Source organism: Lutjanus erythropterus, chromosome 7, assembly GCF_056507025.1.
Source record: "Lutjanus erythropterus isolate fLutEry1 chromosome 7, fLutEry1.hap2, whole genome shotgun sequence".
Lineage (NCBI taxonomy): Eukaryota > Metazoa > Chordata > Actinopteri > Lutjaniformes > Lutjanidae > Lutjanus > Lutjanus erythropterus.
Window position 1 is genome coordinate 37,174,425 of NC_139323.1, and position 207,291 is coordinate 37,381,715.

At 40.0% G+C, this 207,291-nt stretch overlaps 1 protein-coding gene and 1 long non-coding RNA gene across 2 annotated transcripts; both read right to left on the minus strand.

Moving 5' to 3' along the window:
• Positions 1-70,395: 70,395 nt before the first annotated feature.
• Positions 70,396-181,035, minus strand: cachd1 (cache domain containing 1). Its single transcript, XM_084723667.1, has 27 exons — positions 180,378-181,035; positions 141,771-141,833; positions 132,071-132,219; positions 121,088-121,194; positions 112,736-112,862; positions 111,640-111,784; positions 111,262-111,478; positions 110,977-111,126; positions 105,513-105,797; positions 104,302-104,451; positions 99,654-99,777; positions 99,451-99,568; positions 94,365-94,533; positions 94,066-94,208; positions 93,031-93,212; positions 91,648-91,758; positions 88,680-88,802; positions 87,902-88,001; positions 87,003-87,119; positions 86,323-86,483; positions 86,050-86,136; positions 84,065-84,181; positions 82,527-82,678; positions 81,760-81,921; positions 80,659-80,736; positions 80,365-80,466; positions 70,396-72,532 (listed from the first exon to the last, which is right to left on the minus strand). The coding sequence occupies exons 1-27, from the start codon at positions 180,624-180,626 to the stop codon at positions 72,282-72,284; spliced, it is 3,939 nt and encodes a 1,312-aa protein (XP_084579793.1). The 5' UTR covers positions 180,627-181,035; the 3' UTR covers positions 70,396-72,281.
• Positions 181,036-181,962: 927 nt separating this feature from the next.
• LOC146324359 (uncharacterized) lies at positions 181,963-207,055 on the minus strand. The gene is made up of 3 exons (XR_014771193.1): positions 206,960-207,055; positions 191,265-191,492; positions 181,963-182,483 (listed from the first exon to the last, which is right to left on the minus strand). It is a non-coding gene; the product is annotated as an uncharacterized LOC146324359 (long non-coding RNA).
• Positions 207,056-207,291: the final 236 nt, after the last annotated feature.

Here is a 207,291-nt window from a genome sequence, read left to right on the forward strand (position 1 = left end):
TCTATCTCCACCTCTCTGAATCTCTGTCTCTTCAGCCTGCCTGTATTTGTTTTCCTGCCCCTGCTGCATCTATATCTTTATTGATCTCTCTGTATTGTCTTTTGGTGCCTTTTCTTCCCACCATACTCCTCTCTGACTGCTGTATTTCTTCATATCTACTGGCTTTATGCCTGTCTGTCCTTTTGGTCTATTTCTCTCCCAGCTTTTCTATCTCCATTTCCATGTGCCACTGCCTGTCTTCAGATACCGCCTCCACCCAAATCAATTACCTCAAAGCCCATCTAATACTCGTACACATACACACACTCTCACACACGCACTCGCACACTCTGTAATGGATCTCTTACACTAAGCTGAGAGCCTAATCTGGTTTTAACCCGCTAAGTATGCTACCTAACATTAGGCATTACGAGGAGATGGAGAGAATATGGTTTGGGTTTTATGCTAAAGCTCCCTCTCTTGCTATTGCCTCTAATGACACAGTGCAGCCCAACAGGCAGGGCTGACATCAAATCCTGCTCAATACTTTCTCCAGCAATGAAAAGGAAAACTCTGAGACTCTTAAATAGCTCACAAAATAATCTTAGACTTCACAGCCTGGCAATCATTGAGTGGGCTAACAAGTGAACTTTGTCAAAAAAAAAAGAAGAGAAAACATGGAAGAAAAAAAAAAAACACACAAAAGCGCCAACGTCTTAATTATGGGTCTCCGCTTCTGAACGTGTCGATTATTCCCCATGTTCCTATGAGGACTGTGTAGGGGCACAGGGAAAGAAAAGAAATCTTCCGTTGAAATCACCTCCAAGGCTGCAATTCTGCTGCCACATTCCCCGTTGAAGGAGCTAATTAAAAACAGGGGAGTTAGGAACGGCACGGCGGACCCATGAAACTCGGGGGGCTGGTCCTCATGCTGTGTGGAAGGTGGTCCTGCTGTTTCATCTCTGCCCCGAGGCCTAGATGAAAGTCTCAGGTGGAGAGACGAGTCTCACGGAAATAAACAACTCAGCGGGCTGACGGGGGGGGAAAATGCTCCAGAATCCCAGTTGTTGTCATCTTATGATCAGTCTCGATTACAATAAATATGTTTGGTAACCCTTAAAGTGCAACACAACTGAACAGCTATCAGATGCTCAACAAACCATCCTTTTTTTTTTAATATGTAAAGATGGAAGCACTTAGACCAGAACGAAGGAAAGTAGGTGTAGGAATATTTTCTTTCTTGACACATACAGAGTTTATTTTGTTTATTTATTGGGCGTAGCAAACTCAACGCTCGCACACATCTCCCTTAGGATTTGTCAATCCTAAGTATTTTAAACCCTTAAACAACCTTACAGTTATCATACAACCATCTTGAGCTGTCAGTTAACACACAAATCCTTTTGTCAGCATCCATCCAATGGGACATGAACATGCCATATGCTATGCTTGTATGGACATTACAGCTCTTAAATATCATTCTGCATTGCCATTTTGCTAATGTCAGCATGTTAGCATGCTGACATTAGCATTTTTCTCAAAGCATTGCTAAGTGCAACCTTGCAGAGCCACTATGGCTGTGGTCTCAACAGTGATTTAATAATATCTTCAATTTGTTGCCCATCTCTTCTGATATTTAGTAAAATGGCTAGAGCCTGGTTCTTGATTTTGCAGGCCAAGGTTAAATGAATTAGACGTTGTGCCCCTGGTCTCTTAAAAACCCTTCACAGTGTGTGAGTCTATTTGACAATAAAAATATTAAATAAGTGATACCTTGAACTAAATAAAAACCTTGACCTACAGCCAATTTCAAATTTCATTTTTTTCTGCTTTCACCTTGACAAAATAGGTACTTTTAATCAGAAAAATTCCAAATTATGATCCAAGGGCAACAGTACGGAACAATTTAAATGAGCAATTTCACCAACCACCAGCCCGGAAGTCTTTTATTATCTTTGTGCGATACTTTCCTCCCTTACAGGCCATCATGTGATAAATTATAATTTTATCCGTTTCACAGATCCTTCCTCTCTGCTACAGGTGAAGAAGTTGCTCGAGTAGGGATGTCAAAGATTTCATTTTGCTTCACAGATGAAAGGAAGATAAGAGGAAAGCAGAGAGCAGAGGGTGGTGTTTAGAAATTACATCATCATTGCAATTTCCACCTGAACTAAGGATATTTTATTATCTGTGTGTGAGCCAAGGCTGACGGGCCAGGAAGGACGAGATCTTATTGATCATTTTTCATCAATCTTTCGCTCACACACACACACACACACACACACACACACACACACACACACACGCACGCACGCACGCACGCTGTCTCCTTCTGAATCATCCTAACAGTGAAGCCCCCAAGGATGTTCTTGACTGCAAACTGCAAAGTGTATAAATCCTCAGATCACAGCAAACATCATCTTTGAAAGGATCACAGCTTTGATCTGAAAGGCTATCTAAACATTTGCATTGTCTGAAATGCTTGTATTATAAAAGATTTCATGAAGAGAAGAGGCAGAAACAGAATGAGAATGGAAGAATGATATGTGGATCCTTTGGTAAAACACAATCAGCAAGTATGTCTACAAATACTGTGGGGTACGACGCACACAAAGGCCTATAACATACAACCAAGCAGCTATGACAGAGTCATAGATTGAGCCTCTTGGTTCTGTATAAACCCTCATTCTCCTTTGCATCTCTGTGGCTTTACATTTCTCTGTGCTACAGGATCTACATGAGTAAACACTTCAGATGAGCTGCATCCTCCACTCTCATCCTCTCCTCTTTCTCTCCCCCAGCGGTCCTCTCATCCTCACAGCCCTTTGTCTTCTAACACGTCGGCCCTCCCACACTCTCCTCTTCATCATCACCACCTCCCTGTCGATTCTGTACGCTCTCTCTCTCTCTCGTCTAACACAGATCCCATCCATCAGTCCCCCCAAAGTCCTCAAGCCTGCAGCCATTTCCATGGAGGTGGCATCAGGGCTTAAATATTTGTTGGTTCAGTACATTTTAATAATTATGAAGTGTGTATGGATAAAAAATGTGGATAATTGTGCCACCATGTTTCAAAAGCAATGCATATCAGTAAATCATTGCCACATTTATTTTGACAAGCAGTCCAGTCTTCGCCTAAATCCCAGTGTCCACCCTCATGGACTTACAGACTTTGAGGCATGTTCCCAGTAAGTCTGCAAGGGTTGAGGCTGTCCCCCAGGTAAATCCCTCAGTCCATGAGGGCTCTCTTCTGAGCCCTTTATGCACACTTTCCACAAGTCCACACTTCTGCAGACTCATCCTGGGGGAATTACCCACACTTCATAGCACTGTAACATTAAACAAAGGAGAAGCCCTGAAGCAAATCCTCAAGAACTATAGAAAAAAAAAAACAAGTAAAATGCTGTTTTCAGCCTCTGAGACTTCTGGTGATTTCTTTGTTTGTTATATTAAACTGGACATCTCTGGGTTTTGGACTGGAAAATGAGACATTTAAAGTCATCACCTTGGACTTGGATGGATACAGGGTAAGTCCTGAAGCATTCAAAAAGAAAAAAAAATGGAAAAAAAACCTAAGAGGAGCAACTACAACAAGTCTACATGTTAGTGCATGATGGTGTTTGGATTTAAAACAGAATCAAAACATTTCAGGATTAAAACGGATAATGCAAATATGAAGATGAAGTAAACAAACAATAAAGATAAATACTAATAATAGAACAAATGATGACAATAAAATGCATGCTGGAATTAATAAAAGGCTTTTTTGAGATCTGTCATCAGAAGAACAAAGTGCTGTTCCATTCTTACACCTCTTGGAGCCTTTACAGCCTCTTGCACTCAAATACTACTGAGTGACATCAGCTAAAGTCTGTGAGGGTTCGGGGTTTAAGTCTTTTACAGGGGAAACTGGGATCAGGACTCAGTTTCCCTTTATCTATGACATTAAGACTAGTATCTAGGTGTTTTGAGTTGGACTTGTCTTAGATACTCTCCCCTCTGAAAGTCTTTGGTGTTAATCAAGTCCAGTTTGCTTTTTGGCTTTCCTTCACAGCACTGGTGCACACAGCACACTCCTGCAACAGACTGAGAAGCTGCTTTGCAGACAGTCAGCTGTCATTCTCCAGGAAAAATGGCATTTTTTTTAATAACAATTTCACTGTTCTGCAATGTCATATAGAACAGCAGCCAATTTTCCATAGTGTACACAAATACACAGAAAGATTCTCCTTATTTCACTGTGTAAGAGCATTTGATTCCTAATATAATCCTAATATATTATTTTTTGTAATGATCTGCAATCATGGTTTTAGACACTTACACAACATTTAAGCAAATTCTGTTCCTGTTTTAATCACATTTCAAACTTTTTCAAATCAAAAGGACTTCACATAAAGTCAAAAAATAGCAATTGCGCACTATTTTGTTCGTTTTCTGTCCTGACAAGGTCTCAAATCCCGTTTAAACTTGAGCCATGTTCAGTCAGGGCGAAGTTTTCATAACTGACTCACCAAATATGTTCTCAAGGTTCTCACCAGTTGATTAATTCTCAAAGAACAGAAACTCTTGAATCTGACAACTGCCCAAAATTCCTCTTCAAGTGTTTGACTCCCTATTTTCTGTGTAAAAAAAAGAAAAAAAAAACTAACTCAGAGCATTAGTTTATAACAGTGTTATTTATATTTTAGGCATTAACCCAACTAAAAGCTGTAGTGTGCTTGAGGCCTGGCCAGAATTTTCTTCTAAAGGAATTTGCAAGTCTCATATATCCACACCATAAGCCAGCATGTCAGAATCTGATTTTATACAGGGAGTTCTTGTCTCATTCAATTCTGAAATAGCAAAAACACCAGCGCATACCAGTGGAACTTGAGCAAGATGCAGCAAAGCAGGGGACCAAAAACTACCCTGAAATTTGAATGCAACATGAATAAGACCATACAGTAGTTTCCATACAGTAGAGAGATAAATATGTAGAAGTAGTGGCTTCACGATCAAACATGGACAACACAAATGGTTTTTGCAAGATCTGTTCGTGCTATCCGTTGCAGTTGTACTATTTTAACGCAGTAGTATATAGGAGGTTTGTGGGTGGTGTGTTTGGTGTATAGATGGACAGAGGGATGGAGAAATGAAGGGATGGAGGGATGAGATGCATAAGAGGCAGTGCTGAGTGGATCTAACACTCGGCATCTCTTCAACCAGCCGCCCACTCTACCGCCCACAGCTACATTGTTCGCTCAGCCGCTCTGTCCCTCTTTGAAACATTTCACTCTAAATATGGATGATCTGCAAGCGTAATTTTGTACAGTTTGTAGTATACAAATAAAAATTTGCATCTCTAGTGAAAACACAATGAACAGCGATGAAAATGGTAAACAATGGTGCCAAGTGAATCTGATTTATATATGAGTTTAAACAAATTATTAAAATCAAGTGCAGTTAATTCAGCAGCCTGAAGAAAAAGTTTCAAAAGTTTGTCACCAGTTGCAGATACTTTTAGTCAGTAAATAACAGTGATAATGTGTTGCATGTTATCCCCACTCCTGCTTGCCATTATATCCTCAATCCATCATTTATTGATCCCTCAGAAGATCACTCCATCTCTCTCATTTTTCTCTCTGTCACGGCCTTCCCTGTGTCTCTCTCCTGTTTTACCATTTGTCATACAATCTGTCATTTTAAGTCAAGCCGAACCTTCATCCTCCATCCATCAATCCAGTTCCTTATCATCCCACCGCCACCCATTCTGCAGATGGCGTTCACTCCTTTCTGCTCTGTCCTTTCTGCCCTCCTAGACCGAGACAGAAAGGCAAGGACGATCGGGCGCTCGCTGCAGCCGCCCCAAAAAGCTCTGGAACAGCCTCTTTTCAATAAAGTTTTTCCCCTCTGTTGATATTTTAAGGCAAAACTTAAGATTCACGTTTTCTCAGGCTTTTGAGAGTACTTCAGGTCGTACTCTCCCTTTTATTTTTAATATTTTAATCCTTTACACATTTACTTATTATTGGTCAACTTTAGCTGTTTTTTAAATGTGCTTTATAAGTGAACTTGACTAAAAAAAAAGTAGTATTATTCCTATTACTATGCAGCAATAAAAGTTTTCAAACTTCCTCCCACAGTCCGAGCACACGCAGGTTAACTGGTCACTCTAAATTACCAGTAAGCGTGACTGTGAACAGTTGTTTGTCTATGTGTGTCAGCCCTGTGATGAACTGCCTTTCTTACCTAATGTCAGCCAGTATCTGCTTCAGCCTCCGCCATGACCCTCCAAAGGATAAGCGGTTATACATAACGGATGGATGGGTAAGTGGCAGATTAATCAATAATGAAAATCATCATTAGTTGCAGCTGTACTGTCCTTCATTGTAATCTGCAACTCTCTTACACAGAAGTGAAACTATGCTTCATGCACCTGTGAAAATGTCTGACTCTCGACCGAACAAACATTCACATTCAACAAGTGAAACCAGAAAGTTCTGTCTCTTCATGCACTACAGCAGAAATCAAGATGAACGAGATTCGTTAATGAAAAATTGAAGCTTTCATCCTTGAATTAATACACTTGAAGTAGATAAACAAATGCAATAGAACTACAGTTTCAGTTCTTAGTTATTATTACAGCTTATTACAACAGTTTGTCACTCTCACTTTTTTTTCTTTCTTTCTCACTCTCACATACGCAGAAAAAAAACAAGGACCCTGAAGATGGGCATATTCAAAACCATATCCTGACAAAACCTCAGGGAGGCACACAAAGTATAGTTCCTCTTTTGGTGTGTGTGTGTGTGTGTGTGTGTGTGTGTGTGTGTGTGTGTGTGTGTGTGTGTGTGTGTGTGTGTGTGTGTGTACATGCATCGTACGGTGTGCTCGTGTCTAACTTGGCGTGCAGTCTCGCCTTGTTCAGAAATGTTCACACAAAAGAGTGAGACCATGTGTGTCCGTGTGTGATTGTGTTTGAGTTGTGTGCGTTTAGTGTGCATCGGTGTGAACCGCAGATAAGACAAACGCCTCTGACACAAACTCTGGTTACTGAAGACAGAAACCTGAGGGTTACTACACACAACGTGATTATGTTAATGAGACATCTGCAATTTTTCCCCATATTTCAGAGATGCCTGCATTGTTTAAAAAAAACAAAAACTTCATTTCTGATTGTCACAGGGAGTTAAACCGTTTATCTGCCACAGCTGGTTTGAAGTTATTTACATGATTTCTACAGCAGTAACTTCAGTTTTTGATAACATTTCCCAAAGGGTTCACACACTATAACTGTACGTTTCTAGCCTCGGTCAGCACTGCTGTTCACTGTTAAGATAAAAAAAAAGGAACAATTATTCTTGAAATTATTCTGTGACTCTGCCAACCTGCCAAACTGTACTCTACATCCACGTCTTTCCAGACACATAATGCATGTACTGAAGGAATTTAAGAAATTATTATTATTATTAAACATACTTAGGATACCATTTTTAAAAGCAAAGTAAAGTAAGGAGAGTAAAAGGAGAGCTTAACATTATGTCACTGTGAAGTTGACCTTTGGTCTTTTAGATATAAAATGTCATCACTTTCACATTTGTGCCAAATTTGAAGAAGTTCCCTCAAGGCATTCTTGAGATATCACGTTCATGAGAGTCGGATGAACAGACACCATGAAAACATAATGGCAGAATAACATAATAAAACTGTATTTGACTCCCTGCCATTGACACAAATATAGTGTAGTCAGTGAAGCTGTGCTAGGGCGTGTGCACGGGCCGACACAGCACATCAGGTCAAAGTTTTTTTTTATGTTGGTCCAGGTACTATGAGTTAAAGGTCCTTGTTAAGGAAAGGATTTTTCAGTTGGATGCCATTTAAATTCATTAGCCAGGTGTGCTATAAGACTATAAGACTGACTATAAGATTGTTTTAGTACGGTGTGTATTCTCATAATATTTGTTTTTATATTAGCAATCTATTTGTTGTGTCTACAGTACTATGCAAGAAGCTGAATGATGCAGTTGCAAAATTGCAGATAACAGAATACTAATATTGACTTCTCATGTATGTTAGCTACACTAGCCTCTTCTCGCTTGAGAGTAGAGGTCTCCGCAAGTCAAAAACAATCTCCCTTACCTCAAACTACCTAATCTCTACCTGACTCTCAGTATTTTAGTATTCTTTCACTCATATTAACTAGCTGGGTTGCCACAGTTATACAAACAGAGCATGCAGATTAAATAGCGAAGTGACGAACTAATCACCTCTAGTACAGATGACCTACTTTAGTTCAAAATCACTGTTCTGTTGCTGGGGGCAGGGAGTCACAGACGTACCATGCCAACTACAAGTCATTACTGCTAAAATAACCTATAAAACTATAGTCCAGTCTGTGCCCATCAGTCTGTGGCCCAGAGGTTGGGAACCAGTGCTCTATACGACCATCTAACAGGAAATGCTTCAAAAAGAATATTAAGCCTGTGGTGGAATCAATAGATCATAAAAATGTCCCCTGCTACTAATTAGGCCGAGTGCACTGCAGGTTCATTGAGATGAAGTGAGTCTTTGTGCATGAGCTGTTGCTCATTTTCATTCAACTGCTAAACCAATACAACAATGACTCTCTTCTCTGTATGTCTGCACTTGTCATTCTATGATGACAGGACAGTTTAATATTATAATTTAGAATATATATAAAAGTATGGTCATGCATGTAGCGTTGGGCAGTACAGCTTAAAAAAAAAAAAAAATTGTAATTTCAAATAATATCAATAATTATTGATAATTTTCATGATCTGTTTTTAATAAAGACCAGGCTGAATCACCATTTTATTTTGAATTTGACTGCCTCACGTTTTTGACCATGGAAGACATGTAATGGATTTGCTAGCAGACAATTTCCTCATCATCTGCACTCACTCCAAACGCTTTCTGTCGTCGTGTCGATGATGCGTCTGAACAAAACAGGTGTTAAATGATCGGCTGTTTGCGAGTCACTCATAACACACTCCATTATCAGGGAATATGATGGACCATTTATGAGCCAGGGCGTATTTGTTATGTGCTACGTGCTCATGGTTTGCATTCAGTGCACTTTATAGTGAAACTACTGAACATTTTATTGAACAGTATTTTTTTAATCTCTATTCATGGAGCGTATATTGCTGATATATTTCACTACTGTTTTACTGCCAAGGCCAACATGCATGGACTTTGAGGCAATGAGGCAGCCTGTAGCTCTACTGTTCCATTCCACACTTGTCCCAGGAACAAATGTGATTGGCCCCATTATTGACAGCCGCCTCGTAATGAGCAAATGCAAGAAACAATAATGTAGGTGAGAACCGGCAAAGCAAAGAGAACCATCACAGTCATCATCATCATCGTCGTCATTATCATCATCTTCTGCTTCTTCTGTTCTGTTGGTGTCAAACATGAGGTTTATTAACAAGCTGAGGCGTGTGCGTGGGGGTACTTACCGCTTCATTAGCTACCCACAGTGTGCTTGGTCTAATGAAAGTCTTAAGAATTAAAATAATGAACACACTCACACAAAGACAGAGAGAGAGAGAGAGCGCACCCACAAACATGAAACATGACACATTCACATACTCAGTCAGTCTGACAGCCAGTCAGTGAATGCAGGAAAATGAATGCATGGAAAATATGTACTCATGCATAAGTACAGTTACATATTACTCAATAACAAGAAAAACTACTGGTGTTAAAAAAACACACTGAAGTAAAAGTATTCTTCTCAAAAACTTCTCAGAGTATTACTAACTTTTTAACTCTCAATGTTTAAAGCTTTATCACAATAAGGCATGCAATCAGAAGTACGACTGCACAATACGTGGTGGAAAAAAGTAATATTGTCATTATTATCGACTGAAATGGTGATCACGATTTATGAAACGATTAGCGAGAATGATCATTTGTACTGAAAATAAAATAAAATCATGACTGTTTTCTTTTATCTGAAGAACAGGGCATCTCGGCAGCACTACAGTACTTCATTATAATGCTGTTTTCTTACACATTCTTCCTTTTTTTAAAGAAGAATTGGTCCATTTCGGATCGGATACCCTCATGTAAAGTAGATGAGTAGATGTTTATAACTATTAAATTGAGCAATTTGTTAATGGATCCTGGCAGGCATTAAGACAGACGGCCGCTGAACTCCAGAGTGTGTATGTTCAGAACAGTGGGCCTTTGTTGTCAGGATAAGTGGCTTAGCTTTACATCGACAGACAATTGACAGTCATAAACAAGTGATCAAGTTGCAGTGTAGGACTCGTCGCTTGTTTTTGTCAATTTACGATGTTGCGCTCATCTTGCACTCTTGCAGTCTTCCTACAGAAGACTAAAAAAGGATTTCAACCTATTCTATATACAGTCTAAAGCTCAAACTCGCATTTTGGGCTGCAAGACTCATATTTGGACACTCGTATTGCTCCTTTAATAACAGTAAATTGAGTCGTTGTAATTAGTTAGTTTAGGCTCTGGTGAGGATACAGTAACAGGTAAGGTGTGTGTGTGTGTGTGTGTGTGTGTGTGTGTGTGTGTGTGTGTGTGTGTGTGTGTGTGTGTGTGTGTGTGTGTGTGTGTGTGTGTGTAGGTTGTGATCAAAGATAACAGCTCCGTCACATTTGCGTTTTCTGCGTTGATTTGCATTTACTGATTTACAAGTAGACAGATGGATAGATGACAGAGAAGAAGAAACAGAAAAGAGAAAGAGGGTGCAGAGAGAGAGAGAGAGAGAGAGAGAGAGAGAGAGCAGTGACAGGCTGTTGTCCAGGGAAGCCATTAGATGGACTCGGCTGCTGTCACTTAAGACAGGAGGATGGCGAACGAAAAGTGGAAAACAGAAGAAAAAGAGCAGTGTTGAGTCTCATAATGGCTTTGTTAGCTGGTGTTGTGCATTTCAGTGGGAACAACCCCAAACACACCAACACACAAGTCTTACTCCACTTACTTGAGAGCCAAATCATCAACTTCAATTACTGATGTCCTCATTTAAATAATTGCTCTTAATGTGCGGCAAAAGCAGAGTCACACGAATCCTTACAACTCTCCAGAATACTGTTAACATCAAATGTATTATTACCCTTTAACTCTAAATTATGAATGTCAACAAAAGACTTTTTATCTATTCTATAGACTTAGTGTTTCTGAATGTCGTCCTAATGCCTTTCTTTGCCAGTGTACAGCCCTTTGAATGCCTCTGTGTTTGAAATGTGCTGTTACCATTTTTTTCATGTTTTAAATCCTAAAAGTAATAAAATGTCTTATGTAGGACAATTAAAGCAGGACTGGGCATCTTTTTGATTCTGCTTCTTCCAGACATCACAAACAACTAACAGCCAAGCTAATCAACTCTCCATTCAGCAGCATCATTACCAGAGAAAAACACAAACCAGAGGCAACACAAAGACAAAGACATTTGTGTTTGTGAGGAACGAAGAGGAGAGCTTACTGATGTAAACACCGACAGAAAAAAAAGAAGAGCGGGGCAGCGAAGAGAACAAGGAGCTAAATGAGTGTTTTAATGGCACAATGAGAAGAGCACAAGTGACGGACGGTGTTACTTCCATCACTGAACCCATGCTCGGCCTTCAGCTCGTCTAGTTTTGCATTTCATCCCCACCGTCACAGATGCACACAAAGCGGCAGACCAATGAGCTTTGTGCCAGCATGTGTTGTCTTCACTACTGGACAGGGCAGCGACAAACACAAAGGCCCCCATTGACAGGCTGGGATTCCCTGGATAAACCCCGCCATTGTATTCCCAGATCCCTGGTTCCGCAGCGCTGCCGATTTAGTACACATACCTCTGGACTTGTGGTGCGCTTGGGACCGGTGGCGTCATGTGGAAGTGGCTGGCTCGCCGTGGCTGGTTGGACGGTTGGTTGGCTGACTGGATGGATGGATGGTTGGACGGACTGATGCCTGCTGATTCCTAACAGGCTGGCAGATAGTTTCATCTGCCTGTGTGCATCTGTGTGCCTGTCGAGCTGCCTGTCTGCCATTCTGACTGTCTGGCTGAGGTTTCAATTTAGAGCTGAATTAAGTATTAGCACCGGACAGCAGCAACCAAACCAAGACAAGCCTCAAACTTCATCCACCATTCAACAATGATAGCAAGCCGGGATCAGATCGGTAATCTGTACCGTCCAAAACACAAAGTTCAGGTATTGAAATCGTGAAGAAAAAAATAGTATCAGAAGGCCTCTAGTCCACAACTCCACAACTTTGCTTACACGGCCAGAAGAAATAACAAGCCAGCTAATATTACTTAGTAGTCCCACAGCAAGAAGAGCAGCTCTGCATCTGTCTTGCAGCCTTTTGTTTCACAAAGCTCTCACCAACGACTAAAAGCCAATCAGATATTTACTCTTGTCTGACTCCCTGTCCAGCGGTGTTTCTGCCAGGACACGGGGCCTAATGTTGGTTTAAGTCCACTGCTCTTCTGACCAGGATTTTAAATTGTTTTCAACATTTTCTCTTGAGAGAAGAATTATTGTGAGGCTAAACTTTTTTTCTGCTAGTCTGGGATCTGAAATGAGTTGTGGATATAAATAATAATTAGTTGATTAAAACTGATGACACTGATCACTGCCTAAGGCCGTTGAAAGGATAGGCAGTGGAAATGGATCAAGATAGAAACTGATAATTAGAAATAAATAATTAAAACTCATTAGGCTATGAATTTGCATATGAATTTTGTTTGGCCTGTTCTGATAAAACCAAGAGAGATATCTAGTGTGTTAAAATTAAACTCAGGCGGTGGACAGGCCAGTTTAATGACCAGCGTGCACCATCATTCTTCAAAGGCCTCTGGCAACAGGTGTGTTCAAACATTTAGGATGTGAAGCCCAAAATTTAAATCAAACATCAACAGAGCAGGAATCTGAGGGGGTGGGGTTTGCAGCCAACTCATAATCTGCTCTGATAATGAGATTTTATCAAGCTGGCGGATAGTAATGTGAGCATGGAGACTGATAATGATGGATGCTTAACTTTTTGAACTTGGGCCACGGGCTGGCTAACAAGCTGCCGGTAGAGTGCCTCCTATTTTCTAATGGTGAAGGAAGGATGTGAAGGAAGGGAAGGAGCAAAGGAAGGAGGGATTGAGAGGCTGTAGGTAATCAGATGTGGGCAGGAGGCACAGATCAAAGGATGGAGAAAGGATTAGACACTTTTTGAGGGGATATCTTGACTGGAAAAAGTGTTCTGGTGAAAAAGAACAGCACATCAGGAGCACGCAGGGAGGACAGAGGGAAAGAGGGACAGACAGAAAGCTACAGAAGTGCTCTGCTGGTGTGTGTAATGTGTGTGTGTGTTCGGAAAAGGGGGGGTTAAAGAAAAAAATCATCATTAGCCAAAGAGCTGAAGCAACAGCCCGAAGCAAAGCCGCAAATGGAGACACGGAGGTATGTACACACACAGCGGGACACGCTTAAACTCACATTAACACAGATATGTGCACTACGGGACAGACACCGACAGACACATAAACACTCCCATCAGTATGACCTAATAAGTCCAACAGCGAGGGCAGGCTCAGTGAACTGATATGGTCATGAGGTGCAGATGCATGCCAAAGCTGTTCCGAGCAGTACGTTTCAATTAGAGCGGAGGTCGGAGACGAGCCAGGAGAGGTTCCGTTAACTAGATACCGCACAAACAGTGAGAAAAACACCCCCAGAGAATTATAAGACAGGCGGAGGACAACAGCTTATTGTGGCACATCTCTTTTGTTACGCCCAAGAAATTCAATTAGAGCAGAGGCAGGGAAAATTGTGTAGCATGAGTAAATTAACAGTGGGGGTCAATTACTAATGCATCCACAGAAAGACTTATCTTTGGTGTAATTAACACCTATATCCCAGAAGAAGTCGGTTACACACACCTCAAGAAAAAAGGACTCGCACTGAAGTAACTTAATCACATTTACAAACACCAACACCAAGGTGAGTGTTAATAAGATGACTGTTAATTAGCAGAAAGCCTCTTTCACAAACAAGGGGTGAGATGTTTGTGGCAGGCAGGGTGGATCAATTGAACTATTAGATGCATCATCTTTTGTGAATCCCAAAAGATCTGAATCGCATCAACAAGCAGCACCTTAACTGCAGTTATGGTGCATGACTCAATAAAACCACAAGGCTGATATACTGGCTGCTATTATCCTAAAGCAGACGTATCTTTAATGGAGTTGATGTTGGCCATTAACAAGAAACCGCAGTACAGGAATTACACACGTACGTTTGAGGTTTAGAAACAGTGGCTGTATAACACAGTTTGCCCATCAGGTCACAATTCCTCCAAAAACAAATATAAGAGAATCTGGGGTTTCCCCAAGCAAAGCAAGTATCTTTACTTCTTTTTTTTGACAGAGATCGGTTGTTGGTAGAACATCTGCAGCTGCTGCTGGCTCGACTCCCACCTCCAGCCCATTTGCTGCATGTCATCCTTTCTCTCCACCCCCCTTTTCTGTCACATCTCTACCTGTAATCTATCAAATAAAGGCAAAAGCCCAAAAAATATTCTTAAAAAAAAAAATAAAAAAAAAAAAATGCATCCCCGAGAAGAAAATTCCAAATCGGCATCCAGGCTTGCAAATGTTTATTTATGTAATTTGTTTGTGTAAAAATAGCATGCCAGCTTGAAATGTGTGCTAAATATAATATGACCTGGATGTCTTGAGAATCTTCACCAGTAATACTGTTAGCACATGTTTTAATCTCTCAAATGACAGCAGGTGATTTGAGTGGGATCAGGGAGATGCCATTCCCCTCGTTAGCAAAATAACCAAACCAGCCGCCCCTCTCTCCATCCCCTTGTAGCAAGGGTAAAGAGGTTGTTTAGTTGAAAGAGTCTGTCTCGTCTGGCTGACTCACTGATCCTTTAACTGACTGAAGTTTGTGCAGATTTGAATCTATAGCCATGACCATGGCTCTGAAACACTTCGCTGGGCTGTGTTTTGATAAATTCATGGTGCTGAAGCAGCAGATTTTTAATTATGCCTTTTTTTTTTCCTCAGTCCAGCCTAAATTTTCTTAAGTTTATACTATAAACACTCAGTTCTGTACTATATTACAGTCTGTACTGTGTACTCCACAGAAAAGTGTCACCTTCATGATAAAAGTGACAAGTAGCAACATGTAGTCACAGAATAGCGAGCAGATCACAGAGACACGCGGGTGGCTGCGCAACTTATAATATTTCTATGATCATCAGTAGCAGCTCGTACGGCTTATAAATAATATCTCAATATTTTTAGGCAATGTACCAATATATGATACATATCTTGACATGCACATACAGTAATTACTCAAATAATGATCTCATAGAATATGATGCTTTAGATTACAATAAATCTAAATTATAGTATTGCATAGGGCTGGGCAATATGGTCAAATTCAAATATCACAGTATTTAACAAATACCTCGACCTCTCAAAAAATATTAAAACAATGAGATTTTTGATGATGAAAGAATCATCAGTACTGTAGATATAATGATTAAGTGGGTAAAGAACAACTAGAACAGTCTGGAAAGTTCATAAAATTGCATCATCTTCTGATCTTACTGTAATCTAGACTTTAAACCCAGTAAAAGACAACATTTATTCCACATCATGATATAACATATCCAAACTCGGAGATGATATCTAGTCCCATGTCACGATATTTTTATATATTGCCCAGGCCAGCAGGGGGGGATGGCACGCTTGGTCATGATGGTATTGGCTTGAACACCCAGTACTGGTTGCCCCATGTATTTGTCAACAAGGGTAAAATGATTTCATGCTCAGAGGAATTAATGAAAAACAACAGACTGCATCAATAAAGAGGAATAGCCGTCAAACTAACCAACAAGGATGTGATGGATCATATCTCTGGAATTACTATCAGTCGGTAAGTATAATGTTTTCATAACTGAAAGGAATGACAGCCAAAACTATGAAAGTTAAGAAGGGTTTTTTTTTTCCATTAGCTAGTGTCTGTTGAACTTTGGTTTATGTGGAGTCATTCCTGTATCTGATACGTCCAATGATCATAAACACTGCAGACAGATCACTGGCACACATAAAGTGAAAATGAAACAGGTGTAAAAACAGGAGTCCGATCCTCTATATCTTATAACGGACCCGTCTCTAAAAAGACACACACGCAAACAATCTCACACTCCCAAGTGACAATCTTAGTATTCAGAAAATGTTCTAGCTGTGTGCTTGTTCGACTGTGTTTCTGTGTCTGCATGTGTGATACACTCAGCTCAGGGAATTCTGAGTGCATTTCACACCAATTATATAAATCTCTCTGCACACAATAAACCATGTATCTGTTTTCTGTTCCCCGAGGGAATTATGCCATTTTTGATCCATACCTTCTCAACAGCAGAGTCTGACCCATATGGGATTCTTAAATACAAGCTATATTGCTTTAGCTTATTGATTTAGCTTTTTTTGCAGAAGAGCTGTGATCAAAATGAGTTAGTTGATGAATAATATTAAATATTTCAGTGAACCATCTACAAAAAACAAACAATATTTCCATGTTGGGCTACATATTTTCTAATAAAGCATTAATCTCATAAATTGTAAGACATTATGAAGATAAATTTATCTTATGACACAAAACCTGTGTGTGAAAATGCTTAAAACAAAGTTCACAGAGGGAACTTTTATTCCTTTTGTATGATTAATATTTCATTATGCATTATTACAGAGCCCAGGGGCTGATAACAACAGCAGAAAGATATATAAAACCAATTTTATATTTTAAGCTAATTTGACTGATAACAGCTGTGTTCTGCCGTAGTTGTGCCTCACAATGACAAAACATGGCTTCTTTTGAGTGTTGTGATATGAAATGTTCAATATTTTCTCTATTAACAGAAGAATCTGCTAAACAAATTTTGCAGGGGGTGTTAATTCTTCAAGTGTGCCCAGTTTGAATTTAATGAAAGATTATTAACCATGCAGCCTGATTTGCAGGCAAATAATTCGACATCATAAAAAATTAAACACTTTTATGATTCAACCTTGCGGGGATACGCAAGCGAACCCGCTGACCTGTTGATCCCCTCCCTCCTTTGAGCTGAACAAATGACATCAAAGCCAGAGACGTATTATAAGGATGGATGAATAGATTACCTAGCCGGGCTAAATCTAATTCCTGACTAATTCTCAGCTGAAAGCTCAGCAAGAATATGAGCCGAGATTGATGAGCCTCCCTCTGTTCACCCAGGTCTCTGACTCTCACCACCTGCTGACACAGTGAGCCGAAGTATCACTATTTTGGTCTATTCTGCAATAATATATATCTTGATATACACATTCTCTGTAAAATAATTTTTTCTGGACAAAAATCAAAGAACACAATTTTTTTGACCAAATGCTTCAATACTGATATTTATCGATTGATGACTATTGGTGCTCTCACAAAGTATTAACACAATGAGATATTTGATAATCATTAGTAATCCTCCAGTCTGGTCAGTTTGGAAAATTACATCACTTTACTGTAAGGCAGCCTTAACAATCAGGAAAAGACAACACTTATGTCTTACCACAATACAACAACATTCAAAATCTATGACAATATTTAGTCTCAAATATCACTCAGCCCTCCTCATCTATAATATACAACACATAAACCTCAATCCCACCTACAGCCTGTAGGTAGTTCCCAAAGATTTTCCAAGTATGACAAGAAAGTTTCCCATTTCAAGTAGAACTTCTTCACAGACCCCCTTAATGTAAATTTAATCTTTTCTACTGTTAAAAAAAAAACATCATGTCCTCTAGCCAAGCAGCAGCAGCAGCAGATGGAGGAGTTGCAGATTTCCAGACCAGCAAAATTCTCCTACGGGCCAAAACCAATGCGAGTTCTGTAATGTCAGACTGGCTTGCATTTAAAAGTTTCATCTGCTGTACCAAACGCAGCTATAAGTAGGCAAGGTTTTAATCTTACTCCAAGCATGTCACTGACAGTTTTAAAAACCACTGTACAGTAGTTGGGAAGCCAGGGGCATGACAAGAATGCCAGTATTTGATTGGCGGGAAAGAGGGAGCAACTACCACATCTGCACACCTGGCTTTGCTTAAATGAGCTCTGTGCATAAGTCTTTTTTTATCTCCTTCTTTTATGAAACATGATGCTTCAGGGTTTTTTTTTTTTTTCTTTTTCTCGCGGCTGCAACTAGGCTAATGATCATTTTTGCGATTAATTAATTACTTGTTTGGTCTATAAAATGTCAGAATATGGTGAAAAATGATTATCACTGCTTCCCAAAGCCTGAGATGATGTAGGGAACTTAAGAAACCAGTCAACAGTCAAACTTAAGAAGATGTAATCTGAGAACTTTGACTTTTTTCCTTAAAATATTACCCAAATTGATCAACTGATTATCAAAATAGTTGGTGATTAATTTAATAATTGATTTATAATTAATTAATTGTTGCAGCTCTAATATGTAAGTAGTAAATATGTGTTTCTTCGTATCTGTTGAGGAAAATAGAATAGCAAACACCAGGCTAGCTTGAATAAGGGGCAGGACTTCGGCTCTCTTTACGAGCGATTCATTCCCATAATGGCTCAGTGGTGGATGTGAGTGTGAATCTGTGTGCAAGGGGTAAAAATGCAATGCTTAACATTGTCAAGTGTTGTTTAGCTTCTCTTTATCGACAACCAATGCTACACAAAACCAGTTCAGACACTAGAGGCTTAGAAATGTGTTTCCCAGGAGACATTTCCTGCTTTAACAGTCGCAGCAGCAACAACAGTTGAAATAAGCAGAGAAAAAGCTCTGTGGTTGGCATTTACTGCAACGGCATCAGTCAGAAAAGATGTGCCACCATCAAAATCTAAATACTCCATTGTAAAGGATGCCACACACACACACACTGATACAGAAGTCATATCTGTCAAGTGCAACTCACAGACACCTCAGCAGCGAGCACCTTGACAAAAAAAAAAAAAAAAAAATTGCTCAAATAAACATCAGTGATCTCAAGGATGTAGCGCAGAGGGAGAGATACAAGAAGACCTTGGAGACACGCAAGCAACAAAAATAATGAAGTGAAGGAATGTGCTTGTATTCACGCTTTTGGAAATTAATGCAACATGACAAAGAACATTTTCAACAACATGATCTTAAAACTTTCCCCTTTTTTTCTGCTTCACAAGATTTAAATTCCCTTCCACACTCAAGCAGAGAGTGACTAAAAATTCTCAGACACACATGCACACAAACACACACTGTGATTCTCCAAAGCACAATGTTGGTGATTTTTTCCTTTGGTAAACAATGTGTTCCCAGGAGTACTGAGGATCTGGTCTAGGGATGGAAACTGTAAATCAATTCTAGTTGAGAACCAGTTCCAAACAGTCCGGCCTAGGGATGTACGTTGATTAGTCGACTATACACACAAACACAGAGGTCACCACCTTCGTTAGTCAGCACCAGAAATACTACTTGGTTAAAATATTTATTGGTATTTTTAGGTACAACATCAGTTAAGCGCTGCCTCCAACATGTTATGCAGCCCTGGCAGAACGCAACCACCTCTCCCCTTGTTAACGCCAAGATGTGGGACGGACGACAGCTTGTCAAACCAGCACAGATTGGCAGTATTTTGATCTAGAAAATGAAAATAAGGTTGTATGCAGGCAGTCAGAATAAACCAGTCAAATGGAACAATGTGTAACTCATCAGCAGCAGCAGACACATTAACCTGCAAGTAGAGCAGGTTACTGGTGCTGCACCGCTAACGTTAACCACACTCTGTGGCAGCTGGGTAAACAATGTTTTGTTTGTTTTTTTCACCCCAGACACTGCAATCTCGTTGCAGTGTCTGGGGTGAGATTTAGTGAGTTGTTGTCAGGTTTTATTGGATAATTTGCGATGTTCATAACGCACAGCATAAAGTGCCACGCATTTCAGCTGCATTTATAATACGATTCTGTTATTGATGAATGTGATTAATGGCTTCAAGTCACTCTTAATACACACAATACTTTTCTGGCCAATATTTAACATCATTATTTAATAAACTGTGCTGAATTTTAACTTTTTTGTTACTTTTAGACTAGTTGACTGGTCTAAATTTAGATTTATATTCAATCAACGGGGAAACTTGCCAACATCCCCCATCCAACCCGTATACCTCTAAGCTCATTAATTCATTTATCGATGTTGGCATGTTTTTCTTACAGTCGCATCTTGCAAAACAACGTCAAACTCAAGCATCTATGCTGCTAGAAACCTGCACCAATGAGGAGTCGTTGAGAAGACGAACAGAGAGTTCAGTTCTGTGGCGTCATTTCACAAAGAAATTTCACATCGGTGCAATGTCTGTAAAATGATCACTCCAAGTAAGGATGTAAACAACATCAATATGCTGAAGCATGTTTCTATGCAACATGTGCGTAAATTCCGGGAATGCCATGCATTTGACACTGAGTGATATCGGTTGCAGCACTTCTGTTACCAAGGGCAAATATCCTATGTTATACTAATATTTGTGCCACGTACACAGGCTTAGCAGATTTTTTTCTTTGACTAAGAAAAACCAAATGAAAAGGAACGCTGTGATACAAAAGCACTGTTGGCCTACTTTTTTTTTTCCCCACGCACAGAAAAATGATCAGGAATCAATAAGGGAATCAAAACATTTGATCACAGAATCAACGATGGCATTAGTATGAATAAAATCTTATCAGTTCTGATTCTAAGAGCTTTAAAGTCTGAACTTTAACTTACTGAAGCTCATTCACCCTTAAAACCATTTCACAGAATGCTTCGCTTCAAATGTTCCACCTGTTGCACGATGACAGACACAAAAAGAGACATGTAATCTTGTTATTTCTTAAGCTGCGAGACTTGAGAGGCCGGAAAAGGTGAAAGAGACAAAGACAGATGGGGGAGAGAGGAAAGAGAGGGTGAGTCAGGCTGTAAACACTTGGTTGGGGTGATGTTATCCAGCTGTCATGAAAACTGATCCAATGGCTGGCAAGTTCAAGCTGACCGCAGTGTCACACAAACACACACAAACACACACCCAACGACCTACTCGCACACAGAAACACAGCTGTACATTTGTTATGACACACTTTAAATACACACACTTACAGAGGCATGTATACATCAGCACAAACACACATATGTACACAAAAGAGGTTGAGGTCGGATAGAGGTCTGTGTCTGGGGAAAGTGAAGAGGCGAAGAGCCGGGGGGGTTACCGGATCAAGGCAAAATATTCAATCCTTCAGCATGCTCACACACACACAGAAACACACACACACACAAAGTGAGAAGCTACAGAAGCTTGAAATCAAATATTCCACACCTCTAACTGAAGCACTCGGAGATCTCCCACGACACACACACACGCTCCAGCTCAGGGACCAGAGTCCACTTATTTCAATTGAGTGGAAGTGTCAAAGATAGGAGCGGTAGGATTTGTTAGTTTTTGTTCGTAAAGGCACCAGAGAGATAGTTGATGGCTTAGCATCATACTCAGGATCAGTCAATGCAGCAGTTTTGGGTCGGTAAAGCGTCCCGAGCAGCAAAATAATGAAATACAGGCACAGGGGCACGGCCTCTGCAGATACAGACACCGCCACACACTTTTAGTAGGTTCTAAGTGATGATTGAAAAGGTTTACGTTTATATGAGTCTATACATCTTTTAAGGAAAATGTTGCATAGCATGGCTTTAATTAGCAGTATCACTGGTCCACACTGACTAAACAACAAATGCTGATTGACAGACAGAAGCTCAGCTCCAGCACATCATATGGATTGTAAAGTAAACAAATCCCAAAAAAGATTTGTGTGCATAAAATGGTTTCTGCAAGTAGTTACAAAAAGTTTTAATATATACTGTTAATATATACTGTTGCTTTTATTTGCCCTTTCTGTTTGAAAATCCTCTCCAAAGCAGATAAATGTGATAAAGCATTGATAAAAATCCTCTTAAAAATGAAAATGCACAGACAGGGTGTCCAAAAATGCATCATGCAGAGTTAAAAGTGTGCAGGTTTTCATCCTGAACGATTACATCAGCAGGTGATTTCATTGATTGTGAGTTCTTCCCTTTAAAGGAAAGCGTTTTTTTCAGTTTTTTTTTTTTATTTATTTAGGTGAGTTTCACAGGAAGCAGTTCACTCTCTCTTAATCAGACCTCTTGCAGTGGATGGCAGCTCACTGCAGAGTCTGAATCTGCTGAAGTTTTTCCTCACCACTGTTGCCTTAGGGCTTGCTCATGGTGGGAACTACTGGGCATCTATAAATAATATTATAAAGAGTACAGTCTAAACCTGCACTAGAGTCAAAGTTCCCTGAGATAACTTATGATTTAGTGCTATAAAAATATATAAATTGACTCTTTTAGTTAAGGGCCTTGGCTCAAAGGCACATCAGTGGCAGTAATGATGGAAGAGCAAGCGCTGTATTTCACCTTCTACACTCACATTTATCCCGTGGATCTGGAGAACTGAACCAAAATATTTGTGGTTACAAACTCACTACTGCCCCGTGCTAAATAGAGGGTGGAGTCTTTGGTTGTGCACGCTGCACACTGTCGGCTCTCCATGGCACATAGTCGGTCACCACTGATGTACAGGATCATGGTGCTGTTTCCATTCAAAAATGAGCCCTAGTGCCCAAGTGTCTATTGTCTGCAACTATTCTAAGCTCTTCTTACCAGAGGCTGGTGGTAATACACAATATTTAAAGAGGAGAAAGAAGAGATTTCACGGAATTTAAAATGTTCTGGCACTTTACCTTGAACAGCAAGCTTTTGAAATAAGATCTAAAAACTCTGAACACTGGGAGAAGCAGCAACACAGTCTTTCCCCTTCTGTAGAATTAAACAAACTATCAGCACATTCCTTAACACTGATCAGCTTCGAGCTCAAATGTGAAGCTAAAAAGCTGCGAAAGCCTCCACTCTCGCCTTGAAGTAGACAAAGCCTCCCACAGACACGCCTCTACTGGAATGTTCTATCTTAACAGGGTCCTTAACAAAATTCATGACGACATTACCTGGAAAAATAACTTAAAAAGAAAAACCTCCCCTTCCGTCTATCTTTGACCCGAGGCCCCCGACAAAACTCTTTGAAGACGCATATAAATTCCACTTTAAACATCCTCCATCTTAATTTAAAGATCTAATTTTGAGACTCCCAGACGTTAGCACATCATGTTGTCAAACTGCTGAAATAAGTCCTTGAAATGAAATGAGAGGTACTTCACTAAAGAGGAAAGAGAAGAACGGAGGGTAAAAAGTGTTTAAGGAAAGGGAGAGACCGACATGACGGGTGGTGGTGTTAGAGAAGGGAAGACAGCGACTTAGAGAAAGATAAACGCCGTATAAAAATAAACAGAAGAGAATGCGGTGCCGCTGCTTGCGTCACTTTACATTTGTTAGGAAAATTTAAACTTTTCTTAAACAACAGGATTCTCATCCCACTCCACCCACCACGCTACATCAGAGCCCCGACGCCACCACAGCGGCCTAATTAGTACAGCGCCGTGGCTGCCGGTCCGACGAGGGCCTGTGTTTCATCAGGCTCTGAAACCCCATTAACCTTTTGGACAGGCTGCTGCTTTGATATCTCAGCTGTTTACAGCTCCCTTCTGCTTTCTAAAAGCGTTATGTTTCAGGTGCTTGGCTGACTGCACGGGCTAAATATAGACACTATGTAAGATTTCCCTGGACGGGGACACACTCTAGGGGCAGGGGGTCTGCTCTGTGTGTACATGTGTGTCTTCTTGTATTTCCAGTCTTATGAGGACCAAATTTACTCAGAAGGTGCGGAGGAGGATGTGGAAAAACCTTTAAAACGAGACACTGACTTTTATATTCAGCTAATTTACAGACAGCATTTTGGTTAAGGAGTATGGTGCAGAGTTAATTTAGGTGTGTAGTGGTTAATACTACATTTACTCTGTGCAAGTCTGTGATTGAGTGCGTGCAAAAGTGTACTTGTGTATGCTGCTGACTAACTTCTTTAAAAATCTCGCTTTATTTTACAGCCACTAGAACTGAACCCATCACCGTCTCCTCATGATGATCCTCTGACGCTCAAATCAGCCATCAGTTCTGCAATCACTTCTACCAGCAAGCTAGCCTGTTTTAAGTATACTTCACTGCAGAATCCATCCGGTCTGACAAAGATATTAATTCTATAAACTTCAACTTCAACAGTGCAGTTTGATTCCATTCAGTGAAAGGCAAGATATGGCACAAAATAACTAAAATCCTTAACTAAAAAGTAGAAAAACCCTGAAGTTTGTATAGAAGTCAAGTCAGCTAAGTAAAAACAGTTTATTTACATGTACAGCCAAATATCAGCAGCAGTCTGCTTCCTTGTATAGAGATTTTTTATTATTAATTGGGTACTAGCTCAGCTTAAAGCAGTCTAATACAACAGCCTTTAGTTCAGGTGTTACACTGACAGATGCTTCTATTATTTTGTAGTTTACATCTACCACCAAAAATGAGAAACTGGAAAAAGAAAGTTTTATAAATCTAAAGATTCAGATTCTGTTTGGAATTGGAAAAAGAAATTCTACAGAAAAGACAAACAAGTATATGAAACATCCATCGGCTGAATGGACTCAAGCTGGTGCAGTAAGTTTACATTTTCCAAATAATAATGAGCAACTTAAAAAAAGAGGAACTATCCGTTTCCATCACATTATTTGCGTTTTCCTAAATTATGTATCTGGATTCAGGTGCAACTGAATGTGTTTCACAAGTTAATTTGAGTTAATTCAGAGTCAGACTGGCTTTTTCATGTCACTGACAGTGTAAAGGTCAGAGTCCAAGTCACTGCGCTAAAAACAGCAAGTACAAAAATAAATTTAGCAGAAAAAATTAAAAAGACTGAACTGAATCAGACCTCGGTCGTCAGAGACACAGACAAAACTATTTGCTCATCCACCAACCGGACCCCAACATTACTTCTACAATATGTCAAACTATTACAGTGTTTAAAGGTAGAATATGCAGGATTTGTCGGCTGCAGTTTGTAAGCACCGTTCAAATCTGGCCTCTCCTCCCCAGCTCAACTATCAAGACAGGGAGAGAGACAGCAGCAATGGTCAAGCAACGTTGACAGTGAATAAAAGGAGGGAGCGGTGTCAGCTCAAACAAAACGGTGAATCAGAAATAAAACATTATTTTTGCACAGCCCTGCAAAGGCTTTGGTTGCTGCATTTTGTGTAAATGCAGCCAAAGTGAACGCTCCTCAGTCCGCTCTACTTGTGTTTCAAAAAGACACACATACAGAGACAGAGATGTAACTATTTGTCACTACGTTTTTATAGAACTGCCCTCACATGCTATACTGCCCGAAAGCTGATACCCAGAAACGTCCTGACCACAGCAAAATAATTAGAAATTAAGAAAATGGAGGCAGAGGGCAGGTTCTCTGCAGATGCACCACCATACACTTGAGATTATTATTATTATACAGTATTTATGAGTCCACACTCCGTTTTCAGGAAAATCCTGCACTGTATGCCTGGAGTTATGACACCTGTTTCACTCCTTCCGCAGTGTAGATATCACTGCTGCACAGCTTTCCATATAACTATAAATACGAATTTGTGATGACAGATATGACATGGCTGTATGTTTAGGGTTTGGTTTACATGTTCATTTGAGCAGAGCTGCATATGTGTACAGTATGTACTCTTGTACGTCTATCTTTGTGAGGATGACTTGGAGTTATGACTTGAGGACATTTTGGGTGGTCCTTTATTCTTCAAAAGGCTGTTAAAGGGTTCAGACTTGGTTTTGGGGTTCAGCATTTAGTTGTAAGGATTAAGGTTAGGGTTGGGGGAATGCATTACGTCTGTTAGGATCCTCACAACCGTATGTGCATGTGTGTGTGTGTCAGGATGTCTGATTCGGTGGGAGTCTTACCTGTGCCTTTGTTGCGATCCACAAAGCAGTACTTCAGTTCATATTCTTTCAGAATTTCATGGACTTCCTGCAAAGACAAAAAGAGAGAGAAACAAAAAAGTGTTGAGCAAAGACATCATCTGAAATCCAAATGTTAAGAAGCATGTTTGATCAATTACTTAGCCTCAAATTTGCAAGGAACAGGGACAAATGCCTATCACAAAATGTCTTCAAATTAATGATTTAGTTCAACCTAGAGTGAAATAGATAATAAATGGTATTGTATGCTTTATGGTGTGGCTACCACTGCAACCTCCCCAGCTCTGTCCTCTCCTCTGAATAAGTCCTGCATTCCAAATCACATATTTTCTCTTTTTGCTTTAGCATGTACTGCAGCTGCCCTTGCAAAGTACATATTCTTGCATGCAGTATGCATACCACTGGGACATACTTCTTCATAATGTTGCGCCTTGAAGTTTGACCCTCTTGCCCATACAAATATCACAAAGGATTGTGGGTCAGAATAGTCAGTAAAGCATGCTTGCTTGCATACTGCAAAGCTAGAAAAATAATAACTGTTCATTCTAACTCGAGTCCACGCCACAGCTATAGAGCAGCAGTTCAGACTCTCCTATCCATGACTTTTAAACAATATTTTTAGAGTTTTAATCATAGTTCTCGGTGTCTATGATCTTATGTATTGATTGGGAAATACTAAAACTTTTCTGACAAAATAAAGTGTGTGATAATATGGGTACTGGAACACAGAGCTGGTCGACTCTGGCTCCAAAAAAGAACAAAAATGGTGATGTAGTGGTGGCTACATCCACTTCTCTTATACAGTCTATGACTCTAAAAGACAATTTTTCACATGGAGCCATCTCAGTACTATTCAGACAGTTATTCCTAACAGACTAACTAACTGCTTTCAATAATCTGAATTTAGATCAATCTTATAAAATGGATTTTTGTCCATTACACTTGTGAAACCTTATTTTTCAACCCTTGAGAAAACTTTTCCTTCATAATAAACTCTGTGAGGGCGGCAGACTTCCCCAATAGCAGTAATTTGTCTCTAACGGGTAATTATGTTTTTTAAAAAAAGGATATTTTTAAGATGAAAAGCTTTCAGTGTCCTGTCAGGTTTATAATCACAGCAGCCCACCACACGGTACTGAAATCCCCATGAGGGACACACACACAGACGTGCACACACAAAAACGGACACACACACACACCTACTGCAGCATATCAAAGTAATAAATCGAGAATTTATCTATTAAAGTAGCAGAAATGTGTTATAATGTCTCTAGTGACAGTATATGATAGAGCGAGACAGGAAAAGGAGCAAAGAGAGATGCAGCAGCACAGCAGGAGATCTTCACATGCTGTCTGAGTGGATCATGAACTTCGCTGCACACTGCTAACTCTGTTAGCCTTGGTACCTTCCTGATGGCTTTCACTGTTACGTAGCCACACAGACTCTCTGCCGCACACAAAGTAAGTGACAGCACAAACAGTTCGAAGCTTGGAAACAAGTGTTTTTTTTTTTTTTAGATATGCACCTGTGATGTGAGCAACCTTGTGGATCCAGTCACAGTTAAACCTGTCCAAGAGAACAACAGCTCCAGATCGAACAGGAACACGGCGTAGGCGGAACAACTGAACAGTGAGCAACAAAATAATAACAATAAAACAACAAGAAGACAAATCAGCCACCACAGCGCTAAAACACCCAACGAGCCACATAAACTCTGTGGCCATGGAAAGGTCACTTCAACATAAAGCAATTATTGTTAAGTGCCACCACAGACGAGATGTGATGGAAAGTCTGCAGTCTGATACAAATCAGGCAGGACTTTAACTGTTTTATCCTCAGGAGCAGATATACTGAATTCACCATGTTCATGTATATGTGAACTTTTTTTTTCACTTCTTCCAACCACTTCTCTCATAATGTTGTCGTCCATCTTTATTAAAACCTCTGAGATACAGTAAATAATTGTCAATTTGTATTTTCAAGAGCTGCTTTAAAGGACCAGTGTGTAGGATTCAGTGGTGAGTAGGGCTGAGCAATAGGGCTTATAACTGTCTATATTTTTATGCTACTCTGTGCCTCGGCATTTCCCAGAAGCGGCTCTCCGCTCCTAATACGCAAATACGTGTATTTTTGACAGATACTATGTCAATTAGCACATAGCAGATCAAACGGGCAGGAAGTCAGACAGAGAGAAGGCAAGGAGAATCCGGTTAACTGTCAAAATAAAAGACCCAGTGCAGACTCACAATCATAGAGACAGAGAAGAAACCATTTAACCCCGTACACTGCTTCTCCATGGTAGAAGCACAAAGAGCAAGGAAAGGAGGACCTGATCAAAAAAATCTGAACAAGTAAACATAATCAGGCAGCCATGTGGCAGACAGATCAGAACCGTGGCGCAGTGTTTGGTGGAATCAGCCGGTAAGGCCCTGTTCAGACCTGGCATTAACATGCGTCCTGAGTCATGCCATGACAAGTGGACAGGTGTCAATGCACTCAGGACACATTTGAGATCCGATTGCTCAGACCACATTCAGAGGAGGTCCGAACCACATGTGAACACGTTCTTTCAGCACAAATATGTCCTGGGCTACATTCAAAGACGGTCCACTCAACTGACGTCCTCCAAGTTCATCAGTTGTTTCACTGGAATAAAAATTACACATGGGCTCTCTTGCCTCTAGTGGGTGTTTGTGAACAGACAAGGAATCCCAGAATCCTCTGAAAAATCATGCTTTGTGAGTTACTGAGTGAAGAGAAACTGTCTCTGACAAATTCAATTAGGCCTTATCGTACTGCAAATGTTATACAATATTCTTTCTTTGTAGAAGAAAAAACTTTGTGTCTATTTGTCTGAGTGGACTGCTGGTTAAAAACAACAATGCATTTTGCAAATCTGTTTATTCACCTACAGAGCAACAAAGTGAAAAGGATATGACAAATTCTTAAGCAGGTGTGCTTACACTTGTAAATTAGGAATTTACACACATTAAATTACTTCTTTCCTTGTAAAAATCACTGTATTGCTGCAAAGAGTAAACCCATGTCCCCTCACTCATCCCTTCCAAGCATGTAGGAGAACCTTCAGTGGCTGTGAAGTGCCCTGTTTAAAGCCAGTGTTTGGTTTGTCTGTTCTGGGCTACTGTAGAAACACGGTGATGCAACATGGCAGCCCCTATGAAAAAGAACCAGCTTCCTCTGTGGATATAAATGACTCATTCAAAGGCATCAAAAACACAATGATTCTTATTTTCAAGTGATTACTGAACTAATTGATTATTACACACATTAATGAAAACATACACAAATCCCCATTATAAATGGGCCTGAATGTGAACAAAAGGAAAACTGTACTGGTATTGTTCTGCTTTGTCAGCTAATGTTGCTGAAATCCTGAGCTTTTATCCACTGTCAGCTAATGCTGGACATGTTTTATGCTTCCATTCAAAGGTGAAAACAAAGAAATGCACTTTGCATTATGGTAACGCACAAACTCTTGGTGATACAATGATGACCTTTTACATGAGAGTGAAAACAGGTTTGACATTTTCAGCAGGACTAGTGGACTGAAAACATTTCCAAGCCCATTTTCCACACCATCTTTATAAAGACAAAACTGAAAAAAAAAAAAAAAAAAAAAAAATCTAGCACAAGTGGTCATACAGCGACTGAAGTGATGAGATTTTTTAATACGCACATTTTTTTTCCTATCTCTATAACCACCATCAAACCCACTCGTGTACACCATGTGCAGGCATGTTCCTTATCAGTGAAGGCCATGCAAGGCAGCCCACACAGAGGGTCAGCTCGCTCGCCCTTAAAATCAGAGCAGAGCGAGCTGCAATCACTGAGGGGGGGGGGAGAGATAGAGAGAGAGGGAAGGGAGCTGTTTTGGATTTTTGTTCCGTATCTATCCTGCTGCAAGAGAGGAAACAGCTTAAATCTGATGGGAAAAAGAAAAAAAAAAACTAAAATTGCAAAAAATCATTTTATAACTTAATTTGTCTGTAACAGTCTTTATGTCCCGTTTAATGCTAACATATTTCTTTAAGAACAACATTTTGGTCTATCCGACCTTTATCACATCTGTCAGGAGTATTAAAGCATTTTCATGCATGCAAACATAGAAGCTGCCTCCATTTTCCAATCACCCAATCAGAGGACGGCTGAGATTGATCGCCTGAAACTGATCAATGCATCATCAGCCAGACAGCAGCATTCAAAAGTCAAACAATCACACAATAAATCTTAAATATCAATGAAACCTCAAATCTCCAAAAGGTCAAAAAATAGGTAAAAAGCAAGTATTATCACAGGTCATCATCAATATCATCTGACAGAATAAAATAAAGAATAAAAGTGCATATCGTATATATAGAACAAAAGTGAATACATCAGTGTCCATATAGTTTTGTATTGTAAAAAGGTATTCTAGAGGCCATAAAAATGAAATACAAAAATAAAAATACAATGACTTGCTCAATCATTACATATTCTTCAAAAAGCAACTTCTAAGATGAAACAGTTTCTTTGACGAAACAAGGTGAGTTGGTGCGCTATAATCACAACAATCCAAACTGGAATTTTCAAACTGTAAAATACTTTAAACACTTTTATTTACTTTGAAAATAGACTGAAATACTGGCACACTGGCAGATTTCATCACCTGGTGAAGAAAATCAGGTTTGAAGAATTCAGTTACAGTCAAAAATGACTTAAAAGATTGTTTTCCCCCCCGAGTAAACAAAGCTTTAAGGGTTTTTCCAGATATAATGCCAACACACACTCGTGCCTTTATAATACAGGGCTGTAGGCAATTTAACGACAAGGCAAATACAATAATAAAATAGCACTAAACAATTTAGATCAAAGCATGCCCGTCTCAAAGTGTGAGGATTTCAGCAGAGTGATTTAAACGGTTGTTGCTAACCAAAGCTCCTCTTCTTCTTTTATATTTACTTATCCTGCTGTTACCGTTTCATGTGTCTATTCTCTTAAGGCTCTGTGTTTCTACTGTGTTAAAGTTCTTTCATTTTTTTTTTTGAGCTCTTGTTTGGACATAATGCATGTTTCTGGGGGTGAAAGCTGAGCTCTTGTGTTAACATACGGTAGCAGACAAAGGGAAAAGCTCTTTTGTTAAATGTAAGACATGATGAGGGGAAAAAGATAAACAACAACACCGGCATTTCTTTTAAGAAAAAAAAATCAAAGAAATTTCAGAGAAAAGAGGCTGTACAAATAGTCCCTGCTTCTAGTTTTTTAATGATATCTACTGCTGTGCTGGACAGGATACAGAGACTGACACTGCAGACTACTTGGTGACATTCAGACAAGGTTGACTCATGCCACACTCTCTCTGGTGGTGTTTTATCACTCGTCCCCGTGCTATTCTGGACCTAAATCGAGCTGAAAGTTTGTTTCTCGCAGCACTGGCACATTACAAGACATTTTAAGACTATTTTTAGGAGTCCAAATAGCCCTGCCTCTTTTTCTCAGCCATACAATTTACCAGTTGAGCACACCATGCTGTGCTTTGTTATGATATTCCGGTTTGTTTCACCCTATTTCCTTTTACATTCCATGTTTTAATGATCTTTTGCTTTCACTACATCCTATCACGCTGTTCTACGATGTTCCACTTTGTTTCATTGAGATTCCCACCATGCTATTTCAACAGCTTTCTAATTAACACTGCCATAAAGCTGAGAGTCGCTCACAATCGTTTCAAAACAGCTACTGGGCTCAGGAAAAATACAGTGTGACAAACCTTCCTACAGCTTTAAATTAAACGATAGAGCAAACACTATATTCTAAAGCTAAAGTCATAAACTGATGGCTGGATACACAACCTACATAAACCTAAACCTAAATATACACTCATTCTGAATTTGATGTCAGCAACAAGTTCCAAAAAAGTTGGAACAGATACGTTGCTCGAAACCTGCTTGTAGCTTTCAGTACAAGTCTATAGATATTTGCAAATCATTGCATTCTGTTTTCATTAATGTTTATTTCCAAGTTTTATAGTTCAACAAACTTTGCCTTTCAACATCATTACACATTTAAAAAGACACCTGTTGTAAGTCTTCACGCCCAACAGTGATTAGACAAAGAACCTCGACGCTGTGTGGGCTGGAGCTGCAGGAAAAGCTGCTATTGTGTTTCCCACTCGAGAGCGTTCTACAGCATGTTCTTTATTGTAAAGCTGTTCATAAACTTAACAAAGCATGTCATTTTGTCCCATGCTGTGCTGTACGGTTCCCTCTGCGTGTTGGAACACTTTAAGAATCTGACATTTCCAGCAAGTCCAGTCAGTTCTCCAGCACCAGCCTTTAAAGCCCAGGGCTGATTTCTGTGTGTGCGTGTGTGTGGATGTAACATTAAAGCAAATCGCCCTGAGAGGATGGACTTGATAAGGAATGTGATAGGAGCCTGGTCTCACACCTGATGAAGGTGAAATGGAGTTCAGAGGCATAGTGTATGTTCATGAAGGAACATGAAATCACTAACTCCACCCAACCATCAGCTGATTATCAGCTTCACACATGTCCACGTGACAAAGAACTCCGCTTCGTACTCAATGAAACTTTTATTCACTGACCAGTGGCTGCAATGTAAACCGAAACACACCACCGACCACACCGCAGCCTTCACACATCTTTTACTGTTTACTAAACTACTTTTATCTTAATGTAGGGCTGGGCGGTATGACAAAATTTTCATATCATGGTTTTTTTTTTTTTTAAATCATATCGGTTTCACGGTATTTGACGTTTTTTTTTTTTTTTCATGCACAGACAGGTAAAAGCATGACCCCTTCAAAGTATGGTTACCATCACATGGACGACTATACAATTAAACGTCCCCACCCACGCTAGTCGGCACCAGAAATACTAGTCGTTTAAAATATTTAAAAATGAAATATTTGTCAATATTTCATTCATGCATGATGCCACTTATCTGTTGCCGCACGCCACTAGTCGGGGCTGCGTCCCTGTCAGACAGCAGCCCCTCTCACCCTGCTTGTATGACCCGATCGCCGTGGCAACACCGGATGTTTACATCAGCGAGGTCGGACAGATGATTGTTGACTGTGACAGAATAAGCTGATATATATTCACTCGACTGGAGAAATGTGACCGCATTAAGCACAGACACAGACATAAATCTGCAGGCGGAGCTCCTGCTGCTGCTGCTACTACTAGCTGCTAATGTTAGCCACACTGTGTGTCAAGCTAGAAGCTAACGTTAGCCACACTGTGTGTCAGGCTGGAAGCTAACGTTAGCCACACTGAGTGTCAGGCTGGAAGCTAACGTTAGCCACACTGTGTGTCAAGCTGGAAGCTAACATTAGCCACACTGTGTGTCAGGCTGGAAGCTAACGTTAGCCACACTGTGTGTCAAGCTAGAAGCTAACGTTAGCCACAATGTGTCAGGCTGGCAGCTAACGTTAGCCACACTGTGTCAGGCTGGCAGCTAACGTTAGCTCTGGGTCCTTTACCTGCAGACACTGTGACCCTCTTCGGTCTAAAAAGGTAAAGCATAAGCATGTAAGGTTTGTCTTGCACAGCGCGAAGTAGCGCGCATTTCAGCGGCATTTAAAATACGATTTGGCGATTGTAGAGTGTGATTAACGTCTTCAAATGGCTCTTAATACACACAGTATTTTTTCGGATAGTGTTTAACATTATAAATTAATAAATTTTGCCTTGTGTTTTCTTAGTGACTATTCTAAATTAAATTTGGCATCTAATCAACAGAGAAATTAGTTGTCAGGAACATCCCTGGTACACACGCTCAAGCAAGCATACCTGTGGTGTTGGTGTGCAGCAGTGAAATGGGTCCCCGCTGAAACACTTTGCCGCCGCGCCCGTTCCGGACGTTGTTTGGGCTATTCACCGGTATGGCGGTATATGAAAAATTCATATCATAACGAAAATGAAGGTTTTCGGTACGAACCGGTATACCGCCCAGCCTTAACGTATTTAAGCTACAGTCAGATTTTAGTTTACAGTTTAGATTTTACTTGTAGTTCAGTAAAGATTTGCATAAATATTTTTGTGGTTCTATGCAAAGCAGGGTGTTACAGGTAGGGCTGCAACTGGGATGTTAATGATTAATAATCAACATAATTTTAAAATTTAGTTTACCAGTCTAGAAATGGCAGTAATTGCACCTCATTTGATGTCGTTTTCTCTGGTGGAGCCTTTTGTTTAATAAAGAATTTAAAAATTAAAATGAAAGAGAATCAGGAAAAAAAAACAAGAAGAAAGGAAAATGTTTTGTTTCCTATTAATTATTAATGATTAAACAATTGTTTTTGTTTTAAAATATCAGTTAAGAAAATGCATAAAATTTGCAACCTTAGCTGCAACTTACAAATAATCTGTCCATTATATTCATGATATATTGTTTAGTCTATAAACTGTACAAAAAAAATTGTGCAAAATGTTCATCAAAATTTCCCAGAGCGACTTCAAATTGTGTCTTTTGTCAAACCAACAGTCGAAAATAAAAAGACTTATCATTTAATATCATTAACGAAAAAGGGATCCTTATCTTTTAAAATGTAAACCTGCAAATGTTGCACATTTTTTTGCTTGAAAAATTACTGAAATGATCAATATGCTTTACTTATAGGTATGATGCAGTACACTGTGGAGGCCTGCGGAGTCAGCAACGCACAACTCACAAATCTCAACAACATGTTGTGTGGTCTGGTGCATCAAAAAAAAAAAAAAAAAGACTTGATCCAACCAGCCAAACAGCTGTCGTCTCTCCGCTCCACCTATCCAGACTTACTCATTAGGGTTGATAAGCCTTCTCATGCACTACGGTCTGCAAATGCATGATGGTATGACGAGATACTGTCACTGTGAGCCAGAAAATCTCAGTCTAAACTCTCTGCAAACTTCTCCTGCACCAAACAAAACTCAAATCTATTGGAAGAATCACTCCGTTCTCAAAAACTGCTTAGACCTTCTTAGTCACCTGTTTTGCTTTACCTTGATCCTTCTCTCTCTTTTGCTATGCATTTCAAATCACCTGAAAGTCTTGTGGCACTTTTGAATGCTGTGAAATATTGATATGTTAATAATGTGCATATAATAATATTGTGTAAATAATCCAGCATCTCTTAAACATAATGTATGCTCTTAAAACACTTCAGTTTCTTTCCATTCTCACTTTGTCTCCCTCAGCCAACACCCCACTCCAACTTTCTCCTGGGGAAAAGAGTTTAAACTGAAGAGAAAAGATGTTCATTCATTTGTAGAAGTATAAAAGAAATCTGTGCAGTTCAAGGACAAACACTACACAACTGTGTTACTGTGGAATCCATCTTTTTGGCTTGTCTAATGTAAATTGGGCAAGAAAGGTGCCTTCAGCAGAGCCACTTGATTAAACCAAATTGCATTTGCCATAGTTTTCAACTATGACAACATTGTTTTAGATTAAAGAGTTGTTGTGTTCAATAGCTGTTCTTCATCTTGAACAAACAAGCAGAATCATTGCAAGGAATATGGACGTTGTTGAGTCAAAGATACATCGCTGTTCTTTTTTAGAGCATTAGCACAAGTCAGTGCTCCTGAAAAGCAGCAATTATATCACTTTTCCATCTGCTATTAGCATCAAATGACAATTTTGGGACCTTCATTTAAGCAGAAAACATCCATTTAGCACTGCACAGCATAGTGAAGTGATGTGGATACTGAATCCTTAACAGCACTTTTGTATCTAACTATTTCAAACGTTCCAGGATGTGACAATAACAGAATTTATCAGTGCAGATAAGTTAAGTGTCACAAGTATTATTACACAAGTGTATCACTGTAATTTCGCTGCAACTGACCTTTCATTCACAGCTCCTAGTGTCAGTCTCCTGCAAATAAAGAGCAAATGGACTGCAAATTGCCTTTAAGATCGATCGTCTGTGTGGTTTCAACCTTTCTATCCCATCATCTCTGTTTAACACCTGTTGCACTATGCTCAGTCACTCTGGAGTCATATGTGAAGAGCAAAAACTGTACATAATGTAAATGTAAGGTGAGAAACACAAACTAGAATGTTTTTTTTCCTCAACAGGCAAAGAAGAAAAGGAGTGGAAAAAATGTGTTTACTCTGACACCTGTTCATTCATTACACAAACACACACACACTCATGTTCTTCTTTTGTCCTGCAGTCATAAATGAGATGGCTTACAAACACAAACAGAGCCACTGGGGGAAAGTGAAACACTGGGCTGTCGTTTCCATTCACTGTGAAAGTGTGTGTGTGAGAGAGAGAGCGAGAGAGAGAGAGGGATGAGGGGAGAGGAGGATTAGGGGACAGACACACTCGGCATGGCCTCCTTACTGGCTGGAAACTGTGTCCTTGACCTACTGATGGAGTGATATGTGCTACAGAGAGAGAGAACAGAGGATGAAGCCGAGGTCTGCCAACAAGCTGAACACTACTCCCACACTAGACATGCCTGTATGCTTTAAAATGATTAGCATTACAATACCTCCATCATCATTTTTCATTTAACACTGTGTTCATATGGGTGATTTTAGTTGTCCTCTACTTTTATGAGCAGTGTAACCTGTTGTGATGTTACCACGATACCAGAACTTCGATATTTTACTTTGAAAAATATCGATAGTCGAATTTCGACACCACAAGGCTCAACACTGACATTTATTATAACACATTTTAGATTTTTTCATAAGAGATCACTATAACAAGATTATGGGTATAGAAAATGAGACAAGTGACAAGAAGAAGACAGCACTGTGAGTAGGCGAGAGGAGGCGGGACTATGTGGGCGCAGCAGCTGTGTGTGTGTGTGTGTCAACTTGCTGTAGACATAGTGAGAAAGTGCAGCTGATACCATATAAAAGTCAAAGTTCTCTGGTTTCACTTTCTCAAATGTTAATATTTGTTTCTTTGCTCCTCTGTGACAGTCACCTGAATTCCTGTGGGTTGTGGACAAAACAAGACATTTGAGGACGTCCCCTTAAGGAAGCAGTAATCATCATTTTCCACCATCAGCATTGGCCGATCGATGATATTGGCCCGATATTGGTCTGTCACAGCTATATCAGTCTATTGTGTTTTGCTTTATAGGCATTGTTTTAGGCACATTTGATCATCTTTCTTACTTCAAGTTTGTTATAGTGTAGATAATTTGTTCTACTTGTGTTTTTTATAGTTATTTATAATTTTTTTAAATACATGGCTCAACAATAAGGATTTCCCTCTTGCCCAGGGCAATTAAAATGCCACGTCGGGCAAGTAAATCTGGTAAGTCACTTGCAAACTATTGAACTATTTTGATTATCAATTAATTGTTAAAGTACTTTTTCACACAAAATAGCAGGAAATACTGTTTTCAAATTCTCAGATATCAAGATCTCCAACTTTTCTGTAATTTTTTTAAATATTTGACGGAATATTTTTGAGTTTTAGACTGACAAAATTATATTTAAAGGCATCAACCTGGACTTAAAAAAACAGATGGACACTTTTCACTATATTCTGACATGTTATATATTGCAGACCTAGATTAAATATGACAGTTGACTTTAGTCTTTGTTATTTAATAACGGCTAATAAAACTATTTGGAGAGGGGCAAGTAAAAAATTTTTTTGGCCAAGTAGAATTCTGACACACTTCCCCAACCAGACAAGTAAATAAAAAAAGCGTCTGATAACCAAATTTAAGGGGCCATTGCAAAAAAAGGATGTATGTATATGTTCTTTAATATATTGATAACTATTTTTTATATCTAATTTTATTGACAAAGCAACTAAAAATGATCATATCCCGTTGCATAATCACACACACTTTGATGGAATAGAGCAAATGTTGCTGAAAACATCTACAATAACTGCATGAAACAAAATTTTACAGTTTGTTGAATATTCATTGAAAATTCTAACAGTGCATCCCTAATAGATGTGAAAGAACACTATTTTCCATATTTGGCCTGAGCCAAGGTTTGTGTGTGTGTGTGTGTGTGTGTGTGTGTGTGTGTGTGTGTGTGTGTGTGTGTGTGTGTGTGTGTGTGTGTGTGTGTGACAGGTGGCTCAAACCATGCACAGCACAGATCACTGGCCTATCAAACGCCTGCCAGGAGAGCCTCTTAGAAAACGTGCACACTTGCATATCGAGTGCAGACAAGCGTAAATACACACGAGCGCAGACGTTTCTTTGTCTCTCTCTTCTTCTTTCTGTCTCAAACTCATTCTCAGAGTTTTAACGCCATGTATGTTTCTTTAACACCTTCATTCTGCTCTGGCACCGGTGGAATTCCTCAGTTCAACAAGTTTGTTTTGATTCCTCTCCTCCTCTGTTCTCTACATCTCCTCTTCATCTCCTCTCTTTCACACTGCTCTTCATCCTCCTCCTCCTCCTCCTGTTCTTGTGCCTCCACCTAAACTCACTTGCTCGCTCTCTATGGGTGAGCAAGTACACCATTATCTGCCTGTTCAACCAAATAAATTATTTGTATCTGTACTTGGAAAAGGTGGAGCTTAAACCAGAAGTGGGTGGTACTTAAACCTAATAACTGTCTATTTACATGTCCATCCTCCAACTTGTGTCTTATTTTTGATAAAGGTTGAGATCATTAGACAACAGATTAACTGTTAGCCTAACCTATAATTTATTGTGCATGTTATAAGAGCATCACTTTACCATAATTAGCCTGACATTAATGCTGAATAAGGATTACCTAACCATAATAACCATATATCCTGAGTATACATTACTTAAACATAATTATACTTCAGGTAGTTCTGACCAAGCAATATGAACTAGATATGAACTAGACAACTAGACATGCAGAACGTGGTCAAATCAGCATGACAGCACACTGTGGTCATCACTAAAAATATTACTCCACCCTGGGGGCTGAAATATTGTTAGCCCTGAAAATAAACCACAAACCACAGTGGGCCTTTATAAGCTATGAACTCCTAGTCAGCTATTTTTGCAGCTCCTTAAGGAACATTTATAGAATAATGAAATCAACTTTCTTTAATTAATATAAGTTATGGTGCTGTTATGTAAATCTTGGAAAAAAAATTTTTTTGATTTTACAATGATCTGAACTTTGGATCACACAGAATCATCCTCCATCAGCTACAGGTGAGTCTGTGACAGGTTACTGGCTTAAAAATACATTTATAACACACAGTTTGCAGACAAAGCAGCTGAATCTGTCTGTGTAAAAAAAAAAAAAAAATTCAGCAGATATCTTAGTTACGGTAAGACTGAGCTAGCAAAGCAGTTTCATGTTTGTATGTGTGGTATTTATCCAGTTTGGGAAATCCCACAATCTCTAGGAAACATGAACATTACGTCATAAGAGAGACGGCATCCTTGCGCGAGGTGTAAACTAGGTTTCATTGCATAGGAGTTGTAATGACATTAGTTTACATGAATTGTTTTCCAGTTATTAGTCAGACCCCATGTGCTTCCAGGGAAACAGAGATAACACTAGCAAAGAGCCAATTACCCCAGAATAGGAATAAATTTTGATTACATCTTTTGTTTTGTTGGCAACCTGTTGTGTATAATTGCTATATTACCCTCGAGGGTGAGCTTTCACGTCATTATTAGCATGACAGTGATGCGGCCAGGACTGAGGCGCTTCCACCTGATGGATTAAAGCACACCCTCTGATGTAATATTGCTAATTAGAAAACTACTGAACAGACTCAATGTCTCTGATCACAAGAGTAAGATTACAGAATAATTATATTTTATAGCATTTCTTATAAACTTGATTGGATCAATTTCAGTGAATCAATGAAGATAGGATGTGCCATATTCTGCTGATGCTCATACTCGTAAAAAGTACATTATCTGCACCAAGTACTCGTTTCAGCCAAGTACTCGGTAAACCCTACATCCTGTCCCTCATCTGTATCCTCCTACTTTCTCCTCTCTTTGCTGGTATAAACAATGGCTGTCTGTTTAAATTTTCATGCTGCATTACTGTCACTGCTCTCCCCCCCGGATCTTTTTTTCTTTTTATTTCTGATTTAATGGTAAACAGTGTTATGAAGTTCCCCATCGGTGCATTTTAATTGATCTCTTTCCTTTCTTTTTTCCATCTCTTGCTTGCCTTCTTCAGATGTTTTGTTCTTTTCCAGTGGAGTAGAGTCAGATGACGCAGTTAAGCGGCGCAGCAGGAGCAGAGATTCAAACCCGTAATCAACCTCAGCAGTCACAGACACGTGGTCTGTGAGCTGCACTATGCACCGACAGCCAGACTCTTAATGTGCCAGCACACTGCAAACACAGCTAAGAACTTGTTGAAATGTTTGCACAGCATTTGCCATCCCACAGTGCACCACTGTGTGCAAATGACTAAAATGCAAATATCTGAATTTACATATGTGCCGTATGTTTCAAGTATACCTGTTGAAAATATTTCCACCCTGGTTAGATGGAACCAACACCAGCCAACCTGAATGACTTCCTCCCAATCATACAAGGATCTACATGAAGATTTTCTGCAATTTGCTTGCCACAACGCTACATAATGTTGTCCACCTTTCAGGTGCAGTTATTGGGGAAGGATACTAAGTCAGTCTTGACACAAATTCTTCCCAGTTTCCCACTTGCGTTATTGCAGCGCAAGATTCCCCAACGGCCCAAAAACCATTTTCCTCCACAGGCCACCATGATAAGAGAATGTTTTTTTGATCCACTGAGGTTTTGTGTTTATAAAACTTAACAAGAGCCGAACAAAGTAATTTAATAATCTGTGACGTCGTAGCGATGTGGGCCGAGCAGGAACTCACAGGCAGGTGCGAGCTGGGAAACAGTCCCGCACATATTCAGTGAGTGGGCCATAAAACCAGGAAGTAAACATGAAGCTGAAAAAACTTCTGCTTATGCGCCAGGCGAGCAGCTGTCATTGGACTGAATGGAAGCCATCTTTGCATACACTCTCTGGTTCAGTATAATACTATCAATGACCTAACCAGACACACAGCACATTTAAGCTCCGCCCACACTGAGAAGAAAATGATTCACATCTCTAAAAGGACTTTGTATTCAGTATGCAGGACAATATGGAGGAAAACTTCCGTTGAGGTGAGGGAGGGTGGCGGTCCGCTGGAAGATTTCTCTGTTGAGAACGGATGATGTCATCAAATTATTTTCATTATATGTTTCAAATTTATTTTCTATCTATGTACCATTGGTATGATGGCAAAATGTACTCGTTTCAATTTTAAAAAAAAAAATAAATAAGAATAAAAAAAAATCAGCTTAAAATAAAATCTTAATATTGTGGAAAAATGGGGGACATGTGGGAGGAGCTGCCAAGCCAAAAGCGAGAAGCAGTCCTCACAATGTGTGTTTGATCGACTCAATCAAAGCACGTCTCAAAATAGACTCTTTTATGCCTTAATAACACCTCAACAGAACAATATCACTCAAAATCACCACCAAGACACCCATTAGAGGAATTGAAATCACCTATTAAGACTGAATTTGTTGTTGAGAAAAGGTTCTGTCTTTATTAGTTTTTCACGTAGGAAGGTTTTCCCCGTCTCTTCCATACTGCCAGAGACGCTGACATGAAATAACTGCATTTTACACAGCAGCACCGCCTCGGCACTTAGCTGTGGCGGCCGCCGCTCGGTCAAAACCTGCCTGCTGCTCCCCCTTTTGTCCACGTCTACCTTTCACTTTCAGTCTTTCACAGATCAGCTGGTTAATCTGATCTTAGAAAGGACGGAAGCGGTGGGCTGAGGGAAGCAGGTGGCTCGCCCTGAGACAGGACCGATTCTGCTGTCAGCCAGTGTGACCCCACCTCCCTCCTCCATCCACACCCACCCGTCTCTGCTTGGCTCTGGCCCTGAAGCCACAGGGCTCAGATTGGAGGTTATTCTCCCCACTGAGCAGACAGTCACTCCTCACATATCAGCAGAGTCCTGCGGACATTGGGTCATAACTCAAGAATATTTGTTATTTTTGTTTGAGCTGGCTTGCAGAGCCCAGTGTGTGGGTTTTTGCCACATAATACAAATTAAAATGTGTGAAAGTATTTATACAGTGACAGTGAAGTATTTGAGCTTCATTTATCTACAGCTGTGTTGAAATGTGGTAAATCCTAGCCTTCAGGTAAACGAAGAAGAATATAAAACAACCTGAAATAATGATTATACATTGAGTGCTGCTGAAGTCTCTTTTCGTGATCATCTATTTTTGACATGTTACAGCACTTTGTCCACAGTGTGGCTTTATATAAATGTCAGAAAACTACACTATACAGCAACTGCGGTGATATATGGGGACTGGCAGAGAAGCTTTCAGACATAAAAGCTAAATGGCCTCTTGTAGTCATTCGTACTCTGGCGCCAGTGAGTGCATAATGCATATCAACAGGCTGGAGATGGAAAGGTTAATGTCTTCTGCACTTGCATTACACACATTTTGCTTTATTACTGATTTTAAACAATCAAAAGAAGCTTCACATTACTGTTCTAGCTTGAAAAACAGTGCTGAATTAGCACCGATTTGAAATATAATGTAAATATTTTAGTAATAGCTTCATTTAGGTCTATGAGGTGTCAGAAAAAAATGTTTATAACTAATATAAAGTATGTGCAATTTTCACCTTTAACTGAAATATATGCAACTAGATGCAACAAAAATATGTTCAAAGGATAACTGACCTCCTTGAGGTAAAATTATAACATTAGGTAACTATTGATTGGATGGGGAATGCATCAATTATGAACTTCAAGTGTCTGCTTCATGCAGCAGCTAAAGCAGAGCAACACTGAAAGTTAGGCTAATCACAGCCTGACATGAGGCTGCTTGACAACTGGATGTGGTTGTACAGACTGATGTGCACTGGAGGGGTAATTACAGTCCAAGCATCACCAAACAGTCATGGAGCGCACGCAGACGTAACAGTGAGTATACAGATATTCAATACAATACCGTGAATAAGACTGTGTCATATCATACTGTCCAATTCTTATGTGATAAAAAAGTGTTATCTTGTGATATCAGTCATACAGCGACGCGTTACTGAACAACAGCACAAGCCCAACATGTCTGTACATGTTTACTTGTGCAGTTCCTGCACTGACAATCTAACTTACCTCATTTCATGGTATATTTGTTTTGTTTACACAAGAAAGTAGAGGCAGTGCAACAGTTTCAGCACCAATATTCTACCTCATTTGATGGTAATAAAAAAAAAGATGCAAAGCAACTGTTATTTAAGTTTTGACAGCATTTTTTATTTTATTTGTATAAGTAGTGAGTGTTTTATATTTGGACTGAAGGTTTGCTTGGATTGCTGCTGTAAAATCTGAGGTCAGTATCACAATATCTTCGACCTCCATATTGCAATAATATTGTAGGGATGACTGTTGATTTTTGATAAATACTCAGTGGGTAAAGGCAAAAGCCAGAATAAAACAGTCTGGCAAGTTCAGGAAGGTGCATCAATTTACTGTAATGCAGCCTTTAAAACCAGGAAAATACTTATGTCACACCACAATATAACAATATCTAAAATCTAGAACAATGTCTTGTCTCATATCAGGATGTCAATAAAATATAGATATATCGTCCACTCCTATGTTAGCTCATGCTAACTTGTCAAAATTAAGGCTAGCTAGGCTCAACCAAGCTAGCTTTTACAAGGAGCTAATATTATAACCAGCATAATGTGGGCATTGCTTTACAACTTGTCTGTGATCAGCAGCCACACTTTTCTTGTAAAACGTCTGGTGTAATCAGTAACACCGGTGTTGTCATGAGTTTAACAACTGCTGGGATAATTTCCTCACTGTGACATCACTACTGTAAGGTAACAGAAAAATAATGTTTTAGAACTGATATTAAGTGTTATTTTAAAGCGCAATTTTAATTTTTAATTGAAATAAGTGCAGACAGATGTGACAAAAATGTTCAAAAGATAACTGACCTTCTTGGGTTACTAATAGATTAGATCATTCTGACAGTCGATGTATGTATTTATTTATCTAACAGATTTGCAAGTAAACACACAAACACACACACAGGCTGCTGCTTAGACTAAGCAGAACATCAGTTGTGGTAAACTTCTGGCAGCTATGCATAAAGTACAAAAATGTTCCTCAGTATTTCACTCAATATATGAAGCTTCCAAATCATATTAATTTCACAAACATACTGCAGATAATTACTGCTAGAAGCTGTCCTGCGAGGTAATGGAGGCATTTTGACAGGAGGACTTGATTAATAAAGGCATTCTGGGCAAGAACTTTTCTTTTCACATTCCATAAAGGCTTACAATAGTGACATTTTTGTCCTTTTATTTTTTATTCTGACAGAATGACAGATCCCATTGTTCCCCGTGGGTAGAATAAAACTCCTGGAAGGGATTTATGAAAATAAACCATTGACTCGAGGGAGGATTGATGCGTTCGTGCCGTTAACTCCGACTCTGCCATCAGCATCTTGAGAGATAAATTGAAATCCATCAAACAGAGCCATGAGCAGTCTTTACACCGGGGTCATCACTTGCTGGATTTACTGTATGCTTTTTTTTTTTTTTGGTTCTTGGGTAACAAAGTGGAACTTGGCATGACTGACCTCTGTCATTATGGAGGTGTTTGCCCCCACAGAGCTGCCACTGACTTACACTGACCGCACTTTATGTTGTTGACTCTAATGGTTGAGGTCAGGTGTTCCTGGTCAGGTGAACCTGCACTTCTGACACTACTGTCCAACTGTCCAAAGTCACTGGGCTTCGTGAACAAACCATTCGTATGAACAGAATGATTAAGCAGTTTCAACAAGTGATTTAGGAGAACTTCACACATTCACCAGTTTTCTTATCATTTTAATTCTCTCTAATTAATCGATACTCTAGAAATCGCAGTAATTGTGCCTCATGTTATTAATTTTTTTTGGCAGAATGATGCAAAAAAATGTGGCGGAGGGAAAACTTAAATAAGGAAACCTTAAATTAAACCTAAAATGAGAAAAAAGAAAACCATCAGCATAAGAAAAAAAAGCGCTTTTTGTGTTTCACAGTTATTAATGAGTAATCAATTATTAGCATTTTCACCAATCAGTTAAGGAAAATGCACAAAATTTGCATCCCCAAATAGCTTTATCAGATTAAAGCAAAAAAAATGAAAATCCTTAAGTTACACTTACACACTGCATAATTATGTTGACTGTATATTATTTGTTTGCATCTTATTATTCATATAGCCTAACAATTCCATTAATTTAAATGGGCTATTACCATTACTGGCCATAACATGACCTATGATATCACCCATTTTTTCCATTTTCATATTGAACCATTTACTCTGTAATTCTCTGACAGAATGACCATCAGCTCCCCTAACAAGGTTCCTTAATTCCTCTGCTGACACTGTTAAAATTCCAGACTTACGGATTTCCGAAAGTAGGACTTCAATCTCGCGCTCGTTTTGGACCGAGAGAGTAGGAAAGGTGAGGGGACCATGGCTCCAGCATGCCATGTTTCAGGTCTGCCCAAAAAATCCTTAACACAGAAATCATGGACAATTCAGTACTGCATAGCTCTACATCTTTTTACATGCTTTCAGCAGCTATGTTCAACATGTATAATGTGTTTAAAAGAAAAACTACCTTTTTCCTGCAGGGACTTTAAGATAATTCTAAAATGTTCTTGTATGAGGCCCAGTGTGCATATTTCTTTCCAGCAGTCACATAACAGAGTGATCTCCCCAGCTCATTATATACCTTCACTTCCAAACTCTCACTTCATTTGTGTATCAAAAGCATCAGACTCCAGTGCTCTGCTGTGCAGCTGCTGCTGTATGAACTTCAAGGATCCAGAACTCCAGCAAACAGGGACCAGCAGGATCCTGAACCCTTCCACCTGCTCTGTCTCACACTAACACACACACACAATGGCAGCAGTTGTGAACAGCAGACATGTATAATTCTGCAGAGTGCAAACACAGTTTAACCAGCACTGCAAGAGAAAGTCGAGGAATAAAAGGACAGAAATTAAAGACATTTTCTTATTGCAACTTAAAATGGCTCTTTGAATGAAGTCGTATAGCGGCGGTACAACTGAGAAGACCACCTCGCCTCAGCAACACTCATTATTTCTCCTTAGCCTTTTATCCAATTAGTCTTCACCACATTCTTCCTGTGCTGTCCAGTTGATGCATTTCACTCTTTCTAGGTTTCTCCTGAACCTTTTATCCAGTCAGTGCCATTCCAGTTTACTCTGAAACCATTTCACCAATCATAACTCTCCCATCGTTGCACTGTGCAATACGAGCCTTACACATTAAAACAAAACATCTCAACAGCTCAATAAACGCTTCACCTTTTCAGACCAAAGAGGGTCACAGTGTCTGCGGGTAAAGGACCCAGAGCTGCAGAGTTAGCCTGACACACAGTGTGGCTAACGTTAGCAGTGCTAGTAGCAGCAGCAGTTCCGCTTGCAGGTTTATGTCTGTGTCTGTGCTTAATGTGGGCACGTTTCTCCAGTCGAGTGAATATATATCAGCTTATTCTGTCACAGTCTACAATCATCCATCCGACACTCATCTATCATGTTCAAGGACGAGGAAATATTAACTTTCTATTCACATATATATATACGTTTATGGTATATCTGACACATCCCATGTTTTCCTGCAACTACCTAGCAACAGTTAGTAGGTTACAGTTACCCTGAACAAATGGACTGGTTGCACAGCCGATACTTTGGCTTGTCACAGCAGGAAAAACACAGGTGGACTTAATAACCATAATTACAGTTCAGTTCCAGCAAGCATCCAGTGAACCAGCACTCACAATAGAAGGACTTCTGGACCGCAACAATCATTAGTACACCTGTGATTTTTCTGGTATGAAATGTCAAAATGTCTGCTGTGCAACTAGTCGATTATGGAACTCACTGCGTTTGAACATTGTTGGAAACATTTAGGATAATTCAGATAAACGTCTCAACAAAATATGTAAGATTTGTCTAGAATTTTTAGAGATTTTAACATGGAAATGTTGCATGTTATAGCTTTAACGATAAATTCTACAGCTAATGATTCTGAGAAAACTAATAAACCAATAAAATTGTGATGGAAAGAATTATGTACTCTCTCAGAGTGAAAGATGTGTTAAAGAGAAAATGTGAAAATTAATTAGGTTTAGAAATAAAGGCAATAAGCAAATAAGCACACTCTCTCAGCCCCTCTTCACCATCACTGAGGATTTCAGCTGGCTGAGCACCGGAGGTCACAGTGCGTCTCAAGCCAAGTTCATCATTCCACCTAAATGTTTTAACGCCTGCCAAATTATATCACTGACAAGAAAATTTACTGACAGTATAAACTTGCTGGTTTGTACTGGTTGTACTAACAGTCAGTCAAACAGGTGCATCTTGAGTGCCTGCAGGCTAGCTGCAGCACAAACATCTGCAAAACTTCGGGGTGACTAATTCCAGAGTAAACAGCTAAATCACAACAGCGTGCGTGTGTGTGCGTGCAGGCTTGTAAGTGACGAAGGTGAGGAAGGATGCCCACTGTCAGGAGGGGCAGATTTCATGAACATCTGCTACTGACACACACACATACACACATCACAGCATGTAAGTGAGAGGAGGAGGCGGGTGGAAAGAGAACAGCTCAGACACATGCTGCTTTGTGACATTTACATGCATTTGTGTTTACCTGCACATATGCAAACACAACTGCACACACTCACATGCATTCTGCCTGGTGTTTAAAAACCCAAAACATAGACGCACGAGCACATGGATATCTTGCAAAAGTTTGTGTATTTCAGAGAAATTTTGAATAATTCAAGAACTTAGCAGAAGTCCTTGGAAGCTAACCTCCTCTCCACACACACACTTATTTTACCCTCCAGTGCATCTGCAAATATGTTTTTACACTACGTGCTTGGATTTAATTAAACATCACTTTTATTCTTCTTGAAATTTCAAGTGGAGCCTGGGCTGCACAGTGGGGGTAAGGACAAAGTTCTTACTCAATAATTGGGCGCAACGCCAACAGAGCGCCTTCCAACATGGCTGTTTGTATGTGAGAAAACTTTTAATTTACAAACAAAGTTTCCCTGACTAAAATGCCAGCTTTTGCTGATTTGACACGTCTAAGTTTGCCTGTTGGCTCCAGAGAGAACTTCAAAGTCTGATGAATTGCATCAAGTGATGTCACTTGAGGCAATGTTGGTTGTGTCTGAAAGTCACCGGTTTGAAAACGGGGAAAATCTGGAGGTTTGGAGGCAAAAAATAATGACCTTATTCACAGTAGCCATATTGATATGAGATAGTAGGGTCAACACAAGTATTACCATTGATACTAATTAAGGTCCTGTTCCATTTAGTGCAGCAGGACATAAAAGACTGAATGCAGGCGTTGTTTGACTGGAGAAGTCAACGCCAACTCATTATCTCCAGCTTTCATGCAATATTTTAAGCTTATCAACTCAAAATCTCCAAACTAGGACCAACAAAATTAGAGCAAGTGCCTCCTGAAAAACAACATGTAAATGTTTGGTATGCTACACCTGTAATTCTAATGTGTCGGATACACAGCAGCATTTCATATTTTCTGCTGCTAATCTCTTTTACAGGTAACAGCTCAAGGTTTTTAACATTAATCCGGCTGCCACACAAAACTGCAGCATTTCTGCCTTCAGAGCCAGCAAAAGCTCATTACAGATCTCAATTGAGCCTTTGAGTTTTGAGTTATTTAGTATCAATGTTTCAAAAGGATTTGGATTCAAAAAGCGGATTCAGAAGCGTCTCTATTTATCTTATTTTATTTCTTGATTGTATTTTAAAAAAACCCTATTGATTTGATAAAGGCAGATTCTATTTGCACCTGTGTTGGAATAGTCAATGTGGCTATTTGCACTCCAGTGTATATAGGCTAGCATGACAGAGGTGTATGTAGCCTAGCATAGCTATTTACACCCGCATGACAGAGACTAGTCTGACTCACCAGATGCACACTGTGGGTATAAGCCTGACATTGGTTGCTTGGTTTCAGTTGGCACCATGGGATCTGCCATGTACGTTTTCAAAGTTCCCTGGAAACAACAACAACCTCCAGGCTAACAACCTACATGCTGAAAATGACAGGTTAGCGCGTGGGACGCTAATGCTATGAACATAAACGACCTAGTAGCTGTTACCTTTTCTTTTGGGGTGATTTAGCCCTTTTAAAGATAGAACTCGCCTCCCGATGTGCAAAAATTCCACCGAAACAAGTTGCCCCTTCCACACTATTTTGCAGTAGCACCGTCGCTGCATCCTGGGCTTAGCATCGCCCAAGACGTTTGTAATTTGTTTACAGAAATGCAAACATTGCTGAATGCGGTGCAGAGGGGTCTGGCAATGCGAAACTAGGCAAACCATGATCTTTCCATAAATCTAACCTAGTAGTTTCTCTTCATGATGCAAACTAGCAGTTTTGTTGCCTAAATCTATCCAAACTGTGACTGAAAATAATAATAAAACGCTGAAACTAACAGGTACCACTGACACATCATTTCACACTGCAGCCATATTGTAGTTTTCCAGAGCTGGACTCCAGCACTGCTCTCCTGCAGGTAAACCCTGCACTTAACCCGTTCATCCAACACAACTAGTTATCAAAAGGGAATTTGTCGCTCTTGATAGCTAAAATAAAGGGGTCGGTTGTGAACAGTCAAAATGCTGCTGTGTTCTTTTTCCTACCTGGGTACAAACACACACTCCATTTGATCAAATGCTGCAGTACAGGAGTCATTAATGTCTACAGTTTGAGAAGGACAGAGTGGACATCAGAAAATAACTCCACTGTCTTTCTATTCTTTCTTCTTTCATCCCTTCATTTCCTTTTCTCATTGCACTCTTCTCTCCGTTGCTCCCATCCCCCCACTCCTCTCTGAGATGAGGACTGTCAGCAGGGCCATATATCTGACACAGTGCACCATGGACTCCACACACACACACACACACACACACACACACACACACACACACACACACACACACACACACACACACACACACACTATGGGATATAGTGTTCACTAATGGGGCAGCGGCTATGAGGGGAATGAAGATGGAGTCTGCTGGGCGTTGTTGAGTCCATCAGACAGGTTATAAAAGACACTTGACGAGGACTTTCCGCCATCATAAATCTATAACCTCATGGAGGATACTGTAACGTAAACACAGCTTAATGTATATGACTGGATTCCCGTACAGGACCAAGCAAGAGTGGCTATAGGTTTTAAGCCCTATGCACTTCCAAGAAATAACATCAGGTGGTTTGTGTACTAATTAGGGTCACAACTGATGATTAGTTTCAGTACCGATTCATCTTGATCATTCGTTGGGTTCACTATGTATTCCATTGTCAGAAAATAGTGAAAAATGTCCATCACAGCTTCCTAAGGTGCTGTTTTGAAATAGCTTTTTTTCATCCAACCGGCTGTTGAAAAACCAAGAATACTCAATTTGCATTTAAATAAAACAGGGGGGAAAGCGGCAAATCCTTACATTTGAGAAGCTAGAGCGAGAATATGTTTTGCATTTCTGTGTAATAAAAGACCAATTATTCTGAAAGTTTTCCTGTCTTCTTTTTACATCTTCCTGTCAGTCAAGTAATCGACCCATTATTTATAAGCCCTAATGCTGATATATGGGCATTAGCTCAGGATGCATGCTGTGGTTGAACATAACTCAGAAACTCTGCAGCCTTTCAAACAGAAATAAACAGCAACTGGAGCTTTTTAAGCCACAACACACCATTAGAGCTGCAACCATTTGTTAATTAATTCATTAATTGTCTTATGTTAGGAAAACTGCATAAAAAAGTATACCTTTAACTCTCTTAACTAACTTGTTTTATGCACACACTTGTCTGTTGTTTATAGTATGACCACCAAAACTACCACCATTTTTGATACAGTATCACTAGGGCTGCCCCATAATAGTCAACTAAACTGTTCAGTGCAAAGAGTCCTGGTCAACCAAGTTTTCATTTATTCGTTAGTCACTGTTCAGCTCAGGTGACTGTTGCAACACGGGCTTTTTCCCAGCGCACAGCTGCTAACCGTGTTGTAGCTGCCAATGGCAAAATAGTTTGGTTAGCGGCGCTGTGAGATACAGCCTCCAAGACCAAAGGAGGCTGGTTTGTCAGGAAACACAGCACCTGAGGGGATTTAACATTACAGCGGCTCCAAGCGGACACTGATCAAGGGACGATGAAGACACTGTGGGTTACGGCGGAGACGGGAGGAGTGAAGCGGCTGAGGAAAGAGCTTGTAACAAAGCAACACAATTTGTGCGCACACATCACCCATATTGTCGATAAGTCTGCGAGTATTTGCATTTGTGACGCTGGAAGTTATTTAATCCTGTGTTTTAAATCAGAACCGTGTGGAGTTATACTTTTGAAATAAATTAAGAAAATGTTTGTTTGTTCCAACACAATCAGAATCCCTTTTTGCGTTTAAGAGGCAGCCTGCTTTGTGGTCCAAAAACACAAATTTAAGTTATTAAATTAATATCATAAATGCATGAAGACTAGTCAACTATTGGCTTAAACTGATGACTAGTCACCTAAGAAGATCTCTAGTCGAGGGCAGCACTTGTCATCTTTTTTCAAAAAAAGTGAGAGTTTGACAGTAAACTGAATATCTTTGGGTTGTGGACAAAACAACACATTCGAGGACGTCGTCTTGGTTTTTGGGAAACTGATCAACATTTTTCACCACATTTTACACCGACATGTTGCAAACAACTCATCGATTAATCGAGGAAATGACAGACAGTTTAATAATGAAAATAACCATCACTTGCAGCCATAAGGACTAGTAAAAAAAGACAAGGCTGATCATCCACAGCAATGTTTTATTCTGTTATTTATGTTTACAATATGTTTGAGAGCTGTAATGAGGTTTAAAAGGTCCATTTCTGACGGGCTGCCGTATCACTGAGATATCTCCACACATAAGACACGTAGCCTGAGCTAATTCAATTCAACAGCATCACTGCAACAGGAACTGCTACTTTAAATGGATAAATTCATGTGGCACGTTGAGCAGGGCAGGCTTCATGCAGCTCTGCTCTCCGACTGCTCTGCTCAGGCTCACTAAACATATCACACTCATTCTGGCGCATGAATAATGTGGAAAATAGAGGGAGAGAGAAATTCCACTTCTGTTGCTTCATCTAATCCAAGTGACTTTTCCTCTCTCTTTCTCTCCACTCTCCTTCTCACACACACCATGCAGTCGCACTCTTTCACACTCATCCTTTCTTCTTCCACACACGCTCCGACACTCAAACACCACGCAGAGTGTCGGTTCTCCTTGGCAGTGTGCCTCTTTCTAAGAATGTTTGGTGCTACAACCCTGAAGGAAGACACCATCGGCGCCTTCGACACGCTGCCTCATGAAGGCTTGCATGCTGACACAAGTGATGAATGACACTTAGGAGAGACTGAAAAGGTCTTAAAATTATAAACAGTGACGTCAGTCTGGGGTCTGTGAAAAGAAACATGCATAGAAAGTTCTTGCACGTACAATAAACACAAAAGATAAACTGACTGACCTGCTTCTGCCTCCAGTAAAGGAATCTGATTAAAGCAAACTGTTTACCACGCGTAAAGTCAGAAATCATGTCTTTAAAACAATCTGCGTGTAGCTGAAACTCTTGTTAACACTGTTTGAAACTATCTGTATAAACACATATGGCATGGGTGAGGACTCTAACTGTGCAATATTGTGCTGTATGCAACACATTAAGTTCAACAAATGAGCTAATTACACTGCTAATTGCTGCTGTATATGTTGTATATTAAAATTCAAACTGCAAAAAGTTACAAGATGGATAAAAAAAAGAGAAGAATCACAACAGATGCTACCTGACAACTGCAAACAAAGTATGCATATCAATGCACTACTCCATGCAGAGAATATATCCAGTGAGTGATAGATGAAAATGTGGATAATGGCAAGCTGGTGTTCATGAGAAAACAAACACCCACGTAAAACAAAAAGTTCTGCTTTCTGACACGACCAAGCTTATATAACTTCGTTTTTTATATGTTAGCACAGGTGTATACTGTTACCTCACCCTACAATGATGGGTAAACCTGAGTGAGGAAATTAATCAGCAGTATCTCCTCCTTTTGCACAAGATATCCAGACTCTTCCTGACGACGGCAAAGATAATGTGCTGCTCCATACAGTGAAAATACGTAGTGCTGTAGTGCAGTGGCAGATCAAAATGTGGATAAACTAGAATGCAAAAACACCCACATAAATAAAAAGTTCTGCTTTCTGACACAACCAATCTTATACAACTCACAAGTTTTTGATGTTAGTATAGCTGTATACATTTACCTCACCCTATACAACTAAGGGTAAACCCAAATGAGAGGTAATTCATCAAAAATACTGCCGGTTGTAGGAGATACTTCAGACACTTCCTGCAAACCAGCTAATGCACATATTCACTGCTCCATGCAGTCCAGTGATGGAGTGCAGTGGTACATCCACTGTGGATGAATTACAATGCCAAAGTGCTGTTTGTGAGAAAACAAACACCTACATAAACAAAAAAAATCTGCTTTTCTGCTTAGTTCAGTTGTATACATTTGAATGATGGAGGTGAGCGACTTCATCTGTTGCAAGGAAAGTGACATAACTGCAAGCCCCAGACAGCTTTTGCAAAAACTCACAAACACAATCATTTATATTATTTTGAGTACACCAGGACATTATAAGTTGATTAAAATTGATCATTTTACTGGTGTGCCTGATTATAGGTTGTGTACATCACTGATTTTGCAAAACATATTTAGTGGCCAGATTTAATGTGACTTTATACAGTTTGTGTCCTGTTATTGAGCATTTAAATGTGTCAGATGAGTTGGGGATCCCTTTCTTCACATCATTCACACAGTATGCAAAGTTATACGGTGTCAAACAAATGGCATCCTGGTAGCGGTTTGAGGACTATTCAAATAAACTGCACTACCACCATTCCTTGTACAGTTGTGACTTTTATATGAGATTAGAAACTATGAGCCCGTCCTGTCATGGGGTTAATAAACCATGAGGTCACTGTGGAGCATCAGACAGCGGCTCTATTATCACCAAACAATATTGTGCATATTAAACGTGTTGAAAAGTGCTTGGATAAGTGCAAACTAAACTACGAAACACCACTGACGCGCAATAAGTCTCCATACGCGTAAAATCTACAAACTAAGTGCGCCGCGCTACTTTTGCTCCAGTTTTCTCAGTGTAAACTAGCGCGTACCTGGTTGGTGGCGTCGGGCGGCAGGTTCTTAATGAGGATTTTCCTCCTGTTGCTCAGCTCCTGGCGAGTTTTGGCCAGCCTCCTCTCGATCTCCTCCGGCTCCAGGTCCGGCAGGTCGCGGAGGCTAATCCCCGAGTCGGAGGGCTGCGCTGCCGCCGCCTCCTCATCCTCCGGCTGCCGGCTCTCGGGGCTGTCCATCTCCGGGGAAAGTGCGCTCTCCCCGGCTAGAGAAGAGTGAACGCTCGGCGGCTGGATGGATGAGGCTGCCGCCATCTTGGGTAGCTGAGTGAAAAGTGCGAGAGGAGAGAGGGAGAGAGACAGAAACGGAGAGATAGAGAGGGAGCAGGTGGGAGGTGTGTCAGTGAAAGAGAGGCAGAGAGAAAGAGAAAGGTAAAACATCCCGAATAATATGCAAATAAAAGAGTTTTAATAAACAAATTTATTCCTCTAAATATGAGGTAGATATTATTCTTGGAAACAAGTATTTATTTTTATATTTATTTGCTTATATAATGAAAAATATTATCTTCAAACGTGTGCAAAACTTATGGTTTGCTTTGTTGCTTCTTATTCTATTCTATTTATATTTTATTAAAGATGTGCAGCCGCTTCAAGGCAGCAGTAAAACTGAAACCAGCTGGATTTCATTCCACTCCAAAGGCTACGTTATTTATTTATTTGTTTGTTTGTTTGTTTGTTTGTTTATTTATCATGTATTTAAGGTAAAAGGTGTACGACGCAGTAGTGAGTAAGTGAAACTTCTTGTTTAAAAAAAGGGGACAGATTGCGGTTCACTTGGTTTCATCGCATGTTGCACCTCGGACTCCTGGCGACCCCAACTGTCTGCTGAATGTATAGAAGCCAATTAACATCAGTCAATACGACCATCAGGGTCTGATGGTCGTATTGACTGATCTTATCCATCAAATATAGTTTGTTTAGTGCGTGTGGAGGCAGCTTGCAATCAGTCACACTCTGGAGGTTGTTTGATTTTTGCATGGCATCAATTTACATAAAGGGACATTTCACCCCAGTGCTGTTTTGGTGTGAGTTGCAAAGGTTTGGAGATGTGGTACTCTGGTCGCGGTGCTTAAAGTACTAATGAGAAAAATTACATCTCAAAAACTGAACAGCAGTGTGTCTTTTCAGAAATCATGACCTGGTTACTCAAGATAATCCACAGACCCTGCTGTAAGCATTTTCATGTTAGAATTATTATTATTATTTCTTTTGTTTACTAAACTATCAGAAATGGGAAGTACAAATACTTTGCTACTGTATTTAAGTAGAGTTATTAGGTATATGTACCTGAGTATTTATTTTTCTGACAAGTTTAAACTTTTGCTTCCTACGTTTTAACAGAAATACATTCTTAAGACAGGCTTGTTGCTTTCATTTCCAAGCATTTGAGGGGAATTTTTGATTTTTTTTTCATCATTTTGCCTCACCCTCTCAATATCAATGCCGATTTTAACCTAAATGCATTTGACCATGTAGAAATGGACAACATGAGAGCGCTGTAAAAGTGAGGTCAAAGCATATTGATCTCCCCCTAGTGGTGGGCTGCAGCATAGGTCATAAATCCTGCCTCCTCAAAACATAAAAGTACACATTAATTTTTTTTTTTTTTCCAAAGATGGTTTCTGTTATCTTAGGTAGTTTTTATCATGCTGATGTTTATTCAAGTGTTGATTTATCAGATCAGTTTGGTTTCATGCCATGATGGGCAGCTGAGCTCTGCCTGAGATTGAGTCGTCTGGCTGTGTGGGCGGGAACTCAAAAGCGTGATTCCAATATGCATCACTGCTATGAAAAACTGTAGTTCCAAGTGATGTCACCAGCGCAAGATGGCAGCGCTCATATCTGGGATATTTTGGCTTCAGTTTTTTTTTTTTTTTTACATTGGGAAGGAGTGGAGACGTACCTTTCGTCTTTTATTTATGTCCATGGATGGGACAGTAACACATAGATCCATCCATCCATGTATCCATCAGCACAACAGATGGAAAAAGACAACAACAATGTAAAAGATGTAATAAGATGAAAAACAGACGAGAGGGAGACTTGACCGCAGAGAAAACAGCCAGTAGAAATGTCCTCCAGAAGACAACTTTTTACTTTTATACTCTGAGTACATTTTAGAGCCTGTACTTTTTCTCTTGATTAATTAAGTGGAATCAGTACTTATGCTTTTTTACAGACGTATCTGTGCTTTCATTTGAATACAGAATGTGTGTACTTTGGTCACCTCTGCAAACTACACCCACCAACCATATCACCACGCAGAAGGAAGCATGCATCTGATCATGTATGAGATGTTACAGCTCAAGTGAGGACAATACAGGGTGCACCTATAGCTCGGTTGGTAGAGCGAGCACCGCACGTACTGAGGCAGTCGGTTCGATTTCTGCCTGCAGCCCATTTGCTGCATGTCATCCCCCCTCTCTCTACCCTCTTTCCCGTCACATCTTCACTTGTCCCTATCCAAATAAAGGCAAAAAGGCTTCAGAAGCACATTCAGAATATACACATTTAAATGCGTCTCAAGCGGTTTTCTGCGGTTTCCATCCCACGTCCTCTTGCCTGTTTACGGCCAACTCTGTGCATTATAAATAAACCAACTAGCCAACAGTTTGTCAGGCTGAGGCAGAGGTGCATGCACAAAAGGAGAAACACACATACTCCATCCTTTTCATGAAGGTGGTTGAACAAATGAAAGAGGATGCTTTTTGATGCTTTGAGCACAAGCCAAGTGCCATCTAGTTCCATAATGTTCAAGAGAAGGACAACATCTCTGCCATATCTCAGAAAGTTTCACCGAAACTTTCACCAAAACAAACTGGATGGATGAACAGCCCTACAGGCCAGAAGAAAAATACTTATTTTGGGCTTTGAGGTGATCTGTCCCTTTAACCTATTTAAATCATGTAGGCTCCAGATTTGAGGTAAAAACAAAACTGAATGAATATATTATCAGCCACATGTTCGGTCTGGCAAGTGTGTATGCTCTGTAAATGAAGTACAGTACATTTCAGACAGCAGAGACATGGTAAATATACACACAGCCTTAAGCACAGCAGCCCAATTAACACATTTAATCTTCTGGTCAAAGAGAGAGAGAAGGATTCATTGGAGAATATCTCTAAACCACCACAGCTTTCCTGTTCCTCATGTGCATAATATGACCATGAATGGCTGTGTGCCTTCCCTCCTTTCTACCCAAGTCATCCAGTGAATGCCAAACTAGCAGCCAACCGAGCCTGCCTGCCTGCCTGCCCACCGTGGGTGGAAAGCTGCTCCTGGCAAACACAAAGGGAACAGAGCTCCCCGCCGAGTCCTCACAATGCCTGTGTAGCTTCCGCAGGCTGCATGAGTCGCTGACAGACACACACACTGTATACTCGCACTCATAAAGATGCATTCACACTCGTGTAGGCCCACAAACATGTCACCGAGAACACATCAACCCACTGAGGAAATTTTTAGAGCACGATTATGCCGAGGCCCGTAAGAGACGGTGAAATCAACCTCCATCATCCAACCTCCATGTTCTCTCTCTCGCCATCTGTGTGAAGCATTTCTTGGCAGATCGGAGTCCAGACAATCACAGTTGTCAGTGGGTGAAAATGATTTCGCATTGCCAAGTGGCTGAACCAGTGTAACTGAAACACACTGACTGTATATGGACTGTTTGGATGAATGTTTCAATCAAGCTCAAGTCCACTCCAGAGCGGAAAGGCCATAGAAAAGGACATATGTCATTTCAAACTGATAGAGTGCAGTGAACAGCATTTTTTTCATGTGAAAGGCTCAACACGTCTTCAAGTACCAGTTTGATTCTACTCAGTATTACATGTGCTAAAAATCCAAGTCACAAATGTACAGTATCTCCTCCTGCAAATCAAAAAAGCTCCAGACTGAAAACTGTATGGAGGAATTAGCCAGCTAAGTGCTCAGTGAAGACCTCAGTTCAGTTCAGTCTTTACTGACCTGCCTGAAATTTAGCTAGCAGCCAAGAAAAACCAGACAGCTTTCAGTGACTTTTTCTGTACCAGCACTGTGTGCAGGAACACTTTGTGCAGGATAGGAATCGAGAACCTGTTCCAAATTGTCCGATCCATTGCACTCAAATGCCTCTAAATGTATCAATTCCTTTTATCAAGGCCTGCATATTTTTTCTGATAGTTGCACATTGCAAACCAAGGACATCAAACTCTAGAAATTTGCAACAAGAAGGAGTCACGGCAGACAGGAAGAAACTGTCCAAAGCGTGGCTTCATTTCAAGAAAGATGACAACAACGCTGGTTGTGATGTCTGCAAAATTATGATTTTAAGAAGCACCAGAAATATCCTAAAACATTAGATTCCAAGAATGCCATATATCAAACACTCAAACATTATGGAAATCTCATTTTATTTTGACTATAGTGATCAAAATGAGCAAGATATCAGTATTACTGCAGTGTTTTACAGTGAAACCGAGTATTTCATACGGTGGCTGACAAGGGCAAATGCATTGCATATACAAGTTACATATTATCCTATATTATAATAACATTAGCTTGTGTAAGTCTGCTTTTTACAATAATCACTTTTCTCTGAAATTATTGAAAATAATATTTATTGATAAATCCAGAAAATAAATTGTCGGTTGCAGCTTTAATGGTCTGTATGGGGGTTAACATCTGAGTATATCAGGCTATACATCTCGGACTGTTAATTGGTGGCAGGTTATAATGTAATGCCTTATACGTATGTCCCTCCAGGATTTCACAGGCTTTTTTAGGATTGTTGCCATTTCATGGCTGCTTTTAAAAAATGTAGATTTTTTGCTATGAAATTGCAGGAGCAGGTGAATTCGATATGAAATATAAAACCACGCTCTGTTCCAAGTGTTCTAAGTAGCGTCACCAAAAAGGGTCAGGATTGCAAGAATAACAAAATATGCTTTCTTTGTAAATGGAAAAGTGTACTTTGCTTCCACAAAGAAGTAAAATCTTTTGAACAATGACAAATCTTGTGCTCTTTTCAGTACCCATGACAAAATAAAAAATATATATTAAAAAGTTTGCACAGTGGGCTGCTATGGCTGGTGGAACACTTGGACAAAATTGCAAGGTTGTGCAGAATTCAATGAGATTGGTTGAATTTGTGTTAACTGTTGCAACTGCAACATCACAACCTCATGGAGGAACTGATACATGGAATTACATGTGCTAAATCCAAGGCACGAACTGCCCTCCTGCAAATTAAAAGGTGAGAAATGCTCCAGCTGACCAGCATTCATTCTACATGCACGACATGTTTTACGTCCGACTGCAATCATCTGAAAAAAAGAAACAGTTTTTCACACTTGAAAAACACTCAGGAGAAGTCAGGTTTTGATCTAACTGCAGCTCACTCAATAGTCAGTGCCTGCTGACAGATTGGGGGACATGAATCATTGAGCAGTGGTCCTCTGAAAAGACAGCAAGGACTTGCCTGTCACTTGCACAGGCTGATTTTTGAGACGCATGAATCACTCCACTAAGTGCTAAACAACGTTTCCATGAGAGAACAATTAATTTGTTCTCTCAGTCCCCCTGGCACAAACGAATGCCAGCACCATAATACACTTAGAGACACACTCTAACACACAGACACACACACACGCATTAACTCATGTCAGCCTACAGTCGTCTCACAGTTACACAAACTGTGTCTTTCAAAGCATTTTACCTATGTGCAAGTCAAAGCCCATCATAATGGGCTATGCTTCACAAACCAAGGGAGAAAGAGATGTTAGTCCCTCTCTGTCTAAAACACAAGAGCCCTGCTGGTGCTTCAGTGCGTCAGCCAGTGATTCACAGCCTTTTGGAGTGGGTGGGAGTAGAGAGAGGAGAAGAAGAAAGCGGGAAAACGTTTGCCGCTGCTCGCTGGGACTGAGAGTGTGAGGGCGTGGGTGGGCAGAGTGGCTGAACGGGCAAAGCAGGCACCTGGGATGAGCTCAGTAGGCGTGAGGATGGGAGGGAGGGAAGTGGAGGGATGGGGGGGTGAACCCTAAATGGCAAAGTGGTTCATTGCGCGTGGGAGTTGACAGTGAGCACACGTGTACGTGTGTACGTGTGTGTGTGTGTGTGTGTGTGTGTGTGTGTGTGTGTGTGTGTGTGTGTGTGTGTGTGTCTGATATCCTGTATGATTAGTGCAGTATGATTATGGACATCTCACTCTGCAATCCTGTCTGGAAACCAGGAGATATAAAAATGGATTGCAGGCTCTCACTAGCAGGTGTTATGCCCTTATAAGTGATTATACAGCATATGTTAAATGATTTTTACTTTTTTTAATTGGGAAAATTTGCAGATATTTTACTTGTGTATAAAACATAGTCTGGCCTCCACCCCGCTCAAGGAATTCATTCAACAAAATCAAAACTCATCTACCAGAGCTCCTACCATGGGGACTGTAACCTTGGGCCTTAGCCCAGGGTTATGTCAGTGTTTTGCTAATTAAGCCTGGAAGCGATCATGCCATTACTTGTGTGTGTGCATGATCAACGGACCTTTAGCTTGTTGTCTTTTTGTGCACATTTAAACTGTATGCTGAAGGACCTCTGTGATTCAACACAGTATCTCATGAACTCTTTGAGGGAATTTCTTATAACTTGGCACAAATGACCACTTGGAGTCAAAGATGAAGTGATTAGATTTTGGTGGTCAAAGCTCACTGTGACCTCATGTCTATCCTGTTCTCATGAACATGATATCTCAAGAATGCTTTGCGGGAATCTTCTACAAATTTACAACACATAGTTTTTGGTGGTCAAAGGTCAGACTGACCTCACTAGATGCGACCATTGACAGCTGACTTCTCAATCCCTTTAGCTGGATACTCTGAGCCATAAGTAATCAACAGCGGCTTCAGTTTGAAACCTCATTTTAGTTCAGGACAACATATGCGATGGTCATGTTACTGGTTGGTAGAACTCTGCAAATCTCTGGCAGTTACGATGGCATTGCAGTAGGTGCTTCACCATCTGATGCAAGGCAGGGATCTGCACTCTACTGAGAGACCTCTTCTAGTTTGTTTATGTGTGTTTGTGCTTTGGTACAGTATGCTTTCCTTGATGTTTTTGTTACGTGGTTGTCATTGTGTTACTTAATGGACTTATGCAGTTTTGTTTGTGCTTTCATGTGTATTGTTCAATCTTTTTATATGCCATTATCTGCTTGGTCTGTGCTTATGTGCTTTTATGTTATCTCTCACTGTTTTATATGTCTTTAACCTGCAAGGGACTACAGATGAAAATTAATCTGTATAGCTTAATCTGGCACATTTACATGATGGATTTAAGTGCTCATATTAATTATGTGGATTCTCCCTTCTTAAATGAAATAAATATAAATAATAACAGATGCAGTCTGGTGGTGTGGCTTCTTTCTCTTGTAGCATAGAAGAGACTAAGGGACATGTAACCTACTAAAACAGCTGACCTTAACCCACGGGGACACTATGCACAAGAGTTCCCTGTCCAATTCGTGCCCTAATTACAGTAGTCATAAGCATAAAGCATACCTCTTCATCAGTGTGTCAGGGAAGCTGCTTTTATGTGGCCAGCAACTGAATCAGTAATGAGAAAGTTGGATCTATTTTAACGCGAGTGCTCACGGTTTTCAACCTGACCATAACTCAGTGTGGACTTTTTTTTTATGTCATCACCCCTCCAAAAGGCCTTTTTGTGTTTAAAAGGTAGTGAAGCTGTAAAATTTGAGCAGAACATTGGGATTAAATCCTTCCTAGGTAGATGTTATTTTAAAGTTCAAGATGTGTTGTCACATTTTCCACATGCATTTAACAGAACCCATACGACAGTATAAAAAGCGCTGTCCGTCAAAGTCATTTCAAAGTGCAGTAAATTGCTTGCATGCAAGACTTAAGATGATTACACTTCTGAGATGCATTTGGGAAACTGGGACTCAGGACTGCACAAAATATGCTGCTAGTGCATGTCTGCTGTACCAGTTGGCAGAGAGAAGACTGACTGAAATGACCCGAGGGTGCTTGGACACCGAGCTCAGTGCTCTAATTCACAGCGTTTCCCTGGCAGGGAGCAGCAGACAGCTCGACGGAAAGAGGGAGAGCAGAGGAGATAGTGACAGTGAAAAAGAGACAAAGACAGGGCCATGTAGGGAAGGTATGAATGAATGCCGACAAACTGATAAGGTTTATGGGACATGACGACAGGCAGACAGACGGAGACATGGGGAAAGAGCTCCTTCAGCTCTCAGCAGTGCTGAACTACTTCCCTGCTGATGTTCAGTAAACTGAGAGCCTAGCGTGCCCTCTCTATTTTCACTCAAGGAGAAACAATTTACTTCTCTGCACTCTATGACCTTCTCTTAAAATAGACACAGATGCACTACCTTTTCAGAAACTGCCTATGCTCACCTAGTCTATTGTTCATTTAAATAAAATGCGATATCTCAAAAGATGAGATCAAATTAAAGTATCAAAGAAGACTGACCTTGCAAATTCACAGACGCTCCGTTTGAAAATCCCCACTTAAATCATTTCTATATGCTACCAACAGTCTGGGTGTCTCTTTCAATATTAGAATAAAAACTGCACTGGTAGCTGTGCTGTATCCTGTAGACACCAGGAGATCCACTCTGAGCAACAACCGACATGTTAAAATGGGATTCATGGAACTGACACACACAAACTTTGCTTAAAATGCAGAGTACGTTGATGTGCCTCATGTTAACCCTATACCAAATCTCAGCACAAACCTGCAGCACCATTATTACTGTTTACCATTGCAGAACAGACCTTTACCACAGCAGCCATTTTGACATGAAACGGGGGTAAACACAGGTGTTACCAGTGGCACTAATTAAGGTTCAATTCCAATCAGTTCAAACAGAGTCAAGGTGCTTCTTTTGTGCATATTGGCTCACTGGAAAGTCTCTGCTATGCTAAATTTAATGGGAACTTAATTAGAATTATTAGGAACACCTGTGGTTACCGAATTATACATGGTGTAAGTTACTGTTTGGTCAGAATGTGATGAGAAAAGTTACTGAACTTTTTTCTTATTGCTGACAAATTGCCTCAAAAGACAAACAACAACAGACAACAATACATTAGTCCCTTCATTAAAACTTTTCCTTCCTCCAGAGCCAGTGCTGCTCCAACTGAGACCCAAATCTTTAAAAACGGGTCACAAATATGTATCATCAGTTTTAAACCAGACTATTCTGCCTTGACTCTGCTATGCACCGAGGTAAACACGCTTCCAAAAATGTTGATGAGGTTGATGTTTTCACTGGAACAAACTGTGAGAACTGTATTTGACAGTAAATGGGATGAAACTGATATCAAGTCAGGTAAAAAAAAAAAAAAAAAAAAAGACTTTAAGCAACTTTACTTCAGTAAGAAGATTCAAGATTCAAAGCACAGACTGTCAAAATAGTTACATACCACTGAAAACACTGTCAACAGTAAACTGATAGCGATTTAGAATTTGTATTAGTAATAATTAGTAAATTCAATATCCAAATTGCAGATTAGGGCAAAGGGGGGCATGCCAGAAAAAGTTTGGGAACCACAGACCTAGTGCAACAATGTGCCTTACTGATGTGTTTTTTAATAGTTTTTGGACACCAGTGCAGAGGAATAAGACATCTCAGGATTTGGCTGCACGGCCTAAAACTGCTTGTTGTGTCTGGACTTTGGTCTGGCGAAAGGTCCGGATCAAACTGAACCATGGTTTGGTTTGTTTCTTGTGTGAAAACGTTTTTTGGATGGTTCAGACTTTCAGATCAATTACAGGAAATTACAGCAGGATATCATCAGAGCCAGATGAAGAAAAAAGAAAAAAATGCACCGAAACAAAATGAGCCACAGGAGCAGATGGGGACAGGACGAGACCAGATGTTTAACTGACATCTGCTCTGACAACTTTGTAAAGAGTGAACTGGGAAAAACTCATAAAAATAAACACTTTTTAGTTGCGTTTTCACTTTGGTGCAGCTGATAGTAGCTGCCATAAAATAATATTATGTTGACAACCATAATATTACAGCCACTGAAGTCAAGCTACCTGCCGATCTACAAACCAATCAATGTCAAACATAGGGAGACGCAGACCATGTATGTGATGATAACAGGACGTAGGTATGACATGTAAGTATGATATATATTAGCCCACTTGGATATTTTCAATGTGAAGCTAAAACTAACCAGACCAACAGCTTTTCAAAAAAAAAAAAAAAATGAACCTAGGCTCGGACCCTAAAAGCAAAAAAGAAAACCAAAGCAGCCTCTTGTTATATTGTTGTCTCAGAGCCATGTTGTCTCTCCATCTGTGGTTGTTTCCCAGCTCTCCTGGCAGGAAACACTGTATGTACAGAAAGGCCTCATAAATAACTGATAGGCTCTTCCCAGGCAATATGTACCACTTTTCTTCCCTCACCCACAAATGGCACGACCTATTGCCAGCAGCTTGAAACACGCGGAGCTAAGTGCAGAATGACCATTTCACTCTGACATGCCCCATTTCCTGAAGAAGGAGTCAAGAGCTAAAATGAACTTTGGAGTGGAAACAAAAGAAGCTCAGATTTACAAAAAAAACCAAAACAAAATAAATGTGAATTTGGCTTTACTAAAAGAGCCATAAATCCCTGAGTATAAAACTTAAAATTTAAATGAACTGTAGACGAACTTTAATAAATAATGCATATTTCTGTGAGTGTATCGATCCCTGTAAAAAAAGAAAATCTTCCCTTCTGCAGTCATTTGCAGAACAAATGAATTCATTTTTACAAATCAAGTACACTTCCAAGTGGGTGGCTACTGGCGTAAATGGATTTTAGCATTAAAAAAAGAAAAAAAAAAAAAAAATCTCTCTCCAACTACTGGGGCAGACAAATATAAAGTTCTACATGTCATTACTTCCCTCCAAACAAGGCCAAAAAGCCTCTGAAGAGCAGCTTTTTGGAAAGTAGTAGGTGTCCTAAATGTCCCTGCGTGAACCAGAGAAAATAATACAGGCTGGAGAGGCATCAGACATTATTACTCTGCTGTCTGTCAGAGAGTGTGCGAACAGTAGAGCAGGTATTGAACGGCACACACAAAATCCCCTGCAGATAATCTCCCTGGATTACTGTGTGCGAGGCAGTTTGTGGATGACCTGTTCCACGACCTCCGACATTAAGAACAAAATGGCCTGACTGACAATAGAAACACACGACTATCAACAAAGACTATTTGATGTTTGTATGAAGTGAGATAAGTTGCCATGAGAAACAGTAACAGTCTGGTTTGTAGTTCTGCATAATTCATCATTTTCTGTCTGATATAAGCCCTAAACGAGTGTGTTTGAAATATTGTTTGCAAATACTTATCAGTTTTACTGTGTACTGAAGGCCAAATGTAAATGGATACCCCTTTTCTATTTTTGGTTATCCAATAATTAATCTAATTCTAATCTAATTAGGCTGTGTATTAAATGCAGGGGGCCAAATTTGGGTTTATGAGGTGGGGGGAGCCCCTCCAAAGAGGTTTGGTGTGGGTGGGATGGTTTTCTCAGTTAACATAGTTTTATAGACACACTGCACAGTAACTGCCACGGATAGATGAGTGAACAGGCCAACTGGACACAGGCCCCGGGGGTCCAGAGTGTCAGACGGCCACTGGGCAAGAGTATCTGTTTGAAGTGACTTAACGCGTCTTTGTGAAAGTCAGTCATACGACTGCAGAGACACAAAGTGACCATCAAGGTGTCAGACACACAGAAGCACCGCAGAGACGCAAAAGTACCATAAAGGGAAACAAATTTACCACAGAGATGACAAACTACCATAAAGGGACACGAAAATACCATAAAGAGACACAGAAGTATCAGAGATATAAAATAACTACAAAAGGGACACAAAACTATGACAAAGTGAGACCGAACGACTACAAAGAGACTCTTGAGTCACTTTTAATCTTGGTGTGCTCCTGTACAGTAGAGCTGAGGGGTCACTGACTGATCACCCATCCAGACAAACCGACCAGCACCAAACTGCAAACACGACCGATGCCAATGTCAACTGGCTGGTGAACCTATCTGAACATTTAGCCGATGCTAATTCAGAAGCTAAAGAGAAATGAAAGATATACATGGTTCTACTCATCACTTTGTTGAGACAAAGAGCTGAAAAAAAGAGTAAAAATTGGACTTACATTCATCAAATGTCCAGGAACATGACTCCAGTGGTATAATCATTCCTCTCGCTTCAAGAAGTGCAAATGGGCAACTGTTAACCATATCGACTTCATAATAGATGAAGTTAATCCTAGTTTCTTCCATGTTGCTGTGGAGTTCTTGTGCCTTGTTTGTGTGAACTTGTCAGGGAAAAGCACAGGTGTAACTTATCATGTTTGATTGCAGCAGCAGTCAGGTAGTAACATGCAAAACAGCAGAGTCATGGAACTGGACCACAAAAAGGGGAGTAATCCCTCAATATTTAACAGTTTGTTTCCTGCTATGAATGTTACAGCAAAATGTCTGCTGTAGAAAAAGGTTTATAAAGAGTGAAGCATCTTCTGTTCAAACTTGAAGGTTTCCTGCACTTTAAATCACATGCAGGAGAAGCAACACGTTGCACCACTGAGGTGAAGTGCAGTATATGTTTAAAGCATTTAGGTGTTGATTTTTTTGAGACTGTCTGTAGATTTCCTGTAGATTTTATCAAAATGTAGCATTTGATAATGTCTCTTTTGCATGTTTTTGCATAAAAGTAATTGTTTTCATGTTAAGTTGTGAACTGAGCTTGATTTGTTTCTCATTCTCTGGTCCTGTAACGTCCACTTCAGTAGGACTAACATTCACCAAAATGTCCACTTTTATTACTATGGTTTTTATAGAGGGATTTAAATATCATTCATGATCTGATTTATATGACATTCTCCTCCTCCTAAAATGTCAAAATTATTATTATTATTATTATTTTATTTATTTTTTGGCTGTTGGTACAGTTTGACAGTTTTTCCTTCCAGAAGTTTTTAACTGTCTTATTCATGTTTGTTGTTTTTTCATGTTGTTTATTGGTGTTTCTGTGTCTACAGAAGCTTCTATTTATTGTTTACTCTGCTACATTGTAAATGAGCTCGATACATCATTGTATTTCTCAATTAAAATAATGGTTGAGTGAATGAATTTTCTGATTTATGGTGATATAAAAACAGATATCGAAAGTTTCCTCTATAAAAACCTTTTACTCTAATATGTCAACAAAATGAAACAAGAACTTTGAACCTGACTTTATCCAGTGTGAAAACTTGTCATGCAAAAAACATCATTTTAATGTAAGCAGTGAACTGTGAAAGTTTCGTGGTGATATCTATTAAAGTTGAACTTTTTTAAACCCATTCACCTGTAAGTTTACACCCTCAGTGAGCTGTGCAGCAGCAGAACTACATGCTTCAGTGTAGATTTATCCTCAAAAATGACAAAAGTAATTCATACAGAAATACAAAAGCAAGACAGACTGTTTAAGTGTAAAATGGACTTTATCACATTCACATTGCAATAAATCTCAATTTGATAACTTTATATGATACATGAGGGGGGTGATGTTCCTTCAGTACATTAATTAATGTGTTTCAGAGTGTTCTGTATACACACACACACACACACACACACACACACACACACACACACACACACACACACACACACACACACATATATACTTGTTTACAACAGCTGGTAAATACTGTTTAAAAGTTCTCCAGAAAAAAAAGCTTTTAACAACAAACTCAACTTGGAGGAAAAAAGAATTTGCCCCGACACACACACACACACACACACACACACACACACACACACACACACACACACACACACACACACACACACACACACAAACACACACACATCAAAATATACTCGCTAGAACTGCATTTGATCTAAAGATTGCCCTGAATGCTACAAAACTGCTAGAGCTGAACTGAAAATACGCACCAGGTGAAGTGGGAAAAACAGACGAATGACTGCAGGTACATAAATCTTTCAATAGTAAAAGGTTTGATGGCATTATGGCGGTGATAAACCTTTATTTAGTCTAAGTCTTGAGTGGAATATTTAACCCAAAACACGCCCAATGTGTTCAAGAACAGCAGTGCTTTGAATATTTTCTAACATTAATGTGCACTAAGATATTAGCAGTCTGTTTTAATTGCTCTGCTCTATCACAGGTCTCAAATGATTTATCACATTTGCAGCTTTAAGTTTAATGAGCTGACATTGGTTGTAAATATTTTACTAAAGTGACGAAATAACTGTAAATGAATATAGCTGACAGCAACAGAACTGTAACGAGGCTCACAGACAGACTACTGTAAACCCAGTGGAGTTTTGGTCATCGTGAGAAAATGTAGTACCATTTTGTTTTTGCAAATCTAAATTAGTTCATGGAGAGATAAGCTTTCTTTAACATTTTGAAGACACATAAAAAAAAACTAGAAGTCTCTCAAACATAAAAGTGTGTATTAATTTTTCCAAGTACTGACTTCCATCCAATATGGACCTAAAGAAAAATAAATCTAAAAAAACATCCAAGGCATCAGAAATATAGCGAGACACCATGAACAGACAATTTCAAAACATCAACCCGAGTATCTGAGCATCATGTGAAGCGTACATCACGTCTTACCAACATAAAAAAATATGGAGTGTACAGGACATTAATAGCTATTTGTGATTCTGTATTTACACTTCATAATGAGATCTCTGAAAAACAATAAACATTTTTGCACCCGGAAATAACCGGATGCCACACTGACGTGACTTGACCAGCTGAACAATCAAACCCATGAAGCACAGATCAGGTCGAGTGACTCTTCATCAGAATAAAAAATAAGTGGATTTCTCGATCATAATAATTTCACCTATAATTCTCTAATACTATCTTGAAAAAAAATACAATAATGCATTCAATGAAAATGTTCTTTCCTCACTCTCTCTCTCACACACACACACACACACACACTCATACATGCGCATGACAGTTAAAGGGATAGTTTGCCTTATTTAAAGTGGGGTTGTATGAGGTATTCATAAATAGTCAAGTGTATTACCTACAGCTGATGGTGGTCAACATGCGCCCAGTCTGGAGAAGCAGCCGGAGTCCCGGCACGGAAGCTAACAATGACCTAAATGGATTTTAGTCAGTTTGAAAAGACCAATCTAAAAAAAACAAAAAACAAAAAAACAAAAAAACAATATCAGTTTAAGTTTGCAAAAATGGCAGAAAATGCTGTTTTCAGCCTATGCAGATTTCCCGCTTTTCTTCATTTATCATCATATTAAACTGATAATCTTTGGATTTTTCTGACAAAACAAGGTATTTACAGACATCACCTTGGACGATCAACTCTGGTCATTGTTGTTATTTGATAACTGCTAATAAATAAAACACTATGTACAGGGGCAAGTAAAAACTGACTTTGGGCAAGAAGATTTCTGACACACTTGCCTGGTTGGGGAAGAAAAACATTAATGTTGAGCCCAGCCTTCTCCAATAGGAAAAGCGCCGTTATGTAAGTCAATTATCGCTCTCTCTCGCTCAACAAAACTCCACTTACAAAATCTGTCGTTTTTACATCACAGAACGCAGAAGTTGCTGTTCTACTGCTGCCTCGGTTTGTTAGTCGGTTTGTGTTATTGTGTCACCAGAGTGAATCTGAGCTCATTTTGTTTTAAATACTTAAGCGCCCAATAACACAAACAAGCTAACTGATCGATGAAGCAGCAGACAAGCAACTCTTTCTTCTACAAGGTAAAACGACTCACTTCATCAGTGAAGTCCAGTTGAGTGTGAGACAGTGATATTTGGCTTGTATGACTGTTTCCTGTTAGAAACAGCTGTCTGACAGCAAGGTAAATTGGTGAAAATATTATAAACATAATGTACACTTGTGAGCCTGTTCATGGCTTGGCTTCCCTGCTTCTCTCTGCTTCTTCAAACTGGGGGGCATGTCGACTGGCATCCACTGTGGGTAACACACTGACTACTGATCAGTGCCTCGCACAACCCCTCTCCAAATAATCCAAACAATCCCTTTAAACCAGAGACATTTTGTAGAAAAGACATTTTGAGTGGTTAACCACAGAGGAGCCGACAGATGGGTGTAACCTCTGTACAACAACAGCAGCATCTCTCCCTCTTTCACTCTCTTGGATGAGAGGGAGACTCCATCTTGGGCATCACTTGAAATTCAGCTTGTTTTGCACCAAATCCAGCACACAACCTCAACATACATACAGTATCAGCTTGGCCTCAGAGGCAACAAGTTGTGGTAAAATGGGGGAGAAAGAACAGCGCTCTGTCCTGATTTTTCTGCTCAGGCAGAAAGAAGGGACAGCACTTAGTCTCTGCGAATCTCTCAGGACCTCTGTGAGGGTCCCCCAATTATCCTCACACACCAAATCCCCAGCAGCGCCTAAAGCCGGGAATGTTTTGCTGGTGTTAGTCTCTCTCTCCCCTCCTGCATCCCCAGGAGGCTGCCTCCATGTCCAGACTGAGGATGTTCTGCACGTTACAAGACTACAAAGACCTCAGAACTGTGAAAACACAAAGAAAAGTGTGCTGTATGTCAAAGACCCCTTCTCACTCTAACTGCTCTGACACGGGGTGTGATTAAGGCTCATCGTTTTCATTTTTTTAAATTACCAATGTTCACCGAAAAATACCTGGAATTGTTTTTGAAAGGAGCAGATCTGACTGTGACTCAGATATGTAGGTCCCTGCTCATCCAAAAATGACTCCTGCTTGAAGAAGACATGTTCACTGCCATATAGAGTAAAAAAAAATCTGATCGAGGATAACTCAGAATAAAATGAGGAGGAAAAAGGAAGGAAAATGAGTTGCTGATTATGCACGTCCCTCAGTGTGATGAAAAATAAAATAAATCTCTGTTGCATTACTGATATTCTTAAAATTCAAAATAAACCCAACCAGTCACAGATTTTTAGGGAAACAAAAACTGAAAATAATGAGCCCTAAATATGATACATTAGTTACAGGAAGTGGTCGGTATTTATCATTTATCCTGACTACTTTCTTGTTTGTGTTAGCGGCAGCTGCTTGCTCGAAAAATCTACCTCTTTAATAAATAGTAGAAAAATAATCTTTTTCTTCTTTAAAGTGTTTCTTCCTATATTTATGTGAATCATTGAAGATTTTTCCGTACTTTGAAGTTCACAGACACTCGTGAAAATGTCCAAATATCTTCCCACACTTTCAGAAAAAAAAAACAACTGGAGTGGAGTGTCAAACTGTGGAGAGTAAAGCTGTAATAGAATCCCACATTAGATCCCAGTCTGTGTGGAAAGACAGTACTTCTACTCTGAGGATTTTTCACAAATATAAGGAGTGCTCTGTTCCCCTGCTGCCCCTCATCACAAGTGGGCTTAGTGGAGAAACAATCTGTATGGAGGCTGGGATGGAGCCCAGGGGCAAAACGGGTCCAATCAGCATCTAGGTTTCTATGTTAATTCGATTATCCTCTGGTCCTGTTAAGTGTTTGCTCTGGCTTTCCACATGGAAGTGAAGACATTTGTCCCCCCTCAAGGTTTTTAGGTTCCAGTTGTGTCCTCTCCTCAGTAATTGGGCTCAAACAGCTCTTTTGTTCACTCCCAAAGGTTGTTGTGTTTTCTCACAGAGTCCTGACTGCCAAAAAAATTCCTTCAGAAAACAAATAAAAAATCCCATTTTGTTATTTTTGCCGGGTAAGTGTATAAAAGTGTGTACACTTGCCAGATTTTGGACTGGGTTTGAAGAGAAGGGGCTGAGATGGAGATGCTGGCACAATGAGACCGTGAGGCTAATACCCATATGAAGCTAAACATCCATTCATGGTGGAGGTCCTGCAGGTTCGAGTCCAGCTGTGGCTCCGTCCGTCCTGACAGTACCTAACGTGTGCCGTCTAATTGAGCACAAACGTCTTTTAAAAATAGTCTTTATTTTAAAAAAAAAGTTCCATCCCCGGCAGGAGGGCGACTGCCCGCGCCGAGAATCAGCACTCCGCGTCCACACTGTGCACGGTGACAGCGGCCTGCAGGTGGTGCGTGTGCGTGTGCAGCGGGTGGTGGTGCGTATGCGTGTGCCGGTAGGGGTGAAACTTGTGGCTGAGCAACGCTGCCGTCTGAGGAGGTGTGTCCAGGTCAAGGTCGTCATCGTGGTTGCCGACGTCGACGCCGGCCGAGAGCGGGTCGTTGTTTCCGGGTGGATTCTCGCTGTCCTCCTGTGGACTCATGGTGCTGTAGCCTGGAGACAACAACAAAAAAAAAAAACATGCAGAGGTTGGTGTTACTGGACTTGCTATCACTTGTACAACTCTTTTTCACCCCCTCAATAAAACCTTTAATGGAACACTATGCAACATCGTCCTAAAAACTTTTAGGCTCAGACAAAAATAACTGTGACCAGCTAGAAGTGTGTACTGGTTTCTGCACAAACCCTGCTCTCTGCCTGTTATTCTCTTATTCCTCATATTTTGCTGCGTAGCCACGAGACAAGACAGCGTGCAGGTTTCGAGGTGAGGGCTCAACCAACGGTTACACTTCATTCTGCTTGTCTTTTTCTCTGCTCTCTGTCTGTGAGAGCTGCAAAGACAGATGTACGAGGATACACACAGGCAGAACAGACAGAGGATCACTTCAGCTGTATTCACACAAAATCCCGCGTGGAGCGGCGGTGCGGCCATTCTTATTTGCACTTTAGAACAGATTTAATAGGTGCGTATCATCTTTTCTATATAAAGCATTTGGGCCACTCTGCATACCATTTAAAACACAATACAAAGGTGACTTTCATCTATGTAAATGGTTGGTTGATTTTATGGGTCAATTTTCATGAGCCAGGAATGATCGAGACACTTTCCCACAATTCCACTGTGTGAATTGTTACATTAATTTTGAGCAAACTAATTATGATTTAGAAAGTGATAATGCTGGGGGTAAAAACCCCTTGGTTAGCGAGAGATCATGGAGATCTGGGGCTGCCATCTAGGAACGACCATTTTTACCGTCCCTCCACTTCCTAATGAAACCGCAACTGAACATTATTTTCATGTTTTAATTTTTGAGCGACCTGTTGGACAGCTTACATTTTCTGCTAACCCAATCAATCTTTTAATCTTTTAAAAGATTTTTTGCATTTTTATTTGACAAATGGCTTCAAATTGTTACCTGGACGTACAAAACTGAAAGTTGGGCCTTAAGCCAAAAACGGTAAAGAAACTACGGCAGACAGACCATAAAACGTACAACAGATCGCCACGTTATAATGTGAAAAGGTTGTTATAACATGATGTTTTTCTTGTTATAACAAGATATTTTCACAATATATATAAAGCGACACCCACACAGTTTTTAATAGTTAATAAAATTTAGCACAACATAATACGCCAATATATCAGGAACTATTTTATTTCTTCGGGCACTAAGTTAGGCATTAAAGCAAATATAAAGATCTTTTGAGTACCAGTTTAGTACAGCAGCAGAACCTCTTGAAAATAAATGGAAAGACACCATCAAAGAAACCACTGAGCAAATGATGCCCTCCAGTTGTAGACATTTAACACAGAAACATTCATGTGAATACACGGTGACACACAATGTTCCTGAAAGCAGTGCAAGCGCTTTGATGGCACACTGACAACTAAATATCTCTGCTGGGCGTTTTTGCTCCTTGTTTTCAGCTTTCTCATATGATTTGGGAAAAAAAAAAGAAAAACAAGCATACATATTTATGACCACTTTCCTACACATCTTGCACATACGTTTAGCCCGAGGAGACAGAAACACGAGCCAACATGGCAGTTAGGATACTTTGGTAAATGGAGCAGTGGGAGGGCAGTACTGCTGTCACAGAGAAAAAGATTACTGGGTCAGAGAACAAGTGAACAACAGATTGAACGTATAGATATCAATATTATATGATATTCTACTGATGAAAGACCATTTAAATTTTTTACTGAGCCAAATTTACCTCCAGGTTTGTGACGATCGAGATTACAAATCATGCAAGCTTCCAGCAGCTCATTTTCATGAAAACCTTGCAGGCTCTGGGTTTTATTCAGTATGCTTAATTTTTTCACTTGAACTCAGATATAACCCTTCATCTACTGAGTGGGTTTCATCACCTTCAGGGCCATGAAATCCATCTAAAACACATGGTCTGACTATAAAAAATATTTGGGAATTGATCTGGAAATGAACTCGTTTTCCTTAATTCCTTTAGTGCTGTCTTCTTCAGATTCTGAACTGACACCAGCAACATGCTGCACGATGGGAACATCAATCTGTTACTGCAGTTGAGCAAATAACCCTGTAAAGCCTGAGTGCCTCAATGATTATATTTATAGAAAAATCTCTGCCATTTTGGATGATGAAACATTAAACCAGCACAGATACTGAACCAACTGATTTGTGAGCGTACAGTCGGAGTTCATATGTAGCATATAAGGGGAAGGCATTACTGCAGTTTGAAGTATGTGTGAATGTTTGTGAGACCTTGCGGCAAATGTATCTCCCAATGACCTTTTCTGTCCTCCAAGAAATGAAAAGCTTAACATCTAAACCACGAAGGAAACATGTCTGATCCCTTGACATTCTTCTGATGGCTTTGAGAGTCTGTATTAACATGCAGAAACCTTGTTTTTTAAACTGTTCATGAACAAGACTAAGAGTCTATAGCCATGCAGCTGTAATTCTGCAGAGCTGTGTTATGCAATAAAGGCTAATGTCAGCATACTAACATGTTAGGGTTTCCACCTTTAATGTGATGAGGGACACCTTGCCAGCCGTCGGGGGACACAAATCACACCTAGAAATTTTAAATGTCTGACTTAACTTCTGGTGAATTTAATTTGTGCTTTTTATGCACAAAAATCAACATAGAACAGCTGCAGTAATTATATTAAGGGTTAAAACATCAGATCAAAAACATCTACTTATTCATACTGCCAGGACTTACTCACTCGTGCTCCGTCTGACATTCAGATCTGTATTTGGACGGCTTTTCTTTTTGCAGGTGTACTTGAGTTGGAGGTATTTGTTGATGTATATATATATATATTAAAAAGCATGTCTGAGTCTCTGTAACCAGGGCAACTATGACAATGAGTAACAGCAATAACTCATCCTGTCATGTTTTGTGCTTAATGTCTTGCGATATGCTGTCATATAATAGAAGGTAATGTATGTCCCATAATGTGCTGTGATGTAAAGGAAGTAAATATCCTATATGGTTCATTGAGGTATCCTAAAATCCTGAGTCAAACTTGGAAGTTTGCTCAGAAATTTCCCTCTCCGATTCTCCATAGATTAGCTGGTCTTTGATACCGGTCGAAATAAAGCTGACAAAGAGAAGGAGAGAGAAAAGAATGAGCCGAGGGAGTGATGAGGAGAGGAGGAGAGAGGAAGGGAAGGCTTAAAGGAAAGGGAGGGATACAGACTTCAAAGAAGTTCCAGGCGTGGAAGGTGCCAGCTTCAGCACGGTTTATCCCTCTTCTCCCCAAAGCGGGAGTCTCAGGCAGGTCTACAGTTAACTGTGTCCTGCTGACAATCTGCCGCTGCGCCAGGTGAGCAAAGCAAATCCCTCTTAATGTCAAGAGATGTGGTTAGACGGAGTAAACTACCATGTTACTGCACCTTGGAGACACACTCCAGGTGTCTTATTATGATCAGACCTTTGAGATGTCTGAGCACTTAAGAGACTTTTCTTTTAACAACAGGAGCTGAGACAAGACTAAAGCCTGGAAAAGAATTCTCGAAAATTTACTGACAAAAGTGATGCCTAACACGCTTGTACTGTCTGACAATTTCCGTACAAATTATTTACCTTCTTGACAAAAGTTAGATGATCAGTCTCGTCATTGGTACGATGGTTCAAGTGTATCAATCAGAGTTCTGATTAAAGGTTTGGGTGGGTCACAGAAGATTTGCCTGCCCTAACATCTACAAACACAGCACCAAAATGTAAAACTGTGCTGCTGTCTTCAGACTCAGCATGCAGACATTAGAGTGATATCAGTCCTCATATCTGGTAACTAATAATTCCAAAAATGTTGAACTTTTGCTGTAACTTACAGTCTATATTCTTTAGGGTCTCTAATAATGCAAAATTCCCAATAAATATCTTCAGTATAATTTCTTCTTCCTTTTTTTATTATTTGGTGTTAAGATTAACTTTACTGAGAGGTCTATAAGTATGTGACTCCAAAATCTGAATTTCTTTGAAGGGCTTGAACTATAATTATATCTTTCTCTTTCCAGATATCAATTATACCGCACATAGCAGTTGCGAGTATAAACATAGATTGTATAATGTCAGGGTGTGCAGTGATTATATGAAGTATGCACAGTGTTCATTATTAAATGGGTACTTTTAGCAATTTCCTGTGAGCCAACATTACAACTCAAACCTGCAGAGCCAACAGCACTCAGTGTGTGTGCGTCACTCACTTAACAGATTTGATGCTCTAAACCTGCACGTAGCTTATGAGTGTGTGTGTATGTCCGTACCTAGAAAGAGTGTGTGTGTGTGTGTGTGTGTTTCATCGTGCCCTTCAGCAGTATGAGTGAGTGGATTGTGGTAGGAGGACACCTTTGACCAAGCGGAGAGGAGAAGCAACTTTGAAGCAGCAACTTAGTAATGAATTTGTTTTAATCCCTGACGTATGAACACCCCCTCCTTCCATTATTTCAGACTCGTCTTCCTCTCCGTCCCTGTCCTCTCGCCCTTGAATTTCACAATTATTTCCCCTCTTTCATCACTTTTACGTCTCTACTTCTCTCAACTTGTCCTCTATTTTCATTTTTTCTCTTTCCCATGTGTGGTTACACAACATGTGAAACTTCTTTACTGTCCATTTACAAAGAATGTGCCTTTGAATCACTTCGTTACGCTCTAGCTTATGTTAGAACACATGAAAGACGCATCCTCCGTAAATGTTAATATAAAAATATACCTCACTTCTTATATTCCTTGAAAAAATGCAGTTATAATTACTATTTTTGGTGACACATTATTTGACGGTCTGCGCATTAGACTGTTTCCACACTGTTGTAACCATGTCATAACACCTGTCATGAACATAAACGAATCTTTAAAAATGTTTACGACTGTTGTGTCATTCTGTCAATTACGTTATTTTTAACACATTGTTTGAGATGTCTGTTTTGAAAACTTGACATTAATCAAGACAAAAACGTCTTTGCTATGACAGCCCAACATGAAACAATATGACAGAACCTGTCAGTGTCTTTGTTATGACAACTTGACATTAACCAAGACAAAAATATCTGTTATGACAATGACATTAACCAAGAGGACACAAAACTGTCAATGTCTTTGCTAGGACAACTTTTCTCAAACTTAAAGAAACTGTTTAGCTTTAGGTTTTAACATGACATTAAACTGTCATAAGTGGTTGGTTTTGACACTTCGATAATGTCAAGTTGTCATGAAAAGACACTGACAGGTTATGCTGTCTTGGTTAATGCTGAGCTGTCATAATACAGACATTACTGGCTTGATTAATGTCAAGTTGTCATAACAAAGACATTAACAGGTTATGTTGTCTTGGTTAGTATCAAGTTGTGAAGCTGTGCATTTAAAAATGACAACTGACCGAACGACACCAACGATCATAAACATTCATAAAGACTCCTTAATGTTCATGACAGGTGTCATGACATGGTTATAACAGTGTAATGAGCGTGTATGTGTTTAAGTGTTACTTTTAATGAATCTGTATTGTAAGTATGTTAAACTGGAGAGACGAATTACAGAGAACTAAAGATAAACTTTAACTAATTAAAACAAATTTTCCCTACAGCTCAGTTTTCCATCTCTTTATCCTCTCTGGTTTAACAGCTTTACTGTACGAAAGCATGCAGCTGACAAGCACTCACTCACGTCTTTCTTTCACTTTAGCCCACTCTCCTTTCTTCATCCTTGTTTTCTCTGTCATCATCAGTTATGCAACAAGTACTGGAGACACTCATGGTGTTGCCAGGAAGTGGAGTGATGCCATATGTAGGAGGTAAGAGCCCGTGTGGGTGAAACTGTCCATCCACGCTCATCGAGTGTCAGACTTACAAGTTCTACAAACGAGTACAGTGAACATGAGCAGCTCTCCCGGAGCTGGAGACGAGAGAAAAAAAACAAGGTTCTGAGCTGTGATATAATGAAAAGAACAAGCCAGGAGCTGAACCTCTGCCAAAGAACCGAGTGAGATCTGAGGCGGTGCCGTAACATTCCTGCGAGAAAGATGATTCCTACGCCTTAAATATTATTTTTCAAAGTGTAGCTAAATCTTATTATCTTGACAAGACTTTATTATCTATTGCGTACGTTATTAAAAATGTTCCATCACCCCTAACCACAATTCCAAATTAACTGGGTCTCAGCACTCCGGCTAGAGGCAGTTTGGATCTGTTTCAGAGGACCGTGCAGAGGACCGTGCCATTTAGTTGCAGAAACTCCTTTTTATACATTGAAAATATCCCTAAAGGTTTCAGCAAAAGCAACATATATCTCCTGAAGAATTTTATGACCGCAAGTCAAAAATATCTCCAAAATGCTGGCTCCAGAGGAACCCGCCCACCATTGCCTTTCTCATCAACATAATCAACTCGATTCGCTCAATGGAGAAAAAGACTTTGACTCTTTGACATTAAAAAGAGACAGGTGATGAATTCTGAGAAAATGGGGGTGTTATGATCCCTGGTTGGGATGCAAAAGCTGCCTCTAGAGGGTGCACAAGAGGAAAACAGAAAAAAAATCTTATTGATCCTGCTAAGTTACTGGGCCCTGTATCTGTCTGCCTACACGTGTCACTCTCTTTCTTCTTCACATGGCAGACCTGTTTAACTTTACTGCAATTTAATTCAAATTGTTTCAGTATCTTTAAAAGCATCTGAATGCATCGCCTTCACCATGGCAACGGCTATAAATAGGCTACGTTGTTTGTGCAGGAACCTGGTTGGGATTTAGAAGGGGGTGTATGGACAAAAGAAGTTTGGGAACCACCGATCTAGACTTTTAACACCTCCAGGTCAAGCACCATGTCCCCAACTTCTTCTCACATCTTCCAGCTCTGGTCAGTGGGTCCCGTGGTGTTCCAGGGCTGTATATACGTTCTGGGTCTACACCGGGGTCTCTTCCTCAACTGGTTGTGTTCAGAAACCTTCTCGATTACCCTAAACTCCAAGATCCCCCTGAACATCTGAGCTCCTCACCCCGTCTGTAACAGTAACTGTGGTTCCGTCCAAATTTATTGCAAATTCTAACCAAATTTCAAGTACAGTTGCAATAGAAAATGCAAACAAGGCGATCATGAACGTATAACAGAACCATGGGAGTGATGAGTGGACTGGTGACTTAAATTTTGACAACATGAGAACATATTCTGAAAAAGTGTGCACTGACTCTTTTTAAAAGGCAGTCAAAAACCAACTCAAGTGAGCGTAAATCCTTTTTTGATTAACTGAATAAATTGTTTTGAATTTTGCAGTTTTCACGAACCTTTTCCAATGTGATGCTTCAAAATGAGCACAAAAATACGCCGACGGAAGCAATACTACTAAACACAGACGACCTGCAGCTCTGTCCCTTAGGACAAGACGGAGGGGTGAACCCACACGGTTGTATTTACATTATCATTTTGAATTTGCAGGGCATAATTTCATCAGAACTTGTGTGAATAAATACAGTTATTTTATGGAATGGATGATGGGCCTGTTTCGTAACCAGTGAATGACTCATTTTCCAGAAACGGAACTATCTGTTGTGTAAGAATAACATGACATGGAGGCAAATATCGGTCAATTGTTCTCAACCTACAGAGAAACATGCAATCACTATTGAGGAGTTATATAAATAGTCTTCACAACCTTCTCCATTCCTGTTTCCATCCGTGATGATGACAATACAGTAAAAACAACTAGTGATTTTGAGTGTCATCACATTTGTGCTTTTTTTCTCTCCACCTCGATCCACACACACACACACACACACATATATATATATATATATATATATATATATATGATTGTGTGAGAAAGATTATTATTATTATTATGTCTTACCATGGTCACTTTCTGTCCCAGATCGTCCCCAGTACCTCCGTCTCCGCTCAGGAGTGTGAGTGTGCCGCTCAATCACAGCAGCAATGAATCGAGTGTTACTGACTGAAAGTTGAGACAACGCACAGGTCAACACAAAGGTTTATGATTCAAATACCTGCACTGTCACATAGTAAACACCTGGTAAATTTCAAACAGTAATTATCTCAAGTATTTCCTACATTCAGATGCTCTGCAGCCATGAGTTAAAGGTAATGTTGTTTACAGATCAATGAGATAAAGTTTAACAATACTTACTGATTCCTCTGTCCTCGTGACTGTCTTCATCCCTCTCGTCTCTTTCGTTGTCCAGGTTGGACATTCTCACCGACATCTCTGGAGCCACACGGAGGTAAAGAAAATAGGAAAAATTCCAAGATGAGACAGATGCTACTATTCGATTATGTCACGTATTACAACCATGAATGACGTGTGAACAGGGTTTCTTTATCTAAAGCCACAGAGTTTCAGATGGAGTTGAGATCTGAAGGAGGATGACAGCTGATATTCCTTAAAGCCCGGATAATAACGTGAAGATCGGGTTTGGGATGGTAACAGTCAACTGTGCAATATTGTCAGAGAATATGCAACATGTTGCTGTGGAAATTAAGCTTTGGTTGAGGGGAAAGATACATTTGTTTTTGTTTATTATCAGGAAAAATTATATTTATGTGTATATACAATAAAGGCTAAGTTTGCAGAAAAGATGGGGTATGCTGCTTCAAATTACTTTTATCCTGTGTGTGTTTTTAGTACATGCTACAGAAGAAACTGAACATGCTCTACACACACACACACACACACACACACACACACACACACACACACACACACACACACACAAAAAGCAGAGTGCAGCCACTTTATGAGCCCATTCCTCAGCCTAATGTCTTCAGATAACGTAGCCACTCTCTCCACCATCTATTCTAGTTGTTTACCAAACTATAAGACCGAAAGTGACTTGGACTCAAGAGTTTTAATGAGGTTGTAATCTTGTTTGATGTTTTTGTCAATAACACTGAGTAATTACACAAATCATGCCGCAGCAGCAGCTGCTGCCGCGTGATGCTAATGTCAGCTGTTTAGCTCCAGGAACACTTGACACGCTGCTTTTTAATCACGCTGCTTTAAAACTTTGTTTCTTCCTTTGATATTTAAAGAAATGCCAGAATGTGAAAATGTGAAGGTTAACACAAGCAGCTGTTCCAGACTTGTTTTTATTGTTACCTTGCGGTTTTTCGGGCACTTCATACCAACTAGTGAGCATGTGAGATACAGACAAATCCCCTACAGATGCAGAAAATGACTGTTGTCAAAAATGTTTAAATTTAACTTTATTTCACTGACTGTGAGTCTTACCCTGTGCTGCCAGTGGTGACATGTGCTGGTGTGAACGCCTGTGGATCTGGTGTCTGTATGCATACACAGCCAGCACCAACACCATGATGCATCCCATAATGCCCCCGGCGACCGGACCTACAGGAGCACTCTTGATCATGTTCAGAGACGCCACCTCCTCGTCTGCGGAGGGAAGAGAGAGGAAGAAAAGCAGAGGAAATGATGGGCAGACGGTTGTTTGAAGTACGCAGGATTTCAGACGGCTCAAGAAGTGACAGCAAGCCAACATGAAACAGCTCGGGCTCAGATCCTAACTCATGCTGCGACGCTGGGGCTTCTTATACTCCGCTTCTACTCTCTCATCAGTGTGAAACGCCAAAGAAAAATTATTCAACTGCAGGCAGACGGCCGATTCTCCTTTTCAAAACTGATAACAGGACCAAATAAAAATAACCAAACAACAGAGTAGTTTTAATACATCTGAAATCTTTTTTTGAGCTTCAAAAGTTTCTGCTGCCCCACAGACCCTGGAAATAATTACACTTTTATATTGTCTTGCTTGTTTGTTTCTTTACTGTACTGGCTGATAAGTTGCATTAGCGTATGTTTAGAGAAAATGTGTAATAACCGTGCAACCAAACTCTGAAGTACTCATCTATGTTGTACCTTAGCTGAAAATATATACATATATCAACATATTTACCAAAGAAAGTATCTAGTTTATGTACTTTTTGGAGCGAGCCACTATAGAGCACCTGTAGAGTCTGATTTATCCACATTTCACTCACCTAAGAGCCCCAGGCCGTCTGCATAGGGGCTCTTTGCGCCAACAATGCCACCGAAACACTCCTTCTGCAGGGCACAGTATGGCTTGTCCAGATGAGTCTTACCATCACTGTCCACCATGCACCACTCACAGTCCAACACGCCGAAACAGTCACTGAAACAGGACATTGAATATAAAGATCAAAATCAGAGTGCTAAAGAGCAAACAGAGTTTAGATTTTTATTTATAGTTTTTATTCTTTTTTTATTTTAGTAGAAAGTGAACCGGTACAAAGCATCTTATATTATCAACTTTTGTTTCTGAAACCAAGGGGCGTTTCGATTAAGGTTGTGACGATGCAGTAACATCAGAAAAATCCTTGGCACACAAAGTTGGGGCTGCAATAAACAATTATTTTCATTGTCAATTGATCTGTCTGTCTGTTTCTCAGAAAATGCTAAAAAAAAAAAAGTCAATGAGTCACTCCTGCAGCCCAAGACGACATTTTCAAATGTCTTGTTTTGTTCACAAAGAAATTCTATTTACTGTCAAAAAGGTATAAAGAAACAAAAAAATATTCACATTTAAGAAGCTGGAATCAGAATTTTTCTTTCTTAAAAAACTACTCAAACCAATTCTAAAAAATAGTACAAGTTATTTAATATTTCTTATATTATTTCTATTATTATATATTTCTTTTTAAAATAAACATTATACATACAGTGCCAAGTTAGTGACCACTGAACTGTCTGGTTTTGAAACACTGCAAGCCAAATTCTAGGAGGGACAACATCTCAAATGAGCACTCAGAATAATATTTTAATAGATTTGGTAGTTTTGATACCATAATTATTGGCGCTTGTCATCATTCTTTCATCAAAAAATGATCAAACATGTCTGTCTGAGTCTCCAAGTAAATGCTAATTTTTCCCATTAGGAAAATGCCATGCATCACATTAAACCAGTACGCTGACGTGGGTGGTCCTTGACATAACAATTTTCTGTAATGACCTTCTTACTGGCGACTTGCGGTGCGGTAAACACGTATGCTTTAGAGAAGACCTGAAGGAGTTTTTTTTTTATTAGACATGAGCCAGAATTTTCTGTGAAATTTCTAAACGCGACTCATGAAAGTAAGTAAATCTAACTAAATCTGGTGCATTCGTTTCAGTGAAGTCTGTCAAGAATTCAGCAGTGTGTTATGGACAAAAGCCTGTGACTTTAAAGGTTTGTGATTTCTTTAACAGAGAATTGCAGCAGATTCTCTGTTAGTCATTTCTCTGGGATAAATATGCACTGACAATATATAGATGATAACACGTTTTGGAAGCTGATTCTACAGTGGAAGATCTGACATTCTTCACACTCCCCCTCTGTTGCCACTGGGTGGCACTGTGCCCATGGTTTGCCATGTAACTTTATTATAAATACACCCTAAATCTCATGATAGATATGTGTGTGTTGTATGTGTCTGGTGGTCTTTTGCTCTGTAAGAGTATGCTGGTCATTTATTATACCTGTTAATGTGCAGTGTACATGCATGTAGTTCATTGTGTTTACCTGCTGGTGTATCTCTGACTGCAGCGAGTGTTGATACACTGAGGCAGTGTGTCGTGCAGAGTGGGATCGATCACATTCAGACTGACCGGCTCCTGATGCACCTCACAGCTGGGATTCCTGTACAACACACACACACAGTCATAACACACACAAGGTACAAAAAAAAGGTGCAGTTACAAATACAATAACTTTGACATAAAAAGAAATCAAAGCATGAGCCCTTGAAGGAACGTCTTCAGCATGTCAGTTTATGCAAAGCAGCTGCAAAAGGACAAACATCAATGCTGCTTGACACAAAACACAAGAGAAAAAAAAATCTGACAGAAGAAGAATGGTAATTGCATGTCTTCCCGAAATAAAGAAGGAATTGGCATTTGAGACACTGACGTGCTGTCAAAGGCTGCTGATGGTTGATGAAAGGAGATGGATGAAACAAGAGGGAGAGATGTGAGAAACACCAGGATTAGGAGGAGGCAACACAAAAGAGAAAAGAGAACTGAGGAAACACCCACAGACATTTACACAGCTCCAAGAATATTTGCAGGAGCATCTTCACGGTTCAAATGATAATCACAGGAATATGAAAAGGACTTCAAAATAAGCACAGAGGGGTGAGTGGGTCTGGTAATCAATTTTCTCTCACGTGTTTATGACTTAAGAACAGGTGCAAAAATGGTTTTCTTTCTTTGTTCCTTATTTTGAAAGACATTTGCAGACAAAAGAAAAACATGACAGTGATGTTACACATATAATATTATGTATGTTGTGTTGTTTTGTGCATGGAGAAGTTAAATATCAGCTGGAGGAAAACATGGATGCTTTTAGTTCTATATAGAACATCATGTAGTGGTGTGCTTCAGCCTCTTGTGGCTAAAATGTGTATTACAACAACAAACACTTAAAAAGATAATCCTGACCAAAAAAAAGCACCTTGCAAAACATTTTTCCCACCTGTTTTCACAGATGACAAAAAAATTAACTAGAAAAATAATCCTGGCCTTTTTTGTTAGATATTGCTGTTATGATTGATATTCTGTAGTCCTGGTAAGAACTACATTAATTAAATTGACAAATGTTTCATCAGACTCTGAATGATAAGTGGGAAATACTAGTGGGAGTAAGTAAAACACACTTATTTCATTTATTTAATCTGAGATATATCACAGGGCTCAACAACAAAGGGCAAATAAGATGCCACGTCAGGCAAGTTAATATGGCAGCTCATTGACTGCCTGTTCAAATGGTAATAAATATTTAAACTATTTTAATAACTGATTAATTGTTAAAGTATTGTTTCTCATGCAAAAGCAGCAGAAAATGCCATTTTGAGCCTTTTAAGCATGGAGATTTGCTGCTTTTCTCTGTTATTGTATTAAACTGAACATTCTGGGGTTTGGGGCTGACAAAACAAGACATTTAAAGACTGGCACTAGTGTCTCTATCTCTCTATTGTATCTCTTGTCCGTACATTTGACTTCAATATATTTATTACACTGTAAAGCACTTTGACTTGCAGCTGTGTATTAACTGTGCTATATAAATAAAGCTGCCTTGCTCAGCTTCTTTCCTTGTAGTTTTTACAGGTCAGCCCGTGGAGACTTCAGCTCTATCACTGCAACATGACGTGACTTAAACACCAGAAGTGTTTGGTTATGGCGTTGTTGTTATTATTTAGACAACATGCTCATTTTCCATTTCGTCAAGAGTTTGAGATGCGTTAACCAAATGAAAAATGCTGGCATTGGGAACCATGGTTTTCCTCTGGCCTCTGTTATAACATGTACTAGTTATACATGATATGACAACACTGCACACATTCTTATATTGTTGTGTTCATCGTCCACTCCTCTTCAGGAAAGAGATCATCTGAGAAGTAGCTTCTTATACTATTCCTTTTTACTCTTATAATATATCCTAAAGTACAATCAGGACCTGTAAATATAAATATAATGCATTACTGAGGCTCAGACATGTTTTGCACTGACCTGTTTTCAGCATTGGTGAGGTTGCCAGTACACTCGTTGACCTCCAGGGGGCACTCACACGGACACTCACACTCATTCTGTTCCATTCTGAAAGACACACACAAGTTACATGAGAGTGAGAAACATTCTCGTCATAGTTTACTGTAATTATATATCATGAGCTCCATTTCATTTGTTTTTGAATGAAGTAGCAGTTAGTTTTACACTTCCACATACGTACTGAATATGTTGTAATGTGTCAATAGCTGATGAGTGTGAGGGTGAAGGACAGACCTGTGGCAGTTGAGACAGAGCCGGTCCACAGTGCTGCAGGCGCAGAACGCCAGAGAGTCGCATGTCTCGTTGACGATGCCAGCAAAGGCGTTGGTGCCGGGGATTCTGGTCAGGCGGTACTTAGAACAATGGCTACCATGGACCAGGTTGGTTAGGTCCCCCTGAGAGAGAGAGAGAGAGAGAGAGACATATCATCAACACATCATCCACAGTGGGTTTCTGGACGTTTGAAAAACATTTCTGTGCGCTTTTCACACCTGAAAGTCTGAACCAAGGTTTTTGTTACATCATATAAATTTAATCCTGTAAGTTTTAGTTTCTTATAGAAATTACTGGAGTGCGCCAAATTACTATGTATGACAAAGAGACGTCCTGTCATCATCACCTGCATGAGCTGTGTTTCCCTATACTTGCAGTTGATTGGTTTGTAGACAGATGTGCACTCTCAGACTCTCCAACTACACAAAACTACACTGCAGTTTTAATAGGATTCTAGCACATAGGAATAGTAAAAGTTGCAACACCAACAAACACCACAAGGTGGCAGTGTTATACCATCACATGTTCACATATTACTTGAAGGGGCCTTCAGGAATGTGTCTGTGTGTGTGTGTGTGTGTGATTCTGTGTCCCTGTGCACTCATCCATACATCCAGTCATCTCATGTTTATCTGACTCACCATGATGCTGGTGTTGAACTTGTAGAAGCGCTGCACGGTGCGATCGCTGAAGCTGTTGCACAGGTTCTTCTTGACAAAGTTTGGATGGTTCAGGATGTCATTGGCCACCAGCGGCTCCTGTAATCACACAGACAGGGCGACAAAATGAGAAATGAAGGTAATACAAACATGAAAAGGAGGAGGACCTTCATACATAGTAAATTAAAATGATATCTGCACTAGATCAAAAATTGCTGACAAACAAGCATTCAACTAAATATATAAAAGAAAAATGGGAATCAGAGTTCAATTCAATTCAAGGACATGGAGGGAATTCTCTTGGAAAAATTGGATTCTTCTATTTTAAAATCACACCGAAGGTCAAGAGTAAACATTTAAACACTACAATGCTGGTAAGGGTTTGGAGTAATAGATGCAGACTACTCTCATATATTTTGGAAATGCCACAAAATCTCAAGGTTTAAGAAACAAGGACACAAAACTCAGCGAAAGATACTGGTGTATGATATTCCTGTAAGTTAGATAGTATTTTTTCTGTGCAATATTAATGTTATTAAAGAGAATCTGCAAGTAAAGGTTAGGTATCTTGTTAGAATATAGTTAATAGATAACATTAAAAGAGATTACTAAGAATGATCCTTCTTTCCAGGAACAAAGGCTGGAAATAGAAGAGAAAAGTCAATCCAAATAATGAAAAACACTGACACATTGTTTGAGAGAAAGAAACTAAGGGAGAAATGGGAGTGATTCAGAAATATTTTTGTTTTTCACATTTTATGAATTATTTTGTTTTTGTTTGGTTGTTTTCAAGTCCAGCTGTTGGTTTTCTGTTTCTAATGTTGAATCGCGAATAAAAAGTTGTAATTTTCACATTCGTATATCAGTTCCTGGTACTTTACCTTGTGTGTAATGTGCTGTTGCTCTGCAGGGGCATGGCCTTTGGGGTCAATGAGAGTGGGGTGAGCGACGAGGTACCCTCTGTCCTCCATAATGAAGCACCTACGATGCACAAACAAACATGTTTACTGCAAAGACTGCAGACACAGAGACACAATCTTTGAGGATTGGTGACAGAATATATATAAACCTACATCAGTCATAACAGTTCTCTCATTGCCCTCTTTTTCCCCCATGCTTAATTCAACTTCACCCTGCACAATATGGCTCCATTCTACTTCCCTTCATTCCTTAAACATTCTGGCAGAAACTGCTCTTCTCTGCCCCACATCCCCCTTTGGGCTAATCCTGTTTTATATGGCTCCTGAGCATCGACAGAGAGAGAATGAAGAAGTGGAGAGAGAGAGAGGAGAAGGGAAGAAGAGGGGACTAGGAGAGGAGGGGGTGGAAGAAAAAGGATGAGGAAAGAAAAAAACAAAAAAACAAAAAGGGGGAGACACAGAAGCTGGAGAAAGTATGTAGGACTGAGACAGCAGCAACGTCACATCTCCAGCAGGAATGCCGTGATAATCAGCTTATCTCTTCTTCCCTCTTTCTTTTTTTTCTTCTCCATTTCTCTGCAAATTTAATTCTTGCTCAGTAGAACAGAAGCTTAGCCTCCAAATAAATTCAGGGGGAAAGGCAAGAAAATATAGAAAGAACAAGAAAGAAGAAATGATTTGCATGAGGAAGTGAGAAGAGCAGAAGATTTTAAAAAAAGGCGATCCATCCTCTTCCTACCTGATCTTGTTGCCTTTGTCCTGGTTGCAGATGGGCAGCAGGTCCAGCAGGACCTTGTAGAAGTAGCGTAAGGTGAAGTCTATGCCCATCACTGCAATGGCATAACCAGGGGCCATCTGAGAGCTGAAGAGAGACAGAACAGAAGAAGACGGAGAGAGAGTCAGGAAAACATCATGAAGTACAACCTCAATTCCAAAAAAGTTGGGACGGGGCATTTTTACCACTGTGATACATCACCTTTTCTTTTAACAGCACTCAGTAAGTGTTTGGGAACTGAAGACACTACTGTTCAAGTTCTGAAAGTGAAATCCTGCCTCGTTCTATCCTGATATACCACTTCAAGTTCGGAGTTTCTGTTGTCGTATTTTGCACTTCATAATGCAACACACATTTCCAACTGGACTGCATGAAGGTCAGTCTAGTACCCGAACTCTTTTGCTACTAAGTGACGCTGTTGTGATACGTGCAGAATGAGCCTCTGCATTGTTTTTCTGAAATAAGCAGGGACGTCTCCAAAAAAGAGAAAAACCTGTCTGTTCCTTTCAGAGTTACTGGGGCCTTCACAGATGAGCAAGTTACCCATGATCCCATGGGCACTAACAAACCCCCATAACACCACAGATGCTGGCTTTTGAAGTTAGAGCTGGCAACAATCTGGTTTCCTCTTTCAGCAGGAGGACACAGCGTCAGTCCATCTCAGATGAGCTCAGAGAAGTCTGCAGGATGTTACTGATATTTGTCTTTCTCTTTGCATAGTAGAGTCTTAACTTGCATCTGTAGATGCAGCAACAAACCGACAGTGATTTTCTGGAGCGTTGCTGAAACCATGTGGCATTCTTTATACAATTATGTGGGTTTTTAATGCAGTTTTTAATGCAGTACTGCCTGCAGGTCTCCAGATTCTCTTAAACTGCTGGACTATTTGACCACAGTTTTTGTCAAAGAGGTGAACCTCACCCCATCCATGCTTGTGAATGACTGAGGATGCCCTTTAATACCTAAACATGATACGAGCACCAGCTACCAACTTTTTTGGAACGTGCTGCAGGCATCAAATGCAGAATGAGTGTATGTCTGCAAAAAGTTAATCAGTTTGAACATTAAATATCTTGTCTTAGTACTGTATTCAACTGAATGCAAGTCGAAAATTATCTGAAAATCATTGCATTCTGCTTTTATTTACCTTTTACACAAGGTCCCAACTTTTTGTAATTGGGGCGGAATCGTTTTAATGCAGAAAAAGTTAAACTCCTCTGTTGAATTGTGTGCTGTGACTGTGTGTTAAGCTGTAAGCTGACAGACAGAGGTAATTGTCTTTAAAGTAACATAAATATTTAGCAAAACCAGCCTGAAAAATCCACATTAAACATAAACACAAAAGACACCACATACACACACACACTTGAAATTTGTGTTTACGCAGGACACAGACTGTGCGATGTTATGCTCACTGAGTCAGTCATCAACACAGTAATCCCTTTTCATCAAACACACTGATAGTGAATGTTTATACTGTATGTTTGCACAAACCACGGTAAACAGTGCCTATTGTACTCCGGCAAGCACTGATGTGGTGCTAAGTTGCATTTTAAGCTCACAGAAGTAGAAACATAAACACTTTAATCTCGGCCGCGGTTGCAGGCTTCTTAAAGCCTCCGACTCAAAGACGCTGTGTCCAAAACATTGTGCTCCAACTTCTACAAAGCACAAGGCGCAACACTCAAGCTCAAGGATGTGGTTTGAATACGACGGCTTGCTCAAGGGCTCTTTGGAAGAGCAGATGCTTGAAGATAACTGTGACTAAACCCTGACCATTTGGTGGAGGGAAATTCTGTCACTCCGTAAGCAACCCCCGAAGCAAAAAAAAATGGTCCTTTAGCCTCCTTGAAATTATCTCCTGTCCTCAGAGACAATGTGCTCTGCTGAAATGACTTCTGGGCTGAGAGCCTAACAGCCCACAATGATGTCTTGGCTCATAACAACAGTGAATCTGTTGATGAGGAGCAATATCAACAGAGAGCTGATCATTTTATTGCCAAGGTAGAAAAATTCAGCAAAAATTGTCAATCATGAAATGCCCAAACCTGCAATAACTGATTTTTTTGGCCACTCGGGAAACAACACCGTCATCGTCATAGTCGGTAGAGCAACTTAGCAAACAGTTGCTTATATTCACTTTTAGCAGACACGGATCAACATTAGCATTCATTTAGAGTTATGTGTCTGGCCTTCCTTTGGCAAGTCCAATTTTCACTCTCTTTTAGCTGTGTGTTTGGTCTCTACCAACTCCTGCGGGAAATATCCGACTCTTAATTAGCTAAATGCTTCACTGTGTTCTTCAGCATGGTCTCTGACTGTGTCTGTCTGCTCTTTGGTGCTGAGAAGGTAGTAAGCAGTGGGTTTTGAGAGTCTTTTGGCTGAAAACAGCAGGCTGTTGCAGCCAAAAACACCCCAAAGAGAGAAGTGAGACTGAATCAAAACAGTAAGGTAGAGCGAAACAATGAACTGAAACTTTAATAAATTGTTCTTTTAATTAACCTGCATTTAAGACATCTTCAGATTCATAACTGCATCCAAGTCCACCACATTTAAGAAGCGTGTCTCCTGGTAGTTTTGGTGTGTTTACATTTCTGATAAGACCACTGAAATGTAAATATGTGACTTGTGACAGCAGTAGCACAAATTACGCAGCAATGTCTGCCTAAAGCTCGCTAGCATTGGCTAAAATTAGCCAAAATATGCTACAGGTTATACCAGACCAAGTCTGTATCAGCAAAACCCCTGAGACTATTGAACTAAACAAGGGTGAATTTTATTCCTGATGACTTCAACCTTTGATTCGTAAGAGGAAGATTATGTTACTTTTATTAAACAAGCATTTATTCAGGGGATCACTCGACTTGATTTCCTCTGGTGAAGTAAATATGAGATGATAGAGAAGTTTGTGGTTAAAAATACACCTTCTTACCTGGAGGCGTGGATGGTATGGCTGATCGTGACAACGTAGCCCGCCCCGCCCACGTCCAGGTACGGTCCAGTGAAGGTGATGAGGCCTGGGTTAGCCACCGCGTGCTGGTACCTGCACAACACAACACAACACACAGGCAGAGGGGTACTTCATACAGTTGACCTTTTCCATTTTTATTAGATACTTTAAAGACGCTTTTATATGTTTTATCCAACCAGCACTTCTGGAAAATTAGGTTTTTTGTGGAGAACGCAGAGAACTGCTGGTGTATTTGTTCTGGTCTTCATTGTGGATTACTTAGATTAAAACGGTATTACTTTACTCTGGAAAACTGTATTGCTTGGATTAACAGCATTTGAATAAATCAAAATATAAAAGCAAGAAGTCAAATTTCTTTTAGATCTGATATATTTCATACCAACAATGAGCTGTTAGAGCACCTGTTTACATTTGAATTTAATTACTGTGATTATTATTTCTTTTCTTTTCTAGTTGAACTCCACCCGACATGTTTGTATACAAGTTGTGCACACGTAGGGTTTATTACTTTCTGACTAAATTTGTTAGTATGAAAGAAAGTGTTGTCTGATCCAAAACCAACACTCATGTTGTCCACAAGAAGCAGTGAGCTTCACCCCAAAACAAACATGTCTCCTAAGTAAAATTTAACTGAAGTGAAAGTAACAGTAAAAAAACACATATTTATGGGTAAAAACCATTGCCATTGTGTAGACATCTGTTTTTTCTTCACTAATTATGTTATTCATACCTCTACAGAAGCAACAAATGTGCAACTCCTTAATATTACTGATTAATCTTATTAACAAACAAAAATGTAAACTAAATATACCAAATAAGGTTTTTAGATTTTTCAGTAAATATATAATTTCAGGTTTCTTCAGATGTGGCTTTTATGAGGATGAACTCTGTAATTAAAGCAGGTTGACATTTGTGAAGCTTGACACAAGCTAAAATGTAAAAGTGAGACTAATTTTTTAAATCCTTGTGCACACACTGATATATTTCTATACAGTGCGCTGATCATAACTTAAAACTATCCTTTATTATATGACTAAAAATGTTTGGAAAATGTGTTACATTAAAAAATTACTTATCCGTACATTCTGTAGGCTATTTGACAACTCATTACAATTCAACAGTTTGATGAGAAAATCAAACTTTATTTAATTCAGTAATGGCTGGTGACCACTTTAAGAACAAACATGCACCTGCAGCTCTGCACACACGCTCATTCTCATTAACTCCTACCTACCCAACACTGTCTCACACCTCCTTTCGCTCCCCTAAAACACACACACACTCACACACGTCTTCCCTCTCGTCTCCCCCCCTCCTCTTCACACCCTCCAAAGTAAGCCTCACCATTGTCTGCGGGTCGGGTCGAAGGCTTTGTCCATCAGTGATCCTGGATAAATCCGGAGCACCCCACTGGGCGTTGCTATGTAACGGCGCACAATGTAGCAGTTGAGGCTACTCATTTCCATTAGTGTCATCCACTCATCCGTGACGTGACTGGTCGCCATAACCTCGTTCCTGACAGAGGACTGCGGAGGGGAGAGGATGACAGGAGACAGAGAGGGAAGAGAGACAGCGAGAGTGGACAGAAACGTGAGAGGATATAGAGAAGGAAGGAGGAGAAAAACTTGAGGAAGGAGTAGAAAAGTAAGAGGTTGGACTGAAATGCAAGTTGGCTAAAACTTTTGGCAGGTTTGCCTCCAGCCTACCCTCAAACAAAACACTCCTGCCAATTCAAACACACATAAACATGAAATTACTCAACTGAATTGCTGCAAAAGACGCTGAAACATATTCTTTTAAAGACCAATTGTGAAAAGATAATCATGAAATCCCTAATAGCAAGGCTCAGTAAACCAGCATTCAGTGATAAATGGGACTCGATTAGCCCTAAAGCCCTGAAAAACCACATCCCAGTACGATTTTCAGAGAAGCTTCAAAGTTTCAAAGGGGTGATGAGGTCACTGGAGGGGGCCTTTAAGACTAGCCTGGGAATCAGAGCTGGGACTGGGGCTTAGAGTTCAAACTCTAACCCCCTACTCCCCCCAGGACAGGAATGCACATGGACTGCCAAAACCACGTGGGGGTTTGTCCCCTTCTTAAAGATGCAGGGCTTCGTTTAAAATCTGTGAATTTTAGCTGTAATGGACGTTGTTTGCCATATGTTGTAAGAAATAGACTTAAAAGTTGCATTTAAAGTGCTTCTAAACATGTTAAATATCTTGGGACCCATTAAAATATGAATATTTGTGAACGTGTCTGTGCGCTGACCGCAGGGCTGGCTACGTGCCATGTGTTTGTCAGGTAAACAACATTAACCCCGTGTGTGTCTACAGGCAGGTCGCAGCCATGAGTTTCATCCGTGTTCCCGTGCTTGTGTACCTTGAGGCCTGGGTTGGCGATGAGCCTGGTGTTATCACTCAGGTAGGCGGTGTAGTGCTCCACCATGCGCTTTGTTTCTGGCTGACTGAGGTGCTCGTAGGGAGAGGAGAAACTACCAGCTGCCAACATCACTGTGGGGGACTCTGGGAAAGAGACAGAAAGGGGAAAAAAGGGACAGTCAGAGATGCTAATCAAAGCTTTAGAGCTGACTATGGTTAAAAAAGAAAGTTTGTAGACTCATTTATTATTCAAAGTTATGATATATTAGTCCAGTGCTGTGGATTTCCTGCTCGTCTTACCGACTGTTGCGAGCTGTTTGAAGTGCAGGCAGGAGCTGGGCTGACCCAGCAGGTCTAAACGATGGTACAGCAGCTTGGAGCTGGGAGCCGTGTTCAGGTTTTTCAGCTGCTTTACGGGGATCTCCGGCTGCACGTACACGATACACAGGATGAACGACGTGTCCTGAACCTAGAAGACAAGACGGGAGTAGAGAATAAGGGACCGAAAACACCAAAGCCGACAAATGTGAGAGTAGGAGGCTGTTTACAGCAGGTCTACCATGCATCCTGGGTAATCCAATCACAAGTGGGCAGCTCTGAATACAGGTGTGAAATCAATGCACCCAAGATGCACTGAGGACGCATTTAACATCCACAGACCGCATTCTGACGAGGTGTGGGCCGCACACTCTTTTAGCAGAGTGTTTTCAATGTGTCCTGGTCCAAATTAAAGAACTGCCTACTCAGCTGATGTCCTCTAAGTTCATTATTTGTTTCACTGTAATGCAAATTACGTGTTGGGCTCTAGGGCTCTGAACAATAAAGCACAAATCCCCAGACAACCTTTGAAAATTGATAGTTTTGAGAGATGTTAACTGAGGAGAAACTCAATACATTTAGCAAAACTGTTACATGAAATTCTTAATCATTTGTGCCTTCTTGTAAATGCAACTCATAAATGCACACTAAATTTATGAAAGAAGATGATATTTATTGACAGAAACATGTCAAATTTTTTACAACGGTAAACCGAAACCCATATAGGCTTTGTTGTTGTTGAATATCCTCAGGCTTCCTGAACAAAACTGCCCAATTTAAAGAGTTGCTGAGTGAGGAGAAATTCCATAAACCTTGTGAAACGCTGTCCATTGCAAATTCATAGCAGTAGGTAGCAACTGGGCGTCCAAAATTGACTACTGAGTACTGCTGACGTCATAGACAGTGTAATAAAAAAGCTGAATCTCTATTTAATATACAATCCCAGGTTGAAACAAGTTGTTTCTGCACACCCCGTCTTCTTCAGACTCAGCTGCAGGACACACACAACATCATAAAATGACAATAACATGCGACAGCGAGTCCTACACTGTAAGCTGATCAGCTGTTTATAACTGTCAGTTGTCTGTTGAAGTAAAGTTGAGCTCATTATCCTGAAAACAAAAAACTCATAACACTGAAAATACACGCTCTGGACTTTTGTGGTGCCTATTGCTCAATTTAACAGTTATAAACATTTACTCCTTCTAAAAGATAAGCAGTGATTTCCTACAACTAATAAAATGTTTGGTGAACATTCAGTGTTTATTTTAAATCTAATAACAGGCAAACAAAAAAGTCATTCCAGCCTGAAATGCAAAGTTGTTGTCAGAGTAGCAAATATTTCAACTTAACATGTTTCCTTAGCCTCTGATGACATATCATGGTCATCTTGTGATAAATTACAGTGAATATATTACAGATTTATCGTTTAATTGTTTGGGCCTTCTTATAAATTTTGTTCGTCCAAGCGCATTGTCTACTACTGTTGAGCTTATAAATGAAATACTGGCAGTTGATGTAATTTATAAACTCCACTCCTACATACTTGTACAAACTAGAACCCAGAATCTCCGTGACATTACACACACTCCTCGACCCTATCAGCTCTGCTTTCCAGTGTTTACTGTCAGCCATCACAGCCGGTGTTTCTTGGGCCACAGGCGTCTTCTAGACAAGATAAATGTGACTCGACAGCTGCTTTCACACCGCTTATTCTAAATAAACCATGTAGGCTGGTCTGGATCCAAATTCTGAGATTTCGTTGTTAAATCTTCTAAAGTGTCAAACAGTTTTCAGAAAGACCCAGGAGATTCTGATGACGCCCTTTTGGCGTCAGAAACACAAGAATGAACAATGATATACTTTTTGGATCTACAGACAAACAGAATGGTGTGGGAAACAACAGACTCTTCTTGGTTTTTCTTTCTAGGTCAATCTAACATTTTTCTGGCTCTGGAGAGTTCATTTGAAAAAAAAAACAAAAAAACAGCCAGCTGCCAAACTCACGGCAAAGGTGACGTGTTTGAACTCTAGAGTCTGTGTGAAAAAAAAAGAAGAAAAAACCCAAAATGTCAAAAGCTTTTAAAACAGGCAAAAGTGAAATGCCTAAATTAAGTGTGATATTTTTGCTCCTGCCAAGAACCTAAATGTCAGAAAGCAAAAAGACTCAGTATGGTGTGATGTTATTGCCGTTCTGTTGCCATTTGCTCCTAAAACATGACACTTGTGGGCCTGAGAGGAAAAGCAGATTTGAGGGGACAGACAGTTTCTGGGTGTGGGAGCACTTGGTTTTTATTACACCGACTAATTTAAGGTGGCGGAGGTTTGGTGGAGACATAAAGGCTGGGAGCATAAATCTCCACATTGCTGTTAGACAGCGGTGCAGTAATGATGAAGAGCTAAAGACAGAAATGGAAGAGATCGAGAGAAAAAAGTATACGAGATAGTTATTCTCCCACCGTGACAAAGGCTCGCTGGCCCGCGGCCAAAGATCATCATTTGTTTCTGGTGTGACTGTGCAAGTGCTTGTTCGGCTTTAAATATATGATCCTTTTGCTCATATTTACTGAGGAAAACTGGCATTAAAATGAGGAAAAAATAAGCAATTGCCAGTTTATAATTTCCACCTTCACATGTGTTAATTTACAATTATCCTCTGGCAGCAAAATATTTCATCCTAGTGCATCATTTATTTGACTCCTCTTTGTAGTCCTATATTATTTTTTCTCTGGGAAACTTAAAAATGACCATAAATTGTCAGAAAAACACAATGTACTATATATATGTACTATATAAAATCTTCAAAGGGACATTTCATATCATCTAAAGTGAGGCTGTACGAGGTACTCATCAATCATCAGCATAAAACCTGCAGCAAATGCCTGTCAACTGCTGTGGACGGGGTCAGTTTAACCATATTTTAGGCACCCCTACAACCTGCCCAGACATGCCTGATCGGGCAAGCACCGACTCAGATCTTTTTTTTAATTATCATTATGGTTTTCCTCTCTCGTTTCTGTTACGACAGAGCCTCAGAGTGGTCAGTTACAGCGGGCCGCTGCCTCCACTGGCTGAGCGTCTCTGCTGACGTGCAGACGTTCATTCAAACATCATGGCGGAAGACTCGCAGCCAAAGTTAGCTAAATTAGCTTAAGATACACAGAACGTTTCTCCCTTCTTGGAAAGAAATTTATCCCACGATGCCACAATACCGGCCATGTACTGCACTGTCTGCAGGGAGTTCTCAGGTAAAGCAAAGAAAAATGGATCATTTTTCTGTGTCAACGACAGCTACAGAAAGCAGAACTTGGAGCTTTCAACAGTGATCCGGTGTTAAACAGGTGGCTGACCTGTTCTGAGAGGGCACGGAGGGTGTAACCGGTACTGTTTAATTACAAATAAGTTGTGAGCAAAAGTACGTACCACACTGCCAGAAAAAGAAACCCCTAGGCCCCTAACCCCTAACCCCTTTCCTACTAGGAAAGTAGGAATTTAGATGGGGCAAGCAGATTTGAGAAGTAGTTGCCTTGTAGGGCAAGTAGGAAAAAACCTTAACGTCGGACCCTGAGAGTAAACTATATTTAGAAGATCTTTCCATCAGACAGTCTTCTTACCTTGCAGGAGTTGCTGGTCTACCACTATCTCAATCTCTTAGTTCCAATTTGCCAAAGTCACTCAATAACATAAGCAAACTAACTTTTTCAAACACCAAAGTCACACAAGTACACAAACAAACTAACCGGTTGACGCAGTAGTGTGCCACCAATTCACCTGTGGAGTTCGGTTTGGTTGAATAGAGCGATATTTGGCTTTTATAACAACAGTTTCCTGTCAGAAGAGGCTGTCTGACGTCAGGGAGAAAATACTGTAAATATAGTGTACACTTAAATTGATATTAGGCCATTTTTAGGCGGCTGACACATGTCTTGCTGTTGACCCTGTCCACAGCAGTACACTGCAGAGCCTTCTACACCAGTACTGCTGCTGCCTGTGTAAACTGGGGATGTGTCGACCAGGTCGGGTGACCAGATGAAAATGGATGAAGCTTTGGAGAGGGAGCTGTGGGTCACCATCTCATGTCAGAAAGATTAAAATAGAATAATTTAGAACGACTTCATTTACAACTAAAATGATATGAAGCACAAGGTGACAGGTATGTTACAGTCATTTTAAATGTCTTTTCAGCAGCTTAGACTTTCATCCAGCTGTAGGAGCTTGCAAATATATTTCTTTAGATATTTTTTTTTTAATCACAAATTCCTCCTGCAGTTGCAGCTGCACTCTCCATCATCTGGTTTAAAACAGGTCAGATGACATGAACAAACAGGTATTTAAGATAACTTTATAAGTGCAATAGACAAATGAAAGTGCATTAATAATACTTCTACATATTTTGAAAGAAAATACCTGTCTGTATGTGTATATTTACGAATGTGTGGATAGAGATGTGTATATTTAAATGCATGGCCACATGTGCATGTAGTCGCTGTCCAGTGACAGGGACTGCTCTCCAAATGTCAACTTTCCAGGGGCTGGGAGAGGCAGCAACGTTTTCGGCTTTGTGGCGGTGCAATTTTTCAGATGATGCAGTGCTAGTGGATAGTTTGTTTGGCTCGAGAAACAGGAGACGTGTCTGGACTCACAGAGGTGCATTCCTTCTCTCGGTTTTGGCAAAAAATTCAAAACGACTAAATCTGGAGATAAACTTTGTTTTAAAATGCTTTCTGCATTCATGTCTTTTTTCTCTTCCTTGTCTCGATGTTTTCTTTTGATATTCCATGTCAGTGTATGTGTGTACCCCCAGTGTAAGTGTAATAAAAAATGAACAGGATATCTTTCAATAACTCCAAAGAGAAATTATAGCCTACATAAGTGATTTGATCAGAATATTTCACAAATTTGTATGTTGTTCATTATCTGTTAATATAATGGTTAAGATAATACAAATTATTCCTTTTAGTCTTGATTAGACTGACTTATTGGATGTGGATGGAGTGTGAAGGTAAATGTCACCAGTGAACACATGTCAGATGTTTAAGGTTTCTACACAGTGTATAAAAACACCCACCAGTTTCCAGGCGTAGCTGACGTTGTATGCATCTTTGCTGTTGTCTCTCAGTCGGTTGGTGTGCCAGGACAGAGAGGAGTTGACCGGCACGGCAATGACCTGACTGCCCAGAGGGAGGCTGCAAGAAATACACAGCATTAAACACCAAAAACTGGCTGGAGGAACTGAATCTTGAATCTTGAGTGTTCCTCGTCCTTTCTTACCTGAGGATGTTCTGTCGGACAGCAGGGAATCCTGGGATATTCTCATAGTGGATGATGTCAGTGTGCAGCGGAGGCTCTGTCATCAGGTACGGCCGCGTCAGTGACGGATGCATCAGGGTGTAACCTGGGAAATCAAACAACAAGCGGACAACAGCACCATCATTAATTGGTGCTTATACATACTAGAACAACAACAAACACGCCGATAAAGGAAAACTGGATCTGCCTGCAACATTAAAATAACTATTACAGACAAACAGGGAAAGAAGCGCAGTCATACTACACACACAGGATTTACTGCTTTTCTTCTCATTTTGGCCCTGAGAATGTGTAAAGACCATTTTTTCAATATTTTGGCATTTTTATTAGACTTAACAATTAATCAGCAGAGCACTTGACAACTAAAATAATTGTTTGCAGCCCAACTGCCATTGCTGATATATGCCACCAATGATATCATGATATAATGATGTGCTGCCATCAATAACTAGTGACTGTTTTTGAATATGGCTGAAGTTTAAAAGCCACTTTATGCCCCACTGACCTACAAACCCTGACTCCAAAAAAGTTGGGACAGTGTATAAAACATAAATGAAAACAGAACGCAATGACTTTACAAATCCTATTTAACTTCTCTGTAGATGAAAACACTGCTGACTTCTCTCAGGCTGAACTCATCTGAGATGGACTGATGCAAAGTGGAAAAGTGTGCTTCACATTTCAGATTGTTTTCTTTGAAATCACGGACGTCTTGTCCTCTGGGCTAAAGAGTAGATGGACCATCCAGATTATTACCAGCACTAACTTCAAAAGCCAGCATCTGTGACGGTATGGGGACGTGTTAGTGTCCAGGACAGTCACAGTGAAAGAGTTCAAGTACTAAACTGGCCTGCCTGCAGTCAAGACCCGTCTCCCATTGAAAATATGTAGTGCATGACGAAGTGCAAAATACGACAATGGAGACCTCCGACTGCTGAGCACCTGAAGCTGTATATCAAGCAACTTTTGCTTTCAAAACTATTCCCAAGTTCCCAAAAGCTTAGGTGATGCATTACAATGGTTCAGAATACAGTGTATATTCACAAAAAACAATAAGGTTTATCAGTTTGAATATTAAATGTCTAGTATTTGTACTGTAATCAGCTTAATGTAGGTCTTTGCATTCTGTTTTTATTTACATTTTACATAAAATCCCTACTGTTTTTGGAAACAGGGTTGTACAACATTAAAAGCAACAAGGGAGGAAGTGAGGATTGAGTCCTTGGACATCAGAGATCATCATATAAAAGATGCTGCTCAACAAAATTTAAGTCATTTTGAGATCTTGACCATTTCTGAGGCCCCAATAAAAGCGAATAATAATTTGGGTATCTACCCTGTGATCCCGTCCACCAAGTTTCATAAAAATCAGATTTTCTGTAATCCTGACAAACATAACCTCTATGGTGAAGGTAATGATGTATTGCTACCAATAAGATTAGTCTGAGCATGGATCAGTCTAAATGACACTTCGAGCCCGACTGACTTGTTTCCATAAATTAACTGAATGTGCAGTAACTGCTCCAAAATTAGTCAAACAGTCTAGCCAAGGTACAGCTGTCACTTTATCAAACCATTTAAGCAAAAGCCTTAGAATGAAGGAAAGAAAATACATTTCAAAGTTAGGAAAACACCAACCTCCCGCCTGTTTGCTATTTTGCAGTGTAGAATTACTGACTTTTGGTTGTTTGTCGAACTACACAGATTTAGAAGTTCATGTTTGTAGCCTCTCCGAAAACAGCTGAGGGAGGTAGGTGGATCATAATCATTTTAACGCTGCTCTCTATCGAAAAACTTAAATCCCACTGAGGAAGACAACAGCATCTGAAGAAGCTCAGTATCAAGCAGTACTCTGGCAGTGCGAAGGAGTGCAGTGTTGAGATAAACACAGCCCTTATCTGTAGCAGTAATCATTGCGGGAGAGACAAAAAGCTCTCAGGATACGGGATTGAAGAGCCCATCTGTTTTGACAGAAGTAAACAAACAAAATCATGTGTTTTTCTTTGTGCAGTTCTGGTACACTGAGTGTATTTGAAAAAGAGAGTGTGTCGGTTTGTCAGAGAAGCAGCAGGTGTGGAGTCTCACACTTTTTACAGGGAATCCATCTGCTGTATTAGACAAGGCATCTCTGTCCTCATACAACGAACTACGGCGCACATAGAGACGACCGGGACATTTATATAAATCATGCATAAATCTATACATAATCCACTTCAGGTGCAGGTTTGCTTGAATCTGATAAACATACAGATTCAAAAAGTCACTAGATAAATGCCTCAATACCTCCCATGCACAAACATTTCTAATTTATTTTTAGTTCCAGGTCCGGAAGCCTCTTGTCAGCGGTGTATTTACCTAATCATATTTACCTACACTCTAATTGGCAGCAGACCATTTAAATGCAAGCTAATAACTTTAATGGGACTCATTTGTCAATGTTTACAGAGCCGGCGCTCTAATAAGCACAGTCCAGTAATAAGCTATAATTTGATGGCATATTTATTACAATAACAAACATTTTAGGGGGGAAATAAAAGAGACTCATTGAATAGAGCAAACCTCACACAGCTGCAAGAATGCACTTGAAATAAATTAGATTTAATGGTGAAAAAAAAATCTGATGCTGAATACTTATTTAAACCATGCAGGTGAGAAAATGTCAGTTAGGCTGTCCATGATTTTTGTTTTGTTCTGCTATACTCCTCATCTCCTCTACAAATCACGCAATCTTTCATCTCCCATTTGTCTTGTTGCAGCTTGTTTTAATCGCCTCTTCTTCTAGCCTCATATTAGCATAGCGCTGCCTCCCGGCTTCAAAACCCAGACAGAAGTCATGTCTGGTTATTGTGTGGTTTGTTGTCAGTCAGGTTTGATGTAACTGCCCTCCCCGCTGTCTACTTGTAAGCTTTTAGGTCTAATTTAATTTCCTTTTAGGCTTGGCAAGTATCCAGTTTTAGTTATGGTTATTTGTGGTGTTTTCACTGTTCTTTTTTGTGCCAAGATTTGGATGATGAACAGTTCTGAGCTGGGACACATATGAGTCGACTTCCTGCAAATGTAAATGTGACTGTGTGCTACCTGTAAATGCAATAAAAGCGTCTGTTTACATTTTTAATACCAAGGCTGGGCTGCACCAACAAGGATTCATTTTTAAAACCCAATTAAATAATAGTTTAACTGAAAAATATGTTGCACCAAACTTTAAAATCAGCATAAACCTTTCTTTAATTCTCAATTTAGTTTTTACTCTAAACCTAGATTGATTTTGAATGCAACTTTTAAACCCACACTTTTATTATGGCTCTTTTTAAGATGGATTGAACAAAATAATTAAAGTCCTCAAAGAGAGCTCAGGGGCAGACTCCATTAATTCAACCAACAAACTTTTCCTTAAAGGAGGAGAAATCAGAGCTTCTCGCTGAGTCATCATTAGTAGGCTAACAAACAATATAGCATTTTTAAGTAAGTACTTTTTAACTGACTAGTAAACAAAATAAGGGTTTGTTAACTTTATAGCAAGCTGTACAATGTAATGTTTTGCTAGCTTTGTTGCTAGCAAAAATATGTTTTGTTAACCTTTTAGCTAGCTAGTGTGGTAACAAATGTAGCTAGCAAAAAATGTAAAGTTTTATTAAACTTTTAGCTAGCTAACAAACAACGTAACATTTTGTTTAGTTTTTGACTAGCTAGCAAACACTGTAAGTAGAAGAAGAAAAGGCCCCCCCCCCCCCCCCCCCCCCCCCAGAGATTTGTGATTTAAGAGACCTGTTCGTACCTTTTTTCCCTGTTCATTAGCTGCAGTGCCATCTAGCAAAACCCTGTCCATTAATGTCTCTGCTGTCTGGGCCTGCAGAGCACAACCTACCTGCTGTACAGCACCAGTGGTTTTAAGTCAAGACCCCCTCAGCTGAGGCCAAAACAAACCAGGGCCGGACATGAGCACTACCGCCCTGTGCTGTGGCAACGCACTGAGGCATGGCTCCACAGAGGGTGAAATGCCAAAGAAGTGCCAGCGCTACCAAGAAGATGTCAATTAAGTCTAATAAGGCATAATGGCTATGGAGGAAGTTGAGACAGACAAAATAAAGTGTAATTCCACTTGTATGTGAAACAAGAACACCAAAATACACTTTCTTCCAACCATTTGGAGTGTTTCTCTAAGACCATGACTAATAAAGATTGATACCCTAAATACACACAGGAATGTTTTGTAGACCACTGGAGTCTGTCGGACCGGTAGGTCATAGCAGGATTTTTCCTGATTGTTGTTTGTTTTGTTTTAGGCTTAGAAATCTACGAGCGACTGATTTGTTCTGCTGTGTTTGTTGTCTTACCCAGGAGACCTGTTATTACTGCACATGGAGAAAACTTTACTTGGGAAAACAGGCTGCCATGACTTAAAGCCCTATTTGGTTGTACACCTGCAAATACTGTTCATGTGGCTGACCACAAGCTGGAAAAGGCACCATTTCCTGCACTGCGGTAGATTATCCCGCTAATTCTTACGTGATGAACATGGTGTGTGGGCAAGTGTGGGAAAGTCGGGTCCCAGTGAAAATGTTTGCACTGAGACGATCGCCTCCACCTCGTCCGTCTCTGTGTGACTGACCTTTGTTGTCAATGAGGAATGTGTATGAAGCCAGGGAGTCTTGGTAGTAGGTGACATCCTCCAAGATGTAGGCTAGGTTCACATCGACGCCGACCACGCCCAGGAGCAGGTTACCGAAGTAACACGGCCGGCTCACGGTCATAATAAACCCTGGAGAAACAAGAACGAGAACATAAGAAAAGTTAATGCAACATCTCAGGTTAGTTTAACTATCTTATCTTTTTGAGCTCATTATACTGTATGTTTGCAATTTATTCCTGTTGACGGACACATTATGACTGGCTGTATGTCAGAAAGAAGCTATGGTGCTATAAAATTTCAGTTATTTTCTTCTTTTTGCTTTTTTTTCTTTAACATAATTAAAGATTAAAAGTGACTGCACATTGTTAGGTTCTATCAGCATCATATTTCCCTCAGAGTTCTCTGTGGCCTCAGTTTGTTAGCTGAGCTGATCACATTTAGACCAAGGGTTCACAAAGTGCAGCCTCCTGGGAATTATGTAGCGTTAGCAATGCTAGTTCTGTCAGCTAAAGGTGGTGATTTCGATGGATAGCTCAGCAGTTTATTGTGAAAGTGAGATGGAAAAGCGACCATGGAAAAATGCAAAATCATTGTAGAGAAAAGGTTTAGGGAATTTTTTTCCCCTCATACTTGGGGATAGATTAAGTGATGCAAACAGGTGAATTCGGTGCTCAATGAACTTTATCTTGAACGCCAATCACACGTCTTACAACAAGTTCAAAGATTTCTCTCTGCTGGCACGTTGCAGTGTGACTCAAAACATCAGTTTTGTCGCTTCAGTCCGTGCACATGCTCCAGCACTTTTGGATCAATCTTCCAATCTTTTCCTGTCCCTAAAAAGGCACTCAGTCAAAACCTCGAGAACCCCCAGTTTAGACAAGAGCCAGACCAGCTGCGCCCCATTGCCGGTCTTTATGCTAAGCTGAGCTAACTGTCTGCTGGCTCTAGCTTTATATTAAGCTCTCATCTACCTCTTGCCAAGAAAGTAAATAAGTATTTAAGTATATCCTAAAACTTGAAACTATTCCTTCATATTTTGATTTTTGATTTATGAATCTATGACGATTCAGTTCAATATTCAACTGATCTAAGCTTGTGTTCTTGAATGAGAGTCTTTGTTGCTCAAACATTTTAACGTCATTCAATATTTTTGTCTGCACGCTCTGCCCAGTTAATACCAAACCACTCACCATCTCCCATGGGGTCAGCGTAGGGCAGGCTGAAGCGTGCCAGGTCGATCATGCGGTTGGGCAGATTAATGTAGAAGCGGCCCACTGTTGTCTCCAGGTTGCTCAACTGGTTCAGCACCATCATGCTTCCTTTTACCACGGGCATCATGGAGGCTCCGGCCGACCCAGACGAGGACGCCGCGGAGGAGCGGTCTCGGTCAGACAGTCGGTCGACGCCGTACTTCACGGAGTTCTGCTCTGCAAGATCCCTCAGGAAGGCGAGCTCCTTCAGGCCTGTGACTCCCTCTGAAGGGGGGGGATGGGATAAAGAGTGAGAGTCGATGACGGAATATGTTTGATTTAATCATGCAGGGATATTAAGAACAAATCCGTAACTGACGGCATGGCTAAAGGCCTATTGAGGAGAGTAATTGTGCAAATGAAAGAGGAGGGAGTGGTTGACAGGAGGTAAAAAGAGTAAACAGCTCTTTGCTAAAGAGCGCATGACTCAAATTCCTATTATAAAAGGCAACCCACTGTTTTCCCCTCTAGCTGTAAAAAACAATTCCTTCAAGGAGCTGGAAGAAAGAAGTCTGCCACCAAACAGGGGCGGAATAGATCAACAATCTCTGAAATGAGAGATCCTTTTAACATCACGCAGTTCATGAAGTTAAGCAGCAAGAGATTTGCATTAAATTGGATCATTAATCGGGGTACATACTATACATTACCACAGGGATTTCCAAACTCTTTGGCAGCAGCAGCAGAGATATTTCATACATGCAGGCCCTGACTTGTTGATCCTGCATCATGATCTCTATAAGCTTTATTCGTACAGTCCCATGCAACTGCCAAACACAAATGTCATCTGTAAGGCTCAGAGATCATAACATGTATAAATCCTTCATCACTTTAAAGAAAATATGCAGCTCAGACATTAATGCACAGTTCAGACCATCTTTCCGAGCCTGGTAAGGTCACTTAGAGGAGGATGGATAACCGTGGCTGTGCAGCTGTCACCTGGAACATTTGGCATCCCCACAACCTATTGGGAGGGATAGAGTGCAGAATGTCTGCCAGTATCCAATCATTGAGTGGATTACAGCAGAATCCCTTTTTAATGCCAAGGCTCCGCTCTGCTGATCATCATGCTGGGCGCCTGACTGACGGGGGGCACCGTCGTCACGGATGGCAATGTCAAGCCAACACAAAGGAGAAATTTTGCTGACAGCACAAGTTTCTGTTCACTTTAATTTAAAAGGGAGTATCCATTCCCACTCTTTTTTCTAGGACAGATATGATGATCCTGAAAAATCTACCTCTTAATGTTAAGTTTCCTCGCCTGTAACTTTTACTTTCCTGTTTTAGCTTATTCTTGTTTTCTATTTAACTCTTATTTGTGTTGCTTTTATGTTCCTTTTACATTTCCTGTTTTGATGCTTTTTATGTTTTATGTAAAGCGCTTTGAATTGCCTTATTGTTGAAATGTGCCAAACAAATAAACTTGCCTTGTTTTGTAGGCAAACATGTTTAGTGCTTCTCACTAAAATGCAGTGTGTGCTTCTTTGAAGCCTAGCAAACATAAACCAACCCATGCAAAGGCAATTTTTAGAATAATTTGAAATCTGCATTGTGTAGGCCGCCAGCAGGTCACAAGGAACCAATATAATTCACAAAAAAATCTGACTAACAATTATAGAACTATGCACAATTTTACTGGAGGCTATTTTTGTGTTACCCACTTACTCAATCTGCATGTGCTGTGCAACTACAGAACCTCGCTGAGATGAATAAAACAATAACAGGGTTTGAGTTACTCCAGAAAAAGTATGGGAGACTAAAGCTTAACGTGTGGAATAACATCTTTAAGGCCTTAGCATCATTTCAGTCATGAGACACGCTGCTATCTCTCATCAGCAGTCCTCCAAAGTGTTGTCAATATAAAAATGGTCTTCATGTTTACACTGTCTATTCTTCTTTTCCTCCTCCAGACTTTGCAGCAGCCTGTATAACACTGCTTAAAAGTAAGTAAGAGTAAACAACAGATTGTTTTCGGGTTTTTTTCCCCAATCAAGTTGTCCTAACCTGCTCCGTGCGTCAGCTAACAAACCAAGCAATGTGTTGTTTGAAAAAAATGCTCATCCTGGTTCTATTTCTGTGAAGTTCCACGTGCTTTTCTCTCCTCCAACCCATTTTCTTTGATCAAAATCGACGCAGACACCCTTGACGTTTCTGTTTGCCCTCCAGTCAACACGGACAAAGAGAGACTAATTTACAAGGTTTAGAAGCATCACATCTTATATGATTCACAGTACCTGCTTTATTGGGATATGTCCTCAAAAAGGAAGGAAGGAAAATGATGGGAGTTACAACGGGGCTAAACAAGGAGGATTGCCCGCTTGCCCAGGGGAAGTAAAATGCAATGTTGGGCAAGTAAATCTAGCAACTCACTTGTTTTGAGGGTTGAGTATCAGTACTTGATACCATCAAGGCACTGACTGAAATAACCCAGTACCAAGTGGTAACGAAACTTCTCCAGTAAAACAATACTTGCATTCAATCCCTTTTGTACCAGATCCAGAAAAAAGTTCATGGTTTTGCTTGCAGAGAATCACCGCAAGTGTTTTTTTTTCATTTACTAATGTACAACTGGTCCACTACTGCAGCAAGAACATCTAGTAGCTACATACAGTGTGTGGTGGTGAGGTAAAGAAGCACAGTGTATCTGATGGAGTTGGCAGTTCAGATGCCACCAAAACCAAAGAAAAAGTATCGAATGAAGTACTCTGGTATCGCCATCAGTACTGGTATTGGTACTTTTATTTTTTTGACCAATACACATCCCCATTCCCCTGACTGTCCAAGTGGTGACAAATGCTTATACTGTTTCATAATCGATTAATGGTTGAAGTATTTTTTCAAGTAAAAATGGCATAAGATACTCTTTCCTGCTTATCTTTATTTATTATCATATTACGTAATTATGATGTGATTGTCATTGGCTTGTAGACCCAGTGTTGGACTTTGAGAAACTTAGATTGCCGTTTTTCATTATTTTCTGACATTTTATAGGTGTTGCAGCCCAAGATTAAACATGACAATTAACTTAAGCCTTGGTTGTTATTTGATAAGTGCTAACAAATAAAACAATTCGTACAGGGGCGAGTTAAGTAGATTTCTGACCAAAACATTAACATTGAACCCTGCTACAAGTAAGTCAACAGTCCCCTAATGATATTGACACAAAGTTGACTTAAAAGAAAATACATTTGTTATGAATAGACGAATTGTGATGGGGACTTTAAGTAGATAAAATCAGTTTTCAAGACTACATGTCTTTGATAAATTCAAAATAAAACAATTATATTCAGGTAATGACCAACATGAAGGGTAGAAATCATACACTATCCGGCAGAAGGGGAGTTTATTCAGACGACCGAATGCAGTTTTGTTGTGGGAGATGGGCGTCTCATCAGCACACACACACACAAACAACTGTGCATTATACTGCAGAGGGACTGCTGATCTCCTTGAACAATCAGCACTTCACATTTGGCAGGGGATGCAGGGAATAAGACACACACACGCAGCGGGCCTTTCAGCTGCGTGCACCAGCATCAGCAACAAAACAAATGTTTTTTTGGATATGCAATGCTAATAAACTCAGAGAGGACGATAGATTTCTGCATCCTTTTCATCATGGAGCTCTTTAAACAGCCAAGGTCCTCTGTCAGTCACACACAGAGTGAGCAGTGCAGCCTTTGAAGTCTCACTCTCTCCTCTCTTAGATGTACCTCATTTCCATTCTCAGATGCAAAAACAATTTGTATTAATGGTGGACTAATGCATGCACAGCAGAGGTGAGTGTATGTGTGTGTGTGTGTGTGTGTGTTGCAGAGGGAGGTGGGAATTAGAGGAGGCAGATGGATGGACAAGGACAATAAAAGACGAAAAGGAAGCACACACGCCACAACAACGTACACACAGACAAAAAAGGCTTTGAGGTTTCTGAGCACCTCTCTAACCTCCAGTCTACTCCTGAGCAGTGTACTAAAGGACATAGACAAAATATATTGAACGCACAAAAACAGCTCCCACAGAGCCAAAAGGGAATGAAGCTCTAGATGTGTGCAAAACAAACAAACAAAAGATTAATATGGTGAAGATGTGACTAATTCAGGGCCAGATATGGTCCGAAATACCCAAGTCAAGTAAAACAATCCATACAACAAAGCGTTAATAAGATGTGAGATAACCTAGAAAGCTACAGCTCTAAATTCAGTTTATTTTAGATGAGATTAGATAGTTCTTTATGTATCATGAGGATAATTGGTGTAGCTGTTGCAGTAAAAAGTATGAAAGAGTGTAAAATTATAAAACATCAATCAACAGGAGCCCGAAATCCACAAAGGTTAAGTTTTGCACTGGAGATACTTAAAAACACTCTTAAAATGTAATAAAAGACCAAACAGTCAGTAAAAGGGTGGTCTCACCTTTCCTAGAGACATGTCAAACACTTGCAAATGTGAGTACTGCAGTCCAAATAGCAAGGCAGACCATAGACTGCATGCTAAATAGGTTGAAATCCTATTTAATATAAGATCTGCGATTGAATGGAGTTGTTTCCCCTAACCTCCTCCTCCTTCTCCTACCCAGACTAAGGGAAGCTGAGGCAGGCTGCAGGAACACTGCAGGAGTGCAAGACAGGTGCAACATCGTAAACTGGCAAAAACAAGCAACGACAAGTTCTCCATTTAAGTTGATCAGCTGTTTATAACTGTCACTTGTCTGTCAATGTAAAACTAAGCCTGTTATTCTGAAAACAAAAGCACACTGCTCTGAAAAGACTCTGCCTGTCTCACTGCCTGCCAGACTTCATTAATGTACAGTATTGCTCAGTTTAACTGGAGCAACATCTTAGACATCTATTCCTACTACGAGATTATTAATTACTTCTTATGACTCATAAACAGACAGTAACTCATTAGGCAAACACTCAGCATTAATATGAAGTTTAATTAACATCAAATGAGCAAACTAGAGTTATTCTGACCCTGTACAGAAATTTCAAAGGGCTGTAGTGTTGTTGTTAGAGAAGCAAGTATTTCAGCTTAACATTTCACTTTCCTTAATTTCTGATGATAAATGTTTCTATGATTTATTACAGTAAATATATTACAGATTTCTCCTTTATTTCTCCTTGGTGAAAACTGGGCAAAAAAAAAAATCAACAAAATCTAGGTGATAATGGCATATTTATAATTTTTCATTTGCAACATAATATTCGTTTTACCAATTATCACTGATTACTGAGTAAAATCAGCAAATAATTTCTATTTTATCTTCATGCATACTTTTAAATTCTGATCAATTCCTGCAACAATATCTTGCAGCAGAAAAAAACGTTTTATTTTGTGGACAGGTGAAAAATCCAGGTGAAAATCAAATCAATAATTCAATCAATCAATTAATACGAGTGACCTACCATTCATGAGAGCGTAGGTGAGGATCATGACTGAGTTGTTAAGGTGTCGGTTCTCCTCTCTGACCACGCTCAGCGTCGCTCTCTTCTCCTGCTCGGACGACTCTCGAGACGTGATACCAGACGACAAATAGATGATCACCATGTCCGTGGCTGAACGAAAACAGACAAAACACACATCAGTTAATATTATATATGATGACAAGAGAGTTGATCATGTTATAAAGGTAAAACTGCTCATTCCTAAACATGCAGCGCCACCACAGTTTTATCATATTGTGTTCTTACTTGTGCTCTGTTTGCAGAGACTGCTGGTGTTTCGGAGCAGCTGGAAGGCCTTCTGGAAGCCAGCTGCGTGCTGCGTGGCCCCATCAGAGGCCTTGATGTTGGAGATGAAGGTGCTCATCTTCCTCTTGGTCTCGCTGGTGGCTGGAGAGAGCAGACTCTTGTAGCACTGGTCCAGGGAGCAGGAGCGAACCATCTCCGCCACTGACAGGATGGAGATCTGGAGGCGTGTGATAATGACATTGGAGTGAAACAATTACAATAATGGTATTTGTGGCTTTCAGAACCATTTAATCTTATTTTGCACTCTGTAGACCTCTAAATATATGTCTTCTAAGCAAATCAAGCTAAGAGAGATGAGGTTTATTGCCTGTCACTAACCTTGTCATGTTCATCAATGGCATTGAGAATGACCAGTGCAGAGTCCCTGGCGATTTGAAGCTGGGTGTCGGTTACAGACGCTCCATGGTCCACCATCACCACGATGTGTTTAGACTGGGGACGCACCGCAGACACATACACAGGCCTGCAGGAAGACACAGAAACTCCAATATACAGCAATATACCTACATACAACGCTAAAACTAATATTAATACGCACCGTAACAGCATCTACACAGTGATAATAAATGCTATGTCTTTGTCTTTCACCCTTTCCTCATCCATAAAAAACATAAAAAACTAAAGTAACATACTTAAGTTCCTACTTAAGTATAAAAATCCCTGCAAAAATCCCACATTATCATGGTGTTAAAAGGATAAATGATTGACTTGCAAAAAGCAGACCATGTGCTTATTCTATCCCTGTTGTTGGCATATTATCAGGTCTAAAATATTTGGTGCACGTGTTAATGTATGTATATTATAGGCTTGGTTGGGTATGGAGGGGCACAGATGTTAGAGGGGGTCAGCGCCTGCATGTGTGTGGTCTGCTGGACAACGAGACACTAACACAGGGTGGACAAGGGCAGTGATGTACTCACAAAGCCTCATTCACACTTGAAAGCGAGCCAAGAAATGTCATTTCTGTCATGGCTGTATGCCAGCTCACTGACTTGAACAGCAAGGGGAAAAAAAATCTAGAGTTGTTCTATTTTTTTCTTTTCTAAAAGGGAGAGAAAAACGCAAAAAAGCAGCAGGAAGACAAAAGAATATAGAAAGAAAAGACAAGAATGAAAGAGAATTCTTTCAGCCGTGGCCACAAAAAAACCCAAAACACTGGAGGTGTGAAATTCCAACAGGCTTTGGTGGTACAGAACCACATTCCTGCCAAGGGCATGTGTGGCCAGGGTGTGTGAGGGCGGCATGCCACCAGCGTGCCCTCTGGGCCACCCCACAGCAACTGACAGAGGGGACAGTGAGGACGAGGAGGAGGAGGACACTTGGCAAAGTGAGTCTGTTAAATTGTGTGTGTCTGGCAGCAACTTGGAGCTCGATAATAAAGAAACGTCAGACAAAAAGAGAAGCTGGACTCTACCTGCTGCGGTGCTCATAACTTCCTTTGCACTGGAACTTGTGGGCAGGGAAGACTGTGAAGATGCCCTCCTCTGAGCTGAAGTACTGCCACTTTATCCCCGGGTTGGACTTCAGGTTGTCTGCCAACACTGTGGATGTAAGAGACAGAGGGAATGGCACACATTTTAAAAAAAAGAGGGAAGGATGACGGGGAAAAGTGAGAGGAAGGACAAATGAAGAGGGAAAGGCAGGGGGGAAAAAGATTCAACCTTTAAAGTTAAGCTGCATTTCCAACAAGTAGTTCACTTCAGTTAAATAAATAAAACTGATGAAAACGTAAAGGGAGTTAGCGCTGAAGCTCCGGTAACAACACACCTGCAGTTAAAGGTACTGTCTGCAGCAGAAATGCAAAACAGATCTAGGGTTTTAGTAAATACAGGTACTGGTTTCAAGGGTACTACACTAGAAGTGTTTGGTATCGAGAACCAGAATCTCTTTGAGGACGGAGACCTTTAAAGTTCAGTTATTCGTTATTCGTCCGTCCACCTCAGTAAGAAAATGCAGTTATATGATGCTGTTTCAGATCAACACGATCAGCTGGGGCATCCAAGCATTAACATATTTCCAGTTAAGGTGTGTGTCGGTCCAGTAAAACACCTCTGTGAAGGTCTTGTATATCCTCAATCCTCAATATTTGCTCCTCAAAGCAAAAAATAAGAGCACTGGAAGGTCCCTCATCATGGCAGACCAGAACATTTTCCAGGTCAAATGAATGATCAGATAAGGAAATTGGGAGGTTCCCCTTGTATGCAATCACACTGTGCTGAAAATTCACTTTCTGTTTGTGAGCTGCCGCACACCAACTTGTCCACTTTCCCTCCAATAAACATTAGTGCACTGCTTTCTGTTACTGGCCTTTTAACACCAAATTCAGATCTAAATGCAAACTGCATTCCCCCATTCACACGTCTCATAGAATAAATTAAGTCCATGAAGAAAAAAAAGTTTGAACTGTTCGACTACTGTGAAGTCTACAGTACACTTCTTTCATGTGGATACCGGATGGCGATCTGTGTCGTAACTGACTGCAGGGGAAAGCTGAAATAACAGCCTTAACTACAACCTCTGCAGAGACACTGAGCCTAAGTATTTGCTCAACACTAACAGACAGTTTTTTTTTCTTTTACTAGGTCACAGAGTCAACAGTATCTTCACAGAGATCCCATCACAAAGCCGGCAACTTCCTTTCCGCTCGCTGCAACACAAAACGGCCTTTCACAAAGAGATTGGGGGGGGGGGGGGAGGATGGAGTTAGAGAGACACAAATAGAAACTTTGGGCTCTTTACCAGGAGAAAATAGAGACAGAGAAGGAAGAAACAGAGCGTAGCCTTCAAAAGTAGGCTTCATTAAAACGCCATGAAACAATACCGCAACTGTTAAATTGATTTCTGTCGTAGATATGCAGACAAACCGCAGCAAATCTGATCACTTTAAATCCTCTATCCTGCAAAGAGGCTTACTTTTACACTGGATTCAGATAAAATTACTAACTTAAAAAATGTACTCGGTAACCTAATCCAAGCACCACAATATTTAAGAAAAGTAACTTGATTACTTTCTGTTACTTCTGGAGTACCTCAGTACATAATTTGGTGAAACTGTCTTGCCCAACATAATTAATGTTTGTCCAGATATATAAACAGTATAACGTGCTTTACACACTTTATACTCAAATTTCCAGTAAACTGACCTAAACCATACACCTGCACGCACGCATGCACGCACACACGCACACGCACACACACACACACACACACACACACACACACACACACACACACACACACACACCCTTTCCTGGTCACCAGCATCACAACCTATGGCTCCAAAATATTTTTCAGTAGTAGAAGTACACTGGTTAGCAAGGTAACTCAATTTCTGTCTATCTAACATGAGTGTTTGGTCCATGTAGCTGACATTAATGGTTGGTTTATGTAGCTCATGTTAGCAGCTGAATGCAGAATTTGCACTGCGCTGTGATGTTGTTCCTTGTCTGATTTAAAGACAAAATACTGGTGAAATTTCCTCCTGATGAAAGCATTAGGTGATAAAGAATGGGCAACTATCAGATTAGCTGGTTTCTCTGAGATCGAATGGTGTTGTGAGACTCCTGCCTACAAATATAGATTGAAATTATTGCACAAATGTTGTCAGTATGCACATCAGATATCAGGCTGAAACAGTCCAGAAGCTTTAACTTAAGGGCATTTCTTCCTCACAAGACTACTACTTGGCTGGAAAAGAATTTATAATATTCAGTCTGTTTTCTCCGTGGAAGTTTGGTTTGATTCAGCCAGATATTACAATGTTTAATATCTTACTGCTAATAAATATTCATTGTGGTTTCTGCAGGTCATTAGCAGCTGTATGTATTCACCGAGGATTTAGCCGTTAAGCTGACTATTTGTTATTCTTCAAACGGAGGTTTTCATAGACAGGGTTAGGATTTCAAATCCTGTTAATCAAGTCTATCGTCTTTGCCAGACATGCTAACTGCCATTCTTGCATGGCAGCTGGGTCTAAATAGTCCTAAAATGTGGTTCTTGGCTGTGTTCACGCTGAATTAATCACCTGCTAAAGAGAACCTGCTTGACCTTTTCCAACCCTCCAGCAATCCAGCAACATTACAAGCCAAAGACAATTTGTTTTCTATGGGAGGGGCGGAGAGCCATGTGAGAGCCATTCAACTAACACGAAAAACCAAAACAAATTAAATTCATGCACAAATAGTTTAGTTAAACGTGAAATCATCTAACTGCCAAACATCATAAACAACATCAAAATCCACCTCCGGCTACATGTGCTTGGCAGACAACTTTTTACAGACACAGCAAGTTCTTGCACACCACCGTCACCCATCATACATCATCCCTGCCCCGTCACTCCATCCGTCTCTGAGCCTCATATAAACAGGAAACACTCAGTTGTGTTGACAGTGGAAGAAGGGCTCTATATACATGTCAGGCTACAGTGCTCCACTCTGCCACCGATGTTTAGATCTCCCCAGAAACAGACGGACAAGTCGAGAAACAGGACCCGAACCACACCCGTTTCCTACAACCATAATGCCGCTATTTGTAATGACCTGCTTTGATACAGCTGCATCTACAGCCACACATAAACACCCCATATGTACAACGTTAAGTATCACACGCAAGGAGAGAATGTTCCAGATATTGCAAAGAAATCTGAGGTAGCTCTCTTTCACTGTATAAAAGACAGTATTTACACAGACAGACTTATTTAAATCTAGACATTAAGTTGGGTGAGGTTATACTCTGGTATACAATGGCTGGCACACATCAACAACTGCGCCCTCTATCATTGTAACATCGTGATTTAAAAGGTTTCTGAATTTGAGGCAGTATGTCCCTTCAGAGTTAGGGTTAGGGTTGATGCCTTAGTTGAGATTTTGAGAAAAAAATCAAGAGGCTGCAGCTGCTGTTCATTGCACTACATCGTCCATTGCGATGTTTCACTGTGGACACCATCTTATGCCAATTCAGGAGACGTTGCCAAACCCTGCAAACCATCCAATAGCTGTCCAGACATTTCACTCAAAACAACAAGCATGAACCAAAGACACCGCCAAAGTCATTAGGATGTAGTCTCACGATACCAGACAACCATCATCTTTGTAATCGTTTCCAACCAGTTTTAGCAACAAAGGCTGTTGAGCTCTATTGAGCAACTCGAGGACTGAAGGTTTGACAGTTTATTAGAATGTATTGCCTGAGAACATCAGATGTCTGCAACAAATTTTGTTCTTCTAGATGCGGAGATGCCTTACTTCACAGGATAAGAAAAAAATCTGACCTGCTGGTGGCACGAAATGGAAAGTCGGGATCATAAACATCATTAAGATATGGCCTTAAGGACCATTTAATTTTCTGTACAAAATTGTACAGCATATATACAGCATGTATATGATTATGGGTACAAAAAGTTTTGGAATCGGTCCAGTAGTTTACTTCAGTCAGCAGCTGCAAAACAGGATGTGGCATAAAATGATACTTTGGATTCGCACTGACCCTTTAAAACACGAATGTCACACAATAACACAAACTAACAAACCAGTCGAGGTAGTGATAGACCAACAACTCCTGTGTTCTCGAGTTAAAATGACTGTTTTTGTCAATGCAGTCTGGTGGTTTCGAACAAATCGATGTAGAGGCTGTTTCTGGTTCTGTTCCTTTCCATAATGTTGTCAGACATTTATGCAGTTTACACTTACCTAAAGGATTATGTTGCAGCCATTTTGCAGCCTGTTTTGCAGCTTGCACCTGAGGCGATCTACTGGGCAAATTCCTAAATGTTTGGAGGTATTTGTTAGTATTTGTCTTTAGATCCCAAATGATATAAAAATAGGTCTCAGGTTTTATGAACGTACAGTTTTGTTCCTGATGCAGTGAACTGAGAATTGATTAATCGCCAACTATTTTAATAATCAACTATTGAATCCGTTTGTATTATTCTCTTAAGAAAAAAATTTTAAATACTCTGATTACAGCTTCTTAAATCTGAATATTTTCTGGTTTTCTTTAGTCTTCTATGACATTAAAGTGTGCATCTTTGGGTTGTGGACAAAACAAGATATTTGAGGATGTTACCTTGGACACTGAGTGACGCTGTTCACCATTCTCTGACATTTTATCAACCAAACAAACCAATCAAAAATAATTATTAGTTCCAGCACCAGTGAGGACTGACGATGAAATGGATGAAGAAAATATTGGAGGAATAAGAGCAAATTGGAGGTGACATCTCTAATCCAGAGAAATGGATGAAATTGCACAGAAGGCAGGCTGCAAACAGCAAAGTGTCCTCTAATCACAGCACTCCACCTCTCCACCCATCTCTCATCTACCTGTCTTTTCACCCCCACCTGCTGGTACCACTACTGATGCCTCCCACATCCAGTATCTCTCTCTCATCTTCCCCTAACCACCCCCCCCCCCCCCCCAAAAAAAAAAAGTAAAATGGAAGATGAGAGGGGTGATGATGGAAGGAATACAATACAGTCTTGATACAATTACTACATTTCAATCAGCTCTCACCCCTCCTTTCTTCCTCTTCATTCATCATTCTCTCCCTCTCAATTATCTCTCACCTGCTACCCCCCCCCCCCCCCCCCCCCCGTAGCTGCTTGTTTAGACTGGGCTGAGACAAATGGGAGAGAATGAATACGCTGGGAACGTGGGGGTCAAGGAGGGCTGAGTGTGAGGGACAGGGAGAGGAGAGGGGAGGCGGAGGGGTAACTTGAACTCGCCGTGACTGGCTTGTAAGGAAAATAAAACCCAGCCGATGGTGACGTGTTGTGAATGGCAGTCATTATGAATGGTTTGCAGAGAGAGGAGCAGGCTGGGATGTCTGGAAGAAAAAAATAGATGGAGGAGAGCAGCAATGGGATGGCAGGAGAAGAGCAAATGATGTTGGAGGTTTCCTGTAAAATGGGAAGGAAGTAAACTGAGTGTTCATTGGAAATAAAGATCTTTTGCTTTTAGACGTGTTCAAACCGTACAAATCAGGATAAAGGCACATGCTTTCAGTTAGAAACGGCAATGATGAGTTTTAGAGAGAAGTTCATATCCTCCTTGGTTTTCACCTCCGAACACACGGCCAGTTTGATAATCGACTATACAATCAAACATCACCAGTTTGGTTTGAAAACTATTCAGTCATATCAATATTTTATCCCTGTACAACAACAGTTAACTCCTGCCTCTGTAAATTAAAATTTGCGCTTAACTGACAGGGAAATTACTCAACAGGAACATCCCTAACACCTTCGGCCTCACAGATCTTGTGGAGTTCTATTGAGATTATTGCACCCAAAATGATTCAATCTGAGGGAATTTTTTACAACCCTGAGCTAAAATTTGCAAGAATTTTGTGTTTTATTGTGTAAAATATACTGTAAGATAGTCAGATGCTTGTGTGAAATCAGTCTGTAAGGTGACCTCGGTGCTTCTGATTAGAAATATATAGGTTTTAGTCACATAAACTGGGGAAGTTTGGTTTAAAGATGCACAATATGGAATTTGTATGTAGTAATTTTTGTATTAAACAGCTGCATGCCACAACAGGAGTTGTGTACTTGCTCAGATTTTGTTGATTTGGTCCTCTTTTCTTCATTTTTGTGGTTCTACTACGGATAACTAGGCAATGTACTTTAATGTTTTCTTTTTCTCTTTGGTTTTATGATCAGAAGTCTCTACAGGGCGCTTTATTTTGAAAAATGAACAGATTCTCTATGCCATCTCTGTGTCTGACTTCCTGCCTGCTCCATCTGCTCTGTGCAGCTTGACGCGACATCCATAAAAAAATAGACTAGGCTCAAATTTGAAGTGGAACAGAGCGGAGAGATGCTTCTGAGATGTGTTGAGGGCCCTGCCATTGGAATCACAAGCACTGTGCAGAAAAAGGCCACGATCAGCTCCAGTGGCCACGACATAGCGGTGCGATCAAGCTGTAAGATGCAGTGAGCCAAAATGGATCAATTAATATTCCACAGCTCTGACCAAACCAAATTTAACATCCTTATTAAAACAAAAACAAATATTTTTTTCTGACTAGGGCTGCGCAATTAATTAAAATATTATTGAAAGTGTAATATGGCCAATATCCGAATTGCAAAAGCTGAAATAAACGTGTGACAAAACAGCATTATTGTTGCACTGTAGTGCTGTAGAGATACCCTGGTCTACAAATCTTTTTTCTCCAGATGTAAGAAGTTTGCTTGTTACAGACCCCAACAAATGTCACATCATCATGACTCTTGTTTTAAGTGTAAATCAAAATTGTGATGCAAAAATGTTATTCATATTTGTCAAAATAGTCACAATATGATATTTTACTATATTGTGCAGCCCAAGTTCTGACTCTTAAAATCTGACAAATCAAATATTATTATGCTTGATGTTTATAATACTTTTTTGTTATAATTTCATTATTGGAATGATAAATAATAATATAAATGTCTCATATTTACTGTGCATCCCTAATTTGGTGAGAGAACTGATAAACAACGGGCAAACACTGCCTGACACGATATGTTACGGGGAAATGAAGTCTCTACCTATGTAGGTGGAGTCTGAAGCTGGATTTTAACTTGATTTTGGCTGGTGAAAGTGGTTATTAAATGGAATTTTTGGGAAGAAAACTGCAGTGCTTGAAAAAAAGCAAAATGTTTCCAATATTATTATTTTGTAGAAAATGTGCATGAGCTTACTTGTAAATATTAGAGGGATTGGTACAATTTTCTTTATTTCTTGAGATCAACATCCACAAATTCCTGTAGGTGCCTGGAAGTGATTTTATAACGTGTGACTGGAAACAGAGGGCTACGAAACACAGGGAAAGTGGCACAATATTCCAGGAAACACAACCCGTATGTGTCACAAATGCAAACGGAACACGCTGCTAAGAAAGCGATGGCAGCAGATCACAAAAACCAGCAGGGGAAAGTTGGCCTTTGCTCGGTTTTTAGTCAGTTTGGTCCATTTTCTTCCTAATCAAGAGCAGACCGACATATGTGGTGCCGACACATGTGGGTTTTACATGGTAATATTCAGCAATGTGCTCATGCAATCTGGAGCCTCAATAAATGTATTGTGGGGGCAGAGAGAACGCCATCAAACTGTTTTCCATTGCTCTCACTCGTTCGACTCGTGAGGATGACGATGAGGTTAAATGTATGTACCATAACAACAGGAACGTGTCTGGCTTTTGTGACAACTGATGCAATTTCCATTTGAGGTAAAGTAAGGACAGAACTGACAGAGCCCTTTTACAACACGATGATAAAAACATACACCGGAATATAACTGCAGAGTTCAAAGTCAAACAGAATGCATTTGATCTCAAGCTATAAAAATGATTATAAAATCAAAGGGAGGAAAAAAACAGAGGAGACCGAAAGAGAAAAGGAGGAAAGTGTGAGTAAAGAAGCGCAGGAAAGACTGCGAAAACATCTCTGTACACATTGGCAGCTAATTATTTCCACCTCAGATCAATGTCCTCTCATTTTAATAATTCAGAGGATAAGAAGAATAGAAAAGATAATACAACTTCCTAATTAAAAACCGGTTGCCATGGCGATTGCCGTTTTCAGCATTTGGCAAGTATTCCACAATAAAAAATGGATTCCAAAGTTTAAATGGTGTGAGCTTTGTGTGGACATGTTTGTTTAAACCAGGTCAGTTTGTGTACTAGCAGATTCTTGCAGCTTCATCTGGTGTGTTGTATGTTTTGTGTGTGTGTGTGTGTGTGTGTGTGTGTGTGTGTGTGTGTGTGTGTGTGTGTCCAACAGACCTGAGTTGAGGTCCCGTCCAGGGTTGAAAGCTCGGCTGTTGACGGTGGGGGAAAGTCTGTCACAGCAGATGGTCTTGGAGACGTTGGTATTGAAGTTTCCATCAAACCTAAACGCACACAAACAGGCAACATTTGAGAACTTTATGGAGCGTATCGGGCTCATTTGTTGGTGGAGCAGCTCTGACTTTTTCTCTCAGCACTAACAGATTTACTACTCCACAGCTTTATTTCCAATAAAACCAAACCTGCAGGTCTGCAAATACCTGCGACGTCATGTTTTAATAACTAAAAAAGCTTGACTGAGAACTACACGATTTACACAAACGGTGAAGAAATCAGTGTGAAACCATGAAGTTAATCCAATTATGCGAAACATCTGTTGAAGCTAATAGACCCCGCTTGTTTCATTTGAGCTGAATTGTATCGGTGGCTGTATCATCTGTTGCCCAGGCCTCATATTAAAGTGGGAGTTATGGCAAGTGAATAATATTTTCCACGGAAAACTGCTTGAATTCCACTTTTCTCCCGACAAAGCTAATACCCAGTTCCCTGAATACATGTGAATGTGATTGTAGGAGGGTCTGCCTGCTCAATCTGATGATTCAGCCACAACCTGCTGTATAAGACGCTTTGTCTTGTTTTTTAATTTTGTCTCCTCATTCCCTTGCCCTTACTTGCAAACCAAACAAAATCACTGTTTGCCTTTGAGCTATTGTTTTTCAGCAGTTATGGTAGATAGTAGCACTTCTTGATGTGAAATCTAGGTGTACTTTGATTACAATATTTACAACATTCTCCATGGTTTTTCTCTAGCTAAATACAGACATAAATAATATAGAGGTAAAAGACAATGCTAGGGTAGGATGTAGAAATAGAGCTTCAACGATTAGTTGATTATTTGATCAAAAGAAAATTAGTTGTCAGCTATTCTGATTTCAAGAATAAGGGTCGGGTAAACATTTGCTGCTTCATTTTGTCATTTATGATTAAAAATAAATGAAGGGTCTTTACGCTTTGGACTGGGATTGGACAAAAGAAGCAACATTAAGACGTTGCTTTGGGCTCCAACTCTATTAAAAGATTAATATAACCCGGGGAAAGTTCTTGCTGCGAATTCTCTATTAAAATATAGTTAGAAAACACTCCCAGTCTGAACAGATGTATTTGTCTTCCATGCTCCGGCGTCATTCATAAGCAAGAAACCGCTTCGCTGGACACAAATTCAGTGTATGTGCCTGGGAGGATGACTTATGAAACAGTTTTTAATCGCTTTCCAGGAAAAGACAGACTCTTAAATGCGAGAAAGAGAAAGAGAAAGAGAAAGAGAAAGAGAAAGAGAAAGAGAAAGAGAAAGAACTCCTTTAAAACAACTTTTTTGTCATTGTTGGACCAAATACTGGCATACAGGTGTCATTTGGCGCAACACATACATGTAAACATTTATTTTATTTATTATATTTTATTTTGTAGACTGCTACAATCTAATATATGTAAAAAAAAAAATATACTGTAAAGGGCTGACAGAGTCACTCCCACAGTCCTATTCAGGATTATAGCATGAAAGTGGGAACTATGATCAGAGAAAATGATAAAATAATTGCTTTAAATATCTGCATCAGCCTCAACATGAATACAGTATACGGCTGATGCACAGTCAGATTGTTTGTTTGCGCTTTTCTACTCAAGCTTGTGTGGCGCTGAGATTTATTATAAATTTTAATGAGCCTCAGAAATTCAGTCATTCACCAAACCTGCTAATCAACCAGGCTGAAAACAGCTGATTAACTCAAATCTGTCTCCTCGGTGTGATTGTTAATTTAATTTGGCCGTAAACATAAATATTATCTAACATTCTCTTTCTCTCGCTAAATAAATTAATAATGAGCACTGAGGATACGTCTCTAATGGCATTTATACGCTCGCAAAACTTTGACAAAAATGGGATCAGCAATATTTTCTTCATCTGCAAACCAAATGAGCTCATAATGAACAAATGTGTTTAAAAATGTTGTGTTGGTCATAATTCCCAGTTGCTTTCTTGTTCTGCTGTAGTGTAAAAGTAGGGCTGGGCAATATACTGATTGTATATCGATACTGTGGTGAGATGTAACAGAAATGTTGGTTTAAATGTAACGTGTATGTTGCATTTTACCACTGTATATGTTCGAAGTCATGCTAATTTAAACTACTCTATGCTGTTGGATAGTTTCATGAAAAGATTTCAAACTAATTAATTAAATTTTTTTTTGATATTTAAAGTAATTCATTTTACAAAGGACCCTTTTCTACCCTGCAGTGACTTTATAATTAGAGCTTTAGCAATCATTCCTTATTCACACTATTTCCTTTTCACAAACAATTTGCGGCCGCTCTATATTCAAATCCCTAGAAATAGCATTTCAGTTTATGCATGCAATATGAATCAAATACTCTCTTGATGTGTGTCTTGGTATTCTGTGCTGAAATGGTGCAAATATTTTTTTAATACTTGCTTAATATCTTTGTATTTGACTACATCTCACATGTGTTGTTCTTCCATATAACTGAATAGATCCAAGGGACATATGTGAGGGGGGTCCCTGGTATATTTTCTGTTTAGTAAGGGCTCCTTGGCTGAGAAAAAAATGCAAAAACTCTGGTTTAATCTACAGCAAGGCATCGTAATCTATAAGATTATCCCATGTTTGCATGATCTGAGAATTTACGGTATGATCTTTTAGAGAAAAAATGTGTGTTGAGGTATATAGTTTACATTGCAGCATAGCCTAAAAATATTGACATATTATTTCTAACTCATATCGCCCAGCCCAGTGTAAAAGATGCAGCCTTGTAATGCAGTGTTGTCCTCCAGCATACACACACCCAAGTGTGTTAAAGAGGTGTCAAAAGAATGAGACACGTGTTGCAATCAGCACATCTTAAACACATGGTTTTTCTACAAACATCTTCAGACATATCACTTTTCAATAATTTGTTTTAGTGTTAAGCAACAGTATAAGTTATTTTAAAGTGTCTCACGTGTGTGTGTGTGTGTGTGTGTGTGTGTGTGTGTGTGTGTGTGTGTGTGTGTGTGTGTGTGTGTGTTGATGGTAAGGCCTGGTTTCCAGAGCCTGTATCTCTGGTTTTAAGAGCTGACAAAAGGGGAGGTATGCAGAGGAGCAGCCCGCTCTGCACTGCACCAAGCCTGGGTGCTTTGATCCTTCCATCCCTCCAACTCGACCCACTCCCCCTCCTCTTCCTCCTGGCTTAGCAACATACAGACACACATGTGCACACGTAAACACACACACACACACACACACACACACACACACACACACACACACACACACACTCTCTCTCTCTCTCTCTTTGGCTCCCTCTGCTTGCAGACCTGGCACTGGCCCGGTTTGATTGACAGGTGCTGTGATGTACAGGCTGCGTTTGAACTTCACTCATTTAGAGTCCCATAAGGCCAAAGTCATTACCATTCTCCTTCAACCCACTTTGCATAGAAGGGGTGGGCAGTGCGCTCAGCAAAAAGCGTGCCAGATAAAAAATACATTTGCAGCCGCTTTGAATTCCACATCAAAAAAACATATGAGAACGAGAGCGAGGCAGAGAGGGAGCAGGGAGGAGGCTGAGGCTGATCAGACATCTTAATGAGGGCAAAAAAAAATCTGCTTTTCAAAAAGGCTGGACTCGCCAGACACAAGCAAAAAACAACAACAACACAAGCCTGATTTGATTTACAGAATATAAAGAATAAATGTCTAAATCCAAACTCTTATCCCTGAATGTTCCAAACTGAATGTGCACTGCTTTAAATAATTCTTCCACTGAATATGCATATTAATAATGTATTGTAGGAATGCTTGCTTGATTACCATACCTCCCAAAGGGGATTATTCTCTATGCAGTAATTAGAAATGATCCCGAAGACAATTCAACAGCACCAGTAACGGGCCTGTGAGTGTCCTTGAGAAAGATTTCAACAACAATTTATTGATGTGTCTTTGAATTTTCACTGAAATCTGGCATTTTTTCTTTACAGAAACATATACATTGCATCAGTTTTGACGAGGCAAATGGGGCCTTGCAAGAGAAAAACACAGTTTTTACAATTCTGGAAATACAAATCTTCAGTAAGACAGCGGAGAAAAGACATGACGCCCTGTGTCTTATAGCACAGAGTGAAGCAGACACCTCTAAATAAGGCAGCACCTGCCGTGTAGCCGTCCGACTGTTTATAAAATCCATTTTATTAAGCTGTATCCTGCAGCAGGAACCATGTATATCCACAGAGGAGGCAATCACACACCATTCAAACAGCCCAGTGAGTACAATTACCTTGAAGAGGCTTGCCGTTGTGCGAGCTCCAACGTCAAGAGTAATACCCTTTCTAATGCGTTTGCAATCCCTCAGTGAATAGCAGCGGTACAGCAGGCAACATGCTAGCTGGAGAATGAAGAGTGCTTAAAGAAAGCTTGATCCAAGCAGATCTGATAGCGATATCAATACATGGAGTGGATTTTGGTCTTGTTTGGTGTCCAGTGGCTCTTAAGAAGGGAGACACGGGAGAAAAAGGCCTGGTTAATTTTGATCCTGACTGACTGAATTAAACTCAGAGGCATTTCTAATATTCTGGCCTCCCCCGTGTGTAAATGTGGGTGGTGAAAATATTAGCAACACTTTTCAAAATCCTGCAATCTGAGTGCAACAATGCCACTAAAATAGGTTTTATTGCAAGGCTACTGCATTGAATTGACCCTTCTTAAGCTCCAATAACAGTTAAGCGAGTTTGGTACCCAGTGGAACCTCAGCTTTCTCATTTCCTGTTTTCTGCAGATACGCTACATGCTAGGCTATTAAGCAAGCTAATGTTACCAAAATGCTAGCTAATTAGATAGCTGATCTACATCAATTGTTAGGCCCTAACTAGCTAGTTAACTACCATTTTGCGCTGTAGCAAAATGCTAGCCAACTAGTCTACATCAGTTGTTAGCTAGCTAGTTACATCTGATAGATAATGGTAGCAAAATGCAAGATAACTAGCAAACTAATCTACATCATTAGCTATCAGCTCTAACTAGCTAGCTAATGTTAGCAAAACACTAGCTGACAAGATAGCTACCATGAGCTAACTTTTTAAACAAATTCAAAATTTCACACATAGCATATTTAAATACTACAAAAAGGAGAAAGCTGACAGAAGTTCTGAAAGTGATAAAATACTGCTTATCACAAATGTAGCTGAAATAATGTCACTGATTGCCAGAAACTGTTAATGACTGGCTAATCTTGTTGCCATTGGCACTATGTTATATTTGCCATCCTTTCTATTCCCTGTTGCATTTAGACCCTCACACTGCTGTGCTGTCCATTAACCAGGGTAATGGAGGATCAACTGGGATCGGACTGGGGGTATCATCAAGGATTGATTACAGACCAGGCAAATGGGGCCAGAGCCCAGGGGGCCTCTGAGAGTGGGCCCCCTCAGCCCTGGCTGACCTGAGGGGGATCCTTATAGTCAGAGGTCTTTAGGCACCACAAATGTTAAATCCATGTTACCACTTGAATCTGATATGATGTCATTACACCACAATGTTAAATAAATACAGTACTTAATGAGGGCTTCAGGCTGCAGGATGGTCTTTTGTTTTTTCTCCAAAATCACCCAGGTTATTCTGCCACCAGCAGCTGGTACATCAAATTTTATTACAGCTGTTTTGTGCTTGTTGATTTAGTTTCTCTGCAATCAGTTTACTGATAACCAAGGTAAGAGTCTGAATGGGTTTAAAGGACGTAGTAAAGAAGAAGACTGAAGGAGGGAAGAGGAAGAGTTTGACATTAACAGCGACATGTGGAGGGAGACTGGAAAGTTTTGATAGTGGCCCAACATTCACACCTGTTAAGGTCACTTAAACAAACCCCCTCTTAGCCTGCCTGGTATTTTTCTTGCCATCTTCATCTCTAATGTGCAAAGAGGAGTATCACCATCGTGCTGAATGAGCAGCCAGAACATCAGCTTGATCTGAAGGTCTTAACTCTGAGTAACCGCTCACTGCTGCCACGTATACTCTTGATGTGGACTGTAAATCTGCCAATAGGTCGGATAGTGTGAATTCCTCTCAGGAAACAGGAGCTCTGTATTAGCACTATGGTGTCTTTAATCTTTAAGTGTAATTTATGAGCAAAGGTACTGGAAATTCTGCAATATCATCCCTCATATGATATTACTTATTATTGCATACCAAGCACCATTAGGTATCTGTTCACCAAGCTAGATGCATGAAAAAAAACACTTGTGACTTTGTCATGTTGGGACGCAGCGAAGGTAGGTGTGCAACCAACATGTGTATAACACTTTTAACCTGCAGTTAATACAATTAATGATTTGTCTGTTTTGTGATATAAGTTGGAGTCCTTTTAACATATTGCAGAAAAAAAAAAAATGATTCCAGCTACTTATTCCTTGCCCAAACACGGAGGTTGCATATCTTATGCGTATGGTTTTAGAAAGTCAAATCCTGGTGCATGAAGCTGGAACAAGGTTACAAAATGTTTTTCCTTAAAATCCTTCTAGACACAGTAACCAAGGTAGTAAGTTTTGGATAGCTGGTGGGATTAATCGGCCATGAATTCTCAAACAACAGAATACCTTTGGTGCCCTCAATTTTCATCTAGCACCATCATCATCACCTCTGTTTCCCCCTCAATACGTTTTTTATGACCAAATAGCAGCAAATTCTTCTTTGAGCATACAGGTGTTATTGAAGCTCCTATTTACATGGAACTAGCATAACCAGGGGACCTCATGGGATTTAGAAATTACTCTCCTTCTTGGTGTTTCATGTGGTGCATTCACACTGGATAAGTGAAGCTGAATTTTATTTTATTTAGTAATCGCTTCCTGCACGGCAAGCGCAATGAGCCTTGTCATTGCACTGCAACTGCCAACGAAGTCTCCCTAATTCCTGACTTGGAAAAGAGGCAGAAAAAGGTGTGGAAAAAAACAAAAAACCTTATGACTCCAAATCACAGAGATGCTGATTTGCATATGACTAATATCATCACAGGACCTCTGCATTTGGTGAAACGTGGTAGATAATCTGCAGTGGAATTTTTACGTTACAAATTATGGACATGGCAGATTTGCATGAGATTAAGATCGCATACTAATCCTATCTGCAATTATTACACATTACTAGAGGTCACCAGGTAAAACTAATCCTACATGAATAGAGCTTATGGGAAAAAAAACCCCAAACTCTGCACTGATGTTTAAGATGCTGCTGGTCAAGGACTGTGATTTGGACATGACTGCAGGCAGCCAGAACGGCCCGGTCATCTTTAGGGACACATTGCCATGTTTTGTGTCCCTCTACCTTTCCTCTACCTTTCTCTTCTTCTATTTTGGTGAAGCAGCTGTTAGTTTTCCTCTTAAAAGAACTCTTCAGGATCATATGAACAGCATTTTCCTGGCACAGTCCGTTTACAGCTTATCTCCTCTTGAACTACTGGTGAAATGAGACTGTTACATGCCATCTGGGCTGCTCCCAAGCACACTTCTCACTTTTACAACTACATCGCAGTGGAACTGTTGAAATGAGGACCTGGAGATTACATGTTAAAAATATAAACATACAAACACCCGTGCACAGACGTCAACCCCGTGAGTTGCACAAATTTGCTATTTTCAGGTACAGGCTGTCGTTGAGGGCGAGCGATGATTAAAGCATACCACGGGGCACTAAGCACTGCCCTCGGTGGCCTCCCTGTGAAATGATAGCCTACTAGCTTGACTGCTAACAGACATAGACACCCTGTGAACCACCTGATCCCCCTCTAAACTGGCTGACCTGACTGAGACCCCTAAAAGCAGCTGATGCCTGAGACTAATGAAGGACACTCTGAAGTGGACTACAGGGAGCTGAAGTCCCGTCCCAGTTCTGGCATGGATCCTGTTCAACCACAAACATGATATTAGGGTTTTTCTGTCTATTTTCTTTTCTTCTTTCTTTTTAAATTTTTTTCCCACTGCATTTTTTACTTTTAATTTAATATGCTTCATTGTCAACATTGGGAATGGCATTCAACAAAATTCCTAGGCTGGACGCAAACCAGGAACATTGTGGCTGTGACATGGTTGGCAACTTCTAGGCTCCCAGGGCGCCACTTTTGTCCAATCTTTTCGAAATAAATGGGTTGACCACAGCTGTATTGTACTTGAACTTGACCATATATCGACCCGCCCATCTGTCTGTGCCTGTTTGTGAGTTAAGCACATACATGTCTTCCCGTCTCCTAATGCATTTCTCTTAAATTTTGAGTCTGCCATTATTTCCACGTGGCCAAATTACATCACAAGCAGGTGAATGGCACAGATTTTGTCTTGTAACAATCACCTGAACTCAGCAAAAGCGATGCTCATGCTTTATAAGGACGGGTTACTCTCTATCACAACTGTAAAGTAGCCTCAGTAAACCCCAAAATATTCAAGAAATCAGAACAAAGACCATCACGGTAACAGTTACCTAGTTTAGCTCAGAGTTATCAGTGTTAACACTCATCTGTGCTGCTCAAAGAATCGGAATCGGGAATAGTTAGGAACCGGACAAAATAAAAGTCCAAACAATACACAGCCATACATTTATCACGTGAATGATAAACCTGTCAGATCCCCAGGGGACAAACTAAATACCTGCAGCACTGTTTCTAAATTATTTCGAGCATATCTGTACGTACACATACATGTAAGTTCTTGTTACGCATCAGCCAGCATCACAGTTGGCGATAGATCTGCAATAAGCTGATATCAGCTGATATACCAGCCTACTGAAAACAAGAATGGTTCTGTTGGTATTAAAAGACTACAGTTCCTATCAGTTTTAGACAGTAGGAATATATCAAACCCTAACCTAACCTAAGAGACGCCTGGTTCCACAGCTAGTTTCCCTGATGCAGTGTGCTCAGGAAGAGGGAGCTAAATTATTCTACAGACTGCTCCTTAAAGTATCTCACGATCCTGCATAAACCCCCAAAAAATGAAAGTGAGAGAGATCTGTGCCTTTTCCTTCCCTGAGGAAGATCCTTTGAAGTTCAGGGATCTGTCAGACTCAGCTTCAGTTTGGTATGTCCACCTCCCCACCACCACCACCACCACCACCCCCCATGCGACTCCCCCTGCATCGTTCCATCCTTCCTACCCACGTCTTATATAATCTTTTCTGCAGCAATTTCTGCCTTGAACTGTCTCTCGTGGCTGTAAATCCATCGTTTTAGACCTGTGCTCCGAGTGCACATGTCGGGACATAAATACAACATGTTTGCATGAGAACAACTGTTGAATGCATGTACAGCATGTCATGTCTGCTACAGGTGGCCGGTGGCCCTGAGCCAGGCAGCCTCCTCTCTGCACGGCTGAAGAAAAGATAGGTGACCTTGCAGCCTGTGAAGTCTGCAGTGCGAAAACTTCAGAGAGCAATAACTGGTTACATCGGCTGATAAAGGGGAGGGAGATAGACAGAAATGGAGAGGGAGGGTGGGAGTGAGGGGTAGAGACAGCTGCTGCTCTGTAGATTAGAACTGAAAGCAGCTCTGACTCTCTGAGCTCAGCTTTGAACTGTGTTTTTGCCTGCTGGAGTTGGTGATTGGCTGAAAATCTGGGTCTATAGGAGGGGGCAATTTTAAAACTCCTAAAGAGTGTTGTCATAAAGACTTGCGTAGCTTTTTTTAGTCCCCAGACTGCATTTATAAAGAAACACGATGAAGATAATACACTGAAATTGTATTCTGTGTCATATTATCAAAGTAATATTGGAATTTGTGTTGCAGAAGGTTTAGAAGATTTTTCAAAATCAAAACACAAATCTAGCAAATATTTGGGCTGGTCGATATGGCTTATAAATAGTATCTTGATATTTTTAGGCTATGGCTGTAGCAAAATATCGACACACTTTAATATAATGATATTGTGTTTGCAATACCGTATATTCAATGCTGATATGTTTTGCAATACTGTATCAATTCTCAGAAACACTCTATCATGATATTTTGATACATGCAAAGATTCGTAGCAGTATTTCCTTTTATGTTTTTGTATTTAAATCCTCAACTGAGATATAGCAGTGTTGTTATCTATACTTTTAACTCAGATTTTATGCATATGGTAGTAGTAAGGGGTTGGGGAAAAAAAATCTGCAGGGCATTGTGATTATTTTTTTACAACTCCTGAATCAATTTTTTTTAATACAACTATCTCATGCTTAGTCTATTAGCTCAATGCTAACACATAAAGAGAATTCCCATTAACATGCTAATGGAAATTAGCAGATTAGAACAGTCTGATGAGTTCAGAAAAGTACATCACTTTACTGTAATGACGCCCTTAAAACAAGGAAAAGACAACATGATGCAATATAACAATATCCAATATGTAGTCTTACGTCACAATACCAATATAATAGTGATATATTTTCCATCCCTAGTGATTATAAGTTGATGCAGATACCGCCATCAAATCTCCAGGGTTCAAAAACACTTAATTATACATGAAAACGCTGACATCTTCCAGCCTCCCTGGGCTCCAAGCACCATAAAACTTTTTAATGTCAACGCACACTGCAGCAAAGCAACAACTGGCACAACTACTGACTGCTTGAATAGGTTCTGGAATAAGGGTAGAGTTTTAAAAACGCTGCCAAAAATCAGAGCTTGCCAGTACTGCTCAAGGCTGTAAATTATGTGATGTAATCCAATGGTGATCAAAACAAGTTTAAACAAAGGAGAGATGGGGATTTGGTGTGTGTGTGTGTGTGTGTAGTTGAAGCATAAAGCAATGTATAGAAAGCTGAGTGCAGGTGCAAACAGTGGGAGGTGGGTTTACAGACAGAGACCGAACCTCCTGCAGAGATTTGTGTGCGAGCGTTATGAGAGAGACCAGGAAAGAAAGAGTGTGTGTGTGTGTGTGTGTTTGTGTGTGTTACAGAGAAAGTTACTCACTCCATCATCGACGCAGGTATGGAGCAGCAGTCTTGTATTGCAGTGAGCGGGGAGGTGAGGTGAGCGGTGTACGAGGCCTCCACCACCTGTTTGTTCCTGTTCACCACATCCAAGTAGCGGTTGAACTTTTCCCGAATCTTTTTGGCGAGCTGTACAAAACAAACACAAAAGGCAGACAACAATTAGTGGTGATGCCTAAATTTAATCGCTCATTTCCTGTTTTACAAGACTGATCAAGAAACCTCTCACTTTCCAGGCTAAATGGGGATGTTATCTAGCTCCCAGTCTGCCTGAAACCTGCCAAGCTAAAGCTTTAAGGAGCCAAAAGATAACAAGTATCGCATCAAGGATCAGCAAAAGTATGCACACACACACACACACACACACAGACACACACACAGGCAGCTCAATATTAGTGATACTTAAAAATGCCTGTTCATGCACTACTCATCTGACAGTGGGACCTGGTAAAAGTAGCGATTACAGCTTGGGTTTTGTTAACCATTGTTGTGAGGTGTTGCACATAAATAGCACATGTTTGTGGGAATGGCGTGACCTCGGTGACACCAGAATACCAGCAGCCTGCTGCACCAGCTGTGCATCAGTTCAAACTTAGTCTAGTTATAACATAAATTACTGCAAAGCTGACAACAATAAAACCACAGAGATAAGTCACAACAAAACTCTGAGCAAAACTAAAATAGTCGACACATGCCCCATGAGTAGGTATAAATCAGAAAATGTTACAGAATTACACTCACTGATGGTAAAACAGCAGTTGTTCTGCTACAAAGCACCTTTTTTTTAATTAACTGCAGCCATAGGGATTCTCAATGAATATCACGGGAAATGCATATTATTATTTTGTTCACTACATCTGAGCCTCTGTACATTAAGATTAAGAGCTGTTTAAAACACAAAAATGTGATATTATTGGTCATTTAGTTGGTTTGTGCCATGAGAAATGGATCATTTTTGGTTACTGTATCAGCTGAAAAAAAAATCCATAATGCACACCTTTAAATTTATGTAATTTATTTATGAAATTTCACTTTCAATCTGGCCTGCCACACTGTGTTTCAATGCCAAGCGGCTCATGCCAGTCAGAAGGCTGAAGTACGTGATATCCATGACAATGCCTGAAGCATTCGTGGTGCAACCAGTTTTAGTCACTGATTTAGTTACTTCTGTCAATTTAATACTCTTTAGAGAACTTACACATATCCAATGCAGCCAAGTGTAGAAACACCAATGTGGTGTCAAATGATTTATGTTATAACACAACCATGCATTATTTTAAAAAGGCCAAAACTTATTACCAACACTATATTGTTAAATAGCTTACATCAAAGTGAAAACTGTAGTAGCACAGATACGTGCTTCATAAATTTATCATAATGTTATAATATTTTAACGCTGCATTTAACTGTGTTTCTGTGAATTACTTCTACTCATTTCCATTTATTTGTTCTTTCTTCCTCCTTTCCTCTGTTTACTCATTATAATTGGCTATATGCATACAAAGTGAATAAAGAAACTGAACCAGAACTGCACTTTATGATATAAAAGTCTTTTCTGTCTTTCATCTTGTATCTTATTTGCTGCTTATTTATTATGTTTCTGTTTTTCTCACACATTACTTTTCTTTTTTTTTTGACAAACCTCAATTCATTTTCTTTGCTGCTGAGCTTATCTCCCTCCTTCTATCTTTTTGCTGCTTTGTTCTCAAACAAGCTTCCTTTCATTGTGACCTCTGCTGCCTCCTCTGTCTTTTTGTTTGAATGTACTGTAAATAACTGACTTCTAAATTTAGCCCTCTTTCAACAGCAATGACACAGCTGATCTCGGGGTAACACAAGAATTGTGTATTGCTGCACACACTGCTGCCTCAACCCACAGCACTTTAATTTTATCCTTAGTTATATTTTCTCATAACCCCAAAGTTGGCAACTCTGGTTTGAAGTGTGATTACAGACTTTTGCATATATATTTATAGACAACGTTCAGGTAAACTGTGAGACTGACATTTTGGAGCAGATGTTTCCACACACACTCAGTTGGTTCTCAACGCGTACATTAACACACACACACACACACACACACACACACACACACACACACACACACACACACACACACACACACACACACACAATTCAATAACCCCGAATGAAGCTGAGCAATATCAAAGACAGCCAGAACTCCGACAGCACAAAGTGTGAAATCCATCACTGTTAGCTGCAGAGCAGAGTGATGGAAGTCTGAGAGAAGGAGGCTGGAAAACAACATACGCTCTCCTTACCAATTTGATGAGAAAATCCACCCTAAAATACAACACAGGACTAACACAAAGTGCACGTTAGGAGTGGAGGCTTTGTAAATATTCATGGGAACGAACAAGTGCATCAAATTGTATTTAAGACAGAAGATTATATGTTATTATTTTAATGCAGCTGGTTCTACCACTTGCTATCTTGTGTAATGAGGTTTTGTATATTTCTTTTTTGGGAGTGCCTTGCATGATCCACATTTTAAAACACACTATGAACTGTTTGTCTAGTTCCTAAAAACATTTTCTCTGTGTCACTTTCATTTAAAAAGAGACAAATCAGACACAAGGACCCGACGAGCGTCTAGTAAGTTTGTGTTTTATGGTGTAATTTAAGCATAAAAAACTGAAAGCAGGAAGGAGCAAAGGAGTGTTTCTAAACAAAAGCAAAACAGCCAATTCAATCAGTTTTTACTGGGGCCCTTAATATAGGCCCCTAGACATGCATACATTATACTTTGTCTTTCTTCCTCTGGTTCTGGTTGAGCACACATCTCACTCCGCTCTTTCAAAATGGGCTTCCAGCTCCTTTGGGGAAACTAATAAGCAGCTCTGCAGCAGCCTCCTGGGGGACATTAATAACCAGCGCACCACCAGCTCTTCACAACAGGTTCCTGTTCTTGCTTTCTTTTGCCAAAATGCCTTGAAAAGATGTTGAGAGGAATTTTGAGTACCTTGTATCCACCGACGCTAAAACATAACACGCATGTAATCTGTTACTGATTATCCTCTTAACATGAACGCCGTCGCACGATCCACTGCTTTACTCACGGTCTGTTAAAAAAAAACTAATCACACATCTAAAATCCATGTGAACTGTGAACGAGTAGATGTGCCTGACGATATAGGACACATCCAACTAGTATATAGTATTTTTGTTGTTACATCCAACCACCACTTTAACTGATGTAAGAGAATTTACCTGTTTGGCCAGAGACTAAAGAAAATGACAGCTTAAGTTTAACTAAAACTAGCAGTTTGAGTACTTGAGATGTTGCAAGTAGCTTTAGTATATCAAGGATGTTAGCAAAGCAACATAGTACATAAAAGAGGCACAGCAGGACCACTGTATTCAGCTGCAAAATTTAAAATTACGGCTGAAAAGGACAACAGAAATTTTTAAAAAGTCTGCCAATATTATATTTCTCCGCAATTAAAATAACGCGCCAGTCGTCTACCTGGAAGATGTTTTAGTCCATACCTTCGAATTAACTCTTGTTTAAAGGTATCTCATCGTTTATAGCTTAATGTATCATAAAGGGTTCAGTATGCTTTAAGCAGAAATGGGGGGCTTGTGTCCGACAACCTTCTGAAATGAAAGTCCATGCCATCCAAAGATTGGGAGAGGGCGTAGGTGAGGAGGTCGGCACGGTTTGAACTTCTCTCTCAAGCTCTTTTTTTCTGCCATGCGAGCATGGTAGCTCCAGGAATAGTAAGATTTATTATCCAGTTGGTCCACAACTACAATATGCCTGGCGCATTATGTAAATTAAACAAAAGGTTTTTTACTCACACAAAATTTAGTATGTTGTTATCTCTTTGTGTGCTGACAAGTTATACTTTAATTTTCATTACGTTATTTTATTTGTTTGGGCCAGAGTGGCCTTCTGTTCAGCAAAAGTTAACAGTTTTCTGGGTACAAATGAACATGTATTGTTTGACCTTTTCTATACCCAGCTTGTGAGCAAATCAAAGGGGCAAATATACTGTTTGATGATTTGACACAAGCAGAGTCCAATCTACTTCCACTTCTTTTTGGTTTAAAAAAAAAAAAAGACATAAATTGCGAGGTATTACGTGAGCATACTCACACAGAAAATGTCTATAAATGGCAGTGGTCTGAATACCTTCTGAAGCCATTGTAAGTTACCTACTCAGCCTTGCTGAATACAGAAAAGGGCTTATTTCCACAGTAACTGGACTCCCTTTGTTCACATCCCATAATTACCGGTGCCTGCAAAAAGGGCTGTGATTCAAGCCAGAAACAGGGAAATGTAGCACGACCCACTGACCGCTGGTACACCTAATCAGCCGGCCACTATTCATATTAGGGGTTTAACAGGGGCCTGAGGCACAGCCCACAATTACTCCTACTCCACCGCACGGAACACACACACACACACACACACACACAAAAACGCACAAAGACACTAACATGTGCGCTGTCACACACAGACATAAAGTTAAACACACAAACGTGGCACTCCCCCCACACACAGCACAGTCCATGCATGGCAGCATGGCAATTAGCTGCAGTGGACTTTGTATTAAAAAAGAGGAAAATGGGCCAGTGTTCAGCTGAGGAGTGTTTCCATAGCTGCGGGGGGAGAGAGACAGAAGTAAGACTTTTTAACGGAGTGACTTAAGAGAAACCAGAAACTTCGAGCTATGCAAGTTAAAGCTTCGGTTACAGCCTGCCACAGCGCGGCCAAAGCAAACCTGCGCTCTGCAGATTAACCACGCTCTCTCCAAAACACAGGGCTCCTCTCTCCACTCCCTGACCCATCCAACCAGCCTCTGGGGTTTGCAGCACCCGGTGGGGTTGGTTCAGCCGCAGAGCTGGAGTGAGTGGAACGGGTGCACCCTGAAATCTTGTGTTGGGAGTTTTGAGGTTTGCCAGCCAGCTTCCAACCACCATCACTGGCAGTAGTGATTATGGGAACAGCAAGACTTACTTTAGAGTGCAGAGCTGAGGTCTGAATAACAGGGACAATAGTCAAGTTCTGCAGAACTAAGAAAGTCTTGCTTCTCCTTGGATTATCTGATTTTGTTATTGAATTAGTGCATTTTCACCGGTGTGAGAAGTGGACATGTTGCTTCCAATGACTGTCGAAAAGGTTAAACTTGCTCACTGCTGACTTTGTTTGCTCTGCCGGTGGTGATGTAACTATTCAGTATAATTTGATAAAGCGAGGAAATGTCTTTTAATAGAAGGTATGAACTGACGTCACTTTCCCACTAGAACTGAGTGGCAAAAAATCCTGTAACATGGCTGCTTTTGGTAGGAAAACTGTGAAACTGAGAGCATAACAATCCATTATCTGCTTAATTTAAAAGCAGTTGGGCTCGACAGTGATCCTTACAACTTACCAAAGATACAGTGGTTCATGGATTTTTTGTTTTAGGATATCACTGAAGAAACATATCTGAATGCAGCAGTGATGAGGATGCGTGATACGATGTGCAACTGTTGCAAGGAATACAAGTGAAAGATGCTAAATATTTAATTCATAAGTATCTTTAGTCAATACAGTATATAAGGCATGATTTTACCTAAAAATCCAACATACCTGACACAAAATGGCAACCACAAATCCACGTTTCAGTGCCTGGATTCCAGCTGTTTCACTGAACTACAGCATTTTTTTTTTCTTTGCTTTTCGCAGTTTGTAAGAAAGATCACTCTGACTTCCTGTTGAATCTATTTGTACATCAGTTGCACAACAGCTCTTTCTCATGTCAGGTGTGTTTTTGTGTTTTCGTGGCATTCAAGCTGAAAGCTAACGCTATTACAGCGAAATACCATAATCTGTTTATTTGATGTCAAAGCTGATTGTGTGGGTTGTTAAAATTCAACATGTATTCAGATTTATATGTCAAGACCAGAAACTGCAAAGATAACTGCACTGGCATCATGTGAGCATTAGTGGTCTTACACCTACAAGCTGATATCATCAATGAAGGAGTAAATGCAGTAAACCAACAAAATGATGAACACAACAAATCAGCAGTCTGGACCTGAAATAGCGGCGAAATAATATAAATCAAAATCTCATTTTTCACTTGAATGGAACCATTTCTGCTTGTCCTTTTCCTTCCATTTCTTAAATGTCACTGTGTGAAGGCTGCATCCACCTGAGCTGTGACTGACAGCTGAAACACTCCCAACACACAAAGCTAGAGTGGGAGACTGAATACTGATACGATATACCACACAATTTTCAGTAACCATCGTTGAATTTAATGTGTTTTTAGTATTAAAGCTATAATATGTAACATTCCCCATTGTTTAGTTGTGTATTTGCATTATGCAACATGTTTCCAATAATGAGTAATTCCAACCCAGAGAAATACATAATTTATTAAAGGTAACTGTGCATTTCTGGGCGGTACGGTGGTGTGGTGGTTAGCACTGTCGCCTCACAGCAAGACGGTTCTCAGCCAGCTAGGCGGGGTTTGTGGCTCGGGCAGGACCTTTCTGTGCAGAGTCTGCATGTTCTCCGCGTGTCAGCGTGGGTTCTCTCCGGGTACTCCGGCTTCCTCCCACAGTCCGAAGACATGCAGCATAACGGGTCAATTGTTAACTCTACATTGCCCATAGGCGTGAATGCGAGCAGTGAGTGGTTGTTTGTCTTTATGTGTCAGCCCTGAGATGAAGCGGCGACTTGCCCAGGATGTACCCCGCCTATCGCCCAGTGTCAGTTGGGATAGGCTCCATTACAACCAACTGTTGGAGACCTTTCAGTCTGAACCAAGTGAAAATTCTGAAGATCACCACGTTTATTAGAACTCATCCAAAAAACAGGTTTTCCTTGAGGATCAAAGTGGGCGTGTTCTATTCTACAGGTCACTGTGCAGCACCCTCTGTTGATGACATCATTGATTACAATGGTTCCTCCCGTAACTGGTGGAACCCTGGGCTAGTTGCGCCGAAGTTCCAAGAATCTTGAACAGAACCAGGTCATCAACCGGAGCTAATTTAGTGGAAATGGGGCTTGACATACCTGCATTACTGTTAAAGCCAGCAAACCTTATATGACTATGCAAATTCATACTGACTTTAAGAGTTTATATGCTTTACTTTTAAAAATCAAAATATATTGCTTTATTTAACTGGGGAAAGGCATCACTGACATTAAAATTCTCATTGTCCTGGCCACAACAGATGTCTAGTTTTACATAATTAATACAAATAATTACTATTTGTAAGTAATTATCCGTCTTGGGATCCAATCAAGGATTTATTTTAATGAACTGTATATGCTGTATAAAGCCAGGCTGATTTTCAACTCTTTATTGTAAGTCACAGTAGCTCAAGAAGGACAACTGTCAAATGTCCATACTACTTTGTTAAAAACAACCCATCGTGAGCACACTTCATTGCATGCGTGTGAATGGTGGACCAGCATGAAAACATTGGCAGCCGGCAGCATCACTCTGACAGCACATGTCAACGAGTAAAACAAGCAGAATAAATCAATAGAGTCGACTGAAAGAAAAGACAGGAACAGACTCGACGACACAGACAGACAGAGAGAGGGAGGGCTCCTGTCATTTCAGAGAGACAGATGTCTGCATGCCTCTCTGAATAATGAATTTCCAGAGGAGAAACTCGTCTGAGAGGTCGGTGGCTCCTCTCTGCAGCCCCGTGCCCTCTCCCCCCAGCTCTCTACCAGCCCCTCTCTTCCTCTGCAGATCCGCTCCTAATTGAGCTTCAACATTGGCTCATGGACACAGCGACGCTGCCAACTATGCCAGAGCTGTCATCCGAATTAGTTGGCGTCTGCTTCAGAAGGGTTGCAGCTATGGGCACTCAGGAGCTAACCATGGATATAAAAAGTTGAACTATTCCAACGAGGACCCAAAATGAGTCAAAGTCAGTGCTGCTCTGTGGACAGGTGCTTATTAACATCCACCAAATCCATGTGATGACAATCCAAAACTTAAGACTGAGTATTGCAGCTGAGTGTTTCTGTGAAAGGAAATGCTTTAAGACTGAGCCTAATTCATACACTGAGACCTGCACAACAGGTTGTGATTATCCAACCCGCTGTCTTTAATCTGTGAACAAAGAACACAACATTACACTTTCAAATTGCGTGCAGTGCGTGTGCCAAAGTCCAACAGAGAGCAGATTGAGTTGGGTATCATTTGGATTTCAACCATTCTGATTCTGAGTCTGCTAACTGATTTTGGATCCTAATGTTTATCATATCCAATTTTTCCAATTTTTTGAGGGGCCAGGTCATAAGGGATCACATGCTTATGTCACTATAATTGGAAACTGTTTTGATTATTGTCATTTCATGTGAAGATTGGCTGCTTTTCCTTTGAAAAAATAGAAACTAGCACGAGTAAAATTTGTGTTGGAATTAATAAACAGAGTCAACATTAAAATTTCTGCAGGATTGGTTCAGAATCATCGTTCTCGACCCTCATCGTCACTATGACAAAAATATATACGTTTACAGCTGTGAAATTGTCACAGTTGGTTAGGTTTAGTAAAAGGATCATAGTTTGGGTTAAATAAGTATATTATGTTATGCACGTCATACATGATTATGTTACTTAAAAACTTAAAAATAATGTTATCTTGTTTCACACTTGACACAAACCCCACCCTCCCAGGTGAAGGTCCTGTGTTTTTTTTTTTTAACTACCTCCTCCAAATGCAGACTTGCTCACTCTTTATATTATGTAACCTGCCAATGGAAAGGATGGGTGCATAACCTGCATGCAAAATTGGACTCTGGTGTCTGAACTGCAAGCAATTTCAAAGTCAAAAGATTGAAGAGAAAATGCTGGATTACCACAACTACATATAGCCTGAAAATACTAGGACAACCATGCAAATAATTTGAGAAAATCAGCAAGGAAAAGGCAACTTTTCCATTGAGAGAAAGAAACAGCAACGCTTCAAGGCCAATTTAAGCTGCCTCTGGAATAGTAAATACCTGCAAGGTGAGACATACTATGTATTTCACACACATGCAATGACACAGACGGAGACACTTGTGCACACACATAAACACAGTCACCGGAGAAATGCAAACAAACATCAGCCTGTCTGTTCTTGCTGGTGGCTGTTTACCAGTCTAGTGTTTATTGTCATTCTTCCAAAATCTCTGATGCACAATTGCAAACGCACATACAAATACACACACTATGCCTGCACATGATCATGTTTGACTTGACGCTGGACGCCAGAGGTTCTGTGCACAGTTTTCCTAGCCAGGACCAAAATGGCATGGAAATTTCGACTCGTGGTTTTAAGGTCATAAGAAACAAAAACTCCCAATTTCTAAAAGATGGCACTCGCTCCTTTAAGCCTTCTCACTCTGCCTGCCTGCAGCTCTGTGCTCACATTGTGAGCCGAGGCAGAGAGACAAGTGGAAAAACAGACAGAGAACTTCAAAGCCAATGAGACAGCAGCCGTAGAATTTTAATAAACCCTTTTTTTCCTCTGATGGCGAGTGTACGTGTGAGTGTGTCTGTGGTCTTGTGTTGTGTTCAATTCAGTAGCAACCAATACACACCATCCATGGCACATGCATGCACAAACAGGCACACACACACACACACACACACACACACACACACACACACACACACACACACACACAGAGGAAAGAAGAAGCCTTTGTTACTCACCTGCTGCACTTCTGTCTCGCCGTTTGATGTCTTCTCGGTGTACACAAACGAGTTGAAAATCCTCTGTGGGGAGACAGAGAGAGGAGAGGAAGCAGAGACAGTGAGGTTAGATCAGGAGGAATGCTGAAGATTCAGATCCCATAACTGAAAACCATCACCTGAAGAACAGTACTGGCAGAGTCCCTTTACACAGGAAAAAAAAAAAAGTCAAAAATCTTTGATTTCAGCTTCTTAAATGTGAATATTTTCTGGTTTCTTTACTCATATCTTTTGGCTGAGTACAAAACAAGACATTTGGGGGCATCATCTTGGACATCATGATACACTAATCGACATTTTTCACTGTTTTCCTGACCAAACGACTAACTGATTAATCAACAGCCTAATCACAAATGAAAATTACCTTTAGTTGTAGACCAAATGTACTTTATATTATTCCTAGTATTTGTTTAGAAAGCATGTTTTTATATAATGTGTATTATTCTCTTTTCCCCTTGATTCTATAATTGACAGGGTGTAATTTTTATTTTTGTTTCATACCAAGTTTGTACTACAGGTGTGTGTATGTAGCATGTATTTTTTTGCTGCTTTTATGACTGTTTCTATCTTTTCCCTTCCTCAAAGCTGATTCAGAGATGTGCAGAAGACATTCTAACGTACCTGTATTGTCGTGTACCTGTGTAAATGCTAATAAATCTCTTGAATCTATTGAGCAGAGACATTTGTTATCAACACTCTGGGACTACGTCTACAAAAACGGTAAGAATTGTGGATTGGCGAAAAGACGGCAACTGCAAAAGTACTTTTCCTGTGGGAACATGCAGTTTACTGCATTATTATCACAAACATTCACTTTAAGCATTCACACATTTTTATGTGTGGTGCTATGACCACACTTCCACACATTTATAAAGAATACAGTCAGGACCTTTCATGCTAATTAAGTATACCAGCTATAATGAGGCTGCCACCGGAGCTGGGTGATAAATGTGTCAGTCTTCTTTACTTTTTCTGATCATTTTATTCTGTATCGAGGCTTTTATTCTGAGTTCTTGTATGTCCAACAACATTACATACACTGATGTATCTGAGAGGCAACTTAAGCAATGCTAATGGGATTTAGCAAAGACACAGACTATTCAAGGAGTTCAGTAAGCAACAGTGTCACCCTCGTTTGAACAATCTGCATTATTGTTTGTCCTTTTTGGTCAACAGTTTGGAGTTATGCATAGAAATGTGACAGTAAGATGGTATCACTACTCCGTTAAACGTGCAAATGAAGGACATCTCATGTTTAAAATGAAAATAGCAGTGAAGAGAAATTCAATAAAACGTCACTTCATCACATGGCCTTTTGTCAGTGAATAGTTTTTTTGCAGTAACTACTTTAATAAAAGGCTACAGAAGAGTCATATGAAGTACTGGTAATGGGACAATATAAGATTTATTGCAGATTGCAATAAAAAAAAAACTTGATCACAGTGAATATCCATTATCAGTAGAACCATGAAAAGTAAGTTGAAAAAGCTCTCACTAAAATCCAATCTAAATCCCAAAATATTTGTTTCTCATCAAAAAGTAGGGTAATGTAATTCCTCATTTACTGCAATTTCAATAGTTTTAAGTATATCCTGATGATTATTAGTATAATGTTGTTAACTGCGATTATTTTGGCCAGGATAATTGTGACATCCCATGCATAAACTTAACTGGAGCAGTTGCCTTTTTGATAAAGATGTTTGAGCACATTCTCAGTCAACCAGGGAACAGAAGCGCTACAGGAAAAGGCTGCAGCCCAAAATAAATATCTCCAAGAAATCTGCACAAAGTCCAGTTAATTTTTATTAAACTAGCACCATTATTCTAGGGAGAAAATCCAGCCGTATATAATTAAATAATATATCTTAAATAATTAATCTAATCTTACCACTGTACAAACTGTGCCAGTGTAACTAAATATGCAAAAAAAAAAACTAACACTAACACATTTTATCCAGATTGATGTACAGACTGCATTTACACCTATACAAGATCCAAACAGAATGCAATCCAGACTAGCTCCAGATGTGGTCTGGCAGATCACGTAGTGTTTACACCTTGTATTTACATTTGATTTTCCTATCCTATATTTATCTTGATACACACTGCATTATAATACCAGTTGTTTCTATTTCTAATGGCAATGACAGAGCCTTGATATTCTACATTTTGGCTCGCTGGCACATTTAAATGTGATGAAAGCATCATTAATGTTATAAATCACACCTGCGCTTCTCCTGCTAAGACAAGTTGAAAAGCAGTGAGGTAGTTTTTAAAAGAAACCAATCATATAATTCACAACTTAATGGCATGACGCACAAGACATGACTTTTATGACTGCTGATTGCTTGGTGATGTATTTACAGGTTCCCGCTGTTGTGGGTGGCGCTGCATAATGATAGTGCCTTACAAAATATTGTGTTACTACAGCTAACAACAACCTGAACTTCACCGATGGAAAAAGCTCCAAGTTACCGTCATGATTTTGGATCCAGAGTGAGGCAGAAATTACTGGTGGATTTCTCTGCGCAGACAGGTGCATCTGGAGCCATTTTATTACCAGTCCAGAGAGAATGATAAACCTGGTTATCTGCCAAAACAACCAGCCCATAGACCCAGACAGCATGGTCCTGTCATTTACATCAGCTCCGAGGTCGGGGAGGAAAATGAGTCACCTGTCTGAACCCGGAGGTCAGCCACGATACAAAATGAAGGTTTTCATGAGGCCGAATCACAAGCTGATGTTAAGTTTCCCCCTTCACCTTCCAGACTCAAACATTTTAATAGTCCCTGATTTATATTGTTAAGTGAAGAGGAAGCGGAGCGGTGCATTAAGGCATGGAGAAAATGAGTCCTGGTCTGACCTCAGCCTGAACACATGCTAACAAGAGTGCCAGAAAAACATTTTAAGAGCTGCCTGAAAACACACACACACACACACACACACACACACCTTTATTCACATGGTCTCCTGAGTCCCATCAGCTAAACATTCTCTCTCTCTCTTTCTTTTACCTCTTGACACACACACACATGCACTTTCCAAACACACGCTTTCCAAACACAGGCAGCAGTAGTATGTGGCACCTACAAACAGAGTAAAACTAATGTTTGTGTTGAAGCAGCAGGTAGGCAGGTGTTTCACCCTAAGCTGCTCCACCGCACACAAAGCCTTAAATTACCTGCTTCCAAACTGCAACCATTTCCTGTCGCCTGTCCACACCTTTTGTTAGACACATTCCAGAAGACACCAATTACCCAGAATGCACCACATCACAACACTAACCTGGAGCTGACTCTTGTCACTGTAGACAGTTGTTGCCTAACCATGGCTACACCTTTATTCCTTTCAACAGAACTCTACAAAGCAAAACAAAACAAAGGTCGGTGGTTTCTCACAGTTAAAGGGAACGGTGAGCAATCGCCTCCTCTGCATTCCCTTTGAATCCACCGGTGTTTAGCCTCCTAAACATCAGCAGAAACTTATTTACACCGGGATGCATAAGAAATTTCTTGTTTTTTCCACCAATTCTTGCAAAGAAATATAACCTAAACGTCATTCATCACGTCATAAGGTGTCAGTGTTGACCTGGACTGTTCCTGAAATTTAGCACTATAGCTCACAAAAATGGACACGTTTGAAAAGGAAAAGACCTGATGAGCAGCTGACAAAAGCTTAGTTGCGAAATATCTGAAGAGCTCCTGGCGAAGGAAAACTAACAAATATGAAACAGTGTAGGATTTACCGCTGCATGTAAAAATGCGTTCTCTGCTTTGAGACCCTCTGAGACGAGTGTTTAAAACTGTTCAAACACCAGTTTCACTTAAAACAAAAGCACCCTACACACACTTTAAGTGACTTTTGTTTTTTAAAGACATCTTGCAAAAGGGGAGGGTCCTGGCCATAAGCTGATGTCATTTGCAGGGACTCTGCATGGAAAGTTAGATGGGAACCTATAGTTTATGATTTGAGATACAGCTGTGTGTCAGGTTTTTCTAGTCATAATTCTGTAATAAACACCGTTTTGGTTAGACATGTATTACCATTTTGAAAGTTCAGAACGCATAAGGCCTTAGAACATTATTAAGTAAGAATATGATGGCATTTTTGGGGTTGAAACGATTGATTACAGATTTTGCTCAATAAAAATCCCCTCAAACTACGATACATATAAAGACGCTGAGACCTGACATTTGAGAAATTTGTGTTTGAAATAAATTATCTAAAAAGTCACAAAATTTAAGGAAACAAACACACAGAGGCACAAAGTCAGGCAGCGATGGGTGCAAATAAACAGGCGTAGCTATATGCCAAAATCTACTTACAATGTCCTCTTGTGGGCCATAACTAGGCCATTCAGCTGACGCTCTAGATTAAGAATCCAATGTAAGTTCTAAAAATTCAATTATGTCTAATGTGGACTGTAAACGCACACTGTGCATTAACACAAACACTTGTAATTGTCAATCTGTCTTTAACAGAACTTTAACAAAGCACTCAGTTTTATTCCCGATTGTCTAAATGAACTCTGCAGTCCTTGTTATGACTGTTTTCAGCATATTCCTTTCATTTTACGGTGGCATGAGACCAGAACACAAGTGCAACACAAACAGTGTCATTATGTTATTATTGCACACACACACACAGCTGCATATTTCACTACTGAGTTATTTACAAAGTGTAAAACCAAGCCCAGACAGTCTACTGTTCCACACCCTTCTAGTGGGGAAAAAAAGAGAAAGTCCAAGATGTAGAACTGTCAAATAAACACGAACAAGCACACACAAACAGAGCCACCACTACTGAGCAGGAAGCATGTGCTCTCAAAACACTACACCAACAACAGACGAGGGAAATGGGGGAAGAAACGGGCACTGGAATGGAGAAATACTCGTTTCCATTAAGACAGCAACTCTGAAAAATTGGGAACAAATCCTGTGGAGAGAAAAACTGCTGTTGTTGATTAGCCACAGGTTAGCTGTCTTTCCACCAGTGCCTCGAGTGTTTGTTGTTGGAGCTGCTTTGCGGTTTTCACAGCTATGTAGCAGCCAGCGAGGAATGCTCAGCTCTGAAACCTGAGAGGCCTGAGGCTGCCTAGGCCACCGTGGGCCTGTGGCCTCCCCTGACCCATAATCAAACACTGAAAAGCGCACAGGCGCGTACACACCAGTGCAGAGCCTCACACAGAAAACTGCACAGTGTCGGGGGTGTACTCGCACCTTACTGGGCAGGGCAGCGAGGAAAAAATAAACACGAGAGATACCAGAAGGTGAGAAAAATCAACGATGAACTTATCCAGTAGATGTCCTTCGTACTGACGAGAAGACTTTGTGTTTCAGTGTTAACTCCTTCAAAAAGTGTGACGTACAACTATAAAACAAATCGTACAATAGCATTAACAATGTGCACACGTACGTTTGTATATTCTCAATCCTTCTAACACGTAAGAGCAGCCAGGAAAGGTTTTCATGAAGACATTCCATCTTTAACAGCAAGATTATGAACCCTTTGTCTCATTTATCAAGCTGTGGAATGATGGCATTTTGCAAAAATAGCGTGCCAAGTTCACATGCAGTAGCAATCAATTTGGATGACTAATGAACCAAAGTTCCAAACTAGTCAGTATTTTTGTCCCGATTACCATTTTTGGAGCTTTTGAAGCTGCAGTGAGAATTACCTGCAAATATTCTAATGTGGACAACAAAAACTTTTTCATATATATTATATATATTGCTATTATTGTCATTATGAATTTTAATTGAAGTTGCTTTTCTGTTAGTGGGATCTTGTTTTGTTTATCCCATGTACATGCAGAGCGACACACACATGCACCACAGGTGGCAGCAACGTGCCAACATACGCTGCAAAGCTCCAACAAAGGCAGGGAGGACTGTACCATAGTGGACAAGGGTCTAAGCAATGCTGGATTTAAAATATTTGTACAATATCAGCTTTGCAAATGTTTTACAAGGAGTGCAATGCAAAAATGTTTGTTAGACCTCAAGTACACACACAGCGTTGCGGTGATTAACTGACTGTAAACTGAACTTTTGTTTGTTTATGAGAAATCTGTACAGAAATATTTAACAAACCCTGGAATCAGCCACTTTCCCAACACTAAGCCCCTCAGAAATGCATTCAAACTTCTGTCAATTGATCGCAGAGTGCCAAGCTTTGTCTCATTAGGCCAGTTTTTAAATCCACCCACCTTAGGGTTAATCCTAACCACAGATGACTGGTTCTCATGAATGTCTAAACCTCAGTGGAAGAGGCTCAAACTGTGAGTTTACAGAGATAAATACCAGAACCTGTGTGGTTTCAATACTCTACTTTATTTGTTAGGATGAAACAGGGTTTGCTGGTGTTGCAGTGGACTTCTGTTGCATATATTAAAGACGCGATAAATGATTTAAACTCTTTCCCAGCTTTTTCCAGACTTCTGACTTAACCTGCTCCCCTCTCAATTATAGAAGACGAGGAGGATTAAGATTGTGCAGATTTACACAACAAGAAAACAATCCTGTCGGTTTTAGGATCCACCGTGGGCTTTAGTGCACGCTTTTGATGTGTCAGGATGCAGGCAAAACCCGCTCACCCTTTCTCATTTAACCCGCGATCCTCCCCTGTTATAGCTGCTTATTTAAATGGTTAAACCACGGGAACCCTCCATGTATATGGCATCCATTTAATTGGCCTCCCTCTTCAGCTCCTCTGTCAGGCTCTCTCGGGGATGCCATAAACTACCCCAAGAGGCTCTTCTCCACTAGAGAGACTCTTTTGTTGTTAGCGGGACTGAGAATAAAATCTAGACAGACAAATGACGATACCAGCCCCAAAGACAGAGACTGACAGACAACTTTGTATGTTTTAAAATGAACAAAATAAAACAAAAACTGAGGTACAGAGTAAAACAGAAGAAGTGAAGGAATAGATCAGACTTGGGTGATTCAACAAATATATCAGCTATAAGGGAGTCCATTAACCTTTTAGGGGGATGATTTTGATTGATGATTTTTTTACTTTACTAATTTAATGGTCTACCTCCTCCTTCTGTAGAGACAGAATATTTTCACAACTAACTCAGTGAATTAAGGATTTATTGCAACCAAACCAGGGTTGGTGGTTGTTGAAAGAGGGGAAAGACTAACCATGATTGTTCTGGTGAGTTTATTTGTTTTATGGATGAGACTGAATTAAATGAGTTAAGAAGACAAGGCTCATTTATGCCCCCTTGATGACAATGAAACCACCAATAGTTAGATAGGTTTGTAATTGTGGTTTTAAATTGTCCATAGGTTATTAGAGTACAGATCTTTAGCGTGTGTTGGAGGTCATTCCAAGAATGTGGAGCACTAAAAAGAAAGGCTGAATGAATTCACACCATGTTTAGGGAACCTTAAGTATAAGTCAGTCTTCTGAGCGAGTTTTTTCAGTTCAGTAAAGGAGAGAACCTTGAATTCAGAAGGTGTGTGGCTGCATTTTTCTGTTTAATAAGGAAAAAAGGGTTTTTAGAACGTTTCCCTGCTGAAACACTGCTGGTTGCTCGATTGACGACGGCCAATTGGAAAATTTTATCATATCGCTCGACCCTACAGCAGATTGTGGAATGGTGAAGGTAAGGGTGAGGAAGGAAAGGAAAAAGGAAGGAAGGCAGGAAAGAGTAAGAGGGGAAAGTGGAGTCCAACTGCAGTGGTAGGGTTGATTAGGGAATATACCTATTAGCAATTCCCCCATCTTCAAAGGCCAGAGTGCAGCCGTAAGCCACACTAATTTGGAGTTGTACTGGAGAGCATGCACACAGAAATGTACACACACACACACACACTCATCCACACACACCCATTAATCCTGTCTTTAGGGCTCGTTGATCAGTGGTCCAAGGTTTATCTGTGAACACACTGGAGGGCAAAGCAGGAGCATCACTTGGGTGGGGCACAGCTCGAATGTGTGTGTGTGTGTGTGTGTGTGTGTGTGTGTGTGTGTGCGCAAGTCAAAGTGATTATGTGCCCATGTGAATGTGGGCTAACACGCACAGGCCGAGCACACCTATGTGAATCTCATCGATCGCTGTCACTACAGGCTTCTCATTGTGGGAAATGTCCGTGAATGTGAGCGTCTCTCACACACACACACACACACACACACACACAAACACACATCAGATCCACACATTAGGCTGCAGTGTGGATGTTTTCGAGCTGTAGGGCCTGAGAGATTGGTTTCCATACAACTGACAGATAAAAGCCCGAAGCCCAAGGGAGAGTAACTGCTGCTTCCTCCATGCTGCTGGTATACAGCTCAGCCTCCCTTCTTCCTTCACTGCTTTATCCCCCCCTTGGCTTTTCCTCCATCCCTCCCCCCCGCTGCCCTCAGCCAACTCTCCGCTCATTGCACTACAAAGGGCTGGAGCTGGGGATGCAGCATCACTGCTTCGCCTCTGATGTGCGTGTGTTTTGTTTTGGGTTTTTTTTTTCCACTTTTTTCCTAGACTCTTTGCCATGTCTCCATCCCCAACCTCGCCCTCCCATCTCGATTTTTTTTTTCGGAGCACTACAAAGCAGAGTCAGGAAACAGGCACCCGGGAGGAAGAGAGAGCGTCGATTTCTGTATTTTCACAGTTCAACCCGAAAACTCTGAAATAATTGCACCTGCAGTTTACAGTTCCATAACACACAGACCAGAACAACAGAAGAAGAAAAGCATTTGTATTCGTTCGTCTATGGGGATAAACCTGGTGAACTCACCTACAGTAGAAAACCTCAGAAATGCTTTAAAAGGCGTCATTGTGTTTCCTATCAATTATAGCAACACAAAAACACAACATCGGCTTAGTTGAAAACCAGATAACAGATGCATTTCTGGCTCTGGCAAATCTTTTCATCGGGCTCAAATACAACAGTTCTACTGACTTGATTTCTCTCAACAGTCACAGCACGAGGAACGAGGAACGATGTGCAAAGTTACTTGTAAAAAGTGGCTTGTGATTCTCTTTTAATCAGTGGAACACGATTTCTCTTCATTTGATTATTTCTCTACGCTGTATATCAATACTGAAGAGACATAGACACTATAAAATATGGATTTATATAGAAATAAATATTAGGCAAACATGTTGTCATTTGATTGCAAATGCAGAAGACAGTGTGCGAGAGGCTTCTTGCTTTTTGTTGTCAACCTATGGTCTCCTGTCGACCTAAGAGTGTGCTAAAGTTTTTTGCTGTTAGTATATTTTAGATTCTTCATCACAGCTTTACACACTGTTGGTATAATCTTAACTATTTCTTATTTGAAAAAGAAAGAAAAAATATTGAATCAGAAGTGTGTCCAAATCAATATTTTCTATATGGGCATAATATAAGAATGTGTAACATGAAAGTTGTTGTTGTAAAATTATCAATCAACTCTGCAGTTCTCCTCAGCTGCAGCACTGTCATCATGTCAGCTGTGTGGAGTTATTCCAAGCTCTAGGACAAAAAGGCAAAACAGCCGAGTGTGGATGAAAAGTTTAAATAAAAAGAAACATAGCTGAGAATTTCTTCTTCCACAGAGCAGAATATTACACTTCGAGATTGATGTTTTTAGATGGCTAGCTTTAGCAAAGTGCATCCATAGAAATGTATTAACAGCTTAGTTGTTCAAGAAATAAAGAATTAACAGATTGTTTTAGTGTTATTAGACAACAAGTGGTACTGAGCAATCCCTAAGAGTTACCGAGTCAGTGAAAAGTTGCAAAGATAGAGAGATCCATGTCGATAAACAACAACATTTTAGTAAAGTCTGGGTTAAAAAGTTGTGTACACTTTCTTTTAAGTGTGGCCTAACCAGATGACACATCGTGGCATCTTTTGACCCAAAGACAGATCACAAAGATTTTTTATTGTTGTTTTTGCTCACATACATCAGTTATTGGACATAAAGTGGGTTTGTTAGCATAGGTTGGGTAATTGCCACATTCCTTGTTAGAAAAAAAATGACATCTTCATTAACTACAAATTTTAGGAAAAATGCAAGAGAATCAATATCTTGTCTTCCCATAAAATCTACAAAACCTCACCAAACTTTAATTGCTTGCTTAATGCAGAACGCATGGCGGGAAAACCCTGTGCAGATTTCCAAAGCATGCCTTGGCGAACATTGAATCTAAACTCATCGATGCTGTGACCATAGCACCAAAAAAGAAAAGAGAAAAAAAAGAAGAGGTCTGCATAGGAACAGACATGTCAAATGTGGATCTCTAAATGTCACTATAATGGCCACAGAGAAACCAAACCCTTGCTAATTAAGTGCGTCTCTATTTCAACCCGGTGGAGTAGGTTCGCTAATTAAACGACTAGCCGTCTGCCAACTGCTTGCTGCTGCATTTAGGAGGGTGCTGGGGGTCAATTAAATTTGCTTGAATCTAACTAACGGACAACCTGAGGCAATGTCTCCAAAGCTCCGGCCCACACACTGTGTTAGTGTGTGGACTGCATGCATGAGTGCAGCCTGCTAGTCAAAGGCTTGGAGCACCATCATGGATAGCTCTGATTTACTGGGCTCCATTTTCAATCTTCTGTATGTGCATTTGTGAGCTTGTGGATGTTTATGTGCGCTTGAAAAACGTGGCAAAAATAAAGAGGACTGCTGCCACATGCTGAAGTGATTCCAAGGCTTTACATCCTCATAAAAACATAACTTGGTTGTCATTGTAAAGTGACTGTAAATTGTGATGGATAAAACAGTTCAATCCTCTTTTTTTAAGGGCAAAGTCTTTATCCCAGGCTGCACTGGGTGCTTCACAGAAACACTGAAGTTTTTAGGCCATCATGAATCCCCCATTTTCATACCTCAAGCCACTACTGCTGCACTGCTACTGTTCTGATTTCAGTTATGATCAAACTAAGAAAGGGAGAAAAATGATTTGATCTTCCGTATGCAGAATACCTGCATTGATTTTCAGAGCTTTCCAGTGTGGTCAGATGTGCACTTTGGAGGAAAACGATGGCAGATCTGTGAGTTTCCTGACATTTTTTTTTTGAAAAAGTTAAAAAGATACAACTAGGCAAACTGCAATTTACTGGGCCGTGATCCAGCACTAAGGGTGTGGTGGCGGTTGTGGTATCCAGCTTTGGGACATTAAGTGAAGACTGGGAACTTTTTCAACAGACAAAGTCCATGATTTTGGACAAATGTTTCACCGTGACCACATATAATGGGTTTTCAATGTGCAGCAACACATAAAAAAAAGCAACACAATACTTGATTTCAATCATTTTCCAACAGACTCCCTAATTCTATATCTCACAAACAGCCATCACCAGAAATGATTTGACGCCTTCTTGATGAGGCAGTAACTTTTATATTTACACCTTAACTGCGGGCCTATTTATTTAACTAAATGCAACAATATATTGATCAGTATCTTCAGCCATATAGATGGAAATGGTCACAAGGAAAGACCAGTAGTTGCAAATTTACTAAAATGTTTTAAGAAATATTCTTTGATGGTGTAAAGTCAAGGGCCCCACCTTTTATACAGATATCAGATTCAGATTATCAGAGTCCAACAACAAAAACACAAAATATGCAAATGTTCTGTGGAAAATTTGTTTAAAAAAATGTTATTAGATGTTTTTGTCTGATCAACAATTCCAAACCCCCCAAAATATACAGCTTACTAAAAACTAAGACCTAGTAAAGCAGCAAATTATTACTTGAGAACCTGGAACTGTCAGACGTTTGGCATTTTTTCTTGAAAATACCAAAATAGTTGGATTTTTTTCCTCTTTCAATCAACTAACTGATCAACTAATAGCTGCAGCCCATTTCTGTATAGTTGGCAGGCTTTGGCAATGTGTCGATATGTACCATGCAACGTTAGCAATGTGTCCCCCAGTACAGATTTGACAAAACGCTTTCCACCACAGCAGCTATTCTCATGGGATATCGCAAATCCAGCCGCCTCGCAAGGTCACATAATTTGGGCAGCAGGACTTCTTGAATTTTGCCTGACCACAGGTTCAACATTTCAGATCAGGTAACAAGTCATATGACTACCACGTTACCAACTCTAATCAACTCCCTGTAGAGGGACAAAGAATTTTAAACTCACATCTACAGATGCTATAGATATTATTCATGTGTAATGTACTGGAGACCTCTAACTGGACTTTCTTTATCTCCCTCTCCCTCATTCAACCAGGGTCTCATCCAGCCCAGTGCAGTGGGAGGGTGAAGCCTGTCAGCTATCGGGTGCTGTGGTTCTGAAATAACAAGACCCCCTTTTGTCCAAACAGCATCAGGGCCAAGAGAGAGAGAGAGAGAGAGAGTCACCGCCATAAAGATCCCAACAGCCTCCCCACCACCCCCTACACCTACCCGAGAGGCTCTCAGTGTCGGCCCGGGATGTTTGCTCTCCCTCTCCACCAGACAGGATATAATGCTTTCCACATGTGAGGGGGGAAAAAGGGAGGGAATGGAGGGTGGAGGAGAGAAGAAGGGAGGAGGGGGTGGGACGAGAGAACTTTGGAAATGAGGGGCGGAGTCAGACGAGAGCAGTAAAGAAAAGAGAAAGACCGCAACTGTGGTTTGATAACAACATCTCCACACCAAAGCCAGATTTCTTGTTTATTTGAAGCTAAAGATGTTGAATCTGGATATCTGCTGGTATTTTAGCCTTTATTTGATGGTTGGTAATAAAGAAAGGCAATAAAATCTGAGAGAAGTTGCGCAGGGAATTGAATCAAGGACATTAGAGGTGCAAATGATCCATCATGGCTGCTTTTATGACTACTGGCAGGGTTCCCATATACATTTCAGTTCATTTACTTGATTCAGCCACACAGCTTTGCAATGGTAAACAACTGTTTTGCACTTTTGTTTTCTCCCCAACTGTAAATTCAACCAACTCTAGATCCACATGCATTCAAATAAAAAAACCGAGGTAAATCAAGAGTAAACATGATGGTAGAAGACCACATTATAGGCTTCTTGTCTCTGTGAAATTCAGTGTACTTCTAGCATGTCTAGTATTGTCCCATTTAGCTCTCCTGCAGCATAAAGGATGATAATGAACTAACTGAAATGTGGCTTAGCTGCAGTCCAAAACTGAGCCATTGTGACTCAAATGAGAGACATAATCTGGCAGCTTAGTGAGAGCAAATGAGGTTTCCGCCTTTCCCTCTCTCTGTTTTTGTGTTAAGAAACAATGAGTGTTGTGGGCACTCACCATCAAACAGTGAAAACTGAGGGTAGAAAGAAGAGTGAAGGACAGGATAACACTGATATCTTAGTATAGCGTAGCATAGCATAGCATTGTGGGATCAACATTGACGATGGCCCTATGGTCCGTGGCCACAAAGAGTCACTCTGTGCTTCCATATATTGCAAGACTTCGTCTGCGCAACATTACACCGTTTTTACACCAAAATAAGTGTGTATATGCAGGTTTTTTAACGCGACTAAAACCTCGAAAAATAGGCGAGTGAAGCTATTCCTATTATGTGTAGTCTTTCTGTTTTTTTCCTGATGTCTGCAGAGACTCAGGTCATACGTAGCGAAAGCGAAAGCGAAAGGCTTTTTAAAGGAGTTTACAACACAGAAAATTAACCTCAACTCGGAGATTTACTCCAAAGGTATCGAAATTTGGTACAGAATAACAAGGCGTTTTTCAATACGCCTAGCTGAAACCATTTGGTCTGTGCCATAAACGGTGTCCAAGCAAATCTAAGGCTTTCATTGCCTGTAGGACCCATGCTTAAAAATATCAGCTTCCATCCTTGGTTTAGTTAATCATAGTACAACCTGTGTGTGCCTATAAGAGCATGTTCTGCAGAGTGCATGTGGTAAGGGGCACAGGGAGGAGGTCATTACCTTAAAGTTCTCCACACACAGGGTCCTTTGATGTCACAGCAGCTGAGTCATTAAATGACGGCCTCAAGCCACAGTTACCACACACTAATTACACTTGACTAATTAGAAATACTAAAACTCAGTGTTTGATGGTGGAATTCCTAATTTTTTGATTTACACAACTCTTAAGAACTACTGAAAATTCATGACTCAAGGAATCAGAAAACTTTTTTGTACTGGAAAATATCCTACGTGACTCTAATGAGAAATCAGACTCCACACAGACTTTTTCCACTTTTTGGACTTTAACCTGAAAGCAGTAGCACATTTAGTATGTAGCGCCAAGCCCGCGGTGCATTTTGGGAATAGCAACTCGCTGTTAAAGTGGAGCCAACGTGAAAACTTTCCAAAGACAGATCAAAGCTGCATACCTGAGCACCTCCATTAAGCTGATACAATCTAGGAGCGAAAGAGGACGAAAACAGAACCTCACACGCTGCTGTCAAATAAGTTGAACATGGGAATGCAAGATAATGAGAAAATTCTGTGGTTTAATGGGGCTTTGAATGTTTCTTTGCATCAAGAAGTCCATGAATGATGGTGTTCGTGTTCACACGGCGAGGCTGAGAGCCAAAGGATGATTGCTCCATGCAGCTGAGCACTTGAGGTCATCAATGATGTGTAAATCTTGTAAATAACTGGTGACTACGGCAATTAGTTGCAATCCAAATTAAGTACTGTGCTGATTTCATATGACCAAATTCATGTCCAGAATGCGCATCAATTACGGGGGTGAGGGAGTTCAAACCAAAAAAGAACCTCTGCTGCAAATCATGGTTGGCTGATGTGTTATAAATTCCTTTAACTATGACTTGAGGCCAATCGTGGGGTCACAGGCATGTTTACAGAGGATACTGACACTGACACTTTGTTTAGAGATGAATTTTGAAATGCAATACTTCATGTTTGATGCTTTTCACATAAAAAAGAAGAGATTAGCACAATTTTAATTGCCAAGTTGGCAAAACCAAAAGGCTTAAAGGGCGAATCCATTTGTTTTCTTTTCCAGCTTTTGCATATGGAAACTGCCACTCAGCCATTCGCAAAAAACATGTAGGTTACAGCGCTGATGCCCTGCGTCATCTCCCTAAATTTAGCACTCAAGTGTCAGACTCAAGGTCGAGCCCAGCACCTCATCATATGTGGCCCGCGAGAGTCTGCAAAGAATATAATTTGCACAGTACAGTTCTGTGTTGTGTTATGGAAAGTATGGTGTCCATGAACAACATGTCCCAGAAAGCACTCGAGAAAAACTGTCATTTCATTTCTAAGCAAATAAACGGTTTGTATTTGAAACCGTGTTTATAATCTACACACACCTTATTGTTATTTTGACTTTATTACATACACTACTTTGCACATTTCATTTTTTTAAAAGTGTATAATAGATGTACACTTGAATGTCTGTTTGCCATTATTTTTCCTAGACTTCTGCTTTTGGAGCTGGTTATAAATTATAAAGTTATTACTAAAGCCAATAATCATGAAATACACAGGCAATTATATAATATGATAATAAGTAGTTACACTTATACAGGCTTAAATTTATGGCCCTTTGAGAGCAAGCATAATGCTGATGTGGCCTTGGATGAAACTGAGCTTGACACCCCTGACTATGGGGTGTTGTATGCAAAATTAATGAATTTCAAAACATGCTGGGACTGTCTCCACATGTTTTTTTTTTTTACAGCTGGAGTTGACCACAAAATAAAAATAAAATCAGATTTTTACCTCTTTCAGAACCAGTGGCTGACACAGAAACTAAGAGTCTTGCAAACACTTAACTTCTGAAATGGGCTCCTGCCATCTCAGGGCCCAGCGCCAGCCTGCCAGCAGCCTCTGACACCACAAGTCCCAGTCACACCCTAGTGGTATGCCCTGCCAGGGACAAAACTTCATTGACCCTTTAGAGAAGTCAGAAAGATCAGAAAAAGTGTGTGAAGGACTGATAAACTGGTAGTAAAGGTCACAGAAAAGGCAGAGGGGGAGAGAGAGAGAGAGACGAACGGAGCAAAGGGCTCATCCCACCAGCGCCAATAAATTCAAAAACTTTGATATACGCTTCCTGCCAAAAGAGCCCCCGCTCCCAGCCAAGTGAGAGGATGTTCAGATGGGGCGCCTGCACTGTCTGCACAAAGTACCCTGGATTATCTTCACATTCCTCTGCTGTGGACTCATCTCTGAGGCTTTAACTTGCAGTTTACAAGCATCACTACATACACAAGAGCCACGCTATCGATAAACTGGTACGAATGTCGTCACTGTAGTAAGAAGAAGGACATAGTGTTCTTGTTCACAGTAAAGACTAGATGTGCTTAAAAATTAAAGGCGGTGAGAGTCGAATCTAATAATAAAGTAAAAATACAGCAGAAGAAGAAACTGAAGAGTGACAGGAATTACAACAAATACATGTGTGTGTGTTTCAGGCAGGTGAATGTGAATGAGCAGCAGGAAGAAAAGGCAGATGGAAAAAGCGACAGGTCGGAGAGATGGGAAGAGATAAAGAAGAGAAAGGACACAGGACGGAGATGAAAAAACAAAATGTTCCCGGGGTGGTCTGCTTCTCGGGTTTCTGAGCACGATGTGAGATCATGTCTGGCCACTGTTGTAAGGTCTCTCTATAGACAGGGCGCTTTGTTCTACTTCATGTATTCTTAGGGCAGTTACATGCACTGATTAATGGAGGCGTGGGTCCCTCTGCAAAGAGGCCGAAAGCTACATATGATACTGGGCCAGCCTTTGCCAAGCCAAACTGTAAGAGTGCAGGCTGGTGCTGCTGACCCTCCTGTTAATGCCAATAACCAGGAATTAACCAGTAACAACAGTCTGGGAGAAATGGGTCAACTAAAGAGATTTTAAAAAATATATATATATATATATCACATTGCTTGCAGTATTGCAATATACTGAATGTGACCCCTGTATCGTATCACCAGATTCTTGCCAATACACAGCCCTCATCAACATGGACTATAAGAGACTAATAATTAAGATTCAGAAGCAGCTCATCTTAAATGATCCACAGCATCCTTTTTACAACGATATCCTCATAAAGGACGAGGTGTGGAAGGAATACGGGGAGCTGTTGGGAGTTAGAAGTAAGTAAACTGTCCTCAAATTACATAGAAATAAGTTTGATTAAAAAATCATGTTAGCTATGAATAAGTAACTTTGACACATGCAGCGCAGCTGTGAAATCGCTCGTGGTGTAGCTGGACAATTTTTTGCCCTCCATCCATTGGAGTGTACACACTCGCTGTATGCTACGACAACAGAAATGCAAAATGCACATTTCCCAGACATATGATCAGAGCAACGCAGTCCACATAAATGACAATGTGGCAAAAGAAATTCTCAAAATACACTCGTGACTATAACGAACACAAAATGGCATTAGCAAGTGAAGTAATGCACGCCGTAGAGCGTAACACAGCACAGCATCAATCTTTATGACACGGGATGATTAACTGGATGCAGGATTTGTGTTGGCTACTCAACGTACTGAGGGAGGCAACCTGGGAGCTGTGGTGAGGAAGAAAAACAGCAGCCTCTATGCTTGGCTAAATTACAGATACACAAGTGCATTTATGCACAGTCATATTGACTCACATAAAAATGACAAACTTACAGAAATGCATCTACAGGCAAATAACAGCTTATACAACATGACACACTGAAAAACTTATCCAAATTTTATGTTCGTCCTGTCAAACCTGCAACAGCACACACACAGACACAAGTGAATTAAAAGGTGGACAGTTTATGAGTTGTGACCCTCACTTGCGGCAGGAAACCACGATGCCAAAGTACACATATAAAATACATGCACACGCACAAATCTCCTTTTTCTCCGTGCTATCGTGCAGATGCAGCTGAGTAATTCCCAAACACAATCAGAAATCTGTCTCAGAAGTCAGCAGAACATCCTAAGAGACACAAACAGAGAAGAATGAGGTGCGAGGGAACAAAGAAAGTGGAAACCTAAATAAAGAACGAAGGAAAAGGTGATACTGATGCAAGTAGGAAAAGGAATGATGGACAAAGGACATTACATAAATGACCCAAGTAAAAACTTCTGAAACAGATTTGGATTGGCTGGTTGGTTTGGAAAGAGAGAGATGATGTGTGTGGGTCTCTAAATAGATCAAAGGCAGGGAGGAAGAAAGATAGAGGGGGAAAAAAGAAATGCAAACAGAGGGAGATCAGAAATGTGCACCTGTTAGTTTTGGCTGAGCTGAGATACAGTCAGTCAGAATTCACTCACAAACTCACACCTAGAGCTTTTGCAACAAAATCATCAACAAGAGTATGGATAAAAAGGCTTTTCAAACTCCTGTTCTCAGCCCAGTGCAAATATAGAAGACAGTTCAACGATTCAACTCATGCAGAAAAAGATGCGACCATATAGTTGCCACGCTGCCTGCAATCGGGAGACGTACACCAACTATCATTTCAAGCAATAAGAAAGCATTTACTCAGGGTACAAAGCTTTATCCAGAGAGCAATACACGGCCCAGATGTTTCCACCTATTGTTTGAGATTACAGATCAGACATAACATCAGAAAAACAGATTCTCCACATGTGTATTAGCAGCTGGGAGGTGTCCGGAAACTGCAGAGATGTGGCTATGTCGAACGTAACGTACCTTTTCACAGCAACGGATAAGTTGTTGAGTTTGCATCAGTAGCAAAAAAACAAACAAAAAAAAAACAGAAAAAACAATCTGAAGTTGGCTTTTTACTAATATATAATACATACATATATACAAATTAAAGTCTGTTTATGTTGTCTCAAAGTAAGTCTTGCTTCACTCTTCTGTTGAGATAAAGGTCCCAGCTACCAAAAAACCTACACTGCTAGCTAGCAGCTATCTATGAAGTTAAACAAAGCATTCATGATACATTTATTCAGCTACATTTAAAATCTAGCCAGGGTAGCTAGCTGCTAACAAGCTCATGAGTTAGCTTACATCTGTACTAATGGAGCAACAGTTAGCTCTATGTATTATGTTATTCTTTCAAGATCCCGGCTATCTGACAAAAACTGCTATTTCTAGCTGGTTATTTCAAATGTAGCCTTGGCTGCAGCTATCTAATAGCATAACATGACCGAACAGGGAAATGGCTGAAAAAAGAATCGCCTAAAGACCATTTGTCTTTCTAGACTAGGCGGCTATATACCGAGCTGGTCACCAGTATTTATGATAAATTCATACAGCTGCGTTTTACATCTAGCCTAGGTAGCTAGCAGCTAACAAGCTGGTCCTTAATGTAAGCAGCTGCCATATTTGCTAGTCTTTGAATTGCTGGCTAATGTAACAGATAGCTCTATTTGAAGACCATACGATGTTAATTTCAGATGTATCTCCATGTTTTAGCTGCCACTTTTCCATCACAAGTACATCCATGCGTACGGGTAAGGTCTGGGTTAGGATTTGGTAAAGGGAAGCCCATCATTACAGTTATATGACAGTTATTTCCCCTACTGTCCCTCTGCGGGCTGCCACAGTCAGATGCACAGGGAGTGTTTTAAATATATAGGCACACTTCAGCTTCTCTTTACTTCAGAGTTAGGCTGGGAAGTGACACATGGTAAAATAAATCCCTGGAGGGCGGGTGGAGCCATGTGAGTGAATACAACTGCCAAAGGGCTACTAACACTCAGGAGGAAAACAAGCGCTCCTCCCCTACTAGGAAAAAATACTGCGCCCTGGACCGGCTCAGTGCAGACAAACTAAACCACTGGCAGATTCTGATGTTTCTTGTCAAGGCTATCGAGGACTACATTTCCCCACTACACCCACAGAATGGGACTTTCCAAGCATACTGGCTGTATGATAACTTAAAGAAGCATTAATTATATTATTATATTATATTCTGGGTGCGTTATGCAGCATGCAAATGTTTGAAAATGTTTAATAAAAAGGGCCCTAAATGTATGACAAATTATATTTAATTGAATTGTTTGTACTAGGATTCAAATCCCAGGCATTCAATTCACATGCATGAATCCCAAATATGCAAAAATATAGAGAAAAAGATATTGTTTACATTCATTAACAACCGCAGGCGCACACACACACAGCGTCTGTGTTTCACAAACGTGTCAAGCCGAGCTCTTAGACAGCAGGCAGGCCTATAGGGGGTGTCAGCTGAATATGCATCAGGTTTCTTTCCTATGCTGTCTAAACATCGGAAACCTCTCCTATTCAGATTCATGAGTCGATCATTGCTGTGTGCAGAAGCTCAAGTGTGAGTGCTTTCAAAAGAGAGACAGAAAGAGAGAGGGAGGGGAGGGAGGAGAGACGGAGAGTTCCCCAAGGACATTCACAAGTTTCTGGTATGTAAATGACGAGTGGCTTTGCTGTTGCGAATATGAGGAGGGGGACAGCAGCAGTGATTCTGTTTTTAAGTATGCAGAAGACATATGACAGCTCCTCGCAAAGAGGAATCTTCCATTTGGCATTCCTGCTGTAGCGGTCAATCAACATCCCTGATTTGGGACCTCATTAAACACTTACCAGTGCTCACGTATTCATATTGTAAAGGTGAGTGAAAGTACAACATCTCATATTTTAATATATATATGAATAATATGAGCAAGTTCAGTTTTCTTTTGCAGCACAAAAATGGTGATTTAAAATAATTTCTCATGAATTAGCAAACTTGAACAGAACCTGAAACATTCTGGTGATGTTTAAGTTCGCTAATATGATCTTAAAAGCCTAGAAAACACGGGACAATGTTTTTAAGCACATATTTTCGGGGGGCTTTTTAATTTAACAGGAAAAGGGAAGAGAGAGCGGGGGAATGATATGCAGCGTAGGGCTGCAGGCGGGAGCTGAACCTCAATCCAATTCTCCCATATCTGACTGGCCTCTGAGATCATATTTTGTCAGCCCTCTAAGTTGTCATACAAGCAAGATGCTGTCGACTCTTGTTCTGGCACTCGAGTGACATTTTTCTGAAACTTGACGTGCATTTGAAAAACGACCCAGTTTTATCCGCCTTGATCTCAAACTTGTCACAAACTGCATAACAGAGCTCTGGTAGTTTCAGCCACATCTTCTAATGCAACACAACCAAACTTTTTTTCCAGAATAACTGAAATGCACACGTGTGATGCGGCTCATCTCGCCAGTCGCAGTCCTCAGCTTTCATTTGTAACATCGCCAGTAATGGGCTAAGTCAACAAAGAGAGGGACAGCTCCTCTGATATAAACGCTACAGCCAAAATGTCCCATGATATCCAGTATGTCGTCATATCACTCAACCTTATCACACACACAGGCACAGGAATGAAAACTCACTCCTACCTGTAAACACACCGACGCACACAACACCAAAAATGTACATCCACACACACACACACACACAGGTTCCTGTTCCCACAGAGCTCAGTATCAGTCTAAGAGCCCTTTCACACATAGACCAAGTAACGCTGACAGATTAACGTTTCCAGAGAAGGTAAGAGATCTGGTTTGTTCACACCATAAACTGCACTTCTCTCACTGGCAGTCCATAAACAGAGCAGGTTTGAGGCTGCTGCATGCTTCACCTGAGACAGAAAGTGACACAGTTTTAAACAAACATATAACAGTGCTACCTTTAGCACCTGGATGCTATCGAAATCCTATTTTGACAAGGTTTCAGTTTTAGTAGCTATTCCACCGTTGGTTAACACTTGTCTTTCCAAAAATTATGACCTGGTTAGAAGAAATATTACTGTTGAGTTTTTTAAAAGTATTTTTGGCACTCTGAGCACCACAAACAGGGTGCTAGCTACTTCCATTATATTGGAGAGAAGGCAGATATTTCTACGGCAGTTTCTCCAAAACTTGCATCAAAACAATCTGGATGGCACTACAGGTAAGAGGAAAAATATTTATTTTTGATTTGGGGGTGAACTGTCCCTTTAACACCCAACTAAAGTCACAGAATTTTACTATGTGATGTGATGGACAAAGTTAAACTTTTAAGATTTGTACTGGTGGTGTTTATTTGGTGTTGCCAAGCGTGGAAAAGTGCAGTAAATTGCACAGATGTTTTTATTGTTATCTACCAGAAGAAGTGACATTTATGTCCTTAAATATATCATTTTGTCTGTCTAAAACCCAGAGATATTCAGTTTAATAACTTGATAAACAAAGATGCAGGAAATATGCATATTTAAAGGGCTGAAAAAAAGCCATTTTAGAATTCAAAATTACTTCAACTATTAATTGATTATCAGAATACTTTCATTCTTCTTTACTATTTTCCCAGTTGGGCAAGAGAGTTGCCATATTTAAGCAAGCAGCCCCTCAAATGTTGAAATGTGGAGTTTCACTTACAAAAAAGGATTTTTATGCTTCAATGCTAAAGCACATTTTCTGGATTTTTTCACTGTAACATTTATTCACACATGAATAAGCGAGTTCCATAAAATGTAGAATGTGTAGATGAGGTTTGTCTCCTGTACAGCTGCCAAGAGATGCCAGCAGAAACCCCAGCTGGCTGACAGTGCCAACACCAGGGCTAGACAGACTGAGAAAAGCTGGCATGGCACCAGCCAGCCAAACCTGGCAATGAGCGGGCCTTCTGGAAAGAAAAAAAAAAAGTCTGGGAGATAGAAGTTTGGAAGGAGAGAAGAGGACAGATGAGATGAGAATTTAGGTTTCTTGTAGAAAAAGTTAACTGGACTTCTGCCGGAGAACAACACAAATGAATGCTAAAGCAGCGAGACAGAGCAGCTTGCTATACGATTGGCTGAACATTAGACCTCTCAGCTGGACCGCCAGTGCTGATTTCAGTCCGGATGGGCATACATACACACACACACAAACACAGACTGGCAGTGGGGGTTCTTTTGGACAGGAGACAGGAAGATGAAATTGATGCTTCTGCCAGAAACATAAAAACATTTTCCTTTACTTTATTTCCTTGGTGGCGCTAGAGATTTTTTTCCCCCCCTGAAAATCTGCTATTAAATACATGTGAGTGCATGCAGCACCACCTTTTCAGACTGCAACAAAGAAATAAAGGGTTAATTGGAACCACGATCATTTCGACCTAATCAGCCAAACAACCAATTGTTTTTTTTTCTTGGAACTTAGCAGTGAAATCAAACTAGGGGCACCACAAAGATAACGTGCACACACAGATTAGAGACAGCCAAAGACATGTTTCTTAAATGAGAAGCCAAGATGAGAAATGTGCTGCAAGATGAATTCAAGATGGTCCCTGCACAACAGGAGCAATATGTTTTTATGAGTCTGGGACCCAGCGTGAGACATTATGGTTATCATTTGGGCACTGAGATGAATACATAAAAAAAAAACAACAACAACAAAGGACTCAGTTATCATCTTTTACATAAATGAGGTCTAGTCTCTGCTGGGCTGAAATCACAATGGGAAGGAAATGTCCACTGTAATGCTGAGTTGTTGCAGTTTTGAGTAAAAACTCATCATGCTCCCACACTTGAAGGTGACAAAGTGCAGTACTGATAAGTTTGCTGTTTCTCTGCACTTAAATACTAATACCTGAGTTTTGAATAAATCAATGCCCATTTTACAATGGACAAAAAAACACTCATACCTACTAATATCTGGCTTTTCATCATGGTAATTTTCATCTCTTTTCCAGTAGGGTTAGGTACCAAAACACAGTACCAATACAGCACTGGTTCCTATATGGAGAACTTACTGGACCAAATCACAAAACAGATCATGGTGTCTCATTTCAGTGCCACACGCCTGAGATGGTGATTGAAGCAGTTGCCCTCTGATGAGTGTTATGGACATATTACAAACCTTAAACACAGTTGAAATGCCAAGCTAACTGGGCTAAAGTGAAGCTGTTCTTTTACTCAAAAGGATTCCAGCACAGTGTGGGTCATCCAATAAATGTTCAAAACTGATTGCATGTAAAGGGCGAAAGCATCTGGCCAGAAATGAGAACACACTTGTAAGCAGAGAGGTGCGCCGTGCTCAACTGCTTACGACCCCACATCGAGCACGTCGGCCAACAGTGTGGGCTGCCAAATACAGCGAGCAGCTCCACTGGAGTACTTGGGGTCAAGGGCCAGGCCAGGGGCACTTCAGTGGTGGTAATGAAGGAGGGGCAAGCACTGCATTTCACATTCCCCACCGAGACTTATCCTGCTGGCCAGGGGATTGAACCAGCAACCACGACTGTAACTTCTGTGACACTTTTAACTCCTTTTCCATACACATGTGCTGGCTTAGCTTGATTCAGAGAGTCAACCCAGCACGCATAGCAGGGTTTGAACCCGGTTGAAGGTGGGTATTTAGCAGATAAACACATTTATCTCCTATAAATACTTCACAATTAAATTCCCCCAATAGTTTGTGATTTAAAAGCTTTTATTATGAAGCAGCAAAATGAGGAATTGGTGTGTCTTAATCATAAGTTAACAAAACTCCTCTACAGCAAGGATGCGGGGGGGAAAACTAAACTTCAAACCACGGAGATTCAGTTAGAAGCCACAAAAGTACTAAGAGCTGAACACACAGAGACTTTAAAAAATGTCTCTCTCTGGTCTCCTGAACTGACATGAGTTAAGACTCGACTTTCACGGTGACACATCAGACAAGAAAACCCGAAACAAAAACTCAAATCAATCGCTAATTTTCGGTGGGTTTAGCCAAGTTGGCGTAAATATTACATGATTGAAAGTGGATTGTCTGGAAAAGGACACTTCTTCATTACAGCCAGGGGAAAAATGAGCTGTATTCTTTTGTGATCTGGAGTCATGTTGGCATGCCAGCAAGAGGAAAATGTCCAATTCAGTGTTATAACTCTAAAGCCAGCTTGGCTTTCTTAATGCTCGTCTTCCATTACTTGTGAGTCAGTCCAGATCAAATAAGCCACTCGTTTGGCAAACACACAACTGAGCTCAGAGACACTGATAGCTAAACACAGCTGCAGCCGCTCTGTGCATGCAGCTTCGTAAGAGTCTGTATTTATGTGAGGTATATGTGTGTGTGTATAGGTCCAGATCGAGATAGTGTAAGAGAGTGACTTCAGGTGTTTACACGTGTTTGGAACATTGAAAGTGTCTGAAGCAGTCTCCCTATTTTTCATCTCACACTCAAAGCCCTGACACTCCTCCCTGCCTCCTAATTAGCGGGCTGTATTACATTTTCCCCCTTGCCATTTTCTCTGTGCGAAGAATAAAAACACTGCACCTCTTTTCATCTTCCGACCAGCCTTGTCTTACAGAGACAGGAGCAGAAAGTCCAAAGTTCAACTCATTAGCCCAGGTCACTTCCTGACTTTTCTTTAAAGGCGACGGACCGGCAGAAGACAAAAGGCACAGGACAGCTTCACACATACCACCACCCACGGACACAATTACGCCGAGGTATAGGACTCGGGAGCAGAGAAGATGAGACGACGGTGGAGAAGACAGACAAAGGAAAAAGTAGGAACTGTACTGCAGACAGCGTCTTGTCAGACTACTGAGAAGACCTTGAGCCACAAATGAAAACCAAAAAAAAAAGAAAGAAATGGGTGATGACGATAGCATTTTTGTCATTTATCTTTATTATATCATAATAAGATTACATTCAGTATAACAGGATATGAATCACAGAACTTGCAAAGTCAGGCTGGTGATTTCCACCTGCTTCCAGTCCAGACTAAGCTAAGCTAATCACCTACTTAAGCCCCTCTTCCATACACATGAGCTGGCTTGGCTTGACTCGATCTGGCTCGGCTCATCGGCGCACAGCAGGGATTTGCTTTTCCATTATAAGAGGGACACCCGCTTGAAGGTGCGTCTTTAACTGATGACACACTTGTCTTGGCAACCAAACACAACTCCTACAGCTGAAATCAAATGCAAAACAATAAAATAAAGCAGATACCTGAAAGTACAAACAGCGCTGCAGAACAGAAACTAAACTTCAAACCACAGAGACTCAGTTAGAAGTTACAAAAGTACAGAGATGCTATTGTCTCCTGCACAGATATGAGACTTGGAGGTGTGTTGGGCACACTCTGGCCCTGCTCTGGACACCTCTGCACAGCCTGACATGTTATAACCTCAGCAGGAGAGGGAAGGTCAAACTATTATGTTGAGCTCTTGACCCATCATTACTTTAATGTCCTTAAAATGTTGCATACAATAAATGAGAGGCTGAAGTCCATGATGCACCCATCAAAAACAAAATATTTTTCCCCTGGCCTGTAGTGCTGTTTATCCATCTAGAGTTTTTTTTGATGTGCATCAAAGAGTTTTGGAGATACCAGCCACAGAGACGCCTGCCTTCTCTCCAACATAATGGGACAATATGGCTCCTTCCAAAAATCATAACCCAGTTACTCAAGATAATCCACAGACGTTGTGAGCGGCTTCCTGTTCTTTCTAATAGAAAGAAAAAAGTAGTTCTGCTAGATTCTACTGCAGATAAAAGTAGTTCCTACGTGAAACTACTCACAACAAGGTCTGTGGATTAATAGATTTCTGATTTTGAGGTGAACTGTCCAAAAAAAGTCTAATGCTACATGCTACATTATAGACTGCAGCTCCACAGTTCATAGCTCATCTGCCTTCAATTTAGTGCACAATTAAGCCACAATTTAAAGTGCATGAAAAGCAAAAAAAGGACTACAAGCACCAGAGGGTGTTTCCAAGCAAACAAACCTATTGATTAAACTTGAAATCTCAGCAGCCACTGAAGTGAAACAACAGTGACTGGACATGATTAATCATTACTGACTGCCGCTTTAACTGGCAGAGGTCATTATGTTTATGAATGGCTGTGAGGAGAGGAGTTAGACTAACTGAGCTGAACTCCACAACCCTGTGACCCCAGGAGCTGGAGAGGCGTCATATAATTCCTCACCATCAGAGAGAGAAAGATGCAGACTGCTGTCACGGTGTCTGTGCTTTCTGTTTGTGTGTGTGTGAGACTATGAGATATTTCTTGGCTGACGCTGCTGCACACAATCTCTTCCAGTCTTCTGTCATTCCCACCCTCTGCACCTATTTTTGCATTTTGCACTATTAACAGCCCTCAGCCTCAAGGAAAGAACCCCAAAGCTGACTATCACATCTTCACAGTCAGATCTACGCCAAAAAAAGCACCCATCCAACCCCAAAAATATTGCAAACAAGCATAAAAACATGGACGACAATTTTGAGACGGCTTCGGAAACAGCACCTCTTCACAGCTGCGAAAGTTTGGGTTTATGGTGAGTTTATGTATGCAACACAGAGCCCTGAGAGAGAGGCATGAACAGTGAGAGAAAAAGAGAAAAGAGGCATGAAAAACAGTCTGATCTGCTTCTCCACAGTAGGAGCTCCAACTCTCTCCTCATCGAGAATGCAAAGCCTCTTCTGCAGGAGTGTGCGTGCATGTGAGCCTGTGTGTGTGCAACGCGAGGGGGATGGGGCCTTACAAATGCATGGTGTCTGGGGGAGGGAACTGGTCCCTCTACTCTCCTTGCCCTCCCAATCGGGTATTTTGCTCGCTGCCCCCTTTGCCTTCACCGCAGGCCCCCGCCCCCTTCCCTTTCCCTCTTTCTCTCTTTCAGGGAGAGTTCATTTTGAGTCCTGCCCATTGTGGCGAGTGAAGGGACTGACTTGCTAAGGGGTGGCCTGGGGTCCCTTGGCTCACACTGCCAGGTCAGCCCTGTTGGAGCTAACTAAGTAACACTGGCAGGAATCCGGAGGAAAAAAAACACAAAGCCTGGATCACCAATAAAGATCCTTTTCTCTCTCTCATTGAGTGCATTTGTTATCGCTTTTTTCTGTGTGTGTGGAGGGTGTGTGTGTGTGTGTGTGAGAGAGAGTGAGTGTGTGAGGCTGTGTTGAAATAAGACAAGGCAGAGGGGCTGACAGTGAATGGGAGATAAAGACTGAGAGAGGCAATAGAGAGAGGGAGAATCATTAAAAAAGTGAGAATGAGCTGATTAAACACAGCCAGTTAATTAGTTCTCCTGTTTAATAAGCAGAGGAAAGAGTTCGCTACTTTCACTGAAAACCTGGAGGGCTCGGCTCTACCACTGATGCACACGGCTCAGCTCAATACACTGAAAACCAGTGCTGATCGGCAGAAAATGTGAAGTATCTGTGGTGAGGATTTGCTCCTTTTCTCTTTTTTTTTAGCACATTATGAAGTGAATATCTGAATTTTATGGCAATATTTGATGACGTTTCACTATTTTTGAACAAACAGTTAATACTAACCAGTGATTAATTGAAAACAATAACAGGGCTACAACTAACAATTAAGTTCCTAGCCACTTAATCAGCCAATTATTTTCTCAATTAATCAACTCATAGTTGTTTGTCTATAAAATGTCAGAAAATGGTGAAAAATCAGGTCAGGATCTCTACCTTCAAGTACTTACACCAGTTATAGCAGCAGCAACAAACTATAAAGTTCTTAATCAATTAATTAATTACTAGAGTTTGTACAGTTTAAGAGTAAAATTCAAGCACAACAATTTCCAGACTCTCAAAGCCTATCAACACACACACAGTTACTATAAATGTTGTTATTTTATTAGCTGTTCACATCTTTTTATGTTTTGGTCATGATTATTTAATGCTTGCCAGAGTAAGGCATCAATCAACATTGGGCTTATCTATCTATCTATCTATCTTTACATTTTTCTTTAGCCAGCCAGCTGTGAAAACATCAGCCTGGCATGTTGACCTATTTTCTCGTAGCTCATATAGGTACAATAGTTGGCTAGCTACCTTAATCGTCAAAGGTTAGAAGACACAGTCACATTCTGAGAGCAGACTGTCACTCTCAGGACGCCAGGCATGATGGGAAACAGAATGAAAAATGCCCACTTTTCATTTCGACCTTCCTTGTCAGTCAATCTAGCTCCGCTATTCTTCACATCTGGTGTGAGACACCAGGAAGCAACAAACAAATATGAGGATGGGATTGTTTTATTTAAAATACTAAAAGATTTTTAGTTTACACGAGTGACTGTGTGGACGAAAAATCCACCATTTTTCAAGCAGTACATTCAAATTCAAGCATAACCAAAACCGTTAAAGCGGAAAACTTAAAATTAAGTATTTTCCAAACTTTCAAGACTTTGCTCAGAGCCAAAAGTGACATTCCTTATTTTAGGATATTCAGTTTACAATGATTCAAAACAGATGAATGCAGCTAATATGACTAACTATTAAAATAGCTTCCAGTTTTGCAGGGTTGATTATCATGTTATTCCACTGCACACCGCCAACCTGCAGGAGTATGTTGCATTTTGACTGCAGTAAGACAAAGTCATCACAGCCCTACTGTCGATCAATTCAACTAATCAACAAACCGTTTCAGCTCTATACATCGTTATGACACAATACACAGACACGTGCATGCATGTGTGCACCAGCGCCACGATCCCGATTTATCTCAAGTAAAAACTGATAACACCAGGATGTTTGCAACTAACAAAAATGTTATTTTCCCTCATCTGACCATGTTTAACTATATTGCACTTAAGATAGCAGCCACAGAAAAGTTCAGTCTAGATTCTTACCAGGAGCTCGGCATTATACGGCAGGTCAAAACGAGTGAGAAGAGATTTAGAGCAAGCAAAAGCAGACAAAAAAAAAGGGTGAAGGCTGAGGAGGCTGCAAATCACTGCAAAACCACTTTCAGTCAAGGCCAAACAGAGAGAGAGGCCGTCTTCAACTGGGAGATGTGGGAAACAGATCAAAAAGCGGTCAGATAAATGATCTGGCCACGACAGTACAGACAGATTTAAACCACAACAGCTGGTGCAGAAGGAGAAGAACATCAGTTTTATGCTCGGTCCCGACCGCAGTCCAGCAGGAGCCAAGAGACAGTGCACAAGGCTGTACTTACACAGGCAAAAAAAAAAAATTAAAGGGATTTGATTAAAATGAATGGGAGTTGTGTTGTCCAAAAGCTCTGAAGGGAAACAAAAAAAACACAAAATCTGAAAATGTTTTTCTCCTCATATCTTTCTTCCAGCGGGCTTCAAGCACAAAGGCAGATATGGAAGTGGGCTGCAGGTAGATTTAAATTAAGATGAAGCCAGACTCCAAATGATACATGATGTCTGCTCAGGTCTCTGCGGAGGTAATTTGGCATCTGTTCAAAATAGACATGGCTCAGTCAAAAGACAGTCTGAAGAGGAAGAAAAATTCATTAAATTAATGGTGACTTGTGCCCAGAGAAGCAGACATTTGACAATAGCTGCAGATGAAAAGAGCACAATACTAAAAATAGAGTCACATTTCTTACTATTGTTAACAAAAATTAAGTTTAGGTGCTCCAGACTTAACTTTTCTTGTCCTTTTGGATTCAATCTTTTTAAGTAAGATAAGCAGGACTGCGATTTTTTCCAAGCTCGGGGTCAAATCATGAATTCTTCCATCAAAAAGCAGAATCAAAACATCATATTTTTGAGTTGATCTATTATATTAAATTAAATATAATATTAATTCAGAAATCAATTGCTTTATGTAGAGTGTCTTCATACCCTTTCATCTCTAATGTACAGAGTCTGTCCCTCTCACTGAAACGAATATTTTCATTGTTGATTAACCTGTTGATTATTTTTGTCATTGATCGAGTTGTTTCTTGATCCACAAAATGTCAGAAAATAGTGAAAATTGTCGATCAGTGTTTCTAAAACGTTCTCAAATATCTTGTTTGGCTCAAAACCAAAAGATATTCAGTATACTGTCATAGCGGATTAGAGATTTTCTTTGTTAATAAATGACTCAAACTAATTTTCACTTCAGTGTCCAAGTGCACTGAACCACCCAGTGACCCCTTGCATGATGAGCTCAAATGTTTAAGACCGACACGACCGAGGTTGTTTTTCTTGAATCCTGAAGTGACACGGTCTCCATCTGACAGCAGCACTTAAATCCCAGTTTTGTCCAACAAGCCTGGAGACTTCAGCGTGTCTGATGTGTGTTCAGTTTGGAGACGCTGCGGTGCAGAGCAGTTGGATGCGAGGGGCGCCTGAGCCTGAGCCTGAGCTTGGACTCGGGCCAAAACATACAAGAAGCTCCACATTTAATGAAAACGTGGCCCTGCGCTCTGTTCTCTCCTGCATTGTGACGGGATGATAAAGGTAACAGTCGACAGAACTGGGTTGTTTCCCCGGGTTTCAGACAGGCCAAGAATTCTGAAGACTGATATCGAAGTCATTCCAACTTTTAAAACATTGCAGATGTCGCTGTGGGACTTCGCAGCTGTTGGCAGAAAGCCTGTTTTTACATGAAAAATAGACTGAAGAAATACAATTCTTAATTTAAATGAAACAATGCAACTTTAAAAGTATAGAAAAGTTTAGTTTGGAAATGAGGTCATGTACACCCAACAGCGAATCACACCAGTTATCACGTTTTTTTTCCAGTTCAGCTCCTAATTTCCAATTCAATGATAAAAATAAAAAGACATAATACTAAAGCACACATAAACAGAACAGTAGAAGTTGGTGTTATAAAGTATTCATGCATCAGCTTCAGCTTGGGATCTGGAATCCAATAACTATCTGTGAAAGCAAAGAAAAGAAAGAAAAAAAAACCTCCCTGCAGTTTGGAAAAACGCGACAGTTAAAATGGAAAAAAAACAGAGGTGCAGATAGTTCAGCTCAGCCTCGAACGGCTCATAAACCGCTGCGGCGCATCACGATTTATGGACGGACTGAAAATGAGGAATTGTGCCATTGCAGTGCAATGCAAGTCTGACTAATGCAAAGCACCTGTTGCTCAGACAACCTGAACATCCCATACAAGAGGAAGTAGGTCAGAGGAATGTGGACAGAGAGACAGAAAATCCCAACAACTGTTACAACCTGACAAGACATTTAATGTGGCGAGAAAACATGACAGGAGGCGAAGAGGGAAAGCTGTTTGTCATTGCTGTGAATGGGTTAAAGCATATTAAACAGTCTTATCATGCTCATAAATGTGAACAGAGGTTACTAGATCTAATGAAACCCTACAGTATATGCAGGGGACGACTTTTAGCCTTTTCACCTCTAAATTCCACTTTTCTTGACTGCATTTGAACACCAAGTTGTTAAATTAAAGCAGCGACGATCAATATTTTTATGTTGACAGGATATGAAATAACTCACAGTAACTAGTGCAGACCTCTGCCAAGCCTTTTATCATACTGAAACCGTTTAATTTTCAAGCACCCAAATGACGACAAATCATTCACAGCTCAATGTGAAAAACTTCCGAAATACAATAATTTGGGGATTTCTAAAACTCAAACATAAAAGTTTATATAAAGAAGGAAAGTAAATTATCTAAAAAAAAAAAAAAGATTATAGGTGGGCAAAGCTTTGTTTAGTTCATTTCAAAACTCAAAAATCTACTTTTTTTACTGTGAGTGCATGACCTTCAGTGCAAAATAAAAAAAAACTTTAAAAAAGATTTGTCAAATAAACAATCAGAGGGTTTAGTTAAGTATTGTACATCATCATCATTAGTGAGTGTAAACTGCTGTTAACAAGAAAGAGAAAAATGATTTCCATATTTTATGATTTGCAGCACTGAGCCAACTGACAGGGAATAGTTGGCTATATTATATAACCTCTGTGCCCTGAGGGGTGGGCAACAAAAAGAACCTCATTATATCCCAACAAGACGAGTGCAGGAATGTGCTCAGAGATATATTTGACACCTAAGTGCCTCCATTTGCCCTTTGGATGAGTGTTATTGTGAAGAAAAATGTTGTACATGTAGCATGAGCCCTGCGCGGAGTGATTCAACACATCGGCCTGGATCCAGCGGTTCATACATAAATTTAGCTTGATATTATTAATTGAAGAGAACGTGCTCTAATGCCAGGCAGAAAAAGTGAAAAACACGGACTCAAAGTGAAAAGAGAGAATGAATGAGACACAGTAATAGTCCCACATGCAGCAGAAGGCCTGTGAGGCTCATAGTAACCTTGACTGTTTGAGCACACGGCCATGCAGGCGATGCAGTAAGAGGCAAGAAGTCTTTGAAGCTGTACTGCAGAGAACCTAGCAGGAATTCTGATGTCCTGCTGTATATCCTCTAACCCTCCGCCTCCTCCTCCTCATCCTCCTCTCTGTCTGCCTGCCTGCCTGCATCTGCAGTTAATTCAAAATAAAGTGAAGAAAAGTGAAGAAATGCAGCATAAGCAGCCAGGAAACAGACAAAGGAGTAAGTAAAAAAATAAGATTAAAATAAGGGCATATGTGTGCATGTTAAAAGAGCCCTAATCAAAATGTCTAGTCCAAGTGAAAAAACCCAACAAAGCAGGAACTGGTTGGTTCTGTGATAGCCCCTCAACTTTTATTGACCTTGGCCCAAATCCAACCCAGAAAATCACATCTTAATGATACTGCCGGACCCCAATTTTCTCTTTTCCTGCGCAAAACCTCCACTGCCCTCAAATTACTATCAATATTCAATTAGGGGGCCGGGGATGCTGGACGAGCCGGCCTGAAAAACAAACCACACTTCTCTGTGGATTAAGGCCCTTAAAACTAACGCAGCGAAATTTCTTCTGTAAATAATCCACCGACACGGCGCTAATACTCCCGGTGAAGAGCGATCTCTTTTTGGCCTCGGCATCAGTGACAATCCGCACGTGCCGGTCTGTCACACCTTTAAGTTTCTCTGCGTTTCCAAGCAGCGATCGAGCACGTGTTGCTCCGACTGTGGCTGGAAACGTGTAACATGCACCGCGGCTCTGGCGGCGGGCAGCCGCACGACGAGGGCAGCGCCAGGCCTGTGTTTTAATAACACGGAAAAAAAGGGAAAGGAGATTAAATTTCATATTTACATCCCAGGCGAAATCCAAATTACCATGTGAAACCTCCTACTTGAAGCCACAGAAAATCTGACATGAAGTGCTCATTAGTTACATTCTGTATGTCAGAGAGGAACGTCTGGTTTTGCAAAAACCACTGAGTCACACTGCAGAAATCAGTGTCATAAACCATTCAGAAAGATATCAAACATTTTCTTAATGTGGCAGACTGTCCTTAACTTTCTAATTTATACACTGAGAACCTGTCAGATGTACATGTGGAGATCTTTGTATATGCATGCCTCTGCTCAGTGTCTTCATTAGCTGATATAGTTTAACGAGTCATTGTAAAGTTCTGAGTCACCGCTGTAAGTTACACTCTCAGGTAGGACGGCCTGCTCTGGTCACCTGTAGGCTCTTACACAAGGGGTGGGCAACATGGGTTTAAAATACTACCATGACATCTCTGTGTATTTTGCATTAATGAAATTCTTGACAAAATGACAAAACACTGAAAAATATTTTTGGTTTAGAATTCACAGTAGCTGTTGAGTAACTCGATCGGCTGCGTCTCTTTAATGTGGTGAAATTTGTTTGGTGCATTTACATCCTACCATGGTTCGTTGCACATCTGATCTTTTGTAACCAAACCACTTCCCCTTCACTAAAGTCACCTTTTTTGGCGCTACCTCTCCGCAGTGGAGCCAGTAACAACGTTACTTTCAGCTTTAGGCACGCCTGTTGTTGCTGCGTTAATGCCGTGTCAATAAGTCGGATTATTTCCATTATCACAATGTTAATTTTCTTAACCATGAAAAAATAACGACACATCATGCAGAATACGATATGGCACACCTGTTCTCTGTTGCCATATGCATACATATATATACGTATACACTGTTGTACATATTGTATGTTGTGATGGCCAGTCTGGCACATTTACAGAAATGTTTATTAATGTACACTGCACCTTTAAACTTTATAAATACGTAAATAAAAATGGTAAAATTTCATTTTTATCACTTAATAAATGACTTATCATCACTGACTCATCACTTAAGGAATGTTACTTCACAGATTAATTGATACACAATCAAATTATCTGAATTCCAGCAACATGTGTTTATTTCAGAGCTGTGTATTTACCCAGCCTCTGACAGCAGAACAGAACTTTTGTCTATAGAAATGTGAGGCTTTGGTTTTATTACAGACTGGTTGTCAGATGCATTAATTCATGCATTACTTCATGAACTGAATCATCATCAGTCACGCAACAGTTAAAGAAATACTTAAGTATATTTGTACCAGTGATGTTAAGATGAATAATTAATAAATTAGTAGTAAGAAGTAGTAGTAGTAAGAATTTAACTGATTAAAAATGCATTAACCAGTGATGTACGTTTTGTGTCCCATTTCTCTAGAGCTCAGAGGTTTTTTCAACTTAGTTTGATCTGACTGAAATGGCTGTAATTTCACCCCGTTTGACACTGTTTTAAGCATCTGGTGAACAAGGACAGGTGGGCAAGAGAACTGTTATGAGCAAGAGCCTTACTGCTTAATTATTCTGTTCATTTAAATTGTTTGCGCCGCAAGAATTAATGTCTGACATCATTGATATGACACTAGAACTGTTTAAATAAAACTTAAACTGAGAAGAAGACGTGCATTTTGTATCTTATTATCAACCCTTTTTATAAAGTGTTACCAAAACGTTTGATGGGGGTGATGACTAACTCTTTGTAGACTAAACCACAGTTTGTGGTTCAAACTGAAGTGTAGTAGATTGCAGCAGAACGCCTTGAAATAAAAAAAAAAAAAAAAAAAACATCCCTGGGATTTTTTTTTCCCCCAACATAAATCTGACAAACATCCTCTGAAAAGTTGATCTAGTGACTTAAACAAAGTGTCGACTGTAGCCCCTCATGTCCCCTGGTAATTGAGTAACTCAATGACAGATTGAACAAGGTTGACCCAGTGACTCAGACACACTGACAGAGAAGCCTCACATTACACATCTGCCAAAGAATGAGGGGTGGAGTGGAGAGGGGTAGAGTTGCGTTTTAAAAGGAGATGTCGGGACGCTCGCTTGATAACAACACCTTCAGATCTTCTCCGAAATAGTACAGCATGAAAAGAAAACACACACAAAAAAGCCTCTAAGAGAAGATGAATGCCAGCTGTGACTCCAGAAATGAGGCGCTGCATTAAAATCAATGGTGCCGTTTGGATAAAAACTCATTTTAAGGAGGAAAAAATTGAGGTGGAAAATCACCGCCTCCTTCACTGGACAGAGGCGGACAGATAAAGTGAAATCTGGTTCAACAGACACACCTGCAGGCTGAGAGTCAGGCCACATCTGAGCATCAGAGCAGGTGTCCACACAGACAGCATGGCCGACAGATTCCTGCAGTTGTTTTCACGGGCAGATGCAGACTGTTTTTCCTGGATGCACATCTCTTACATTCGTGGAAAACCACTCTGACAAATCCATGAAATGCACCGCTTCAATCAAACTCACATTAGTGCAGTGCCAAGTCAGATTTTCACAGCTTGTACAACAACATGATCGCCTCAAAACTGTTTTCCCACGATACAGAGGGGATGACGCAGACTGCATATTTTCATAAATAATCTGAAAGGGCTATGAAATCAGACTGAGTCATGAAAAATATTATTTCACATTAATTACATCTTTGCACTGGATAGAACGATTGTTCTCTGATGTGGGAGAAAAACACAGACAGAACCAGACAGAGTAAAAGAGGTTGATTAATTTTCACTGCATGCTCCAGAATGAGCAGAAAAAAAGACAAATTCAAAGCAAAAAAAAAAGGACAAAAACAGCAGAAAATGATGGAGAGAACAGGAATGAGACAGAAAGCGAACACAAACTGGAGCTCAGGGAGGGATGAGCGGTGACAAAGGCGGATCCAGAGGGATCAGAGGAAGCCCTCAAAGCCGACTCCCAGAGCCGGGATGAAGGCGGCTCAGTGTGGAAGCAGAGAAGATGAAACACCATTTGGGGGCAGGGCCCCCCTGCTGCTTCGCCTCTGTGTTCAGGGCCTGTGAGCGCCTCTGCCTCTGAAGTGCTAAACACCCCCCCTCACACCCTGCAGCACCCACCCAGTGCTGCACCCTGCACCTCCTGCCATTTGGTGACTCGACGCTGCTCTGCACGGATGGACACAGCAAAGTAGTGGTTTTACAATTAAGTATTTTCATTATTGAATGATCTGCTGCTTATTTTCTCGAATAATCAGGGCAGATTAATCAGGTTTGGTCTATAAAACGGAAGAAAACTGGGAAGAAATCTTACAGCTCCCTAAAACCCAGACTTTGGCAAATTCAAATGTATTGTTTTGGACCAAAAAGGCAAAACTCAAAGCATTCAATTTAAAATGACCTAACACTAGAACGCTTAGTGAAATATTTGATTAGTCTACAGAAAAAAAAAAATAGTGGACAACTATTTTGATAATTGAATAATTGCTTCAGTCATTTTTTCAAGCAAAAATTGCTGGTTCCAGCTTCTTAAATGTGGGGATTTGCTGCCTTTCTTTGTCATTCATGATAGTAAATGAAAAGTCTTTCAGTTTTGGATTGCTGGCTGGACAAAAGAAGCAACTGAAGACGTCATTTTGGGCTCTGGGAAATTATAATGAGCAATTTCACATTTTATAGACTAAACAATTAATCGACAATGACAATAATCATTAGTTGCAGAGAAAAATAACGAGGAAGTCTGGAGAATTAAGAGGGTCGAAGGAATGTTTGATATTTTCACCTGAAAATGACTTAAAAGTCAATTAATCTTCTGACCAACTAACTGATTAATCAGCTAGTTGTTGCATTTCTACCAATGAGGAAGGAAAAAAAGGACACAGAAGCACAAATCATCTCAACACCACAAAAATCATGTCATCTAAAACTTCAAACCTGAAACAAGGAATCAATCATTGACATCAGCTCTGGGAACTTGTGATGGACGTTTTTCACTCTCTTCTGACATTTCACAAAACAAGCAATTAATCATCAATCAGTTAATACTGAAATCATCGGTGCATGCAGCCCAGATTCCAGCTGCTGTTAATGAATGCAGTGTGTTTCCATCCACATGATGTGCTAAAAAAAAAATCTGATTTGTTTTTTTTTTTATATTTAATAATGAGCAGTGTCAGTTCTTCTTGGTCAGAAGCTGATTTTCAGATCGGGCCTGCGGGCTGCAGCCAGCTGAAGTAAAACATTGATTTATCCCCGTCATTTGATGTTCAGGAGACCTACTTAACACAGATCAGATTCTCAGACACACTGGAAGGAAGGAAGGCTGAATTATAATCCGCACAAAGGCACGTGTCCATCCTTATAACCACGCATAAGTCTTATGACCTCACACATCACAGTTAATTTAATCAAACTGGTGGTATTTATGCGGATTAATAGGGTCGATTATCTATGAGAAAACGCAGTGAAATGTTGCTTCACGTCTGATGGCTCAGGATGACAGTTAATTCACCTTTTCGTGTCTTTCCAGCAGACACGTTCAAACAGACGCGCAATAAATGTGTTGAAATAACTGATATGAAGTAAAAACGCCTCTATTTTAATCAGATTTTAAGGAATAGTTACAGTGAAACACAAACCGCCCGGAACAGCAAACCTCCAGCGTGCTGATGTCCCAGATAAATGCGTCCTAACTTCAAAGCGCCTGTTGTTGCACTGCAACACTGAGCAAAGCAACACTGGCAACCAACGAGCAGATCGTTTCCTAACATATCTGTCAACAAAGTTTCCATCTCTGATTATTACATTATTTTGCCTCTTTAAAACAACCCCGTCTGCGCCAATTTGGCTTTTTAAATCGACTCGATGTGGCACAGAAATATCTGCACAAAAACACAACGCGAGCACAATTTCAAACATTTTTACCTGCATGGTAAAGACTCCCAGCTCCTGAGAGGACAGCTTTTTCATCTGATCGGCCAAAACTTGCGCCTCTTCCAGGATGGAAAACTCCGTCTCGGCTCCGCAATATCCACAAGAAAGAGCCGAGCAGATTAAAACGAAGCTCCACGAAAAAGCCAACAAGCCCGTGTGAAACCCAAGGTGTTTATCCCGGAAAGCAGCGCGCGTATTCGGCGTCAAAAGCAGAGGTTTCTCCGCTGTCCGCCTCGCCATGATGGCTGTGGGTCCACAGGCTGGAGGAGGAACACGGAGTCTGAACTGGTGGTGGCGGAAAAAAAAAAACTTCAAGGGAAACTACTTTTACAACTTTGCAGCGTAGAGACCGTGTGCCCTTTCTCTCCGGTATGAGTCTCCACAGTTTCCAGCAGCGCTGACCATCGCAACTCCCTCAAATCCCGCAAGAGAAGAAAGTAGATCCATGCGTGAAAGAAAATGAGGTTTTCTTTTCTTTTCTTTTCTTTTTTTTAAACGGTGTCGGTGTTCCGTCCTCGGCCCGTCGCTTCAGTCCAACTCCTGGAAGTCTGGCAAAGTGTGTGTGAGCCGGAGATCCACCACAATAGGGGTGAAAGTGGGAGGCGTGGAAACACGAGAGTCCTACCGGCGCCTGGATCTCCGGATCAATGGATCAGGCTTTCGTGGTGCCTTCAAGTGCTGCTGGGACAAAGGAACGCCACGTGAAGGAGAAGCCCCTCCAAATACGGCAGGACAAAATGTATTTTTAATCGACCTATCATTACATCCTGTATGAAGCAAGAATGGCGTGAAAAGTCCACGTCCCCTCAATGCATCCACCCACTTCCTCCACCCCCTTCAAAGATTCTGCAAATAGGTCGTTTAGATATATATTTTTTATTTAAGTTAAAGGTTCCATGTATAAGATTTATGGAGTTTATTGGCACAGTATTCATAAGTATATTTTCATTAGTGTATAATCACCTGAAAATGATAATCGTGTATTCGTCACCTTAGAATGAACCACTTATATCTGCAAAGGGAGCGGGTCCTCTTCATAGATGTAGATGGCACCTATTCAGTCCAATGGGAGTTGCTCACCTGGTGCATAAGCCAAAAAAAGTTTTCCTGCTTGACCCATAGACTTTACAGATTTTTAAAATCGCTTTTTTGCAGCTCTAGTAGTCTTACAAATATAAAGAATTAAAAATTAATAACAGACAGAGTCATAACTGACCTTGACTGCAGTTCAAAGTGTCCTGTCAACAAGAAAAATCGGAGAAAATGATTTTTGGGCTGGTGGGGAATTTTTCGCTGCAATACCACCAGTGGCCACTGGGGAAAATTGGCAGCAAGGCTGCACACCAATGCCTTGAATAGTTCATATTATACGTCTATGGTCCTACAGTATGTTTCTACAGTAGCCCAGAACGGACAAACCGAAATCTGGTTGAGATACAGCCTTTTGTTTTGCAACCACTGTAGATTGCTACATGCTTGAAAGGGAAGAGTGAGAGGAGGTGTTTGCAATATGCAAGTTCACCACTAGATGCATAAAAATCCTGCACACTGATCATTTTATTGTAAGTTGTTTTGGTTTTTTTCCCCACCTATGAAGGTCTAAATAAGAGATACTCAACTTACTTTGTTTGGGAGGTTTATTTATCAGATAAAATGAATACATTTTTAAAGGCCCATAACTCATCTTTCTTTGAAATAATTTATTTTCAAATTAACTGACTCGTAGCTTAACTAAATTAATTTGGTGTGGCAGATAAATCAGACACTTTGCTGCATTTCATAACTGCAACTGTATTTTAGTTTACTGTTTATTTTAGTGCCATGGTAACTTTTGAAAGATTTATACAACACTAAACAAAGCTGGAAACTCTTCTATCATGCAATCACTGTAATGTCAGGATGACTCATAAGCATAAACTCTAAACGTTTAAACTGCTCCCACCAGGGACGTAACTTTGCTCCTCTTCAACTGATGCCGTCTTCCCCTGCAGAACTCGCAGTCTGATGCTCTTTGCACAGCCTGAAGGCCGTCACACAAACATCAGTCTTCTCAGTTCCTAACAGCCTCATTTATCCCATCATACAAAACTGGCATATCTGTGAAAAAAACAGTGTGAATCAATTTATTGTCATTCTGAATTAGAAAATGGTCGGAGGGCCCTGCTGGAGTCCAGATTTGGGCATCAGGCCACAAGTTGAGTATCACTGATCTAAATGCAGCTTCAAAGCATTCATAATGCCCGGAATAGTGTGGAGATTCTGAATTATTTATTAACTTTTTAATTGCAGGCTTAGAACTCAGGTCAAATCAGTTTTATTTTTATATCCAAACATCACAAACAGCATACAACACACTCTATCATTAGACCCTCGACTCCAATAAAGCAAACCTCAAAAAAAGCCTTTAACTCAGGAAAAAATATACAAATCTCAACTAGAGCTGGCACACAATTAATCAGTTAATCGATTAGCTGTCAGCTATTAAATGAATTGCCAACCATTTGAGAATTGATCAATTAGTTTGAAGAAAAAGTCTAAATACTCTTGATTCCAGCTTCTTAAATGCGGATATTTTCTGGTTTCTTAAGTCCTCTGTGACAGTAAACTGAATATCTTTGGGGTTGTGGATGAAACAAGATATTTGAGGGTGTCATCTAGGGCTTTGGGAAACACTGACATTTAAGAGACCTAACAACTAATTGATTAATCGATAAAATAACTGACAGATTAATCAACAGTGAAACTTCAAGAGAAGAGGGATTCATCTTCCAGCACAGACAGATATGTCCTTAATATCCACAAATACCTACAGAGGACCTCTGTGTACCATTTTGGTCATGTTAGCAACTGATACTGAAAGTTGTCCAATATTGAACAAAAGGTGTCTTGAATACACATAGTGACGCCGTTTACAGCCAAACTTAGCAACCAAACTGCCTTCAAAGTGTTCTTTTAATTCCAGTGACCTATATGTTGTCTTTTTTTTTCCTTTTTTATCTAGAAGTGGGTTTTCTAGGGTGTTTCATATGTGAGATTTTCATATCATGTCTCTGTGACAATCATTCATTCTTTTTCAGGTACTGTTGTGGGAAAATAAAAACTACTAAACTACTATTACAACTACTAAAGTATTTGGATGAACTTGACTGGCAACAGTACTCAGAGACTCCACTCCTGTAAGAATCCAGTTCTTGTTTTTGCTGCAGCCTCAATTTCACTTTGGCTGCTTTGACAAAGATCAGAGGCTTGAGTATTTCAGCAATTCACATTTTGATTGCTGACTGCAACATAAAAAACTCTGACAGAAAGCTCATTTGTTAAAGAATCTTGTCGTCAAAGCCGATGATGTGAGGCTTTGAAGTATAACAGCTCTCCAACCCATCCAACAGCTGACCTCTAATCATGGCTCTCCTTCTGTCTCTCTCTCTCTGTATTTCATTGAATTGCAGAGTGAATCTGATTTGCAGCTGCACAACTGGCTTCTTCCCAGCAGTCTTGCAACTTTTCCTAGATTTTCTGGTTCACCAGCGTTGCATTTGGGCATAAAATATCTGTTTCATGGCTGTTTGATCAGGGTTTTTCCTATTTTACAAAACAAATATCGTATTACAAGTTGTCAAGGAGTGAAACACCCACATTCACTTAGTGGTTTTATTTCAAAGGTCTGTTTTTAAATTTGACATCAGAAGAAGACCTGCAAACTTTCTGTATTAGAACTTCTCACTGAACATGCCTCACACAAACATACACTCTCATGGCCTTTAGCGGCGAGCTTGCACATCGCAAACACCTTGTCACACCGTCTCCTTCCACACTCAGAAGAGAACAAAACTCATACAAAACACCAGAGCCAGTGTTTTGTTTGTCTGTGTGTTGTGGGCTCCTAGAAACTAGAAACATGGCAGTGCAACATGGTGAACTACATTTCAGATCCTGGACTTTTTCACTTGAGTAAAGAAGTTGAATCAGTACTTCTAAATTTACCGGTCTTTATTTACACATGTATCTATATTTCTGTGTATACTTTTGCCCCCTCTGCTGCTGTGTGACTGACAGATTAAATGAAGCTAAAAACTGTAGGCTTCAGCAAAGATAGGGTAAAGTGGAGAGGACAAATGAGAACGTGCATGTAGGGCTGGGCAGTGTAAAGATATTAGATCGTATCAAGTTATAAGAATCGATATGATTTCATTTTCTGAACTTACCAAACTGTTGGCATGTATTTGAGTTTGTCCACATCCCTACTTTATCCCTACTTTATATACTATGGGGTAGTTTAAACTACAGCAATGCATCATATTCTATAAGATCATCACTATTTGAAAATTTATTTTATTATTTTAGAGAAAACATACGTATTGAGATATATATTGTGACAGTGCCCAAAAATATCAAGATTGCCATATTGCCCAACTCTACATACATCACTTGGTTAAATTAAGCCAACATAATAGGAATAAAATACAATAAAATAAATTAAAAAATAAAATAGAAATATCTCAAATTTATGCACAAAATGCACTGAGGTGAAGGGGACTATTTCATTATTATTAGCATAAAAACAAATCTTTGGATGAAGAGATTAACATATGTCTGAAAAGGTCTGCAGACATTTACTGTTTTTGAAACGGATGGTTTGTACAGAAGATGGCTTTACATCTGAGAAGTTGTTTGTGATATTTGGTCATTAAAGAAAAGATGTGACAAAACAGCATTACAGTGAGGTACTACAGTCCTGCACAGATGCCCTGGTCTACAAATCTTGTTCTCCAGCTGTAAGAAAAAAAGTTTGCTTGGTACAGACCCCAACAAATGACACACTGTCATGATTTTATGTTTAAATTAACATTGCAATGAAAAAAAATGGTCATTGCCACAAACTGCGTATCGTACAGCATTCAAAATATCTGTCAAAAATAACTGCAATATGATTTTATTGCCATATCATGCAGCTCTAATAGGAGGCTACTGAAGAAACTTTTCAAATGTTTTCCATTGATGTCGTAAAATAGATTGTCCTAGAGTAACCAACCGCAACTCTATTACACAAAGGTTGGCAGAGTAAATGTTTTTATTCGTCCGTGAAGTCCGTCTCCTGCCTGCTAAGTTTGGTTTTATTCTCTGACGAGTAGCTGGAACGGCAGAAAGCTGTAAATCATTTTAACATCAACTCTGTGACGATTATTTTTAATTTTCATTCCTTTATGATGCATCACTTGCTGGAGAGTCAACACACTGTATATAAATATATAATTTCCATGTTTTAGTCAGTCAGTCAACCATGTTTAGTTATGGTGTTGATCACAGTGAGTACGGAGCAGCCTGCCCACCATCATCGTTTCACACTGGAGCCAAAATAACCTCAATGCCTTTTAACTGGAGTAACGTCTGTCAAATGAAAGAGTTGTTATACTGATTGCATTGAAATTCAGTGTTGCAGTGCAATGTTTTATGGTGTTCTTCTCATAATATGGTACTGTTTTTTCTTTTACCAAACTTTTCCCTTGTTTCTGATTGTCCTCTCAAGATTTAATTCACATGGATGGCTCTGCTTGTGAAGTACAAGTGTGATTGATGCTGTGGGCCAACACTTCACAAACCGGAGGATCAGCAGCAGGAAAAGAGCTCCCGACTCCAGACTCTGCTACGCTCCTGAATGGCTCGTCTGTCTGTGTCTTTGGCTGCAGACGCCATCAGATGTTTGCATGGCCGTCAGATTCTTTTAGACACTTACAAACACAAGGATGTTTGTTGAGTGGTTAGATGTAGTGTGTGCATCGCATACATTATCAGAAAATTCCTGTTTTCTTGGGCTTTTGTTTTCTTTTATTGTTTCACCTTCAACTTAAAGCTCAACAGGCAAAAGTGTAGTTCATTTATAAACTGCGTTTATTTTTAAAGGCACGAATAGTGACTGTTTGTGATAGGAATTCATTTCCGGTATTGGTTGCAATGTTTGCACAGGAGAAAATATATAAAGATTCTTGTGCAAACAGTAGAAAGAATGTATAAATTTACATAATTTGAAGCAGACTAAAATAACTCAAAAATTATATGGTCAATTTCTTCTTTCCTCTCCTCTCAGCCACAGAGGCACAGCTGACCTCATCAAAGCTCTCGAGTCAGTGAGAGAAGTGTTTGTAGAGTTTGGAGGATTTTAAAAATCTACTCAACTCTCTCTGCTCCACACCTGTTATTTGTGTGTGTGTGTGTGTGTGTGTGTGTGCATGTGTTGATGCTTGTGTGTGTGCACGTGTAGCGCTACCACAGGTGCATTCAGGTCAAAGCACTGATGCACAGATGTTCAGAGAAAGGGGTCAGGGGCAGAAGAATGACTCGACATTTGGCCCCTTTGCATCCCACATTTCCATTAAGACGAGGGACCGTTTGTTCCACGACTCGATCAGTGACGTGATTAAAATGCAAATCTTACATTTTCTACTCAACAACAAAGATTTCTAAAGGAGCGGTCGCATTATGTTTGTGTTCAAGAAATTTGCTCACACTCCTCCTGGAAAAAGGATGTGATGTCATGTTTCTGATACAGGTAATATATAAATACTACAGCACAGTGTGCTCATTCAAAGCTGAACAAAGGTAAATTCTGACCTTTGATATGTCGGACCATAGTGTAGATCACAGCCAAACAGGAAATGTAACATAAACATGACCATAAGAATGTATCTATGGTGCAAAATCATTCACACTCTGTCCCTCTGTCAGCTTCTCTTTATACGCAGAGCAACCAGTAAGATTTTGTAGTACAGCGACAGGTGCATGATCCCTCACCGGCCTCCCACCAGCAAGCATCCTGTGGTCCTTGAAAAGCACAACCAAGCCACAAGTACCACTGCCAGAAATCACAGACTACTGGTTTGTCTCTGCACCACCAATATGTTTAACTCCCAACTCATCCAATACAGCAGCTTGGTCAGTGGTCAGTTCAAGCTAAGATGCTGTAAGTTGCCCCTGCTACATTATTTTCATAGTCCATTAATATGTTAATTATGTTGGTGAAAATGTTGATCATTGTTTCCTAAAGCCCAAGCTGACATCCTCAAATGATTTATGCACGAGTCAAAGAAAAAAAAAGTTCACATTTAAGTGGCTGAAATCAGAATTTTTTTTAACTTTTTTTCTTAGAAACCCAAACCAATTAATCAACTATCAAAATAGTTGGTGACTAATTTAATCAATCAATCAATTAATTAATCAATTGTTGCAGCCCCAATTATGTTAGCAATAATAAATATGTATCATCCACATAGACTTTCAAAATAATTGCACACCAACCACTCTGTTAGGTCTGGGAAACAAAAACATCTTGGGTAAGTTTAGGAAAATAACACGGTTTGGGTTAAATTAAGCAACATAATTATATGTAACATATGTAATATCCCACCTCCTCCACACATGGAGTTTCTCGCTCTTTATGGTACGTCACCTGACTTTGAGGGCCCTTTAAACATAACAATAGAGGCGTGCATCCAGAAATGATGCTACAGGGATACCTAAAGTGCCATAGTCTGAAGCATACTGACCAAGTTGCTGTCACACAACTATCAGCAGCATCACAATCTGCAGCCTTCAACAGTACAGTAATGTTGAAACACTCTCAGGCAGAGCCACAACAAAACCTGAATACAATAAGCTTCATGAAGGCAGTTCGTGCTGCTACAGGCACATTATAAAATGACAACCCAGTGTAGAAAGGAGAAGACTGAGAGGGGAAAATCTGTGATGGTATTTCAACCTGGATTTTTCATGAAAGCCAACACTGAAACGCAACAACAGGTATGACGAATACAGCACCTCTAAATCAATCCTGCATGACAGAGATCGTTGGCTTGTAAGGCGAAAAAAAATATGGTGCTATTTATGAGCGAACACTGCTTTGGGTTCATACCATAAAAAGCAACCGCAACACCAGTTTGACTCGCTCTCATTGTTTTTTCTCTTTATCTCTTGGATCATTTTCAGAGCGCAGCTCATTGAATACAACGCGTCTGTCTGTAAAATTACTAATCCTGACTGGCTGTCTGACCGGCATATCTCAGAGGAGAGAGTGCTGCCGGTTTATTCAGAGCAAAATGTTTCATTACACAAGAAAGCGGGTAGGGGTCTTCATTAACAGAGACAGAAGGATTTGTTTTACAGGATTACCTCATTTGCATTATTTTAATTACAGCACAGACCCACAAAGCCACCTGGTTTGGGAAGATAAAGGGGGAAAAGCAGAGAAAGTGAGGCTGATTAGGCCAGGATTCAGGATTTGTGAATATATTAAATGAGATTTGGGGCGAGATGCAGGGAGGTCGTGTTCAAAGCAAGACAGGAAGACTCTGGGGTCTCACATCTGGCTACAAAGGCAGTCATGACTGAGAGACTTTTTTTATTATTACATGGGAACAGAAAAGTTTTGGCTCAGGATCTTATATTACCTGATACCTGTGGAAGTCCAGACTTGATTTGAAGCCAGTGAGGTGACACAGCTTCTAATTTAAGAATACTGTCATGTTAGGAAAGGTGTCTGTCTGTGTGTGTGTGTGTGTGTGTGTGTGTGTGTGTGTGTGTGTGTGTGTGTGTGTGTGTGTGTGTGTGTGTGTGCGTGTGTGTGTGCGTAGTAAACAATGCTGCCACTGGATTTTTTCATGCTGTGTAAATAAAGCAAAAACCAAATGCACCTGACTGAGGATGGCAATTCCACACTGCAATAATCAGTAAACACAGGGGCTGATAGTGACACACAGAAGCTCGTTAGACTTACAGCGACACGCTTCCTGGCACAACGCGGCCCTTACATAACATTAGGAGGTATAGTACAAAAATAATATATGACAAGTAGAAATGATACACAAGAATATCTACTCGAGAAGTCACTCTAAAAAAAAAAAAAAAGAATAGATGCACAGAGAGAGGACGAACATAAAATCTATTCTCTGTACATGGTTTACTTATGTGCTCTGTGACATGATGCTCCAAAGCGCATTTTATTGTCAGTTATGTTGTGTATAAACTCACCTATTGCTGTAGTGGGAAGAAGACGCTCAAATGGAAAGCAGTATAATTTAAATCAGTCCCTACTTTCAGTATAGGACAGGCCAGCGAATCAAAATGTCTTGTTTAATCATATCTTTTGGCACGGGCAGTCCATGACAAAAAAAAAAAAAAAAACAGGGTTGAGAGGCACAGCAGGCATCCACATTTATGTGGACGAACACATAATTTTTATTTTTTATTACTTTTTAATGTGTGGCTGGATCAAACTTGACTCCAAGAATCTTTAGACATTTTGGGAAATATGCTAATTAAAAGCTGTTACCACTCTCATTTCTGTCCATCAAATATGAAGCTGAAACCAGCAGCAAGTTTTCTTTAAAATAAAAAAAAAATGTCTACCAGCACCTTTAAAGCTGACTAATTAAAGCTTTATTTCTCACTTGTTTAATCCATACAAAAATGTGGAAAACAACAAGTTCTTAGCAGTTACATGCTGGACTTTTTCCTAGACCAGCCAGTGATTTCCTGCAGTCAGTGGCCTTGTTTCCACTGCATACTATGGCTCGACTCGACTTAACTCTTAGTCACACTTTTGGTTCCAGGTACTTGCCTTGATTTCGTTTTCCACTGCAGCTGGTACCACCCTTAGTGTGGGCACGATCCTTAGCTGACCAGGTGAAACTGCTGTGGCATCTTCTTAAACTTGACCACAGTTTACCTTAGTGGCAAGCTATCATGTGTAGTTGTCCATCAGATAAAAATATTTTAGGCCAAAATGTCCAGTGGTAAATATGCCAGATCTGCAATATAAACTATCTGAAAACAAAACAACATATTTAGAAATGATCTAATCAGATTACTTGTAATTATTTTCTATTTATTATTGTAAGTTTGCTGCACATTGACTGAATTTAAAAGAGTCCAGTGTAAACCCTGAACGTGACACAAACACACAGAGACAAGGGGGGATATCCTTTCCTTTTGAGATATTTAATCTAACACCAGGCAGAGTAACATCGTGGGCTGATATTTTTTTAACTCTGGATCAAGTGAATATACAAAATTCTCTCTGACCAATCGGTGGTCTGCAGTCTTTTCTTTACGCCGTTTACTATTGGCTCAGCTCGCCTGGAACCTCGACTGAGGTGATATCAAAAAAAGGACCAGGTACTATCCACAGCCAATGGAAAACCAAAAAAAGAATGGTTAGGTGGTAAGTCGAGCTGAGTTGAGCCGAGCCGTGCAGTGGATATGGCACCCGATTGTTGCCTGACAAGTCAAGCAAGTAGCTCCACATAAAACCACAACTTCGAACTTGTAACAAATCCCTCTTTGACCCTCACACTTCCTGACAGTAAAAATAACACAAAGCTCCGTCTGTTCGCAGCATACACTGCATTCGTTTACATGGAAATCAACCTGCTTTCATTTCATTCTTGTTAAGTTGACTGACTGGAGGTATAACGTTGCATGACATTGGTTATGATACATGTAAGAGCGTCCTCACCGCAGCTCTTTGCCATCTCTTTCTGCCCAGCGGGTTCTGGATCAGCCTCAAACCACTCAGAGGAAGTGTTTTGGGCACAGCTGCTCCCAATACTGCGCTTTGGTTTCGACAAAAACATCATAATGTTAAGGAAAATCAACATCCATCCTCTCTCATCGTCTCCACAGAGAGCATAACAAACAAGTCAGTTAGAAAGCTCATTTATGGACTACTATGACTTATCTGTGACATACTGATGAACTCTGAATCATCCACAAGTCTGCAGTTTATAACTATCAACAGTCAATAATCAGAACAATAGAACCATTGAAAATGACCCTCTTCAGTGCATCTGTTATAAAAGTACAGAGGAGAGATTCTGACTGACTAACCTGATTTTCTTTCTTGGTGACCATGGCGCCTTGGTGATCATCCCATGGTGAAAACAGAAATCATTTTAGACGTAAACAACCTCTCAGTTCCCAGCTGACTTGAACTAGCTGGCAGCATCAGAGCTTCGGTTTCAGAGTCTCTGGGCATCCGTCCATCTGCAGACAGGAAACGCTCCGGGGACAAACGAGCAAGACCCACTTCTTCTTAATGCATGACAGACCCCTGTGCTTCACACGGCCATGAAAGGAGGACGGAGAAAAAAAAAAAAAACTCAGAAAGAAATGGATCAAAAAGGCAGAAAGGCTCACATTGTTCAGGACAGACACAGACACAGCTGTTCATCATGTTGACCTATGTGACCTTAAAACCTTTACTGCATTATGACCTTTCATAAAAATATTATTTGCTTTATATCGTCTTTGAACAAAGCTCAAAGCTCTCACTGGGCCATTTTCTCTGCTTAATACTTTTATCTTCATTCATGCATCTGTAGTGATTATTATCAGAAGTATAAGAAATAATAAGTGCAAAATCTTAATTTAACCTTCAAATAAGTTTTCAGTGGTGATCCGGCCAAGAAGGCAGCAAAAATCTAGCTAAGTGTCATAAATTAATGCAATTTTTGCAAAAACACTGAACAATATGCTCAATGACATTTAGAATTCTGCACAGACCTTTGTACTGTTTTTAGGACAACCTTGTCTACCTCGGCCATTTTTATTTTTTCTCCCTTATTTTTTGATTCCTTGAGTTTCCAGTATATTTTTTAAAGAGAATAGTTGGTGGCACCAGTGGACTAAGAATTTCATTACATAACTTTATTTCTACATGTGACAATAACACCTTTGTATCCTTGCACATTTTTTGGTCTAGGTTATATTTTGCACAGCCATCATCTTCATTTTAAACACCTACATCTGACATATATTTCACTGTAAATTCTTATATACATATATATATATATACATATATATATATATATATATATATATATATATATATATATATATATATATATATATATATATATATATATATATGTGTGTATATACACAATCTACATACATATATATAAAATCTTATATGTATGATTCTTGACTTTTCCGGTACTTGTTTTATTTCTTCTCTTACCATGTTAATTGTGACTGTCGTGCACCAAAAATTCAAAGCAAATTCCTTGTATGTGAACATATGTGGCAATAAACCAACTTCTGACTCTGAACTCTCAGCACATTTTTGCCCTTGTTTCTCAAAATAAAATACAATAACCATTCATGCAGTGCTTTTACTTTGAGGTTTGCTTAGAGAAAAAAAATTACACGATTATTGCAAGATTATTTACTCCATGCTTGTTTAATTCAGTATTATGCTTTGGGCATGACACAAATCTAAAAGAAAAATACACAATCGACAAATCTGCTGGCTGAAATCTGAACACACTGAAAGCAGTAGAATTGTTTGGGTTATTCGTGGCTGGCAGTCACTCTTACAACAGATGAACATGCAGTAGTCTGTGTGAATGTGGAAGTCATTCAGTCTAAACACACCAGTCTGATAATTGGTTACTACACATTCTGTGGGCGAAAAAATAAGATTTAAGTACTGCCTCTGCCAGCTTCCACAGTCTGGATGGGAAAGAACTGTTTAAATCTACTAGCTAATTGCATCCTAATCAGAAGAAATGCATAGAGATCGGAAACACATGACAAATTTAAAACTGAAATCTCAGCCAGGAAAATTTATAGTAGGCTAGCAAGATGGTGGCGGCTCACCATCTGTGGACTGGTCACTCGCTCTTTTGTAGTTCCCGGTTAATCCTTTGCAGAACATGATCAAAACATGTGGATCTAATAGAGATTTATGCAAGTAAATTTTATCCATGGAGCAGAAACTTATGGCTTCTAGGCGTGCTCCCATCGCTCAATTTGGTAGAGCATTTCCCCAATGTACTGTCTTCTGCAGCAGTTCCTGGTTCGATTCCCACCTGTGGCCCATTTGCTGCATGTCATTCCCAAAGACCAAAAAAATAATCTTAAAAAAAGAAAAGAAAAGAAACTTATGGCTTCTACTTTACATCCCACTGACATACGATGCCTGTATTTTCAACATGTAACCAGTTCTATGAAATGTCAGATTTTTTTGGCAAATCATTTGTAACTGAAAGAAAATTTAAAATGTCAGAAAACTGGTGAATGTGATAAGCTCTCCTAAATCAGTCATACAAACCACAAATAAGTTTCTATGAGTGGCATGAAGCCAACTGTCTCAAATCTTAAAAAACACTCATGACGCTAATAATGTACATTTAAATAAAAATAATCTTCGAACTCCAGGCCCCTCACAGGTTCACATATTCAGGCCCTATAGGCTACTTTTAATATTTCTCCCACACTGTCTCACCTGTGTTTGATAACATCATTAAAGATCGATCGATTGATAACAGGTGTAGGCATATACCAAATTTCATGGCAGCTAATCCAGCAGCTGTTAAATTATTTCAGTGTGGTCTGAAGTGGTGGATTTACCGACTCACAGACTGACAAACCGACGCTGCCATAAAGCCATGCTGCTAAAGCTGTGGGAAAGATCATATCAAAGCAGCTGAAGTAAACTAAAATCAGATTTGAGCCATTCATACAGAAACATCTCTCTCTTGGTACTTTATCTCAGAAAGGATGAAGTTTTAACTAGTGCCTAACAATCCATGTAATAGTCAATAAAAGAGCAGTGGCACGGGCAAAATGTAGTCTGCACAAACATGAAAAAACAGAAAAAAAAACAAAAAAAAACAGAGCGGGAGATGGATCTGATTACAACTGGAATTTAGATCCACTGGCTATGAAGAGATACTATGTCATAATTACAGGGAACAAGCCCCAAACATCAATAAAAAGAAAAAAACATGAAGACGCAACTCCTTCACTGCCAGATAAGACCAAACCGATAATTTCACACAGGAGAACTGTGCTGCTAACCCTATTGGGTTTTAATTAGCTGCAGCAGTGCCCATCACTACACACATCAATATGATCTCCGCTGGAGATGGTGAGCAACAGCATCCAATAAAGAAGAAGAAAGGGATAGAGATGGAAAAATAAAGTATTAGGGAGCACGCTCTACTCCTCTGCTACCATCAATTTTTATGAATACATTTGCTTCATGTATGTCTATGTGTGTCTGAGCAGGGAGGCGGGGGGTTGGGGTGGGGCTTTAAAGCAGGCACCATACAGTTACCATGGCAACGTGAGTCTTTGAAGTTTTTTTGCCCCCTTTTTACAGCTGGATATAACAACCAGATCTGCTCCGTTCTCCCCCCTCGGTTTTCCTCCCACCCTCTCCCTGTCTCACCCTCTCTCCCTCTCACTCTTTCACTCCCTTTGCAACATCAGAATTTTCTCTTTGAAGACTTAAGCCGATTCCAAGTCAAACCCAATGCTATTTCTGGCTCTATTCAACACTGGGGCTGTGGCTTTGTGCAGTGCTGTGTTTGACATCTGTGTGAGTGTGTGTGAGACAGAAAAAAAAAAATGACTCAGTGTGTGGAAAACCAGGAGCGATAGGTATACGTGTGAGTGTTTGCAGCACAACAAACATAAGCAAACAGTCTGATTACAAAGCCGCCCGCTGCTGGTCGAGGCCGATAATGAGATATGTTGTTTCATATGTTTGAGTATGTGTGTGCGAGTGTGTGTTTCATGCAAGTACAGACACAGACCGTAAAAAAAAAGGAGATATCAAAAGAGAAGGAGGGGAGAGAGGAGGGGACGAAAGGAGAGGGACGGCGGGAGGAAAGGAGATGAAAGGAGCAGAGTGGGGGAGGAGAGGAAGAGGAGAGAGACAGGAAGAGGAAGACGGGAGGAGGTGAAGCACTGAAACTTGCCATGTTGTGTCATCATGTCTCCAATTCTGTGTGTCATACAGATAAAGATAAAATATTAATCCAAACATCCACACACAGCTCACGCCGAACTCCACACCCACAGATCTGTGATTTTCAAAGCTTGGTGTCAATCCTAGATGCTTAAATGGGGCTCAGTTTTATTCTGAAAACAGTTTGGTGTGCACAGTAAACAACACTAATATATATATGAAGCATAGAGCTGATAAAATTAATTGCTTTCTTGCTAAGAGTTAGATGAGAAGATTGGGCATCATGCAAAAACATTTTCATATTCTTATCTTAAATTTCTTGTACAAAAGGCTCTTACAAACATGCCGTGTCAGATTCAGCAAAAGCTCCTAACCTCAGATACCTTTATGAATGATCTGCCTGTGTGCATTCAAGTGCACGTACATGAGACTTGTGAATTAGCATAATTAACACCCCAATATGGCATATATCAGGACGCGTTCACTCGAGAAAACAGCATCAAAGAGTCAAAAGAAATACTTTATGAGTTTGGAAATTTAAGTTCTGCTTTCAGAGATCAATAATGGAAAATCCATCATTTTAACAGCATCAGTAGTGGAATTAAGAGACCTGCTGAAGCAGAGCAATGGGGAAAAACCAGTCCTGTTAATGCTGAGTTACCTGCAGGTCGGACTGTCACTGAAATAAAGAAGAAATAGTTTGATATGAAAATAACCTTAAAAAAAAAAGTCCCACCACAGCAAGGCTATATGACTGCGACAGAAGGTGAAGTGGGATAATAATGATAATAATGGAGGATGTTTGCCAAGACAGTGACTTCATAAAGGTGCACGTGAAGATACACATCCAAAACACCAGTCAGTAGTAGGTAATAATACATCATTAATTCATGATGATAGGGTTTATATCTAAACTTAGAATTATATTATAATTTAAAATGCAAAACAAACAGATCACGTCAACATAATTTTGAAGTGTAATTTATTTTTCAAACTCAAAACATCTTCAAACTAATGAAATACACAGTCATTTGTGAAAAACTTTGGTGTGGAGGTTTGGACCACTCCTAAATTGTGTTTGTATCTAAGAAACACTGGTAAATGCAAAAAGCTTTCAGTTAAAGAACAAATCTGTTTGTAGTGGTTGTGGCCCACTGATTCCATGTTTACTCATTTACTCACACTAAATATGAGCCAGCCAGTGATTGGTTAGCTTAACTTAAACAGTAAGCCTGGCAATGTCCAAAGATAAATCCGCCTAAATGCACCTGTAAAGCTCACTCATAGACCTTTTTCACAGCAGCCATATTGGCAAGAAATAGTAGGGTAAATGCAGGTAATGATAGTCATTAAGGTTTCATTCCACTGGTGCTGTTATTGTGCATGTTCACTAAAAAGGCTCTGCTACACTAAATAAAACAGGACCTTAATTAGTATCATTGTAAAAACCTGCATTTATCATACTGAGGCCTTGTCTACTAACCTGACATGCCAGATGGTTTGCTACACTGAACCATGTGGGAAATCATCCAAAGAAACTGTTTGGAAAAGGGCAGGCACTTTCAAAAAAAAAAAAAAAAGACTTGGCAGGTGACTGGACTAACCACTTGTATTTTTTCCATCTCTACAATTTTTCCATTGTTAAAAGCCTTCAGTGCTGTTTTTTTTCCATTCTTCTTTCAATGAAGAAATACTCTCCAGTTCTGAAGTAACTGCAGAATATATGCTAACCTCTTCAGGAGCTGCCATTGTTTGTTTTAGACGAGTCGCTTCCGTGGATGTTTCTCAATGTCATCACACCTAAAAACCATGGTCATAGCTGCCAGTAGTCCCTCCTAGGTTGCACAAAACGACTAACTCAAAGCCTGGCAAGATGGATTCTCACGTGATCTCGCGAATCCAGCTGCCTCGCAATGTAACCAGTCCACACATACACAGATATTTTTTACAAACAGTGTTTTAAAACCAAAATGATCTCTGTCAGGACGGGTACTTTGGCACCGTTTCAGGAAAAATCTCTGTAACATGCCTGAAAAACACATATCACATAAGAATTCACCTCCACAGATTGATGAGGCACAGAAACGTGAGTGCTGTTCACAGTATCCTCCCGGATAATGTTAGTTTTACATTTACGTTTATATTTTTTTATTTTCAACAGCATGTGTTTTTGTCTTTTTTCCATCATAGTACTTTATATCTATTCTGTCAATGTACAGACTTAAATACTTTGCACTGGCATCCTGCATCATCCTGTCGGGATTTATTTCAGAATAACAACCTGCTCTCTGTACATTGTCCTTTACATATTATATCATTGAATATCAGCTGACATATTGATATATTGAATTTTTTACTCCCTAATATCTGCATTGGCCCCAAAAACGCAGTATGGGTCAGGCTTTAATAATGTCTTAATTAGATTTAAAGGTATTGATAGGCAGAAACATGCTCATTTCCAGCCTTTGTGCAAAGCTACGCTTACTATCAGCTGGCTGTAGCTTCTCCTATTTACTGTACAGACATGACAGTTATTTATCTTCTCATCTGACGCTCAGCAAGAAAGCGAAAAAGCCTGTTTCCCAAGATGTCGGACTGCTCCTTTTAGAAATACACAGGACAGTGCTGCTGCAGTCCCTTTGAATGCTGCAAAGACGTCCATTCACACCTTTATCACCAGGAAATGGGAGAACGATCATAATCACACATCTGATCTCAACGGTGATTCTGCACAGTGGAGTTGAAAGAGACCTTGAGCCTAATGTGCACAACACACTCACCGCCTTTAATCCAAATCAGGACTTTTCCACAAAGGCAGTTTTGTTGAGGCTGCAGTACTGCGTCGGTCACAGTGTAAGAGGGAAGATAAAAGAAGGAGCATTTCTCAGAGCACAGCACTGTATGTCTCGCTGCCTACAGTCTCCCTCAAACCATTTCTTCCATTAATTTACTAAAATGGATGACTTTTGTTGCCACAGAATTACAGCAGAGTTCCACCCCAAACAAGAATTCCCATTAGGATATCTTTCTTTAAAAATTAAAGGACAGGCTGATGTTGGAGTCCAGCTACAGTTTCAACATCATCACTGACTCAAGTCTTGTTTCTCTTGTCTCTAACTCTTAGGTTAGTTTACTTCATGTTCAAAAACTCTGATTTAAGTGTCCAAAGATCAGAGGAACGACACGAGGCTGCATTCAATTTTAGGGTGGACTTTCTCTTTGATGGCACTAGTGCATTCCTTCGCCATGACAAGAAGTATTATACTGTTAAATCTCCTGCAGAGTTTGGCCTGCCCACCATACAATTAGTCTTTCTTTAAACATTGACATCACTGTCATAGTCCACATGTCGTCTCACTGGGTGGTCACTCTATCATACTGGTATCGTTTATTGTACAGTACGAGCAGATTAATGAGACGAAAATGAAAAGGAATTTGTTTTTTGACACATTTACACTGCATGATAAGTATTTAGTGTAAAATGCTTGATGCCTATAAAGTGTCTATATGTTTTATTGTTCTTATCTTTATTAGACACTTGATTGTTTATTCTATTTAATGGCTGAAAAATGCCTGCTGCAGTTTACACACTGACATCTTCAAAATGCTTATTTTGTCTGATCAAGAGACTAAAAACCCAAAAATACTGATGCAAAATTAGTGATGTTATGTTCACAAATAATCCAAATCTTTTCTAAGGCCTGAGATCTGAGTCTTACATGGAGGCAGCCATTTTTTGTCTTTCTATCTATTTTTTATTGTTCTAGAAATAGCAAGATCTTTTCACTGAGAAAAGCCTTCAGTTAAATGTTGCATGGCAATGCAGTTTTACTTACATGACACATTTCATACAGAGGATAAATTCGCTGACAAATCAGAGAGATATGCCGTCACGTGCCCGAATGTTAATGCAGATCATCGACATTAAGTCTGGCAATACAAATAATTTAGAAATAAACAGGGTTCTACTTGTCCAGGTTCAATTTTTACTTGTCTTATACAAATCGGTTTATCTGTTAGTAGTTACCAAATAGCAACAAAGATTTCAGTTAATTGTCATGCTTAATCTAGGGCTGCAATGTCTACAAAATGTCAGAAAATAGTGAAAATGTCCATCCAAGTTTTGCAAAGCACAGGGTGATGTCTTTAAATGTCTCATTTATTTAGTCTAAAACCCAGATATTCCATTTAATATGATTACTAATCAGAAAAATCAGAAAATCTACATATAGAAGAGGCTGAAAACAGCATTTTCTGGCATTCTACATGAAAATTACGTTAACGATTAATCGATTATCAAAACAGTTTTAGCATTTTACTTGCCAGTAAGTGTGCAAGGCTTACTGTTGAGGCCTGTGATTGATAGTGCCTCTGTCCTGTGCTGCTTTTGAATCATGCAAAATATTATTAATATTCCATTCTTTTTTTTGTCGACGTTTTTACATCACTGCAGAAGTCTTGAACAATTGGGTAGTTTGACAATTAAATAAGGTCTGTTTAATTTCGACATTTGATACGAAAGTCAAGTACACTAGCTTAAACTGCTTTTTATGCTGTTCATATGGGCCTATTGTTCTCTAGCAACAGCAAACAGCTCTCTTGCAAATCCTCCACAGTAATTTTCACACAGTTCAAGCCTCGTACTTTCTGCAAAAACCTGAGAACTGTTCACATACTGTAAAAATGTGAAACTTCATCACCCATGTTAGGTCTTAAATATCTAGCTCCTGATCTGCACATAATTAAAAAAATCTTACTTTTTTTTTTTTTGCTTCTATGCAGAATATGCTGTGTTTTTGCATGTGATGTTGGCTTGGAAACTTGTATGTATGCAATTAATTGATTTGTTCCCTCATTTCAGGGTCATCTAGTATCACCGGGTCCCCAGATCCAGGGTCCTGGCCGACTTCCCCCTGTTGCCTCAGGCCAGGAGGGGCCCCGGCGCGGAGAGAGATCTTAGACTTTAAGGCTGAGTGGAACCAGACTCTGGGTTTTGTTGGAAAGGAGTTGAAGTGGAGAGGGGGAGTGAATAAAGAGTGGCAGGCCTTGCCCTTGGAACCCCACCACTAACGCACACAGATGGAAAGAATTAGACCTCCATTCCAGCACAAAGATGGATGGATTATTAGATAGAGTCTGTGTGAAGAGGGAAGAGAGGGAAGAAGAAAAGAAAGGGGAAGGAGTGTGGGGTTGGAGATTAAGAGGAGAGGAGACGAATGATTCGAGAGAATGCATTTAATAAAAATCTAACAAAAACAGTCAATAGAATTTTGCTTACCATTAAAGCATTATCAAACCATTATTTTGAAAGGGGTCAGTGTTTATAGGTAATGATGATAAACTGTGTCTTTTAATTAAAATATAACTGTATTTACTCAATGCTATACATCCATCTTCTTTAAGTTGTTGTTGTTCTACTTTTGCTGCTACTATCTTTGCAACCTGTGTGCAGCATGCATAGTATACTGTAAAAAAATCAAGCTTTGGACACTGTCAACAAAAAAAATAGCCCAAAATATTGTGTGAACTATCCCTTTAATAATCATGTCGCTATAACTAAGTTGGGAAAGGTGATAGCAGAACAGCTATAACAGTCTGGGAGGTTCAGAAAATTTCATGTCTTTACTGTAATGCAGCCTCATATCACAATATAACAATATCCAAAATCTAAGACGGTATTGAGTCTCATATCATGATATCAATGTAATATCTGTGTATTATTGATATGTTGCTGAGCCCTACTTCATAACTTATGAATGTTTAAATGAGCAAGTGTTTGCCAACAGGTTTGCAACATGAATTTAAATCTGTTAGCCTATTGCAATTCTAAGAGACCAAAAATTCTTGGATACATTTGCTCATGTGGTTTTCTGGAGAGGATTTAGTTCCTCTTAACTGCATGTCTAGTATATGCACATTGTTGAGGACATACAGTGATGTATGTTTTTTAAAACCTTGCAGAGATCTATACATACACATCCTTCTTTGTGCACATGCACCATTAATAGGTACGGTGCGTGCTGTAGGCTATTTATGTCCGTAATCCCACAACTAGGCTATTTATACATGAGCTCTGTGCACATAAATACACACACTTTACTTCCTAATGCCCCATGTCTCAAGATATCTATCTCTTAACCCCTAACAGAAGTTGGTTCACTGAAACTGGAGGGCTGCATTTAAAACCCACCCAATTTAACAATCTATGCGGTCTCTCAGGTCATTTAAATCTCATTAAGTTCTGTTAGGAGTGGAACCAGATCTTTATTTAGAGCGCTTGACTATAATCGTACAAACTCAAGACATTAATGACGAGTCGGTGCCATTACAGGCTAAGTGGGCTTATTATGATGTAACTTGAACGAATGAATGAGTAAATACCCTCAGTGCTAATGCTAAACATTCTGCTTGATTGTAATGATGATTTTAATGACTGTAATTCTAAAGTGGAACTTTTTAGTAAGTCTTGATTGAAGCCAAAGTGTTTCAGTGCTTCAACAAACAGAAAATCCTTAAAAGCTGTTCATGTTTGAACAGCTGAACAGTTCATGTCTGAAAAGTTCACGAGACAGTATTAAAGAAATAAATCAGTTATCGCAGGTTTAAAATGTCAATTATTATTATTTAGTATATTATTAGGTTGTTGATGTATAAAAATGGCCCTTGTGTCTGATACATTATGATATGGTACAGCATAATACTGATGCATTAATGTACAAAAAGCATTTGACAGCTGTAATATTCTGTAAAATATTGGATAATTTTACCTTCTTAGGTCTCAAACACTTATATCAATGAAATCATGTGAGAAGTTAAGAGGGGGAAAGATTTTTTCAATGAGACACAGGAAAAAAAATATTGGAAAAAACTGGTTTAACATAGCCAATAATCAAAAAGTATAACAAAATTCAAGCAGGAAACTAGTGATTATAAGCTAGATTTAGTAATTATAGATGTCACGTAAATGTATTGGAGTAAAAATATTTTATTTCTATTTAAAATGTAGCCAAAAATAAAGTAACATGAAATGGACATAATCAAGTATCAAGTACAAAATGTACTTTACTACAGAACTTGAGTAAATCTACTCAATTACTTTCCTCGACTTCTCATTTCTGTATGCTTATGTAACTACAGAGCCAGCAGGCAGTTAGCTTAGCTTGGCAGAACAGCTAGTTTGGCTCCATCAAAAGTTGGAAAAAGGTCTAAAGGAACCTCTATGCTGAGTTTTTGGAAGGGATCATGTGATCTCAGACCTGTGAGGCATGAATAGAGAGAAGGAATGTGGATCCATCTTTCACTCTATTGTTCTCCTCCCGTCTTTTCCGACCGTGCGGCCACACGAGTATCTGTCCGACAATGAAGAGGACTGTTAATGTTGAAAACAGCTGAAAGCTTTCGACCCGAACAATGAGTTTCAACTGTCAGAGACACAGCTCGTACAAGGCCGTGCTTCAGCACCTCAGCAGATAGTGTTACTCACAGGAAGTCGGGGATTAAATAATATGTACGCAGCCTCGTGTGATTGGTTTTTAGACACGCCAGCAGCACGGTTTTATTGGTGTCAGCCTACAGTCCTCCACTTTACTCCTGGACTGCTTTGAAATCATAAAGAGACATCTGTGGTCTTATTCCTCCAATACTTTGGCTTAATACCAGCAAAATTAAGGACTAATGAAGGAGTTTTCATCATCAGCTGTACTTTCTGTTTAGTTCTAATTAGCAAAATTTAGACATGCTAACTTGTAAAAGATTTGGTAATAATTAGTATCTGAGTATAAAGATGAGTGTTAAAATGAGATTTTAAAAGTTTCATATGTAAAAAGTTTATAGTTTTTCTTTGGAAGAGTATTAGGGATGGGAATAAGGGAGAAAAAAATAAAGACTAACCTCTAAACGTCAAGATTAAAGTCAAACTTTCAACATTAGAGCCAGGCATTAAATAATAGATGAAGATTTTTGAGAGAAAAGCTGAGAAGTCAAAATAGCACCTGCTATTTTTCAACTTCATTCTTGACATTTTACTTCTAAATCTTTGATGTTTTTTTTTTATCATGCCAGGCATTAATATAGAATTTTTACTTTATTCTCAATAGTTTGAATTTATTCCCGAAATTCACACTAAATAAAAAAAAAAAAAACTTTTTTCTTTTATGCCTGGCCCTATTACCATACTTCCATATTTTTCAGTTTCATTTTTACATGTTGCTTTAAATAAACTACTTCATGTCAGCTATTTTTTCCAATTAAGTTTAAACGAGCCAACAATTTATGGTCAAAAGGAAAACAAAAATTTAAATATACTTTGCTGGAGAAAACAATTTGCATGAACCAGGCAGATGACTTTAGTCCACATGACCTGTCCCAGCTGTGTCAAGGCCCCCGCAGGCAAATTAAACAAGGCGGTGATAGTTCACTTGACAGCGTTCAAAGGCTTCACTTCACTTCCTCTCTCCAAGGTCAGCGTGTCGCCGCACGGACAGCAGAGGTCAAGCGCCTGTCAGCCCCTCAACAAAAACAGCTCATGTTCTCCAACAATCACAGGCTTGTTGGAGGTTTCCAGCGCCGCCATGACGGAGCGAGAGGAGGGTGAAACTGTATCCGTCTCTCTGCCTCCTCGTCCCTCAACATATATCTGTATCCCCTTCCTCTCTGTCATCATATCGTCAGAAAGCGAGCCTTCAGTTGTAACATGCAGAAGTGCTATCATCCAGTATCCTCCATGAACAGAATCAGTATCTTTAAATCAGAGCACAGCAACGTGCAAAAATTTGAAATTTGTTTATAATTCAATTAATATAATTCAACGTATGCAGAATAGAAAGTTTTCAATAATAAATGTTTTCTGTGGTTAGTACCAGGAAGTTTCCAGAAAATGTCACAAGGAAAAATAAAACATTCACTAATTTTTCCTTGATAATTAATTTTCAAAACTGTTGAATGACTCAATTCATTGAGAATAGTTTTCCAGCATGGAGTCTTGCCTCAAATACTGTAGCCTAATGAAATTCGGGGTTATAAAACCTGAAACCAATATGAGTTTTCTAATACTAAACAGTAAAAACACCCATGAAGAAGTAGTTTTCAACAGTCAGCTGTATCATCAACAAAAAAAACATCCAACTTCAAGCCTCCTCCTGCTCCTCCCAGTAAACCCAGATGAAGCCAAAACCCACAACTGGAAACAATCAGGTTGTGAATCCTGCAGATCGCACCACTCCGCCCTGACTCACTGTTTACATGTTGTGTCCACACAGACCTCACGGTAAAGCCGATACATCTCACCCCTGATCGGACCCCTCTGCTTCATGCTGTACTTTTAAGACACCCATAATCCCTCTCGGCCATTCGCTGCACTCTACCTGTATCCATCATCTTCCACCCTTTATTCATCCTCCACTCTCTCATAAAGCCAAATGCGCACTCATTCTCTTCTTCAGCTTCTCCTTTACTTTTAAAGCCCATTACAGCCCATTACACCCTGAACTCAAGAGGCTTAACGGAGCTCCTTTAGCAGAGAGCGCCCTTGGGGCTCGACTGTCATCCGAGAGCGGGAGTGGTCATCCTCAGTTACACGGTCTGGTCGCAGGAAGTCGCCCCTCTGGCTTTGAACCAGAGAGATTTTAGCATCAGGGCAGGACACACCCATCCCCACTACAACACTTCACCCATCATTCACAGTTTGAGACCGACCTGTTTGTGTCTGTTTAGGAGTGGTGGAGACTGCTGAACTTTAAATACATTTACTCAACTGTATTGTAGTGTGTTTTTTTGTGCTGCAACCGTCATGGCAGCAGCACCGGTCGCCTGTCAGGCGCTGGCTGGCCGGTTGCCTGACGGTGTTCACAAACTAAGTTTGTGAATATTAAGAGAAACTTTTAATTGACCCTCATTGCCCCAAGGACAAATGTTCAACAACATTAAGACAAACAGCACAGAGTTAGAACCAACATGAAATCAATGGTGGTTAAGAATAGAAAATATAATTATATAAGGGAAGCTAAAATGTATATAATAGTAAAATTCAAAAGTCAAGCAACATACATAAATTCAAGCCGATAGTGCAGTACAGTCTAAAAGTTAAATGATAGTGAGTAAAGTCACAGCAAATATGTTTACAGTATTGTGCAAAGGTTTTAGGCAGGTGTGAAGAAATGCTATAAAGTATGAATGCTTTAAAAACTATAAAATGTAATTGTTTATTTTTAATCGATTTACAAATTGAGCGAACAGAAGAAAAATCTAAATCAAACCAATATTTGGTGTGACCTCCCTTTTCCTTCAAAACAGCATCAATTCTTCTAGGTACATTTGCACAAAGTCAGGGATTTTGTAGGTTCACAGTCAGGTGTTTGATTAACCAATTATACCACACAGCTGCTAATGATCATCAGTTTCATATGTAGGCTGAAACAGTCATTAACTGAAACAGAACAGCTGTGTAGGAGGTGGTGAGGAAGACAGTTCGATGTCACAGGTGGTTCTACTGCACCAGCAAGGTCTCTCCCAGGCAAAGATTTCAAAGCAGACTGGGGTTTCAAGATGTGCTGTTCAAGCTCTTTTGAAGAAGCACAAAGAAACAGGCAGCATTGAGGCCACGGAAACTTAGTGCAGCAGTTGAAAGACACATTATGCTTACTTCCCTTCAAAACCAGAAGATGTCCAGCTCAGAACCAGCAGAAACCAGTGGGACACAGGTGCACCCATCTACTCTCCAGAGAAGCCTGGCTAGAAGTGGTCTTCATGGAAGAATTGTGGCCAAAAAGCCATACCGCTGACGTGGAAACAAGGCCAAGTGACTCAACTATGCATGAAAACAGAGGAATTGAGGTGCAGAAAAATGACAGCAGGTGCTCTGGACTGATAAGTCAAAGTTTGAAATTTGATTGTAGCAGAAGGCAGACAATAGAGTGTCTGCAGGCAACAGTGAAGCATGGTGGAGGTTCCTTGCAAGTCTGGGGCTGCATTTCTATAAATGGAGTTGGGGATTTGGTCAGGATTAATGTGTCCTCAGTGCTGAGAAATACAGGCAGATGCTGGTCCATCAGTGAGGCATCTGATTGGCCCCAAATTTATTCTGCAGCAGAACAATGACCCCCAACGTACGGCCAGTGTCATTAGGAACTATCTTCAGCGTAAAGAAGAACAAGGAGTCCTGGAAGTGATGGTTTGACCCCCACAGAGCCCTGATCTCATCATCATGGAGTCTGTCTGGGATCATGAAGATACAGAAGGATCTGAGGCAGAAGAAGATCTGTGGTTGGTTCTCCAAGATGTTTGGAAGAACCGTGTACCTAGAAGAACTGATGTCATTTTGAAGGAAAAGGGTAATCACATCAAATATTGATTTGGTTTAGATTTTTCTTCTGTTGGCTCACTTTGCATTTTGTAAATTGATTTTAAAAAACATTTTTGAAAGCATTCTTACTTTACAGCATTTCTTCGCATCTGCCTAAAACTTTTGCACAGTACTGTGTGTGTGTGTGTGTGTGTGTGTGTGTGTGTGTGTGTGTGTGTGTGTGTGTGTGTATGTAGGTACACACACACTTTTGAGGTAATCCCTCAAAAGTGGTTAAAAGTTGTGACAAGTAATGGAGGCATTATATTTCAATGTACTGTCCCAAATGAAAGGGTGATGAAACCATAAACTTTAAACAGTGTTTTTTAATAGACGTATGTATATATTAAACCTGAATCAAGAAATAAGGATCGACTATACACAGAATGGACGTAAGGGTATGAAAATAATGCCAACCACAAGAATATTAATTATTTTCAGAAATGTCTCATAACCGTGTGTTTCATTGTATTAAAAATCTCCTACCTGTGACAGCTGCTGAAAGAGTCAAGAGGCCCGAAAGATTCTGGAGAGAGACTCGATTCCATGTTAGTGACGACAGTCTGCAGCACAGATCATCTGAAAGGATAAAAAATGTGGGTCAGCAGACTGGAATCATAAGAAAACATGTCTAAAAAGATGGATGTGGGTAACTACATTTAAAACTCTGGGAAAAACTCTGTTGAATTCATGATCAAACAGAAAATCAAACAGCAAAAGTTTGTGAAAGAAGAAAATAAACGGAAAAAAGTGGAAATGAACACCTGGCATTCACCAACTCACCTGCCGTGAAGGGAGATTATTGATCGGCTGGTTCC

Excerpts from the sequence above, each read along its gene's own strand:
- cachd1 (XM_084723667.1), bottom strand. The coding sequence starts at position 180,626 with ATGGCGAGGCGGACAGCGGAGAAACCTCTGCTTTTGACGCCGAATACG. Across the intron at positions 121,195-132,070 it reads ATACCTGCGTCGATGATGGA|GTTTGATGGAAACTTCAATA; the intron begins GTGAGTAACTTT and ends GTGTGCGTTTAG. Across the intron at positions 88,803-91,647 it reads CATACCATCCACGCCTCCAG|CTCTCAGATGGCCCCTGGTT; the intron begins GTAAGAAGGTGT and ends GTCTCTCTTCAG.